This window comes from Trichosurus vulpecula, chromosome 2 (genome assembly GCF_011100635.1).
Source record: "Trichosurus vulpecula isolate mTriVul1 chromosome 2, mTriVul1.pri, whole genome shotgun sequence".
Lineage (NCBI taxonomy): Eukaryota > Metazoa > Chordata > Mammalia > Diprotodontia > Phalangeridae > Trichosurus > Trichosurus vulpecula.
In genome coordinates, this window is record NC_050574.1 from 381219217 (window position 1) to 381490600 (window position 271384).

At 36.7% G+C, this 271384-nt stretch overlaps 2 protein-coding genes across 2 annotated transcripts; both read left to right on the forward strand.

The window, feature by feature from the left end:
- Window positions 1–37998: 37998 nt before the first annotated feature.
- Window positions 37999–169146, forward strand: BACE2 (beta-secretase 2). Its single transcript, XM_036745566.1, has 9 exons — window positions 37999–38422; window positions 87673–87761; window positions 110036–110252; window positions 116826–116954; window positions 119628–119762; window positions 131241–131342; window positions 136229–136375; window positions 145109–145277; window positions 167474–169146. The coding sequence occupies exons 1-9, from the start codon at window positions 38072–38074 to the stop codon at window positions 167722–167724; spliced, it is 1590 nt and encodes a 529-aa protein (XP_036601461.1). The 5' UTR covers window positions 37999–38071; the 3' UTR covers window positions 167725–169146.
- A 12474-nt stretch (window positions 169147–181620) lies between these two features.
- On the forward strand, window positions 181621–250320 carry FAM3B (FAM3 metabolism regulating signaling molecule B). The gene is made up of 8 exons (XM_036747354.1): window positions 181621–181659; window positions 194578–194721; window positions 233038–233161; window positions 238228–238286; window positions 241146–241196; window positions 244102–244189; window positions 248104–248236; window positions 250231–250320. Exons 1-8 carry the CDS (start codon window positions 181635–181637, stop codon window positions 250318–250320), a joined length of 714 nt encoding a protein of 237 aa, XP_036603249.1. The 5' UTR covers window positions 181621–181634.
- Window positions 250321–271384: the final 21064 nt, after the last annotated feature.

Genomic DNA, 271384 nt, shown 5'->3' on the forward strand with positions numbered 1-271384 from the left:
TAGTAGGACTCCCTCCTACTACTGAATTGATACTCTTCCCTTTCTTTCCCTCTGTTTCAGTTCTTCCCTTTACCACTAAATCCATTCTTCTATAGGCCCTCTTCGCCCTGAGAGACTACAGGAACTATTTTCCCTTCATTGTTTACCACTGGCTTGAGTAGAGTACATCACGCATTTCCCTCTAACTTCTTCCTGTCTTTCCTTTTATGTGCACTCTCATTCTGCAATTCAGTTTCACAAAACAAAAAATATTATTCATTTTGTAAGGTTTAATGCATGGTATTTCAGATTTGCTCCTCTAACATAACTTTTTTTCTATTTAAGTCCTGCTTTTATCTTCATCTCCTTGTGTACATTTAGCTAGAAGTCACCTAATGATCCTTCTGTTTTCACTTTGTGGTTGTGTTTTAACCCCATGTCTTTCTCTGTTCTTATTTCAGAAGTATTCCATTACTTGAGCTGTCTTTTGTAGCTCCATTTACCTTTTTTATGTTGCTTTTATTTGGGGAGTTGGCAAAACAAATAATCTGTACATATCTTTTTTTCTGTAGGAATACTTTTAATTACTGTTATTGAATGTCTTTTTTCATTAATGAAAAAATGCTCACATATGCAGGGTATGACATTTTGGGTTGCATCTTTAGCTCCTTTGCTCTTTGGAACACATTTCGTTCCCTTCTGTGGTTTCTGGTTTATATTGTATTCTGGCAGAATAATTTTGTATTATTCAAATTTTCTTTCCTTTATATTTGAAGATCATTCCCCAGTAACTTGCAGAATTTGTTGTTTGTCATTAGAATTGCCAAATGTCTTGGAGTTTGCAGCAGTTTTTGTTTTGTCTCTTTTCCCCCTGCAATAAATCTGTGGAATCTTTTGATTAAATGACATTGTTTTTTGTATTCAGAAGTTCTGGGAAGTGTTCTTGTATTACTTCTTAAATTATGGTGTTCAGTTTTTCAACTTTTGTCCATCTGGGAAAAACATGATCTTTAAGTTGTCAGTACCTGTCCCGTCTTCAAGATTAACATCTTTTGCTTGTATTGGAATCATGTGTTCTTTTAACATTATTTTTTGCTTCTCTTTCAGATTGTCCTGCATGCCTGTGTATTTCTATTCCCAATTAATTTTCTCATTTCTTTGGAGAGATGCCACCTTGGATTCAAGATTTTCTGTTCTGCCAATTATTTTGCTGTGCAGACCATAAATTCTGTTTATATGATTCTTATTTCTCTTTTGAACCATTCAAGAACATCCTGCTATGGTTCTGTGCTTTCCTGGGAATCTATATGGTCTCCTGCCTCATCAAGTGTTGGTTCATTTTCTTTTGTCTTGAAATATTTATACAGAGATTTTAAGACTAGATATTCTGGAGGTCTATTTGTCTTGAAATATTTATACAGAGATTTTAAGACTAGATATTCTGGAGGTCACCTTCCCTCTTCAATATCTTCCCCAATGAGTTATCTACTTTTGCTTAAGGTTTTTAATTGTCTTTTCTTCCTTTTGGTGGTTTTAATCTTTTGACTCTATATTCATTCATTGCTCACCTTGTGATTCCTTCCCTTTTGTTGGTAGATCCCATTGTGGAAGAGGGGCTCAAAGCTGTCTCAGCCCTTTCCTATATTGCAGAATACTCTTTTTAATAGCTTCAGTCTCTGCCCCAAGTGATGTTTAGAAAGACAGAACTGACATTAGCTGGATTTCAGTCTCTTTTCCTTAAAGAATTATGTAACCCCACATAAGCTGGCACCCTGCTCTAGGCCCCACTGTCCTTTAGTTCTCTAGATGAGCACTACTATACATAATCTGCTGCTATCCTAGGCTGAACAGGCTTCTGCTTTCTTATACCTCTGCCTCCACCACACAAAATGGGGAAAGAAGGGACTGGACAGCACTGAGTTCTGTTGCTTGCTGCAACAGAGGGAGGGTAGGGATACAGTAGGTTAAAAAAGAAAATTCCTGGAGGATTCCAAAGCACAAGCCTGTGTTATAGTTATGTGAAACTGCCAGAGTGTGAGGACTGACAGAGAAGGGGGTACTGAATGAGCATGTTTGGAAAGAGGGATTGGCCTTTTCTCCTGTTAATTCATCAGACTGTTAATTCATTAGATTTCTTAGTTCTTGGCCTACAGGGACAGCTGTAATTGCTGTCCTTCTTGGTCCATAAATCTTATAATTCAGATTTCTGAGAGTCTGTGAGGTTCAGAAAAAATTTCAGTCTTCCATCTTAATGGTCACATGACCTAATTTATCATTAGTGCTTCCTGTTGTATTCTGCTGGTCTTAGAATATGGCTTCACTGCTGGTCCATGGTACAGAAACTGCTTCCATTTGAGGCTTCATCTGAGGACCTTAAATGCTAGAACAGGGGTGGGGAACCTGCAGCCTCGAGGCCATATATAGCCCTCTAGATCAAGTGTGGCCCTTTGACTGAATCCAAACTTCATAGAGCAAATCCCCTTAATTTGTTCTGCAAAACTTAGACTTAGTCAAAATGCCATACTTGAGGACCTACAAGGCCACATGTGGCCTCAAGGCCATAGGTTCCCCACTCATGCTAGACTTTTTCAGAGGAACTAAAACCTTTGCCTTAGGGCCAATGGGAAGCATCCTTACCTTTGCTCCCTCAAACTTCCAGCAGTATCTATGCACTGGATGCTGAGCTATCTCTCTTCCAAAAGAAAATCTCCCTGGTCAATTCTCCAACCCCCCCCAAAAAAAAACTTTCACTGAAGCTAGTCACCTGGAAGCAAGTTCATCAGCTACGTCAAATCTCAAGAAAGTTTCCTTATGCTTTCATATGTAAATGATTCTTAAGTCCCAGGTCCTTATAAAAGGATAGGGATAAGGACATATGATTTAACAGACAGAGGTAAATTGATAGAGGAGGAAACTCCACTATTGATGCTGGTCAGTAGGATAGTAATCATTTATAGACCAATCATTTGCATTTAATCACATTCTTTCATAACATATGTAGTGTGATGTGTAAGGATGTACAATGTTCCAGGAAAACAAGTAATGCCAAGAGAGATGCCAAGCCCTATTCAGGACTGCTTTCCATCTTTGGTGTCCAACCAGTCACCCAACTCTCACCTGCGGTTCAAAGAAGCTGTAGCACGCACAGTACCTACACTCTGGTAAACCTTTCTGGCAGATAGACTAAACCAGGTTGAAGATAACTGACAGTCCTGAAAGCCATGGGTGAGTTGTGGGGGGCAATAATCTGCCCAAAGCATATGAAAACTTCCCGCATTGGAACGGGTAGATGAGAACAACTTGTTCTTAGTGGTCAGGGAAGTGGCTAAAGCAGGAGCTGCGAAGTTCTTAGAGCTTGGTTAGACACTGAAGACTCCAAGGTCATTGACTGCAACTCAACCCATCACCAGTCACATTGACTTTTGTCTTGCCACTGGACTCCAATGACTCTGAAAAAGAGAACGAGAGCCATGACTTCACACAACGGTGCCTCGATTAAATCTACTTTATGCATGAGTCAAAAGATGTCACCCTTATGATTTTTACCTACCTCAAAGTCCTGTGGTGAAGGGCAAGCTACAAACTAATAGATGAAGATACACCGGGAGCTGTAGTCACAAGTACGTACAGAGGCAGCCCAGGCCATAGGGTTGTCTTCTCATTGAACTGAAGCAGCAGTGGGATTCAAGAGCCAGCCCCCTGGGTGTCTAAGCAGCCTTTTTTATGGACCACACTGTTCATCCTCTGGCATGAAGAAGGGGCTACAAAATCTGCCCTAAAAACTGTCTGCTTCACCTAACATAACCATGGCCTGCTTACTACAGCAGACCATGATCCTCTCTTGTGCTTGAAACACACAAACACACACACACACACACACACACACACACACATACACACACTGTACAAAAACTTTTGTGAAGATGATATCACTCACCATTGGTACAGGGAATGTGTCAAAGCTTAAGAACAACATGAAACCCAGTAGATCTGAAAGATGAAAAGTTCTTGATGCAAAAGAACTCAGCAGGCATCACATCCAAACAGCCTTCAGTGAAACAAGGCTGGCAAATGAAGGGCCAGTTTAATGAAGTTGGAGCTAGATACATGTTTTTCTGGAGTGGCTAGTGCTGATGAGGAGTGCTGTGGAGCTGGTGTAGGTTTCAGTTTTCACAATCAAAACTAATCTAGTCCAATATCTCATATGCCTCTCAAAAGGAGTGAAGGCTAGGCTCATGACAATGGAATTGCCACTTGCAGGAAAGCTCCACACCACCATCATCAGTGTCTATGCTCCTATCATGACAAATCCAATTGAGGTAAAAGAAAAATTTTATGAAGACCTAGAGACCCTCATCATCAAAGTACCAGAAGAGGACAAACTTGTAATTCTGAGTGACTTCAATGCCAAAGTAGGTTCAAAATGTCAAACACAGCAGGGAGTCCTTGGAAGAAATGGAGTCAGAAACAGCAACAGTAATGGTTGCTTTCTACTGAACACTTGTGTGTCTCATGACCTTCTCATCACTAACACTGTTTTCCATTTACCTAAAAGCATCTTCAAAGGAAACATTGGCATTTAATAGAATATGTCACTGTAAGAAGAGACAGACAGGATGTAAGAATGAAGACAAGGTCTAGTGCAGAGTGCTGAAGGGACCATAGACTTATCTTCTCCAAACTAAACATTCTCATTCAACAAAAGTATTGGCCCAAAGCAAGGTGACTACCAGAAGGCTGAATGTCAAAAAATTATAGTGCTTCTCTATTCATGAACAGTTTGTTGAAAACTTGGAGAAAAAGTTGATACAACACACATTTGGCAACAGTGGAACAGAAAAGGAGTGAGTGGTCAGCCTTCAGAGATTTGGTGTACAGCACCACATTTACTCATCTGGGCTAGAGCACTTGCAAACCTCAGAGTTGGTTTGATGGCAATGATGGGAAAATCCAGAAGCTGCTAAACAAAAAATGAGAACTCCATAGGGTTTACCATCAGGATAGTAAATCACCTCTAAGTAGGCAGAGTTTAACTCCACCAAAAGTAAAGTGCAAGCAAAGCTTATAAAGATGCAGGATTCTTGGCTTAGTAAGGAGGCAGTTGAAATTCAGTTTTACATTAATTGTTGTGATGCCAATCAATGATTAAAGATCTTTCCTGCCCATTCAGGTGGGACCAGTTAAGGGAAGCCTGAATAGAGGTTTCTTTGTAGGTAGGCTGTTATGGTAATTAGGGTGGGACTTTTTTTACTATTTTTTTCTTTTGGAATGCTGAGGTAATCAAGGACCTTTGATGAGTCTTGCCTTTCAAATGTAATGGCAAGCAAAATAGGACTTTTTGCTGTTTTTTGTTTGAGTGTTTCTCAGCATTGAGGTAATCAAGTGCCCCAGGGCCCCGAGGCATGTATATAAGATCTTAGGTTGGCATTTTGTTTTGGGGGCACACTTATTGGACAAGTGTTGGTGATTTGGCCAGATGAGACTCTGGGTAGCCATAGGAGCAACACCACACACCCCACCCCACCCCCAGTTTTGAAAACCCAGATGTTGGTGCTTCTGTCTCTGGTAACTGAGTATTGCTTGGACAGATGGCTAGAAGCCTGTCTGCTGATTCATGTTTATTTGCTCTGTTTATATAATGTATGCTTGTAATTTCTGTTTGTATACTCTCTGAAGTTCAGGGTGCTGGTTTTTCCCCTGAACTAAGTGAATGACATATGTATGTTTAATTAAAGTAAGATTGTTAACCCCTCAAAGTTGCTTTCCTTAGAAAAGCAAATCAAAGAACTTGTGCTAGCAGCCATTCTGTGCTGGTGTTATTGGTCTTTCAGCCCCACAGCAGGTGCTAGCAACATTGCTGTTACACAGACCTACACTCTTTACTTACTAGGCACTAAGCCCCAGGCCCACACTCTTTACTTACTAAGTACTAAGCCCCAGACCTATGCTCTTTTGCAAATTGGGCGTGAAGTCCTCGGGCCCTAAAAAGAGTATAAATACCCAGAAGATAACCATTGTGAATTCAGAATTCAGCTCAAGGAGGAGAAGTAAGAACTCCAAGATGACAGAGCTGCAGAGAGAGTGCAGAGCAGAGAGTAGAAACCAGGGATCTGTGGAGACCAGAGAACTGACAAGGGAGAGAACACAGGCAAGCAGACAGTTGGGATTCTGAGTGTTTACGGGGAGGCACAAGCAGGGGAAGAGGTTACAGGATGACTTGGTTCCTTGCTGTAATACTGTGTTATAATCTTGTTTTTACATTGAGGTGGACTTAATGGTTTTGTAATACAATTACTGCTATGTTGAATTGGGGCTATTGATTCTGGGATTTGATCCTCTGGTGTCTAAAAAATATACTTCCCCTGCCTTCTACCTAGAGAATCTCTTATACTTTGCAATTCCAAACTATACAGGCATGTTCATGGTCATCTTCAAGGTCTTGAATCTTGCCTTACTGATACAATAGTAACAATCCAAAGCACTTTTATGATGCCCTGAAGGTTATTAATGGGTCAAAGACTTATGGTGCATCTCATCTCCTCAGTACTGATGGAGCCACACTGATTAGTAATAAAGACGTGATCCTGCAGAGATGGGCTGAACACTTCCATAGTGTTCTCAACAGATCTTCATCAAGTAATGCTGAAGCTACTGATCATTTACTTCAGGTTGAAGTCACCCCCTCTATAGCTGAACTTCCAACTAAAAAAGAGGTTTTTAAGGCCATTAGGCTCCTCTTATATGGCAAAGTGCCTGGTGCTGATTCTATTCCAGCTGATATTTACAAAACAGGAGGTCCGCCTCTCATATAAAAACTGACTGAAATCTGGCAGATTATATGACAAGAGAAGTTTATGCCCTAGGAGTTCAAGGATGACTCCATTGCCCATCTCTATAAAGGAAAAAAAATAGCCTGTCCTGTGATCATCACAGGAGGTAGGGATTTCTCTCTTAGTCTCTGCCTGCAAGATTCTTGCCAGAGTCCTCCTTCATAGGCTGATGCTTCACCTGAGAGCCAGTGTAATTTCAGAAAGGGACAAGGGATAGTTGATATGGTGGTTGTTGCCTGACAACTCCAGGAGAAATGTCAGGAGCAGAACAGAGGTCTGTGTACAGTGTTCATTGATCTGACCGAGGCCTTTGATACTGTTAGTAATGAGGGCCTGTGGAAGATTATGGCAAACATTTTTTGCCCAGAGAAGTTCATCAGTATTGTATGCCAGTTCCAAAACAACATGCTTGTATTGGTTCTTGGTAATGAATGATGCTCTTGCACTTTCCCAGTCACCAACGAAGTGAAGCAATTCTGTGTGTTTGTTCCCATGCTCTTCAGCATGATATTTTCAGCATTTTCAAGGAGAATGAAAATGGCATCAAGGTCAGCTACCACATTGATGGTAAATTCTTTAACTTGAAAAGCCACTAAAGTGGATGGAGAGTGGGTGCATGACTTTCTGTTCAAAACTGATTGTGTATTCTAAATGTTCAAATGGACTATTTGTGGATGACCTGTGGTAGCTCATACTGGTCTGATCAGACACACTGTACCATGACCCTGACATAGTGATGTCATTTTGGTACTCTTCAAGCACAAGAGACAACAACCAACCAAGCTTGATTCTGATTAATTATAGTAAATTAAGATGTGTAAATGAGATTCTTTGTAAAGCTTACAGGTCTTAGTTTCAGTTAAGCTTTCCTATTGACCAACTTCTTTTCCACACAGCTAAGCTCCTGCAGTTCACCTGTCAAAATTAAGTTCCCCTTTTCTATTAAAAGCCCCTCTCAGCTTAGCTCCTTATTTCTAGGTGCTACACTGTGGATTATACTCATAATTATTCCACGGGCAAATGTAAGTCACATGAGGATGGAAAACACCCTGAGATTTGCTCACCTAAGTTCCCCATTCCTGTGAAAGTTCCATGTTCTTGTCAAGCATGGTTACATGAGACAGACTTCCATGAAAACCCCAACACTACCCCAACTAATCAGAATGTATAAACTCCCATGTGAATCAATACCATGTTCTTCAATTTGAGATCCAACTTCCTCATTTATTGTTTATGCTCCCCATTTTGATGTTCCTCATCTGTGCCTATAAAAAATGTTCTATAAACCCTGTTTGAGATCCGTATACCAACTGAGGTAGTCTTGGACGCAATTTATTGGCAAACTGCTGCCAGATAAAGAACAGATGGAGTCTGAATGCAAATCACAGCATATGAGTTAAAAGTTTCATTATTTTTCTTGTCTTTGGTTTTGAGGGGGTGTTTTCTTTAGAGAAAGGACTATATGAAGGGCCAGCACCCTGAACTTGGAGATAATACAAGTGGATAAAATACAAACAGAGAAAATATAAGTGGAGAAATTAGCACAAAGGCCAACAGACAGGGCTCTAACTGCCTGATCAAAGCAATATTGCTATATACTTTATATACATCACTGGATCAAGAGAGCCTTTACATCTGAGTAGTCAGGGAGCTCTGAACATATGGCTACTCAGAGTCTTGAGCAGGAAATCAAAAGATCCTTCTCATAAGTGAGCCCCCAAAGCAAAATCTCACCTCAGAGTATATATATAATTTTGACTAATAGGCTTAGAGCCAGAAGACATCACAATTTCATGACTTGGTGCCTAATTAGCTTAGTACTAAAAAGTGTGAAAGCCTTCCTACAAGCAAGCCTCCCCCTAAGCAAGTTCCTCCTTAGGCAAGTCCCTCCCCCAATGGGCCCTATGTGACTCAGGATGTATCACAGCTGGGCACATAGGCCTATTTATGGACAGAGAAGATCTTATTCCATTAACAATACAAGGACTAATACAGAAATTTGCTTTGCATGACTGCACATGTATATCCTATATCAAATTGTTTTTCTTCTCAAGGAAGAGGAAGAGAGGGAAGGAGGGAAATGATTTGGAATGCAAATATTTTTCACTTTTTAATTTAATATTTTTCCCCAATTATGTATAAAAATAATTTTAGCACATTTTTCAAATTTTCTCTCCCTTCACCTGCCTTCCCCTGCCTTCCCACCACATTGAGAAGGCAAGCAATTTGATATAGGCTATACAGGAACAATTTTTTTAAAAGAATGTTAAAAATTGTTTTTACATATCATTGGGAAAAATAAAATACTTAAAAATAATAATTAAAAGTTCATAAAAGGGCAATCCAATCTGCCCAAATACTTAATATTGATGTTCCAGAAGCAGATGTCATTGTTAAATTCCAGCAGCTTGCATATTCATAAATCAAACAACAAATATTTGTTAAATATTTAATATGTACCAGACACTATGTGCCAGATTTAAGGGATACAAATGCCAAGAGTGAAATAATTTTTATTTACAAAGAGCTTGCATTCTAGTGGGGGAGATAAGTTCATATATGAATTTACATAGCATAAAGTGAATAAATAGAAAATTAAAATGAAGTAATTAAATAAAAGGTAGTTTGGCAGAGCCTTCTTTTCATTAGCAGTGGGAGAGCCAGGAAAGATTTGATAGAGTGTACTGTACTTGAGCTAGGTCTTGAAAAGAGGGGCTTTATAAGGTAGATGTAAGAATGAATTCTATTGCATGCATGTAGGACAGCCAATACTATGAAATGAAGATGGGAGATGGAAGAACAGAGAAAAAGACAGTTTGACAGTATCACAGAGTTCAGGAGGGAAAATAATGTTTAATGAGGCTGGAAATGCAAGTTGGAGCCAGGTTGAATAGGGCTTTAAAAGCTAGACAAAAGAGTATATTTATCTTGGAGGCAATAGGAAGCCAAAAGACTTGACTGGGTAAGGGAGTTATATCATCAGATCTGCATTTAAGGACAATCACTTTGGCAGAAGTGTGTAGGGTGATCTGGAGTGGTGAGAGACTTGGGACAGAGAGACAAACTAGAAGGCTGTCACAATAATCTAGGAAAACAGGTTATGAGAGCCTGAACTAAGGTGGTAGTTATATGAATGGAGAGAAAGTGTCAGAGGAGAGAAAATTTGTAGATGTTGAAATGACAAGGTTTGGCAACTGATGGGATAGATGAGGTAAGGAAGAGTGAGGGGTCCAGGATAAAATCAACAGTATGAACCTGGGAGGTTGGAAGACTTGTGGTGTCTTCAATAATAATAAGGAAGTCTGGAAGGGAGAAGTATTTGTGAAAAATGTAGAGTTCAGTTTTGGACATACTAGAAGTTCAGACATCTCTAAAAATATTTAGTTTTAAATATCCAATAGGAAATTGGTAAGGTTAGATTGAACCTCCAAAGAAAAAACTAGGACTGGAGATTGCAGTAGAATTAAGGGTGTGGCCCTCAAATTGTGATGTCTTTAAACTTAACTTATGCTCAATAATATTTTCAGATTTTCTCTCTGTCTCCTTCCCTTGTATTTTACCTCTGATGTTGTCACACGACATCAGCACAGTCATTAAGACATGATCATATATATGTATATGTATGTGTGTATGCATATATGAACACACACATACAAACCCACACACACATACATACACACACACAGAGGAACTGGTAACTTCTAGAGACCTAATATGAACTAGAACCTCAGTCTTAACCATAGTCTTCACTTCTCTAGATATTCTGGATAGCCAAAGTATTGTCTGATAATGGCAACTAGGTCTTTTTCAAGGGTGGAAAACCTGTGGCCTTGAGACCACATGTGGCCCTCTCAGTCCTCAAGTGAGGACTTTAGTCAGTCAAAAGGTTGCAGTTGAGGAACAAGAAGGCCACATGTAGCCTCAAGGCTGCAGTTTCCCCACCCCTGTCTTAGGACATCAAGAGTAAGAATTTTACCAACTTTTTTTTCTTGTCTTAAACAAAGCAGAGGAGCTGGGCTGCTAACCTCTGTTAATCTTGATATATCTACCAGAGAAAATTTATGACCATACCAAAAGACTTGGAGCTAGGTAAAGTTTCAAAGGAAGGATGTTTTCTATACCTCTATCTGCTTTCCTTTAAGGTTATACTGAAAGCAGGAATATTTGCATTTTTAATTAGGCCTTCAGAAAGAGGACAATGCCTCATACAAAGATGAATTTTCAGTTATGTGATTTTAGATACTATTCTGAGTGGGAAAGATATTGATTGCAGAGGAGTCTTCTGGGTGCTCCTTAAGACACTTAAAATAGACCTAATACTATGTCTATATATTAGGTCAGACTTGCAAACAAACTTATTAGCCACCTACTTTACCATCACTAGTCAAGCTATTTTTAACTGCCTACGATTGAACAAATTTTTAATAAGGTTCTATTATTTGCAGAACTATTATCTAGATATTGGAGATAGGTAGATGAAATAATATAGCCTTGGCCTTCCAAAAACTTACGATGCAGTAGTATTAAAATCTAGTAATAATTCAAGTACATAAATAACTATAATACAAGACAGACTGTAATTATTGTCCTTGAACAGTACTTATATTTTCTTTTAAATAATATATCTGCATCCTTGAAAACTTTCCCATAATACGGCTAATACCATAGCATGTATTCCTGGAACTGTTCATGCTATTTGCAGCCTACAAATCTTAGAGACAAAGTCTAATATGTTTTGCATGACTTAATATGTATAACAGATATTGTATTTCTTGCCTTCTCAATAACTGGGGGAGGTTTGGAGGAAGGGAGAGAATTTGGAACTAGAAGTAATTATTTTTCAATTTAAAAAGAGAAACAGTCTATCAAAATAAAACCTAAATTGTATTGACGTAGTGCTATATATGATATAAGATTTACATTATACTGACATCTGGTGGACATATAATTAATTTTCCTTGTGAAAACTTTTTAATGGAAAAGACTGTAGGATTGCTTTCATTGTGTACTTTACAACATTCCTTTTCCTTTTAGTTTTCAATGCTACAACTAAAACATGTACCATTTTCATTGGACAGCTCTTCTTACAATCTTATTAATACCTGTTGGGATATTTTCTCTTTTCTCTATCTTGATTTCATTCCTTTTCTACTTGGTTATAAATCCTGGACTACATAAGATTATTTACCTCCCCTTTGCAAAGGGTGGGTGGTGGTGGTGGTGGTGTTAGAGATGAGTAAAATGGTCATTTCCAGATATATTAAAATGCTTCATAAAGCATTTCAGTATACAATTTGGCTTATTTTTCTAAACAATGTCAGGAAATGGCTCCCTTTTTCAAAATTCAAATTCTACATCTTTATATGAATGGAGAGAAAGTGTCAGAGGAGAGAAAATTTGTAGATGTTGAAATGACAAGGTTTGGTAGATAACACCAGAGCAAAACATAAAGGAAGCACAAGGACATTAGTTTGCCAGCCTACCCTTTTGTTTTTTACTTTGCTATCAATGTTTTTCCTAAAGAGTTTCACTAAGATAACAATATCCTGTGCTACATGGCAAGCTGCTGTTAAAAGGATTTAAATTATTATTCCTCCTTTTGAAAAAAAATATCCTAAAATATATATGAAATTCCAGGACTTGACAAATTATACAAAAGAATTCCTTTACACTCTCCAGTTACTGTTCTAGTACAGGCTTTCATTACTCCTTATCTAGACTATTACAATAGCCTCCTAGCCGGACTCCCTGACTCCTACAATAGCCTCCTAACTTGTATCACATACTCTATGTCGTTGTTCTCATCAAGTTTTTATTGAGTTAGAAGTTTCCTCACACATGTTTTTCCAGCTTCAAGCAAGGGGGTCCTCAAGCTAAATGAGGCATTTATATCATGCAGATCTACTGTATTCATTTTTGCCCATGACTGACTTCTCCTATATTATCAGATCTGCTCAAGGAGTGGATCTGGTTTTACCAAAAGAGTTGCTGAAAAGACCATATAATAATTCTCTCTCCTTTCTGCTAAGTTCCCCATTTTTCTGTTCTCTTTTGGTTAGAGACACTCGATAGATTTTTTCTTCCCTGTAAATTATGTCTTCTGCCTCAGAAAGTCGACACCATAAAGAATCAAACCTGCTTGATAAGTTAAACAGTCTCTCACAAAGTGTGAGAAGGGAGCGGCATCTTTAAAACATCTAGAACAGGGGTGGAGATCCTGTGGCTTAGAGGCCACATGTGGCCTTCTAGGTCCTTGGATGCAGCCTTTTGACTGAGTTCAAGTATTACAGAACAATTCCTTTTTTCTTCTTTTTTTTTAATTAAGATTTTTTTTATTTTTTAGTTTATAACACTCAGTTCCACATGATTTTGAGTTCTAGATTTTCCTCCTCCCCCCAAGATGGCACAGAATCTGATATATCTTCTACATATAGCTTCACATTAAAATTACTTAAACAATAGTCAAATTGTTAAGAAGAATTATAACCAATGGAATGAATAATGAGAAAGAAGAAACAAAAACAAGATAACAAAAACAAAAGAGAAAAAAAAGGAGAGCAAATAGTTTGCCTCAAACTGCATTCAGACTCCACAGTTCTTTCTCTGGATGTAGATAGCTCTCTCCATCATGAGTCCTTTGGAGTTGTCTTTGAACCTTGTATTGCTGAGAAGAGCCAAGTCTATCAACTTTAGTCATCACAGAATCAATATATCTTTGGTTGTGTACAATGTTCTCCTAGTTCTGCTCTGCTCACTCAGCATTATATCATGTAGGTTTTTCCAGGTTATTATGAAGTCCCTATCTTCCCCATTTCTTATAGCACAATAGTATTCCATTACATTCATGTGTCACAACTTGTTCACCCATTCCCCAATTGATGGGCATCCCCTTGATTTCCAACTCTTTACTACAACAAAAAAGCTGCTATAAATATTTTTGTACATATGGGTCCTTTTCCCACTTGTGTGATCTCTTTGGGATATAGCCCTAGAAGTGGTATTCATGGGTCAAAGGGTATGAACATCTTTATAACCCTTTGGATATAGTTCCAAATTGCTCTCCAGAATGGCTGGATCAGTTAACAACTACATCAGCAATGTAACAGTGTTCCAATTTTCCCACATCCTCTTCAGCATTTATCATTTTCCTGTTTTGTCATTTTAGCCAATCTGACAGGAGAGATGTGGTACCTAAGAGTTGTTTTGATTTGCATTTCTCTAATCAGTAGTGATTTAGGACATTTTTTTATATGCCTATAGATATCTTTAATTTATTCCTCTGAAAATGGCCTGTTCATATCCTTTGACCATTTCTCAATTGGGGAATGACTTGTATTCCTATAAGTTTGACTCAGTTCCCTGTATATTTTACAGATAAGGCCTTTATCAGAGATACTTGTTGTAAAGATATCCTCCCAATTTTCTGCTTCCCTCCTAATCTTTGTTGCATTGGATTTTTTTATACAAAAAATTTCAATTTAATATAATCAACATTATCCATTTTGCATTTTGTAATGCTATCACTTGTGTCGTGAATTCTTTGCTTTCCCATAAATCTGATATGTAAACTATTCCTTGCTCTCCAAAACTGCTTAGAGCATCAGCCTTTGTTCCTAAATCATGAACCCATTTTGACTTTTTTTTGGTATATGGTGTAAGATAATGGTCTATGCCCAGTTTCTGCCCTACTGTTTTCCAATTTTCCCAGCAGTTTTTGTGAAATAGTGAATTCTTAGCCCAGAAGCTGGCCTCTTTGGGTTTACAAAGAGTAGACTGCTGTAGTCATTGACTACTGCGTCTTGTGTACCTAACCTATTCCACTGATCCACAACTCTGTTTCTTAGCCAGTATCAAGTAGTTTTGATGACTGCTGCTTTATAGTACAGTTTAATATCTGGTATGGCTAGGCCACCTTCCCTAGCATTTTTTTTCATTAATACCTTAGGTATTCTAGATCTCTTCTTATTCCAGATGAATTTTGTTTTTATTTTATTCAGCTCTGTAAAATAATTTTTGGTAGTTCAATTGCTATGGCACTGAATAGATAGATTAATTTAGGTAAAAGTGTCATTTTTATTATATTAGCTTGGCCTAACCACGAGCAACTGATATTTTTCCATTTATTTAGGTCTTACTTTATTTGTGTGAAAAGTGTTTTGTAATTATGTTCATATAGGCCCGTCTTGGCAGGTAGAATCCCAAATATTTTACAGTATCTACAGTAACTTTAAATGGAATTTCTCATCCTATCTCTTACTGTTGGGCTTTGTTAGTGATGTATAGGAATACTGAGGATTTATGCAGGTTTATTTTATATCCTCAACTTTGCTAAAGTTGTTTACTATTTCAAGTAGTTTTTTACTTGATTCTCTAGGATTTTCTAAGTAAATCATCATCTGCAAAAAATGATAATTTAGTTTCTTCTTTGCCTATTCGAATTCCTTCAATTTCTTTTTCTTTTCTTATTGCTACAGCTAACATTTCTAGTATCAAATTGAATAATAGGGGTGATAATGGACAACCTTGTTTCACCCCTGATATTATTGGGATTGCATCTAGCTTTTCCCCATTACAAATAATGCTTGTTGATGGTTTTAGGTAGATGCTATTTATCATTTTAAGGAGCACTCCATTTATTCCCATTTTTTCTAGTTTTTTTAATGGGTGTTATACTTTGTCAAAGACTTTTTCTGCATCTATTAAGACAGTCATATGGTTTCTGCTAGTTTTATTGTTGATATGATCAATTATGGTGATAGTTTTGAACCAGCCTCACATTCCTGGAATAAATCCTACCTGGTCATAGTGTATTATTTTGGTAATAAGTTGCAGTGGTCTTTTTGCTAATATTTCATTTAAAATTTTTGCATCAATATTCATTAGGGAAATTAGTGTATAATTTTCTTTCTCTGTTTTGACTCTTCCTGGGGTGCAGAGCCAAGATGGCATCTGGAAAGCAGGGACTTGGGTGAGCTCCCCACCAGGACCCTCCAAACTCTGATAAAAAATGGCTCTGAACAAATTCTAGAACTGCAGAACCCACAGAATAGTGGAGGGAAGCAGGGCTCCAGCCCAGGACATCCTGGATGGTTGCTGGGTAGGGTCTATTGCCCAGAGCTGGGAGCGGAGCAGAGCAGAACCTAGCCTGGGCTGCGCCTGGACCAACCAGACCAGAGGCCAGGTGGAACAGGCCCTAGTGCCCTGAATCAGTGAGCTGTGGCAGTTACCAGACTTCTCAACCCACAAAAACCAAAGACAACAGAGAAGGTCAGTGGGAAAAACTGCAGGGGACAGAGTGAAAGGAGTTTGCAGTTCAACCACTGCCCCTGGGGCAGTGGAGGAGGTACAGCTACAGAACTACAGTTGCAATTGCTTCCGTCCCCAAGCCTATCTAGTGGGAGGAATTAAGGGGCAGATCTGGGTAGGACTGAGAGCCTGCTTAGATCTGAGTCCAGTCCAGGTTGGGAGTTCTTGGGGAGGAGGAGCACTGGTGTGGCAGAGCTGGCTGTGTAGAAATAGCTCTGAAAACAACAGTGCAGACCCTCAAGCTTGGGACAAAATACTCCCTACTCTGCAAGCAGTCATACCCCAGTGAAAAACTCAAGGGTCAAGTAATTGACTGGGAACATGGCCAGGCAGTGAAAACAGACTCAGATTCAGACTCAGATTTTGGAATCTTTCTTTGGTGACAAAGAAGACCAAAACATACAGCCAGAAGAAGTCAACAAAGTCAAAGAGCCTACATCAAAAGCCTCCAAGAAAAACATGAACTGGTCTCAGGCCATGGAAGAGCTCAAAAAGGATTTGGAAAAGCAAATTAGAGAAGTAGAGGAAAAATTGGGAAGAGAAATGAGAATGATACGAGAAAACCATGGAAAACAAGTCAATGACTTGCTAAAGGAGACCCAAAAAAATACTAAAGAAAATAACACCTTAAAAAATAGCCTAGTTCAAATGTCAAAAGAGCTCCAAAAAGCCAATGAGAAGAAGAATGCCTTGAAAGGCAGAATTAGCCAAATGGAAAAGGAGGTCCTAAAGACCAATGAAGAAAATACTACCTTAAAAATTAGATTGGAGCAAGTGGAAGCTAGTGACTTTAGGAGAAATCAAGATATAAAACAGAACTGAAGGAATGAAAAAATGTAAGACAATGTGAAATATCTCATGGGAAAAACCACTGACCTAGAAAATAGATCTAGGAGAGATAATTTAAAAATTATTGGACTACCATGATCAAAAAAAGAGTGTAGGTATCATCTTTCAAGAAATTATTGAGGAGAACTGCCCTGATATTCTAGAGCCAGAGGGTAAAATAGAAATTGAAAGAATTCACCAATTGCCTCCTGAAAATCATCCCAAAAAGAAAACTCCTAGGAATATTGTCACCAAATTCCAGAGCTCCGAGATCAAGGAGAAAATACTGCAAGCAGCCAGAAAGAAACAATTTGAGTATTGTAGAAACCCAATCAGGATAATACAAGATCTAGCAGCTTCTACATTAAGGGATTGAAGGACTTGGAATATGATATTCCAGAGGTCAACAGAACTATGATTAAAACCAAGAATCACCTACCCAGCAAAACTGAGTATCATGTTTCAAGGCAAAATATGGATTTTCAATAAAATAGAGGACTTTCAAGCTTTCTCAGTGAAAAGACCAGAGCTGAATAGAAAATTTGACTTTCAAACACAAGAATCAAGAGAAGCATGAAAAGGTAAACAAGAAAGAGAAAACATAAGGGACTTACTAAAGTTGAACTGTTTTGTTTACATTCCTACATGGAAAGATGATGCGCATAATTCATGAAACCTTAGTATTAGGATATCTGAAGGGAATATGTGTGTGTGTGTGTGTGTGTGTGTGTGTGTGTGTGTGTGTGTACTATTTAGGAATTTTACTTCCTCTTCTATTAACCTGGGCAATGTATATTTTTGTGAATATTCATCCATATCCTTAAGGTTGTTGAATTTATAGGCATACAATTGGGCAAAATAATTCCTAATTATTGTTTTAATTTCCTCTTCATTGGAGGTGAATTCACCCTTTTCATTTTTGATACTGGTAATTTTGATTTTCTTCTTTCTTTTTTTAAATCTAATTGACCGAAGTTTATCAATTTTATTGAGTTTTTTTTGTAAAACCAGCTCTTTGTATTATTTATTAATTTGATAGTTTTCTTGATTTCAATTTTATTAATCTCTCCTTTGATTTTCAGTATTTCTAATTTGGTATTTAATTGGGGATTTTCAATTTGTTCTTTTTCTAGCTTTTTCAGTTGCATACCCAATTCATTGATCTCCTTTTTCTCTATTTTATTCATGTAAGCATTTAGAGATATAAAGCTTCCCCTAAGTACTGCTTTTGCTGCATCCCATAAGTTTTGGTATGTTGTCTCATTATTGTCATTCTCTTGAATGAAGTTATTAATTGTTTTCATGATTTGTTCTTTGGCCCCCTCATTCTTTAGAATTAGATTATTTAGTTTCCAATTAATTTTTAGCTTATTTTTCCATGGTTCTTTATTACAAATAATTTTTATTGCATCATTATCTGAAAAGCATGCTTTGACTACTTCTGCCCTTCTGCACTGGATTGTAAGGTTTTTATGGCCTAGTAAATGGTCAATTTTTGAGTATGTGCCATATACTGCTGAGAAAAAGTATATTCCTTTTTATCCCTACTCAGTTTTCTCCAGAGGTCTATCATATCTGCCTTTTCTAAAATTCTATTCACCCCCTTAACTTCTTTCTTATTTATTTTGAGGTTAGATTTAGAGAGGGGGAGGTTGAGGTGCCCCATTATTATAGTTTTGCTGTCTATTTCTTCCTGTAACTCCCTTAACCTCTCCTCTAAGGATCTGCATCCTATACCACTTGGTGCATATATGTGAAATAATGATATTGCTTCATTGTTTGTGGTACCTTTTAGCAGGATACAGTGTACTTCCTTATCTCTTTTACTAGATATATGCTTTTGCTTTGTCTGAGGTTAGGATTGCTACACCTGCTTTTTTTTTTACTTTAGCTGAAGCACAATATATTCTACTCCAGCCTTTTACCTTTACCCTGTGTGTATCCCACTGTTTCAAATGTGTTTCTTGTAAACAGCATATTGTTGGATTATGGTTTTTAAATCATTCTGCTATCTGCTTCCGTTTCATGGGACAGTTCATCCCATTCACATTCACGATTATGATTACTATCTGTGTCTTTTTCTCCATCTTATTTCCCCTCTGTTTATGCTTTTATTTTTCCCTTTTCCCTTCCACTCCTCAACAGAGTTTTGCTTTTGACTGTTGCCTTCCTCAGTTTACCCTCCCTCTTGATTCCCCTCTCTTATCTTATCTTTTTCCCATTGCTACTTCTTCCCTCTCTTCTGCTCACCCCCTCCCTTTTCTTTCCCCTTTCCCCTCCTACTATCTGTAGGACAAGTTTGATTTCTATACTTACCAGAGTTTGTTATTCCCTTCTTGAACCAAATCTGATAAGAGTAAAGCTCAAATATTGCTCTTCTGCCTCCCTTCTTTCCTTCTACTATAATATGTTTTTGTGTCTCTTCATGTGATGTAATTTACCCTTTTCTACTACCTCCTTACCTCTTCTCCCAGAACCATCCCTTTATATCTCTTAATTATATTTTTATCATTATATCGGTTGTCTTATACTGATACCCACAGTCTATGAATATTCTTTTCAATTATAATAACTATACTATTCTCAAGATTGATATATAAATAAAACATATATAAAACAAAATAATCCTACATAAGGATGTAACTAATTAGTCTTATTGATTAACTAGGGTTTTTCCCCCTGCTTACCTTTGCATGTCTCTCTTGAGTTTTATGTTTGAAGATCAAATTTTCCATTGAGCTCCGGCCTTTTCATCAGGAAGGTCAGGAATTCCCTTATTTCACTGAATGTCCATCTCCTTACCTGGAAAATTAAGCTCAGTTTTGCTGGGTAGTTGATCCTTGGTTGTAGTTCAAGCTCCTTTGCCTTTGAGAATATCATATTCCAATTTCTCCTTTCATTTAATGCAGAAGCTGAAAGATCCTGGGTGATGCTGACTATAGTTCCATGATATTTGAATTATTTCTTTCTAGCTGCTTGCAGTATTTTCTCCTTGACCTGGTAATTCTGGAATTTGGCTATATTTCTTGGAGTTTTCAATTTGGGATCTCTTCCAGGGGGTGATCAGTGGATTCTGTCGATGACAATTTCACCCTCTGATTCTAGGACCTCTGGGTAATTTTCCTTAAGGAGTTCATGGAAGATACTGTCCAGGCTCTTTTTTTCATCATAGCTTTCAGGTAGACCAATAATTCTTAGACTGTCTCTCCTGGATCTATTTTCCAGGTCAGTTGTTTTTCCAATCAGATATTTCATGTTTTCTTCTATTTTTTCATTCTTTAGATTTTGTTTGATTGATTCTTGATGTCTCATAGAGTCATTATCTTCTACTTGCCCAATTCTAATTTTTAATGTTTTGTTTTCTTCCTTTATCTTCTCTATCCCCTTTTCTGTTTGGTTAATTTTACTTTTCAATGAGACATTTTCTCCATTTATATTGTGGTTCTCCTTAAACATTTCACCAATTTTACTTTTTAAAGATTTTTTTCCTCGGTGAATTTTTTTTCCATTTTTTCTTTTACATCCCTAATTTGTTTTTTAAAGTCCTCCTTGAGTTCTTCCAGGAATGCTTTTTGGTCTGGAGACCAGTTCACTTTACCTTTTGAGGTTTCAGATGTGGGTGTAGTGTCCTTGCTGTTCTCTTCTGAATTGGTATTTTGATCTTCCCTGTCTCCATAATACAAATCAATGGTCTCTGAAAGCTTCTTACCGTTCTTTTTCATGGTGGTTTTTTTTCCTCCTGGTTTCTAAAGTGGATCTCTGCTTCTGGGGCTCAGGGGGCTCTGTCCCAAGTTTCTTGTGTTGCGTCTAGTTTTACGTGCTATGGCCTCACCTACTTCCACCCTGTTACCTGTTTCTGCTCTGGTGTTTATCTCACCCAGCGACCTCCCAGACCGGCACACTGGCTGGATTCCTCTGCTGTTCCTTGTTGGTTTGGACTGGAGCCCTTGCAGGTGCTCAGCACTCCTGCCCTTCTTAATCTACTAGTGGCTTCTAGCTCTCTCAAATCTGCTCAGATTTCCTCTTTTAGATATATCTGACAGAATTTGTGATAGAGGTCCAGTAGTTCACTCCTTTCACAGCTCTATCTTGGCCCATCCTCTGGAACAAATCCTTTTATTAAGGGGATTTGCTCTGTGGAGTTTGGATTCAGTCAAAGAGCCACACTTGAGGACCTAGAGGACCATGTGCAGCCTTCAGACTGCAGGTTCCCCACACCTGATCTAGATCGAAAAACTAGTAAGTTCTTAATTCCAGGCTTTAGTATGTAACTGATGTTTACAGAGTGTCTTTACTTACAATAATATTGTGAGAAAAGGTTTGAATTTGGAATCAGAGGACATAGGTTTGAATTCCACTCTTCAGTTCCATAAAAAAAGCCTACAAATGGAAGGGAGATCAATAATTTAAACATAAATTGATCCCTAGACCTGGTAAAGGTAATTCCTTAAAGCAAAAGTAAACCAAGAAGAAGGAATTGGGGGGAAGAGGATCCCATGTTACCAGTGCTTACACATGAACCTCTTCCAATTACAATCCTAATAATAACTATAATGCAAAGTACATACAAATAAATGGATAGAAGTCACAACAGTATTGGGAGAGACTCAAGGAAGGTGAGATTCATTTCCAAATTATGAGGTAAAAAAATAATTCATGGAAGAAGAAATAAAACTAAGCAGAATGTTATAGTGGGAAAGAAGTATAATGCAATGGGGATAGGGGCAGAGGGAGAGAATTGGCATTTTAAAGCTAGGTCAAAGAATAGCTACCTCCCTTAATTTTTTGTATATGTCCCACTCTTAGGAGTCTGATAGAGGAAAGGGGGAACCAGTTGCTAAAATCTCTGTGTGAGCTTTACATCTCAAAAATTGGCATACTAAAAATCATTGGTTGATTCATTGTTTTGTTGGTTGATTGTTTTGGGGAGGGGGAGCCAGTTGTTAATCATTTACTGCCTACAAGTGATGTGTCTTTTTAAATTTATTTTTAGTTTTCAACATTAACTTTCATAAGATTTTGAGTTCCAAATTTTCTCCCCTTCCCTCCCCCCATCCCAAGACAGCATGCAGTCTGATATAGACTCTACAAATACATTCATATTAAACATATTTTCATGTTAGTCATGCTGTGAAGAATAATTAGAACCAATGGGAGGAACCACAAGAAAGAAGAAACCAAGAGAGAGAGAGAGAGAAAGAGAGAGAGAGAGAGAGAGAGGAAGTAGTGCATTTCAGTCTGCATTCAGACTCCATAGTTCTTTTTTCTGGATGTGGATAGCATTTTCCATCATGAGTCTTTTGAAGTTGTCTTACATCCTTGCATTGCTGAGAAGAGCTAAGTTTATCAAAGTTAGTCACCACACAGTGTTGCTGTACTATGTACAATATTCTCCTGATTCTGCTCACTTCACTCAGCTTCAGTTCATGTAAGTCTTTCCAGGTTTTTCTGAAGTACACCTGCTCATCATTTCTTATGGAACAATAGTATTCCATTATATTCATATACCACTACTTGTTCAGCCATTCCCCAATTTATGGGTATCCTCTCAATTTCCAATTCTTGGCCACCACAAAGATAGCTACTATAAATATTTTTGTACATGTGGGTCCTTTTCCCATTTTTATAATCCTCTTTATGATACAGCCCTAAAAGGTTTATTGCTGGGTCAAAGGGTATGCACAGTTTTATAGCCCTTTGGACACAGTTCCAAATTGCTCTCAGAATGGTTGGATAAAAGTGATATTTCTCCTTATATTATTTACATTATGAAGTGACCCAACTAAACCTAATACATAGAACTGTCTTCCCAATGCTCTTTTTTTAACAGATGAAGAAATTTATACGCAGAGAACTGAATTGATTTGTCCAAGGTCACACAACTTATAAGAGGTAAAAGTCAAGACTTGACCAACATTAGATCCAAGTCTAATTTCTCCCCTTTGTATCATACTTCTTTCCCACAATAATATTCTTCTTAGTTTTTTTTTCTTCCATAAATTCTTTTTTACCTCACAATTTGGAAATGGAGATCATCTTCTTGGAATCTCTCCCAATACTGTTGTGACTTCTATCCATTTATTTTTATGTACTTTGTATTATAGTAGTTTGCGTACATGTTCAGTCTCTATTAGATTATAAACTTTTAATTAGCATGGACTGGATCATTTCTTACATTTGTATCCCAGCCACCTAGAAGAGTATCTTTTAAACATAGGAAGCACTTCATAAATGATAGATGAATTGAAATATCGGAATTTGCCATATGTTGACATCTATGGTTTTATTTGGCCTTGAATACTAACTTATTTTCACAATTAGTTCTTACCTCCCAGACACAACAAATTCAAAGAAAAGTTCAACAAATATTTTTCAGGATATTATATATACTATTGTGGGCAGGAATCTCTTAGGAGAAATGGAGTAGTTTTCATAGTCAATAAAAGGTTGAGAAAAGTAGTATTAAGGGATAATTTCAAAAATGATAACATGTATTCAAATGTAAAGCAAACCATTCAGCTGCTCTTCTCTTTTTTTTGGAGGGGGGAAGGCAAGGCAATTGGGGTTAAGTGACTTGCCCAAAGTCACACAGCTGGTATGTGTGTCAAGTGTCTTGAGGCTGGATTTGAACTCAGGTCCTCCTGATTCCAGGGCCAGTGCTCTATTCACTGCGCCACCTAGCTGCCCCTAAATGTGCATTTTTGACTTTTTTTTGAGGGGGGAAGGCAGGGCAATTGGGGTTAAGTGACTTGCCCAAGGTCACACAGCTAGTACATGTGTCAAGTGTCTGAGATCAGATTTGAACTCAGGTCCTCCTGACTCTAGGGCCAGTGCTCTACTCATTGTGCCACCTGGCTGCCCCTTAAAGCAAACCATTCAATATCATAGTAATACAAATCCAACCACTGATGCCAAAGGGGCCAATGTTGATCAGTTCAATAAGGACCTACAACATCTTCTAGAAATAACACCAAAATATCTTACATTCATTATAGGAGATCAGAATGCTAAAGCAGAAAATCAAAAGATAATTAGAGTAACTGGCAAGTGTGGCCTTAGAGTACAAAAATAAGCACAATAGATTAATAGAGTTTTGTCAAGATAATTTGCTGGTCATAGCAAATACTCTTTTTCTACAACCCAAAGGTGACTCTATACATGGACATCACCATATGGTCAATATAAAAATCAGATGATAATTATATACATTGCAGTCAAAGGCAGAAAATCTCTATACAGTCAGTTAAAACAAGACCTGTGCTCATTTCACACTCCAACAAAGTTATACCTAAGATTCTGCAAGCTAGGCTTCAGCAATATGTGAACTGGGAATTCCCATAAGTGCAGGTAGGTTTTTGGAAGAGGAAGAGGACATAGAAACCAAATTGCCAACATTTACCAGATTATGGAGAAATTAAGAGAAGAGCTTATGACCAAAGAAGAGATGGAGAGGATCAATGGAAGTAAAATGGATAATTTTGATTGCATGAAATTAAAAAACAAAAGCAAAGTAGCCAAAATTAGATGGTAAGTAGGAAACTGGTGGAAGAGAGGGGAATTACAGCAAGTTGCTCTGATAAAAGGCTCATTTCTCAAATATATAGGGAACTGAGACAAATTTATAAAAACAAGAGCCATTCCCCAGTTGATAAATGGTCAAAGAACATCAGCAGGCAGTTTTCATAAAAAAGAAATCAAAGCTATCAATATTCATATGAAAAAAGTTCTAAAAATGGGCAGGTAGGTGGCACAGAGAGTAGAGCACTGGCCCTGGAGTCAGGAGGACCTGAATTCTAATCCAGCCTCAGACACTTGACACACTTACTAACCCCAATTACCTTGCCTTCCCCCCTCAAAAAAAGTTCTAAATCACTAATAATTAGTGAAATGCAAATAAAAACAACTCTGAGGTGCCATTTCACATCTATCAAATTGGCTAACATGACACAAAGGGAAAATGAAAAATGCTGGAGGGGATATAGAAAAATAGGGACACTAATGCACTATTGGTGGAGTTGTGAACTGGTCCAACGATTCAAGAGAACAATTTGGAACTATGTCCAAAGGGTTATAAATCTGTGTATACCCTTTGACCCAGCAATACTATTACTAGACATATATCCCAAAGAGATTTAAGAAAAGGAAAAGGTCTTATATGTACAACATTATTTATAGCAGCTTTTTTGTGGTGGCAAGGAATTGGAAATTGAGGGTATACCTTTCAATTTTGGAATAGCTGAACAAGCTGTGGTATATGATTGTGATAACATACCACTGCATTATAAGAAATGATAAAGGAGATGATTTCAGAAAAACCTGGGGAGACTTATATGATATGATGCAAAGTGAAGTGAATGGAATTAAGAGAACATTGTGCACAGTAAAAGCATTACTGTAATGATAACAGTAATGTAAGATTTAACTATTCTGACTGATACAATAATCCAAAACAATTCCAAAGGTCTCATGATGAAAAATGCTATCCACCTTCATAGAAAGCATCAATAAACTCTGAGTACAGATTGAAACATATGGTTTTTCACTTCTTGCCTTTTTCTCTTTTGTAACATGGCTAATAAGGAAATAAATTTTGCATGACTTCACATATCAAATGGGTACCATATTACTTGCTTTCTCAATGAGTAAGAGGTAAGGAAAGAATCTACAACACAATTTTTAAAAAAATTAATGTTTTGTATTAAATACATTTTAGAAAGACAAGAAGAGACAGTAAAATGGTTTCAGGGATATGAAAAAAGAGTTGCAAGTGAATCTAGAAGTTATCTAGTTCAACTTCTGTTTTAATAAATTAAGCACTTAAATGGCATAAATAATGTTCACAATGACTGATATATTTAATGTATAGTACAACTAATACCCCTAATGAATATTGATAAATTTTAAATATAACATTAGCAAAAAAATCATACCCAATGACTAGTTTGGATTTATATTAGGATGTACAGTTAGTTCAATATTATGAAGACTATAAATTTAATAGACCGTATTAATAACAAGAACAACAAAAATCCTATTTGATAGATAACAGATTTTGACAAAATCGAAGTCCAAGTTGTTTTTTTTAATAAAAAACACTAAACAATATAGGAATAAATCGATTTGTCCTTATATGTTTAATAGTCTCTATCTAAAAATATAGGGCATTTTATGCAACAGGGATAAACTAGAAACCTTTCCAATATGATGAGGAATAAAATAAGTATATCCATTACCACCACTAAAATTTGAGATGGTGCTAAAATGCTAGTGATAGAAATGATACAATAAAAAGAAATGGAAAGAATAAAATATAAGCAAACAGAAAATAAAAGTATCAGTTTTGCAAATGATATGATGGTTTACTTAGATAATCCCTGAGAGTTTACTAAAATTAATCAAAATGAGAAATTTATTAAATTTACAAGATATAAAATAAATCCACATAAACAATCAGTTTGTCAATGCTACCAACAAAAACCAGCAGAAAGAGGTAAAAGGAGAAGTTCCATTTAAAACACCTTCAAAATAAAACACTTGAGAGTCTCCCTACCAATATACCCAGGCACTACGTGAATATAATGGGAAAAAACATTCTTTACAGAAATAAAAATGGACACAAATATTGGAGAGATGTTAATTGCTAATCAGTACTCAGAGCCAGCATAATAAAAATTATAGTACTATCTAAATTGTTTTACTTATTTAGTGAAATACATATTAAACTACCAAATGCTTACTTTATTAATTTAGGAAAAAAATAATAAAAATTATCTGGTAAAACAAAAGGTCAAGAATTTCAAGGCACATGGTGAAAAAAAGTGGAAAGGAAAGGAGATTAGCAGTATTAGATCCAAATTATACTGCAAAGCATTAATTTGTCAGTCAACAAATATTTATTAAGCAACTATGAACAAGGAAACGTGCTAAGTGCCAAGGATACAAAGAAAGTAGAAGACACTCCTCACTCTCAGGGAGCTCAAAGTTTAATGGGGAAACAACATACAAAAAACTATGCACAAACAAGATTAAAAAACACTTATATGATAAATTAGAGATAATCCATAAAGGGAAAACATTAACATTAAAAAGGATGAAGAAAGAATTCTTATAGAATATAGGATTTCAGCTGGGACTTGAAGTAAAAGCTAGGCAATCCAGGAGGTAGAGATAAGGAGAGAGAGAGAATTCTAAGCATGGGGGAGAGCCAGTGAAAATGCCCAGTCAGGATATGGATTATCTGTGCAAAAAAAAAAAAATAGCACAAGATAAGAACAAGTCCAGTGTAACTAGATCCCAGAGGATGTCAGGGTGAGTAAAAGACTCTGAATGTAAAAAGGAAATTTTATATTTGATCCTCAAGGGGACCATTGGAGTTTACTGAATAGGGGTCTGTCATAATCAGACCTGAGCTTTAGAAAGATCAATTTGACAACTGAGTGGAGGATGAACTAGGGAGGAGACATACTGGCAGGGAAACCAATCAGCAGGTTATTGCAATAGTTCAAGTGTGAGGGCTAAGGGCCTAAATCAGAGTGATGACAGTGTCAGAGAAGCAACTGGGCCAAATGTAAGAAGGTAATATCCATGGACCTCAGAAACAGGGTATACAAAGGGAAAGGAGAAGAGGGAGTGAGGAGTTGAAGGGGACGTGTAATCTTGAGAGTAATAGAGAGGTTAGGAAGAGAGGCTTTGAGAGAAAAGACAATGAGTTCAGTTTTGGATATGTAGAGTTTAATATGCCTATGGCCTATCCAGTTCAAGGTGCCCAACAGGTAGTTGGAGAAGTGAATCAAGAGGTTAGGATAGAAATTAGGAACAGACAAGCAGAAATGAGAATCGTCAGCACAGAAATAATTGAATCTAATGGAATTAATGAAATCAGCAAACAAAATAGTATAAAGGGAGAAGTAATATTCCAATGTCACTTTTATGTTCTAAAAACCATCTCCATGCACCAGAGGGCAAAATACAGCCTTTTGCATCTACTGGCAGGAAAGATAAGAGCAAATGACAACTAGAAACAACACGAGAAACTTGCCAGATTGATGGCTTCTAGATAAAATCATTGTCCTGAAAGTATGAAAAGTAGTTATAGTTTATAGGCTTGTCCCTGCAAATCATTTTCTGAAGAAAGTGTTACCTTTTTTCCTCGATGGTTTTACAGTGCTAGCAAAGTATAATAATAGGTTTTGCGATAACAGGCTTTGTGATAATGGGTTAATTTGTATTCTGCATTTCAAGTAACATGATATTATCATCGTGAGGAAATGTTTCTACTTATATATGGCACTGTGACAGGTGTAATACAAAGTGCTAAGTAGATGCCTTTTAAGCATATATAACAACAAAAATCTAAGAAAATGGTTCGTATTCTCTGAAAATGAACCCCACAAAATGATCATAATGACAATTAATGTTTATATAATAACTTAAAGTTACAAAGCCTTTTGGTGCCGTAGAAAACATTCTAAATTGGGAGTCACAGAACCTGCGTTCAAATCCCAATTTTGCCATTTGTTACATTTGTGAACTTGGGTAAGTAGCTTAACTTCTTTAGGACTGTAGCAGCAAACACCCTAGCACACCCAGAATGGCCTAATAGCACAGGTTCTTAGATCTGCTTTTCTAGGAAAGGGTGCTCAAAAAGTGGTTAACAATCGTACTTTTAATTATATTCACTAGTGCAGGGCTGTTCTTTTTTGATGATCTTAGAAGGTAGAAATGGGAGGGGTCAGCACCCTGAATGTCAGAGAAAATACAAGTGAGAAATTAACATAAAGACCAATAGATAGGGCTCTTAACCACCTAAACCAAAGCAATATTGCTATACACTTTACATACACCACTGGATCGAGAGAGCCTTTATATCTGAGCAGGTGGGGAGCTCTGAACATATGGCTACTCTGAGTCTCGACCAGGGAATCAAAAGATCCTTCTCATAAGTGAATCCCCAGAGCAAAATACCAACTCAGAGTGTGTGTGTATATATATGTATATATATATATATATATATATATATGTATACATATATACACATTTCTCAGAGTCAGAAGGCATCATAACTCTCTGTGTCTCAGCGCCTAATCAACTTAGTACCAAAAGGTGTGAAAGCCTTCCTACAAGCAAGCCTCCCCTAAGCAAGCTCCCCTCAATGGGCTCCACATGAGGCCTATTAATGGGTGGGGAAGATCTTATCTCATTAACATCACAAGGACTCAATATAAAATGAAAATTTTGATTTTCATGACATTAAGATTGTGTCCAGCCCTAAATATATGAGCCTATAATATGAAAAACTTATATGGTAGAAAAAAAATTACCATCTTTATTTTCAGATGAAGAAATGGAGACTCAGAGAGTTTTTTGTGATTTCTCTTGTATAAAAGAAAAATTAGAGGCAACCTGATTTCTGTCTTTAAGTCCTTGAGCTATCATGTGGGAAAGGGATCATGAAAATATAGGATTTTACATTGAATGGGACTTCAGAGATTATCCCCCTGTATTTTACACATGAGGAAACAGACATAAGACATGATTTACTCATGTCTTATGTCTTAGTGTCTTACTCATGTCTAATATCTTAAAGTTAGCAATAATCACAGCCAGAGTTGGAACTCAGGTCCTCTGATTTCAAATTTAGTACACTTTCTATTATACTGACCATCTTTCTAAGTGATTAGACTCATTTTACTTAGTTCTGGACAAAGGAATTGGGATCATTTGGTAGAAGCTGCAGAGCAGCAATTTCTTCCCAATAAAAACTATATGAGAACAGTTTAAAAGTAAAATGGTCTGTCTTAGGAGGTAGTGGGTATCCCCTCAATCAATCAATCAATTAACAAACATATAACTTCTCCCTTAGATTGATTCCTCTGTCATCCTCACTCTCAGTAATCTTCAATCTCTCCCTACCTACTGGCTGATAACCTGCTGTCTACGATCATACCCGTCCTCAAAAATCTTCACTTGATCCATCCATCCCTATTACCTATCATCCTATATCTCTCCTTATTTCATGGCTGAACTTGAGAAAGGTGTCTATAATTGTCACTTCCATTTCCTTTCTCTCATTCTCTTCTTAACTCTGTAATCTACCTTCCAACCTCATCATTCAACTGATCCTCTTCACAAAGTTACTAATGATCTCTTAAATGCTGAATTTAATGGCCTTTTCCTAATTCTTCTTGACCTCTCTGCAGTCTAAGACACTGTCAATCATCTTGATGGTCTCTTTTCTCATAACATTGTCCTTTCTTGATTCTCCCCCTACCTCCCCTTACTCCTGTCTTCTTTGCTGAATTTTCATTCGGATTTTCCCAAAGTTCTGTTCTGAGTCCTTTTCTCTTCTCCTTCTATATTACTTTTACTGGTGACCTCATAAGATCCCATGGATTCAACTGTTATTTCTATGCAGATAATGTTTAGATGTCTTTATCTAGTTCTTATCTTTCTGCTGACCTCCAGTCTTGTATCTCCAACTGTCTATGTGACATCCCCAACTAGTTGTCCTACATATATCTTAAACCCAACATCTCCCAAGTGGAACTCATTTTCTTTACGCCAAAACCTTCCACTCTTCCAAATCTTCTATTACTGTCAAGAATACAACTGAATTCCTAATCTCTCAGGCTCTCATCCTAATAAAAAATGTCCAGATCTCAACAGACATTTTGAAATGGAATTGTAATAAACTACGCGGAGATGACTTCACCTGTTCTTAGAATCTCAACATATTCAATGGGCATAGTGAAAGGTTAATAAGAAAAGAAAGAAAATCTGGGAATTATTTTGCTCCTTTTTGATGATCTTAGAAGGTAGAAATGGGAGGGATCAGGAACTATACTGGGGAAGAAAAAAGGCAATGGAGGAGTTTTGTTAGATATCTGGGAGCTACTCCTCTGATTCTCATCTAAGGACAGCACCTAGAGAGTTTTCCTCATAATTTTCCACCAAGTTACTTTTCTAGACTTCATGATCTCCAGAAACTTATCATTCTGCAAGACAAAATCAGCTCTAAAACTCTCACCTTCTCAGATCATTTGCCACCCTGGCTGCATGACTTCATCATGTTTTTACAACTGGGTGACCTCACTCTGCTCTTTTTAGCTTCTTTTCTTGTGTCATCTTTCCCCATTAGATTGTGAGCTGCTTGAGGACTGAGACTGTCATGTATTTATTTGTATCCCCAGCACTTAGCACATTGCCTGGCACATAGTAGGTACTTTGCAAATGTTTACTGACTGACACCTCACATGTTAGGACAGCATGAAATGATGAATCTTCAAACATGGAGGAAGGAGGCACACCATGAACTTCACTTTCCTGTAAACCAGATAGGGGAAGATTGAATGTAATTTCTAACACACTGTATATTTAGGAAGAAGGAGGAGGAGAAGGAGGAGGAGGAGGAAGAGGAGGAAGAAGAGGAGGAGGAGGAAGAGGAGAAATTAATTACTATTCACCAGGCACTGTGCTAAGTACTTTACAATTATCTTGTTTGATCCTCACAACAATGCTGGGAGGCAAATGTTGTTATTATCCCCATTTTACAGATGAAGAAACTGAGACAAAGATGCTAAATGACTTGCCCAAGTTCACATAGCTAATAAGTGTCTGAGGTTGGATCTGAACTCAGGTCACTAACTCTAAGTCCAATTTTCTATCCACTATGCCACTTATCTCCTTGACATCTTTTCCTTCCTATCTATTCTACTTTGCATATGTTGTTTCATTTCTTCCAGGCATTTTTCTAGTCCTTGTGGTGAGGATATCTTTTATTCCTCTGAGTATCTACTTGGTCTTGTTTTAAGATGACTTTCTTCTTTGTGGTTTACTGCATGAGCATCTCTCAGTCCAAGGTGTTTGATGATACTCCTATTAGTAGCCTCAGCATCTGGTTGTAGGGTTTGTTCTTGAGTTTGTCACTGCTCCTACACTCTTGTGTAGGCCTAGTTTTGTTATGAGTGTGGTGGCTAAGAAAAATTCCTACCTTCTTAACGCATTGTTTGGCTTATCTCCAATTGTGGTTCAGACCCAAGCTGCCAGTATGCTATGTTGTCCTAAATGCTGCTGAATCCTTTCTCCTCTTGTGTCTGGAGTTCTGAGTCTACCTCCCTGCTGGGGCTCTTCCCCAGGTGCTCTGAGTATCCTTGGCCACCCCAACACTGGCCTCTGGTTGAGGCCCCTCTCTTGATGACACAGGATTCCAGGGCTGCCCTCCTTGTCAGAATGGGCTGCTTTGCACTGTACCACAACTGCCTCTAACCTACCCTGTCATGTCTCCATTCGGGGCTTCAGAAGGATTCTGGAAGTCCTTTTGTGAATTCTCAGACTGGATAAGGGAATTTTTTAATCTGATTTTACCAGAATATTTTTTCAGAGATCTGGACTTCTCTAGGTCTTAACATACTGCTATCTCCCTACAATCCCTATCTCTCTGACAAGATGTCAAAATAATTCTTAGACTGCTCAATTCTTAGACAGAAAAGAGGAATTAGGGTCCTCAGGGAACCAAACAGAAAGCATCAAAGCAGGAAGGGGCACCGATATATACCTTGCCCTTTACTTATATGATGAGTTATCTTAATTCTGCAGGTGTAGGGGAGAAAAGATGACTTAAGAAATTTTCAGAGCTTCCCTTTAGTGATAGGGCTTAACCCCAGGATAGGACTACTCTAAGTCTATAGGACTTTATAGATCCATGGAAGGAGATACTGTTTACTGGAGGAGTGGGTTGGTTGACAACCTAGCAACCCCAAGTGTTTTACCTTTGTTAAGTTAGAATTATACTTGGCAATACTCTGAGTCTGGAGGACTGTGCAGATCCCTGAAATGCAAGGTGAGACTCACTGGAAGAGGTAAGTTATTTTAACTATTTTCTCATATTCAAGTCCTCTGTATTTTTTCTGTTGGGCTAAATAAAATCTTTTCTATATTTTATGTGCTGCATATTTGAGGGCTTGCAATGGAGCTGGGAGCATATCTATCCTTTCTATAGAGATAAAAATGCATATTTAATTCTTATGTCCTCAGAAGAAACTCTCAGTGGTGGAAAATAAGCTAAGTTTTTATCTTCCTGGGGAAAACCTTAGTTAGGGACACACATTGAAAAATATAATATGTGAAACTTCCTTTGAGTTTGAGATTGGAACGAAATCAGATATACAGAGTTCATCCACAGTTAATAAAAAGAAGTGTACCTGGCCATAGCAAGGGAAGGATTTTCAACAAGTATAGTCAGCAAAGACATCCTCTTGCTTCAGCTGAGATATCTTGCCTTGCCTCTGAGATGTCCATGATTGTCCACCAGTAAAGCATGAGGAAAAAGCTAGATCTTGGGAGACTAGTAGGCAAAATCAACAGCCTGACACTAAGCAAGTCTCAAGGGCAGCTTTAACATGTTTCAAGCAAAAGACTGAACCCAGACTACATTGGAGGAGCTTCAAGGGGAATAATAAAGGTATTCAATACGAAATATGAATCGTGTGGGGTAGGTATGAGAAAGAACACAAAAAAGAAACGCTAAACATAAAAGACACACAGTATGCATTAACAGAATGGCTTATAACAGAATTTGTTACTTTAATTTTAAGCTACTGTTACAATCTACTGTATGGTTGACACTTTTAAGCCTTATTAGAATATAAAACAGTTCACAAGACTGCTAATTAGACATTTTACATTTCACCTGAACTGTCCATAAAACATTTTTTGCTCACTTCAGAAGAAAATGAGGTTCATGTGATTTCTGCTACACCCACTACTTCTTCTCAGATGCTCCAATTATACATGGTAGTAAATTGCACTCCCTTTTTTCTTTCTCCTCAATTTTTTTTCTCTTAAGATCATGAAAGCATAACAAAACCACTTCCTGATCTTCTGTGTTATTTAATTTCCTCCATGACCACTGAAGATAATCTCTGTCTTATTTAACTCCCTCTACAACTACTGAAAATATTAGGGTTCTGAAGGGATATTTGTTACTTCTTCCTTTATTAGAATAAAAGTATACTACCATCAAATAGTCCTTTCCAGTTGCTAAAGTGTAGTTTCTAGGGTTTTTTTTTTTTGATTCTTCTGATTGCATTTCAAAGTATATTCTCATCTCTGACCTTTTCATCAGGTATGCTTGGAACCCCTTTAGTTCATTAAAAATCCATCTCTCCTTCCCTCCCCCCCTCCTTAGGATAATTTTGCTTTGCCATGTAAGTTATTTGTGGTTGTAAGCTATTTCCATTTGCCTTTTAGAATATTGTATTCCAAGTTCTCCTCTCCTTCAGAGTGGTAGCTGCTGAGTGTTGTGATCCTGACTATGGCTCCTTCATACTTGAACTCTTTCTTTCTGGCTGCCTGCAGTATGTTTTTTCTTTGACCTAGAAGTACTGTATTTTGCTTATGACATTTTGGGGTGCTTATGTTTTGGTTTTCTTTCAGGAAATGACTAATGATTTCCATTTTCACTTTTCACTCTGGTTCTCATATTTCTTGTTAGGTAGGGCATTGAGACTTCTTTTTTGGTTGCATTTTTCAGATAGTCCAAAGATTGACTGATTATGTGTCCTGGACCTGTTTTATAATCAGTTGTTTTTGAGAGGAGATATGATAGTTTCCTTTTTTTAGTATCTTCATTGTTTATTATTCATTGCTGTCTCAAGAAATCATTGATTTGTCCCTAATACATTATGATTTTCAGGAAATCTGTTTATTTGGTAAGGTTTGGACCTCAGGTATTAAACTGTTTGCTCTTCTATTTCTTTACTCCAAAGTTCTCATTTCCTTTCTAATTCTTTCCAATATAACACTGATCTGATTTATATCAACATTTTCAAACTCTTGGTTCATCTCTGCCAAGAATTCTAGTTGGGGATGGGGGGAATAGGATGGAGGGAAATACAGCTAGCAATAGTAACTGTGAAAAAAAATTTTGAAGCAAGTTTCTCTGATAAAGGCCTCATTTCTCAAACATATAGAGAACTGAGTTAAATTTATAAAAATAAAGGCCATTCCCCAATTGATAAATGATCAAAAGATATGATCAGTTTTCAGATGAAATAATCAAAGATATCAATAGCCATATGAAAAAAATACTCTCACTATTGATTGGAGAAATACAAGTTAAAATAATTCTGGGGTACTATCTCATACCTATTAGATTGGCAAATAGGACAGAAAAGGTAAATGGCAAATGTTGAAGGAAGCGTTGGAATAATGAGACATTAATGCACTGTTGGTGGAGTTGTGAACTGATTCAACCATTCTGTAGAGCAATTTGAAACTATGCCCCAAGGGCTATAAAATCATGCATACCCTTTGACCTAGCATACCCCTATTAGGTCTGTATCACAAAAGAGATTAAAAAAAAAAACAACCAAAAAGGAAAAGTACCTATATGTACAAAAATATTCATAGTTCATTTCTGGGGGCAAAGAATCAGAAACTGAGGAGATGCCCAGCAACTGGGTAATGGCTGAACAAGTAGTGATATGTGATTATGATGAAATAATATTGTACCATAACAAATGATGAGCAGGATGCTCTCAGCATAACCTGAAAAGACTAGCATGGGTGACGCAACATGAAAAGTACTGTGTACAAAGTTACAGTAAAAGGATCAGCTGTGAATGACTTAGTTATTCTCATCAGTACAACAATCCAAGATAACTCTGAAGGACTTGATAAAAAATGCTATCCATCCCCAGAAAAAGAAGTAATGGTGTCTGAAGACAGGTTGAAGCACACTTTTTATTTTCTTTATTTTTCTTGAATTTGTTTTTTGTTGGGTTTTTTTTTGTCTGTTTTCTTTCACAACATGACCATTATGGATATACCTTGCATGAACACACATGCATAACCTACATTGAACTGCTTGCCTTCTCAGTGAGGGGGGATGAGAAGGGAGGAAGGGAGAGAAAATGGAATTCGACATTTTAAAAATGAATATTAAAAATTGTTTTTACACATAATGGGGGGAAATAAAAATAAAATGCTAAAAAAAAGAATTCTAGTATGTCTCATGGGAAAGCTATATTTTGTTTTGTTTTGTTGAGGTTTAGCTGGTAAAAGCTGTAATGTTCTTTGTGCTTTGTATCTTGGGCCTCCCTGGACCCATATCTTTATCATCAATCTCTTCTTCTGTTTACTTATTTTTCAGGCCTTACTTTCTTAACTGGGTTTTTGGTTAAGGGCAGGTCTTTACACACTTCTAAAAGTAAAGGTAAGGCAGCTACATGGTAAAGTGGATTGAGTGTCAGGCCTGGAGTCAGGAAGACCCATCTTCAAGAGTTCAAATTTGACCTCAAAGACTTATTAGTTGTGTGGCCCTGGGCACTTAACCCTGTTTGCCTAAGTTATTTCATCTGTATAATGAGCTGGAGGAGGAAACAGCAAACCACTCCAGTATCTATGCCAAGAAAATCCCAAACAGGGTCACAAAGAGTTGGACAGGACTGAAAAATGACTGAACAACCACCACAAAAGAATGAAAGATGGGGCTTTGATTGGTTCTAATTTGTATTATATGGGGTCCTGCTACTGACTACTATGTTCACATTCTTTAAAAACTTGGGAGCCATTTAAAGCTAGCAAGCTGAAAACTTTCAACATCCTAGGGTAAAAAAAAAAGATCATTGACCTACTAGACTGAGCTCCTGATTCTGGTCTGGGGTAAGACATAGTGGATATCCCTGCCTTCACTATGGTCTGTTCTAGTCTTCTTGTCCATGGTTATACAATTTCTGTGGTCCCTGTGCTGAATGGCTTCTATGAACTATATTCCAACACCTGCCTTTTCTTGCTAAACCCATTCCCAATGTCTGTAGGCTGCCAATAATCTCTGTGTGCAGACCTATGTAGTTTCTCTTTAGATTTCTTATTTCTCTGGTACTCTTTTTTTTTTAACCTGTTCCAGAGTAGTGAGAATGCTAGGCTGCCCAGTTTCTGATCACTCTGTCATCTAGCCAGAAGTGCCCCTTAAACTCGTTTTTAAAATAACTAGCATAATTCAATTGGTGGACTGAAAAATATTTTTTTTCTATTCCCATTTCAGTGGAAATCAAAGAATTTTATCTTTGTGTAATTGCTCCTTCCATTTATTAAGTTAATAATAAGTTAAATCATGGGTAACATTATGGAATGCATTTGGTGGGGTTCTTGCTTGAAGAGTCTTACAAATTCCTCTAGCTCAACTGAGCTGGAGGTAGCACTGTCTGCCCCATTTCACATATGTATAATTTAAAACATTTATATTTACACACTGGATGGCAGCCAACAACTGAAAAGTAAGGGAAGAGTTCTTTTTTCAGCAGTGAGAGACAAGTCCAGAAATGATTAAAGTTGTATAATTGGAGGAGGGGAAAAACATAATGCCACCAAAAGCAGGCACTGGCCAGGTTAGGTGCATCCAAAGTTTTTGTATTGTTACACTAATGTCCTCATTCCACATCCCTTCACACAGATTCCATACCCCTAAATATGTCATCCTGACCAGCAGAATAATATTTACATTTATGACAAAAACTTGGAATCCGCTTAAGCCAGCAAGCCGGAAAACCCTCAACATCCTAGAGAGCAAAAAGATTGCTGAGCTACCATGCTATGAGGTGACACAGCAGGTGTTCCTGCCTTACCTCCGGTGTGCGCTAGACTTCTCATCCTGGGAAGGCTCCTAGGACTCGTGGTGTAAGACTGGCCTTTTTCCGCAAACCACATAGGGAAGCAGGTCACAGGTTTATCTAATAATTGGAATAATTTCAGGTCCTTGTCCCTTTAAGAATTCTGTAACGTTTTCTCACACCCTTCCGGCCTGAGTCTTAGTTCAGTCTTAGGAAATTCCTGGACTTATTGTTTTTAGGGGAGGAGGAGAAAGACAAACAAAAGTGGGTGGGGGGAAACTGCGCAGTGCTGGAGACATAATTACTGCCAGTTTGTTCTGGGAGCTGAGGAGAAAAAAAAACTTTGCTTCTACTTCTCAGTGGCCAGGTGAAGTCAGGGGGTGAGATTGAGCTTGGAGGGAGTGGGGAGAAGTTTTCCCATGCTAGCTCCTCCTTCCATACCAGGTCCCGCGAGCCTAGCTGTGGCTGCCTCGCTCCTGCTTTTTGTTTCCAGAAAAGCAGCCAAATTAGCTGCTACCAATGTGCACTCTTGGGGAGACGCAAGTACTGCTTTTGATGCAGCTATTATTTCGTTGGACCACTCAGGCTCTGGCTCAGACTCCAACTCCCTTCTTCACCTTCCCCCTGAAAGTCTCCCCAATCAAGCTACGTGGGGCTTCGCGTCGCCCACCCCCATTAACTGCATCGCTAGCTGCACCACTTGGGAATGAATCCGGGGGACGCCTGCGGGATGTGGCTGCAGAGGGGCTGGCTTTAGCGCTGGACCCAACGAGGGGATTGGTCAACTTCTTGCCCATGATAGATAATTTGCAAGGGGACTCTGGCAGGGGCTACTACCTGGAGATGCTTATTGGGACCCCGCCACAGAAGGTGAGTGGACATTTACTTTCAGTATTCTCATCACTTGCGCCTACCCCTGCTCAACACACTTCCATTCAGTTCCCAGGCAATTTTTGGAAGTAATATATTTAGGCCATTCTGCATACTTGATCTTTTGAGTTTGAAAGTTCCTGTCTTCCCGTTGCTCAGGGGCTTTCCTACATTTAGTTGTTTTCATTTGTGAATCAAAAAGTTTTGTTGGGCTGGAGAGGACCATGTAGGAGCTGCATTGCAGGGATCTGAAACCAAAATGCTGCGCAATTTTTAACTTAGGGAATACGTGAAGTATTTTGTAAAGTTTGGTGTGTTCACCTTCCCCACACCCACTCTCTCACTCATCAAATGCGTAAATATATTTTAAAATTAATTTTATTTCGTAAAATATTTCCCAATTACATGTAAAAACATTTAATAATCACTTTTAAATTTTTTTGGCTCTAAATTCTCTCCCTCCCTCCTGCCCTTTCTGGGGACCTCCTTGAGAAGGCAAGCGGTTTGATTTCAATTGTACTTGTGAGGTCATGCAAAACCTATTTCCATATTAGTCATGTTGCAAATGAAATCACACACACAAAGAGGAAAAAAGAAAGTTTAAAAAGTATGCTTCAATCTGCACTTAGAGTTCATCAGTTCTCTCTCTGGAGGCAGATAGCATTTTTTATCATGGGTCCTCGGCAATTGTCTTGGATCATTGTCTTAATCAAAAGTAGCTAAGTCTTTCACAGTGATAATCATTACAGTATTGCTATTACTGTGTACAGTGATCTCCTGATTCTGCTCACTTCACTTTTTAACAGTTTCTATGAGTCTTCCCAAGATTTCTGAAACTATTCCCTTCATCATTTCTTATTGCGCAATAGTATTCCCTTATAATAATACATCACAACTTGTTCAATCATTCCCCAATTGATGAGCATCCACTCAATTTAAAATTTTTTGCCACCCCAAAAACAGCTGCTATAAATGTTTTTGTACATGGGGTCCTTTTCTTCTTCTTTTAATTTCTTTGGGATACAGACCTACTAGTGGTATTGCTGGGTCAAAAAGTATACACAGTTTTATAGCCCTTTGGGCATAGCTTCAAATTGTTCTTTTATAAAATTTATTTTTAATTTATAGAATAAAACAAGCATTTTCATCATGTAGTATAATTTTTAAAAAGGTGATTCCACATGAGATGCAAATTTACTCTGTACAACTTGCTATTCCTTTTAAGTGTACAATAAAGTTATCAAGTAAATTCCTTTTTTCTTTTACTTTCCTCCCCCAACTCTCCACCCTAGAGATGGCCACCACTAGACACAAATAGCTCTCTATATATGTAAAATTATTCTATGCATATTTCCATTTATCAGTTCTTTCTCTGGATACAGATAGCATCTTTCTTCATATGCCCTTTATAGTTAATTTGGGTATTTGTAATATGTCCTTTATAGTTAATTTGGGTATTTATAATAGTCTTTCTGAAAACAATATTGCTGTTATTGTATACAGTGTTCTCTTGGTTCTGCTTATTTAATGCTTCTTTATTTCATGCAAGTCTTTCCAAGTTTTTCTAAAATCGTTGAGCTCATCATTTCTTATAGCACAGTAGTATTTCACAACTTGTTCAGCCATTCTTCAATTGATGCGCATCCCTGCAATTTCCAGCTTTTTGCCTAAACAAATACAAAATTTGTAGAATCCCCAAATGAGTGAAGAATTATTTTCTTTCACTAACATTGGGCAGGGACTGTCCTCTCTGCTCATTCTATATGGCCCTATTTAATTGTAAGGCAAGTGTCACAATATCTATGGTGACCATGAATATGCCTGTATATTTCTGTATCAGAGAATATGAGACTCTCCATATAGAAGGCAGAGAAAGTAAAACATTTATTCAGACACCGGAGGATCAAATCCCCAGACCAATAACTACAATTTGACATAGCAGCAATTGTATGCCAAAACCAGTAAGTCTACTTCATTATAACAGCAAGGAAATTAAAACACAATATCACAGCAGGGAGCTAAGCCATCCAGTGATCTCCTGATTCTGCTCACTTCTCTTTTTCACAGTTTCTATGAGTCTTCCCAAGATTTCTGAAACTATTCCCCTCATCATTTCTTATTACACAATAGTGTTCCATTATAATAATACATCACAACTTGTTCAATCATTCTCCAATTGATGAGCATATCCACTCAATTGCCAATTTTTTACCACCCCAAAAATAGCTGCTATAAATGTTTTTGTACGTGGGGTCCATTTCTTCTTTTAATTTCTTTGGAATATAGACCTACTAGTGGTATTGCTGGGTCAAAAAGTATACACAGTTTTATAGCCCTCTGCTGGTGCTTTCCCATAAACTCACTCACAAATCCTAGTTGTCTGCTTACCTGCGTCTGCTCTTCAGTTCTGAGAGCCCAAGGCTACCCTCAGAGTATATATACCCTTTTTAGGGCCTAAGAGCTTCAGACCTCTAGTGATCTAATTAGCAAAAGGGTATGAGCCTTCCTACAAACAAGCCTCCCCTAATCAAGCTTCCCTTAACTAGCTCCACCTGAGATATATTAAGGGGATTAAAGGGCTTGGAAGATCTTTAATCACATTAACACCACATTAATCACCCATGTTTCTCCCTATCCAGACCTCTAAAACACTCACTCAGAATACAATAAACCTGTCTAATCTTTGTCTAGAGACAAAAACCATCATCAAAGTACAAACAACTAAACAAGACTTAAAAGATTTGGCAAATCCAGGTGATAAACTATCCCAGTTTGTTGTGCAGTAATAAAACAGAGAGAAAGAGAGAAAATGGGAATCGAATAAACTCACAGGATCACAGTATTCACAGTGATTGTGTGAGGCAGCAAAGATAAGAAAAACAGCAAGTTCTCTCCGAACTGATCACTCCATTAATGAATCCGCAAGCAAAGTAAGGCTTCTAGTCCATCCAGGGTAGCAGCACCCTCCTAACAATGGTTGGTTCATATACTATATACCTTCATAAAATGCTTCCATGTTATTGTGTTTCCTCAGTTTCTAGCAGATCTTGTATTCCCTCAGGCTGGAAAAACTACACTTCCCAGCAACAAATGTGGATAACGTAGGGCTACTTTAATAATTAGTGTTGCTTACTAAGTTATATCTATTGTTTTATCTTTCATGGAATCTTGAATAATTTTGATTCATATATGAAAGATATTCTGTTGGACTATATGATGAAAAATCAATTGTAACATGGTTTGTACTGGCCACACTTTTTTAGGACTGGGTCTCCTGAATCTTTACCCCTTCTGGGTTCTCAGGTAGTCTGAAGAATTGTCAGTTTCTCTGCCATTAACTCAAGCCCTCACCAATTTTGTTCCCTCATTTAAAGGGAGCCAGTGAGTACCATCACTATTCCATTTAACATCAGATTAGCTTTTACAAAGGAATATTTGCTTCAATGATATAATAATAATAAGAAGCATACAAACATTGCCCCAACTTCTGGGGCATGATCCCCCTCAGTCTCTTGGACAGGCAAGTGGTAGGGAAGGGATTTGACTCACATCTTAGCTCAGTTCCCAGATGGCGCCAGTCCAACCAAGTTCATGTCCAATACTAGCATAGCTCTGGCTTCTGCTGAGCTGGAGACCCTTTATCCTTGCTTTTTAGCCTATTGCTACTTATCTAGTGTGGATTCCTGGACTCCTGAATTCTTATAGCTTGAGTTCTCAGTGAATTTGAGATTCTGTTTCCTGGACTTAGAATGAACAATAACAAGGGAAAAGACCAAGTACTCGGGTCTTTTCTCACATCCACATCTCTTGGGAGGAGTAGAAGAGACAGCCCTAAGGGCATCTTCCCCTTACTGCATGGTGTTTATGTAGGACTCACCTCCTTGTAATTACAAATACACAAAAGCCCAGCTGATACTGGCTCAGTCCCCTTTAAAGATGACAACAGTTCTGTCTATGCATTGATTGGAAAACGGCTTATCCCAGCCATGATAGGCCAACGCAAAATGTCCACCCATGTTCCAGTCCTAATTGTCCTAGAAGCAGTTTTCTAGTGTATTCCATGCGGATGATGCCATCTTAGCAAACTGGTGATGTCTACACACGTACCAGACCCCCCATTGCACATTTATTAAGTACCTACTACAATCTAACAAATCACTGCTAAGTACGGGATGTATCTAAGATAGCCTCTGTTGTCAAGGAACCCACATTCTTTTTTTTGTATTTATTTTTGTTTTTGAGGGGTGAAGGCAGGGCAATTGGGGTTAAGTGACTTGCCCAAGGTCACAAAGCTAGTAAGTGCGTCATGTGTCTGAAGCCGGATTTGAACTCAGGTCTTCCTGACTCCAGGACCAGCACACTACTCACTGTGCCACCAAGCTGCCCCCAGGAGCCCACATTCTAACGGGATATACAAACAATATAAAATGTTTCATTTGTAAGTTGGAAAGGTTCCATAGTACTTAGGATGTAGTTGCAAAGCAGATGTTAATGCATCTTCTTTGATGCCATTTGTATTGATAAAATTATTGGGAGATGTTAACATGTCATTTTTTTCTCCTGAATTCAAAGCTTTTTTTATAATCAAACAGTAAGCTTAGTGATGTCATTGTTCAGTCAGTTGTGTGATGGTAAAGACGTGACCTGCTAAGTCCAAAAGACTTCTTCTTCCACACTAATACCCTCATTGAGGAGGATCTTGATGCATATGTAAAATATTCTTATTTTTGAAAAAACTTTACATAGATGGGAATGTAGGCAAATAAATCAGTAATTATTAATCTTCTCTTAAGCCCTCCCTTGTTTGTACTAACGATCTGAAATTGTTTTCCCATACCTTCTCATTTAGCTACCTTGTGAATTAATTGATCCCCAAATACCCTCATAATTGTGTGGCCTCCAGCACAAACCTTTTCTATACATATAATTGGTCCTATCTAGCTGTTTTGCCCATCTTTTTTCACTTTTATTGCCATTTGTATCTCTTGTACAGTATGCCCAGGACTAATGGTGAAAAATTGATATAAAAGTGATGGTGATCAGAAAACTGTGAATCTTAGTGCCCTCGGCCTCTGGAGAAGTAGAAGGAAGACACATAAGACTTTAGAATATTTTATATTTTTCTTTATCTCATAGACTGCTGTGGTAATACTGATCTACTAGCATAGCATTTAGGAATCCAAGGTCATCTCCATGTCATGAGGCATTGAAGCAGAAATTTATGGGAGATTCTCTGGTTATTTTTTTTTATCAGGTGAGGCAGAACATAATAAAATGTCTACTTTTGTTGTTTGTCACTGTTATAGATGATGTCCAACAATGAGTCAGAATAGAAAAGGAGTTCCTTTGTAAGTTCTTCTAGATGTCTTTGTTTTCAGATGAACTTGTGCAGGGTGTATTAATCCCTGAAACATTGCAGAGTGCTACAAGAGATTCACAACCACCCAAAAAAAATTTAATTTAATACTCTATGAAGGACTTCCAGCAGCCAAGATGGCAGAATAAGCAGTAAATTGCTGTAATTCTCCCATACTCACCTCCACACACCCATAAAATAGAGCCCCAAAACAAATCCTGGAATAGCAGAACCAGCAAAAAGGCAGGGTGAAACAATCTTTTAGCCCAAGAAACTTGGGGGATCAGCAAGAAAGGTCCATTTTGTTGGGTGAAAGGAGAGCAAGCCAACAGCAAGCCCCATCTCAGCAAACCAGTAGGAGATCCTGAGCCCAGATATGATGGAGCAGGCAAACACCAACACCAGTACTTCTCATGTGCCTCAGCATAACCAGAAAAACCAGCAGACTCCAGCTCCAAGAACCACCAAGTGCTTCAGTGTAGTCCCAGGCAAACAGACATCCTCCAGTAACTAGACCTCCATGTGCTCAGCACAGGTCTGGGCAAACAGGTATCCTCCAGAAGCCAGACCACCACATGTTTCAATATAGCCATGGGGAAATGCAGAAATACCCCATTGGGCCTCACCATATGCCAGATACCACCACTAGGATCCCAGCTCAGCACCACTTAAGCTGCCAGACCCCTACAGCCTCCTGCAGCATCAGACTACCCCACCCCACTCCCTCAGTGCAGCACCAGACACTAGGTTCCCTCATGGGCCTCAGGGCAATGTCAGCACAACACCAGGTAAACAGCTAGGGCCTGAAGCCAGTGGCACAAGAAGCCCGAGATAGTACCTTTCCACCCTGGAAGCAAAGCTCAAATTTAAAACAAAGGAAAAAGACAAAAAAAAATGATGAGCACAAAACAACAACAACAAAAAAAAAGGAATCTGATCATAGAAAGCTATTATGGTGACAGGGAAGACCAAGACACAAACTCAGAAGAGGGCAACAATGTCCAAACACCTATAGGTAAAACCCCAAAGAAAAATGGAAAGTGGTCTCGAGCCCAGAAAGAACTTAAGTTTAAAAAGGAGCTTAAAAAACATATAAAAGATGCAGAAGAAGAATGGAGAAAAGAAATGAGTGGTACAAAAGAATCATGAAAAGGGAGTCAACAGCTTGGAAACCTACTTAAAAAAGCAGAATTGGCCAAATGGAAAAGGAGATACAAAAATCCACTGAAGAAAATAGCTCCTTAAAGAGTAAAATTATCCAAATGGAAAAGAAAGTACAAAAGCTAATTGAGGGAGGGAAACCACCTTAAAAGTTAGAATTGGGCAAGTGGAAGCTAATGACTCTATGAGATATCATGAATGAATCAAACAAATTCAAAAGAATGAAAAAATGGAAGAAAATTTAAAATACCTCATGGGAAAAACAAATGACCTGGAAAATAGATCCAGGAGAGACAATGTCAGAATGACTGGACTATCTGAAAGCCATAATCAAAAGGAGGACCTGGACAGCATCTTTTAAGGAATTATCAGGGAAAACTGCCCTAATGTCCTGGAACCTGGGGGCAAAATAGACTTTGAAAGAATCTATGGATCACCTCAGGAAAGAGATCCCAAAATAAAAACCTCAAGGAAAATTATAGCCAAATTTCAGATCAGGTCAGGGAAAAATTCCACAAGTGGCCACAAAGAAACAATTCAAGTGTCAGGGTGTCACAATCAGGATCACACAGGACTTGGCAGCTGTGATATTAAAAGATCAAAAGTCATGGAACATGATATTCCAGAGGGCAGACAAGCTAGGACTATAACCAAGAGTCACTTGCCTAGCAAAATTAAGCAAAATAATACAAGGAGAAAAAATGGCCATTCAATGAAATAGAAAGATTTCAAACCTTCATAAGGAGAAGAACAGAACTAAACCAAAAATTTGACCTCCAATATCAAGACCCAAGAGGAGCAGAAACAGGTAAAAAGGGAAAATAAAACATAAAGGATTCAGTAGAGCTAATCTGTTTACAACTCTACACAGAAAGATGATGCTTGTAATTCTTTAAAAACTGTATCACTGACAGTACAGATAGAAGGAAAATACATAGACAGAGGGTACAAGTATAAGGTGAATTTGAGAGAATGACATAAGAATATTAAGGAATAAGAAAGAGGAGTACAAAGGACACAGAAGGAAGGGAGAGGAAGAATGTAGTAAATTATCTCACATGAAGAGGCAAGAAAGATGTATTACAGTTGAGGGGAAAATGGGAGAGTAGGTGATGGGCATCACTTGAACCTTACTCTCATCAGTATTGGCTCAAAGAGGGAATAATATGCACAATCTTTTGAAAATAGAAATCTATCTTATCCAACAGGGAAGTAAAAAGGGAGGAAATTAAGTAAAGAAGGGTGGGATGTGGACAGACAGAAGGGAGGGCAGACCAGGGGAGGTGGTAGACAGAAGCAAAACACTAGTGAGGTGGGAAAGGGTGAAAGAAGAGAGAAGACAAACGAGGAAGAATAGGATTGATAGAGATACATAGGTAGTAATCATAACTGTGAATGTGAATGGCATGAAATCTCCCACAAAATGGAAGCGGATAGCAGAGTAGATCAAAACCAGAATGCTACAATGTGTTGCTTATAGGAAACACACTTGAAACAGAGAGAAACACACAGAATAAAGGTAAGTAGAATCTTTTATGCTTTAGCTGAAGCAAAAAGAGCAGGGGTAGCAATCCTGATCTTAAAGTAAAAGCAAAAATAGACCTAATTAGAAGAGATACAGAAGGAAACTACATCTTGCTAAAAGGTACCATAGACAATGAAGCAATCAGATTAGAAGAGCAAGGAATATTCTGCCTGTCAGATCTATGAGAAGGGCAAGAATTCATAAACAAATGACATAAAGAGAATTACACAATGTAAAAAAGATAATTTTGATCATATTAAATTAAAAAGCTCTTGTACAAATAAAACCAGTGCAACCAAGATTGGAAGGTAATCAGAAAGCTTGAAAACAATGTTCACAGCAAGTGTCTCTGATAAAGACCTCATTTCTCAATTATATAGAGAACTGAGTCAAATTTATGAGAATACAAACCATTCCCCAATTGGTAAATGGTCAAAGCATATGAACACGTAGTTTTCAGATGAAGAAATTAAAGATAGCTATAGTCATATGAAGAAGTTCTCTAAAACACTTTTGATTAGAAAAATGTAAATTAAAACAACTCTGAGGTACCACCTCATATCAATGAGGTTGCCTATATGACAAAAAAGGAAAATGATAAATGTTGGAGGGAATACGGGAAAATTGGGATACCAATGTGCTCTTGGTGGAGTTGTGAACTGATCCAACCATTCTAGAGAGCAATTTGGAACTATCCCCAAAGGGCAACCAAACAATGCAAACATTTTGATCCAGCAATATCACTACTAGGCCTGTATCCCAAAGAGAGCATAAAAAAGGGAAAAAGACCTACATGTGCAAAGATTTTTATAGCAGCCCTATCCGTAGTGGCAAAATATTGGAAATTGAGGGGATGCCTATCAGTTGGGGAGTGGCTGAACAAGTTGTGATATATGAATGTAATGGAATACTATTGTTCCATAAGAAATGATGAATAGGCAGATTTCAGAAAAACCTGGAAAGACTTGGACAAACTGGTACAAAGGAAAGGAGTAGAACTAGGAGAACATTGTACAAAGTATCAGCAACACTGTGTGATGATCAGCTATGAATGACTCAGCTCTTCTCAGCAACATAATGATTCTAGACAAGCACAAAGGATTCATTAAGGAAAATGTTCTCCACATCCATATAAAGAACTAATGGATTCTGAATACAGATGGAAGCATATTTTTTCACTTATTTTATTCTTTCTTGTGTTTTTTTCTTTTAATCTGTTTCTTTCACAACTGTGATGAATATGGAAATATGTTTTGCATGACAGTACATGTATAAGCTATATCAAATTGCCTACTATTTTCAGAACCAGGGAGAAGAGGGAGGGAGGGAGGAAAATTTGGAACTCAAAATCTTGTAAAAATGACTGCTAAAAATTATCTTGATATGTAATTGGGGGAAAAATGCTATTTAAAAAAATAAAACACCTTACAACCTGGCCCACCTAATCTATATTCTATATCTATCTAATTCTATAGAAGAAAAATATATTATTAGCAGCTAGGCAGGCAATCTACTGTGATGGTCCAACAGAACATGTATCTTGGTTAGATACTTGAGATGTATTTAGACTGATCTCACAATAAAATATGAGGGGGGAAATGGATTGGCTTGCACTTAAGAAATTATTTTTATTGACCAAATTTCTCTCTGGAAAAAAATACATATTTTAACAGCATTTTCCCAGAGATCAATCAGTAAGTCTTTACTGAGTATAAACTACATAGTTGGCATTGTACTAAACACTGGCTATAGAGATGAAAAGAAGAAAGTAATCACTACTTTCAAGAAGCTTATATTTAACAAATAATGGAATACCATAATCTCCAAAGACCAAAATTGTTGGTCACCCATAGTGCAATGGAGAGCCATATGAAAAGTTTTAAAAGGCTATGACATATCACTGAGAAGAATTGCATTCATGAAAGAAGCTCCACAAAAAGATATAATCAAAGACATCATCAGAAAAGAAGATGACTAGATATGTAGTGAGAGCATGAGATGGCACTTATGTAGTATTATGAGAAATAGAGGAAGTCCTGTCATGGGTTCCTCTCTATGGGGAACTTAAAAAGTAACATGAAAGAGACACACAAGTTAAGAAAGCATAGATGGAGTGTAATTTGTGCCATTGGAGGGAATACCCAAATTGATGAGATTGCAGGACTAATTAAAGGTATCATTAAAGTAAGTATCCAAGTGTTGGGTAGTTATCTTTAAAAAGGAATCTGCCTTTGTGTCCACTTTTCCTGAATTCCTACTTTCTTTATTATTCACATAGCTCATCCACATCTCTCTTGATTTAAAAGATCTCTCATCAACCAGGTCAGAATGGGGATTGTGCCACCATAGTGATGGTCTATGTTCTTATATTTTCTGATGTTCTTCATGTAATGTTCTTTCATAAAACAACCCCACTTTCAAACTGTAGTTAAAAATATTCATCCTAAATTTGATATAATTCAAGGATATATGAGACCATTGACTCTTAAGAGTTATCAATATAAGAATCATGTGCTTTGACAGTGGCAAAGCCATGTTGAGCTTATTTGGAAATTGATTTGACCTATGTTGTCCTGGACATTTTGATACAGTTTCTATGCAGAATGTTTGGCATCTTTAAATTATAGTAAAGGCTTACAGGTAAAATCAGACAAAACATGGATTTTTATGCTAATTTCTTGTAGGATGTTAAATGCTATTTTTTTCTCCCATAGAGTTTATAGATCTACTTCTGGAAAGTCTATATATTCCAGGCTCCTTATTTTATAGACGAGAAAATTGGGGCCCAAGGAGTTTGTGACTTGCCCAGGTTCACACAACTATTAAGTGTATGAGGCAAGATTCCAAACTAGTTTTTCCTGAATCAAAGTACATAGCTTAGTCACTATGCCAAAAACCAAACAAAAGACATAAAACAGCTTATTCCCCTGGAATAGAAGCAAAACAGAAACATAAATAATTCTATCCTGGGAGAGTCTTCATCAAAATAACTGAATGAACAGTGATAGAGACAGTAGCAGTGGTTATCAAGAGATATTTTATCTTTCCCAAGAATAATTTATATGGAAGAGCTTTTTAAAATAAGTATATGATCTTATCCAAAAGTTGTCTCTCTAGTTGCCATTTGCAATGATCTTGAGGGTTAAAAAAGAAAAATAGATCAAAGCTTCTTGTGAATTCCATTGAGGCAGACCATTTTCTTAAATGTCTTATCCAAAATTGTCAAAGGTGGCAACATCAAAACTGCAGTCAAAATAATATTCAGTATGCTGTACCTTTCCCTTTCAGTTGATACTGTAGTGAAAACAAATAGAATTTTAAAGGCAGAAGATCTCCATTCAAATTCTAGCCCAATTATTTACTACTGCTCATGTTAATTTCCCTGGACCTTAATTTCCTAATATGTGAGATGGGATGGGGTGAATGGGTTAACTAGATAGCCTCAAAAGGCCCTTCTAGGGCTGTTCTTATGATTCTAAATCATTATGTGTTAGAGTTAGAATTTAGAATGTACATTTTGAGAATACTTCTGGGTGATGATTTGTCACCAGACCAGATGAACCTGAATATTAAGATTGTTTTGGGATGCTTGACTAATGCAGAAATATGTTTTGAATAACTTCATATGTATAATGGGCATCATATTTCTTGCTTTTTCAGTAGGTGGGGGAGGGGTGGAGAGAGGGAGAAAATTTGGAACTGAAAGTAAAATTAAAAGTATTTCTTTGGTTCAATCATTATTCTTTGACAGTCAGCAAGTATTTATTTAGTGTTCACCATGTGCTAGGCACTATGCCGATTGCTGAGGATAGGAAAAAAAGGCAAAATCAGTATCCTGGCCTATTAGAAGTTCATATTCTCATGGAGTTAATAAACATACAAGTATGTACATATAAACATATACAGAGTAGATGGAAGGCATATTCAAAGAAAGACATTAGTTCTCATGCCAAGAAAATGTTAAAAAAAATGTGTTTTTCACAAAGTGAATGAATTCATGTCATCATGAGACTTAGGACCGGTGTTCTTCCTGTTTTAACTTAAATTTTAACGTATTTAAAGCATTTCTTAGCAACTTAATTGATTTAGGTCTTGGAGCTATACAACAAGTCAATATTTTGATCTTAGATTTTATAACTAAAATTGCTCATAGTCATTTAGTCAAGTCATCAAACATTTATTAAGGGCTTACTTTATGCCAGACACTGTGCTAAGTATTAGGGATACAAAGAAAGGCAAAAGCAACTTTAACCTTAAGGAGCTTACATTCACATGGGGGAGACAACATGCAAGCAACTATAGTATACAAGGTCTTTACCCTATATATGCAAGATAAATTGGAGATAATTTCAGAGGGAAGACACTAGCATTAAAAGGTGACCAAGAAAAGCTTCCTACAGAAAGTAGGATTTTAGCTGAGTCTTAAAGGAAGCCAGGCAAGCCAAGAGATGGTGAGGAGAGAGAACATTCCAGGCAGGTGGGACAGCCATGTTATTTAAAAGTTATTTATCTAAAACAGTTATCAATCCACATGCATTTACATTTGTAATTATCACATGCTATATGGTCATTAGAGGAAATTTACCTTCTACTTTTTCTGGATAATATTAAAACGGATTTGCATTCTCTAAATATAAAGTATTAAACAGGGCAGATGGGGAAACATATCCTTAGTAGCATACAAGGTCCACTCTTCCTCATTTTTTTCCTAACATCACAGAGGTGAGAGCAGAACACATTGGATCTCCAATACCCTTCATTTTGCCACATGACTAGACTATGTTCTCTTTCTATTAAATCATCCTTTGATACATCCTTTTACTCTTGTCGCTCGTTGGAGATCACCATTGTTTATATGTTGCAGCCTGTACATAATCATCACATAACTTTCCAATGCTGTCTTTATGATGCTCATTTTTAGTTCCTTGAAAGCAATGGTGTTCAAGGCATGGCTATTATATGGTAATACTGGTAAATTTTTTTATATTGAAAATATGAACCTTGGTGTAGTGGTCAGCTTGGAATCAGTAAGTGTTTCACAATCAACTGAAACGTATCCAGATTCTTTTTTTTCCTTTTTTTCAATTCTGGATCAACTCATTGCCTATCTGCATTGTCTAGCCTAGAATTCTGGGCAATAGGCATTGTTTATCCATTTGGTCTTTCCTATGTAGATGGGACATTCCAAACTCCTTTCAATGAATGCATTTCTCTCTCAGGAGTCTCTGAAATGCAATCAACACAATGTCATCTGCAACCAGAAAAATCTAGAGCAGTGGTGTGAAAGTCAAATAAAAATGAGAGCCACTAATCTGTACATAAGGGTCCCTCTGGGCCGTATATAGTTTGAAAATACAATGTTTCATTGTATTTTTATTTTGTTAAATATTTCTCATTTACATTTTAATGTAATGTACTCAGTATTTAGAATCTGAGGGCTAGTTCTGTTTTATCTTCCAAAGAATCTTGAATAATCTTGACATATAGATGGGAGACACTTTATAAAAAACCTATAAGGCGGCATTTCATTATATTGAGTTAAATGTTTCTGCATAATTAACAAACAGTAAATACAATGGGTGTTTATATTCTCTTCATCTTTCAGTTAATTGTGAGATTATGAAAGCCATAATCCATTTTTTAATATATTTATGAAAATCTGTTTTTCCCTACTAACATCTTCATTGTAGAGCCTTCAATTTGCATAAAAATGATCCTCATAAATACTTTGTATATCTATGAACCAGAGCCATCGTTTTTTAGGCATAGTTTTTTGTTTGTTTTGTTTGGTTCACAGCAACATTTTTTTTAAATTGGCTGACTTTGGTACAGTTGAAGTGAGGATTCGATGTAGTAACTGCTTCTGTTGTATCAAGTAGATTCCTGGTTACATTACCATTTTTGTACATATAACTTTGTAATTTTCTTTTTAATTGAGCTCTCAGTTTAGAATCTAATCTAATAGACTATTAAGTTTCTCTGCTATTTTCTGAACAAAAGTTTTTGTTAAAAGTTGGTAATCTTGTTTCGCTTCTTGAAAACAGACTAGGACTTCATGTAATTGCATAATATTTGACACTGGTTCCATGGCCATCATTCTCCTCTGAACCAAGAGACAATTGTCCCCTCAAGTACACTTTACATATTTATGTCTAGTCCAAAGTTGTAACATAAAATACTTTTTTTTCTGATGGTATCTTGATGATAGTGTTCCTGCTTGAACTGTTGCTGACTTATTTAATGATGAAGTCACTTTTAATGTATTTGGAGTCCCATTTCAATTTTCCAAGTTCACTTTCTGGAATTCAACTTCTCATCTATTAAAACTTCATTCTTTTTTTTTTTTTCCATTACGTGTATCACTCTTATGTCTATCCAAACCACAATTACAACAAAAGACACCTTTGGTGTCCCCTTATATGGAACTGTTGGAGATCTTAAATGAAAGGTTATAGGTCTTTGGACCATTAATCCTTTGCTACACTAAGTAGAATTGTCTAGTCCAGAGATGTAAAGCATAGCCATTGAGCCACAAGGCCTGCAATACCAAAGGATGCTTCACATCACCTCATGCCTAGAGTATTGCAATACCCTATTAGTGGATTTGCCAGCCTCAAATCTCTCCTGACTCCATCTTCTATTAAACCACCAAAGAGATTTTCCTAAAGTCTGACCGTGTCTTCTCCCTATCTCAACTCAATAAACTCAAGTGGCTCCCTATTGCCTCCAGGATCAAATACAAAATACTCTTCAAAGCACTTCATAACCTAGTCCCCTCTCCTACCTTTTTATGTTTTATTATTTTTTATGCTTTATTCTCTACCATGTACTCTGTGATACAGTGACAGTGGCCTCCTGGCTGTTCCATGAACAAGACACTATCTCTCAGCTCTGAGCATTTTTTTCTGGCTCCTTTCCCATGCCTGGAATGTTCTCCCTTCTTAACTCCACCTACTAACTTCCTTGGTTTCCTTTAACTTCTAACTAAAATCCCACCTTCTATAGGAAGCCCTTAATTCCAGTGCCTACCCTCTGTTAATTATTTCCTATTTATGTTGCATATAGCTTGTTTTTGTAGCTATTTGTTTGCATGTTGTCTCCTCCATTACATTATAAGCTTCTAGAAGACAAGGACCATCTTTTGCCTCTTTTTGTATCCCCAATGCTTGGCACAGTGACTGGCATATAGTAATTATGTCATAAATATTTGTTGATTGTTTCCAAACACTATACCTTTAAGACATGTTTTAAACAATCTATATGTATTCTCCATTTTGAGTATTTCCCACTGTTACTAAGCTTCAGTTACATGTCCTTCTTTTAAATTAGATTTTTAAAAAAAATTTTGTGGTTATATTGTTTTAATTTATTTTTAATTTTCAGCACTTGCTTTTATAAGATTCTGAGTTCTAAATTTTTCCCCTTCCCCAAAGCAGCATGCAATCTGCTATAGGATATACATGTATGATCATATTAAACACATTTCCACTTTAGTCATGTTGTAACAGAAGAATCAGAACAAAAGGAAAAAACCCTGAGAAAGAAAAAACAAAATACAAAAGAAAGAGAAAATAGTATGCTTCAATCTGCACTCAGACTCCATAGTTCTTTCTCTGGAAATGGATAGTATTTTCCATCATGAGTCTTTTGGAGTTGTCTTAAATCATTCTTTTTCTGAGAGGAGCTAAGTCTATCAAAATCAGTTATCACATAATGTTGTTGTTACTGTGTACAACATTTTCCTGGTTCTGCTCACTTTACTCAGCATCAGTTCGTGCAAGTCTTTCCAGGTTTTTCTGAAGTCTGCCTACTCACTATTTCTTATGGAACAATAGTATTCCATTACATTCATATACCACACCTTGGGCAGCCATTCCCCAATTGATGAGCATCCTCTTGATTTCTAAATCTTTGCCACCACAAAAAGAGTTTTATAAATATTTTTGTGCATGTAGGTCCTTTTCCCTTTTTATGACCTCTTTGGGATACAGACCATTATAGTAGTGATATTTCTGGATCAGAGGGTATGTATAGTTTTATAGCCTTTTGGGCATAGTTCCAAATTGTTTTCCAGAGTGGTTGGATCAGTTCACAACTCCACCAGCAGTGCATTAGTGTTCCAATTTGCCCACATCTTCTCTAACATTGATCATTTTCTTGTTTTATTGTGTTAGCCAATCTGATAGGTATGATGTGGTATCTCAGAGCAGTTTTAATTTGCATTTATCTAATCAATAGTGATTTAAAGCATTTTTTAATATTATTACAGATAAGCTTAATTTTATCATTTGAAAACTCCCTGTTCATACACTTTGACTATTTATCATTTGGGGAATGACTTGTATTCTTATAGATTTGACTCAGTTCTCTATATATTTTATAAATTAGACCTTTATCAGAGACACTTGCTGTAAAAATTGTTTGCCAGCTTTTTGTTACCCTTCTACTCTTGGTTCCATTGGCTTTGCTTGTACAAAAATTTTTCAATTTAATGTAATCAGAATTATGCATTTTGCATTTCATAATGTCCTCTATCCCTTGTCATAAATTCTGACCATCTCCATAGATCTGACAGGTGCCTTGCTCTCCTAATTTGTTTATAGTATTATGCTTTGTGTCTAAATTGTGTACCCATTTTGACTTTATCTTGTATGCAGTGTAAGATATTGGTTTATGCCTAGTGTCTGCCATACTATTTTCCAATTTTCCCAGCAGTTTTTGTCAGATATTGAGTTCTTATCCCAGAAGCTAGAGTCTTTGGGTTTATGTATCAGTAAGGCAAGATGCATGACCACAAGGATGACCATGAACATGCCTGTATGGTTCAGAATTGAAAAGTATGAAAAACTCTAGGTAGAAGGTAGAGGAAGTATAACATTTATTTAGACATCAGAGGATCAAATCCCAAGACCAATAACTCCAATTCGATATAGCAGTTATTATGTTCCAAAACCAGTATATCCACTTCAATGTAGCAACAAATAAATTATAACACAGTATTATAGCAAGGAACCAAATCATCCTATAACCTTCCTCCCTGCTGGGACCTCCCCATAAACACTCAGGAATCCTAACTGCCTGCTTGCCTCTGTTCTCTCCCCCCTCAGTTCTCTGGTCTCCAAACCTCCCTGGTTTCTACTCCACGTGTTGCTCTGCCCTGTTTCTATGGCTCTGTCATCTCAGAGCTTACTTCTCATTCTTGTGCTGGACTCGGAATTCTGGCTTCTGACCTTTGACTTCTGAATTCTCTGTTCTCAGTGGCTACCTTCTGGGTGTATATATATGCTTTTTTTAAGGTGTGGGCCTGAGGCTTAGTGCCTAGTAAGTAAAGGGAATAGGCCTGCTTACAAACAAACCTCTAATCAAGCTTCACTTAATTGGTCCCACCTGAGGTGTATTGAGTGGGTGGGAAAAGTCTTTAATCACTGATTGGCATGACAAAGGTGTGGGCCTGCCTTTAATCAAGCCTCCTTTTGTTGGCCCCACCTGAGGCCTATTGAATGGGTGGGAAAGATCTTGAATTACTGATTGGCATGACATTTGGCCCTAAGATTTTTCACATCCATTACATAGGCAACTTGTGTCTGAATAGGTACTAACATTTCATAAGTACAACAAAATCCCCTCAAAATAAACACATCACATTTGCAAAATAATGAACATAGCATATGATCACCAGAGTGGCCACATGGTTCACTGTAGGACCCTAGATCTTTATAGCCATTACATAGGTCAGTGGGAAACTGAGGCCGATAATACCATAGTAGTATGACAATACAATGAGGATAATACAAAAATAGATATACAGAACAATATCATCATTCCCCACTTGATTGAATGGGGCTCAAAATCTTGGGGTAAGGGGTTAAGATCTCATCCTCCTTAGCTTCTTCCTGATAAAATTAGACATAGAGCTGTCTCTGCCCCAAGAGGTCAAGAGTCCTATGTGAGAGGTCAGTTCTTTAGCAAGCTGGCACCTCGAACTCAATTGATGCCAGGTCCAAGGATGACATGGTGCAGTTGTGGACAGTAGATGATGTCCAGCTTAAACAATCAGTCCTCCACAGGCATAGGGTACTTAAGCCTGGAGTAGACAGAACTAGCAAAAAGGTTAAACAAAACAAAGGCAAAAAAGAATAGGCAAATATGGCCTATTATCCTTCAAATAGGATCATCTCCATTTTGATTGAGATTCCAACTATGCACTGAGCTCCTCTTTCTCTATTTTATTCATGTAAGCATTTAGAAATATAAAATTTCCCCTAAGAACTGCTTTTGCTGTATCCCATAAGTTTTGTTATGTTGTCCCATTACTGTCATTCTCTTAAGTAAGGTTATTGATTGCTTCTATGATTTGTTGTTTGACCCCTCATTCTTTAGGATTAGATTACTTAGTTTCCAATTAATCTTTAGTCCATCATTCCATGGCCCTTTGTTATATATAATTTTTATCATGTCATGATCAAGGATGCATTTAATATTTCTGCTTTTCTGCATTAGATTGTGAGGTTTTTATGCCCTAATGAAAAGTCAATTTTTGTGTAGGTGCCGTATGCTGCTGAGTAAAGGTATATTCCTTCTATCCCCATTCAATTTTCTCCAGAGGTCTACCATACCTAACTTTCCTAAGATTCTATTCACCTCCTTAACTTCTTTCTTGTTTATTTTGTGTTTAGATTTATCTAGTTCTGAGAAGGGGAGGTTGAAGTCCCCCACTAGCATAGTTTTGCTGTCTTTTTCTTCCTCCAGCTCACTTAATTTCTCCTCTAAGAATCTGGATGTTAGAACACTTGGTGCATCTATGTTTAGTGTTGATATTGCTTCATTGTCTATGGTACCTTTTAGCAAGATGTGGATTTCTTCTTTGTCTCTTTTAATCAGATCCATTTTTGCTTTTACTTAGTCTGAGATCAGGATTGCTACCCTTGTTTTTTTTTATTTCAGCTGAAACATAATATATTCTGCTCCAGCCTTTTACCTTCACTCTATATGTATTTCTCTGCTTCAAATGGGTCTCTTGTAAACACCATATTTTAGTAGTCTGTTTTTAATCCACTCTGCTTTTATCCCTTCTGTTTTATGGGAGAGTTCATCCCATTAACATTTATGATTGTGATTGTGATTACTGTGTCTTTCTCTCCATTGTATTTCCTTCCCTCCATTTATATTTTTATCTCTCCTTTCACCCTTTCCCTCCTCATTAGTGTTTTGCTTATGACCACTGCTTCCCTTAATCTTTCCTCCCTCTATCTATCTATTTCCCTATCTATTTCATTTTCTTTCCTCTTTCCTTTGCTACTTCCCCCCCTTCTATGCACCCACTCCCTTTTCTCTTCCCTTTCTCCTCCTACTTCCCTTTAGAGTGTGATAGGTTTGTATAACCAACTGAATGCATATGATATTCCCTGTTTTAACCAAATCCGATGAGAGTAAGGTTCGAACAATGCTCACCCCCCCCCTTCATTCTCTGTACTGTAATAGGTCTTAATGACTCTTCCTGTGACATAATTTACTCTATTCTGCCTCCCCCTTTCCTCTTCTCCCAGTACCATGCTTTTTTTCCACCTGTAATTATTTTTAGCATCACATCAAATTCAACTTATTCCCATACCCTCTGTCCATGTATACCCCTTCTAAATGCCATAATAAAAATACAGTTTTCAAGAGCTACAAATATCATCTTCCCATGTAGGGATGTAAAAAGTTTAACCTTATTGAATAACATCTTTTCTTTTCTTTCCTGTTTACCTTTTCATACTTCTCTTGAGTCTTGTATTTGAAGATCAAATTTTCTGTTCAGTTCTGGGTTGCTGTTTTTTTAATCAGGAATGATTGAAAGTCCCTTATATCATTGAATGTCCATCTTTTCCCCAAAAAGATTATACTCAATTTTGCTGGATAGTTGATTCTTGGTTGTAAGCCAATCTCCTTTGCCTTCTAGAAAGAATATCATATTCTAGGTCCTGTGATGCTTTAAGTCCTCCATAATCCTGACTGTTGTTCTACAATATTTAAATTGTTTTTTTCTGGCTGCTTGCAATATCCTCTCCTTGGTCTGATAATTCTGGATTATGGCTATGATATTTCTTAGAGTTTGCCTTTTGGAGTCTCTTTCAGGAGGTGATTGGTGGATTCTTTCAATGACTATTTTATTCTCTGGTTCTCAGAACTCAGGGCAGATTTACTTGATGATTTCTTGAAAGATGCTGTCCAGGCTCTTTTTTTTGATCATGGTTTTCGGGTAGACCAATAATTCTTAAATTTTCTCTACTGGATCTATTCTCCAGGTCAGTGGTTTTTCCAATGAGGTATTTTACATTTTCTTCTATTTTTTTTTCATTTTTTTGATTTTGTTTTATTCTTGATGTCTCCTAGATCATTAGCTTCCACTTGCGCAAATCTAATTTTTAATGAATTGTTTTCTTCAGCTAGCTTTTGTACCTCCTTTTCCATTTAGTCAATTCTACTTCTTAAGTAGTTCTTCTCTTCAGTGAGTTTTTGTACCTCCTTTTCCATTTTGCCCACTCTGCTTTTTAAGGAGTTGTTTTCTTCAGTGGATTTTTTTTCCCATTTGATCAGTTGTATTTTTTAAGGAATTGTTTACTACGTTCAATTTTTGTCCTTTCTTTTCTAAGCTCTCTTGCATACCCCTTATTTCTTTTCCCAGTTTGACTTTTAAAATCCTTCTTGAGCTCTTTCAAGAAGGCTTTTTCAGCTTGAGACCAGTTCATATTGTCCTTTGTGGTTTCAGATTTGGGCATACTGACAATATTGTCCTCTTTTGAGTTTGTGTTTTGTTCTCCCCTGTCACCATAATAATTCTCTATGGTCAGTGTTCTTTTTTGCTTTTTGCTCATTTTGTTTGCCTATTTCATGGCCTTTAAAGCTGAACTGTCCTGCTGGGAGAGACAGGGGGCACTGTCCCAAGCATCTTTTGCTGAGGTTCGATGGCCTGGTCACTAGCTTTGTGCCCAGGGACCTCAGGTGCAGGCTCCTGAAGGCTGTAAGTGTCTGGCAGCTTACTTGGTGCTGAGCTGGGGTCTTAGTGGTGGTATCTGATGTGTACTGAGGCCAGGTGGGATTTTTCTGCATTTCCCCTGGGGCTGTTCTGAATCTTGGGGAGGTCCACTGCTAGAGGATGCCTCCCTACCCAGGGCTGCACAGAAACATGGGGAGGTTCAGCCTCTGGAGGATGCCTGCCCACCTAGGGCTGTGCTGAAGCATGGGGAGGTTTGACTGCTAGAGGATGCTAGCCTGAGGGGCTGTGCCGGCACATGTGGTGGTTCTCCAAGATGCAGTCTGCCAGCTCCCCTAGCTGTGCTAAGGCATGTGGGGGAGAGGGGTTCTGGTGTTGATGTTCGCTTGCCCTCATGCTCTGGGGCTCAGGATCTCCCACTAGTTTGTTGAGGTGGAGCCTGCCACTAGCTAGCTGGAATGCTTCCTGTCCTGGAGTGTGCTCCCTTTTTATAAGTGAAATCGACTTTATTTGCTCATCCTCTAAGTCTCCTTGATCAAAGACTGATCCACCCCATCTTTCTGCTGGTTCCACTATTGCAGGATCTGTACTGATGTGATCTTTTATGGGTGTTTGGCAATAAGAATGGGAGAGGGAAAATAATCTACTGCTTCCTCTGCCATCTTGGCTCCCAGAAGTCCCTAGATTTTTTTAATTAGAAAAATTCTACCTTCACCACCTCCCATACCAATTTGCTCCACAAATGAGAGCAAAAGAAAAACAAAACCCCTATTACAAACATATATAGACAAGAAAAACAAATTTCTTATTGGCCATGTTGAAAAAAGTATATGTCTCATTCTCTACTCTTGAGTCCTTTGCTTCCCTATCAGGAGGTAGTTAGCATGTTTCATCCTTAGTGCTTAGTATTTGTGGTTGTTAATCAGAGTTCCTAATTATTTAAAAGTTATTTGCATTTACCATATTTTTATTAGGGTATAAACTGTTCTCCTAGTTCTGGTCATTTCATTTTGCATCAGTTCAGATAGTTGTCCCTGGTTTCTCTGACCCCATCTCCTTCATCATTACTTATAGCAAAATACTATCCCATCAAATTTATATATCATGACTTTTTCAGCCATTTCTCAATTTATGGGCATGCCTCAGATCTCCATTCTTTGCTGTCTCAAAAAAAAAACTATAAATATCTTTGCACATCTTTTGTTAGAATTGTTTTCCTTAGAACTAATCCCTCCTTTCAACTTCCTACTAATTGCCCTTTCTTTCCTTTCCCTCCTTTTTCCATGTTAAGTGAAATGCATTTTTGTACTCTTGTCTGTGTGCATTTATATTGTAACCTTCTTTGAACAGTTAAGATGAGAGTGTTCAAGAGTGAATTTCACTCCACCCACAAGCCTCCTCCGTATTTGTGTAAATGTCAACTTGCCCACCCTGATTATGTGAAGTAATTTTCCTAACCTCTTTTCTCTTCCTTTCCCTATTGTATTCTTCTTCCACTCTCTTTCTCTTTCCTCATAAGATAATCAAGATAGAACAGAACTATTCTCAGATCTCCTGTCTAATTAATTTCCCTCTATAATTGCTCATGATGATAGGGTTCATTGAGGATATATGTATCATCTACCCATGTTGGAATATAATGTTTCCCTTAACTGCTATCTTTGAACTTTAAAGTTTCTACACAGCCCGGGTCTTCTCATTATTACATTCAGTTTTCCTGGTTAAGTTATTCTTGATCGTACACTTATATCCCTTGCCTTCCTCAATATATTACAAACTCTCTGCTTCTTTGTAGTAATAGCTGCTAAATCTTACGTGATCCTTAGTACTTAAGTTCTTTCTGTCTGCTTGCAGTATTTTTTCTTTTACCTAGAAGGTCTGGATTTTGACTATAATTTTCTTGAAAGTTTTCATTTAGGTTTTTTTTTAAGATAATCCATCGTTTCTTGTGCCAATTCATGCCCTTCTTCTTTCCATAGTTCTCATTTCTTTTCCAGTCATCTTCTCAAGAATTCTCATTTTACTGACAGAAACACTTTAAACTCTTTTTAAGCTCTTGCTTCATTTGATCCAAGAATTCTAGTTTAATCTAATTTAATTTTAATTTAATTCTAGTTTAATTGTCCATACTGTTCTCTTTGAGGCTTTCCTTGTAGATATTTTGAAGTCATTCTTTCTCTTGGATTTATGTCTTCAATATTCCTATCATCATGATAGCTTTTTATGATGGATTATTTTTTACATTTACTCATTCTTCCAGCCTTCTTTCTAACTTTGGACTTGATATTAGGGCTGGGCTTTGTGTCCTTTTGGAGGGAAGTAGTCCTAGTCCTACTTTCTTGGGGCATTGAGTCTTGTATTGTTTCAAGATTTCTGGAACATCCCAGACTTGAAACCTGCAAACTTTCAGCGTTCCCAAAGGGGTCTGATCTAAAGGAAAATCTGATTGCTACCCTCCTGTTATGAGCTCTGCAAATTCCTGGCATGGGATTTGGATCTGAGCAATAGTAGACTGCTGCTGGACTCAGCTGCCATCAGCCAACTAGGAATCTCTGCTAATTCAAGATTAGTTAAATTCAGGCTCTCCTTTTGGTCTGGAATTTATATCCTTGTTAGTTTTCTGCAGGCTTCAGAGCCACCAGCTGCTACTTGCTTCTAAACCTGCTACGCCCTCAGTATACACATCACAGTCTGCCCTGGGTGTGGAGGGGTGGGGACCACTCCTAATCCTATTCAGTCTGGACTGGATCTGTAACCTGGAACTAGATAGTAGGCAGCAAAGCTGCCTATTGGCACCTGTCTCCATTGAGGTGTTCTGGTGTGTGTATTAGCCTCAATATGAGTCTTGCACCTCAGCTTATTCTGATGTATGATAATAATCCTCAGCTAGTGAGCTTCTGACTATACCCAGTAAACTCTGACATCTCTCTCTATGCCTAACTATGATGAACAAATGACTCAGTGTGATTTTATCTTGGATTTAGTCTCCTGAAATGTCTAGGTCTTTTCAAAGAGTTTGGTGGTAGAGATCATTATATTGCTTCCTGCTACTCTGCCGTATTGACTTCATGCAGATTTCAGTTACATTTCTAATCTAAATGTCCCATGTTTATTCCCAAAGGATATATAGCTCCTACCCTGAGAAGAATCCTAATGTAGGTCTTTGGTATGGGAAAGTCTGTTAATATCTGTAGTTGTTTCTATTGTTTTTAGTGGATTTGTATGTTAGATTAATTCTAATAATGTCTATCTAGTTATTTCCACTTTAACTACCTTTACTTAACTTCATAAAGCATGTTATTTTCCTCTGTGAGTGGTCTTATTATCAGTTTTCAATCACTCTTCGAATTCTTTGAAACCTCTATCCTATTAGGAATTTTAGAATGTTCCATGTCCATGGATAATGTATAGAAAATGGATAAAATGTTATTTTTGTCTTCATATTTTCTAGACAATACTTCACATTTTTCTGTGTTTTTAATACCATTTCATAAAGCGGTCTTGATATTTTATTTCTCAGGTGAGAAGACTTAACTGTGTGACTGTGTACACACTGCTAACCACCAGTGCTATAGATATGTTACATCTGGATTATTCATATGAGTTTTCAGATTTATAATTCTTAAGTACAGTGAATCAACATATAATACTTGAATATTCAGATAATCAAAATTATATCACATAAAATAGTCTGACTTGTTAATATTTTTTTTCGTTCATTTGTTTAATTTGCTAATAGATAACTGTGACACCAGGGGATTCAAGTAATCCCAGATGGAAAATCTCTCTACTCATCCCTGCCAAAGCAAAGTCACTCCACTAAATCACAGATGAATCACCACAACGTAACACTAGGTTGTAGGCCTGATGTGGATCCCCACATATATGTCCCCCACATAAATAAATCTCTGAATAAACTACCAATGCTTTCTTGCATCTCTCCATCCTCAGAACATCTTAAATCTCCTTTAATATTCTCCAGCATAACTTCTTTCAACATCTGTATAAACATTGTTATTATTTTGAGTTAGAGTTTACAAGAAAAAAGATTCCTAGATGATTCCTAAAAATTATAAATTGTTTTCAGCCAAATTTGAATTCATTCATTTAACGTTTCCTACTTGAAATTTTTGCCCATAGCATTAAAGGTTACTTGCATTCAATATACTGTTGTTAACCTCTTGGATAACAGAATGTTTTAACTGAAATGGACAAACTCAAGGAAGTGAAGTAATCTAATCTCTAACACAAATCAAATGAGAAAATGGATCTTAGAAATACTTTCTGTGCAGCCAACTTTACTTTGGATAGCAGTACAATAGTACTGGTGACTCAGCTGTTTACCAGAAAGGAACCATTCCCGTTTACAATGGTAGTATTGTTTCTAAAACTCCACCTCCATGCCAATGCTAAATACATTCTTGAAATGGTGATTCTCTTACAGCTTAGGGGTAGGAGAAAACTTTAACTGTAACAATAGTAGTAATTCTTCTTCACAGAAGAAACAGAGTTATTTAGAGTCTGTATGACTGTGTTGATATATGCTAAGCAGGATCTTGTATATTTGTTTTGGCTTCCTGGTTAGGACATTGAAAGTTTCATCCTCCTTGACCTTAAGATAGAAACATGTGAAGACATCCCAGACAGTCTACTCTGCTTTTTTATAGTTTAAAATGTATATAAATATATTTATTGTCATATTTTCCATAGGCATTTCAAGATTTCTTCATCTTTTGGAAGTATCAGATAGTTTGATAGCAGGATCCTCAATGCAATATCTTCTTTTAAACAAAATTATTGAAACATATAAAAATAGGAATATGGTTAGAGGAAGCTGTAGAATGCACCCTTCGAAGGAAAATTATAGTGGAATACATGAGAGCTTTAATAGGTGAAATATTTTATTTTGATTTCAAGGGACTTATGGTGAAACAGGTCCCCCTCCTCATAATAGAGAGGTTATGAAATATTTGCATGAATATGCCATATATTATCAGACATGCAAATTAATTAGTTTTGCTTATCTGTACTTATTTATTCATTGTAAGAGAGTGTACAGTGGAAGAAGGGGAGTCATTAAGGAGTAATAGTGATGTAAAAATGTATAAATTATTTTTTAAAAGATATATACAATTAAATTCAGATAAATCTTAAAATGGAAAGTATACTAGATTTGAGTACAGCTCAATGCTTTATACTGCTTAGTAATTGTGTGATATTTTGGTAATTCACTGTACCTATCTGGGTTTCTTTTCTCATCTATAAAATGAGAAAGACAAGATGACATGTAGCTTCCTTCTAATTTTCTTTTTTTTTTAAAGAAATCATTATTTATTTATTTAATATTTTTAGTCTTCAGCATTAATTTTCACAAGTTTGAATTACAAAATTTCTCACCATTTCTACCCTCCTCCCCACTCCAAGATGGCATATATTTTGATTGCCCCATTCCCCAGTCAGCCCTCCCTTCTGTCACCCCACTCCCTCCCCCCATCCCCTTTTCCCTTACTTTCTTGTAGGGCAAGATGTTTATGTCCCATTGCCTGTATATCTTATTTCCTAGTTGCATGCAAAAACTTTTTTTTTGACCATCTTCTTTAAAAACTTTAAGTTCCAAATTCTCTCCCCTCTTCCCTCCCCACCCACCCTCCCTAAGAAGGCAAGCAATTCAACATAGGCCACATGTGTATCATTATGCAACACACTTCCACAATACTCATGTTGTGAAAGACTAACTATATTTTGCTCCTTCCTATCCTATCCCTCTTTATCCAATTTTCTCCCTTGACCCTGTCCCTTTTCAAAAGTGTTTGCTTTTGATTACCTCCTTCCCCTATCTGCCCTCCCTTCTATTGTCCCCCCTTTTTATCTCCTTCCTCCTTCTTTCCTGTGGGGTAAGATACCCAATTGAGTGTGTATGGTATTCCCTCCTCAGGTCAAATCTGATGAGAACAAGATTCACTCATTCCCCCTTACCTGCCCACTCTTGCATCCCAACAGAACTGCTTTTCTTGCCACTTTTATGTGAGATAATTTACCCCATTCTATCTCTCCCTTTCTCTCTCTCAGTATATTCCTCTCTCATCCCTTAATTTGATTTTTTTTTTAGATATCATCCCTTCATATTCAACTCACCCTGTGCCCTTTGTCTGTATATCTATATCTATATCTATATCTATATCTATATATATGGGGAGAGAGAGAGAGAGAGAGAGAGGTATATTCCCTTCAGCTACACTAATACTGAGGTCTCATGAATTATACACATCATCTTTCCATGTGGGAATGTAAACAAAACAGTTGAATTTAGTAAGTCCCTTGTGACTTCTCTTTCTTCTTTACCTATTCATGTTTCTCTTTATTCTTGTGTTTGAAAGTCAAATTTTCTATTCAGCTCTGGTCTTTTCACTGAGAAAGCTTGAAAGTCCTCTATTTTATTGAAAATCCATATTTTGCCTTGGAACATGATATTCAGTTTTGCTGGGTAGGTGATTCTTGGTTTTAATCCTAGCTCCATTGACCTAAGGAATATCATATTCCAAGCCATTTGATCCCTTAATGTAGAAGCTGCTAGATCTTGTGTTATCTTGATTGTGTTTCCATAATAGTCAAATTGTTTCTTTCTGGCTGCTTTCAATATTTTCTCCTTGATCTGGGAACTCTGGAATTTGGTGACAATATTCCTAGGAGTTTTCTTTTTGGGATCTTTTTCAGGAGGTGATCTGTGGATTCTTTCAATTTCTATTTTACCCTCTGGCTCTAGAATATCAGGGCTGTTCTCCTTGGTAATTTCTTGAAGGATGATATCTAGGCTCTTTTTTTGATCATGGCTTTCAGGTAGTCCAATAATTTTTAAATTATCTCTCCTGGATCTATTTTCCAGGTCAGTGGGTTTTTCCAATGAGATATTTCACATTGTCTTCTACTTTTTCATTCCTTTGGTTCTGTTTTATAATATCTAGATTTCTCCTAAAGTCACTAGCTTCCACTTGCTCCAATCTAATTTTTAAGGTAGTATTTTCTTCAGTGGTCTTTTGTACCTCCTTTTCCATTTGGCTAATTCTGCCTTTCAAGGCATTCTTCTCCTCATTGGCTTTTTGGAGCTCTTTTGCCATTTGGGTTAGTCTATTTTTTAATGTGTTGTTTTCTTCAGTATTTTTTTTGGTCTCCTTTAGACAGTCATTGACTTGTTTTTCATGGTTTTCTCACATCATTCTCATTTCTCTTCCCAATTTTTCCTCTACTTCTCTAACTTGCTTTTCCAAATCCTTTTTGAGCTCTTCCATAGCCTGAGACCAGTTCATGTTTTTCTTAGAGGCTTTTGATGTAGTTTCTTTGACTTTGTTGACTTCTTCTGGCTATATGTTTTGATCTTCTTTGTCACCAAAGAAAGATTCCAAAGTCTGAGTCTGAATCTGAGTCTGTTTTCACTGCCTGGCCATGTTCTCAGCTAACTACTGGACCCTTGAGTTTTTCATCGGGGTATGACTGCTTGTAGAGTAAAGAGTACTTTGTTCCAAGCTTGAGGGGATGCACTGTTGTTTTCAGAGCTATTTCTATACAGCCGTTCCACACCAGCACTCGTCCTCCCCCAAGAACCACCAGCCTGGACTGCAACTCAGATCTTAAGCAGGCTCTGCACTCCTGCTCTGATCTTCTCCTTAATTCTTCCCACCAGGTGGGCCTGGGGCTAGGAGCAACTGCAGCTGTAGTTCTGTCCTCAGAGCTGTACCACCTCTGCTGCCCCTGGGGCAGTGTCCTAACCACAAACTTCTTTCACTGTGTCCCATGCAGCTTTTCCCACTAACCTTCTCTGTTGTCTTTAGTGTTTGTGGGTTGAGAAGTCTGGTAACTGCCACAGCTCACTGATTCAGAGCATTAGGGGCTGTTCTGCCCGACTCCTGGTCTGCTTGGTCCAGGCACAGCCCATGCTGGGCTCTGCTCCCCTTCCCTCCCAGCTCAATGCAATTGACCTTACCCAGTGACCATCTAGGTTTTCCTGGGCTGGAGCCCTGATTCCCTCTGCTATTCTGTGGGTTCTGCAGTTATAGAATTTGTTCAGAGCCATTTTTATCAGTGTTTGGAGGGTGCTGTGGGAGAGCCCTAGGCAAGTCCCTGCTTTCTAGCCACCATCTTGGCTCTGCCCCCTTCTAATTTTCTAATAGTGTTTTTAACCCAAGTGTCTCAGGAGCTCCCCTAAAAGTTCAAGTTGCATAAAGAATTTCATGTTAGAATTTGGAGCATTATGAGGATCCAGATCTTGACATTATACGTGACATGAAATTTCTAGACTGCCTTGACCAGTTTGAGACATTGGACAACTGAACTATTTTCCTTCAGCGTTGGGAGTAGATAGATATTTGTTCCCAGTCAAATGTCATTAAATGACCATTTATTTATTAATCTTATTCCTGTTAGGTGCAAAATGCGTAAAGGTATGTATGCTAGGGATACTAAGACCTACACACACACACACACACATACACACACACACACACACACACATACACACACACATATACACAGAATACATTCCCTTTGCCCTCAAGAAATAGTTATTCTATTGGTCATGAGGGCATTGTTGAAGGCTGGAAATGAGCTTAAACTCAATATGGCAAAGATGGCAACAGCTGATAAGGAATGTCTTCCCATGTGCTTGTGAGAGATTGGTAAAAGTTAGGGAAAGTTAGGTTTCCACAGAATAATTAATGAAGTGTCAGATTGAACAAAGGAGTAAAACTTAACCAGGATAAGGTTCACAGCCTGTCTGAATAAAGTTTGTGGTTTTGCAAAAACCACAGACTCAGGATGTTAGGAAAACTGGCCTAAACCAGCCAGATAACAGTCAGAGTTTGAGAGAGAACTGTGTCAAATGACTACCATGCATGCTTAATTGGCTAATTGAATGTTACCTTACACACCCACAGGGAGGAGTTTTCCACCATTTTATAACATGGGAAGTATGATGAGGGAAGGCGGACATGCTTACACATATCAAGGAGAGAACATACGAAGAGGTGTCTCAGGAAGAGTGGAGGGGACCAATCTACTCTCTGAGGGGCGGTACTGAGTTGATGGTGCATCAGTCTGTGTTGGTCTAACACTATAAAGCTGATCTCATTTTTGTAAGCGGTACTCCCTCTACCTAAAGAAGGGTGGAGTCTGCTCCTGGCCAGGAACATTTCCAACCCCTTTGGATTCTTCTAAAATAAATTGTCCTTGATACCTGAATTTCAGTGTGAAGTATATTTCTAGCATGGTTAATCTGTAGCATAAGGAAGCATGGGTAAAATGAATATTTTTCTATGTCAGCAGGGAAGGAGCAAGAGACTGAAAATGAATGGAATAATGTTTGAAGGGGAGTGCCCTGGAAGGAGCGAGGAGGGTTGGGATTAGATCAGTGGTGCATATATAAAGGGATTGGCTCTAATTAGAAGGGCTAAGTCTTCCTCAGAAACTGAAGCAAAAGAGTAGAGGATTGGAGATGATGTAAAGTCAAGACTTTGAAGGGAGGAAAATAAAGTCACAGTAGGAGTGATGTAAGAAAGTAGGCAGGGACAGAGTCCAGGTCAAATTGAAGATGAAAAAAATATTTAGAAGGAATGAGGTAGATGGAGAGGTGGGAGAATAAGAAGCTATAGTCAAAAAGAGAAAGACAAGAAGTTTTGACATTGGAGGTAGTTGGTAAGATAAAAGGTATGACACACCCTTGTGGATAACTGAAGTGGAGTGAATGTATGCATCATGAGAACTCACCATGACTTCCAGCACCTCACTTGTCACCCCAGGTCATCACCCCTACGCTAGCTGTCCTCACCTCCCTTCCCCATCTTGATCACTTGGTGAAACAATTCATCTATACATGGGATTGTTCTCTCAAGTCTTTTGACTCCTAATTACCAATCTTGTCCTGCCAAGCCTCAGCCTTGAATTACTCCCACTGTCCACTACCTTCGCTTCACATACAGTTGAATGAAGCTATAGAAAAATCATGAAATTGTGTTGACTGGGTCCACTACTAATTTATGTTATATAATCTCAACTAGACCCTCACTGTGGCAAGCTCAGTCCTTTTACATGTCTTTAATTTACTCACTGGGGCAGCAAAGTGGCTCATTGGATAGAGTACTGGGCCTGGAGTCAGAGAGACCTGAGTTCTAATCTCACCTCAGATACTTACTAGCTGTGTGACCCTGGGCAAGTCATTTAATCTCTGTTTGCCTTAATCTACTGGAGAAGGAAAGGACAAACCACTGTAGTATCTTTCCCAAGAAAACCCTGCAGACAGGATGATTCATGAGGTCACAAAGAGTCAGACACAGCTAAACAACAATTAACTCACTATCCACTCACCACAATGGCTTTTCTAAAAACATTTTCAATTTTCATCTCTCCTCAAATCTCCCATGACTCTCTCTGTCCTGTCAGGTGAGAACCTTGTGTGATATATTACTAAAAAAAATTGAAGAGAATCCCAGAAAGCTGCTTCTTCTTCTCTCCTCTTTGCCTCCCATCACCCAGATGCCGTCTGCTACTATCTCCTCTTTTGCCCCTGTCTAACATGATGAGGTGGTGCTTCTCCTTCGTTAAAATTAATTATCTGAAATAAAGAGAAACTGAGGCACAAAGTTACAAAGCAAATATGTAATGATTTAATAGTAAGGCTAGCAAGTTACCATTAAATCAGGTCAACTAATTCCTCAATAATTAGTGACAAAGAAGTGATTTATAGAGCCTATTTTTATAACAGAAAAGAGAAATTAAAAAATAGGAAACTTGTTTTGAACATAATTCAATTGGACAAGTCAGGTCATCTGACTAGTTATCTTCTCCCAAACTTTCTTAACCCAAATTTGTTAAAGTGAGATTATCCCAGAAGTCCTTTTGTATGAAGAAGCCTTTTGTAACCAGAAAGCTCACTTTAAAGGGGAACTTGTGGCTTGTAGTTAGCAGTCATCCCCTATCTTCCATCTGTCAAGATTACATTACTCGACTTAACCTTAACCTTTAGCTCAAGAAAAAAAAAAGTGGGGGGAGTCAGGGCTCATCCACTAAGACTGGAAAGAGGAACTTAATCTTTAGTCAACTTGTTTTTCTCCAGGGGCTAGAAAGGGGAACTTAGCCTTTAAAAAGTCTTATAATCCTATGATTATTTCATTCCTACAAAGATATGTGTCTTACTCCAAATTATCTGCTTACAAAATGATTGTCTTATCAGTCTATCTATTTATTAAATCTACAGGTAGCCTAGAATATCTATGTTAGTTTGGCTTAGATGTTAGGGAAAGATTTTCCTAAAGAAGGGAGCTTAATCCTACAGTCAAACTAAAAACAAATCAAAGCAGTCAATACTAATTGGTTTAAAGGCTATTTCTTTTCACGATATCAACACTAACCTTTCTACATGTACAAGTGGTCCCATTCCATCCTGTCTTCTCTAACAAATTACCCCACCTATCATCTTCATTCTCTCACCTATATTCACTCTCTCTCTGTGTATCCTGTCAGGTTCTCTACTGCCTAGAAATATGACTGTGTGTGATTATGACGGAATACTATTGTGCTATAAGAAATGATGAGTGGGATGCTCTCAGAAAAACCTGGAGAGACTTGCAGTAGCAGATGCAAAGTGAAATGTACTGTGTCCAAAGTAACAGCAATATTGTGAGATGATCAGCCATGAATGACTTAGATATTCTCAGTAATACAATGATTCAAGACAACTCTGAAGGATTTAGGATGAAAACGCTATTCATTCCCAGACAAAGAGCTGTTGGTATTTGAATACTTTTTTTTAAACTTTCTTTATTTTTCTTGAGGTTTCTTACTTGTCTAGGTTTTCTTTCACAAAATGGCTATTATGAATATTTTGCATGATTACACATGTAATATAGAATTGCTTGCTTTCTCAATGGGGATGGGGTTGCAGAGGGAGGATGGGAGAGAATTTGGAACTCAAAGTTTTAAAAACAAATGTTAAAAAATATTTTTACATGTAACTGGGGGAACATAAAATACTAAATGAAAAAAGAAATATGACTGTTTCTCCCCCGTCTTCAAAATAATCCTCACCTCATCTATCCCCATTAGCTATCATGCTATCTCTCTCTTTCTTCCTTTCTATTGCTGAACTCCTTGAGTAAAGTTATCTACTATAGGTGCCTCTGATTTCTTTCTTCTCATTCTCTTCTTCACTCTCTACAGTTTACCTTCTAAATTCATCATTCAACTGAAACTGCTTTCTTCAAAATTACCAGTAATATCGTGATAGACAAATCTAATAGCTTTTTTCAGTCTTCATCTTTCTTAACTTATCTGCAGCCATTCACAGTCTTGATAGTGTTTATCCTTAATAGTCAGTTCTCTCTAGGTTTCTCTGACCTTACTCTATACTGGTTCTCCTCCTACCTGTCTGATCACTCCTCAGTCTTCTTTGCTGAATCTTCGTTTAGGTCATGCCTACTAACCATGGATATCCCATAGAATGATCCAGAGGTCTCCTTTGTTCATTGACTTGTGATGCCTTAATTCATACCAACATTGAACTTGAACAAAGAGGGTGCAGGGCTTAGATCTGCATCTTCCTCATTAGGCATAGTCTCGACAGATGGGGACAAGAAGAGATGGCTTCATGGTCTGCATAATGGTTAAGTAGTAGGTTGAGCCCTGAAAATACCAAGGAAATGGAGTATCTGATTAGATTGTGGGACATGTCTGACTCCTTGTCAGAACCCCCCCAATCTTGTGTGACAAGACCTCTCATTGGCACTGGGAACAGGCAGAAAAATTAGCTCTGTGGGTGCTGGAGGAAGGCAGTTCAGAAGGCTAAAGAAAACACCAAGGCCAGCATCCCATGGCTGTTGTTGGCTATGCTAAAGAAGTTGGACTGCCAGCATAGTCAGCTAGACCAGAGCATTCAGCAGCTAGTCAGAATTATTGTTAGGAAGATCTGAATTCAAATACAGCCTCAGTTCAAACATAGCTTTGTGACCATGAGTAAACCACCTAACCTTTGTGTGACTCAATTTTGTGACAAAACACTGGAAAGTAATGGGGTCACTATCAAGCACAGGATAACTGAACAAATTATAATCTATTAGTTTAATGAAATATTATCACATATTAGAAATTCTGAAAAGGACAATTAATAAGTATTCCACTTCTCCCCCATGTATCTCTTGTAAGAAATATGCATTGTCAATCAAAACAAATTCACATATGAACCGCATTCAAAATTATACATACGTCATTCTGCATCCTATCTATCATTTATCTGGACACATGATTGTTTGTTGCGTTGAGGTGGAGGGGTTTAGCAGTGCTGGGGACCCCAAAATGCTGACATGCCGGGTCCTGCCTGAATGAACTTGACCCAAGCCTTCTTTCAGCCAAAGAAAAACAAAGTTTATTAAAGATTTGCCATATTGGGTAGACTATTAAGGAGCCTGAGCATTTGTATCACCAATGCCAGTGGGATAGATTGAACCTTGAGCCTTTGTAATGCTAATGTAAGCAGGCTAGATAGAATCTGAGCACTTTCGTGGAAACAAGCTGGATCTTATTTACACCAAGACTGAGGGAAGAATCCAGGGCTGGCCAGGGATGGTCTTGCTGGAAGTGCTCAGTAGCCTAGATTGACTAGTGGTCGAATCTTGGGAGGATCTTGATGGGAATGACCAGTAGCCTGGAGAATGGGATTTTGATAGAATCAAGGATAAGAAGTAGGGAAAGGAAAGCCTGAGGTAACAGAGATTTGGGCATAGAGATAATGAAAGCCTTATGGCCTCAAGTGAACACCAGATCAAGGGGGGAAATCCAAGGAAATTTCAAGGTCGAGTTTTCCAGAGCTCTTTAGACAAATGGTAACTAAACGCTTTTGGGGTGAGGGACAAAGATCTAGGCTTAGACCCATACCCATACCCCGTTAGTTGCATTAATCAAAATTCTTCAGGCTTTCCAATTTGTTTGGTTTTTAGAATGTTATTGTTATTTTGTAACTTGTTCTTGTTCTGCTCACTCAATAACCGTTTCAGATTTCTCCTTCCTTTTGGTCTTTTCTTACCCGCACAATAGTATTCCATTGCATTGATATGCATAACTTGTTCAGCCATCCTTCAATTGTTAGAAATTCCCTTGGTCTCCACTTCTTGGCCATCTGAAAAAAAATTTCCTTGCAACAACATTTTAAAGACAAACTACTGAAAGACTTGAGAGCTTTGATTAATGCAGTGACCAAGCACAATTCTTGTAGATCAATGATGAAGCATGCTGCCTACTTCCTGACAGAGAGATGATGGAATTCAGATGCTAGATAAGACATACATTTTTGGACATAACCATTGCATTATTTCTTTTGCTTGTTATTTGTATTTGTTAATAGGCTTTGGGTTTTTTAATTGGAGGGGAGGAGTAAAGTAGGATGCAGAGAACATAAATGTTTGTTCATGGAAACATAAAAATTAAAAACAAAAGATTCAGCATTTTGTGATGATACAAATCAGAATATATGCAGATGCCATACATACATTTCTAAAGTGAGAAGGCTTTCAAATTCTTTCCCTGAGGGAAGCTGAGGTTATACCCAAGTTCCTAAAACTACTGATAGAGAAAGGGAGCATAGGGAGGCAGCTTGGCACCATGGAAAGAGCACTGACTCTGAAGTGAAGGGACCTGGGCTCCAATCCTTCTTCTAACATTTAGTACCTTTGTGACCTCAGGCAAATCTCTTAATCCCTCTAGGTCTCAGTTGTCACATCTATAAAATGAGAATTTTGGACTAGATTCTATCTCCATCTATGATCTGCAAGAGCCTTGAAAGCCCTGGAGTGTGCTAGAGCCAAAGGACCAGAGGCCTATTGTTAAATTTTCAGCATGAGCATCTATACTTCCGAAATTGGCAGACACTACAAATCAGGGCTTGTTTATTGTTTTGTTAATTGTCTAGGCTTAAGGAAGTGATTAAGAAAATATTAATGCTACTGGATTTAACTGAATGCTAATAGATTAATACTAATGCTGTAATGTGATAAATGAAAAACCCCCAGTTTCTGGGAAACTAATAATCCATTTATTAATTAGGTTAGCTGTCAGTCAATAAATTGATAATTAGTGGTTTCTCTCAGTAATCAAAGAGTGGAGTAAACTAAGTGGAGACCCTGAAAGCCTTTTCTAAAAACCTTTCTAAAAAGGAATGCCCTTGACAAGTGAAAATCAGCCCTGATTGGTAGAAATTTGATGAGTTGGGCTAGAAACCCTTAGCTCCTCTTGCTGAGAACATGGCTTGATCATGAGGCTCAGCAGTCTCCAGCAATCTGGACAGGAGAATAATCAACATCCAGACCTCTGGCTGGTTTTCTCCTTCATGAGCTGGGTCACCCTAAAATCTAATGGAGGAATACAAGGACAGGGCCTTCTTTCGCCAGGATAAGAACTTGCCCAAATTGGATTCTGTTTATACTCTAAACAGAAGTTAGGTCTCCTAGTAGGTCTTCCACCTAAGATTGAAGAGCATGTTCCTCGAGGGCTAGAAGTAATCTCATCAACCAGCCATGTCCTTCAGACATGGACTCACCTTTTACAGGAGCTTGGCCTTGAAAGAATATAGGAGAAAATCTTGGATCTAAATTTAATAATTGATTATTAATACAATAATATAGTAATTTCTCCCAGTAAGTAATAATACTGATGAGGTTTAGACTGTAGGAGCCCCTTTGAACTCCCCTTGAATCTTCCCACTAGATGAGGCATTTGCCTAAGGCCATAAGCTTTTCATTATTGCTAGGCCCAAATCTCTAGGCTAGGTTACTCTTAACCTAGCCTAGCCCTCCATTGTCTGGCTAGTTTCCACCCTTGATCTTATCAAAGTGTCTATGACTAAATCTGTTACCCTTAACCTAGCCTAGCCCTACTTAGTCTGTTATCTCCAGGTAGCCTTCAGCTACTTCCCACCCTTAATCCTATTCCCTTGGTTCCTGGAGTCTGACCTTATCCCAGTCCCATCCAGCTCCTCCTTAGACTCCTCCTCCCATCACTCCAGGATCACCCTAGATGCCTCCCACAATCTTCCTGTATATAAGTTTCATCTTGCCTCCAGGAAGGTGTTCAGATTCCGTCTACCTCAGATGGAATCTGGCCCGCTTGTGAAAATGAGTGTCACAAAGGGTGAGATTTCTTAAGACAACCCAATATGGAGAATCTGTAATAAACTTTGTTTTTCTTTGGCTGTGAGAAGGCTTGAGTCAAATTCTTTTGAGCAGGACTGGGCATGCTGGTATTTTGGGGTCTCGAGCACTCCTAAAACATATAATTCCTTGAACTCTTCGATACTGCTACTTAATACTAGCAGATAAAACTTGAAAGTGTCTCATATATATATTTCCCTTCAGACAGCCAGTGGTTAAACATTCACCAGCACATTCCAGGGAAGCCCCGGTTTTCCTGGGTTGAGAATGACAAATGGCATACTGCATAGTAATTATGGGGCATTAAGTTTGGGGTTGAAGAAGTTTGGTTTTAGTAGAGGCTGCTCCCTGGATCAGTGCTTGCTACTAATTCAGGTTTGCCTTATTGCTTCAATAACTCAGAGCAGCAAAAGACGTAGTGGGTTTAATTTGTAAATTAATTGTAATTAGCAAATTTTTTAAATAATTAAAGGAAATTATAAGTTCAGTAGAGGTTAGTGAAAATATAAAAGGCATTTTCTTCCCATCCAAGTTTACAGACTCCCAGTTCAGAACTCCTGGCTCTGAATTTTCAATGGTTACTTTATAAGTTCTTTAAAAATAGAAAAACCTAGCAGACAGCTAGGTGGTGCAGTGAATAGAGCACTGGCCCTGGAGTCAGGAGGACCTGAGCTCAAATCTGACTTCAGACACTCAACACACTAGCTGTGTGACCTTGGGCAAGTCACCTAACTCCAATTGCCCTGCCTTCCCCGCTCCAAAAAAAAAAAAAATAGAAAAACCTCTATCAATCCCTAAACAGTAGCCAGTATCTTAAAGTTTGCTTTCTAAGTTCTAAAGAGATTTTTGTCCCTCTGGTTTATTACTACCTTATCTAGAATGGAAATTCAAAGAGAATAAAGATTCTGTGATTTAATCTCTGTATCTTGCTCATTGGCTACCAAGTAGAATTTTATCTCAACTTTCATTTTTCCCTAATGTGGACCAATTCTAAATGTAATAATCCATTTGTGTCTTTGTAACATAGAAAGCGCTTTAGCTAATCTCTGTATTTTGTATTAAGTGAATTATTTTGAAAAATGTTTTTCCTTATTAAAAGTAACCTTAATTTCAAGTTGTGGAGAAGTGACATGGCAATAATTTCTGTTTCTCTCCAGGTAAATGTGCTCAAATGAGATTCATTTCTAGAATTAAAGTTCTCAAAGGAACCAATTAACAAACAAAATCAGTGGCTCTACTGTGTGTTCTGGTTCTAGGCAGCTTTCACCAGATGGTTTAGTAAAGTAATTAGCAATAATCTGTTAAATGAGTCATTATTTAAATTAGTTGCTAATTTTCCTATCTATTAACCTGCTCAACAGAGTGATACTGGAAAGATCTCTAGTTGCTAATCAGTAGAAGTCTAACCTAGTTTTCCCCTTTAATACAGCATTTTGCCTTAATGCTGCAATTAGCAAATGGCTTTCAACAGGCTTTATTGCCAAATAAAATAGGAAAAGTAGGGAAAGAAAGGAGTAATGGAACGAATGAATAGTCTGCATTTACTTTTAAACCAGGTGGTAGATATATGTAGTAGCTCGTTAGATTGTTAAATTGTTCCTAATGCTTTTTGCTAATTGTTCCTGAGTCCTAAGATCTAATTTCATTAAGAGTATCTGTTTAAGAACAGTATTGAAAAAAGGCATGGGGGTTATGAAAGCTCCTCAGGGCATATCAGGGGAATTTTGCATAGTATGAAACCCCAGTGGTGGACTATCAGTGAACTTTAGTGATCCTTAATATTTTTTCACTCATCTCATTTCTTACCTTCTCTGTCATACTTTGGTTGGAAATTCAGGAAGAAAGTACTCAGGATTCACTCCCTCCTTACTTCTTATAATCATTAGTTTCCCCAAAAGATCAACTCACATGTGTCTGACTTGAGGCCTTCCCCATAAACCCCAAGTTGCTAGTGTCTCCCTCAACACCAATTACCTAGAATTTATTTTGCATATATCTTTCATATATTCAAGTACACATTATCTTCTTTTATAAAATGAAGTCCCTTCAGGACAAGACTTTATTTCATATGTCTTTATATTCCTGACACCTGGAACAATACCTGTCATACAGTAAGCATAAGTGCTTGTTGATTTACTGAAAACGGTGAATCTTAGGTCATTCCGGATTGATACTTGTCTAAGATGTCTTCTTTAGTCAAGTCTAGGAAACCTAAATACTTTTCCTACCTATTATATTTCATAACCTTTTGCCATTTTTGGAAATCATTTGAGACTGCTTGAAGTTAAACCAATATGATCTGGGAAGCTATTCTAGAAATTCCACAATAAGCCAAGAAAATATGTTGTGATATTGTCACATTTTAGTTGTCCGTTGTAACAACAATATTGGCTAGCAGCTATTGTTTTGAAAGACCAACAACAGCAGCACACAAAAAGGCTTCTAGCATAGGTTCTTTGATCTGCTTTTCTAAGGAAAGCAACTTTAAGGGGTTAACAATCTTACTTTAATTAAATACACATATATCATTCACTTAGTTCAGGGGTAAAGTCAGCACCTTGACCTTCAGAGCAAATACAAACAGAAATTACAAACAAAACAACAGACAGACTTTTATCTGTCTGACCAAATCACAGTACAAACATAGTTACCATATAACTTAATTTCTAATCCAGAGGAAATTAAATTTTTTTCTATTTACAAAAGGGGAATAATGGTGCTGAATAAAGTTCCACATGTAAAATATTCCAAGTAAAAGTATTTCAAGTAACTTGAAGGATTTTCCTCTCAAAAGCATATATTTTTTGGAGTAAGTTGAGTGGGTATACTAAATTTCAAATGTCACTGATGGTAGACCATCTTAACTGACCTATCTACCTGTATTCTTCATGTCTAGCTTGTTCTTGAAACCTGGTTATCCTTCCAGACTGTGTTTGGTCTTACCAGATTGCGTATCTCTTGTGTACTGCTGAAATAGTATTTGTAAAAGAGTTCTTGGTACATAATAGATGCTTATTCCCTTCTCCTTACTAACTTCTGGTACTTACAAGTTCCTCTATAATAGAAAGAGCACTCCATATGAAGTCAGAGGTTCTGGATTCAAATCCTATCTGTGTCACTTACTACTTGTAAGGCCTTAGGCAATCATAACTTCTCTGGGCCTTGACTTTCTTCTCTGTAAAATGAGAGAGTGAGACTAGGTAGCCAAATAAGGTCACTTCCAGTTCTCAGTCTAAGATATTGTGAGGCTACAATCCTGCCTGACTAACTATATTCCTGATCTCCAAGTTGGTCTTGCCTTTTGGTAACTGGGATTAATGACTGACAAGCTCATTCAGAGCCACCTCCTGGTATGGTTGTGAACATTGAGCTAAGGAGTTTGACTTTTCCTCTGTCAGCAGTGGCAAATTGCCAAGGTCTTTTTGAGCAAGGAAGTAGTATAGTGTAGTGAATCAGAGTCTGTTCTTGAAGTTAGCAAGATCTGGAATCAAATCCTGCCTCTGACACCTACTTACTAACTGTATGATTCTGGACAAGTGAGCTTTTCAGTTCCCCAGGGAAGTCTCTGAGTCTTAAGTTGTAGATTGACAAGTGATCTGTATCAGTACAAGGAATATCCACGCTGTGAGTACCCTAGTCTAACCAAAAGACCTTAGCTTAAAATGTCCAAAGTCTCCCACTGCATCCAGGGTTATCACCAGTTATCACCACCTATGTCTTGACACTGGACCCCAATGACTCTTGAAGAGAGAGTGAAGCTGATAATTTTTCACAGCTTACTTAAATCTAGTTTGCTTGTAAGTCAAGACATCATAATCCTGATGTCATTCGTCCCCTTCAAGAATGAAGGACAAACAACAACAATTTTAAATTCCTAGGCACATAATGGGAAATATTGCTTGTAAGTCTATGCACTATTTGCTTTATTATGTCAGTTGCCTTTTTTATTATTTACATATAGTTTTTAAGGCAAACACATAAGCAACCTAAATATAGTTCCAACAAAAATACTCTGACAAAAGCAAAAATCTCCTCACAAAAATGTTATGGCTAAATAGTTTTTTAAATTTTTATACTTTATATTTCCCCTTAAATGTTAAAACAATTTTAATAGATATTTTTTTTAATTCTGAGTTCCAAATTCTCTCCCACTATCCTTCCCTTCTCTCTTCTGGAGAAGGCAAGCAATTTGATATTGTGTAGTCATGCCGATCATATTTCCGAATTAGCCATGCTGCAAAAGAAAATAGAACAAAATATTTTAAAATTGAAAAAAAAGTAGGCTTCAATCTGCATTCAGATTAGATCAGTTCTTTCTCTGGAGATGGATAGTACTTTTCATCATAAGTCCTTCAAAATTGTCTCAGGTCGTTGTATTGATGAGAATAGCTAAATCATTCATGGTAGATCATTATACAGTTTTGCTGTTACTCTGTACAGTGTTCTCCAGTTCTGCTCATTTCATTTGTATCAGTTAATATAAGGTCTTTCAAGGTATTTCTGAAACCATCTTGCTCATCACTTCTTATAGCACAATGTTCCTCATGATCATATGTCATAACTTGTTCAGCCATTCCCCAAATGATGGGCATCCCCTCAATGTCCAATTCTTTGCCACCACAAAAAGAGCTGCTATAAACATTTTTGTACATATAGGTCCTTTTCCTTTTCTTAAATGTTTTTGGAATGCAGATCTAGTAGTGGTATTGCTGGGACAAAAGCTATGCACAGTTTTGTAGCCCTTTAAGAATAGTTCCAAACTGCTCTCCAGAACGTTTGGATCAGTTCACAACTCCACCAACAGTGCATTACTGTCCCAGTTTTCCCATATCCCCTCCAACATTTCCCATTTCCCTTTTCTGTCATATTAGCCAATCTGATGGGTATGAGTTAGTACCTCAGAGTTGTTTTAATTTGCATTTCTCTAATCATGGTGACTTAGAGCATCTTTTCAAATGACTATTGATAGTCAATTTGATTTCTTCTCCTGAAAACTGCCTGTTCATATTCTTTGACAATTTATCAATTGAGGAATTAGTTGTATTCTTATAAATTCAACTCAGTTTTCTATATATTTGAGAAATGAGGCCTTTATCAGATCAACTTGCCGTAAAACATATCTCTCAGTTTTCTGCTTTCCTTCTAATTTTAGATGCATTGGATTTGTTTGTGCAAAAAAATTAATTTAATGTCATCAAAATTATCCATTTTACTTCCTGTAACGCTCTCTATCTCTTGTTTAGTCATAAATCCTTCCCTTTTCAACAGATCTGACAGGTAAGATATTGCATGCTTCCCTAATTTGCTTATGATATTACCCTTTTATCTAAAGCATGTATCCATTTTCACCTTATCTTGGCATATGGTATGAGGTTTTGGTCCATACCTAGTTTCTGCCAAATTGCTTTCCAGTTTTCCTGGCAATTTTTGTCGAATAGTGAGTTCTTGTCCCAAAAGCTTAGATCTTTGCATTTATCAAACACTACATTACTATGATTATTTACTACTAGTTATTGTGTACTTAATCCGTTCCACTGATTCACCACTCTGTTTCTTAGCCAGGACCAGATTTTTTTTTTTTAATAATTACTGCTTTGTAAAAACAGATTGAGATTTTTCTAGTACTCTTAGGTCACCTTCCTTCACATTTTTTCATTGATTCCCTTGACCTTTTGTTCTTCCAGATGAATTTTGTTATCTATTTTTAGTTCTCTAAAATAATTTTTGGTAGTTTGATTGGTCGTGCACTGAATAAAAATATTAATTTAGGTAGAATTGTCATTTTTATTATATTGGCTTATGAGTTGCTTATTAGCAACTAACAGTTTTCCAATTGCTTAGCTCTTACTTTATTTGTGTGAAAAGTGGTTTATAATTGTGTTCATATAGTTCTTGGGTTTGTCTTCCTGGGTAGTATTTTATATTGTATACTGCTATTTTAAATGAAATTTATCTTTCTAACTTTTCCTGCTGGGTTTTCCTAATAGTGTATGTAGAAATGCAAATGATGTTTGGGTGTTTATTTTATATCTGCAACTTTGCTGAAGTTGTTAAATATTTTATTTAGTTTTTTTTAGTTGATTCTCTAGGATTTTCTAAGTATACCATCATATCATCTGCAAAGAGTGATAGTTTTGTTTCATCATTGATTATTCTAATTCCTATAATTTCTTTTTCTTCTCCAATTGCAATAGCTAGCATTTCTAGTACAATATTGAATACTAGTAATAATAATGGGCCTCCTTCCCTCATCCCTGATCTTATTGAGAAGGTTTCTGGCTTATCCCCATTTACAGATAATATTTGGTAATAGTTTTAGATAGTGCTTATCATTTTAAGGATGACTCCATTGATTCCTATGCTTTCTGTTGTTTTTAATAGGAATGAGTATTATATTTTGTCAGAAGCTTTTTTTGCATCTATTGAGATAACCAAGTAATTTGTGTTGGTTGTGTTATTTATATGGTCAATTATGCTGATAGTTTTCCTAATATTGAACCAGCACTGAATTCCTGGTATAAATCCTACCTGGTCATAGTGTATGATCATGGTGATATATTGCTATAATCTACTTGCAAGTGTTTTATTTAAAAATTTTTTGCATCAATATTCATTAGGGAATTGATCTGTAGTTTTTTTTTTCCTCTGTTTTGACTCCTCCTGGTTTAGGTATCAGCACTATATTTGTGTCATAAAAGGAAATTGGTAGGACTCCTTTTTTGCCTGTTTGCCCAAATCATTTGTATAGTATTGAAATTAATTGTTCTTTAAATGTTTGGTAGAATTCATTTGTGAATCCATCTGGCCCTAGGGGGTTTGCTTAGAGACTTCAGTGCTGGCTTGATCAGTTTCTTTTTCTGAAATGGGGTTATTAAAATATTCTATTCCTCTTTTGCTAATCTCAGCAATTTACATTTTTGTTAATTTCACTTAGATTTGTCAGATTTACTGGCATATAGTTGGGTAAAATAGCTCCTAACAATTACTTTTATTTCCTCACCCTTTTCACTTTACATACTGGTAATTTGATTTTCCTCTTTTATCAAAGTAACTACTGGTATGTATATATATATTTTATATAGCTTTGCCCCCACAAAACCAGCTCCTAGTTTTATTCACTAGTTCAGTGGCTTTCTTACTTTCAATTTTACTAATCTGTCCTTTGATTTTGAGACTTTCCAGTTTGGTGTATAACTGGGGATTTTTTATTTGTCCATTTTCTAGTAGGTTTCTTTTTTCAGTTGCATACCTAATTCATTGACATGTTCTTTCTATATTTTATTGACATAAGAGTGTAGAGATATAAATTTTTCTTGTAAGTATTGCTTTGATTGCATTCCATAAGGTATGGTATGTTTTCTCTTTATTGTCATTCTCTTCAGTGAAATTATTGATTGTTTCTATGATTTGTTCTTTTGCCCACTCATACTTTAGGATTAGATTACTTAATTTCCTTAATTGATTTAATTTCCATACATTGAATGTAATTTTATTGCATTATGATCTGAAAAGGATGCATTTAATATTTCTACTTTTCTGCATTTGGTTGTGAGGATTTTATGCCCCAATATAAGTCTTTTATTTGAAAGTTGGATTTTCTATTCAGCTCTGGTGTTTTTATCAGGAAGGCTTAAGAGACCTCTATTTCATTGAAAACCCATTTTTTTCCTCTGAGGGATAGTGCTCAGTTTTGCTAATAGGATATTCTTATCACATTCCAACCCCTCTAATCCTTTAACATAGAAGCTGCTAAATCCTGTGTTTTCCTGACCGTGCCTTCATAATATATGAATTGGGTTTTTTTTGACTGCTTGCATTATTTTCTCCTTGACCTGGAAACTCTGGAATTTGGCTATAATATTTCTAGGAGTTTTCATTTGGGGCTCTTTTTCTGGGGGTGATTGTTAGAATTTTTTCCATATCTATTTTCCCCTCTGGTTGTAGGATATCAGAAAAACTTTCTTTAAAAATTTCTTGAAATATGACATGAAGGCTCTTTTTTTGATTGTGGCTTTCAAGTAGTCCAGTAATTCTTAATTTTTTTTTCTTGATCATTTTCCAGGTCAGTTGTTTTTCCAATGAGATATTTCACATTTTCTTCTATTATTTCATTCGTTTGATTTTGTTTTATTGTTTCTTGATTTCTCATGGACACATTAGTTTCTAGTTGCCCAGTTGTAATTTTTAAGGAATTATTTTTTTCCAGTGAGCTTTTTTACCTCCTTTTCCATTTGGCCAATTTTATTTTTTAAGGAGTTCTTTTCATCAGTGAATTTTTTGTACTTCTTTTTCTGTTTTACATTGGATAGACTGTTGGGCCTGAAGTCAGGAAGACTCATCTTGCTGAGTTAAAATCTGGCCTCAGACACTTACTAGCTGTGTGACTCTGGACAAGTCACTTAATCCTGTTGGCCTCAGTTTCCTCATCTGTAAAATGAGCTGGAAAAGGAAATGGTGAATCACTTTAATATCTTTGCCAAGAAAACTCCAATGGGGTCACAAAGAGTTGGACATTACTGCAATGACTTAACAATAACAAAACTCTGCTTTTTGAGGCATTCTCTTCAGTGGCTTTTTTCCCCCTCTTTTCCCATTTGTCCAGTTTGTTTTTTAAGATATCATTTCCTTCAGTATTTTTTGTGCCACCTTCAACAAGCTTTTTTTCATGATTCTCTTGTATCAGTCTCATTTCTTTTCCCAATTTTTCCTCTACCTCTCTTATTTGATTTTTAAATTATTTTTGAACTATTACAGGGATTCTTTGGGGAGGGACTGTAGCCAATTCACATTTTTCTTTGAAGCTTTGCATGTAGCTATTTTGATTTCATTTTCTTTTGAGTTTATGTCTTGTTCTTCTTTATTACCTTAGTAAATTTGTATGATCAGGTTCTTCTCTTATGTTTGCTCATTTTTCCAGCCTATTTATTGATTTTTAACTTTATGTTAAAGTTGGGCTCTGCTCCTAGAGTAAGGGGGCATTTTCCCAAGCTTCAGGTTTTTCTTGCTCCTGTTTTTAGAACTAACTCTTGGGGCTTGTAGATTTTCAGTTCTTCCAAGGTGTTATGATCTAAAGAGAGGTGTGGTCACTGTTCTCTTGGCTTCTGCTCGGGTCTGTGTGCTCTGGAACTGTAACCAGGGCCCCAACACCCCTGCAGCAGCAAGCTCTACTCAGCTAGTGCTCCTTTTAGTTCTGAAACTGAGACCCAGAACTGAGTATGGGCAATGCAACACAGTCCTGCACCCAATGCTAGCAAAGAGTCCCTTGTAATCTCCTTCTGAACGATTGAATTGTCTGACCCCCAGAGACAGACTTTTCCTGCCAACCTCCAAAATGGTCCTGGGCTGGAAAACTGATTTTGTTAGTTTTGCCACTCCAAAATTCAATTTGAGGTATTATTTTAAAATTGTTTGGAGTGGCACTTTGGAGATCTCAGATTAGTCTTTGCCTTCACTCCACAAAATGGTTCTGCCTCTTTCTCAATTGCCTTCCATTAATGGGATGACCGTAATTCACTGACAGGGTGGGGCCTTATAAAAGGGCTCTCTTCATGGTATGATGTAAAGATTGTAGGTGGTACTCTATACCAAGAAAAGAAAACCATAAATGTCTGCCCAGAAAATTTCCACTAGGTATTAAGGCTAACATGAACACTGTAATAGAATGTTTGCCATAGTTATGTCTGATTATGCATAAGCACAGTGTAGGTGCAGAATGCCATACTAAATAGTAATTTCTTGTGTGGATGTAGAGTGGGCTGTGCTTTTCATGCAGTTTGTTGTGCTGTATTTTATGTGTTTTTGCTATCCACATATGATAAATGTGTATGTCAATGACATACTTTCACTATTAACAATGCATATAGAGAGGAAGATTTTTTAAATTCAAGGATTATTGAATTTAATGACTGGAAAATATGTTTTTAGAATATATATGTAATTGGTGATTTTTAAAGATAATCCCTTATCTAAAGATAAAACTCATCTTTACAACAAGAAAAGTCTTTAATCTCATAATCTAAGACTTTTATGTCAGCAATGAATGAATTGTATGTTTCATGTCAATATAGATTATATATGTCTTGGGCAGGGAAAATATCCTCTTTGGTATGTTGACAGATGTCCATTTGTTGATACATGACAAAAATGCCACTTCAGACATCATTCAGATGTCTATCTGTCTGCCTGATTTCATCCTCATATCAGTAAGATGGTTCTGCACATTCTTGAACTTTATGCAGACCATACAAAGCATCTTTTGTTAAGGCTAGGTAGCTTGCTTTTATCAGAAGATAAGGTACTTAATCACATATTCCATAATATTGAGATAAATTTTCAAGATGTTACATCTAAACATCATGAGGGTGAGAATTTATTGAAGGATGGATCTTTAAAACAAAACAGAACTCTCATACAGGTGCAGTTTTTCACAAAGTAGTTTTGGAGTTTCCCGTTTTGTTTTTGGAAAGTATCCATGCTTGAAGAGAATGTTAGCCCATTCATTATGTCCATATAAAGGGTACATTAATACAAAGAAACCTGGTATGGAATATCAATATTTCAAAGGTATTTAGGAAACCTCTCATGGAACTATGCCACTGCCATATTTAATTTCCCACCACTTATCTACTTGAACCTTCTGCTCTAGCCACACAGGTCTCTTCTTTGGCCTTCTAACATATCATTTATCATTAACATATCATGACTTTACTCATGCTTTTCTCCCAGTCTGGCACATTCCTTCCATCCTGTCTAAATCCTGCCCATTCTTCAAAGCTCTGTTCAACTTCCCTGACTGCATCATCAGTGATTTCCTAATTCGAACACCCATCAAACTCCTCCATGCTCTAGTAATCATATAGTCTTGTATTATTATTTTTTAATATATATGCCCTTTCTTTCTGTCTAAAATTTAAGCTCCTTGAGGGTAGAGTTTGGATCTCCTGGCACCTAACAGTATAAAACAAGTCTAAATAGTCAATTAGGTGATTAATTATACCTATCTATGATCATGTGCAATAGATAGTAGCATTCTAACTCCAAAGAATAGGAAACTTACATTCATAAAAGAAAACAAACCTGACTGAAATTGCTAACAATTCTCATATTGTGAATTTTGATATTCTTGGCAAGTAACTGGGCCTTTTATAGGGAACTACTAATTGTCAGTCCAAGGCAGTTATCAAATCCTTATCTTAGGAGAAAAAGGCCAAAAGTCTGTCAACGCATTAAGATAAAAGACTGCAGGGAGAAGACTACGCATTCTTTGTTTTTCTCTTAGTTTTGAAATAAATTTATGTAAAAGGCAAAATCAGTGTTTTATCTTATTACTATGTGGATGCTTCTGCATTAGATCATTATCTAGATGATTTCTATATAACAATTTCATATTTAGATTCTATTTTTCTTTAGTTTTTCCTTTTTAAATTAATTTTAACTTCTTAGTTATATCCACATTGTGAGTCAATTGAAAAAGGAAAAAGAAGGCAGATTCAACATAGTAAGTGGTGGATTAAAATGGTTATTTAATTGTACTTCAGTATTTTTAAAGTAACTGTATGTGGGTATAGTCTCAGCTAACTGACAAATTGTGTCTTAATTTCCTCTATTCCAGCGCCTTGACTATCTGTAGTTACAGTTTGAAATGTCATCATAGCCATTTCTTTTTCAAGCCGATATTCACTTTTACTGACTGACAAATTTTGAAAGCTTAAAAACATACTTATGTTGTTGTTTAGTCATTTTTCAATCCTGTTCAAGTCTTCACCATTTGGGGTTTTCTTTGCAAAGATACTAGAGTGGTTTGTAATTTGCTTCTCCAGCTCATTTACAGATGAGGAAAATAAGGCAAGCAGGGTGAAGTGACTTGCCCGGGGTCACACAGCTAGTAAGTGTCTGAGGCTGGATTTGAAATCAGTAAAAGGAATCTTCCTCATTCCAGGTCCACCACTCTATCTGCTGCACCACCTTATGGATATACTCCTAGCTCTATTAAACCTGGCAAAAAATAGCACAATAATTTGTTTCCTTTTTTTTTCTTTCTTTTTTTTGTAGCTGCAGATTCTTATTGATACTGGGAGCAGTAACTTTGCTGTGGCAGGTGTCCCTCATTCATATACAACTTCATACTTTGACATTGAGAAGTAAGTATGGAATGTGAAGTTTGAAGTTGAGTGGGGTTTTTTATTTTGGGGTATATGTGTATGTGTGTGTGTACATGCTACTTGAAATGGTATTCCAAAAAGTGCTTGGACGAATTATCCTGCTGCTTTTGTGGAAAAGGAATAAGATTAATTCAAAAAAGTACTTTTTGATTTTAACCTTGGTAATCACATTTGAAGTGAAACCTTCTGAAAGACAAAGGCTGTACAGATGTGCCATACTTACAGGGCTGGGGAGCCTGCAACCTCAAAGCCAAATGTGGCCTTGGCTGCAACCTTTTGACCGAGTCTAATTTATACAGAACAAATTCTTTTATTAAGGGGATTTGTCCTGTGAAGTTTGGATTCAGTCAGTGGACTGCACTTGAGTGTCTAGAGGGCCACATGTGGCCTCAAGGCCTCAGGTTCCCCACCCCTGTTAAGAAAACATGTGTTAAGGTAGAAGCTGAAGGAGCATCTGCTGTTGTGATATACATAGCATCCACACGCTGGAGCTTGACTTGAGCCCTGAAATCTCTTCCAACTCCATATTTATATAAAATTAAAATACAAACTTGTAAAGGAAATTAATTAGGAGTGATTGTTTGTATCCTAAAATAGGTTACTGTAAGATTCCCTTAAATAGTAAATTAAGAATCTGATTCACTTTATAGATATGCAGTTGACCAATATCTTTGGTAGCATTTCTAATGCACAGTAATATTCATATGTTTTTATTCTATACCTTCCATTGTGTTGTAGAGATACTAGCAAACAAAGAGAAAATAATTGCATATCAATCTAAAAGTATGAAGTATTTGTCTTTTAAGCATGACATGGTTTAGTAGAGTTAAAAATAATGCATTTGGGGTTCTATTGGTGGCAATATATGACATATCTGATAAGTAACAATTGCCCATTCTTCATGAAAAGGATTGTATGTATTAAAAATTATAGTTTTGTTGAAGAGAGAAAGAAAAGGATTTTTTGAGGTTCCTTGCAGTTGAGGAAACCATTGGTACATAAGAATGTAATGATTGATGTTCTGTAATGTGTTCTAGTGTGATTATTCCATACCAATTTATCTTTTCAACCACATACCTCCAGGGCTCCCCAAATGATCACATAGCCAAGGCTAGTGCACTAAAATTAGTTTATATGCATCAAGGAGGATGAATTAGACTTCTTCCATTTTATCCTTTGCAATCCAAAGATCATTCTCTTTGGGAGTTAAAGCAAACAAAATGTAAGTAGAAAAACTCAGCTTTCTATCATCGCTCATCGTGGAAACATCCACCCAGGACTGTGTTCCTATCTCTTAGCCCTTCTTTGATCCTCCTGCTTTCCCCAAAATAGACTAGAACAAGCTAACAAAAAACTCTTTTTGTGATGCTTAGTTTTCCTCTCTAGTCTTAGCTTGTTCTGTACTTTAGTACTCATGACACTATTCTTAGGATCTTGTCACACCTTCACATTCATCCACTGATGCCTGTCCTTTTTTTTTTTTAACCACAATTTGTTTTACCATTTCCCAGTTGATGGACAGCTACTTTTCCCCTAGCTTTTTTTTACTGTTGCCTTTTGATGACATAGGATGCAGAAGAGAAATTTTGTTTTGGGACACAAATAGCTACCTAAAAAGGTGATGTCTGAGAATGAGATTCAGACTTCTCCCTATGACTTAAAGTATAGGAATGACGGACATAACCAGAAATGGAATATGACTCATAAACCTGAAAAAAGGTAAATTATGGTGTCTTACAAATCTAATTTTAAAAAAGGACTTTCAGTAAAGTGACTTTTTCTTGGCTTTCATGATCAGAATTCAGTCTGATGCATTCTCTAGATATTTACCAAGGAGGTGTAGGATATCTAGATGTAACACTTCTCACTTTACTGTCTTGATTCAATCTCATTTATACTTTCTCACTAATCTTCAGCTGCACCCTCGCTATGTGCTACTTCCCTGCACACATGCCTATGTCTTCCCCACAACCAAAAAATCTTCACTTGATCTATATCCATCCCCTTACTTACCATCCTATATTTCTCCTACTCCTTGAGAAGATCTTCTAAAATAAGTGTCTACTCTTCCTTCTTAACTGTTTACACTCCTGGCTTCCAAACTCATCGTTCAACCAAAACTGCTGTCTCCAAAGTTGTCAGTGGTCTCTTAATTGCAGAGTCTAATGTTCTTTTCTCAATGCTCATTCGGCGCAATCAACCTCCTCTTGATACTCTATTCCAGGGGTGGGGAACCTGGAGCCTCAAGGCCACGTGTGGCCCTATAGAGCCTCAAGTGCATCTCTAGACTTTGAGGGCCACACGTGGCCTTGAGGCCACAGGTTCCCCACCCCTGCTCTGTTCTCTCTAGATTTTCATAACTCTTCCATCAATTAGGTTTCTTCCTGCCCGTCAGACCACTTCTTTTAAGTCTCTTTTTGCTAAATCTTCATGTAGTTCTCACCTGATAACCATGAGTGTCCCACAGGCTTCTGTCCTGGACCTTCTTCTCTTCTTCCTCTCTAATATTCACTCGGTGATATGATTAGCTTCCGTGGTTTCAATTATTGCCTTGAAGACGATTCTCAGATCAGTTTAGTCAGCCCTGAGTTCTCTCCTGAGCTCATCTCGTATCTCCGACTGTCTATTGGGCATCTGAAATTTGATGTGCCCTAGACATGTTAAAATCAGTATGACCAAGACAGAACTTATATTTCTCCTCAAACTCTTCCCTATTCCAAACCCTCTTACTATTTTAAAGGGTACCACCATCCTCCCAGTCATCTGGATTCTCAGCCTGTGTCATCACCAACTCCTCACTCTCATGCTCATCATAACAATAATAACAACAACAGTGGTGATAAACACCTGACATTTAAATATTGCTTACTACATGCCAGGCGCTGTGTTAAGCACCTTACAGTTATTATCTCATTTAATACTCACAACAATCCTGGGAAGTAAATGCCATTATAATCCTCATTTTGAAGATGAGGAAACTGAGGGGAACAGAAGTTTAGTGATTTACCCAGGATCACACAACTATTATGTGTCTGAGGCTGAATTTGAACTTAGGACTTCCTGACTCCAGACTTGACACACTATGCTACTGAGCTGCCCCTAATATCCAATCAATTAGCAAGTCCTATCATTTCTGACTTCTCACCATCTCTTGTATAAGACCCTTCTCTCTTATGACACTGATAACCACCCTGGTTCAGTCCTTCATCATCTAGATTATTGCAATGGGCAGTTGGTTGGTCTCCCTCCCTCAAGTCTCACCCCTCTTCTATTGATCCTCCATTCAGCTGTTACACGAGTCTTTCTAAAGTGCAGGATCTGGCCGTATCATCCCTCCCCCTTTCAGAAAACTCCAGTGGCTCCCTATGAACTCTAAAATTAAATATAAAATCCTTTGTTTGGTCTTTAACATTTCCTTTATGATATGATCCTTCCTACCTTTCCAGTTTTCTTAAATTCATTTCTATTCATGTATTCTGCCACCCAATGACACAGGTCTCTTTGTTACTTCTGACACAATATCCTCTATCTCCTGATTGCAGGCATTTCTCCTGGCTGTCATTCATGTTTGGAAGTCTTTCCCTCCTCATCTCTACTTCCTAGCTTCCTCAAGTCTCAGCTAAAGCCCTACCTTCTACATGAAAGCTTTTCCAGTGCTCCTTAATCTTAGTGCCTTCCCCCTATTTATTATATCCATCATATCCTGACTATATTGTGTTTGTGCATAGTTTTTTTTTATTTTGTCTCCTCCATTAGATTGTGAGCTCCTTGATGCCTTTCTCTGTAACCCCCAAGAGTTACAAAGTTATAATAATATAATAACCAGTAGATTATTAAACACCCTACAGTACTAGGTGTTTAATAAATGATAGTTCACAGACTATCTGATTAAAAAGTCAGCTTTACACATTCCAGAGCCTTTGCTACCAATGGTAGTAATAATAGTGTCATCCTCAGAACTTTGAAATGCCAAATTTAAACCATTAGTCTGTCTTAGGAAGGTAAGTGTAGCACCTGGAGGCTAAGGGGTTGGGGAGTTTAGTGAATGATTGGTAAAGAAACTACTTTGCCTTCTTTACTCTTCTTTCTCCTCATGTCCTTCTGCTCACATCTTCGTAAGCTCAAGCACTTTAGTTTCTCCTCCTCAACTTTAGTCTGTGACCTTCACAGTTCCAGTACCTTCTAAATATCCTCCAAGTTTCTTCTCCCTTTCTTTCTCCTTCAGCTCAAGGCCTTTACTTCTTCTATTATTTCTACCACACAATCATCTCCTATGGAAATCAGAAGTAAAAACGGTTTAAGACTCTCTTTGTTCTCCTTCTCCTTTTCCTTACTCACTATACCTTGTTACAATGTTTAGCTTTAGCTAACAGAAGAGAAAAAGAAAATATAATATTGGAACCTAGTATTCCTTGAAATGCAGATTATCTGGATGGCCCTCCCAGATGAAAATTAATCCTGCCTGGGTCTGGATCTATGCTATAAGAAAGGGTATGAGGCAGTGAGGAAGAAGAGGAAAAAGGAAAGGAGATTTCAGGTTTTGGCTACCTTTCGCAAGAGTGAGGAGAATGTCTAGGAGACTTTAGTCTGAAAGACAGAATTACTCGTCCTTTGGAGTAGAGTGGTATGTACAGAAAATAGAAGATAGACTTCAGTTGTCAAGAGTATGGGGTGGGGGGGTGGAGCCAAGATGGCAGCTGGAAAGCAGGGACTTGCCTAGGGCTCTCCCCCAGCACCCTCCAAACACCAATAAAAATAGCTCTGAAAAAATTCTAGAACTGCAGAACCCACAAAATAGCAGAGGGAAGCAGGGCTCCAGCCCAGGACAGCCTGGTTGAGGTCTATTGCACAGAGCTGGAGCGGAGTGGAGCAGAGCCCAGCTTGAGCTGCGCCCGGACCAACCAGACTGGGAGCCAAGCAGAACAGGCCCTAGCACCCTGAATCACTGAGCTGTGGCAATTATCAGACTTCTCAACCCACATACACCAAAGACAACAGAGAAGGTCAGTGGGAAAAGCTGCAGGGGACGAGTGAAAGGAGTTTGCGGTTGGGCCACTACCCCGGGGGCAGCAGAGGTGGTGTAGCTCTGAGGACAGAACTACAGCTGCAGTTGCTTCCGGACCCAGGCACACCTGGTGGGAGGAATTAAGTGGCAGATCAGAGCAGGAGTGCAGAGCCTGCTTAAGATCTGAGTTGCAATCCAGGTTGGTGGTTCTGGGGGAGGAGGAGTGCTGGTATGGCAGAGTTTGCTGTGTAGAAGTAGCTCTGAAAATGGCAGTGCAGCCCCTCAAGCTTGAAACAAAGTACTCTCTACTCTACAAGTAGTCATACCCCGATGAAAAACTCAAGGCTCAAGTAGCTGGCTTGGAACATTGCCAGGCAGCGAAAATGGACTCAGATTCAGACTCAGAGTTTGGAATCTTTCTTTGGTGACAAAGAAGACCAAAACATATAGCCAGAAGAAGTCAACAAAGTCAAACAGCCTACATCAAAAGCCTCCGAGAAAAACATGAACTGGTCTCAGGCCATGGAAGAGCTCAAAAAGGATTTAGAAAAGCAAGTTAGAGAAGTAGAGAAAGAATTGGGAAGAGAAATGACAGTGATGCAAGAAAACCATAAAAAACAAGTCATTGACTTGCTAAAGGAGACCCAAAAAAATACTGAAGAAAACAACACCTTAAAAATAGACTAACTCAAATAGCAAAGGAGCTCCAAAAAGCCAATGAGGAGAAGAATGCCTTAAAAGGCAGAATTAGCCAAATGGAAAAGGAGGTCCAAAAGACCACTGAAGAAAATACCACCTTAAAAACCAGATTGGAGCAAGTGGAAGCTAGTGATTACCTCAGTGCTTAAAAAGAGAAAACAGTGACAAAAAGTCCCGCCTTAATTACCAATACACTAGGCTTTTTTTTTTTTTTTGTTCATGGCTTTCAGGTAGTTCAATAATTTTTAAATTATCTCTCCTGGATCTATTTTCCAGGTCAGTGTTTTTTTCCAATGAGGTATCTCACATTGTCTTCTATTTTTTTCATTCTTTTGGTTCTGTTTTATAATTTCTTGATTTCTCATAAAGTCATTTGCTTCCATTTGCTCTGTTCTAATTTTTAAAGAATTATTTTCTTCAGTGAGCTTTTGGACCTCCTTATCCATTTGGCCAGTTCTGTTTTTTAAGGTGTTCTTCTCCTCATTGGCTTTTTGGACCTCTTTTACCATTTGGGTTAGTGTATTTTTAAGGTGTTATTTTCTTCAGTATTTTGGGGGGGTCTCCTTTAGCGAGCTATTTACTCATTTTTCATGATTTTCTTGCATCATCCTCATTTCTTTTCCCAATTTTTCCTCTACTTCTCTTACTTGATTTTCAGAATCCTTTTTGATTTCTTCCAGGGCCTGTGACCAATTAATATTTTTCTTGGAGGCATTTGATGTAGGAGCTTTGACTTTGTTGTCTTCTTCTGGTTGTATGTTTTGATCTTCTTTGTCACCGAAGTAAGATGCTACAGTCTGAGGTTTTTTACATTGTTTACTCATTTTCCCAGCCAATTGCTTGACTTTTGAGCTCTTTGTCAAGGTAGGATTCAGCTTCCAGAGTGGAAAGTGCTCTGTCCCAAGTTTCAGGGGTTTTGCGCAGGTGTTTTCAGAGATACTTCTAGGCAACTGTATATTTTCATTTCTTCTAACATGATATGATCAAAGGAGAGGTGTTTACTCCTCTCCTGGTCTGTGCTGTGGTGTGTGAGTGACCTCAAACACTCTTTTCTGCCTTGGAACTGTGCGAAGGATTCCGTCTCCACAGCCGCCACAAGCTTTGCCACACCAGTACTCCTCCTCACTAAGGACTGCCCCCCAGGACTGTGACCCAGATCCAAGCAGGGCAAAGCACAAGAATCCTACCTCAATACCAGCAAAGAATCCCCTGTGATCCCTCTCTGCAGAGATTTTCGAAGTCACTATTATGTTACTGTCTGTGTTATCTTGTAGCTCAGGTGTTTCCTTTATGAATTTTGAGCATATAAGTTTATTGATATTGATTAGTTGTCTATGGTTCCTTTCAGTATAATATAGTTTCCTTGTTTGTCTCTTTTTATTTTTTTAATGTTATTTTTTGCTTTTCTAAATAGCATCACTACAACTTCAACTTTTCAAAGATTCATTTGATGTATAGTGAGCTTTCAGGATAAAGACTTTTCTGTTACATGGCAGACAAAGTCTTCTTTAGATTAGCCAGCAGTCTAGTAATGAAGTATATATTTGTCACTGGGAAAACAGCCTAGCTGAATATAGAAAGCTAGCTACCAGATAACAAATTATGGGGGCAGCACATCTCATGAGGCAAATTAGAAATGTTATAGCAGTAGTAGATAATATGCCACATACTAGGTCTTTGACTGGTCTGTCCCCTCACTATCTCATAAATATCTTGAATACAGGTTTTGGTTGATGAAGCAACTGCTTTAGCAATGTATTTTCTCTGATACATTCTAAATAATACTTCATATTTCTACAGTATTAATATTCAAATAGGCAGAACTCAATAAATGGCAGTTGGTTCATTAAAATTATATATATGTACAAATATGTATGCTTGTGTGTATATTACATATATATACTTAGATAAGTAGATCTATGTAGAAAAAAGGAAGGAGGGAAGGAAGTATAATAATAATTGTGTTTATTGTTGTTTGGAGATAGGCCTACTGTAGAAAGTGTCCCTAGAGCTGGATTTTGAAGGAAGTTGGGGGAAGAGAAAAAGAGGCATGAAGTTCGTTCATTCCAGGACTGATGGACAGCTTCAAGTAGCATGCAGTGGGGAGATGGTGTGTGCTATGTGAACAGCAAGCAGGCCAGTTTGATTAGAATTTAAAGTGTATGAAGAAGTAATCAAATATTCAATAAAGCTTGAAGGAGCAATTTGAGCCAGATTATTAATGGATTTTAAATTCATTCAAGTCTATATTTTACCTTACAGACAAAGAAAGAACCAATGGAGTTTCTTGAGCAGGGAAGTGGCATAGCCAGATTGTGCTACAGGAATATCAATTTGCCCTCTGCATGGAGGATGAATTGAACAGAAAAAAGACTCTCAACAGGGAGAGAAATTAAGAGACTTTCTTAGTAGTTTAGCAAGAGGTAATAAGAACCTGAAGGAGGGGAGTGGTTATGAATGAATAAAAGGAGTCCAATGCAAGGTATTATGAGGGCAGAATTAAGTCTTGGTGATTTGTGAGGGACAAGGGAGAAGACAGACTCTCCAGTATGATATTGAACTTGCCTCAGTAAAATGAAGGTAATAATACTACTTGCCTCAGAGGGTAATATTTGTAAAACACAAAACACAGAGCGTTGGCACGTAGTAGGTGCTTAATAAACACTAACTCCCTTTTTCTTTTCTCCCATTAAGTTTTAGAGGGGGGGGGATTTGAACTCAGGTCTTCCTGACCCTTGGCCCAGTGTTCTATCCACTACACCATCTACCTGCCGTTGTAGAGATGGCTTATAATAGAGCCCTAGATTGTTCCTTTGCAAAACTGAAAGAGAACGATCATGGACATCTCTACTCTATGCTTCCCCAGATGACTAACATGTGTCAGGAGAGTTTGTCTTTTTTGTTTGCTTTTTCTTCTGACCACTGACTGCTATTTTAACTCCTTGTTCTTTGAAGTAGTAACATTTGCTGTTATTCATCTGCATGTGATATTTGTTGACTAAATAAACTCAAAACACTTGAAACTTTCTTGCAAGTTGTACTAAAACTTCCTTCTTTTAAAGGATTATGTACCCTTACCCAGACAGAACCCAACATTTTCACATTATTAAACAAGTAAGTTGTCAAAAATCTGTGATTTTGTCTGCGTGGGAATACACTTCTTCCAACAGATTACAAATTGTCTATCACTTATTAGGGAAGTAAGTCTTAGAGAATTGCTGAAGCTCAGAGGGGTTGAATCAACAAGCATTTAATTGCCCCTGTGCTATGTACTCAAAAGTATAAGAAACTTACCAGCCTGGAAAAAGGGAAGACAACAGTGTACAAGGGTGAGTGACTTGCCCATAACTGAATAACTGGTGTCAGAGATGCACACCCAACACTCCATCCATTCCACCATACTGCTTCTATTTAAACAGATGCCAAACTGTTTTTCCAAAACAACATTTCAGAGCTTGGCCCAAGGACCCTTGCTCACACCTCCAAGATTTAGGTAATTCTGTAGCAGCAGTTCTATCCATGCCACTTTATAAGCTTTGACTATTTAAAACTTGTTCATTATGATTTTGTTTTCTTTTCTTTTGTTTCTTCCTATTATTCTCTCCAAGGTATGTGGTCAGGTTGGATTTAACATTAATGCTATTTTGAGATGAAAAGCTATAGAATGTGAAAATTAATGGGATTTGAAACCTATGTACAACCAAAAATGTTGATTTTTTTCCGTTGAATATTTTTCATTATACGGTTAGTGTTCTTCATAAGACTACTTCATTTGCAAAAAGCCTTTGTACCATTGGTTTCTTCATTTCTTTCTGAATTTCCTAAAGCTTAATGACCTATATTGCTTATTCATTTGCTTGTCCCTTTAATCTCTCTTGGTTATTATGTGATTTCTACTTAGATTTATTAGTCTCTGAAACAGGCACATTAGGTTTTGGGCCTTTTAGCACTTTCTAGAACATCTTCCAGTAACTGGAAATTTAGGTTTGCAATCCTTTGACATCAGACCCCTTTGATTTGTGAAATGAGTGCTCCTGCTGCTTTTAGTCATCCGTAGAATTTATCTCTGTCAAAAGTAAGCTCTATTTTTGAAATATCCTAGTAAATCATAATTTAGCCCCAAAAATGTATCTATTCATTCTTTTAGTCAATAAAATAGGAATAGCTAGACTGACTGGAATAGAGATCTAAAATTGCTATCATCCAAACCTTCTACTATATAGTTAAAAATTCTAGAATAATTCTATTAGAGTTGTTCACCATCCCAATCAGCCTAAGGTAATTAACAAAGAGTAGTTTTAATAGAGAACTACTATTTTCTGTATTTGACACAAATTGGATTTTAATGGAGGAGAGGGGGATGAATTATCCAGATACTTGCTTGAAGTTTGATAATGATGGTTGGTCTCCTAGAAGTATATCACTTTTTAGTATATTGACAAATTCTCTAGATTGTGTAGATATATTGATAGTGCCATTCTAGAACAAATTGGACTAACACAAATACCTGTACTTATTCCTAGAATCTAGATCTTTTCAAGAGGTACATCAGAGTCCCAATACATGAAAAAAATTGGAGAATGGGGATGCTCAGGCACTCTGGAATACCCCAAACTGATATTCCTAGAATTTCTTCAAGAAGGCAACAACTTGCAGTTGAACTAGGAATTCTGGAGAGATTTAAGCAGTCAGTCCACAATCATTTATTAAGTACTATGTGCTAGGTAGGCAATGTGCTAGGTCCTTAGGAATAAAGAAAAAGCAAAAATCATCCTTAACTTCGATTATATTTTACTGGTAGATAACATATGTAAAAATTGGTACATACAAGATAAGTACAGAGAAGATAGAAGGTGATCTTAGAGGAGAAGTCACTAGCAGCTCAGGGGCCTAGGAAATGTCCCCTGTAGAAGGTGATGCTTCAACAGAATCTTAAAAGAATCTAAGATTTGAAGGTTGGGAAGGGAATCAGACCAAGCATGGAATTTAACCCTTCAGTGTCTGAATGACCTTGGGGTTTAGGATAGTGGTGTGTGGCCTGAATAGGCACTGATACTTTAAATTCTTATTCCTGTATTTTCTTTAAAATAATAAGCAATCCTGAGGTTGCCTCACTTCAATTAAATTGAATGAACTTTTAAATACTTATCCTCTCCTTGATAGTCCAACTGAAAGGGAAAAATCTCTTGAAAATGCCTACAATTTTTATTTTTGTTGTTAACAAAGGCATCTGTAATTTCCAATATCTGATTGATCTTTGGGATTTGTTAGCTGAAAATAACTTGAAGCCAATCAGGAATTTTTACCACTATAGTTAATTAATGTGAAAAACCTGGGAAGGCTTTGGTAAAATGTACCTGCTACTAAGATGTATGGTGAAGAAAAATAATAAATGATAAATGTATTCATTATACTGCTGGAAAACAAGAAGCAATGCTCAAAGCCGTTTCTACCTATGTTATGGTATTCATCTTTTGAAGTATTACATAAATTGTCTAGGGAATTGTGAACATAGGAAGAATCAATATTTCCACATCATCAGAGACAGAGTAGGTTTCACTAGTATTGAGGCCAAGAGACCACCCAGAACTTCAATCACAACTCCTATTCCTTTTTATAACTTAACCCAACTAGCAGTGATAGGCAATCTGTACTAACGTTAGATTTCTTTTAGTGACCTAGTAATTATTTGGAATAACTGTTAACCCAATTGTCCACACAAGAAAAAAAATATTATTAAAGAATACTTGTTGGCCAGACTGCAATATATAATTGTAACAATAGCTCATCTAGTTGGTAGATCAGAGTACATATCTGGACAAAAACACTGTGAATGGCAATAACTTGGGTTTAGGACTGAGTAAGAGAAATACTGGGAAATTGCACATTACTAATGCAAGGTGCTGCCCCTTTCACATTTGAGCAGTTCGGTTATTGTAAAAGGGAAAGAAAATTAATTTTTCGTAAAGAAAAAGAATTAAATCAACTTGTGAAAGAGCTAAGGTATTCTCTCTTTGGCTTGAGAACAGTTTAGTCATTCAGAAAGGCAAGAAAAACCAAATATTGGTAAAATTCAAATTTGTGGAAGCCATTTTCAGATAAAAGGTGATAGAGACAGTGTTAGGAAAACCAAATAGAGAACTTAGAGGACCTTTTGGAAGACAAAGAAATGACTGAGGCTACAGATCATTTGCATGTAACTTTTTTTTAAAAAAGTTCAATGAAGTTCACAAAGTGGCAGATCAAATAACTCTTTAGAGACAATTAAATGATTAAATAAGAACTGTTTGGTTTCATACCTAACAGTGAGGTGGATTTTGTGAATATTATTTCATATAGGACAAAGTGAGTCACTGAGCACCAGGAGGCTCAGATTTGAGCCACTGAGTGTGTTCGAACAACCCAGAAGGAGAAGAGATAGCAGGTGTAGTTAAGAAAGCAATAGGAGCTGAGGCAGATGATAGTAGGAGCACTTCAGCTGTTGTATCTTTGAATTTTGTTGTTGTTTAGTCATTTTCAGTCATGTCCAACTATTTGGGGTTTTCTTCACAAAGATACTGAAGTGGTTTGCCATTTCCTTCGCCAGGTCATTTTACAGATAAAGAAACTGAGGCACATAGGTTTAAGTGCCTTGTCCAGGGTCATATAACAAGTAAGTATTTGAGGTCAGATTTGAGCTCAGGATGATGAATCTTTCTGACTGCAGGCCTAGGACTCCATCTACCTCACAGTATATTGTTTGAAAGACATGAAACCTCTTAGAAAGAGCCTAGTTGCTCTTTACTGTCCTCCTCTGGTTTGAGAGGAAAAAGCAAAGAAGGAAGAAGCTATGCAGTTGTTTCTCAGAATCAAGATACCAAGAGCTGAGTGGCAACCCAGAATCCAGTTGAGTAAAGAGTTGATTTGTCAAGGGATATACAACCTGAGGAGCTCTTCAGTTCTCTGGCTTAAAGGAAGGATTATGATTACGATAGTGTAATACACAATAGTGGTCTCTAAAGAGTGATGATGAATTAAAAGAGCTTGTCACTGTTTCAGACTAAATTTTCCCAATAAGATAGCAGTGAGGACCTGGAAGGGAGCAGAAAGTAGAGACGCAGCTTCATGTGGGGCATAACATTATTGAAGGGGTAGAAATCAAACACACCAATGCCCAAAGTCTAGAATTATGAGCTGACCCAAGTACTAAGTTGTCCTCACTCATGCCTCTCCTACCCATTCAGCCCCATAGATGCATGCATTGATGGGAGAGCATGACTCAAGCTTGTGTATTGGTAATTCCTGCATTGCCTTGAGTAATTGTATTTTATTAATTATTATTGCTTTTGGCTTTTCATTAAATATTTTATGTTTGAGACTTAATGGTGTCATCAATGTGACTGATTTTGTAATAAATGGTAGGGACTCACAAGTTATAGTGATAAACAGTCAATATGATCATCTACAAGAGGGTTATCTTTAGGACACTGAGAGAGTTTGACTTGTATCTATGTGTCCTTCACTGGGGACCTAGACCTGATAATTGAAGGGCAGGTTGGTGTGAGCAAGCCAACAAAGAGATATGGGTGACTCATCTCCTCTATGAGGGGCTACACTATATGATCTGGCATGCCATGCCCACATATACTTACACGTGTCCCAAACATTTTTTTTACCCAACTTGTGATTTAATTGGTATTAGGGAACTTCTGATTAAGAAACTTCTTCTACCAATGCAAATCATCATCATCTCTTCAATTTATAGTCTTAGATTTGTGCCTGGAACATTGAGAGGTTAAGTTACTTTTGCCCAGAATGATACATACTGTGTCAGAGGTAGGACTTAAACCTTCCTGATTTTAAGTTACCTTTCCTTTTATTATGCCATTCTGCCTTTCAAACTTCTTCCTTGAAAAAAAAACTCCCATCCCTTTTACCCCAGTGATCTTCCAGTGATGCTATAGGACTGCAAATCATGAGGTACAATTTTCTCCAAAGAATCACAATTTTATGTTACCAAAAGAGAAAAGAAAGATGCAGTGTGATTATAAATAGCCTGATACATTATTAAAAGACCATTGTGAGAGGTGGTATAAAAGATATCAGAGATGTATAACTGGTAAAGAAGGTGAACTGGTTATGCAACAAGAATGATGAAAATATCCAATATCTCTTATATGCTGTATATTGGTACCAGTCAATCAGTAAACAAACATTTATTAAGTGCCTACTGTGTGCCAGGAACTGTGCTAAGTGATGGGGGTACAAAAAGAGGCAAAAGATAGGTGATCCCCTCAATGACTGATCTAATGAAGGAGATAGTAGGCAAACAAATAGGTGCGAACAAAACATATACAGAATAAATAGTAAATAGCAGAAGAGTTAAGAGGGGTTAGTAAAGGCTTCCCTGTAGAAGATGGAGAGAGTGATGTCCTGAAATCATATGGAGAAGAGAATAGCAAGGACAAGAGAGTGATCAACACTGTCAGGTGCTACACAAAGGTCAAGGAGAATGAGGATTGAGAAAAGGCCATTCATTAGATATGGCCAATGATCCTTTGTAATTTTGGAGAGAGCAGTTTCAGTAGGAAGTAGGTGGAGTAGGAAGCTGGATTGCAGAAAGGGTAAGAATAGAGCAAGTGGAGAGAAACTAGAAGCATTTGTTGTAGCCTTTTCCAGAAAGGTAACTTCAAAGAGCAGAAGACAAATAAGATGAGAGCATGTATGGAAAGATCAAAAGAGAGTTTTTTGGGCAGGTTTGTGGGCAGGAGGAAAGTAGCTGAGAGAGAGAGAGAGAGAGAGATTGAAAATAAGTGCAAGAGTGGAGATGACAGAGGGAGCAATACTTTGAAGGAGACAGGATGGAATGGCATTACTTGACTATGCAGATGGATTAGCTTTGGTAAAGAGTAAGGGGGTAGGGGGAGGAGGGCAGAGCCAAGATGGGCTGGAAAGCAGGGACTTGCCTAGAGTTCTCCCCCAGGACCCTCAAAACACTGATAAAAATGGTTCTAGAACTGCAGAACCCACGGAATGGCAGAGGGATTCGGGGCTCCAGCCCAGGACAGCCTGGATAGTCTCTGGGTAAGGTCTATCACATGGAGCTGGGAGCGGAGCAAAGCCCAGCTTGAGCTGGGTCCAGATGAACCAGACCAGGAGCCAGGCGGAACAGGCCCTAGCACCCTGAATCACTGAGCTGTGGCAGGTACCAAACTTCTCAACCCACACACACCAAAGACAACAGAGAAGGTTAGTAGGAAAAGTTGCGGAGTGCAGAGTGAAAGGAGTTTGTGGTGGGGCCACTACCCCGGGGGCAGCAGAGGTGGTGCAGCTACAGAACTACAGCTGCAGTTACTTCTGGCCCCAGGCCCACCTGGTGGGAGGAATTAAGTGGCAGATCAGAGCAGGAGTGCAGAGCCTGCTTAAGATCTGAGTTGCAGTCCAGGTTGGGGGAGGAGGAGCACTGGTATGGCAGAGCTTGCTGTGTAGAAATAGCTCTGAAAACAACAGCACAGCCCTTCAAGCTTGGGACAAAGTACTCTCTACTCTATAAGCAGTCATACCTCAACAAAAAACTCAAGGGTCAAATAGTTGGCTAGGAACATTGCCAGGCAGCGAAAATGGACTCAGATTCAGACTCAGACTTTGAAATCTTTCTTTGGTGACAAAGAAGACCAAAACATACAGCCTGAAGAAGTCAACAAAGTCAAAGAGCCTACATCAAAAGCCTCCAAGAAAAACATGAACTGGTCTCAGGCCATGGAAGAGCTCAAAAAGGATTTGGAAAAGCAAGTTAGAGAAGAAGAGGAAAAATTGGGAAGAGAAATGAAAGTGATGCGAGAAAATCATGAAAAACAGGTCAACGACTTGCTAAAGGAGAACCAGAAAAATACTGAAGAAAATAACACCTTAAAAAATAGACTAACTCAAATGGCAGAAGAGCTCCAAAAAGCCAATGAGGAGAAGAATGCCTTGAAAGGCAGAATTAGCCAAATGGAAAAGGAGGTCCAAAAGACCACTGAAGTAAATACTACCTTAAAAATTAGATTGGAGCAAGTGGAAGCTAGTGACTTGATGAGAAATCAAGATATTATAAAAACAGAACCAAAGGAATGAAAAAATAGAAGACAACGTGAAATATCTCATTGGAAAAACCACTGACCTGGAAAATAGATCCAGGAGAGATAATTTAAAAATTATTGGACTACCTGAAAGCCATAATCAAAAAAAAGAGCCTAGATATCATCCTTCAAGAAATTATCAAGGAGAACTGCCCTGATATTCTAGAACCAGAGGGTAAAATAGAAATTGAAAGAATCCACAGATCGCTTCCTGAAAAAGATCCCAAAAAGAAAACTCCTAGGAATATTGTCACCAAATTCCAGAGCTCCCAGATCAAGGAGAAAATACTGCAAACAGCCAGAAAGAAACAATTTGAGTATTGTGGAAACACAATCAGGTTAACACAAGATCTAGCAGCTTCTACATTAAGGGATCAAATGGCTTGGAATATGATATTCTGGAGGTCTGTGGAGCTAAAACCAAGAATCACCTACCCAGCAAAACTGAGTATCTTGCTCCAAGGCAAAATAGAGGACTTTCAAGCTTTCTCAGTGAAAAGACCAGAGCTGAATAGAAAATTTGACTTTCAAACACAAGAATCAAGAGAAGCATGAAAAGGTAAACAAGAAAGAGAAATCATAAGGGACTTACTAAAGTTGAACTGTTTTGTTTACATTCCTACATGGAAAGATGATGTGTATGATTCATGAAACCTCAGTATCCTAATACTGAGTAGTAGCTGAAGGGAATATACATACATATGTATATATACATATATATGTGTGTGTGTGTGTATATATATATGTATACACATACACACATACATATATACTATATATATATATATAGACATAGGCCACAGGGTGAGTTGAATATGAAGGGATGATATCTAAAACAATAAAATCAAATTAAGGGATGAGAGAGGAATATATTGAGAGAGGGAGAAAGGGAAAGATAGAATGGGGTAAATTATCTTGCATAAAAATGGCAAGAAAAAGCAGTTCTCTAGGAAGGGATGAGGGAGCAGATGAGGAGGAATGAGTGAATCTTGTTCTCATCGGATTTGACCTGAGGAGGGAATAACATACACACTCAATTGGGTATCTTACCCCACAGGAAATAAGGAGGAAGGAGATAAAAAAGAGGGGATGATAGAAGAGATGGCAGATAGGGGGAGGAGGTAATCAAAAGGAAACACTTTTGAAAAGGGACAGTATCAAGGGAGAAAATTGAATAAAGGGGATAGGATAGCAAGGAGCAAAATACAGTTAGTCTTTCACAACATGAGTATTGTGGAAGGGTTTTGCATAGTGATACACATGTGGCCTATGTTGAATTGCTCGCCTTCTTAGGGAGCAGGGCTGGGGATAGAAGAGGAGAGAGAATTTGGAACTAAAAGGTTTAAAAGCAGATGTTCAAAAAACAGTTTTTGCATGCAACTAGAAAATAAGATATACAGACAATGGGGCATAGAAATCTATCTTGCCCTACTAAAAGTAAGGGAAAAGGAGATGAGGGGGAGTGGGGTGAAAGAAGGGAAGGCTGACTGGGGAATGGGGCAATCAGAATATATGCCATCTTAGAGTGGGGGGGAGGGTAGAATTGAGAAGAAAATTTGTAATTCAAACTCTTGTGAAAATCAGTGCTAAACTAAAATATTAAATAGATAGATAATAATTAAAAAAAAGAGTAATCCCAGTTTATGTGAGACAGAGGAGAAGGAAAAAGAAGATGGTGGCAGAAGGCATATGAATGATATGAGAAAGAGAAATAAGTAGGAGCTCATGGTGAATGGCCTCCATTTTTTCTGTAAAATATGGGTCAACTGAGGAGTTTGGGGAGGGAGAGCCATGGGAAGCTAAGAAGGTTTGGAACACTCATGTAAAGAGATCAATAGATAATAGAACCATTGAAGTATTGAAGTAAGCACTTTGATGTTCTGTAAATGTTACTATAAGGAGTATATTTGCCTCTGGGATCAAATATAAATATTTCTTTCTCACCTTTTTTTTCTGGTTTTACTGTTAAAGCTCTTCTCATCCTGACCATAATCTACTTTGAAAGCCCAACTCATTGTTTCCCTTCTTACACTCCATGGTCTAACCAAAGCTCTTTTCTTGCTGTTTCTCACAGATGAGGAACATCTCCTGTCTCCAAGTCTTTGAACTGTCTTTCTTAAATTCTTTGAATGCACCCTTTGAGGATCCCTTATTTCTTTCCTTCAAAATTCAGCTCAAGCACCATCTTCTAAATGAAACCTTCCCTGATTCCCCTGCTACTAGTGCCTTTCCCCTCAAATAATCTTTATTTATTCACTTATTTATTTTAAAATATTGTATATGACCAACAGGTAGGATTAATTCATTATAAATTTTATTTTATTCTTTTTAATAGTGAAGAAAAATCTATTTTCTCTACCTCTCACTTCCCTACCACTTACCCCCATTGAAGAAGAAAAAGAAAACCCTCATAACAAATATGCACAAACAAAATAAATTCTTACATTGGCCAAATGAAAAACAAAACAAAACAAAACACCATATCTTATGCTTTGACCTGAATCCATCACCTCTCTGTCCAGAAGTGAATAGCATGTTTTATCATTAGTTCTCTGGGATCATGGCTAGTCATTACCTTTCTTAATGTTAAGTCTTTCAAAGTTGTTTGACTTCACAATGTTGTTATTATACTATGAATTGTTCTCCTGTTTCTGTTCACTTACACTGCCCTTCTACAATTTCTACCTCCCAACTTCATATTTTTCTCCTCTAGGACCAATTTAGAACTTTTAGCATTTTGAACACTTATGAAAACAGCCATTTTCTACCCCAGGTCCCCTGTCTTCTATTCCATAAGATAAACATCACCCCTCTTCTTCCCTCCCTACTCATGCTCTTCCTTCAAGCTGTCTTCTTATGGAAAGGTTTTTAATCTTATCATCTTCTGGAAATATTATAACTTATTTATGAGTTTCCCAAAATGTGCCCATAAGTGAACAGAATGTTCTAGATAGGATCTGACCATGGTATACTGGATAGTACACCTCTTTTAATGTAGTGTAGAATATCATTCATTACTTTGTTTTTGTCATTGTAAATTTGTGAATTCATATTAAACTTGTAGCCCACTAAAAACTCCAGATCTTTAAAAAACGCATCTAGCTATACCTCTTTCATCTTGTACTTGAACAGCTGATTTTTTTAACCTAAGTAAGATTTTACATATATGACTATGATAATTTCATAATTATCTCGTTAGACTTGACCCAATGTTTTAGTGTGACAAAATTGTTTGGAATCCTGGCTTTGTGCTCCAACATTCCAGTTATCTCTTCTAGCTTAATGTCATCCACAAATTTCATAATGATATATCTGATAGATCTAGAGTGCATTGCACTAACTGTCTCCCACTGAATTGAGTTGATATTTACCTGTTTGTGACTATTCTTTAAGGTCAGCTCTTCATCCAGTTTTGAATTCACTTGTCTTATTTTCTAATTCATAACATTTAATCTTTTCCATATAAGATTTAATAACTGTCAGAAACTTTGATGTTATTCTGGTAAACTATATCTGTGTCACCCTGTTTTCCAGGTATTGAATTAGCCTAAGACCTCCTGTTCTCGAAGAAGTCAGAACGCCTATTGGTGAAATGTTCTCTTTTGTAAATGTTCACAAACCATCCTTTTGATATTATAGTCTAAAGTTTGGCAAAGTTGACATTAAATTCAATAAAGTTAAATTCAGTGACCCTCTTCAGCTCATGCTCGCTCTCTCTCTCTCTCTTATCTCCTTCTTCCTCTCAAAAGTGGGACAGTTACTCTTCTCTGGTCCCATGACACATCTCATTCTCCACAATCTTTTAAAGATTACTGGCCAGAGTTCAGCAATCATACCCACCACTTTTAATACCTAATGTTTACCCAGGCTTAATACTTTGAATCCATTGAGTGCAGCTAGACATTCTTTTACTTTCTTTTTATATCTTGAGTTTCAAATATCTATTAACATTAATGTTAAGCACATACACAGACTCATTCACACAGGGAGATTTGGGTACAAAAAGACATTTTACTCAACAGAGAAATAGAAAGGAAAGGAGAGAAGGGGTGTTTATGGGGAAGGTAGATTAAGGAATAGTTTAGTCCTAAACAAAAGAAACTCTAATTAAAGATAGACAAAAAATTTTTATAACCTTTTTTGAGACAGTAAAGATGGGAATCTGATGAATACTATATATACTATGTATGGAAATGTTTATACATATATGTATATACACATATATATATAATTGCATATATCATATGTAGTGTGTATATGTGTGTATACACATATATACATATTGTGTGTCTGTGTCTCTGTGTGTGTATTTGTTGTTGTTGTTATTGTTGAGTCTTTTCAATCATGTCCAACTCTCTGTGACCCCATTTGGTATTTTCTTGGTTTGCCATTTCCTTCTCCAAATTATTTTACAGATGCAGAACTGAGGCAAACAGGGTTAAGTGACTTGCCCAGGGTCACACAGTTATAAGTATCTACAGCCAGATGTGAACTCAGGTCCTTATGACTCTAGGGCCTGCACTCTATCCATTGTACCGCCTAGTTGTATATATGTGTGTATATGTATGTATATGTGTGTATATGCATGTATGAATGATAGGATACTATTTACTATGCTATTAGTAATGATGAAGTGAATGATTTCACACTAGGGAGAATTCTATGAACCAATACACAATGCAGTGAAAAGAACTGACCACACCGTTGTAAAAACAATCAACTTTGAAAGAATTAGGAACTCTTGCTAGCATAATAACCAACCACAATTGCAAAGGACTAATGATGAAACATGCTACCCCCCTCCTGTTAGAGTGGTGAAGGACCACTAGTGAAAAATAAGACTTTTTTGTACATGATTAATATGGAAATTTGTTTTTCTTGACTATACATGTGTTTGACAGGGATTTTTTTCTTTCGTATTCACTTTGGCAGAGGCTGGAAGAGGATTGGGACAGGCGAGGAAAAGTGGAACTTTGCTATTTTGAAAAAAATAATTTTTTTTAAAAAGGGAATGTTCACAGTCATGCAGGATAAATATTATTACGGTTTTAGGGACCTCTAACATCATTTAACCTAGCCCCCCAATTTATAGATGAGGAAAGACTTAACTCTTAGTTGTTTACATCTCAAATACTTGAATACGTTTTTCAACATCAATCATTATAAACTATTAGTTTCTAGTTTCTTCTCATCATTGAATATATTTTTGGATCCTCTGCTTTTCTCTTCTCTACCTCATTTCTTCCTGTTTTTGGTAGTTTTGGTAGGAACATGACCTTGCAATAAGAGTTAATTTAATATCTTTGTTCTCTTCAGGGCAATATTATTTAACAAGTTAAAATCTGATTTTTTTTAAAAAATTTAATATTTATAGTACTTCACATAATACTAACACAGTAAACCTTCTAAATCTCTGTCATATTAATTTCCTTTCAAAAATAGTTATACTCTGATTCCTCCTATTCTCTTTTTGTACATGTTAAGTGAACATAAAAGGAAATCTTGAAAGCTAAATGTAGAAAGGGGGAAAAGCAGTTCCATCTGCTTTTGCTTAAGCCATAGTGGGTTCAGAGATTTCTTTTTAAAGTGTATATGTGTATGTATATATACACACATATGCATATACATACATACAGATTTAAAATCTGTGTGTCAGGGGCAGCTAGATGGCGCAGTGAGTAGAGCACCGGCCCTGGAGTCAGGAGGACCTGAGTCCAAATCCGGCCTCAGACACTTGACACATGTACTAGCTGTGTGACCTTGGGCAAGTCACTTAACCCCAATTGCCCTGCCAAAAAAGCAAAAAAAAAAAATAAAACCACTCCCACTTTGTCAAAAAAAAAACTGAAAAAAAAAATCTGTGTGTCAGTGGCTAGGTGTATTTGTGTATATGTACACATATGTTGTATATAAATATTAATATATGTGAATCATATATGTATATGTGGTGGAGTTTTTTAACATTAACTGATGGAACCATCTCATTCTGCCCCAATATAATTGGGGGATCTTTTTAAATAGCTATTAAATAGCACAAATCTCTATACCTTAGGACCTATTTTAAAGCTTTAACACTTCCCTATAGGTGGAAAGGAAATAAACACTATTTCATGGAAGGTTATAATCATTTAATGCTAGAATTGGAAGTGATCTTAATGATTAAACTAATTTAGCCTCACTGATTCCCAGTTTTTTTTATGAGGGTGGAAACTAGAAATCAGAGAGTTTAAATTATTTATTACCAGAATAGAAGTTTGTTTACAAATCGTTAATTCATAATTTTAAAAATATAGGTAGTCTTTACTATCTTATACTATCTAGCCAATATGTATTGTGAAGAACTATCTCAATCTCTTCCCCACCTCTCAAAAAAGGTTTGATGAACACAGATCAAATGAATAGAGTTATGATACTGAATCAACTGTGGTTTGATTTTATTTAATTTATAGGTCCAGCACATATCGTTCCAAAAACTTGAATGTCAATGTTAAATATACTCAAGGAAGCTGGACAGGTTCAGTTGGTGAAGATGTGGTTATCATTCCTAAGGGATTCAATAGTACTTTTCTTGTCAACATTGCTGTCATTTTTGAATCAGAAGATTTTTTTTTACCAGAGACTAAATGGAATGGAATACTAGGACTTGCCTATGCCATGCTAGCCAAGGTAAGCCTTGCCACTGTCATATAAATTAATTTTCTAATCTTGGCCTCTGTAAAATAATGGGAATAATAGATGCAAAGTTCCTATAAATTTAGAAATAAAGCAAATAGGAATGAATTCTCAATGTTAAGAATCTAGAGACGACTGTAATAGGAAAAAAACATTATATCTAAGAGAATTCATTTTATATCCCCAATCATCTTTTGAAATACCTATTCTGGAAGAAATACCATAAATGTCATGTTATATTATTGTAAGAATTAATTTGTTGTTTTCCAGTTACATAGTTAACAATATTAACAGAAAAAGTGCCATAATTATACTTTAAATTTTTTATCTACATTTAAGAGTTTCAGTATAAGTAAAGACTACACAAATTCTTAAATTTATAATTTTATAAGGGGAAAGTAAAAGAAGAGTTCTTTCTGGTTAGAGTAAAGATGTACCTCAATCAATTAGAAGGGACTATGAAGCAGTACCAAAAGACTACTGTAATACCTCCCCATAACAACAAAGTATCATTAAGGAAAACCCCTGCATCGTTTCAGATATAACTTCAAGCAAATTGAAATGTTAATGATAGATGGAGCTGTAAGCTGCTGAAATGAATTACTTAAGTAGGTAGTATCCTATGTTTCTGTAGAGTTAATTAAAATTTAAAAAGATAACTTTGTTCTTTTGACAGTCTAAACTACAGGTATTTCTACCATTTTAATAAAATAAAACTTAAATTTTCTTCTAATGAGGACAGATAACTTTATTTTCTTATATGGAAGTGTGCCCAACTGAGACGGAAGTTGAATTCCCATTTAATGGGAAATTGAGGAGTCCGCCAGTCTAGTGTCTTCATGTAGGACATTGTTTGACGATGTAGAATTAAATGAGAAAATGGGGCTAGTTGTTTCATAGTGGCCATAGAAAGATCATTCTCCATATCTAAAGACAAGTAATTGTGTTTTTTAAAGTTTTGTTTGACTATATAACCATAAGAAAATCATTTCACTCCTGTGTGTCTTCATTTCCAAGTGAGACAAATAAGAAGAATATTTTTCTTTGAAATGCTTTATGGTATACTAGGACTGTTGGGTAAATATGAAATTTTTGAAAGTTTAAGAATATAAAGGTTTGTAATATAGATGTCTTGAGGTGATATTAATGGTTATAAAGACTTCAATGACAATTATATTTTTCATCAAAATTTTGAAGAGATCGTACATAATTGTATTTCACTGGGGTCCAAAAGAGAGTTGTAATCTACAGAAATGGGGACAGACCACAGTTACAATTGACAGAAATGGGGGCACACCCTTAAAAAGGAATTTCAAAGAGTTTTGAGAGATTGAGTAATTTGAAGATACTTAAGGAACAACAGAGGGTGACCAAGAATAGGAATAGGCAAACACTTTGACTGGTGTCCTTGGATTTATGGCATTGGAGGAATGACCTAAAATTAGGCCTAGAAGGATAGAAGGAGAGTTGAGTACAAGAGGACTTACCAACCAGGAGCCCCAAAAAGAGCAATTCTCTTTTCTAAAGGAAAACTATTCTCTCACCTGCCAAGAGCATAAAGACATATACATCCTTTCTACTCCTGCTTATTCTCTACCCTGAGTCCAAAGTGTTTTAACCACGGCTATTGTGAGCAACTTTTCAAAGCCAGAACCTGAAGAAAGGTTTACTGACACTTTGTTTCCCCTAAACTGAGAAACACGTATGATGAGCTATCTTTTGTACTGAGTCCACTGAGTAGAGGCAGTGATGCTTTTTGAGCAAACAGCTGTGGCAACACGTAACAAAGGAAGAGAACAAAACTAGAGATTGGTGAATGATGGCAGTGAAAATACATACTTTTTTTGAGAACTAATAAAATATTTTAAAACCAGTTCATCAATAAACAAACATTTATTTAATGCCTATAGTTTTCCAGGTACTAGGCTAGGTATTTCAGAGAAAATGATGAAATAATTTCTGACCTTCAGGAAGTTTAGATTTTATCATGGGATAAACAGTTCTGTACACAAATTTAAAATATCTATACAACCAATACAAAGGAATTGAGGAGGGTAACAAACAGCTGGGGATATCAAGAAAGGCTTTATTTAGGAGGGGTGACACTTGAACAGGGCTTTGAAGGGAAATGGGAATTTTAGGAGGGAAGACCAAGAAAGGACTGAATTCCAGACATGATGAATATCTGCTGCAAAGGTTCACACAGATCAAACAAAGATATAGATTCTTTCATATAAGGAATAACAAGGGGTCATTTTGGCTGGACTACAGAATAAATACATGAAGAGGAAGGATACATAAGAAATTTAGAAATATAGGCTAGATAGAGGTCGTAAATGCTAAAGGAGGTCTTATCCCCTAGAAGTAACAGGAAACCACTTGAGTTTATTGAGCATTGAAGAAATATAGTCAGTCCTGTGTTTTGAAATATCACTTTAGCAACCATGTTAAGGATAGCTATGGAAAGAAAATACTTGACTTAAGGAGGTCAGTGCAATATTCTGGAAGAGGGGGCAGCAAATTACAGCCTCCTGCTTGTTTTCGTACAGCCCACAAGGTAAGAGTGTTTTTCTTACATTTGTAAATAAGGTTTTATTATATTTATTTATTTAAACAATTTTTTTTATTTTACCAGAACACAAATACAACATAGGAAATAGAAAAAAAGAAACAAAAATGTATCATAAACTTAAATATTGAAACAAATGTAAAGTAAGAAAGAATAAAAAGCATGTCATGTGCATAGCAGAACATAGGAGAGGATTCAAAATATGTAACAATAAATCTTCATTTCGAGAAAGCCTGTATGATAAATAACACACCTTGTGTTGAGAATTGACCATCTTTTCTTTGCTTCCTTGTGTTTTCTTTTGTTCTCTGCTGTGCACTTTTTAACTTTGTTCTTTTTCCCCTCCCCCCAATTCCCCAGAAGGCTACAATATAATTTAGATATTTCTTGGTATATACATAGACATACAGATATATACATATACTTATACATATATACCTACATGTATAGACATATACTTTCCCAATAATTTCCCATAATCTACTCCTGATCTTTGTTTTTTATGTTTGTACGTATCTTTTGTTTCCTATCCTTCCTGCCTCCTCTACTTGACTTCTACCCTCTATATCCCCTTCCTATCACTTGCCTACCCCCCTCCTCCACCAACCACCCTGCCCCGCTATTACTTGCCTTCCCCCCTCTAAGGATCCCTCCCCTATCCCCCCCATTCCCATTAATCTAAACTCCCTTTACCTATTCCCTCATTCTCCCCTCTAAAAATCCCTCCCTTGTCCATATCCCTCCGTTGTCCTCTCCCCCCTCACTAAACCCCTACCATTTTATTTCTTCTAAATTTAGAAGACTTTTATACTTTTCCAAATATACATGTATTGTTCCCTCTTAAACTCATTCCTGATGAAAGTAGGTTACCAGAACTACCAGCCCTCCTCCCCATGTAAATTCTCTGTATCCTTTCTTCTTCTTGCACCTCTTTTGTATAAAAGTTACTGTTTTTAGTTGTTTCTAAATGGTTTTACTTTTTAAATTCATATCACAGTCAGGTTTATCCCCCTCTTTCTTATGAACTCAACATTAATGGGAATGTTAGACATATATTATTTTACATTTTGTGTTATATAAAAGGTAAGCAATCTGTTCTTATGAATCCTTTGTAGTCAGTCTTTGGTGTGTACCTTATGTTTCTCTTGGTTCTTGTATGTCAAATCTTCTATTAAGTTGAGGATTTTTTTTTTTAACGAAGACTTGAAAGTCAGAGGGTTTGTCAAATGTCCATTTTTTTTCCATTCAATATAATACTGAAATTTGAAGGGTAGGAATTTTCGGCCAGAGCCCCAGGTCTTTAGCTTTTCGATATATTGTGTTCCAAGACATGTGGTCCTTTAATGTCTCTGCTGCTAGGTCTTGTGTAATTCTAATTGTGGCATCATCATATTTGAATTGTTTTAATCTTGATGCTTTTAATATTTTGTCCTTGAGCTGGGGGTTACAGAATTTGACTATGATATCCCTATGAGTTTTCCTCATAGGATCTCTTTTAAGTGGTATGTGATAGATTTTTTTTTTCTATTTCTACTTCCCTGCCTTGTTCTAATCCTTCAGGACAATTGTCTTTAATTATTTCTTGTATTATTGTATCAAGACTCTTTTTTGATTGTGACTTTCAGTTACTCCAATTATTTTTATATTGTCTCTTCTTGATCTATTCTCCAAATCTGTTGTTTTTCTTATAAGACGTTTCAATTTCTCTTCTATTTTTCATTATTCATGTTTTGTTTAATTATTTCTTGATCTCTCATAATTTCAGTGGCTTCACTTTGTCCAATTCTAATTTTCAAGGTGTTGTTTTCGTCCTTGAGATTCTGGATCTCCTTTTCTAATTGGTTGACTTTTCTTTCATAACCTTCTTGTTTTTCTTGGATTATTTTTATTTATTTTATTTGTTTGTTTGTTTTAGTTTTTCCTTTGTCTCTCTCATTTGATTTTTAAAGCCTTTTTTAAGATCTTCTATAAATTCTGTTTTGGGCAAGTGACCATTTGATGTTGCTCTTGGGGGTTTCTTTACTTCAATATCCTCTGAGGATGAACCCTGGTCATCTCTATTCCCATAATAGGTTTCTATGGTTGGAATCTTTCTCCTTTGCCTGTGCATTTTTTTTTTTGTGGTAATAACTTGATTTTTGTAATCACCTCTAGTCCTGGGGTATGGGAACTGGTGCCTCTTGCCCCAGATCTTTAGTTCTCTCCTCTAACCTGGAACCAAAGCCAAAACTCCAACCTTCTGTAAGTGCCCACAGCCAAAGACTTTCTGCCCCACTGCTTCTGCACTCACCGGGCATGTGCTGGTTCCTTCTCGCCCCCATTGCTCTTCAGAGCACAGCTGGGTCTGGCATTTCTTGTCAGCAAAGGTTCCCACAGTCTTCCTGGGCTCAAACACATGACTCCCCTCACTATCCCAGGGTGAAAAGTTCCAGTGGCTGGGGCCCGAGACAGCCTCTCAGACCAACTAACCCTGGGGCTTCCTGCTAGTTGTTTAAACAACTTCCCGGCTTGTTGTTAAAACAGAGCTAGCCCGGAGGTGTTTACTCCTCACAGGAACCAAGCCTAGTCCTGGGGTTTCTCTTCGGATCTTCTCAGACTGTCCAAGGAAAACCTCGGTTGTGCCCCTATTTTTCTTTGTCTCCACCCACACTTTGTTTGGCCTACAGTGTTATTTTAACTCTTTTGTGGGGGAAAATCTTGAGAGCTTGGAATTTTCTGACCTACTCCGCCATCTTCCCAGAATCCTCTGGTTTTATTATATTTAAACATGTAAAAATTATTCTTCCCTTATGAGTCATTCAAAAACAAGCTGTGGGACAGGTTTGGCCCAGAAGCCATATTTTGCCAACCCCGGGTATAGAAGAAAAGTAATGAAGTCCTAAAATAGTGATGGACATTTAAGTAAAGAGAAAAGGACAGATGTAGGAGATGTGGAGGTAAAATTGACAAAAGAGAGCAACTAATATGATATAGGGCATGACAGAAAATAAAGAGGCAATGATGACCCTCCCAAAATTGTGAATCTAGGTAACCGGAAAGATGAATAATGTCCTCAGTAGAAATAAGAAAGTTAGAGGAAGAAGAGTAGATTTTGTTGAAAGGATAGCAAGTTCTGTTTTAGACATATTGAGTTTGAGATGCCTACAAAATACCTAGTTGGAGATTCTAACAGACAGTTGATAATGTTCAATCAAAGCTCAAGAGAGACTGGAAATAAATAGGTAGTATGTATATCTGTTGATCTGGTATGATCTCATAAAGATTATAATTGAATATATGGGTTTCAAGAAGGGATAAAGAGGAAGATAAGAGGGTCCAACATAGGGCCTTGTGATATAGCTACAGTTAAGAGATAGGATGTCAATGATAATCAAGAAATGAGACAGGTATATAGCATGATCCAACATATACACAATATATATTAGCCATCATTTAATTGGTAGGCAATTTGTCAAAAAACTTAGTACTTTCAGGTCTAATCACTAATAGACATTTATTTATTGATTATCCACCATTAGATCCTAGACTCTGAAATGGACTAAGACTTTGGAACACTTTATATGTGTGTATGTATATGTATGCATGTGTGTCTATGAAGGTAGAGTGAGGCAGAGAGGATAGAAAGGGCCTGGAGATATCAGTCCTATTTCTAGGCACACACATCTTTGTTTCAGAGATTACTAATATACCATCTCTGTCAGTGTCTCTTTATGTTTGCCTTGCACGTGAGTGCTGATAGTAGATATAATCTCTTTCAGGAGTGTTTAGTAATAAATATGAACTAATATTATATTATTTAAGCTACACATAACGGGAGATTTCAAAGTCATAGGAAGTTCTGCCTACAATTTGGGAATTATTTTTATTATGAATTTGTTCATTCTTTTATCAAAAAGAAATATAGTTTAATGTATGTTACTCTTGTATACTTGATAACTTTTTAAACAAGATTTAAGTAATAATGAAATAATTGTACTTTTGATTTAATTTTTTCATAGCCATCAAGTTCATTGGAGACATTCTTTGATTCCCTTGTGAAGCAAGCGAAGATTTCCAATATTTTTTCCATACAGATGTGTGGTGCAGGATTACCAAGAGACAGAACTGGTACCAATGGAGGTAGTCTTGTGGGTATCTTTTAGTCTTAAAGAGGAGAAAAACATGATTTGTGGGGCTTTTTTCTTAATCTCTTTCAAAATAGTTATACATTGAGTTAACTATAAAACGTCCGTGTATATATACCACTAAATGTTGACAGTCATATTTAAATTCTATTTTACATTTCCTCATTGTCTCATTACATAAATTCTCTCACTCTTCTCCCAAGTTTTCCATCACAGCTCCTCTTTATTTTTCCTTTAACAGCACACTATTTCTCGTTAAAGACAGAAAATTTGTGTACTTGAGCTGTCAATATGGGGAAGAGGAAGAAGCGAAGAGTAGAAATCATTCCTACTCCAATTTTACATACATACATATGTATATATGCACATGTCCACACATGTATGTATACATATATGTGTCTGTACATATATGTCTATATAATTTTTATATCATATTTACACACAGTGCCTGAGTCATTATATATTCACCCATTTCTCAAATCCAAGTTCTAGCAGATTACACTCCTAGAGAAATACAAAGGCATCTGTGTTATCTGACATGAATATTGAACTGAAAGGACTAGCATGTTTAGGATACTGAAGACTGAATTATTCTTTTTGACAGGCCTTCACCAACTTAGTAAAGTGAAAAAGGAGGAAAAATTATGAAGACTCCTTTTGATGCAGAAACAGTTGCCAGATACTTCCCTCTGCTTTCTCTGAAGGGTAGGCTCTCAGAGCCACTGTAACCCAACCAGTCAGCCAATCAAGTACTTATTAAGAGGCTGCTATGTGCCAGGAACTTTGCTAAGTAAGGGGAATAATAATAAAGGCAAAAAGTAATGCCTGCTCTTAAGGAGCTCACAGTCAAATGGAGGGAACAGCCTGCAAACAACTCTGTACAAACAAACTATATGCAGGATAAATTGGCAATTATCCAAACAGAGAAGACACTAGAATCATAAAAGGGACTAGAAAAAGGTTTCCTGCAGAATAGGAGATTTTAGTTGAGGTTTGAAGGAATTCAGAGAAGCAAGGAAGCAGAGAAGAGAGAGGGAATTCCTGGGAACCAAGGAATAAGGGGTCACCAGTGAAGATTCCCACAGTCGAAAGATAAAGTATATTGTATGAGAAAAAGCAAAGAGGCGAGGGTCACTGCATTACAGAGTATGAGTAGGGGAGTGAGATGTGAAAACTGGAAAGTAGAGGGGGAGGGGCAGGTTATGAAAGGCTTTGAATGCCAAAAGATATTTAATCCAGGAGGTCATAAGGAGCCTCTTGAGTTATCAAGTAGGAGAGTGACACAGTCAGACTTCAGCTTTAGGAAGATCACTTTGACAACTGAGTGAAGGTTGGACTAGGGTGGGGAAAGACTTGAGGCAGTGAGATTAACTGACAGGCTATTATAATAGTCCTGTCTTGAGGAGATGAGGGCCTGTGCAGTGCCTGACATAGTGGAAGCTTAATAAATGCTTATCAACTGATTAGCTAATTGAACCAGGGTAGTTTCCATGTCAGAGGAGAGAAGAGGGCATATTAAAGAGATGTTGCAATGTTTTAAAAACAAAGGCCATAGCAAAAACAAAAAATTGGGTATGCTGTGTGACAGAGTGAGGAGTCAAGGGTGACACTTAGTCTGGGAACCTGGATGATTGAGAAGATGGTAGTGTCCTTAATAATAATAATAGGGAAAGTGGGACAGGGAAAAGATAATGGGTTCAGTTTTGAATATGTTGAATTTAAAAGTTGACTGGACATCCAGTTTGAGATGTGCAATAGACAGTTGGAGCCATGAGACTGAAGGTTAGGAGAGAGGTTAGACCTAATTAAATAGAACTGAAAAACATCAGTTTAGAGAAGATCATTGAATCCATGGAAGCTGATGAGACCTCCAAATGAAATAGAGGAAGGAGAGAAGCCCCACATTAAAGCACTGTGGGACATAGATAACAGAAATTACTTGGAAGAAGATAAAACAAAGGAGAAAGTGAAGGAATGGTCAAATAGGTAGGAAGAGAATGAGAAAAAGTGTTGCCCCAAAAACCTAGAGAGAAAAAAGTATCAAAGAGAAGAAGGTATCCAACAGTGTTAAATGCTGCAGAGATGTCAAGAAGGATGAGGACTGGGGAAAAAGCCATTAGATTTGGCAATTAAAAGATCAGTCATTATTAACTTTAGAGAAAACAATGTCATTGGATTGCTAAATGTCAGAAGCTGTACTGTAGAGAATGAAAACAGAATGAAAGGAAGCACCTAAAATAGATGGCCTTCTTGTGTTTTTGTTGTTTTGTTATTATTCTGAAGGAAAGCATTGAGGAATATTTCTTGCAAGTTTGATTTTCTTGCGTTTTTATTTTTTTCATATGATACCTGTAGAACTAAGCTATTTTCTTCCAGCTTGCTCACTGCAATATTAACTTTGTCAAATATTAGGAAGTTACTCCTGTGAAAGAAATCCAGTTATTTTAAGGAGGAGCCAAATAATGTGTTCTTACACAAGAGAGAAAACATAAGAATTTAATTTAATTATGGACAGGTATTGATTTTCATTTTTGTCTTTGTATGCATAATACCTACCGTAATCATATGTATTATATATATAAAATCAATGTTTCTCAAATTGTTGAATTAATCTGTTGAACTTGGGTTGTCTTTTGTAGCTTTATTTCTTATATTTGTGAATATTTCTCTTCCTAGGTCATGGGAGGAGTTGAACCAAGTTTATATAAAGGTGACATATGGTATACAACAGTTAAAAAGGAATGGTATTACCAGATTGAAATTCTGAAATTGGAAATTGGAGGACAGAACCTCAATTTGGATTGTAGTGAGGTATTTGCAATAAGGTCTATGTGTGTGCACAAGCACATCTGTCCATTTTCATTCAAGTGTTATAGCTTTGACCTTGATCTGAAGTCTTTCTGTTACATATGTCTATTTCAAAGAATGAATAGAATGTAGTAGCTAGTGATTTCAAGAAGGGGGGAAAAGAGAAAATGTGACTTTCCTACTTCTGGGCCTAATATTAATACTTAATTAATATTAATTTAGGTCAATTAACTAGAGGAAAATTGAGAGCTAACTTGCTGGATAGTCATCTTGAAGTGGTATTCCCTGAACCATGTCTGTACCTACTTATGGCAATAGTAGATTTGTTATATATTTTTCCCCTAAGCTGGTCCTGAGTTGGGTGTGTTTTTGTTAATCCCATAAATAAATACAATTAAATATTGGATTAAAGAACTCATCTCTAGAAAATAAAGTATATCGAAGAGAAACAAAAATCTCAAGTTAAAAGAAAAGGAAGCAAATGAAAAATTTATAAAGTTCATGAGTTGTCCTTTGCAGTATTTCCCTCAAGGGAAAAAAACTGCATAATCAATATTTTGCTGCTTCCTTTTGTATCACAGCAAACACAAAGGCAAGTTTTTAATATTTACTTGCTTTGATAGTGATAAAAGGTTTCCAGAGAAAGTACTGATGAATAGATGTATGTATAGATTTTATATATATATATATATATGTATATATACACACACATGTGTGTGTGTGTGTGTGTGTGTGTGTGTATGTATCTAATGGTAGCCATCTCTAGGTCAGGAGAGGTGAGTAGAAAAAAGAGGGGGAAAGAAATTTACAAGATAACTTTATTATGTATTTAAAAGGAATAGCAAGTTGTACATAATAGATTTGCAGTTTCATATACAGTCATCTTTTTTTAATTAAACTATGTTTTGGGAATGCCTGTTTTATTCCATAAATTAAAATAAAATAAATATTTTTTTAAAAATGTTAAAGAAGGTTCTTTTGGGGCTTCTGAAAAGATAGCCTAAAGCAACCTTCTAAAAAATTTGGCAAAATGCAGAAATTCTGTTTTGATTTTTCATTCACCTTTAATTTCCATCCTCCACCTGTTTCTAAATAGACACTGATTCCTATGAAAGAAAACCCAAGAAGAAAGACGGGTTATGATGAAATAATAGATTCACTGTCGTTATTTGTAGAGTCCAATCATATGGATAAATTCTTATTTTCAGTTTTCACGTAACATCTCCATTAATTAACCAACAGTAGCTGTAATAAAGCTTTGATTTACTGTTTGGTAACCATTTCTCCTTAAAACAAATAAACAAAATAATGCCAGCTTCTTTTTCCTTCTGGATTCAAAATGTCCGTGGTTTGGGGACACTAATATTATTCTCATGTAACAAGTATGTCCTGTGTCCAGCTTTAATAAGCTTCAGAGTAGAAATTCTGTTACTTGAATACTTAAACTTGTTTTCATGAATCAACATGACAGTTTCCATGGATAAGAATCTTTTCTGTTATTATTTTGTTTCCGGTGCAAGTACAAGTTTCCGGTACAAACTATACCATATAATTATAATATATCCCATTTTCTATGGATGGATTATCCAGAACAATTGAAGGCTGCTTCTTTTTACCATAAAACTTCTGTCAGGTCATTCCACTTAAAAAGTTTTGACAGTTGTAATATAGAAGATAATGGTTTGAGATTAGAAATGAAAAGGAATATATCTGGTAGGGGGAGGGGAAGGAGGAAAGAGGGTGGGGCTAGTAAATGTCAATGTTTCTTATCAAGTCTGACAGCCTCTAAAAGAAATATGTATAGTTTTTGTTGGTTTTTTAATAATTGTGTTTTTTATCTACTCCATCAGCCTGGAAAATCAAGAATCAAATATGCCTAGTTTCTTCAGATCATATTTAGGAAGGCATATTTTTAACTTTACTTCCTGACATTTCAATGTCATCATTTTACCTTTGAATATCTTGCCTCTTCACTTGCGATTATTCTTATCCTTCTAAGCCATTATCCCAGAGGTTTCTGAACTGTGTGTCATGACATCTTCTTTTCCCCAACCTGCAGGGTTGTGGTACAAAACAGTGGCCCAAATATGGAATAGTTCTGGTACAATTAACACATAAGTTCATCCACTTTTTTTAGATAAAAACAAAGTTCAAATCAAAATCAACTAAAATTAGAATAACCTGGTAAATTTTCTCCATCTTACAATGAATATGGCAAAATTATTTAATTTAATGTAGGATACACAATTGAGGCCAAATTTTATTCAACATATTTAATCTCTCTATGGACATGTACTGTCACAATCAGTTACCACATGTTCATGACACAGAAGTTGTATTGTGCACCTTGCTTCATTTTAATAGTGTACAAATCATTTTGAATATATGTATGTATACACATATGTATATGTATATATATATACATATATATGCTAAGCGAAAAAGTACATGTTAGTTTCCCTAAGAACTTCAACTTTTAACAAATTGAAATAACTCAAGAATGGACATAATCATTTCAAATTTTTAACAATCAGATTTTTTTGAGCCTCCCTGAGACTGGAAGTACAAGATTCACGCACAGCTCCAATCCTACTATTTGGCACAGAAACTTTGGCTTTCCATCCTGAGCTGATTGGCCCATCTTTAAGCAACATGGTAACCCTGAACTTCTGGGAGCCCACTATATTTGTGCCAGACTTAGTAAAGACATCTGATCAACTCTAGTTCTATTGCAACTCTGAATTGAACTCAAGTGATCCACCAGCCTCAGCCTTCCCAGTAGCAGGGATTACACATGTAAACTACCACAATGAGTAACAATCAGATTTGGTGTAATTTTCTTAAATTTCTTAATGTATGTATTTTTAAAGGCTGAAATAATATACTTTCATATTGGATAAATATGGATTGATCAGAAAATCTGTTGGAACAGCAAAAATTAGTACAGAGAGAATTTAAGCAGCAGAAATATAGAAAAAGTAAAAAGATTAAATTTTTTAAGCTACACTCCACTGTATTTATCATTGAGATTCAAATGTGCTATTACTGATACAGAGGAAATACTTCTGTCTTTGCTTTGTACTGGTTCTTTAGCTGTAGATAACATGAATTAATATCACATCTCAAAAATGTACATTATATGTTCATACATATGTGTATGTATACATATGTACATGATCTTTTGGCAAGATGAGATTTTTTCCATAGAAAATTACGTACTTTTAATAAGCAAAACCAGAATTTTTCCTAAAACTATCTATGACATCACTTTTTTGCATTCTATAAAGTTATGTACAGAATTATTAAGTATAAAAACTTCCTTTAATTGGAAAAACATTAGTGCTACCTTGATATAGTTGAAACAATATTTAGTGAAGTAAATCAGAAGTGGCTTTGTTAGATTCCACATAAAGATAATTTAGTGGGAAAGAGAAATTAGTGCATTATCAGAGAAACTTGCTGTAAAAATGTTTGATATCACTTTATGTCTATGGTACTTTTTAGCAAAATGTAGTTTTCTCAATTACCTCTTTTAATTGGGTCTGTTTTTGCTTTTGCTTTATCCCAAGATCATGATTGCTATCCTTGACATTTTTACTTTAGCTGAAGCATAATAGATTATGCTCTAGGTCTTTATTTTACCTCTCTGTGTGTCTTTCTATGTCAAATCTCTAAATCTCTTTCTATATATATATATATATATATATATATATATATATACACACACACACACACACACACACACACATATATATATACACACACAAACATGTATATATACATATATATATACACATATATATATATATATACACATACGTATTTGGATTCTAGTTTCTAATCCATTCTGCTATCCACTTTCATTTTATGGGTGAGTTCATCCCTTTCACATTCACAGTTATAATTACTTTGTATTTCCATACAATTTTCTTCTTCCTTATGCTTCTCTCCTTTTTTGCTCTGTCCTTCCTCAAAAGTTTGTTTTGTTTCTGACTGTTGCCTCCCTTAATCTGGCCTCCCTTTTATTACCTACTCTTTCTCTTATCCTTTTCCTCTCCTACTTCCCTGTTGGCTAAGATAGACTTTTATACCCAAGTGAGTGTATGTGTGTGTGTGTGTGTGTGTGTGTGTGTGTGTGTATTTGTGTATTCCTCCTTCTTTTGAATCAATTCCAGGGAAGGTAAGGTTCAAGCATTGCCAACCACCACCATCCCTTTTTCCTTCCACTGTAAAAATTCTTCCTTGTATACCTCTTTTATGTGAGATAATTTTCCCCATTCTTCCTCTCCCTTGCTCCTTCTCCCACATTATCTCCCTTTCTTACCCTTCATTTTCTGAGTTCATCCCAACACAATCAACTCACACCCATGCCCTCTGTCTATGTAGACTCCTTTGAACTTCCCTAAAAATGATGTTCTTAAGAGTTACATGTATCATCTTCCCATATAGGAATGTAAACAGTTTATCTTTACCAAGTCCCTCATGATCACTCTTTCATGTTTGCATTTTTATGCTTTTCTTGCATCTTGTGCTTGAAAGTCAAATTTTCCTGTCACAATCAACTCACACCCATGCCCTCTATCTATGCAGACTTCTTTTAACTGCCCTAAATATGATAAAATTCTTAGATTTAGAACATGTATCATCTTCCCATATAAGAATGTAAACAGTTTGTCATTATCAAGTCCCTAGTGATCACTCTTTCATGTTTGCCTTTTTATGCTTTTCTTGCATCTTGTGCTTAAAAGTCAGATTTTTCTATTCAGCTCTGGTCTTTTCATTAGAAATGTTTGAAAGTCCTCTATTTCATTAAATATCCAATTTTCCCCAGAAGGTTTATATTCATTTTTCTTGGATAGGATAGTGTTGGTCATAATCTTAGTTCCTTTGCCTTCTGGGATATCATATTCCAAGCCCTCTGTTCCTTAAATGTAGTAGCTGCTAAATATTTGTGATGTTGACTGTGACTCCTAAGAGACAGTGGATAGAGAGCTGGCCTCAAATCCAGGAACTGAGTTTGAATCCCAGTTCTGTTACTTACAGTATTTGAATGATTTCTTTCTGGCTGCTTGCAATATTTTCTTCTTGCCCTGGGTGCTCTGGAAATTGGCTATTATATTCCTGAGAGTTTTCATTTTGAAATCTCAGGAGGTGATTGGTAAGGATTTTTCAATTTCTATTTTGCCCTCTGGACCTAAGATATTGAGTCAGTTTTCTTTTATATTTTCTTAAAAATTGATGTCTAGGTTATTTTTTTGATCATAACTCCCAGGTAGTTCAATAATCCTTACATCATCTCTCCTCAACATCTTTCCCATGGCAGTTGTTTTTCTCATTAGATATTTCTCATTTTCTTCTTTTTTTTTCCCATTCTTTTGACTTTGTTTTATTGTTTCTTGAAATCTCATAGAGTCATTAGCCTCTCATGGAGTCACTTGCTCACCTCTTATTTTTCAGGCAGTAATTATTTTCTTCAGTGAGCTTTTGCATCTGTTTTTCCATTTGGCCAATTCTGCTTTTTAAGGAGTTTTTTTCTTCTGTGAATTCTTGTGCCTATTTTACCAAGATGCATTCTTAGTAATACTAGATAGCACTTTAGAACTATGCTTGGGTGCTACTTTAAATAGCTAAATCATCAACAAAAAGCACAAAAATGTGCAATTTTGGCACCAAATAGGCCTCACAAAGGACACTATGCAAGCTGAAACAAGAAAGGAGAACATTGCCTTGTGTGACCTCAGCTAGAATATGTATATTGGCAACTCAAATTTTTACCACTCTGCAAAAGTGCTACAAGTATTGATGTTGGGATCACAAACAAATTTTAGTGAGTAAGTGAATTCACAAATATAGAATCAGAAAATAATGAAGATTGACTGTAATAAATGTTTGATTAGATTGATATGGATAAGAACTCAATTTTGATTCATAATGTTGATCTCCTCTCCCACTGACCACATCCCACATTCTTTGTCTTTCATCTTCTACTGAGTGTACCTTTGTTGCCTTTTACCCAAGATGTCTGAATTACTAGTTATACTCTAGCTATGCAATAGTTTTGTTTTTTGTTTGTTTTCTGAAAGAAAAAAACCAATGGAAATTTTATTGGACTGCGAACTCATTACGAAACCCAAAAAATGGACATAGCGTCCCAAAAAAGCCAATTTGATCTTAGATTGTATTTCTTTAAAGTTATAATAAGCCATTCAGATAGCAGAGTAGCAGGAAGCAGTACAGTGAACTTCCCCAAAAAACTTCTCCAGACAAATTTTATTTCCATTTTTCCAGCTGAGAACAGAGACAGAGAGAGAGATGTCTGGACACTGGGAATGGCACCTGGTGTGGAGCACATCAGTGCCTAGGAGGAGGCTGTAAACCAGGGCAAGAAGGGATTCCATAATCCTTGTTGTGAGCACCATGATGGAGACTGATGCAAAATTGCAGCTTTGTTGCCTACTACCAAGATCTAGGCCACAGATTCAGGGTAGACCAATGAGGGGACCTAAGTTGCCCTCCCTGTTAGCAGTCCTAGACTCTAGATGGGACACATAGAAAGAAGAAATGCAGAGGCATGTTAAACATGCTTCTGTGATTCAAACCTCAGAAGGAAAGTGGTGTCACAGTTCTAGCCCCAACCCAGCCTGTAGAGGAATAACTATGGCAGGAATCTCAGACCAAAGAAAACTTGCACTTTTGTCACACTAAATCGGCAGAACTTCCCTGCTATCTGACAATAACTGAGTCCAGCAGCAGTTTACTGTTGCTCAGTCCTACACCCAAATCATAAACTTGCAGATCTCAGACCAGGGGGGCAGTAGTCAGATTTGCCCTGGATCAGACCTGTTCAGGAGCTCTGAAAGCTTGCAAGTCCTAAACCTGAGATTCTGGAACAACACAAGACTCAATTACCAAAGAAAGTAGCAGAAGGACAAGCTCAGAGCATGAATATAACATAAGTGTGAAGTCAGGAAGTAGGCTAGAAGGGTAAACCAACAAAAGTAAAAATCTACCTACCTGCAATAAAAATCTATTATGATCACAGGAATACTTAAGACACAAACCCAGAAAAAGAAAATGACTAAAATACCTAGAAGCAAAACCTCAAAGAAAAATACAGCTTTGGCAAGAGTCTTGGAAGAGAAAAAATGAGAGTTAACCCAAAAAAAGAGCTTAAATGTTTTTATTAGATGAAATGAAAATGCTAGAAGAAAAATTGGAAAAGAAATGAAAGCTATGGGGAAAAAAAAGACTTTAGAAAGGAAATTAGTAGCTTAGCACAAGAGGTACAAAAATTACCCAGGCAACAAATGCTGAAAATTAGAATTGACCAAATAGAAGCCTATCACTCCATGATACAAGAAATGTTCAAACAAAATTTTAAAAAATGGTGGAAAAAATGCAGAAAATGTAAGCTAGCTCATGTTAAAAACTTAGGAAAAAAGAGATTGAGAGGAAAAAAAATGAAGAATCACTGGACTGCCTGAACTCCAAGAGTTAAAAAAAAAAGAGCCTCACATTCTACTTCAAGAAATCTTAAAAGAAAACTGCCTAGATCTCTTAGAAGCAGAGGCTAATTACAGGGGACCCTCTAAAAGAAACCCTCCAAATGAAAATTTCCAGGAGCATTATAGCCCAAATTCAGAGCTTCCAGGTCAAAGAAAAAATACTACAATCAGCCAGAAAGAAAGAATTCAAGTACTAAAGAGCCAGTCAGGATCAAATATTATTTAGCAGTCACCCCTATTAAAAAAAAAAGCAGAGAGCTTGCAATAGCATATTTCCGAAGGCAAAAGATTTGGGCTAATAAGCAAGAATAATTTACCCAGCAAAACTAAGCATGATTCTATAGGGGAGGAAAGGGACCTTAATGAAATGCAAGATTTCTAATCATTCCTGATGAAAAGACCAAAACTGTGGGAAAACTCTGAATTTAAAACACAAGAGTTAAGAGAAACATAAAAAGGTAATCCAAAATTAGTAATATAGTGAACTAAATGGAGATAAAATGCTTACATTCTGAAATAGGAAGATGATACTTATGTCAACTTTAAACCCTATCACCAAAACCTGGAAAGATTTACATGAACTGATACTGAGTGAAGTGAGCAGAACCAGGAGAACATCGTACACAGTAACAGCAACATTGTGCGATGACCAACTGTATCAAAAAGGCAATAATAACTATATAGGTGATAATTGTTAAAATGCCTATGTGGTTCTGTATCACAAAATATACAAGACTCTCCACATAGAAGTAGAAGTAATAAACCATTTATTCAGACAGCAGAGAACCATATCCCATAAGCCACCTGACCAGTCCATCATAGCAGCAAAGAATTCGATACATAATATTACAGCATGGAGTCTTGCCATCCCAAAACCTCTCTGTCCCCCTGCGAAGGCCTTCCCCAAAACTCACAGTACAGCTATCACAAGTCAACTCTCTTTCCCTCAGCTCTGTCATAACTGTTGTAACTGCTCTCTCAGCATTTCCTGTGACACAACTTTCTCTTTCTCTCAGAAAGCTCCTTCCACCACATGTGACCTAGGCTTCCTGTAATGTAAGCAGGTCACATGACCTATTAATGGATGGGAAAGATCGTCAAATCTAAATTGCTATTACACCAACTTTGAGAGACTTAGCTCTTCTCAGCAATGCAATGATCTAAGACAGTTCCAAAAGACTCATGATGGAAAATGCTATCCACATCCAGAAAAAGAACTGTGAAGTCCGAATGCAGATTGAAGCATACTATTTTCTCTTTTTCTTTTTTTGTTTTTTCTTTCTAATGGTTTTTTCCTTTTGTTCTGATTCTTCTTTCACAACATGACTAATGTGGAAATATGAGGGTACATGTATAGCCTATATAAGATTGCATACCTTCTTGGGGAGGTGGGAGCAAGGGGGAAATTTTAGAGTTCAAAATCTTGTAAAAGTGAATGTTGAAGACTAAAAATAAATAAACCCTATTACCATCAGGGGTCATAGAGGGAATTTAGATAAGGACTGCAAATGACTCTATTCTCTTCATAACCTTAAGGCAAGAATGGAAAAGGAGAGGAAGAGGAATACACTGGACAAGAGGGGTTGGGATAGAAAGGAAGATTAGAGAAATTATCTCAAAATCAAGGTGCCCAAGTAGACATCTATACAAACAAGGAAGAGGGAATGGAGGGAATGGCTGAGACTTGAAACTTACTCACATTTGAACTGGTCAAAGGATGGAAGAACCCATAAACACACAGTTGAGTACACAAATACAAGGAAAGGGGAAAGGGGGGAAGGAGCAATTAAAGGGAGAGTAGATTAAAAGGGGTTATTCATAAACAGAATAAAGGCTAAAATTGTACAAAAATATTTATGGCTCTTTTCGAGGTAGCAGCAAATGAGAGTGAGGGAGTGTCATCAGTTACAGAATGGCTGAACAAGTTATGATGTGTAAACATGATAGAATATTGTAGTGCTTTCAAAAATGATGAGGGGGATGGTTTCAGAGAAAGCTGGTAAGTTTTATATGAACTGATGCAGAGTCCAGTGAATGGAACCAGGAGAATGTCTTATACAGACAACAATATGGTAAAGACAAACAACTTTGAAAAAACTAGGAACTCACATCAGCATAACAACTAACCACAATTCCAGAACACTAATAATGAAACATACCACCTGTCTCCTGATAGAGGTAAAGGATTCAGTGTGCAGAATAAGGCATATTTTTTAAAAATTTGTTTTGCTTGACTATATATATATATATATATATATTTGCAATAATGGTCTTTTTCATTCTCTTTGGGGGAAGGAGGAGTTGGAGAAAAAGGAAATAAAGTGAATTTTTACTGATATTTTTAAATAGATAATTTTTTTTAAGAGAAAGTCTTAGTATTCAGGATTAGGAAAGTGATGGTATCACCATACTTTGTACTTATCTGACTACATCTGTAGTATGATGTTCAGTGCTAGACAATACGTTTTAGAAAGGACATTAACAAGCTGGAAAGGGAGGGGCAGCTAGGTGGCGAAGTGAGTAGAGCACCGGCCCTGAAGTCAGGAGGACCTGAGTTCAAATCCGGCCTCACACACTTGATGCACTTACTAGCTGTGTGACCTTGGGCAAGTCATTTAACCCCAATTGTCCCGCCTTCCCCCCTGCAAAAAAAAAAAAAAGACCAATAGGGTCCAAAAACCATTGGCCAAGATAGAAAATGAACCTTACATATTATGTGATGACTTGTTGAAGTATTTAGAATGATTAAGCAGGAAAAGAAGAGATTAGGAAAGATGTGGTAGCTATCTTCCAATATTTCAAAGGCTATCACACGCAAGAGGGTTCAGAGTTGTTCTGATTGGCCCTAAAGGACAGATATCCTTCAATAGTAATGGTGGAAAAAAGAGACAAAGGGACAAACTGATTTAATTTGTTAGGTTAAAACTTCCTACTCATTAAAAAGCTAGAACTATCTAAATGTGAAATGCACTACCTCAGGAGGTCATGGGTTCCTTCTCCTTGGAAATCTTCAAGGAGTAGTGAGATGACCACTTGACGGGTATTCTACAATGAGGACTCTTGATTAGGAATAGTATCATTCAGACTAAATAGCCTTTGCAATCCCTTCCAACTCTAAAATTATGTGGTTTTGATTGTTCCTTCTTTGATATTTTGCCCTCTATTTGTTTTGTGACACTTATGGTTGCCTTCTTAATTCTTTTATCCCATAAGGTCCCATTTCCTTCAGCCAGCTGAACGTGAAACTGAATTTATCCAAATCTGAATTCATCATCTCCCCACTCCCTTAATCCTCTGGTGCTATTCTAATTTCAACAGATTTGTAGTGATCAATATTCATTAAGCAACTGCCACACAGAAGTGCCTTCTTCATTTTTGTTGGTGGTAACACTGTCCTTTCAGTCATCTAGACTTAAAAGCTATTAGTTATCTTTGACTGTTCCATCTAGCTCCACCTACATTTTCCAGATAAGTCTTTCATAATACTTCCTGAATCCATTCCATCCTAAATGTTTCTTTCATAGACTATTGTAGCATCCTGTAATTGACTTTTCTTCCTCTAGAGAATTTCTTGTTTTATCTATTTATCTATTTTAATAAATATTAATAAACATTTTACTCTTATAATTATTGTTTGTTTTATTATATAATATATTGTCTGCTATGATAATATAATTTTAATGAATATTTAATGAATATTAATAAATATTATTTATCTTTCATACAACTAACTGATACAACTAATGTATTTCTCTGATCATACAACTCTATTACTCAAAAATCTTCACTGATTTCTGAATAACATATAAGAAACGCTTAATCCTGAGAATATTGTCAGATCTATAGAAACAAGATGTATTACAGTTATTTATCTTTTAAAGTGGAATTCAGTTGGATAATTCCTTTGAAATTCATCATTTTATGTACCTATAATACCAGATGTTCCTCATGTTACTTTCCCCTCTCTTTTCTTTAGTACAATGTAGAGAAAGCCATCGTAGATAGTGGCACCACTCTGTTGCATCTGCCTCCAAAAGTTTTTAGTGCTGTGATTGAAGCAGTCTCCCACATATCTTTGGTAAGTATGATCATAAATGATTACCATTGTCTTCTTGGGGAAAACAGGAATTAATTTTGTAACTGATCATGTAGAAATTGGAAACCATGTCTATTGGAGTTTCTTTCTTATATTTATTCTTTTAGGTTTTTTCTTTTACCTCACTGTTCTTTCCCAATAACCAGTTTACCTCCTAGACCCAAGAAACTTTCTTTTATTGCAAAGCAAAACCATTAAAAACAAAGTGACACAATGACCGCATATGACAACTTAGGCAGTGTTTTACACCTGTAGTCAATCATCTCTATAGTGAGAAGGAAAGCATTTATCATTAATCCAATGTAACCCAAGATTTGTTCTTACATTTAATATAGATAATCATATCTTTGATTATTTCCATTTATATTATCATTGTCATTGGCTACATATCACTAGAGAAGAAAAGACTTAGGGGTGGAGGACGCAATAATTTTTTTCAAGTATTTGAAGGCTATGGAAGAGGAATTCATTTTGTTCTGTTTGGTTCTAGACAGCCCAACCAAAAGCAAGGGGTCGAAGTTGCAGAGACAAATTTGGACTTGATATTAGGGTAAACTTCCTAGGAATTATTATTGTCCAGGTTTATTTGAGAGCCAGAATGTGAAAAAGGTCTAGTAGAGAAAGGAGTTTAACAACAGAATAGAGGTTTCAAAAGATGTACTGGAAAAGATCAGAAGAGGGTTAAAAGAAAAGGCCTTGCTAGGAGTATAGCCAAACTGAACAGGGATAAAAATGCAAGAGGTATCAGAGGAAAGGAATTTTTGCCTTGGCATACTCTAACTCTGAATCACAGAGATTAGGGAAAATGCAAAGAGAGTTGCTTCAGAGAAGAAACCCATTACTGGACTATGGCTCTAGGTGGATCTTGAAACAGGTTAGATGAAAGGGGGAAATGAAAGTGAGTTGAATATTAAGAAGGTAAAATCACATACAATTTAACATTTTTATCAGTGACTGGGATAAAGTCTCATGCTCATCAAATTTGCAGAGAATTAAACATAATCTAGTAAGATGAAATCCAATGGGGTTAAATGTGAAGTCTTATAGTTAGGTACCAAAACAAATTTAACCTTACAAGTACCAGATAGGAAAGGCATGGTAAAATAGCAGTTTGTCTAAAAATGATCTCAGGATTCTAATGGAAACACAGTATGAATCAGCATTGTGATATGAAAGCAAAGAAACTAATGTTATTTTAGACAACATTAAAAGAGACATTTTCCAGGAACAAGGAAGAGATAGTCCCACTGTACTCTGCTTTTATCAGAATATTGTATTCAGTAATTGTTAAATTGGAGAGCGTCTAGAGGAAGGCAACCAGGGTGATGGAAGGCTTTGAGTCTATGTCATATAAGGATTAGTTGAAGGAACTGGGCATGTTTAGCCTGGAGAAAAAAAATACTCAGAGCAGACACGATAGCTATCTTGAAGTATCTGAAGGGCTGTTATGTGAAAGAAGATTAGATTTGTTCTCTTTGACCTCAGATAATAAAACTAATAGTAATGGATAGAGGTTGAAAAGGAGCATATTTAGGCTTATTGTCAGGATAAACTTCCTAGAAATTATAGCAGTCCAAAAATGTAATATACTGTCTCCCAAAGTGGTCGCCTCCCTCGCACTTAGAGATATTCAAACAGACACTGGATGACCACTTCTTGGGTTTAGTATTGAGGGAATTATTTCCAGGAATAAGTTAGACTAGATGAGTGCTGAGCTCCCTTCCAACTCTCAGTTGTATAATTCTCCAATGCTGATAGGTATACCAGCTCGAAGGTTATGGAACAAAGGAAACCTAAGCAATTACTTTGTAACTCAATCAGTAGGGAATAATCAAGAATGTAGTTTTCTGTCTTGTCTACAAAAGCATTGTAAAAGACTGACAAATTTCTCACTGAATTCAGTAACCATTAACATTTTTACACAATTGTGTATAAATTGTAGATATTTTTAAATAATTTAGAAAATCACAGACAAGGACCTTTGGGAAATTGAGCGTGTCACTGTAGGAACAAGTTTCCAATTCAAAAGTCTATCATCAATTCTAATCCACTGTAGCAAGGAGATACGGGCATTGGTTAAATTATAATAGCACCTATCTCACAGGATTGTTGTAAAGATCAAACAAAGGAGGGGGTGGAGATGACTTCACATATCCCTTCTTTGGGGACAAGCTTAGTAATTTTATAATTTTTATAATTAAATGCTCTAGTTTTATAACATTCCATTTTAATTATTTTTATTGTTCTTTCCATTTATATTGTTGCAGTCATTGTATATATTGTTTCCCTGGTTCTTACTATTTCAGTGGGCATCAGATCACAGAAAACTTGCCATGCTTCTCTATGTTCATCACATTAACTGATTCTTATAGCATAATAATATTATATTACATTCATGGACCACATTTTATTTAGCCAGTAACTGATGGTCATCTACTTTGACTCAGGTTCTATGATACCACCAAAAATAGTGTTATATTTTGTCATTGACCTTGTTGGGGTATATGCATAGCAGTGAAACCATTTGGTCAAAGGGTGGCATAGTGGAAAGAGCTCTACACTTGGAGTCAAGGAGATATGAATTCAGATTCCAACTTGGATATTGACTAGCTCTGTGCCTGAGTAAGTCATTTAACTTCTAGTGGCTTCAGTTTCTATTTGCTTCAGTTTCCTTATCTATAAAAATGGGGATATTTATAAACCTTGAAGTGTTATATAAATGCTGTAGTAATTGGAGGAGGAGGAAGAGGAAGAGGAAGAGCAGGAGGATGAGGGTTAATTTGATATACAGCTTCTTAGACAACTTTTTCAACATCACCCATTCCTTACATCACACCTAAATTTACCTTTCTTCCTCTTCTACCCTTTGTTCCTAATCAAACTTCTTAGACCCAAAGAATAAGTGTAATCCCATTTCCATATGATATTCCTTCAGCTTCTTTTTGATCTTTACAAAGTATATCATTTTATTCATACACTTTAAAATTCGTACTTTGAAACTTATAATACGGTTCTATAAAAGCTGCTTTTTGGTGGAAGAACTGCCAGGGAAGAGAGAAGGATGTTACCTTTTTTTGTTGATCATTAGGAAAAGTTAGAGGAATAAAAAACACAGTAATTTTTCTTAATTCAAGGAACTTTTTCCAGGTACAAATTTTACAAATGAAAAAATTGAAAATTTCTTTGAATACTAAATATCTACTTGATAAGCCCCAACTGAATACCTCCTGATAACACTGCTATAACACTTTAATGATATGCAAAAAATATACTTATTCATGTGTAGTGTTAAAAGGATGTGTTAGTAAAATAGTTCTTAGTCATTTGCAGTTTTTTAAACTATTACAGTAGATTTCATTTATATTAATAAAACCTCCAAAATACCAATCTAGAAAAAGTAAAAGATCAAAAAATGAGTCAAAGGTGTAGAAAAAATTGTTTTTGCAAGATACTTAGACACGTGAACTTTGAAATATGTAAAAATTTTTGTAAACCAGTAGTGTATCCAGTATATCTATCAGACTATGAAGAAAATTGTAACAAAGGAAATCTTTCTTACATTCTCCTGAGTGCTTAATATTAAAATTTGAGAACATAGTGCAGTCTACAATTCAAGGTGGTTAAAAAGTTGTTACTGCTTTTTGATATGACTGCTTTGTAGAATGATTTAATATTCCATTTTCTTGAATAGCTTTATATTTTCCTCAGACTGAATCCTTCAGCTTCTTCAAAACAGCTATTACGTTTCCCCCAAGTCTCTCCCCATCTGACCTCCCCCAACTAATTCTTTCACCTTATCCTCACATGAGGTGAACTACCCTCAACTATCTTTGTTACCCTCCCATAGGCAAGGTCCACCAAGACCACTAGATATTTTTACAAACTATCTCTTATTGTCTAATGCTTCCTATACTTTTTTAAATGATCATAGAATCATAAGTTTAAAGCTGGAAGGATCTAGGAGAGTGTCTAGTACAACCCTCTCATTTTACAGAAGAAGCTAAGTCCTAGACAGATGGTGTGAATTGCCAAGGTCAGTGCCAAGGTCACTTGCCAAGTACAGTGCTATTTCTACCAAATCCATTTTGCCTCCTTTGGAGAATATAATGAAATTAATCTTGGAATGCTTGAGACCTACTAATCCATGGAATTTCTGAACTCCTTCAGAGCTTGCTTCTGGGAAATCAGCCATATGTCCCATACCTTCATAGAGGGCAAGGAGCTGACACCCATGTATCTCCACTCTCTAGGGGATGAAGTTAAATAATGGACTCTGGAAAGCTTATGAATTTATCTTGTATGACTATTCCTTCTTTGAAAATGGTTACATTGTTTTAACTTGTTCTTTACCTGTTGCCTGATAAAATTAGTTTTAACATCAAACAACTGATAGAGAAAGATGCAGACATTATAGTATAGTGCCATACAGTTCAATTAGAAGTTTTATCAATTTAACCAGCTGTAAGACTTTTTGAAGGAGATATTCTGCCTCGGTAATAATTACTTTAATATTCTATAAAGCAGAGCTGTCAAACACAGGGCAGGAGTGTCCTGCCTGATCCAGATTAAAATATGATTGGGAAATATATAACAAAATAAATAAAAATACAGTAAAATACAGATAGCATTACATTTTTAAACTAAGTCAATTTATGGCCTACAGGAAACTTATGTTTGGGTTAGTGGCCCTGTTTCTGTATAAGTTTGACTTTCTGATACAAACTAAAGACAAATTATTCAAGCTAAGTTGATACTTACCTTAATACTAATTAATAGTTGAGGTGATGAGAAAGACAGTAGATTTAATTGGCTAATAAATACTCAGTTGTAACATTTGTTTTTCACATTGCCCCATTTTTTCCCTTTAGATTTCAGAATTTTCTGAAGGATTTTGGACTGGTTCTCAGCTTGCATGCTGGAAATATGAAACACCTTGGTCATATTTTCCCAACATTTCCATATACCTGAGAGATGAGAACTCCAGCAGATCATTCCGCATCACCATCATGCCTCAGGCATGTACTTGAATTTTTTGTTTTTCCATTTTTAATATGTAATTCCAGTTCCAAAGCCCATTGGTATGAGACTTTCTCTTTATAAGTGGAAATGAAGACCCTGCCCTGCATGAGGAGCAGGGAGGAGTTGGTAAGAGCAAGAAAAAGCTCTAGCCTTCTTCAAATTTTCTAGTTTTAAGTCACTTCAGGCCCTGCAGTTGCTTAGGACACTTCTGGCTTCCAGCTTCAAGAGAAAAGATGGCAGAGGCCAACCCCACTTCAAGTTGATGAAGGAAAAGATTCTTGGAAGATATAAGAGAAGCATGAAGTCTCCATTAAATCTCTATCCCCAGCTAGTTACAGAAGAGACGTTGAGGAGTTTCCCCTTGGGTGAGACATGGAGCTCTCTCTTTCTCTCCATTGGTTGAACTGAGTTATCTCATTCCCAATGGGAGAGCTTCTTCACTCTGAGTATTGTCTAGTATATATTCTCCTATGTTTGCCTTCTCTGATTTCTATTTTGCTATAATTTAAACAAGTTTCTTTGCTATTTCACCATGTGTGTTCATTGTAAAACTGTTATTTAGTGGGAAAGTTGTCAAGCCTTGTATAGAAAGCTTGGGTTCTTCCTCTTCTTCAATAATGAATAGCAATCAGAAGTTATATTGACCTTAAAATAACATTCCCCCATCCAATAATATTTAAGGGAGAAGTTAGATAGAATTCTAGCCTAGTACCCCTCTTTCTCAGGAGAACAGAGTGTCCTCTAGCCCAACTTCCTGCTTTCCATTCCTGGCAGGAAATAAAGTCTCCCTTGGAGAGGGTGGGCAAAGCAGAGAGAATAGAATAGAAATGTCTTCTGCCTGCCTTGGTGCCACACAAAGACATCGCCACCCTATATGTGGGGGACAGGTCTCACTACATGTGAGCCTTCAAAACTAATATAATTCAACTCAACAAATAATTTCAACTAAACAAACATTCATTAAGTGTCTGCCATGTGGCACTTTTTAAAGCATAATCAAATCACAAAAATAATAGGAGGAACCTAAACCTGAAAGGTACATTAGAGGATATCTAGTCCAACCCCCTCATTTTACAGATGCAAAAACTAGACTCTGAGATAGTAATTCAATCACAGCCCGCAGAGGTAGTAAGTGGTAGAAAAAAACTTGAACCCAAGTCCACTGACTTCCAAACCCACCAAGATCCAACAAAAAACATATGAAACTAGAAGTGATGTATTTGAGTTCTCTTCTCTACAATGCCCTCGATTCACTATATAGTTTGAGGCAAATCACTTAGCCTGTTAGAGTCTATCTTTCTAACTATAAGGCAGAAGTAGCAGTACTTGCACAACACTAACTATTATATCCTTGGGTGAACAGCAGTACATAGAGTAATGTTAGAATAATGTACTTCCAGGGTCTTCAAAATAATATGCTATTTCTGATTAATGTAGCCAGTATAAGAGTAGAATATGGCAGTTATTAATTCATTGTAGTTTGTAGAAACACATTAAAAATGTACTTGTGATTGTAGAAATACAGAGGAATAGTAAAAAAATACTGATTATAGAGTCAGAAGACCAGGATTTGGGTGTCTGCTCTAATATTTACGCATTGTGTGATGATTTGAGTCATTTAAGTTCTCTCAGTCTCAATTTCTTCATCTTTAAAGTAGAGGAAATAATATTTGTACTACCTATTTTACCAGGGTAAGGAATATATTTTGTAAATATTAAAGAACGATATTTATGTGAGTTATCATTATTATCATGAATACTTGTCTATCAGGATTGGTACATTGATAAGATCAGGGACTTTTAAAAATGCACACATTCTGCAAACCTCAGAAATGAAGAAAGAAGTAGGAATCCTAATACATGACTATGTAGGTGCATAGCATTCTGTACTATTCTCATACATTTGCGTAAAAATTTTAAATCGATTTTCATGTTGCCACATTCTGATTTTTTCAATCTATTTCTTTTTTCTCTTGTCCGATTCATCTAGTTCTTTCCCCAGTATCACTGTTCCTGCATCTCTTTCCCTTGTCCATCTTGGCATCATAGAGGGAGTTCTTTGATGTGAAATTGCTGAGGAACTCAGTATTCTGACACAGCAGGTCAAGAACTCCATGACTATTTGGGTCTGTGGCCTAAAAATCTCCCTTGAAGTTTTTCCAGCAGGAGCTCTTCCTCACTCCCAGACATTCCATGATGGGTCATCTTAAATTCATGTTGCTTAATGTTAATGTTAAAATAGTAGATGAAGAAACCTTTAGTAAGTCTTCAGCCTGCCCCTAGACTGAGGAAGCTTATTTAAATTATCCAAATAATGGTAAACTGTGGAGCAAATTGGTTTCTCATTATATTAACTCCAAAGATAGATACTTCTAACAAATGAAGCCAGATTATTTTTATCTTTGTAATTGTGATCATCTTCAAACTTATTTTCCTTAGACCCTTGAGGAAATTCTGATTTGTTGGCCAGCTTTAAAAAAAATACTTCAGGTCCACAGGCATGTACTTAATTTTCTGCATGAACTTGTGAGTGTAGGAATACTTCAACATTGTATATTGTATTTATCTATGTATACATAGGTCATAGGTGATTCATAGATTTAGAGTTAGAAGGGTTGTTAGCCATCACTATAGAATGTTCTTGAGAACAAGAACTATTCAATTTTTTGTCTTTAGTTATCTGTGGTATCTAGAGCAATGCCTTGATGGTGGTAGATGCTTAATAAATGTTTATTAAATCTAAGGGGTAGTTATTCCAGTGTTGTAGGTATCCTATCCAGTGGTGCTGAATACAGTCTATTCATACCCTAATATGATCTCATGCTTTTTCATGTCATTTCCTCCCCAAAGCCTCAAGAAAATTTCTACCCAACATATTAGAGGCCTTAGCCTAGATCTTTTTTCTTTTTGGCAGGGCAGTTGGGGTTAAGTGACTTGCCCAAGGTCACATAGCTAGTACATGTGTCAAATGTCTGAGGCCAGATTTGAACTCAGATCCTCCTGACTCCAGGGCCAGTGCTCTACTCACTGTGTCACCTAGCTGCCCCTAGCCTAGATCTTTTAATAATCCCTTAATATCAGTCTTGTCACTATTGAATAAATGACTTACTCATAAATATATGAATATACTGAGAAGCAGAATTGTTAAAGAATTAAATAAAATAGAGAAGGAACACTGTGACATGACCTTATATTATTCAAAGCTGAAAAAATTTATATAGGAGATAGTGATAAATATGCTTTAATGGCATGGGAATTTGAATTATTTAAATTTCACATCTTGGAAAAATAGCCTATCTATCAAAGATGTACCCAGTATCCAATATGATGTGTGGTTACATGATAAAGTAACAAAGAGCAAAATAAAAACTAAAAAGAAATAAATTAATTTTTTTAAAGTTTAAAAAAAATACTTGTTCCACAGGTAAAAAAAATAAAGTTGATAAATTACTCAAATTTGACGAGAAAATGAAAACTGTCTTTGAGTCTGATACTGATGATATAACATTACTATTAGTGTCTCATATAGTCCAAGTTGGATTCACTCTTGGTTACAAGAGTTGCATTCAATTAAATTGTATCAGTAAAATAACTTAGTAAACGCCATTGAATGAAAATGTGAAGGGTGGGAAGGGAATTCTATTTATAAAGGTTAAGAATAAACTTTTGTTTCTTTTAAAAAATAATAATGTACCAAAATCTTATGGGCAGCTAACTGATACAATGTATAGAGTCCTGGGCCTGAAGTCAGGAAGAGTCATCTTCATAAGTTCAAATCCTCTCTCAGAAACTTACTAGCACTGTGACCCTATGCAAGTCACTTAACCCTGTTTGCCAGTATCGCCAATGTGATACCCACAGCAGCTGTTATGAATATGTCGGCATATTCTGAGGTTTCAATCGCAAGATATAACAGACTCTCTCCATGGAAGATGAAACCAAGACATTTATTCAAACACCAGAAAGCCAAATCCATCATGGTAATAATAAAGAAATCTATACACATTATGAATGCCTGGAACACCACCATCCCCAAGCCTTTCGCTACCTGGCCTTCCCACAAACAAACTCCCTTAAGCAAAATCACTCCCTCTCTCACCCACACTGCTGCTCTGTTCTCTCTGCCTCCTCTCTCTCCAAGCTCCAACTTCCTATGTCTCTCTCCCAGGTCTGACTCACACCAACTTCCCCCTTCATCCCTTCATGCTCCATTGGTTCAGGAAGTTCCTCCCACCACAGACTGCATGTGACACAGACTCCTGTGACTCTGGCAGATCACATGGGCCTATTAATGGATGGAAAAGATCTTCCCATTTTCATTAACAATACATTATCTCAGTAAAATGACTTGAAGAAGCAAATGGCAAACCACTCCAATATCTTTGCCAAGAAAACCCCAAATGGGTCATGGAAAAGAATTGACCAACACCACCAAAATCTTATATAGACATTGCCAAATTATGTAAAAAAAAAAAACCACCTCATCATGGCAAGTAGAGGATTTGCATATTAAAAGGCATGTCTTAAAAATAAGATAAAATGTATAAGATTTATTATGTAAGTAAACCTAATTACTTTATCTCAGTTAATTTGCACAGCTGCACAGGTCTAAGAGCAAATTGTTGAAGTTGATACTTTGTCATAACTAGTTTGCTAGTACTGGTTAGCTGGTACTTTGTCATAACTAGTTTGCAGATTTTTGGTCACATAAGCAACAAGGTCGAGGACTAGACAATTTTTCTGATTCCTATAACCTCTCCAACCTTTATAAAACAGAAATAAAGCAACTTCAGATATCTCCATGGTCTAGCATACCCACAATAAAAAGATTAAAAAAAATAAATTGATGCTCACTGACCTTGAGCTCCTTAAGAACTCCTCCTTCAGCTTCTACACTTCTACTACCAACAGCAAGGATGCATTAATACACACAAGGACCAGATAGAGGCTTACCACAAAACCCACACCTACATGCTAATTTCCCCTCCTTTTTTTCAGTGCCACAGTGACTCCAGCTTCAGGCTGTACAATTTTGTTTGGACTGTAATAGACAGCCAGTGCAACTGCAACCCTTTAGGAACCACATCACCATAGTACCAGTGCTACAAAGCTCAGAACTGCAAGTACCAGGCCAGACAACTCTATTGTTCCAGTGTGGTTGCCCTCTGAATCACCGGTGCTGGACCAGAGAACCAAGAAACGGAAGAAAAAGGACAGGACACCAGGACACCTTCTGTGTGTGTGTGTGTGTGTGTGTGTGTGTGTGTGTGTGTGTGTGTGTGTGTGTGTGTTGGGGGGATTATATTCTATTAAATGGGAGGAAAGAACCTAACATCCAGGTGTGGCCAGTTATGACCTTCTAAAAGTCACTTGGGGCAGAGACATAAGCTGGTGAACAAGAATTGCCCAGAATGGAAGAAGACTAAGATGTTTAGGATTCAACCCCCCAAGGAAACCACTATCAGAGGGTCCAGTGTTGGAAAATGAATGGGAAAAAATTAAGGGTGGCAGAGGGAGACTCAAATTACCAAAGATCTCAGGAAGAAGAAAACTCAAAAATCTTGAACATAAGTAGATGAATCAACAGGGAAAACATGAACAAAGGAAGAAAATATGGCCTCCAGATCTAGAAAACAACTTCAGGCATCTATGAATAAGCAAAGCAAAAGAAAATGATCCAGTACTTGATGACAGAAGACCCTGTGGAATATGAGGAGAACATGAAAACACAATACACTGTTCCTGGGTGGCTCAAAAGACAAATGAGAATTTTGAGAGCAGAATTTATGGACTGCACAACATAAATAATGGGCAAAGGAGAAAAACTGGAATCTGTGATGGCAAGTTTTACCAAAGAAACAGAAGAGAAAATAATAGGTTGAGAATGCAAATGCATAAAAGTGAAGGATAATCCAGAAGAGAATCAAAAAGCAACAACATTAAAAGAAAATATTTTCTATGCAAGCAAAAGATTATAAAGACAGGATGTGTAGAGACAACCTAAGGATCATAGGTTTCCCAGAAGAGGGACAAAAAACCTTAACATTGTAATGGAGAAAATAATAGAAAAGAGCTGCTCAGGATTTCTGAATATAGAAAATGAAGTACCAATGAAATGCAGAAAAAGAAAAAAAACAAAGCTGTAAAATCCAAGACTCATAGTGATTAAATTTAATAATTCAATTCAGAAACAAATTCTGCAAGTGATTGGAAGAAAGATCTTCAAATTCAAAGAAAATGAAATTCAAATAATGAGAGACTATTCTGCACCCAACAGAAAACATACAAGGGAATAGAATTCATTGCTCTGAAGATCAATGCAGCACAGAGTGACCTAAACTGCAAATCTGAGCTTAACCACCCATGGAAAAAAGAGATAGACATTTAATAATAAAAGACATTTAAAGCATTTTTAGAGAGGAAAAAAACCCAGAAATTCAGAAGGAGTAGATAAATATAGCAGCCAAGGGCAGCAGCAGCAGAATCACAGCAGAAACCAGTAACCAATTTCTTTCTAAATATACACAAGGAGACAAGGGTGAAGTTGGAAGTCTGGTGGAGGTAACAGTGAAGAAGGTATAGGACATTATGAACAGAACCTGGCAACATTTTGCCTACAGGCAAATCAATGTTATGGGTTTTTTTGGTGGAGTTTGTTTTGTTTTATGAGACTATGTTAAAACTTGGGAGGGTATATGAAGTGGAGAGAAGTAAGAATGGGAAAGGAGAAGAATGTGTTATGTGCCAGAGTCAAATTGAGGGTTCACAATGTTTTGTTTTATGAGACTATGTTAAAACTTGGGAGGGTATATGAAGTGGAGAGAAGTAAGAATGGGAAAGGAGAAGAATGTGTTATGTGCCAGAGTCAAATTGAGGGTTCACAATGATGGGAAAGTGACTAAAATGATCTAAGACAATCCCAAAGGACTAATCATAAAGCATCTATCTCCTCCAGAGAAAGAAGTGATATTCTTTTAATACAGACTGAAGCATGCTATTTTTCACTTTCTTTCTTTAATTATTTTCCTTTTATTTGAGACTTTGTGTACAAAATGACTAATATGGGAATTTTTTTTACCTAATTGCACATGTATAACCTATATCTAATTGCTTACCATTTCAGGGAGGTGGGAAAAGAGGAAGGGAGGGAGAAAGGAAGAGTTAGAATTTGGAGCTCAAAACTTTTAAAGAAAAACAAATGTTTAAAAAAAGTTTTAACATGAAATTAGGGGGAAATTATATATGTGTGTATGTATGTATGCATATGAAAAAATAAATTCAAACAGAAAAAAAGAAGAACCTGCTGGGGAGTGGCTGAGGAAGAGGGGGAAAGGAATGAAAAGGAGAGAAATAAAGGAGGCCTGGCGGGCTTCGATGGTAGGAAGAGGTACTATTGATGAATGTTCTTATGGGTGAAGAGAGATGGTCTGTGCAAGGAAATTAGTTAATCAATAAACATTTCACAAGAAACACATTTTAAGAAACAAATCATTCACACAATAAAAATAAGGAGATGGACAAAGTACTATTATGATGTCTTCTAAATGGAACTACAAAAAAAAATACCTATTTCTCAGACCCCATGAAACTTTTATAAAAATTGAGCATCTCTAGGGCATAGAGATATTGAAAACAAATGTTAAAAGGCAGAAATAGTATATTCTTTATAGGCCATAATGCAATAAAATGGTAATTTGTTCAAGGACCATAAACAAAATACATAGATCCAAGTTGATACTGTATTTAATAATCAGATCCTAAATTCTAACTGCTAAGAAATCATAAAAACAATAACTATGTAAAAGAAAATAGTGATAAAACAACATGCCAAAATTTCTGGGATGCAGCTAAACCAGTATTCAAAAGGAAAAACATATCTTTACAAACATATGTTAAGAAAAAGAAGATTAATCAGTTGCATAAACATTTTTAAAAATTAGAAAGCCAACAAATAAACCTATCTAAAATGAATGCAAGAAAAAATATTTAAAATTAGAGGGGAACTAGATAAATAAGAAAAATAAAGAGAAATGATAAAACCAAACTTGGTTCTTTGAAAAGACTAATAAAATTGATAACCCCTTAGGTAATTTTATTGAAATGAAGAGAGCAGAAAATCAAATCAATAAGATAGCAAATGAGTGATGTGAAATCACAACAAAACAAAGATTAAAAAAGAATAATCAGAACATATTAAGCATAGTTATAGTCTAACAAAACTGAGACCTCAAAAGAAAAAGAGGAAAGCCTTCAGGAACATGAAATACACAAATTATCAGATGATCAGATATAGATCTTAATCCAATTTCAGAAAAGTAAATAGTTCTAACTATAAAGAAGCTACTGAAAAAAAACCTCTTGGTTCTGAAGGATTAATAGGCGAATTCTATCAAAATTTTCAAGAACAATTATTACCCATACTTAACAGATTATTTTCTAAAATTGAGGACTGACATTCATTTTTTGATATGGCCAATGTTAAAATTTGTTTTGCTTTAAATGTACATATTTATCATGCAGATTGTCTTTTCTCTTATTTTATTTCATTGTTCATTGGTGAGAAGGGGTAGTGGGAGAGAAAGTAATTGCTTGTTAATAGGGGAAATAGTATGATTTTTTTAATTTTAAAAAGAAACTTCAGTAACTTATGTAGTATTATATGTATAGTGAGTTATCTGTTACTGATGAACTAATATGTTTCTTGTTTTTTCCTCTCTTCCAAATTACAGCTTTATATTCTTCCTATATTGGGAATTGACCCAAATTATGAATGTTACCGATTTGGCATCTCATCTTCTACTAATGCTCTTGTAATTGGTGCTACAGTCATGGAAGGTTTCTATGTTGTGTTTGACAGAGCTCAGAAGAGGATAGGATTTGCATTGAGTTCCTGTGCAGGTAAGTAGTTTTGAATTATCTAATTGCTTGTTAGTTTTGCCTTCACTAGAAGTACTTTCTATAAATTTACTAATTTGGCCAATGAGTACCAAATCATTTTGATGGTACTATTTTACAGTGTAGTTTAATATCTTGAACTTCATCTCGAATCAAGTTGCAGTTGATTTTTTTTAACACAGAGTACATCTTCTCATATCTTTCTCTTAAATTTTACCTTTTTAAAATTTGGTTTTAACTAGTTGTTCTAGAATGTCAAGATCTTTTTGGTTCCTGATTCTTCCAAAAGTTCTATTTTCTTAGAATACAGAGAAGAAAAGTAGTTGTTGAAATGAGGGAGAAGAACAGACATACATGGTCACTTGTTTCAGGGATAACAATGATGCATAAACATATATGTGTGTATATGTGTGTGTGTGTGTATATGTGTATATATGTATGTCTGCTATAAAGTGGATCCAAGATGACCTTGGAAAGAAAAGCACTAGCAAATGAGGGGACCATGAGTGACCTCTTGACAAAGGTGATGCTTGATATGGGTATTAAAAGAAACCAGGGATTTTCTGAGTTGGGAGATCATTCTAGGGATGGGGCATAGCCCCTACAAAGGGACATGAAATATGAAGGAAATGAAGTATTGTATGAGAGAAGTAGCAAGTTAGGCCAGTATTATTGAACCATAGAATGCTTGTAGAGGAATAATGGTTTAAGAAATCTAGAAAGGTAGTAAGGGACCAGGTTGTAAAGGGATATGTAAAACACATGATTTTACATATAATTATAAAGTTAATAAATGGAGGTTAATGAATGGGGAATGTGATTTGGTCAGCACTTTAGGAAAGTCTCTTTTTGGCACCTTTGTGGAGGATGATTCAGAGTTGGGTCTTATCTATGTACATGACGAGAAAGAGATGTATGTGGAGGATATTATGGAGATAAGAATAAGATTTGGCAGTGGGATAACAATTAGGAGGCAAGGATGACACCAAGGCAATGCCTTCAGCAATAAATTGAGAGGTGTTTGTGGGAACAGAAAATGAACTCTGATTTCAATATGCTGGATTTCACATGTCTCTATAGGGCCTCCATTCCAAAATATCTAAGAAGCAATTTGTGGTATGGGACTGGAGAACAGAAGAGACAACAGGGCAAGATAAATAGATCTGGGAATCATTTTCATACAGATAATATATGAACTCATGGGAATACATAAGATTACCAAGTGAGAGAGTGTAGAGAGAGAAGAAAAGAGGGCTCAGAGAGGAGACTTGATGGTATACTCTCCATTTTTAATCAAAGGATACTTAGGAATGACCAGATAGGTAAGAGGGAAAACTAGAAAAGAGTAGTGTCACCAAATTCCAAAGAGGAAAAAAATATCCAGGAAAAGAGGGACCATCCTTAGTGTGAAATGCTACAAAGAGGTCAAGATGTATGAAAATGAGGAAGAAATCATTAGACAGAGGAGGTGAAGTATAGATTATACAAAGCAGGGATGGTACAACCTACTGAGTGCTTTTTTAAAGATAAGGGAGGCTTGAGCATATTTATAGGTAGCAACAATGAAGGAATTTGTAGACATAAAGAAATTAAAGCTTAGAAAGAGATGAGTGGTGATAATAATAGAAATTTTTTGCAAGATGAGAGAGGGTGGTGTCAAGGATCCATGTAGAGGAGTTGACCTTAATGAGAAGTGCCACTTCTTGAATAGAGGCTAAAGTAAAGGAAGAAATCATATATGGGGGTAAGGGGGATGTCAACAGTTTGCTCAGTGAGAACATCCTGAATAGCCTCAATTTTTATGGCAAAATGTAAGGTGGTATCCTCAACTATAAAGATAGCAAGACAAGGTTGTGGGGAAGACTTAAAGAGATTTGAAACACCAAGTATGATAACTTAAATAAAGAGTCAATTAAGGGGGAGTAAAAGGATTATCTTGGTAAAGTGAAGGCCCAGTTGAAATTAAGCAATAAATTCATCAAAGTTGCTGTATATGAAATAAATCTACAAAAATAATAAGCATTCCTCACCAGGAAGAGATAGAAAGAGAAATTCCATTCAAAATAGTTACAGATTATATAAAATACATCTCTCTACCAAGATACCTATTGCAATATATATAAAAGAAATTTTAACATACTTGATTTTCTAAAAATAGACTTATAACTAGAAATTGATCGTTCTTGGTTGGACCATGCTAATATAATAAAAATTACAATGCTACCTGAATTATTTTTGCTTATTCAATGCCACACCAATCAAACTATCAAAGGATTTTTTATGCAGTTGGAAAAAAGAACAAAATTCATCTGGAGAAACAAAACATAACATTCTCAAAGGAAATATAAAAAACTATCAAAGAAGAGGGCCTAGCGGTACAAAATCTCAAACTATACTACAAAGCAATAATCATGAAAAATGATTTGGTATTGGTTATAAAATGGAATGTTAATTAGTAGGTTAGATTAGGTATAGAACATAAAAAGAAAATGAACATGGTAATCTAGTATTCAGTAAACCCAAACTCCCTCCCCTCCACTATTGGTATAAAGACAATTGCTAGCAATTAGGTTTAAATGAACATCTCACACCAAATAAGCTCAAATATTTGTGTGCTTTAGACATAAGGAGTGAGAACCTAAACTGATTAGAGGAAAAATGAAGAAATTACCTTTTTGATCTATGACTAGATGAAGAATTAATAACAAAAGAAAAGTTAGAGAAAATCACACAAGATAAAATAGACAATTTTGCCTAGATGTTGTTTTTAATTTCACAGACAAAACCAATTCAGCTAAAATTAGAAAGGAAACAACTGAGGAAATTCATAGCATTTCTTTTATAAAGTTTTCATGTCAAAGATATGAAGGGAACTGACTCAAACTTATTAGACTAAGAAGAGCCATTCCCCATGAGATAAGGGTCAAAAGGATATAAAAGGCAGTTTAAAAATTATTTTTTACTATACTTTTGGTTTTAAATTTTAAGTTCTTAGTTCTCTCTGACCACTTGCCCCTTCTACTGAGAAGGTAAGCAATATAATATCAATTATACACATAAAATCAGGCAAAACATTTTTGCATATTATCCATATTTCAAAAAAGCAAGAAAATAAAGTGAGGAAATTGTACTTTGATTTGCACTCAAAGTTCAATTCTCTCTCTGGAGATGGGTGGCATTTTTTCATCATAAGTCCTTTGGAATTGCCTTAAATCATGGTATTGATCTGAGTAGCCAAGTCTTTCACAGTTGATCATCATTACAATATTGCTGTTACTATGCACAATGATTTCTCAGTTCTCCTCACTTCACTTTGCATTAGTTCATACAGGTTTTGTCATGTTTTTCTCAAACCACCCTCTCATCATTTCTCACAATTATATGTTACAACTTTTTTTAGTTATTTACCAATTGATGAGCATCCCCTCAATTTCTAACTCTTTGCCACCATAAAAAGCTGCTACAAATATTTTTGTACGTATAGTTCCTTTTCCTTTTTATTTTATTTCTTTGGGATATAGACCTATTAGTGCTATTATTGGGCCAAAGAATGCAGTTTTATAGCCCTTAGTTCCAAATTGTCATTTACAATGTTTGGACCAGTCTACTGCTCCATCAATAGTTCATTATTGTACCTGTTTTTCACTCATCCTTTACAGTACTTGTCATTTCTGATATGTATGAGCTAGCAACTCATAGTTGTTTTGATTAGCATTTCTCTCATCAATAGAGGTTTAGAATGTTTTTATATGACTATAGATAGCTTTGATTTCTTCTTCTGAAAACTACCTGTTTATATCCTTTGGCCATTTACCAACTGGGGAATAGGTCTTATTTTTGTGAATTTGACTCAGTTCTATACTCAATATATATTTGAGAAATGAGGCCTTCATCAGAGAAAATTTCTAAAGAAATCTTTTATTGTACTATATTGTCTTTGATTCTTTTGTGTAGTGTAGGTTCCCTGATTATCTCTTTAATTAGGTCTATCTTTGTTTTTGCTTTGCCTGATATCATGATTGCTACCTATTTTTTTTTAATTCAGTTGAAGCAAATTAGATTTAGCTCCAGCCCTTTATTTTAGCTCTGTATCTTTCTGTGTCAAGTGTGTCTCTTATAAACAACAAAGTGATGGATGCTGGCTTCTAATCCATTCTACTAATTTCATTTTATAGGTAAGCCCATTCCATTCTCATTCGCGGTCATGCGAATAACTGTTCCATTTTCTTCTGTTTCTTCCTCTCCCTTTTTATTCTGTCCCTCCTCAGAAGTCAGTTTTGCTTCTAACCACTGCCTCCCTTAATCAACCTGTACCTTTTATTTTGCCCCACCTTTTTTGTCCTCTTCTGCTCTATTTCTGTACTGGGTAAGTTACACTTCTATATACTGTTGGCTTTGTGTATGTATGTATGTGTGTGTGTGTGTATATATATATATAGATAGATAGATAGATAGATATACATACACATACATACACACATGTGTTTATATATGTATGTGTGTATACACATATACACACATATAAATGTGTATACACACACACACATATACTTCCCTTTTTAAACCATTCCAGTGAAAGTGAAGATCAAGTATTGCCTGCCACCCCTGCCTCATTTTCCCCTTCATCATAAAAACTCTTTCTTGCATGTCTCTTTTATGTGATATTTTCCCCATTTGACCATTCCCTTCCCCTCCTTCCAGCGTATCCCTTTTTCTTACCCCTTCATTTCTTTTTGGAGATCATTCCAACATAATTGACTTAGACCCATGCCTTATGTCTATATAAACTCCTTTTAACTGATGTAAAAATAGTAAAGTTCTTAGAAGTGACATGAATTATCTTCTAATATAGGAATGTAGAGAGTTTAACTTTACTGATTCCCTTATGCTAACTCTTTCACGTTTGCCTTTTTATGCTTTTCTTGAGTCCTCTGTTTGAATTTCAAATTTTCTATTCAGCTCTGGTCTTTTCATCAGGAATGCTTGAATGTCTTCTATTTCATTAAATATCCATTTTTCCCCTGAAGGATTACACTTAGTTTTGCTGGGTATGTTATTCTTGGTCATAATCATAGATCTTTTGCCTTCCAGAATATCATATTCCAAGCCTTCTGCTCCTCTAATGTAGAAGCTGCTAAATCTTTTGTGATGCTCTATTTTACCTCTGTTTCTAAGATATTAGGGCAGTTTTCCTTGACAGTTATTTGAAATATGATAACTAGGCTCTTTCTTTGATAGTGACTTTCAGGTAGTCCAGTAATTCTTAAATTATCTCTCCTTGATCTTTTTTCTGATGAGATATTTCACATTTTCTTCTATTTCTTCACTCCTTTTTATTGTTTTTCTTGTTTCTGGTTGTCTCATAAAGTAATTCCACTTGCCTAATTTTAATTTTTAAGGAATTATTTTCTTTAGTGAAATTTTGTACCTTTTTTCCATTTGGCCAATTATGCTTTTTAATGAGTTCTTTTCTTCAGTGGATTTTTGTGCCTCTTTTACCATTTGGCCAACTCTCTTTTTTAAGGTGCTATTTTCTTCATTATTTTTGTTCCTCTTTTACTAAGCTGTTAATTCTCATTTCATCATTTTCTTTTCTTTTTTAAAATTTATTTTTATTATTTAATATGTTTTTAGTTTTCAACATTGATTTCCACAAGATTTTGAGTTACAAATTTTCTTCCCCTTTCTACCCTCCCCCACCCCAAGATGGCATATATTCTGATTGCCCCTTTCCCCAGTCTGCCCTCCCTTCTGTCACCCCCACTTCCCCCCCCATCCCCTTTCCCCTTACTTTCTTGTAGAGCAAGATATATTTCTATACCCCACTGCCTGTATATCTTATTTCCCAGTTGCATTTTCATCATTTTCTTGCATCATTCTCATTTTTATTCCCAACATTTTCTCTTCTATTCTTATCTCTTCACTATTCCCAAAATTCTTGTTAGTTTTGGGTCCAATTAGTTTTTTGTAGCTATTTTTTACATTGTCTTGTTCTGAATTTATGCCTTGGTCTTCGCTGCCACTGTAGTAGCTTTTTATGGTCAAATTATTTTTTTATTGTTTGCTCATTTTCCCAGCCTATTTCTTGACTTTAGATTTTATTTTAAAATTGAGGTCTGCTCACCTACAAGTGGGGAGGCACAGTGCCCAACTTCAGACCTTTTCACGCTGCTGTTTTTAGAGCTGCTTCTGGAAGTCTACAAGTTTTTGGTGCTTCCAGGGAAGTGTCCAGCAGTTTTCAAGAAAAAAAAAAGAATCCATTGCATCAGTAATTATGTTTTTAAAATGCTCTAAATCAAAGATGTCAAACACAGCCAACAACACTCCCAAGTGCCCCAGAACCAGATTAAAAGGTAATTGGAAAACATTTAATAAAAATAAAAATGCAATCAAACATTGAAGATACTACATTTTAAAACGAAGTCAGTATGTGGCCTACAGGGATTCTTATGTAGAGATTAGTGACCTCATTTTCTATGTAAGTCTGACACCATGGCTCTAAATTACAGATAATTAAAAGTGAGATTCTGCTTCCCATTAGCTTGGCAAAAATGACAATAAAGGAAATGGATACAGTTATTGGAGGAGCTATGGACAAATAGACACTCTTTGTGGAGCCATATCTTGGTCCAGCCATTCTGAAAAGCAATTTAGAACTTATCATAAAGTTACTAAATTGTGCATACTCTTCACCCAAGGATACCATTATTAAACCTTAAAAGATAATTGAAATAGCAAATGAGCATATTAGAAATTAGTAGTAAAGAATTGATACAGGGAATGCCAACCTATAGAACAAATGTCTAAAAATTATGGTAAATGATTTTAATGGAATGGTGATCATACCCTAAGAAATCATGAAAAAGATGGTTCCCAAGAAACCTGGGAAGATTTGAATGAATTGTAAAGTGATTACAACTAGGAGAAAATACAACAGCATAAACAAAAACAACTTTAAAAGTCTTGAGAACTCTGTTCAATGCAATGACCAATCATGACTGAATAATAATTATGATGAAGTTTGTTGCCCACATCTTGACAGAGAAGTGATGGACTCAAGATATCAAAATGAGACTTATGTTTTCAGATCCAGCTAATGTAGAAATTTGTTACATGGACATTTTTATATTTCCCCCTTAGGTGGGGGAGTAGGCAGGTCAGCAATTTCTTTATATGAGAAGGAAGGAAAGAAGGAGCATTTTAATGGAGAAAAAAGAACCATTTCCATTTTTAGTGAAAAAAAAAGAAAAATAGGAAGGCCCAATAAAAAGAGTAGCCTTGAATGCTATATAAGTTGATCTTGTATACTTTTTAAAAAAACATTGTTCCATATACAAATGCTAATTCTTTTTGGTGTTTAAATATAGAATAAAGTAAATAACCTGGTTTTGCCCTCTGCCTCCTCTTTTTTTATGAGACATTCCTACTCATAATTACCAATGACCTTCTTTTTAGGATTTATAGATGAGTTTATCTATCCTTAACCCAGTTCTGCATCTTTTATATTGAACTCTTTCTGACAAGACAGATGTTTGCTGATTAAGGAAATTGTCCTCTTCTTGTGGCAATTAATTTAAATTTCATGATGAAATTCTGGTCTGTGTCAATGTAACTTATGTTGCTCATTTTTTATTTTACTGCACTAGGATTAAAGTCTAAAATTACATTTTATAACTTCTTTTTATTACTAGTCTTTCCTCTTGTTTTTAAATATATATTATGATCTTAGCATGAATAGTAACCTCGCTTTATCTTTTGTCCATTGTCAGATTCAAAAACAATTCTCTCCACCAGTAACGGTATTTGGTATCTGTTACATATTATTTATTTGATTTTTTGCAATGTTTACCATATCCAGTGCCTACCAATTCTTTTCTTGAATAAAATCTCCATGATATAATAGTATGAAGCTTAAATGTAATTTACAAGACTTTGGTACCTGTCATTCCTTCTTCCCAGCAAATCATACATTCCCATATATTTCTTATCATCTTAATCTTTTCTCACATTTGCATTGATGTCACCAAGTATCAGGACATTTTTATTTATTTTGAAGTGTCTTCTCAAGTTATTTGTAGAATTTCTCTACATCCCCACCCACCTTCTGCAACTCATCTTCTTGCATGAGCTCAAAGTATTCTCATGATAGCTTTGTTCTGCCAATATTTATTATTAGTATCCTAATAAATGATGACTAAATACCCCATGAAATGTTTCTTTTTACTTTGGGTATAAAATAAAACTCACTCTATCATCTCCTCTTGCCTCTCTAAGAAATACTTGTGAGATATCCTTCCATATACTTGCAACATCTTTCTTCTGTTTTTATTTATAGCAACAATATCAAGATTAATAAATTCAGCTTCTGTATCTATTCAGCCATTGTACAAGAATCTCACATTTATAGTACCAATAATCAAAAGTTTGTGGAAGGTATGATAACTGCACCCTCTTTCCCCTTTTACGTAATTCTACCATCATCAATTCAGAATTGAAAGAGATATTTTAAATTTTTATTTTTTCATGGGTTGCCTTGGCCAAATATATATATAAAATCACCTAGTGGGCTGTCTGCTGATGATATGCCTCTCTGTACTTAATTAGGTTGTTCCTTGGACAACAGATGCAGTATGTTGCTGGAGCATACTCAAAGGTTTTCTTGCCAGAGCTTGCACTCCACTGGCATAACCTTCAAGAACCAAGGTTCACCTCCAAGCCATAGTAATGTGTTTAAGTCAATCTTTGTGAGGAACATATCTTCATATGTGAGGAGGTGGGGAAGAGAGAGTGCTACTATACATGCTTCTAAGTTCAATTTATTTTAATACTTGATTTTCATGGCTGCCATAAATGAAAGATAAACCACAAATCAATCCCCACATGAAAAAGTACATCATTGACTATGCTTACTAAATAATTATGTCCATTTTTCAATCCTACCAATTATACCAAGGTTTTTTGTTGAAACTTACCTTTTTTTAAATTTAACAAATTGATTCAAAACCCTTTGAAAATTTTCATTTTTAAGATTTTTAAGCCAGCAAGATATTTCTATGCACAAGGAACTACTAATTAACCAGCTTACATTTTTAAAAACTTATGCAAAAATGTAAGATAACAGCATGGCACAGTAAAAAATGTCATGAATATCAAAGGTTAGAATAAGCAGAAACTGGCAAGGAAATTTTAGGACAGCAAAAAGGGTTAATGATGTGTTTAAAGCTATATGGGAGAAATAAGTAAAACTAAAGAAGAGATCTTGGCCTATGTTGAGGCACAGCTGCCTAAGGAAATGAAAGGTAACCTCACATTAATCCTATGTCTTGGTCAAACCAAATCTATACTTTTGTGTCTGGTTTGGGATATCACATTTTAGAAAGAACATTGATAAGATGGAATCAGTTATGACTTTATGTTGTACCCATTTATACATACAAATCATTTACCCATTTAGAACTTATCTTGGTGTATAAGTTGTTGGTCTAAACCTGATTCCTACCAAACTACATCCCATTTTTTTCCAAAATTCTCTGTCAAATAATATATCCTTGCCCCAGAAGTTGAGATCTTTGGGTTTAAGGGACACTATACTTATGACCTTTGCTTGTATATTGTGTACCCAAACTATTCTACTCATCAGCTTCTCAGTGCTTTAACCTACCAATTATTTTTGATGATTATCATTTTGTAAAATAGTTTGAAATCTACGCTGTCTAGGTTCTCTTACTTTCCACAGTTTCTTTCATTATTTCCCTTGACACTCATGACCATTCCTTCCTCCCAATAAATTTGTTATTACTTTTTCCATGCTCTATAATGTAATCATTTCATAGTTTTTGGATACACAAATTAAGTTAGGTATATTGTCATTTTTATTATATCAACACAGTCCAACTATAAGCAGTTAATTGCCCTTCAATTATTCAGGGCAATATTTCTGTAACATATTTGTTGTGGTTATATTTGCTTAGTTTCTGTATGTGCCATCATAGGTGGATTAACAAGTATTTTATACATTGTTTAGTATTTTAATGGGATTTCTCTTTTTGACTCTTCCTGCTGGGTTTTGTTGCTAATGTTTTTAAAAGGTTACTATTTTATGGGGGTTGATTTTCTAACCTGTTACTTTGCTAAAAATGTGGTTAATTTTTCTGTTGACTCTTAGACTTCTCTAAGCATACCAATATCTCATCTGCAAAAAGTGATACTTTATTTCCTCTTTGCCTATGCTTCTTCCTTCAAATCCTTTTTCTCTTATGATTGTTGTATCTAGCATTTCTAGCACTATGTCAAATAATAGTCATGAAAATGTGCATCCCTTTGTGTAGAGATCAATTGAGTCAATCAATCTCTCAATCTTCTTAAAGTAACTAACAAATATACTACAGCCTGATGCTTTAATCAGGTGAGAATGATTACATTGCTTCAATTAATTAAATTCTTTAGCCTAGGTATGAAAAAATCCTAGATCGCTTTAAAAAACAATTAAAAATGGGGGCAGCTAAGTGGTGCAGTGAGTAGAGCACCAGCCCTAGAGTCAGGAGGACCTGAGTTCAAATCCAGCTTCAGACACTTGACACACTTACTAGCTGTGTGACCTTGGGCAAGTCACTTAATCCTATTTGCCTTACCTTCCCTTCTCCAAAAACAAAAAAACCTAGCAAAAAAAAAAAACATTAAAAACCCCTGGATAAAATAGATAGATCACGCAAGATGTATGTCTGAATTAGTTGAGGAGACTGGGTTGTGCAGCATAACTTTCATTCAGTAGAACATCTGGCATGTTAGTGGTAGATGCCATTCAAACCTGATAAGGAATGACTTTGTGGACTTCAGAGGGGACTCAGACTTTTCATCATTGTCCTAGAAGTGTTCTCAGAACAATAGTGACTGGTAGTAACATTGAAAGCCAACTGTAAACTAGGCATACTAAGGAAAGGAAACTTTGAGATTCTATAAGGGGCTCAGAAAGAAAAGCTGCACCATATCCAAGGGAAAATTCATAAGTACCCCTTCAAGGAGAGAAAAGGACTTCCAGGAACCAAAGATATGACAAAATCTTGTTGCTGCATGTGCTCTCTAAGACTGAGTCTCTCTGAACTCTGTATGTACTGGTGGGAAACTATGTCACATACTTTTTTTTGGCAGAGAGGAATATTTTGTACCAATATTACTTAATAAACGTACGCCTCCTTCTAAAGGCCAAATAATTATAGCTAACTAATTGATATATATTGATGATCATTGGGGAAAGCACACTGGTAACAGTTCAGAGGTATTACACTAGAAATTGATATCCAACCCCTCTGGATCCCCTAGAATCCTAAAAGAGACATAGTAGCCACCCTTGGCAAACCCAGCTTTGCCGTGAAGCAATCAAGTTAGTTTTAGACCAGGTGCTATATTTGCTTTATCCTTGAACTTACTGGAAAGCCTTCTAGTTTTTCCTTTCTACATGCAATGTTGGGTTTTGGTTTTGGATAGATATATTTACCATACTAAGGAAAGGTTCACTGATTCCTGTGTTTTTAAAAGAAATGTTTGTTATACCTCCATCCCTTTTTCAGGATTTGTTCCCTTGTACTTTCAGCACAGGCTTTGTCTTTCCTTTTTATTCTTATCAGGAAAAAAGAAAGAAAAAAGAAAGCTTTGTCAGATATAAAAATTCTGAGATTTAACTAAAGAATTATTGAATAGTGTAAGGTCCAGAATTCCCCTGGCTGAGGAAATCCTGTACCTTTCTCATAACCAGGTGGTTAGTTTGATACCAAAGAAAGAGGTCAGGGGGCTCCAGATTGATGATAGGAGTTTAATCAATCATTATGAATACTTACAAATAGGGGCAATCTGGAGCAACTGCCAGACAATTCAGTGGATCCCTGCAAAGACTCCCCAAAATCCTTATGGTAATTATAGAAATCAGACAAAAGGAGGAGGAGCCATAGGGTGCTTCACTGCAGATTGGGGGGGGGTAGGGTTCCTGCTTAATTAATATTTTGGCCAATATATTTTTAGACATCCAGGTACTCAAGGTTGGGTACTGATCATGTACCATGTCACAGTATCATGTCATGTCATAGTATCTAAGTTATGATTCAATATCTAAGTTATTATTTTTAACATGTCACCATGTCTGGACTTCCACCTTTCACAGAATTTAAGTTTATTTGATTCACTTGTTACTGTGTATTATGGCGTTTTCCCAATAGAAACCCCACAAATGGTTTGGGGACATTGCTTTATGGAATTAATATTTGTTTCAGAAACTAAAATCATAGAACTATTTTGAAGACTATTATTTCTCCACCTTATAGTCATTTCCAAATAAGTCTTCAGGGATTCAGTAGTTCTACAGTTGCAAGAAAAAAAAAAGAACATAGGTCCTGTGTTGATACAGAGAATTCAAAAAAATCTACTAACTTTATTTTAAACATGAATTTCAACTTCTTGGATTTCTAGGAAGCCTTTATCAAATATAAAATAAGATGATTTGATTTTTAACTTTTCTTCCTCTATTCCTATAAAACTTGTGGTAAATGTCAAGCATCATATGCCTCTGTTTCAACAGGGTAGTTTAGTTTTAGATTCCCAGTGGAATGTTGTTATTTTTTTTTGTAAATAGTATTTTTTTTTCAATTTCATGTGAAGATGGTTTTCTGCATTCATTTTTATAAGATTTTGAGTCCCAAGTTTTTCTCCCTCCTTCCATCCCCTATAGCTTCCCCAAGAGAGCATGTAATCAGACATAGGTTATATATGTGCAATCCTGTTAAGCATATTTCCACATTAATCATGTCATAAAAGAAACAGAACAAAAGTAAAAAAAAAACCATGGGAAAAAAAGAAATTGAAAATAGTATGCTTTGATCTGCATCGAGACTCCATCCGTTCTTTCTCTGGATGTGGATATGAGTCTTTTGAAATTGTCTTGGATCACTGTATTGCTGAGAGGAGCTAAGCCTATCATAGTTGATCATCACCACAATGTTGCTCTTACTGTGTACAATGTTCTGGTTCTGCTCACTTCATTCAGCATCAGTTCATGTAAGTCTTTCCAGGTTTTTCTGAAACCATCCTGCTCATCATTTCTTATAGAACAATTGTATTCCATTACATTCATACAGCACAACTTGTTTAGCCATTCTCCAGTTGTTGGGCCTCTGCTCAATTTCCAATTCTTTGCCACCACGAAAAGAGCTGCAATAAATATTTTTGTACATTTAGGTCCTTTTCTCTTTTTTGAATGTTTAATTTATAGACTAAAACAAGCATTTCCATAACATAATACAATAAAAAAGATGATTGCACATGAAACGGCAAACCTACTATGCACAATTTGCTATCTCTTTCAAATATACAAGAAAATTATCATGTAAAATTCTTTTCTTTTCTTCCCTCACCTCACCCTGCCCTAAGGTAGCTATCATTAGATCTAAATAGGGTGTGTGTGTGTGTGTGTGTGTGTGTAAAATTATTCTATACATGCTTCTCTGCCAATACTTTCTCTGGATACAGGTAGCAACTTTCTTCATATGTCTTTAACAGTTTATTTAGATATTTATAATAGTCAAAATAACTTATTCACTCAAAGTTCTTTAAAAAAAATATTGCTGTTACTGTATATGATGTTTCTCTCAGTTCTGCTCGTTTCACTGTTCATTACTTCATGCAAGTCTTTCCATGTTTCTCTAAGATCATTGAGCTCATCATGTCTTATAGCATAGTAGTCTTCCATCACAATCTTATACCACAATTTGTTCAGCCATTCCCCAATTGATGGGCATGCCTGCAATTTCCAGTTCTTTACCACTACAAAGAGTGCTGCTATAAACATTTTAGAATACATGTAGCTTCTTTCCCCTAATTATTTTTGGAAATAGACCAAGTAGTTATATTGCTGAGTCAAAGCGTGTAGGTAGTTTAATAACTCTTCGGGCATAATTCTAGATTGATCTCCCAAAATGATTAGATAATTTCATAATCCAACCAACAATGTATTAGTGTCCCAATTTTTCCACATCTCCTCCAACATTTGTAGCTTTCTCCTTCTATCATTTTAGACAATCTGGTAGGTGTAAAATGATATCTCAAGGTTTTTAAAACTTGCATTTCTCTAATCAATAATGATTTAGAGCATTTTTCATATGACTATAAATTGTTTTATTTCTTCTTTGGAAAACTGCCTGTTCAAATCCTCTGACCATTTATCAATAGGGAAATGACTTGAATTCTTATACCTTTGACAAAGTTCTTTACAACTTTTAGATATGAGACCTTTATCTGATAAACTGTCTATAAATTTTTCCAATTTTCTGCTTTCCTTCTTATGTTGACTACATTTGTTTTATTTGTACAAAACCTTCTTAATTTCATGTAATCAAAGTTATCCATTTTATACATAATTTTACTCTCTATCTCTTATTTATTCATAAATTGTTCTCCTATCCATAAGGCTGATAAATAATATGTTCCGTGTTCTAACTTTCTTGTAAAAATCTCTCTTTATATTTTTATATCTAGGTCATGTATTCATTTTGACCTTATCTTGGTAAATGAAGTAAGATATTGGTCTATGCCCAGTTTTTTTGACTATTTTCCTTCTCAAGCTCTCTTTTTACCCTATCTCTGTTATCTTCTCCCCTAATTCTCTTATTCCTTATTTTATGCACCCCTCTAACAGTCCCTACATTCTCTATTATTCTCTTATCTATTCATCCCACTCTCCTAATCTTAATCTAAATCTTAACCTTTAATCCTAAAAGTCCCTCCCCCACCACATCCCCCAGTTTTCTAACCTGTCTAGAAGTTTAGAACACTTCTAAAATTCTTCAGATAAATATATATATGTATATATATATATATGTATGTGTATATACATATGTGTATATATTACTTCTTTAACCCAGCAGCTCTCCACCCCTACTTGCTTTTTCTGTATTAGTTCTTCCTTTCACACCCTGTTTTTCTGAGATAATTTCTCATTTTAACCTTTTCTGACTCAATTTTGTTTTTTAGAATCACTTCATCATACACAACTCAGCCGCAACCTTTCCTTCAAACTACCTTAGCAATGGTAACAGTTTAAAGAATACAGTACTTACACTAATTACATTTTCATATATCATAAATAAACAGTTTGACCTTAATTAGTGCCTTATAATTAGTCTTTAATAATTTCCTTATATTTCTTCTGGATCTTTTTTATTGAATTTTCCTTTGAGTTCTTGTCTTTTTGTTACAAACACCTGAAAGTCTTTCAGTTCATCAAATGTCCTTTGTTTCATTCAGAATTATACTCAGGTTTGCTGGATAAGTTATTCTTGGATGCAACCCCAGCTCCTTTGCTTTTCAAAATAAAATGTTCTAAGAACAACAGTCTTTTAGTGTAGAAGATGCTAGGTCTTATGAAACCCTGATTATTTTTCTGCACTATTTAAATTGGGGTTTTTTCTTGTATCTTGGAATATTTTCTCTTTGACCTGGGAATTTTGAAACTTGACTATGACATTCCTGTAAATTTTCTTCCTAGGATCTCTTTCAGGTGTGATCAGTGGAGTCTTTCTATTTCTACTTTACCTTCTTTTTCTAAAACTTTCAGAAAATTTTCCTTCATAATTTCTTATTATATTGTATCCAGATTCTTTTTTTAATCATAACTTTCAAGTAGTCAAACAATTCTTATGTTCTCTCTTTGATCTTTTCTCCAGATCAGTTGCTTTTCTAATGAGATGTTTCAGATTCTCTTCTATTTTTTCTAGTTTTATTGTATCTTAGAGTCTTATGACATCTTTCAATTCCACTTGCCCAATTCTAATTTTCAAGGAGTTATTTTATTCCTTAAGATTTTGTATCTCCTTTTCTAATTGGTTAACTTTCATTTTATAATTTTCTTGAATTGCTTTTATTTTTTCTAATTTTTCCTCATTCTTTCTACTTTGATGTTTTAGTTCATTTTTATTTTCTTCCTTATGATTTTATATCTCCTTTTCCAATTTACTAACTTTCTTTTCATAATTTTCTTGAATTGCTTAAATTTTTCTAATTTTTCCTCATTCTCTCTTATTTTATTTTTATTTACTTATCCCTTTTTTATGATCTCTTTGGGATAAAGACCTAGTAATGGTATCACTGTATGAAAGAATATGCCCAGTTGAACTGTCCTTTGGGCAGAGTTACAAATTGCTCACTATAACGGTTGGATCAGTTCACAACTCTACCAACAATGATTAGTATCCCAATTTTCCTATATCTTCTCCAATATTTATCATTTTCCTTATCTGTCATATTAGCCAATCTGATTGGTGTGAGGTGGAACCTCAGAATTGTTTTAATTTACATTTATCTAATGAATAGTGATTTAGAGTGTTTTTTCATATGACTATAAATTGTTTTGATTTATTCATTGGAAAACTGCCTTTTCATATCCTTTGACTATTTATCAATTGGGGAATAACTTGCAGTCTTATAAATTAGACTCAGTTCTCTATATATGTGAGAAATGAGACCTTTATCAAAAACATTATTATAAAAATAATTTCCCAGCTTTCTGGTTTCCTTCTAATCTTGATTGCATTGGTTTTATTTTTGCAAAAACTTTTTAATTTAATGTCCTCAAAATCATCCATTTTGAATTTCATAATGTTCTCTATATCTTGATTGGTCATAAATTCTTCCTTTCTCCATACATCTGACAGCTAAACTGTTTCTTGCTCTCCCAGTTTGCTTATGGTATCACCCTTTATGTCTAAATCATGTACCCACTTTGACCTCATCTTGGTCTAGCTAAGCTTTATCTATACCTAGTTTCTGCCTGATTATTTTGCCTGTTTTCCCAAAAGGTTTTGTCAAATAGTGAATTCTTATCACAGAAGCTAGAGTCTTTGGGTTTATCAAGCAGTAGATTACTATAGTAATTTACTATTGTGTCTTGTGTACCTAATCTATTCCTCTCATCCACCACTCTATTTCTTAGCCAGCACCAAATATTTTTATTATTGCTGCTTTATAATATACTTTCAGATCCAGTGTGGCTAAGCCACCTTTCTTTGCATTTTTTCTTTGATTCTCTTGATATTCTTGACCTTTTGTTCTTCCAGATGAATTTTGTTCTTATTTTCTCTAGCTTTATCAAGTAATTTTTTGGTTGTTTGGTATGGCACTGAATTCATAAATTAATTTAGGTAGAATGGTCATTTTTATTATATTAGCTCAGCCTACCCATGAGCAGCTGATTTTTTCCAGTTGCTTAGATCTGACTTTTTTGCATACAAAATGCTTTGTAATTGTGTTCACATAGTTCCTGATTTGTCTTGGCAGGTAGACAACCAAATATTTTGTATTGTCTACAGTTATTTTAAGTGGAATTTCTTTATCTCTTGCTGCTGGTCTCTCTTGGTAATATATAGAAAGGCTGATGGTTTATGTTGGTTTATTTTATATCCTACAACTTTGCTAAAGTTGTTAATTATTTCAAGAAGTTTTTTAATTGATTCTCTAGGATTCTTCAAGTGTATCATCATATCATCTGCAAAGAGTGATAGCTTTGTTTCCTCATTACCTGTTCTAATTCCTTCCATTTCTTTTTCTTCTCTTATTGCTAAAGCTAAAATTTCTAGTACAACATTGAATAATGGTGGTGATAATGGGCATCCTTGCTTCACCAGCAATCTTATTGGTAAGGCTTTATCCCCCATTACAGATAATGCTTGCTGATAGTCTTTGATAGCTACTACTATTATTACTATCATTTTAAGGAAAGTTCCATTTATTCCTTTCCTCTCTGATGTTTTTAATAAGAATGAGTGCTATATTTTGTCAAAAGTTTTTTCTGTATCTATTGAGATTATCATATTATTTCTGTTTTTTAATTAATATGATCAGTTGTGCTTTTAGTTTTCCAAATATTGATCCAGCCCTGCATTCCCAGTATAAATCCCTCCTGTTCATAGTGTATTATCCTGAGGATAAATTGCTATAATGTTTTTGATAATATTTTATTTAAAATTTTGAATCAATATTCATTGAGGAAATTGGTCTGTAATTTTCTATGTTTTGGCCCTTCCCAGCACCATATCTTGTCATGAAAAGAATCTGGTAGGACTCTTTCTTTGCCTATTTTTCCAATAGGCAAATTGGAATTCATTGAAATTCATTGTTCTTTAAGTGTTTGGTAGAATTCACTTGTAAATCCATCTGGCCCTGGAGGTTTTTCTTAGGTAATTCTGTGATGATTTGTTTATTTCCTTTTTCTAAAATAGCATTAAGTATTTTTTTCCTCTTCTGTTAATTTGGGCAGTTTATATTTTTGTAAATATTCATCTATTTCACTTAGATTGTCAGATTTATTGGTGTACAGTTGGGCACAGTACCTAAATTGCTTTAATTTCCTCCTCATTGGTGGTGAATTCACCCTTTTGATACTGGTAATTTGGTTTTCTTTCTTTTTTCAAATCAAATTAACTGAAGTTTATCTATTTTACTGTGTTTTCATAAAACTAGCTCTTAGTTTTATTCATCAGTTTACTAGTTTCCTTACTTTCAATTGTATTAATCTCTCCTTTGATTTTCAGGATTTCTAATTTGGTGTTTAATAAGGTATTTTTAATTTGTTTTTTTCCCTAGCTCTTTTTGTTGCATAGGTAGCTCATTTATTTGTTCTTTCTCTTATTGATGTAAGCATTTAGAGATCATGATTGCCACCCCTGTTTTTTTTTTTCAGCTGAAGCATATTATATCCTGCTCCAGCCTTTTACCTTTACTTTGTGTCTCTTTACTTCAAATGTGTTTCTTGTAAACAATATGATGTAGGATTCTGGATTTTGATCCACTCTGCTATCTGCTTCTGTTTTATGGGAGAGTTCATCCCATTTACATTCACAGTTATGATTACTAACTGTGTATTTCCCTCCATACTATTTTTCTCTTGTTTATACTTTTCTTTCTCTCTCTCTCCTTTCACCCTGTCCCTCCTCACACCAGTGTTTTGCTTCTATCCACAACCTCTTTCAATCTGCCTTCTCTTTTTTTATGCCCCCCTTTTCTTTCCCTGTCCCCTCCTACTTCCATATAGGGTAAGATAGAGTTATATACCCAACTGAGTGTGTATATTATTCCCTCCTTGAGCCAAATCTGATGAGAGAAGGTTCAAACAATACTCACACCCTCTCATTTTGCTCTGCTGAAATAGGTCTTTCACACCTTTTCATGTAATATAATTTACCCCATTCTGCCTTCTGTTCTCTCTTTTCCCAGTACAATGCTTTTTTCAACCCTTTTTTATATCATCACATCAAAGTCAACTTTTACTTTCTGTCTATATATACTCCTTTTAACTGCCCTAATAGAGGTAAAGTTCTTAAGAGATAAAGTATCTTCCCTTTTAGAGATATATGCAGTTTAACCTTATTGAATAATATTTTTTCTTTCCTGTTTACCTTTTTATGCATCCCTTGAGTATTGTGTTTGAAGATCAAATTTTCTGTTCAGCTCTGATCTTTTTATCAGGAGAGATTCCTACTCCCCTATTTCAGTGAATGTCTATTTTTTCTCCAGAAAGATTATGCTCAGTTTTGATTGACAGTTGATCCTTGGTTGTAATCCAAGCTCCTTTGCCCTCCAGAACATTATATTCCAAGCCCTCCAGTCCTTTAATGTAGAAGCTACTAAGTCCTGTATGATCCTAACTGTGGCTCCTTAATATGTGAATTGTTTCTTTCTGGCTGCATGCAGTATTTTCTCCTTGATCTGATAGTTCTAGAATTTGGCTACAATATTGGAGTTTTCCTTGGAGTTTTCATTTTGGGATCTTTTCCAAGAGGTGATCAATGGGTTCTTTCCATTTCTATTTTATCTTCTTGTTCTAGGACATTGGGGCAGTTTTCCTTGACAATTTCTTGAAATATGCTGTCCAGGCTCTTTTATTGATCATGGCTTTCAGGTAGTCCAATAGTTCTTAAATTATCTCTTTTTAATCTGTTTTCCAAGTCAGTTGTTTTTCTAATGAGGTATTTTACATTTTCTTCTTTTTTTTATTCTTTTGATTTTGTTTGACTTGATGTCTCATACAGTCATTAGCTTCCACTTGCCCAATTTTGATTTTGAAGGAATTATTTTCTTCAGTTAGCTTTTGTACCTCCTTTTCCATTTGGCCAATTCTACTTTTTTAAGGAGTGGCTTTCTTCAGTAGATTTTTTCTCTTTTTGGCCAACTCTATTTTTAAGGAGTTTTCTTCAATTTTTGTCCTTCCTTTTTCTAAGCTGTTAACTCTTTTTTTCATGATTCTCTTGCATAACTCTCATTTCTTTTCCCAATTTTTCTTTTATTTCTCTTATTTGATTTTTTAAATCCTTTTTGAGCTTTTGCAAGAGGACTTTTTGTGCTTGAGACCAATTCACATTCTCCTTTATGGCTTCACATGAGGCACTTTAACATTGCTGTCCTCTTCTGAGTTTGTATATTGATTTTCCTCATTGCTGCAGTAGCTTTGTATGGTCAGCACTTCTTAGGGGTTTTTTGCTCCTGGGGTACAAGGCACTGTCCCAAGCTAATTTTGCCTGGAGCCAGGGGGCTGGCCACTGGTTTTCTGCACAGGTGCCTTTAGGCCTGGTGGCTTACCCACTGTGCTGGAGTGGCCCAATCAAGTCATATCTGTTGTGCTAGGGGTTTCCTGGGATGGCAGTTTGCCTGCTATACTGGACCTGGAGGTCTTATAGCGGGTTTGCTTTGCTGCTGGCCTGCTAAGCTGGGACCACAGGGATTTAGTTACTCATCTTTGCTGTGGTGAAGAGCCTCTCACTGACTTACCTGGATACTGCCTACACTGCATTGCACTGTCCTTTTACCTAAGTGAGACAGACCTTTCCTACAGTCCTTCTAAACTATCTTGGTGATCTTGGTGGGCTTTAAGGAGGGCTTTTAGCACTTCTTCAATCAAGTGCCCTTGAAGAGTTTGGCCTTTGTTTCCTTGATTAAATTAGGAGTCCTTGATGATCTCCTTGCTTCAAGGGAAAGCCCAGTTTACATGAGTTTGAGTGACATGTTTGTGACATCAGAGGCTTTTAGACCATGTGGATTTAAGACACATTTTTGTGATGCTTTTAGGTTGCGTGGGTGAGTCACATGTGTGACTCACCTTTGACCCTACACAAGATATATAAACCCAGAGGTTGGTGTTCTCCCTTGAGGCTCTAAAGCACAGGAGGAGTGGCATGTGACGCTGGGCCAGCCGCTGTTAAGAGCTCCCTGGCTCATGAACCCAGGTGTTGATGGTTTCTTGTTAACTATGAATTGTGATCTGGTCTGTTTATATTGTGTATATTTGTAACTTGTTTGTATTTCTTCTGAAGTTCAGGTTGCCGCCTTTTCCTCCTGAACTAAAAGAGTTTATATGTATATGTTGGATTAAAGCAAGATTGTTAACCCCTTAATGTTACTTTCCTTAGTAAAGTAGATCAAAAGGACCTGTGCTGGCAGTGTTCTTGTTGTTGGGCCTGTGTTGGTCTTTCACCCTCATAGCAGCCACTAACCGAATTATTGCTGCACTTGGGTTGGAAAATTTTTTTCACCCCATCTTCTTGTGGGTTTTGTCATTCCAGAATTCATTTAGAGGCTTGATTTAACAATATTTTGAGGGAACCTGGGGAGAACTTAGGCAACTTCCTGGCTTTTCTCAGCCACCTTAGCTCCCTCTCCCAGGGTGTTGCTATTAAGCAAATCCTAGTTCCTAAATTATAAGGCTTGGATTTTTTATTCCCAATTCAGTTGTCATATCTGTTAGGGGATCTACAACTCAGTCTACTTGCATCAAATCCAACCCTATTGCATCCTTGTTCTAAAAAAACACAAGATTGCTTTCATGACTAGCTTTGAACTTTTTCAATCTATTAAACTTACCTGTTGATGTAACATTAAAAGAATATTCAGAAATAGGTGTTTTACTTTGTAATTTCCATTTCACCTGTCCATGATAATAGGTAAATAACAATTTAATGAAAAGGCAAAGTAAAGGAAGAAATTAAGAATGGGCAATCCTTAAACTGAATAATTACTCAGTAAATAGTAGACTGTTGGCTATTGACCTCTACGGTCCCTATCATGTCTAAACCAATACTATTATGTTATAAGAAACATCCCATTGTCTTTTATCCTGAAAATATAGATCTTTATAACATTATAAACTGTTTTTTTCCTTCTCTTTCTAGAAGTTGATGGTGTTCCAGCATCTGAGATTTCAGGACCTTTCTCAACAGATGACATAGCAAACAGCTGCATCCCTGGTTCACCTTCAAAAGAACCTATTTTGTGGATTGTCTCATATGCCCTTATGAGTTTGTGTGGAATTATCTTCCTCGTATTAATCTCACTGTTGTTTCCATCCTGCTGTATACATTGCTCTCGTGATCCTAATTTAGTCAATGATGAATCATGTCTAGTCCAGCATCGCTGGAAATGACCATCTTGATCCAGACCCAAGGAATTTGGGGGTCTACTATTAACAGTTAAAGTGAAAAATGCAACAACAAAGAATACAAGCCAAGGTTTTCTTCTATATACATTAGAGAGTCAAATCATTGTTTGGTTGCTGTATTACCATCCAGATTCCTATGTCTTGAGCCTTAACTTAAAGTTTAGAAACCTCAAGGGGTGAAAAGCTATCCTAAACCAAAATATTGTAATTGGGCTTCAGGTTCTATGTTTGTGACTCATTATGCAGTACAATACTGTATGCCAGAACCTAAAGACATGCTTGAAAATGAAAAATAATAAGTTCTCTTATACCTCAAAATCTCTTCCAAAATACAGAATACGACTTCAAATTTCAGGTATGAAAGTAAAATAAGAATTTTTTCTTTATTTATATTTATTAGTGATTTTCTTCAATTTTTAACATGTCTCAGTATAATATAAAGATTCATCTTATGATAGCAAGAGAGACTTAATGAGTTTACTGAACCTGCTATTCTCCCCATAGTTATAAGCTCTCAATAGGCATTTTCATGGCCCTTCTGTGTATCTTGGATGAGAGTTCTAAAATACTTAATGACCGTGTCACCATTACTTGACAACCTTTACTTGTCTGTTTTTTAGCATGATGAGGGACGCTCTTGATAGTAACATGGATACCACACAAATAGAGGTTCTGAACTCTGAATTGTGCCTATCAGAATAATTCTAAACCAGTCATCATTAAAGACATTTATATTCACTCACATTAAAAACATAAAATACCCTCTTTGTTTCATCTGCTTTAGTTGACATATTTCCCCCTTCACAAGCCATCAGAACCGCAAAAAGTAAGTTTTCATTTTTAGATTTCACTCTAGTGGGTAAATTAAATTTCACCTTTTGGTATGGATAGGAGATATCTATGAATAGATTTCAGTGGACTTAGAAGAGAGAGGTGAAAATGAAGCAAAGGACAACTTTTTCCAGCTTTCAGAACCGTGAAAGTACTACTTCCTGTGCTCAGATACCCCTACACCTATACCTGAGGCTTATACCTTATGATATCGGAGGTATAATGATTCTTAATTAGCTTGGAATAGACAATTAACTCACTTAGGGGATATTCAATTTTTAGGCAATAAGAAATGGATAGAACTGACCTTTTATATGTAACAGTTCTCTGCTTTACTCCAGTTCCCTGGGACTTGGGAAAGTTTTCGATTGCTACTATTTATTCAGTCCTTAGATATGGAGCTGATGGCAGTATAAAATATGATGCAATTAGGATTTTGAGCATTTGAAATCATTGGTTTTCAACATTTCTCCTTACCCCTTCTCTCTGTTATGTTATGTCTAGTTATCATTGTCAGCTGAGTGGATATTCTCTGTAATCACTCTGATCTTATGTAAAGTTCCATGTAAATATTGATTTCCTCTGGCTAAAATTTCTTTTGCAGTTAAAATAATTCCCATCAACAATCCATACCTTCAATACACCAAGCAATATCTCACTGACTTGAATGTTATTTCTACATTTTATGTGTGTCTTCTCTGATGGTCATTCCTGATGAGAAAACTCCCCACGCCAATGCAGATCAGCAATTGTTCTGCAACTTTTAACTACTTACCTGGGTTACTAAAAGGCATGTCTCACTTGCCCAGGGTTTTGTTCAGCCATTACAAATCAGAGTCAAGACTTAAACTTTCAGACTGAGGCAAGCTCTCTGTCCGCTAGGCGACCCTGCATGTTCCACTTCTATATGATGCTATTTGTGACCACACAGAACAGTTATCTTAACCCAAAAGCCTTATTGATACACCAAAGATAGCTCTATTCTCTCTCTCTCTCTCTCTCTCTCTCTCTCTCTCTCTCTGTCTCTCTCTCTCTCTCTCCATACATATACGTATGTATGAAGATAGTGCTCCATTAGCTCTAATTTCTATAAGCAATCAATCAACAACTATTTTTAAAGCATTTAATATGTGCTAGTCATTTCCTTAGACAACTAGGACTTCAAGTACAAAAATGAAAAAATCTATGCTCACTAATAGTTCAGTGAACTCGGTGCCTGGAAAGAGTAAATTTATATTAATTAAAATATAGGCTGGCCACCCAATCCATAAGCTACCTCTTTATTTTCCCCTTCAATGTAATGTCTTTCCTTTTCTCTTTGGAAAGGCTGTGTTACATACTAAATAGAGATCTGTGTTTGAAGTCAAAGACACGTGTTCAAGTATGTGACACATGCTAACTGTGGGACCCTAAAAAAACCATATAAAACTTTGTGCCCCAGTCAGTTTTGTAACACCATATGCATCGTAGGATACTTGCCAATCCCCATTGGTAAAGGGAGTTTCCTCACCAAACAGTACCCAATCAATTAAATACCAGGCCTAGACAAAAAAAATAGCAGAGTTTTGATTATTTAGAAATGAGATTGAGAATATGGCAATTTAGAATGCTAGTGGAGGAGCTTCTGAGTTAAGAATTCTAATAATTGGTGTACAACCAAATGACCCATCATTTTAGTCATAATCCATGGCCAGAATTAATACTTGAGGAAACCAGTGCCTTTTTTGTAGGTGATATTCCTTGCCACATTTAGCTTTTATTGTTCAATTTTTTAGATCTCTTTGAATAAGGTGTTAGACCCAAAATTTAAAGGAAGTGTCCTTTCTTCTTTGCTCTTGAAACATAAATGCCTTTGAAATAATAAAAAAAAAGCCATGGCCTGATTAGCTTTACGCTGTGTTTCTTTATCAAGATTTATTTTATTTTATTGTTGTTGCTTAATTCTATTAAATCAAAATAACCATTCTTAGCACCTTAATATGCACTATACACATTCAATGAAATTGCATTAGTATCTGTGTTCCACAGTAAATTCCTCTTGTTTACTTTTCATTTAGGATGTTATGATATTTTCATAGAACTATATGAATTATATAAGTGTAAAAGGATCTTGGGATCATGCTCACATCACCTAATGTGGAGGTACCTTGTTTTTGGGAGAAGTCATCCTGTGTTACCCTACTACAGAAGGGACAACAGCCTCTTTCTGTTGGTTGCTTAGCCAGAATAGATTTCATCTTTAAAAACTACTGGATTGGGACACTCACTGTCTTTCCAATATGCTCTTTGCAGATTCTAGAGAGGGTTAGGAAAAGTGAAAGTCATCCACAGTGTGGGTACCTCAAACTGATGAACTGATGAGAGTTGGGGAAGGGGGAAGGACTTCTTTCCTCTGCCCTCCCTTTTGGCCCCATGGCTCTGAGAAACAGACTTGGTGTGTTTATCCTCAGTTTTTAGGTGCAGAAAGCATTCTCCAGGAACCTAGGAGTGCAAACCATGGTGACCTTGGATTCAGGATTCCAGGTGGAATATTAAAAGCCACCAATCCAGCAAAAATACAATTACAAATTACACAGGGCAAAATTTCCTTCATATACCATTTAAATGGAATATGTGTGTGTGTGTATAGATATATAGTATATATAATATATATATATACATATATTGTATATATACATCTGTGTGTGTGTGTATATGTACATACACACACACACACACACGCAGAGGTACATGCGCACACCCTTTACAAATGGACTCCAAACTTTGAGGGAAAATGCTTTCTGCAAAAAGAAAGCAAAATAAGGCAAAATCCTACTGGCAATGCCAATGTCATTAAGGCTAACAAATTTATACTAAAGAATGGCAAAAATTCAAATAAGATTGCTTTGGCAACAACAACAAAAAAGAAGGCTTCAAAGTGATGTAAAGTTTTATACTTAAATTACAAACATTTCTAGATCACCCCCATTCTTTGAGAGCTCTCCTTTAACAAAGTAAAACAATTAAGCAAAACTAACAATGTATTCAGGTCATCTGAAAGTGTATGCAGCATCCTACATCATGGCACCTTGCTCTTCCATCTCTATTTTTAAAGTGTTTTTTTTGTTTTAATTAGTAGAAACCTATTTTCTTTCCTTCCTACCACCCATCTCATTGGGCAAAAAGAGAAAAGAAAAGCAAATTCCTCGTAACAAATACACATAGTCAAGCAAAACGAATCCCCTCATTGATTACATACAAATATGTGTGTGTGTGTGTGTGTGTGTGTGTGTGTGTGTGTGTGTGTGTATATGTGTGTTTGTGTGTGTGTATTTTAGAGAAAGCTATATAATAACTCTCCTGGAATATATATATAATTGTTATGGTTGAAAATTAAGGTAAATTAAGAAATAATGGTCTGAGCATGGTCAACTTACTGGTTAGGCCAGCAATAACCAATAAATTGGGTCTATGGCCTCTCAATAACCAACTACTCCAAGGTGTAGGGTTCACCAGCCTTCATAAAGTTCTGGGAAGTATAGAATTGTGTACGTGGAGAAGACAACGTAATTGGTTACAGGGTAGATAGCAACATGATAGGTTACGTCAAGAAAAGCAGGCCAGCACCAGGTGGGGCTAGTAACCTCCCCTCTCCAACAATTAAGTAATGTTTGTTGTTTTCTGGGACTCATTTGCATCTTGTAATCTTTTCTAGGAGATGAAAACTACCAGACTTGTCTCCTTAGAAAAGATTTAAAACTCCCCTGATTGCACAAGGACAGGCAAGGGCAAATGATACATCTTTTGGGGATGGTACCAAGTTCATTTGTAACTAACTCAGAACTAAATTTCTGAGCTTAAGGACATTAAAGTGGCTTTAGGTAGATGCAGACTCAATTACAAAATTAATAGAGCATAAAATCAAATACATTGTAGAATCAATAAAGTAGAAATCAATGCAGTAGATACTCAAGGTAATATTAATTTTGATCTTTTCATAACTATTCTAGAATTTACATATAATAGCTATTCTAGAATATATATATACATATATTTATATATATTACAGAATTTTACATGTGTAAAATTCTGTATCCTGAAATGTATTACTTCTTTGTCAAGAGGTTAATAGTATATTTCATCAAGATGATTGTATTGACCACATAATGCTAACAACTTTAAAAAATGTTTGTTTTTCGCAATGTTGTTATATAAATTAATATCCTGGTTCTGCCCTTTAATTCATCATTTTATATAAAGTCTTCCAATTTATTCATATTTACAATTGATGTAGTATAAGTTGTTCTGTTTCTGCTTATTTCATTCTGTTTCAGTTTATATGTTTCAGTTCTCTTTGAAATCATCTATTTCCTCGTTTATAATAGCATAATAGGTTGTTGCTCATATACTACTCTTTGTTTAGCAATTCCTCAATTGATGATCATCTCTAATTTCCAGTCTCTTGCCACTACAAAAATAGCTGCTATAAATATTTTTCTATACAAAGGACCATTTCCTATTTCTTTCATCTCCTTTGGCTATAGGCCTAGCATTAGACTGTTTTAGTAACTTTTTTTCCAAATCTCTTTCCAGAATGGTTGTACCTAGTCACAACTTCCCCAGTACTATCATTTTCCTTTTATCTCATCTTTGTCAATTTAATGGATATGAGGTAAAATCTGAGTGGCTTTAAATTGGACTTCTCCAATGAGTAGGTTTTTTTGGAGAATTTTTTCATACGGTTATAGATAGACCATTTTCTTCACTGTTCACTTTCTTAGATGTGGATATTGACTCTCATTTTTATAAGTTTGAATCAGTTCCTTGTGTATCTTGGGAAGGAGATCTATATCAGAGAACCTAGCTGCTAAGACTTTCTTCCAGTTAATCTTTTCCCTTTTAATCTTGGATTTGTTTGTGCATAGCTTTTTAATTTTTTGCAATCAAATTTATCCATTCTATTTTTTTTATGATTTTCTCTGTCCCTTTTGGTGGTGAACTTTGCTGCTATTTGTTGCTCTAATATATAATTTTTTCCATATTTCTCTAATTTGCTTATGATATGACCTTTTATATCTAGGTCACTTATGCATTTACAATTTATCTTGTATTTGGTGTGAAATCTAATTTCTTCCATACTGTTGTCCAGTGTTCCCCAACTTCTCCTTCCCCCAGTTCCTAGTCTTTGTTATTGTTGAGTCCTCATATACTAGATATATTTACTTCTGTTCTACTAATCCATTTCTCTATTTTTTTGTCCAGTACCAAATTGTTTTGAGAATTACTTCTTTATAGTGTAGTTCAAGAACTGGAACCACTAAACTTTCTTTGTTCCCACTTTTTTTCATTACTTCCTGAGAGATTTTTTTTTACCTTTTTCCTTCATAAGAGTTTGTCATTTTTTTTCTAATTCTGTAAAGTAACCCTTTGGGAGTTTGACAGGGATTGCATTGAGTTAATGCAGGTCATATTACCATTTTTATTATTTAGGCTGCCAGTCCATGAGCCATTAATACATTATTATTTTTCCAATTATTTAGATGTATCTTTATGGATCTAAGTAACAGTGGCTTGTACTTTTGTTTATATAGTTTTTCTGTGTATCTAGGTAGGTAAACTGTATATATTTTATAGTTATTTTATTTATATACACATATGATAAAATCTTTATTTTAAATGGAATTTCTCTTTATATTTCTCCCTGTTTTATTGATATTATATAAAAATGCTACTAACCTTATGGATTTGTTTTGTATCTCTCAAATTTACTGAAATCATTGTTTTAATTAATTTTTCATTGACACTAGAGTTCTTTAAATATACTGTCATATTATCTACAAAAAGTGATAGTTTTGTTTCTTCTTTACCTATGCTTGTTCCCTGAATTTCTTTTTCTTGTCATTGCTATAGCCAGAATTTCTAATACTATGCCAGTTAGAAGTAGCAACAATAGACCTATTTGTTTACCTCTGATTTTATTGGAAAGGATTTTAGTATCTCCATTACATAATAGTAGTTCTTGATGAGTATATGTTAGTATGTATGTATATGTACACTCACAGCCATGAAACATATTGTATGTGTGTATACATATGTACACACACATATATGTACACATATGTATATATTATTTGTCATTTTAAAGAAAGGTCTATCTTTTCCAGTTTTTTTTAATATAAATGAATATTGTATTTTGTCAAAAATCTGTTTCTACACCCATTAATGTAATTGCATTATTATTTTTTATTTTGTTAGTAATCTGGTTAATTAAGTTTGTTGTTTTCCAGTATTAAATCAACCTTGTATTCTTAGTATAAATTTAACAGTCACAGTATTTAATCTTTGTGATATATTGTTTTAGCTTCTTTCTTAATATTTTATTTAAAGTTTTTTGCATTTGTTGCCCCAATGTGAGTTATCACACTGTTAATTAGACAAAATAACAAAATGTCTTCCTTACTGAATATATCACGCTTTAAATATCTGTAGTACATCCTAATTTGTTTCTTAGAAATAACATACAGAAAAAAAAAAGCCTTAATGCTTTTTTCTAGGGCATTCTAATTTTTATAGTTCTCAAAGTGCTCCATGCAGATTTCTGGTTATTCTAAGGTAAATCTTAACACAGTTCTGCAATGTGATTAATGTTAATGGGTCACAACTCAACTGAGAGTTAATGAGAGGATGGAAGAATTTAAAAGTTCCCTAATATCTTACAAATGTAAATCCAGCTCAAAGTGTAACCAAAGATCACTTCTCTTGGGTATCTCTGCAACTTCATCATGAAACATTCATCTCAGTAATATTTTGTGCTAACATATCTGGATACCACTGGCATGTAACAATACTCCTTTGTCTTTCAGGAGATGTAAATAATTGTAAAAGATGCCAATAAGGCCTCAATAGAGAAATTCCACTAAGAATCATCTGTTTCTATAATTTATGGGAAATTACCACCTGGAAATCTGAAATCTTTTCAAGCTAATAAAAGTCAAGGGGTACAAAATTAGTAGGCCAAAGATTTCTCACTGTGTCCTGATTGTTTCCCTACTACCTACAAACCACCGCCATGTCATCCTCATCCTCAAAAAACCCTCGGTTGATTTGTCCAACTAATAGTCCTGATAGTTTTCACCTCATCTCTCCTTTCTTTTGTGGCTAAACTCCTTCAGAAGGCTATCTGTACCTGATACCTCTACTTCCTTTCCTCTCACTCTCTTCTCAACTCTCTGGAGTCTGACTCCAAACCTCATCGTTCAACTGAAACTGCTCTCCCCAAAGTTATTGAGGATCCCTTAATTGTCAGATCCTTCGACACTGTTGATGACCTTCTTCATATTCTCTTCTTTCTAGGTTTTCGTGACATTTCTCTTTCCTGGTTATGCTCCTACCCATCTGACTATTGCTTCTCAGATTGTTTTGCTAAATATTCATCACACTCATGCCCACTAACCATGAGTATACTTTAAGACTCTATCTTGAGCCCTCTTCTCTCTCTATGTCATGTCACTTGGCGATTTCATTAGCTCCCACAGATGCAGTTATGATCTCTATGCTGAAAAGTGCTATATGCCTCCAGAGAGATAACTGAGTGCAAATTGAAGCATATTTTCTTTCATTTTCTTTATTTTTCTTGCTTGTATCTGCAACATGGCTAATGTGGAAATATATCTCACACGACTTCATGTGTATAATGGGTATTATATTTCTTCCTTTCTCAGTGGGTGGGGGAGGGACTGGAAGTAGGGAGAGAATTTGAAATTGAAAATAAAAATTACAAAAAAAAATAAGTGAAAAAAGGGATGCTAGAAAGTCCTCTGTTTCATTAAAAATCTATTTGTTTTCTTCTGTAGCATTATACTCTGTTTTTCTGGATAAGTTATTTTTGGTTGAAAGCCTATAACCTTTTTCTTCTAGGCTATTATATTCCAGGTTTCCCCCTATTTGATACAAGTGGTTGCTAAATCTTGTATGAGTGTGACTGTACTCAGTGCTTGGTTTTTTTTTTTTAATTTCTGGTCACTTGTGGTATTAATTCTTTGACTTAGAAACTTTGACTTAGAAAGCCAAAGCAGGACTTTGGCTGTGATATTCCTGGGAATTTTTATTTTGGAGTTTATTTTTGGAGGTGATCAGTAGATCCTATTTCTGTTTTGCCCTCTGGTTCTAAGACATCTGGGCAGTTATCTTTTGAGATTCCTTAAAATACAATAATTAGGCTCTTCTTTTCTTGCTCATGGTATTTATATAATCCAGTGATTCTTACATTATCCTCCTATGTCTGTTTTCTATGAAATACTTTTTATTTCCTTGCTATTTTTTTCAGCCTTTTGACTTTGTGTTAATGTTTCTTGTTGCTCCATGAAGGCCTTGGGTTCTATATGTTCCACTCTCATTTTTAAGGAGTTTGTGGCTTGGGAGAAGGTTTTGTACCATTTTTGTCAAGCTATAAACTCCTTTTCCAATTTTTTTCTTCCATAACTCTCATTTCTTTTCCATTGTTTTCCTCAAGTGTTTTTGTTTCATTTATAAAACAACATCTTTTGACTTTTGAAAAAATTCTTGCTTCATCTCTTCCAGGAACTTTAATTGAACACCCAAGCTGTGTTTTTCCTTTGAGATTTTTCTTATAGGTATTTTGGAGTCATTCTCTTTTGTGTTTGCATCTTAAGCTACCCCACAACCATTATAGCTCTTTATGGTGTAATTCTTTTTTATTTATTCATTCTTCCAGCCTGCTTCCTGACTTTAGACTTGACCTTAGGACTGAGCTCTGACACAGTTCTGAAGGAAATGTCCCAGCTGGTCTTAGTGCTGCTTTCATTGGTACTGAGAATTGTGTTATTCCAGGATGTCTAAGCTTTCAGTGCTCCCAGAGTGGTCTGATCCAGGATAAAAATCAGATTGCTGTCTTCATGGTCTAAGCTTCACAACTTACTGACCTGTTCTTTTTTTCTTTTTTTCTGAGCAACAGTTGAATGCTACAGAACCCATCTCTGTCAACCATCCAAAACTTCAGCCGGTTTCAGGTAACAGAATTTTAGGTTACCTCTTGGTATAGGATTCTTGACCTGGTTATTCTTCTTTAGGCTTCAGATTAGGGTAGATGCTAAAACTGTATAACATTTAGGCAAGGATAGATCCCTGGGGTGCTACACTTGATACCTACTGATAGGTTACTATTTATCCATTAACCACTGTTCTTTGTGTCCTCTCATTCAATCAGTTCTTAATCTAAACTGTGGTATCACATTGCCCATTTCTCTCCATCTTTTTCTTAAAGATACCATGAGAGACTTAGTTAAATGCCTAGCTAAAATTAAAGTATTAGGGCTAATGAGAAAAATGATTATTTCTGTCATATTAATAACAAATTACCATGGAGAGATGCGGGATTTTTTACCTTCCTTTTTTACCTCATTCTCTACTGTTTCAAATCAAACTCAGAAGAAAATAGCTGATGATAAGATTGGATTTTAACATTCTCCTCAATCTTGTTCAGCTCTCTCCCAACTGAGGAAGATTAGTTTTGATCAAAGAGTAAAAGGAATCTAATTTAGGTAAATTCCTGTCATTGAGTTCTATCTAGACAAGCTTGGGTAAAGGTAGATCCCTCTGTCTAAATTGCCTCAAGCTTGGGTTGGTTTGGGTAGAGATAAGTAAGAGTGATATAATCAAGGTCACATCCCCCCATCTCCTCATTAGACTAAGTCCACCTCTCATTATAATATTCTCTCATTAATTGTTAACCAAAGCTGATTGCCACCTGTCACGAACACCAACTCTATCAAGTATATATAAGTGTCAAGGGACCTCCAGGAAAGGTCTTGTGGTTTACAAGGGACAGCCAAAAACCATCCTTTTATTAATAATTTGCTAGCTATAATTAATGAAATTATTAATTACCCAGAAACTAAGTCTCTCAAACTTTTTATACATCACACTACTAACCTAATCTCAAATTCTCAATATTGACCATAATCTAAACAAGATCAGGGTGCTCAGATGATAGTGGATGAAAATATAATTAGTAAGATTAATTTCTGGACTAAAGTAAGTTCAGTGGAGTCACCTTAGTATAGTGGACAGAGTCACTAGTATGGTGGATAGAGTCATAGACTTAGAATCAGAAGAAATCTAGGTACAAATCCCACCTTTATAATTACATAAGACTAAGCAAATCAATTAACTTCTTTTACCCTAAGTAGAAGAGATAATGTGATGGTAATACCTACTTCACAGAGTTGTTGTGAAGAACAAATGAGAGGTATGTGAAAAACTTTAACATTTTTTCCAATTACATGTAAAAATAATTTTTAACATTTATTTTTTAAAAGTTCGACTTCCAGATTCCCTCCCCTCATCCCTTGCTGAGGCCACAAGCAAATTGATAAAAGTTATGCATGTGCAGCCATGCACAATACATTTACATGTTAGTCATATTGTGAAAGAAAAGAGACCTCACCCCAAAATTTTTTTTAAAGTTTAAAAAAGTAAGCTTCAATCTGCATTCAGACTTCATCATCTCTCTGGAAGTGGACATCATTTTTTCACTGTAAGTCCTTCAGAATTGGCTTGGATCTTTGTATTACTGAGAATAACTAAGTCATTAACAGTTGATAATCTTACAATATTGCCATTACTGTGCACAATGTTCTTCTGGTTCTGCTCACTTTACTTTGTATCAGTTCATGTATAACATTTAGGCAAGGATAGATCCCTGGGGTTCCACACTGGATACCTACCAATAGGTTACCATTTATCCATTAACCACTATTTTTGTGTCCTCTCGTTCAATCGGGTCTTAATCTACTAAACTGTGTTATCACCCTGCCCATTTCTCTCCATCTTTCTCATAAAGATACCATGAGAGACTTAGTTAAATGCCTAGCTAAAATCAAAGTATTAGGGCTATTGAGAAAAACGATTATTTCTCTCTTATATTAATAATCAATTACTATTGGAGAGATCCCTAGCAGAGTAACTGGCACATAGAAGGCACTTCAAAAATGTATGATTGCAAACAAGTCTAACAGTGTACATGCAGTGTGACTGATACTGCATCAAAGCAATCAGGCTTTGCTGCTGATTAGAAAATAAAGACAAAAATGTGGATGGACCTCGCCCTCCTCAGCCTACAACTTATTCTGGCCCAAATTTATTTTCAGCTAAACCAGAGAGGATCTTGGGAATGTGGAAGCCTGATTTAACCCTAAGTTAAAGAGTTATTTGTTTAAAAAAAAAAAGACTAGTCTCCGTTTTTATAAGTGTCAATAAGGAAAGACCTAAACTTACTCTGAGAAGATCTGCCTGGCTTTTATTAGCTAGATGTGATGTTTACAACTAATGAATTTTTAGTCTACCCTTACCAGGGACAAAATCTAATGGCTATGCGCTAGCATCCTGATGCTGAAATAGCTTAGTGGATCCTGATGAGATGATCTCAGAAAACAGGGAGTATGTAAGTAATGCATAGTAGAAGTGCTGTTAAGACTGAAAGAGATAAAGAAATAGTTTATCAGATAAAAGACTCAGATTCTAAAATATATAAAGAACTTTGTCAAGTCTATTAGAATACAAGTCATTCCCCAATTAATAAATGGTCAAAAGATGTGAATAGGCAGTTTCCCAATGAATCAAAAACAATTTATAGTTATATGAAAAATGCTCTAAATCATTGTTGATTAGAGAAAGACATATTAAAACAATCATGAGATATCATCTTACACCTATCAGATTGGATAAAATGATTGAAGGGGAAAGTGACAAAAGTTGGAGAGGATGTAGAAAAATTGGGATACTAATTCATTGTTAGTAGAATTATGAACTGATCCAACCTTTTTGGAGAGTAATCTGGAATTATGCCCAGAGTTGTTAAACTACCTATACCCTTTGACCCAGTAATACCACTACTTGGTCTATTTCCAAAGGTAATTAGGGGGAAAGAACCTATGTGTTCAAAAATGTTTATAACAGCCTTCTTTGTGGAGGCAAAGAACTGGAAATTGTAGGGATGCCCATAAGCTGGGGAATAGCTGAAAAAGTTGTGGTATATAATTGTGATAGAATACTACTGTGCTATAAGAAATGATGAGCTCAATGATTTTAGAAAAACATGGAAAGATTTGCATGAAATAATTAAGAGTCAAAGGAGCAGGACCAAGAGAACACTGTATACAAAACAGCAATATTGTTTGAAGAACACCTTTGAGTGAATAAGTTTTGACTATAATAAATACTCAAATTGACTATAATGGACACATGAAGAAAGATGCTAACTGCATCCAGAGAAAGAACTGATAAACACAAATATATGTATAATAATTTTACATACATACACACACATTGTGTCTAATGATAGCCATCTGGGGGGTAGGGAAGAAAAAAAGGAAAAAAGATATACATATATATATATATATAATTTTTTATATATTCAAAAGGCATAGCAAGTTGTGCATAGTAGATTTGCAGTTTCATGTGCAATCATTTTTTTAATTGTACTATGTTATGGAAATACTTGTTTTATTCCATAAATTAAAAATAAAATAATTTTTAAAAAGACTGAGATAAATGAAAAGTCTTTCACAAACTCTAAAGTGTTATTAAAGTATAAGGTTCTAAAATATCACTATACAGTGTTTGCCAAGTTATGCGATTTCTGCTTCTCAGAAAGCAATGAGATTCAACTAACAGCATATGGGAGAGTCGGTTGCCACCATTCTAAAGTGTTAAGGAAGGCTGAAGAGAGGCAGAAGGGAGACGACTTTCCACCAAGCAACTTCAGGCTTCTCCCTTCCCATTTCCGCATACCTTATCCTGTTCTGTCAGACCCAACCCTACTTCTCCCTCCCTAGGGGTGTGTCAGGAGGTAGAGGAAGTCCCTGTCTCTCAACCCCACACCTAGGAAAGATTGGAGTCCTGGAACACATCCGGAACAATTCTACCTAACCCAGTAACAGCAGCAGCACCTGCAGCGGCAGCGGCAGCATCTGCAGCGGCGGCAGCAGCACCTGCAGTGACAGCAGTAGCAAGAGAAAGCCTTGGGGCTGCTCACCGGACAGCAGTTAGACACTGGACCCTAGAAGATGGGATCGGGGGTTATTAGTGAGCGTGAGTCTCCTCATAATTTTTCCAGCCCCTCAATATTGCTTCCTCTCCTGCCAAATGGAAGAGGGGGACAGGGGAGGAAAGAAGAAAGGAGAGCAAGAGTAATAGACCAGAGGGAAGGGCAGAGAGAAGAGAAGGGAATCAGAGAGGGAAAGGGAATAGGGGAGGGAGGGAGGATGAGGAAAGAGAGAGAAAAAATAGAGCTAGAGAAAAGGAAGGGGGGAAGAAAAGAGAGCTGGACAGAGGGTGGAAAAGCTGGTTGGGCTGCTCCCACACTGGGGAGAAATCTTCCCTCCTCCTCTTCCACTTCCAAACCCACTCTCAGAAAGGGGATGGTGGATTGATAGGAGCTGGGAATTGTGGTTTTTTAAACTACATGGCCATGGATTTTATGCATGGTTGATTTCCTTAGGAAAGGGGGCATGGGACAGAAAAGGGAGCAGTGAAAGATGTCAGAGTAGGTTAGCAGAGGGTTTGTAAAAGACAATGACAATGCAAAAGCAAGACTAACATTTGCCTTGAAAATAGAAAGCAAGGAAGTAGGTGCTCAGCACTGGTGAATCAGAAAGAAATGATTCATAATTCCTAATTCTTTTTGACAATTGAATACGGTTTTTGGGTGGAGGTAGTGAAAAGGATACAACAAGAAAGATGGTAGAATTGACAACACTGTAAATCAGTATAAGTGAGCAAATCCGAGGTTCAGTCATTGCAATTTATTAGCAATTGATAGAAGCACAGTGAAAGTACCCTGAAAGCAAAAAAGAAAAGAGGTTAGGGTGAGTAAATAAGTAAAGTATTTATTTAGGCTTCATGGTAGGTACTATGGTGTTGGAAGGAACATGATACTGGAAGCCAGGTGACTTGGGCTCACAGTATCACAAGATATCAGAGCTGAAAGAGGCTTTCAGTCTGTATCTGGGGGGAAATCTCATTAGAGATCTTCCAGCTCTTAAAAATAAATATTCATGTGACCTGTTTTGGGAAGTGGAAATGTAAAATAGAAAAAAAAAGTAGCTACCTTTGTTTCCTTCCAAACTAGCTTGATTTGCTCTTTAAAGTTTTGTTATTTAAGTTCTATTTTTTTCCTTTTTATGCAATGTTTTGAATGTTTGTTTTATTTCTTGCTCCTTTTTAAGCATGCTTGTTTCTTAGCTGTTTAGATATGACTCTAAAACACAAAAAAAAAATAAATGAATGTTAGATATGGAAGGAACCTTAGAAATTACTTAGTCCAGCCTCTTCATTTCATAGACAAGGAAGTAGAACTTTGAGAAATTGAGTGACTTGCTTAAGGTCAAACAGCTAAGTGAAGAATCTGGGACTGGAAGTGAATTTCTGACTTCCAGCAGTCCAATAATGTTTGCATGCTCGTGGAGGAGGGAGAGGAGGTTTACCCAGTTTGGGGTGATGATGGTGATGATGACGACCACGACCATGACAATGATGATGACAACACTGATGTTGACAACAATAACAACACTACATTATTCCCTTTCCTTTGCACTTCTTGACTTCATACTTGTTAGGATTGAGCTCAACACAATTCTGGAAGCAAAGTCTAGGATAGACTTCTTGCTGCTTTCCTAAAGCATTGAATGCTGCATTATTTCACAATCTTAGGAACAGGCTGGGGACCTATAACCTTTCAGCATCCCAAAGTGGTATGATCCAGGGTGAAGTCTAATTGCTGCACCCCTGGTCTGAACAAAAGTAGAATGTTGCTGGCCTCAGCCCATCAGCCAGCTGGAAAAGAGTGTTGGTACAGAATGAAAGAATTATAGGTTCCCCTTCAGTCTGTAATTCCTAACCTGATTATTCCCCTTCGGGTTTCAGACTTCAGACAGGGCTAGAAGCTGGAAGTGAGACCCCACTCTGCTTCTGGGGTCTGAGCTGTATCACTACTACTTTCTTCTGAACTTGTTTCTTTCTCAGTACACTGCCCTGGGTTTCTGAGAATGCTACCCTTGAGTATGGGTCATCTTCTTAATATATTTTCCAGGTCAGTTGTTTTGTTGTATGATAGCTTATATTTTCTTTGGGTTTTTTTCAGTCTTTTGACTTTGTTTTAATATGTGTTGTCTCATAGAGTCAATATCTTGTTTGGTCCATTCTAATTTTCTAGGATTTTATTGCTTAGACAAAGTTTTGTGCCTCTTGTGTGAAGATGTTAATTCTCTTTCCAAATCTTTGTTCCATATCTCTTATTTTATTTTCAAGTTTCCTGTAGTGATTACATTTCATTTATTATTTTTTTTTAAAAAAACCTTTTTTAAAAACTCTTGTGTCATCTGTTACAGGAATTTTAGTTGAATGTCCCCAAGCTGCATTTTTCTTTGAGGATTTGCTTGTACATTTCATTCTCTTCTTCTGTGTTTGTGTCTTGAATGTTCCTGTCACCATAATAGCATTTTGTAATGGAGTTCTTTTTTGTTTGCTTATTTCTCCAGCCTACTACCTGACTTTGAACTATGTTTATGCAGGACTCTTCACAATTTTGGTGGGGCTATATAGGCCAACCTTGAGTACTCTAGGTTCTTGATGATTTTTTCTTAGGATACTGAGTGTTTTTATTCTAGGATCTTAGGGACAGCTCAAACTGGGGATCTACAAGGATTTATTTTTTTCTTTAAGTTTTGTGATCTCCTTTTCCAATTGATTGCCTTTCTTTTCATAAGTTTCTTGATTTTCTTGCATTATTCATTTTTTCCTAATTTTTCCTTGACCTCCCTTATTTGATTTTTAAATCTTTTTCAAACTCTTCCAAAGAACTATTTTGGGATTTGTGACCATTAAACATTTTTCTTTGATTTTGAAGTAATTTTTTTAAAACTTCACTACCTTCTTCTGAGTTCGAACTCACATCTTCTGTCCCCGTTGTAGCTATCTATGGTTGAGTTCTTTTGCTTACTCATTTTTAGTGGCTTTTTCGGCTGTCAGCTTTGTATTGTAATCAGTCTCTAGTCCCCAGGTGTGAGGAAGAATGTCTCGGGAGTCAGGTTTTTCATGCTATTGTTTTCTGAGCTCTATCTGGGGGACTGACTTTAGGTACTCCTCTCTGCCCCTGAGCCACTGCCAGAACTCCCAGCAATATTATCACTGCAAAATCCTTTTGCTCCCTGTGGTCCTTCCCACAGCTGCAAGCTTCAGCTCACTCCTCTACCATGGAACCAAAACCAGGGACTCTGCTTTCCTGTGAATGATCACATCTAGTAGGGCCCCCACCCTTCTGCTGCCACACTCACCAGTGTGTGCTTACCTCTCCCCCACAGCAACAGCCTGGGACTGCATCCAGTAAGTGCACCAGGGCCTAGCACCCTTCGATCTTCCCCTGAGCAACCATCCAACTCCTACACTAACTGTGAGACAAAAGTTCCTGAAGCTGAAACTGCCACCCAACAACCTGGCTCCAGAGCTTGTTAGTTGTTGATTCAGTGGTATTTTCCTGAAGGTACCTGTACTTCAAACAGGGCAGAACATCAACCTGGAAGCCTGGGTCTTTCCTAAGGTCCTCCCAAGTTCTCTTAGGAGGATAACTGTTTTACCCCAACTTTTAATTATTTCTGCCACTCAAAGTTTACATTGAGGCATTATTTAAATTATTTGTGGGGGAATTTGAGTGAGCCAAGTACTTTCCTGCCTTATTCTACAATCTTCCCAGAATCCTCCAATGCTTGATAATTGAAAAAACAATTAAGAGGTAATACTATGTAACACCAATGCTATTAGTAGCTGCTGTGGAGGTATAAGAGCAACAACACCAGCACACAAGAGGGCTGCTAGCACAGGTTCTTTGATCTGCTTTTCTAAGGAAAGCAACTTTAAGGCGTTTACAATCTCACTTTAATTAAACATACATATATAGTTCACTTAGTTCAGGGAGAAAAGTCAGCACCCTGAACTTCAGAGAAAACACAAACAGAAATTACAAGCAGAAATTATATAAACAGAGCAAATAACACAAATCATCAGACAGGGCTTCTAACCGTCTGTCCATAGCAATACATACATAGTTACAAGAGAGAGAAGCACCAACATCTGGGTTTTCAGACAGGGGACTCCTTAATGGCTACCCAGAGACTGCTGGCCAAATCACACTAACACTCCTCCAGTGAGAGAGCCCCAAGCAAAATGCTAACCTCAGAGCACATATGCACCTCTTCAGGGTCAGAGAGCATCACAACCATGCACTCAAACCCATGTGACCTAGGCCTTCCCATGGCTTAAGCAGATATATCATTAAGGCAGAATTCATGATTTCAAAGAAAATCATGGATATGCCTGAATGGTCCAGAATCGCAGGATATAAGGAATTCTCTAAGTAGAAGGCAGAGGAGTTAAAGCATTTATTCCAGCTCCACAGTAGCAGACCCACAGACTAGTGTCCCCAATTTGATATCCTGGCAAGAACCTTCCAAAACTAATATGCCCATCTCACAACAGTGACCAGTGACAGAAAAATATTATGGCAGCAAGCCAAGCCATACTGGTACTTTCCCCCGATGCTAGGGCCCTCCAGTAAGAAGATTACCCACTTGCTTCAAGCACTTGCTCAGCACTCTCTGGTCTGCACGAGGGTCAGTCCTGTTTTAGTAGTGCAGCTGCCGCTGCTTCTGCTGCTGCCATCACCGCTGCCACTTCCACTTTCTCCTGCCTCCACTACATCTCAGTCTCTAAGCTGTGTTCTTTCCTTTTATATAGTTAGTTGTCAGACGTCATCCCGTCAACTAGAACATCATCTGAGCGACCAGAACTCAGGCGCCTACCATTGGCTCCGGTCTTAGCCACTCCGCCTAGGACCCTGAGAGCACCCCCCCCTCCCCGAAGCCTATTCAAATGGGTGGGAAAGATCTTCTCATTTACTGATTGCCTTTACAGCAGATCATCAAAGACTTTCGATTCAATCAAAGACTCTTGATTGAAACAAAGGCAAGACTCAAAGGCACTTGATTGCCTTAGTGCTGAGAGGCACTCCAAAAGAAAAAACAGCAAAAAGTCCCACCCTGCTTGCCATTACACACTCTGAGCCAAGTGGTGCACTCTTTGTGAAATGAGAAGAATGACCTATTTGAGGTTAACTGCAACCACAGACTGAAAAGTTTAATATATAGATTCATGGAGTGAACATTAAAGGAGAACCAAGCTGATTGATAGTATTAGAAAGAGAATATGGAAGCTACAGTGAGGAGGTAAAGCACATATCTATATTGACATTACTTCTCTAGCAGTCCCCTCCCATAATCTTTCTTGAAACTATAGCTGAAGGGGGGAATACTTAATTTAAAAGGAATGAAGGAGATCACAAAAGGTGAAATAGTTAATCTTATTTACATAAAATTGGGACCTTTGAAGGATTTAGTTAAGATTCTTAATTTTGTTAAGGTTATTTGATACTAGACCTCATTTCTTTTTTTAATAGGTGTTCCTAGACTGCTACTATATAATTTTTTATTTTAATTTTTAATTTATGGAATAAAACAAGCATTTCTATAACATAGTACAATAAAAAAGATGATTGTATATAAAACTGCAAATGTACTATGTACAACTTGCTATTCCTTTCAAAATTATCTTGTAAACTTCTTTTCTTCTCTCTTCCCCCTCCTCACCCACCCTTGAGATTGCTGCCATTACACATAAATAAGTGTGCGTGTATATGTAGTGGTGTGTGTGTGTGTGTGTAAAATTATTCTACATGTACTTCTGTTTATAAGTTCTTTCTCTGAATGGAGATAGCATCTTTCTTCTTTTGCCCTTTATATTTAATTTGGGTATTTATAATAGTTAAAATAACTTATTCACTCAAAGTTGTTCTTAAAACAATATTGCTATTACTGTATACAGTGTTCTCTTGGTTCTGCTCATTTTGTTCTTCATTATTTCGTGCAAGTCTCTCCATGTTTTTCTAAAATGAATAAGCTCATCATTTCTTAAAGCACAATAGTATTCCATCACAGTCATATACCACAACTTGTTCCGCCATTCCCCAATTATTGGACATCTCTGCAATTTCCAGTTCTTTGCCACCATAAAGAGAACTGCTATAAACATTTTAGAAGATGTAGGTTCTCTTCCTTTTCCCCTAATCATCTTTGGAAATAGACCAAGTAGTAGTCTTGCTGGGTCAAAGAGTGTATAAGCAGTTTAATAACTCTTTGGCCATAATTCCAGATTACTCTCCAAAATGGCTAGATCAGTTCACAATTCCACCAACAATGAATTAGTGTCCTCATTTTGCCACATCCTCTCCAGCATTTGTCACTTTCTCCTTTTATCATTTTAGTCAATCTGATAGGTATAAAATGAAATCTTGAGGGTGTTTTAATCTGCATTTCTCTAATCAACAATGATTTAGAGTATTTTTGTGACTATGAAGTGTTTTGATTTCTTCATTGGAAAACTGCCTGTTCATATCCTTTGATCATTTATCAATTGGTGAATGACTCCTATTCTTATATATTGGACAAAGTTCTTTATGTATTTGAGATATGAGGCCTTTATCTGACAAATTATGTAGAAAAGTTTCCCAATTTTATGTTTTCCTTCTAATCCTGGCTATATTAATTTTATTTGTACAAAACCTTTTTAATTTAGTGTAATCAAAATCATCCATTTTATACCCAATTTTACACTCTGTCTCATTTATTCATAAATTATTCACCTATCCATAAGTCTGATAAGTAATATGTTCCATGTTCTTCTAATTTTTGTGTAAAATATCTCTTTATATCTAGGTCATGCATCCATTTTGACCTTATCTTGGTAAATAGTTTGATATATTGGTCCACGCCCAATTTCTGCCATACTGCTTTCTAGTTTTCCCAAAAATTTTTACCAAATACAGAATTCTTATTCCCAAAATCTTAAGTCTTTATACTTGTCAAATGCAATGGTATTATGGCATATTTGCTCTGTAAATTTTATGTCTTTCTATTCCATTGATCTACCTTCCTGTTTCTTAGCCAGTACCAGATAGTTTTGATGATTACTGCTTTATAATATAGTTTAATGCCAGTATATCTATAATTCAGTAAAGCATATGAGAATGTCCCATCCATATGAACAAGATGTGGTAATGTGGGCTAGGTGTTATTATAGTTAGGTGAATTCAGAATTATTTGAGTGACCAAATTCAAAGTAGTCAATTAATGAGCTGTTTAATATTTTTATCAGTGACTTTAATGATGGTATGGATTGCATTCTTATTAAATTAATAGATGGGAATGATAGCTAAAAAGTGAATAATAATTAGGATTTTAAAAAACTCCGTAGGTTAGAAGGACAATGAACTTCATCTATAAGTCAAAAAATGTAGAAGGATTAAGGTTATTTATTTTAGTTCAAAAAATGAACTTTACAAATACATAGTGAGCCCCATATAAGTCCTGCATAAGTTAGGGTCCTTTAATTCTTGGTAATGGTATGGAGACAATTAGGTCAAGGACTTGTGAGAATATTATTTTGTTATTTGGTTAATATCATGCTCATCTAAAGCTTTATAACAATTAGTAATGTTAAAAGAAGAATGACTTGTGGTTTATTTCGTAAATGCCTTAAAAGAAACATGACATGACTAAAAGTTTATGATTTTATATGTACTGTATTAGAAATTGATTATTTAATGTATTTGTGTATGTACTGGAGCCTGTCGTTAATTCCTTAGTGCAATCTCATCCTTCTGGTGAGGAAATTAATAACAGATTACTGTAAAGTATATGAAACTGGATTCTGATGTGAATTTCTTAAACATGACAATTGACCAGGGTTCCAATTCTGAATTTGTAAAAATGATCAGGGTTATAAGGATTTGAAGTGATAATTTAAAATTGTGCTAAGGTCATTTTTGTAGGAGAATGGACAGAAAACTGGTTCCTACAAGAAGATAAGAAGAAGAAGATGCTGAGATGCTGTGCTTCAGATGGCTAGAACAAATACCAAGGACCAGAGGACTTCATTGATGACGCCCTGCCAGACAGCTATATGGGAAGAGAAATTTTGAATCTTAAAGGGACAATTGTATTATTGTTTTCTTTTGGGTCTCTGTATTTGTATTTATAAAGGGGACTGCCCCCTTTGATTTGTCAATGTGTCAATCAACCTTTACCCCTTCCCATGTTTACTTAAAGGGTTAAGGGGAAGAATTCAAATGAGAAAGAAAGTAAGGGAGTATTAAAGATGTGGAAACAAAACTTGAATAAAAGAAAAGAGGGGGAAATTGTGAGAAGTGATGGAAGCAGTTTTGTTTCCACAGAGTTGAAAGTATCCTTCTCCTCCCCTCCCCCCAGCTTTAAAAGAATGTAAGTCAGGTGAAAGGTTAGAGGCTTGTATGCATGCTTAAACAAGCCATTTGAGGAGGGCATGACGTAGGCAGTGAGGGGGTTGCATCTGGCCAACGAAGAGCTTGGCGGGAGATTTGGAGTGAGAGTCAATAAAAGGACTGACTTCCATCTGAGTCCTTATACTCCCTTGTGTTTTGTTCAGAGGATGTACCTATTTATTCAGAATGAATAAATTTCAGAATGAATAAAGGTAAAACATAATTAAAACATAAAAAACCAAATATATATTGAGGGAGATATTGATAGACAAAAATTCATGTGAAAAGTATCTGAGGAGTTCTAGATCTACAAGGTCAGAAAGATCATTTGACAGCCAAAAAGCTATATTAAGTGGAGGTTAGTATGGTCATATCATACCCAGAAAATTGTTCTGATTCAGGATGCCGATATTTTAGGAAAGACACAAAGAAAGTGTGCAATGTCCAAATGAGAAAAGAAAACTGGAGACCATATCATATGGGGATAACCTGAAGGAACTAGGGAGGTTTAGCCTGGAGAATAATTGGGATGTTGGACATGATAATATTTGAAGGGCTGTTATGTTAAAAAGGCATTAACTGTTTTCTTCTTGGCCTCAGGAGATAGAATTAAGGGGTAGGGGGGAAGCAGGATCAATTGAAGGCAGACAAGATTTATTTTTTATGTAAGGAAAAACTCACAATTAGAGCTATCCAAAGTCTGCCTTGGGAGGTAGTTCAAGTGGAGACTAAATGATCACTTACTGTGTACTGTATAGAGAATACCTCTTTAAGTGTAGGTTATATTTAATGGTGTCTGAGGTCCCTTCTCATTCTGATGCTGAGTTCTCTAATAATAGTTCCCCTATATATAGTACCTTCCAATTCATAAACCATTTTCCCCATAACAAACCTGTGGAGTAATTATTGTACATTATCCTGCCTTTACTATTGCAAATTGATATCTCCAATGTTTCTTCTGAGATACTGCTAGGTTCTGAATCATTGAACAGATACATTTTTTAGAACATGGAAGTACATTTCAATATGCTTCAATTGTTATACAATACAGTTAGTTTGAAATTGAAAACCTTATTCAGTAAACATAATTATGATATTTTAGAGTGCACCCAATTTGAGGTGTCTTGTTTGTCCAGTGAATTTATTATTTAATGGTATTTCTCACTAGGTTGGTTACTAGACTTATTAGAGAGTGTTTTTTTTTCTTTTTTATCTTTTTTTGGTATTTTATTTTCCCCCAGTTGCATGTAAAGACAATTTTTAACATTCATTTTTAAAAGTCTGAGTTCCAAATTCCACCCCACCCTGCCCCCGCTCTCCCCACCTGCCTTCGTTGAGAAGGCAAGTAATTCTACATAGATTATACATGTATAGTCATGCAAAACGTAGCCATAAGAGTCATGTTGGGAAAGAAAACAAGAGACAAAAAAACTCAAGAAAAATAAAGTAAAAAAAAGTATGCTTCAAACTGTATTCAGACACCATCAATTCTTTCTCTGGGGGCGGATAGCATTGTTCATCACAAGTTCTTCAGAGTTGTCTTGGATCGTTGTATTGCTGAGAATAGCTAAGTCATTCACGGCTGATCATCTTACAATATTGCTTTTACTTTGTATGTAGGTCATTTCACTTTACATAAGCTCATGCAAGTCTTTCCAGGTTTTTCTGAGAGTATCCTGCACTTCATTCTTTATAATACAATTGTATTCCAGCATAATGCCCCAGCTTGTTCAGCCACTTCCCAATTGATGGACATCCCCTCAATTTCTAATTCTTTACATCCAGAAAAGAGTTGCTATAAATATTTTTGTACATATAGGTCCTTTTCCTTTTCGCTTTTTATTTCTTTTGGGATACAGACGTTGCAGGTCAAAGGGTATGCGTGATTTTATAACCCTTTGGGCATAGTTCCAAATTGCTGTATAGAATGGTTGAATCAGTTCACAACTCCACCATCAATACATTAATGTTTCTGCAGAGTATCATTATTCATGGGAGTGCTTCTGAGCTAAAAACAAAGTTGGTCTGGATCCTGCTATCATTAGACACCATTTCTATCTTAGTAGATTTTCAGATACATAATTTTTATCAAAACACTTCTAACAGTATGTGGTTGTTAAAGGCAGAACCACCTTTATTTTTAAAACTTTCTTTGCATATCAATATGACAAAAATGACTGGTCTTTTATTGTGATATAGGACCTTTTGCCTCATTTTTTGTGTATTTTTCTCTGCTCTCTCTAATAACCACTCATTCAGAATGAATAATGATGACATAGTATAAACGCAGAAGAGAATACTTAGGAGGCCATTTTAGGTAATTAGCCCACATACTGTCTTTCCTACAGTTTACTGGGGAGTACTTTGCCCTACTTAGCTATAGAAATTGTAAGCTCTCCTAATAAGAAAATGTTTATATGGGCAGCTAGGTGGCACAGTGAGTAGAGCACCGGCCCTGGAGTCAGGAGGATCTGAGTTCAAATCTGACCTCAGACACTTGACACACTTACTAGCTGTGAGACCTTGGGCAAGTCGCTTAACCCCAATTGCTCTGCCTTTCCCCCCCTCAAAAAAAAAACAAAAAAAAAATAAAAAAATTAAAAAAAAATAAATAAAATAAGAAAATGTTTATAATGATACTAAAAAAATTTATTGGAGTAACAGAGCCTATAATGGTTTGACGAGTTTTGTTGCAGATAGTTCATGTATCTAGTATGAGGTAATATAGATGAGAAAAAAATTTTGTTTTTTATCAAGAAAAAAACTTAAATTCATATTTGCTTTGTAGTTTTTTTGGCTCTTAATTATTTAAAAGGAAGCAGTGAGGTGTAGTAGATAGCTGATCTCAAAACCAGTAAGATGCAGCTTCAAGTATCATTTCTGACACATGATAGCAATTTGACCTTGGGCAAGTTACTCTGGTTTTCATTGCTGTAGGCTGTTGTGTTTGTCCTTCGTTCTCAAAGAGGACCATGACATCAGGGAAATGATGACATGACTTGCAATTGACTTTGATTTGAATGAAAGAGGGCTATGCAAGATCACCAGCCTCACTTTCTCCTCTAGAGCCATCTGGGTCCAGTGACCTAATATTCCCCAGGATGACTGGAGATGGCCCAGGATGCCTTAGGAAACCCTGGCCCTCCCAGGCTAAGGCTTTTTCAGGTTCTCACTTTGACAGAGGTAATACCCATTCAATGAATAGGCCTCTTTAAGAAGTTAATCAAGAGATGGCTCATTTAATCAAAAACTCAAAAAAAAAAAATCAAACTGGGAAGAGAAGACCCTCAGGGTTCCTGCCTAAAAGAGAAACAGTTACTATTTAGTATTTACATTCACTCTGTGCAAGGAGGGCAGGGACCTGTTATCCAATCTATGAGCTCCAGGGTGAGTTGGGTTTAAGGCTTGGTTTTTGAGAAAGAAATCTAGTCAGTAAACCCATAGTTAAGGGGGCAGCATTCAGCCACTGAAATGTACCTTCCTTTCAGCAGAGCACAGGGAGGGGAGGGGAGGGAGGGGGAGGGGAGAAGAAGGGAGGGGAGAGGCTACTCACAAATTGTGTTTGTTCTTTGTTCTCCAAAAGGACCATGACATCAGGGAAATGACTTGCAGTTGACTTTGATTTGAGGGTGGGAGGACTGTGCAAGGTCACCAGCCTCACTTCCTCCTCCAGAGCCATCTGGTTCCAGTGGCCTGATATTCACCAGGACGGCTGGAGATGGCCCAGGATGCATTAGGAGACCTGTGCTGTAGGCAACTCTCTCTAAGACTAAATAGCAGAGAAAGTCCTAATTTGCAATGATAGGGAGAATTTCCTCACCAGGAATTTAGTTACATATGCCAATGAAATCTCCAATCTAGTACCTATCCTAATTCTATATACCTTAGGATATGATGGATAGGAATTGCAGATAGGAGATTTTGGTTCAATATCATGAAGTTACTATCAATTGGATCTTTCTAGAAATTGAAAACTATCTTTTGCGACAATGAGTTTCCCATTAATGTAGATATTCGAACAGAAGCTGTTGGAATGCTGTAGAGAATTATTTCATTGAGTACAGGACCGAACTAGACATCTGAGGTCTCTTCAACTCACAATTCTATATTTCCATGACATTCCAAATAACTAATAAAAGTTGACAATTTTAATTTTTTGTTGTTGTTAATGAGCACTTTGGGGGATGGATGGCTGTTTTTAAAAGTGTAAGTAGTTAAGTCCTATGTGTTTTTGTAGAGTGGCTGCATTTAAACGATATTGATTACACTGTAACTTTGAAGTAGGCCTTAGACAAAAAATAACAAAGCAAATATTTAAGCTTTTCCTTCATAAAAAAACACACTTTTTCTCATCAATATTACTTCATGCTATGTACATAAACTATCTGCAATAAAACCAGTCAAATCATAAAGTCTCTGTTGCTCCAATAATTTTTTTGAATATCATTAGAAACATCTTTTTAGTGAGAGCTTACAATATCTATAGAGGAGTAGGACAAAGTACTCCCCAATAAAGTACAGGAAAGATGATATGTGGGTTAGGTAACCTAATGAATCTTTCTCATCATGAATTTTTATAGTAAAATCTTGTTGTTTTCCCCTAGCTTACATGAAGGGACTGCTCCTTATTATTGCCTCCATATGTTGTTGGTATTCTGGATACCTACTTGCAGAGTCTGTACCTGATGAACCTTTGTCTAACGCTGTCCATACTATTATGAAGATTGGAGAGAAACCTATCCTCAAATGTAAGTGCTGAAAATTTTTTTCTATTGTAAACTGATCTTCTGTTTTAAATATCATATAAAGACTGTTGGAGGCAGCTGATGGCTTAGTTGATAGAGCACTGGGCCTGGAGTCAGGAAGACCTGAGTTCAAATCCAGCCTCAGACACTTCCTAGCTGTGTGACCCTGAGCAAGTCGCTTGAACTCTGCTTGGCAGAACGGATCCCCTGGATTTATTAGAGAAGGAAATGGCAAACCACTCCAGTATCTTTACCAAGAAAACCCCAGATGGGACCACAACTCTAAATGCTGCATGGTGAAAATTGTGCTCTTTTAACTATATCTATCTTAATTCGGTTTACCAAGAATAGAGTCAGAGCCAAAAAAAAGTAGGCTAAACCTCTTCATTTAATTTCATCAAGCATTTATTAAGAAAGCACCTGTTATATTAGATGAACTTTACTAGACCCTGGGGATACAAAGGCAAATTGAAGCAACCCCTCCCCACGAGTAATTTATGTTTTCCTGTCTCACAACAAAAGAATTGGTTACACTGATGAAATACTTGGAATATATAGCATAGTGCCTGGCCCACAGTAAGTGCTGTAGAAAAGTTAGCTATCATTATTATATTCATCACTTCTAAAACTTCAAAGTCCCTAGGAGTATGCATTTTTATACAAGATGTTCAGAACATCCCTGGAAAATATTATCTTCCACATCCAATAGAACAGAAAATACAAATAATTCTTAAATAATTTACCCAAAGTAGCTAGCAATAAATAGATCATTTTTTCTCTCACGTTTCAATCTGCCATTTGACAAAAACAGTAGTGTCCTTTTGTCTGAAATAAATTAAGCACAAAAGCTAAATTTTTAATTATTACTATTATAAGTGGGAAAAAGCCTCATCTTTTAAAAAAAATTAACTCAGTGTTTTTACATTCAAGATGTAAGGTTAAAGTACTTTAAAGTACTGCCCTTTCTTTAAAAAAAAATTATTTGATTTCATTTTATTTTCAGTTCCAAATTCTCTCTCTACCTCCCTTCTCCAATCATTGAAAAGATAAGAAACATCAATCCCATTACAAATATGAAGTCATGCAAAACAAATTTCCACCTTAGCCATGTTCGGAAGGAAGGGATGAAGGAAGGAAGGGAGGGAGGGAGTGAGAGAGAGACAGAGACAGAGACAGAGAGACAGAGAGAGGGAGGGATGGAGGGAGGGAGGGAAGAAGGGAGACTGAGAGACTGAGAGAGACTGAGAGACCGAGAGAGTGCACAGGAAGCCTATTTTGCCAACCTAATGAAATGAATTAGCTAAGGTTTACGGTAGTAAAACTAAAACCTAAAACAAAAAAGGATTCTAAGAATATATGACAGGAAACTGAAACTGTTCTTTTAAATATGCTAGGAATAAAAAAATAAAGGCAAGCTTTTTTTTTTCTCTGATAAATGCAATATATTATAAAATAATACTTCCTTATTTGGAAAAGATGGGTTTCGTCTCATTCATTAGGCTCTTAGTAAACACCATTTTCTGTCATGAATCCTATGGAATTGTGTTGATCAGAGTTACTAAGTCTTTTGCAGTTGGTTATCTTTACAATATTACTGTTAATTGTTGGTATATTCATATAAATTTCACTCAGTTCTTCATGTAGTTAGAAAATTAGACCTTTATCAAAGAAACTTGCTGCAAAAATTTTTTTGTAGTTTTCTGTTTTCCTTCTAATCTTGACTGCATTAGTTTTACTAATACAAAACCTTGTTAATTCAGCATAATGAAAATTATCTATATTATCCCATAATGGTCTCTATCTCTTGTTTGGTCATATATTCTTCCCTTCTCCGTAGATGTGATCAGTAAACTATTCTGTGCTTCTCTAATTTGCTTTTAATATGTTCTATGTCTAAATCATATTCCCATATTGACCCTATCTCATTACAATGTTGTGAGATGTTCATCTGAACCTAGTTTCTGCTACACTGCTTTTTGGTTTTCCCAGCAAAAGCTTACATGTTTGTATTTGTCAAGCACTAGATTGCGATGGTCATTACCTACTGTGTCTTATGTATCTAATCTATTTCATTCATCCACCATTCTATCTCTTAGCCAGGAACATATTGTTTTGATGACTATTATTTTGTAATACAGTTTGAGTTCTGCTATGACTAGGCCACCTTCCTTCACATTTTTTTCATTAATTCTCTTCATATTCTTTACCTTTTGTTCAACCAGATTTTTTTTTATACTTTTTTCCAGCTCTATCATTGTTTTTGGTAGTTTGGTATGGCACTGAATGAGTTAATTAACTTAGGCAGACTTGTAATTTTTATTATACTGGCTCAGACTACTCTTGAGGAATTAATATTTTTCCAATTGTTCAGATCTGACATTATTAGTGTGAAAAGCATTTTACAAATGTGTATAGCTCCTGGGTTTGTCTAGGCAGGTAGACTCCCAAGTATTTAATATTGTCTAGATTTATTTTAAATGGAATTTCTCTTTATCTCTTCTGGCTGAACTTTGTTGGTTATATATATGTTTCAACAATCTGGCTAGCAGCTTCTGTGGGGGTGTAAGATCCACCCACAGCCAGCACCCAGAAAGCTGCCAACAGCACAGGTTCTTTTGATCTGCTTAACTAAGGAAAGCAAGGTGAAGGGGTTGACAAGCTTACTTTAATTCAGCATACAAATATCAGTCACTTAGTTCAGGGGAGAAGGCCAGCACCCTGAACTTCAGAGCAAAATACAAACAAAGTACAAACATCAACAGACAGACCCAATACAGATTCATAGTTACCAACATCTAGGTTCAGCCCAGGAGCTCAGAACAAAGGCTGGCCCAGAGTCACTCGTGCCACCACTGCTGCGGGAATGAGCTCCAAAGAACAGACAGCCAACCCCTAGCTTTTATATCTTTTTCAGCATCAGGGGTGAGTCACACATGCGACTCATCCTACCCAAGTGACCTAGAATCATCACAAAGAGGCGGACTTAAACCCATGTGGTCTAAAAGCCTCTGCTCTCCCAGACATGTAAACTAGGCCCTCCCTGGAGTTAGCCCCCACGTTGGGCCCCACCTTAGTTGCCAATCCACACCCACTAAGGTTTTACACCTAATAGGGGTTTGGGCCTGGGGCTTAGCACCTAGTAAGGCTCAATGAATTACTCAAAGGGAACAAAAGCTAAACTATTCAAGGGCCCTTGTTGAACTAAGTGCTAAGAAGCCCATTTTTGGTTACCAACACAACATAAAAATGATCATGATTTATATGGGTCTGTTTTGTGTCCTGCAATTTTGCTGACCTTATTCATTATTTCAACTAGTTTTTTAGTTTGTTCTCTAGGACTCTCCAAGTATACCATCATATCATCTGCAAAGAGTGATAGTTTTGTTTCCTCATTACCTATTCTAATTTCCTCAATTTTTTTTTCTTCCCCTATTGCTTTACCTAGCATATCTAGTGCATCCCATAAATGTTGGTACGTCTTCCCATTGTCATTATCTCTAATGAAATTATTGGTTGCTTCTAGGATTTGTTATTTGAACAACTCACTCTGTCATATTAGGTTATTTGTTTTCCAATTAATTTATTTTTACCTTAGTAAGTTTTCTTTATTTTTTAAAAATTTAGTATTTTCCTTCAATTGCATGTAAAACAACTTGGACATTCTTTTTTTAAAATTTTGAATTCCAAATTCTCTGTCTTTCTTCCTACCTCCTTTCATTGAGAAAGGTAAGCAACTGGACACAGGTTATATGTGTAGTCATGCAAAACACAATTCCATGTAAGTCATGCTGTGAAAGGCAACACAGATGAAAAAAGAAAACAAACCAATAAGTATGAAGAAAGTAAAAAAGAAATCTTCAGTCTGCATTCAGGCTCCACAAATTTTTTCTCTGAAAATTGACAGCACCTTTCATCATAAGTTTTTCATAATTGTCTTGGAGCCTAATGTTGCTGAAAATAGCTAAGTCATTCACAGTAGATCATCATACAATATTGCTGTTACTGTGTACAATATTCTCCTGGTTCTGCTCATTTCACTTTGCATCAATTCCTGTAAGTCTTTCCAGGTTTTTCTGAGAGCATCCTGTTAGTCATTTCTTATGGCACAATAGTATTCCATCACAGTCACACCCAACAACTTGTTCAGCCATTCCCCAATTGCTTAACATCCTCTCAGTTTCCAGTTCTTTGCCACCACTAATAGAGCAGCTATAAATATTTTTGTACACATAAGACCTTTTTCTTTTTGTTTTTTATCTCTTTGGGATGCAGATCTAGTGGTAGTATTGCTTGGTCAAAGGGTAGGTATGCATGGTTTTATCCATTTTGACATAGTTTCAAATTGCTCTCCAGAATAGTTGAATCACTATACAACTTCACTAACAGTGCATTAGTGTTTTAATTTTCTGACATCCTCTCCAACATTTGTCATTTTTCTTTTTTTGTCATAACAGTCAGTCTGATAGGTGTAGAATAGTAGCTCAGAGTTGCTTTAATTTGTATTTCTCTAATCAAGAGTGATTAAGAGAATTTTTTTCATATGACTATAGATAGCTTTGATTATTTTGTCTAAAACCTGCCTGTTCATTTGCTTTGATCATTTATCACTTCAGGAAATTCTATAAATTTGTCTCTGTTTTCTATGTATTTGAGAATGAGATCTTTATTGGGGAAACTTGCTGGAAAAATTTTTTTTACAGTGACAATTACCAACTATGTATTTCTCTCCATCTTATTTTCATCCTGTTTATCCTACCCTCTCTCTTCTTTCAACCTGTCCATTTTCAAAAATGTTTTGCTTCTGACTTTTACCTCCTTCAATCTGCCCTCCCTGCTATCAATCCTACCTTTTCCCTTATATCCTTCCCCTCTTACTTTCCTAATATAGATTTCTATACCCAACTAAGTGTATATGCTATTCCCCCTTTGAGACAATTCTGATGAGAGTAAGGTTCATGCCTTCCCTCCCACCCCCCACCCCCCACTTTGCTCATCTTTCCCTCCAATGTAAAATCTCTTTTGGGCCTCTTTTTATCAGATAATTTACCCAATTCTACCTCTCCCTTTCCCCTTCCCTCAGTGCATTCTTATTTCTCATTCCTTAGTGTTTTTTTTTAGGTAATCATTCCATCATATTCCACTCATACCTGTGCTTTCTGCCTATGTATACTCCTTCTAACTGGCTTAATAATGAGAAAGATTTTAGGAGTTGCAAGCATCATTTTCCCATGTAAGAATATAAACAGTTTAACTTTATTGAATCCCTTATTATTTCTCTTTCCTGTTTATCTTTTTGAATCTTGTATTTGAAAGTAAAACTTTCTATTCAGCTTTGGTCTTTCATCAGGAATGCTTGAAAGTCCTCTATGTCATTGAACATCTATTTTTTCACCTGAAGGGTTATACTCAGTTTTGCTGGGTAGGTGATTCTTGGTTGTAATCCTAGCTCTTTTGCCCTCCAGGACATCATATTCTGACTCCTCTGTTTCTTTAATGTAGAAAATGCTAAATTTTGTGATATCCTGACAGTGACACCACAATATTTAAATCACTTCTTTCTGGCTACTTGCAATATTTTCTCTTTGACCTGGGAAATCTGTAATTTAGCTTTAATATTCCTGGGAGTTTTCATTTTGGGATTTCTTTCAGGGGGTGATCGGTGGATTCTTTTAATTTCTATTTTACTCATTGGTCCTTAAATATCAGGGCTGTTATCCTTGATAATTTCTTGGAAGATTCTGTCCAGTCTTTCTCTTTTTTTATCATGGCTTTCAGATAGTTCAATAATTCTTAAATTATCTCTCCTTGATCTATTTTCCAGGTCAATTGTTTTTTCCAATGAGATATTTCACATTTTCTTCTATTTTTCATTCTTTGGGTTTTGTTTTACTGTTTCTTGATAACTCATAAAGTCATTAGTTTCCAATTTGCCATTCTAATTTTTAAGGAATTATTTTCTTCAGTGAGCATTTGTCCATTTGGTCAATTCTACTTTTTAAGGAGTTCTTTTCTGTGGATTTTTGTATCTTTTTCCAGTTGACCAATTCTCCTTTTCAAGGCACTCTTCTCTTCATTGGCTTTTTGTGCCTCTTTTACCATTTGGCCTATTCTGATTTTTAAGGTGTTGTTTTCTTTAAAAAAAAAACTGTTCCTCCTTTTCCAAACTGTTGGCTCTTTTTTCATGATTTTCTTGCATCATTCTCATTTCTCTTCTCAATTTTTCCTCTACCTCACTTAAATGTTTTTTAAAATTCTTTTTCAGCACTTCATGGCCTGAGGCCAATTAATATTTTTCTTTGAGGTTCTGAATGTAAAAGTTTTGACTTTGTTGTCTTATTCTGAGTTTGTGTTTTGATCTTCACTGTCATTGTAGTAACTTTCTATGGTCAGAATCTTTTTCTGTTGTTCACTCATTTTGCGGCCTAATTTCTTTTTTTAATTTCTTTTTTATTTTTAGTTTTTAGCACTCAGTTCCACAAGTTTTTGAGTTCCAAATTTTCTCCCTGTCCGTCTCCTTCCCCCTCCTCCCCCAGACAGCATGCAATCTGATATAGGTTCTACATATACCTTCACATTAAACTTATTTTCACAATAGTCGAGTTGTAAAGAAGAATTGTAACCAATGGAATGAACTGTGAGAAAGAAGAAGCAAAACCAAAAAAGAGGGGAAAAAAGAGAGAGCAAATAGTTTGCCTCAATTTGTATTCAGACTCCATAGTTGTGTCTCTGGATGTGGACAGCTCTTTCCATGAGGAATCCTTTGGAGCTGTCTTAGAACATTGCTAAGAGGAACCAAGTCTATCAAAGTTAGTCATCACAGATACCGTGTCTGTAATCATGTATAATGTTCCCCTGGTTCTGCTCCCCTCACTCAGCATCAGATCATGTAAGTCTTTCCAGGTTATTAGGAAGTCTGTCTGTTCCTCATTTCTTATAGCAAAAGAGTATTCCATTACTTTCATATACCACGACTTATTTATCCATTCCTCAATTGATGGGCATCCCCTTGATTTCCAATTCTTTGCCACCACAAAAAGAGCTGTTATAAATATTTTTGTACATATGGGCCCTTTTCCCACTCATATGATCTCTTTGGGATATAGCTCTAGAAGTGATATTGCTGGGTCAAAGGGTATGCACATTTTTATAGCCCTTTGGGCATAGTTCCAAATTGCTCTCCAGAATGGCTGGATCAGTTCACAACCCCACCAACAATGTAACAGTGTTCTAATTTTCCCACATCCTCTCCAACATTTATCATTTTCCATTTTTGTCGTATTAGCCAATCTGATAGTTGTGAGGTGGTACCTCAGAGTTGTTTTAATTTGCATTTCTCTAATCAAAAGTGATTTAAAACACTTCTTCATATAACTATAGATAGGTTCATCTGACAACTGCCTGTTCATATCCTTTGACCATTTACCAATTGGGGAATGGAGAGTATTCTTATAAAATTCAATCAGTTGTCCATATATTCGATAAATGAGGCTTTTATCAGAGACACTTGCTATGAAGATTGTTTCCCATCTTTCTGCTCTCTTTCTAATCTTGGTTGCACTGGTTTCGCTTGTGCAAAAACTGTTTAATTTAATATAATCACAATTATCTATCCTACATGTCATAATGCTCTCTCTCTCTTGTTTGGTCATAAGTTCTTTCCGTCTCCACAGATCTGATAGGTAGACTATTCCTTGCTCTCCTCATTTCCTTATGGTATCATCCCCTTTATGTCTATTCTCTCTAGTGTTTTTAATAGGAATGGGTGCTATATTTGTCAAAAGCTTTTCTGCCATCTGCCATCATGTGGTTTCTGTTGTTTTTGTGATTCATATGGTCAATTATGCTGATAGTTTTCCTAATATTGAACCAACCCTACATTCCTGATATAAATTCCACCTCTATGCAGTCAATAATCTTAGTCATATATTCCTGTATTCTCCATGCTAATGATCTATTTAAAATTTTTTCATCAATATTCATTAGAGAAATTGGTCTACAGTTTTTTTCCTCTGTTTTGCCTTTTCTTGGTTTAGGTGTCAGCACCATATTTTGCCATAAAAGGAATTTGGTAGGACTCTTTCTTTGTCTATTTTTGCAAATGGTTTATATAGTACTGGAATTAATTGTTCTTTAAATGTTTGGTAGAATTCACTTGTGAACCCAACTGGCCTTGGTGATTTTTTTCTTAAAGCATTCATTAATAGCCTGTTCAATTTCTTTTTCTAAGATGAGGTTATTTAGGCATTCTATTTCCTATCTGTTAATCTGGGTAAATTTGTGTTTTTATAAATATTCATCAATTTTGCTCAGATTGTTGAATTGGCATATAATTGGGCAAAATATTTTGTAATGATTCCTTTAATTTCTTCTTCATTGGTGGTGATTTCACCCTTTTCATTTTTCATACTGGATATTTGGCTTTCTTCTTTCTTTTTTTTAAATCAAATTAACCAGTAGTTTATCTCTCTTATAGATTTTTTTTTAAAAAAAAACAGCTACTCATTTTATTTATCAAATCAACCCAAAAACCTCATCTTTTGTGCCTCTTCATGTGAAATAATTTACCCCATTCTACCTCTCCCTTCCTTCTGTACTCTGCGTACTCTTCTTTCCCGTCCCATAATTTTTATGTCATTCCCTCAAATTCATTTTATACCTGTACTCTCTGTCTATGCATAGTCCTTCTACCAGCACTATTAGTGGTACAATTCTTAAGAATTACAAGTATCATCTTCCCATGTAGGGATGTAAACAATTTAGCTCTATTAAATCCCTTATATTTTCTTCTTCCTTTTTACCTTGTTATGCTTCTTTTGAGTTTTGATGTTGGAGATCACATTTTTTTTTGTTTAGCTCTGCTCTTCTCCTTATAAAAGTTTGAAATCCTTCCATTTCACTGAATGATCATTTTTCCTCTTGAAGTATTATGCTCAGTTTCACCAGGTAGATAATTCTTGGTTGTAATCCTAGGTCTTCTGCCTTCCAGAATATCATGTTCTATGACCTGATCCTTTAATGTTGTAGCTACTAAGTCCTATGTACAGTCTGGCTCCATGACATTTGAATTATTTCTTTTTGGCTGCTTGCAGTATTTTTTCCTTGACCCAGTAGTTCTGAAATTTGGCTTTAATGTTCCTGGAAGTTTTAATTTTGGGATCTCTTTCTAGAGATGATTGGTGGATTCTTTTACTATGTATTTTGCCCTCTCGTTCCAGAATGTCAGGACAGTTTTCTTTGTGAATTTCCTGGAGTATGATGTACAGGTTCTCCTTTTGATTATGGCTTCTTGTTAGTCCAGTGATTTTTATATTATCTTTCCTGGATCTATTTTCCAAGTCGGTTGTTTTTCCAATGAGATGTTTTACATTTTCCTCTCTTTTTTCATTCTTTTGGTTTTGTTTTATTGATTCTTTGTGTCTCACAGTGTCATTTACATCCACTTACCCAATTCCTATTTTTAAGGAACTATTTTCCTCACTTTGCTTTTGTACCTCCTTTTGAGGACTTTTTGAGAACTTGTTTTCTTCTTCCAAGTTGTTGACTCTTTTTTCATCAGTCTCTTGCATCACTCTCATTTCTTTTCCCAGGTTTTCTTGTATCTCTCTTATTTGATTTTTAAACTCCATTTTGAGCTCTTCAATAGGTTCTTTCTGAGCTTGAGACCAATTCCCATTTTTATTTGTGGCTTTGCCCATAGGTATTTGACAATGTTGTCTTCTTCTGAGTTTGTGTTTTGATCTTCCCTGTCATCATAATAACTTTCTATGATCAGATTCTTTTTTGTTGTTTTTTGCTTGTCTTTTCCAGCCTTCTTCCTTACTTTTAAATTTGAGTTCTGCCCCTAGGGTACAAGGGGCATTGTCCCAAACCTCATGTGCCAGGGGCTGCAGGCCCTGGCTGTTTACCTGGTGTTGCACTAGCATCTCCCTGAGGCCCATGGGGACCTTTGTGTCTGGTGCTGTGCCGAGGGGGTTTGCTGGGGTTGGCTGGTGTTGCTGGAGGTTGTATGGGGTCTGGCAGCTTACCTGGTGATGAGCTAAGGTTACAGTGCTGGTGTCTGCCCATGTGCTGAGGCTTATGGAGGCATTGGCATCAGCCTGTTTGCCTAGGATTATGCTGAAGCATGTGGAAGTTCCTGACATTGGTGTCTGCCTATCTGCCTGGCTAGGTTACGTGAGAGGGGGGACTGTCACATAGCTGGTGTCTGCCTATTTGCTTAGGCATGTGCAGGGTCCAGGTGTTCTGAGGTATGTCAGTGGATCCCATGCTGGCATCTACCCCTTCTCCTGGCTATGCTGAGGCATATGGGAAGTCCTGGTCTTGGTATTTGACTGTTCCACTGCACTGAGGCTCAAGAATTCCCACTGGTTTGCTGAGCTGGGGCTTGCTGCTGGCTTACCAGGATGTTCCCCATCCTGGATTGCACTCTCCTTTTCCCCAACTTAGATAGACCTTTCCTGCCAACACTCCAAGCTTCTTATACTAGAAAATTGTTTCATCCCATCTTTTTAATGGTTCTGCTGTTCCAGCATTCATTTGGGGGCACTATTTTATGGGTTTGGGGAGGTGAATTCAGGAGAGTTAAGGTGATTTCCTGCCTACACCATCATCTTGGCTCCTAGAAATCTTTCCAGCCTATTTCTTGACTTTTGATTCTAAGCTAAAATGAGGCTCTGCTTCTTGAGTGGAGGGGGCACTGTCCCAAGCTTCAAGTTTTTTTTTGTGCGACTGGTTTCAGGGGTATTTCTGGGGACTTGTAAGCTTTCAGTTCTTCCGAGGTGGTATGATCTAGGGAGAAATGTGTTTACTACTCTCTTCACCTGTGCACTGGTCTATGAGTGACCATAAGCACTCTTTTACACCCTAGAACTGTGATCAGCATCCCTGCTCCTCTGTGGCCACAAGCTCTGTTGTGCTAGAGCTCTTCTTTGTCCTGTGACTGAGACCCAGGAACATGACCCAGATATAAGTATGGGCAATAGAACCCTGCCCCTGTTGCCAGCAAAGGGAACCCTGTAACATCCTTCTGGACAGTTGTCTGACCCCCTTACGATCAGTGGGCTAGTAGGTCCATAAATCATCACTGCTGCCACTGACTCAATCACTCCCAAGGCATCTTTCTGATTTGCTGAGGCCCAGTCTGTGCTGGTGTGGCCTGTGCTGGACTGCATTCTACTCTCACCCTGGTGCAACAGAACTTTCCTGTCAACCTTATTAGTTGTCTTGGGTTGGAAAATTGTTTCACTCCATCCTTTTGTGTGTCCTGCTATTCTAGAATTTGTTTTGAGGCATTATGTAAAGGCATTTGGGGGGAGGGAGTTAGGGGGAACTCTAGGGAATCCCTGTCTTTTCTCCACCGTCTTGACTCTGCCCCCTCCGATTAATTTTTTTCATTTTTTTTTCTTTTGAGTAAATGTTCTTCTATTTTTTATTTTATTATTTAATATCTTTAGTTTTCAACGGTGGTTTCTACAACATTTTGAGTTACAAATTTTCTCCCCATTTCTACCCTCTCCCCCTTTCAAGATGGCATATATTCTTATTGCCCCTTTCCCCAGTCTGGCCTCCCCTATATCACCACCCTCTGTCCTCTTATCCCCTCTGCCCTTACTTTCTTGTAGGGCAAGATAGATTTCTATACCCCATTGCCTGTATATCTTATTTCCTAGTTGCATGTAAAAACAACTTTTTTTTAAACATTTGTTTTTAGAAATTTGAGTTCCAAATTCTCTCCCTTCTTCCCTTGCCACCCATGTTCCTTGAGAAGGCAAGCAATTCAACATAGGCCACATGTATCATTATGCAAAACACTTCCATAATAGTCATGTTGTGAAAGACCATATTTCCCTATATTTCCCTCCATCCTATCCTGTCCCCTTTTATTCACTTTTCTCTCTTGACCCTGTCCCTTTTCAAAAGTGTTTGCTTTTGACTACCCCTCCCCCAATCTATTATCCTCCCCCCTTATCCCCTTCCCCTCTACTTTCCTGTAGGATAAGATACCCAATTGAGTGTATATGTTATTCCTTCGTTAAGTCAAATCAGATGAGAGCAAGATTCACTCATTCCCCCTCACCTGCCCCCTCTTCCCTTCCATTATAACTGCTTTTTCTTGCCACTTTTATTTCAGATAATTTATCCCATTCTATCTCTGCCTTTCTCCTCCCAATATATTCCTCTCTCACCCCTTATTTTTTAGATCTCATCCTTTCATATGCAATTCACCCTGTGCCCTCTGTCTATATATATATATATATATATACATATATGTATATGTATATTCCCTTCTACTATCCTAATACTCAGAAAGGTCTCATGAGTTACAAATATCATCTTTCCATGTAGGAATGTAAAGAAAACAGTTTAACTTTAGTAATTACCTTACAATTTCTCTTTCCTATTTGCTTTTTCATGCTTCTCTTGATTCTTGTATTTGAAAGTCAAATTTTCTATTCAGCTTTGGTTTTTACATCAAGAATGCTTGAAAGTCCTCTATTTTATTGAAAATCCATATTTTGCCCTGGAGCATTCTGCTTAGTTTTGCTGGGTAGGTGATTCTTGGTTTTAATCCTAGCTCTTTTGACCTCTGGAATATCATATCCCAAGCCCTTTGATCCCTTAATATAGAAACTGCTAGATCTTGTGTTATCCTGATTATGTTTCCACAATACTCAAATTGTTTCTTTCTGACTGCTTGCAATATTTTCTCCTTCATCTGGGAACTCTGGAATTTGGCTACAATATTCCTAGGAGTTTTCTTTTGGGGATCTTTTTCAAGAGGCAATCAGTGGATTCTTTCAATTTTTGTTTTGCCCTCTGGTTCTAGAATATCAGGGTAGTTTTGTTTGATAATTTCTTGAAAGATGATGTCTAGGCTCTTTTTTTGATCATGCCTTTCAGGTAGTCCAATAATTTTTAAATTAATCTCTCCTGGATCTATTCTCCAGGTCAGTGGTTTTTCCAATGAGATATTTAACATTGTCTTCCATTTTGTCATTCTTTTGGTTCTGTTTCATAATTTCTTGATTTCTCATAAAGCCACTAGCTTCCACTTGCTCCGTTCTAATTTTTAAGGTAGTATTTTTTGAGTTGTCTTTTGGACCTCCTTTTCCATTTGGCTAGTTCTTCTCCTCATTGGTTTTTTGGAATTCTTTTGCCATTTGAGTTAGTCTATTTTTTAAGGTGTCATTTTCTTCAGTATTTTTGGGATCTCTTTTAGCAAGTTGTTGACTTGTTTTTCATGGTTTTCTTGCATCATTCTCATTTCTCTTCCCAATTTTTCCTCTACCTCTCTTACTTCATTTTCCAAATTCTTTTTGAGTTCTTCCATGGCCTGAGACCAATTCATATTTTTCTTGCAGGCTTTTGATGTAGGCTCTTTGACTTTGTTGACTTCTTCTGGCTATATGTTTTGATCTTCTTTGTCACCAAAATAAGATTCTTTTAAACTATTTGCTTATTTTCCCAGCCAATTACTTGACTTTTGAGCTTTTGGTCAGGGTATGACTGCTTTCAGAGTGGAGATTGGTTTGTCCCAAGCTTCAAGGGTTTTACACTACTGTTTTCAGAGTTACTTCTATTCTGAGGTGGTATGATGCTCCTCTCCTGGCATGTGCTGTGGTCTGTGAGTACAAGCACTCCTTTCTGCTGTGTAACCACCAGGAGGACACCTCTCCATAGCCATCACAAAGCTGTGCCCCACAAGCTCTCCTCCTCCCCCAAGAACTGCCAACCAGGACTACAACCCAGATCCAAGCAGGGCAAAGTAAAAGAATCCTACCTTAGCACCATCAGACCCCCACCCCCACCATGTGGACCTGGGCTCTGGAAGCAGCAACAGCTGCTGCTGCTGCTGCCACTGTTGCAACAGCCTCTGGCAACCTGGGGTTGTGACTGGACCAGATCCAGCAGTTTTCCCACTGACCTGCTCTGTTGTCTTTGGCATTTGTGCACTGAGAATTCTGGTAACTGCCACAGCTCAGTGATTCAGGGCCCTGAGGCCTGCTCCACTGGGTCTACTCCAGCCTCGTCTTTCCTGGCATGGTCCATATTGGGCTGTGCTCTGCTCCCAGCATGGTGAGATAGACTCTTCCCAGGGACCATCCAGACTGTCTTGGGCTGGAGACTTGTTTCCTTCTGTTATTTCATGGGTTCTGTAGCTTTACAATTTGTTTAGAGTCATTTTTACAGGTGTTTGGAGGGATTTGGGAGAGAGTTTAAACAAGTCCCTGTTTCCAAGCCACCAGCTTTGCTCTGCCCTCCAATTAATTTTTAATGCATTTTTCCACAGAACATTATTTAATGTAAATTTTGATGAATTATGGTCTGAAAAGGGAACATTTAATATTTCTACCTTTCTGCATTTGTTTGCGAGGCTTTTATGCCCTAAGTCATGATTAGTTTCTGTGGAAGTACCATTACACCTGAGAAAAAGGTCTTTCTATTCCCATTCATTTTCCCCCAGAGATCTATCATATTCAGCTTTTCTGAAATTCTATTAATCTCCTTAACTTCTTTCTTATTAATTTTATAGTTATATTTATCTAGCTCTGAGAGGGGAAAGTTGGGGTTCCCCACTCATGTGGTTTTACTTCCTATTTCCTCTTCAAACTCACTTAACTTTTTCTTTACAAATTTATATGCTATGCTATTTGGTGCATTTAGTATTGATATGCATTTTAGCAAAATGTAGTTTCCCTGGTTATCTCTTTTATTTAGGTCTCCTTTTACTTTTGTTTTGTCTGAGATCATGATTGTGATCCCTGTCTTTTTTACTACAGTTGAAGCATAATATATTCTGCTCCAATTCCTTATTTTAATTCTGTATATGTCTCACTGTTGTAAACAACATATTGTTGGGTTCTAGTTTCTAATCCATTCTGCTACAGTTATCACTATTAACTGTAAATTTCCCTTCATCCTGTTGTCTTCTTTTTACCCTCTATTTGTTCTGTCTCTCCTCTGAAGTCAGTTTTGCTTATGAACACTGCTTCCATTACTCTCCCCTCCCTTTTATCATTGCCTCTTTCACTTAACCATTTCTCCCCCACTTCCTTATTGAATAAGATCTCTACATGCAATTGAATGTGTGTATACAATCAATCCTCAACATTCTCATGTCTGACTTTTGCAACTTCAAGCATTTCCATGATTTTATTTGTAACCTCATTTTCACTTTCACATCAGCAAACCCACATATTCATAGGTACGTGCAGTAAAGAAAAAAGCATAATCAATTGGAGGAAATTGATTTTTATTTATTTTTATTCATTTTGCACTTAAATACATAAAGACAAATAAGAGCATTTCCATGTACACAGCACGACCTACAAAGAGGATTTACTTTCACTTATGTGACTACAAGGGATCTGGGGCTCTTCCTGGTAAGGACTAGAGAGTAGACCAAGTGAGCAGAGACCATATTGCTCCCTGAATCACACCACTTTGGAAACATTAAATTTTTAAACTCCCTATAACTAGCTTTCAAAACAGCAGTGCAAAAAAGCCTGAAGCTTGGGACATTTACTGTGGGACATTTACTTCTCTACCATTCATTTGATTTCTGAAATCATTTTAGCTCTTCCAGGAATTCTGATTGAGCTTGTATCTTGTTCACTTTTTTTTTCCTTTGAGGCTTTGCTTTTATCTGTTTCAACATCACTGTCTTCTTTTGATTTTAAATCTTGATCTTTTCTGTCACCCCAGTAGCTTTTTTTGGTCAGGTTCCTTTTTATTGTTTGCTCATTTTTCTAGCCTATTTCCTGACTAAAGATTCCTGGGTTTGGGTGTAGAGGACTGTCCCAGGCTTCAGGCTTTTTTGTTCCTCAAGGCCCCTGCTCCCTTGGGATCAAAAGTGATACTGCTTAATAAATGCTTGTTAATTTGATTTGACTTGATTAGTATGTCACTGAATAAATTAGCTTAGGTAGCATTGTCATTTTTAATATATTAGCTCAGTCTATCCATGAACAATTAATTTGTCACTTCAAAAGGAACTGCTATTGCGGAGTGCTCTATCTCCAGCACTCGCGCTACTGTCCCCCCACTGCTAGCCCGTCCTCTCACTCACCAAGTCGCAGCATGATGAGTCTTAGGGGCGCCCAGACAGAACACCTGAGGTAGTCAGGGAGCTCTTTATTCCATCGCGACTACATCCCAGAACGCCGCACTTCCCCGAAGCGAGTGCTCTTATAGCTTTACCCCTCCCTATGCGAGCTCTATCGTCCAATCACAGGCTGAGTCCTACTTTATATCCTAATATGGCAATTACAGCAAGCTAGCTCTAAGTGTTCCCGCCCCCAACATCTCCCGTTCCCGCCCCCAACATGCTATAAATATTTTTGTACATAAAGGTTCTCTTCCTTTTTTATAATCTCTTTGGGAGACAGATTTAGTAGTGATATTGCTGGCTCAAAAGGTATGCACAATTTTATAGCCCTTTGGGCATAGTTCTAAATTGCTCTCCAGAATGAGTGGATCCACCAACTACTCCGTTAGTGGCCCAATTTTTCCACATTCCCTCCAACATTTGTCATTTTTTCCTTTTCTGTCATATTAGCCATTCTGATAAATGTGAAATGGTACCTCAGAGTTGTTTTAATTTGTGTTTTTCTAATCAATTGTGATTTAGAGCACTTTTTCATATGACTATAGATAGCCTTGATTTCTTTGTCTGAAAACTGCCTGTTCCTATCCTTTGATCATTTATCCATTGGGGAATGACTCATATTCTTATAAACTTGACCCAGTTCTCTATATATTTGAGAAATGAGACTTGTATCAGAGAAGCTTACTGTAAAAATTTTTACAGAAAGGAATAATGGGAAAAATTTACAGCACATTTTTCTGTTATTCCTTTTTGTAAAAGTGCTAAACAATATGTATACTTCTTTCTATTTCCACTAAAGGAGTTGTCAGAGGTTTATATCTAATTTTCCTAAAATCCTGTTCTTGCTTATCTGTTGATTAGGTCTGTCTAAGTCTGAAAAGGTGTAAAGAGGTCCCCACTTTATAGTTTTACTCTCTATTTCTCATTCCCCTCCTGGCCCTTCTTCAAAACAATGCCTGTGCTACTATCACATGGAAATTCTCACAGCTCCTGGGCTCTCCTCACTCTGAAACATCAAAGATACTTGTAAGCTTTTCAACTTGAAATATCCTTCTGTAAGACCTTCCCCTTCTATTTTGTGGATGGGCCAAAACCAGCCTTCATTCTCTTCTCAGCCCTGTTTTGAACTTCTGGCATTTAAACCCATGCCTTTTCACTGGGTATCTTTAGCTCTCTGCCATCTTTTAGTTTCCTTTTTTGTGTTTTCTTCTTCCATTAGAATTAAATTTCCTTGAAAGCAAAGATTTTCTATATTTTTGCTTGTATTTGTATCCCTAGCATAGTACCTGACAAAATTAGCATTTAATAAATGCTTTTTTCTTTCTTTACTTCATTGTAATTCAATTAACATTGCTTCAAATATTTAGGTGCTCTGCCATACAATAATACATTAAATATTGGTATTGATACATTTTCCATGCTTTCCATGGTACCTTTAAATGTAATATAGTTTTATCTTTTTTAACCATATCTACTTTTATTTTTGTATTGTCTGAAATCATGACTGCTATCCCTGATATGTTTAGTTTAATCAAAGCATAATAGATTTTTCTATACCCCATTAATTTAACTGTATAGATATTTCTATTGCAAACTTGTTTAATGTAGACAATATATTGCTGGATTCTGCATCCTAATTCTTTATGCTTTCAATTCTTTTGATTGGTGTGTGTTTTGCTGTTGTTTGTTTGGTTAAAATGAAAGTAAAGTTCAAGTATTGTCCACTCTCCCCACCTCTTCTCCCATGTTTATATACTTTTCTTATATTGTATTCTGATATGTAAGGTAGAAAATTCAACTCCATTCTTTCCCCCTTCCTTTTCTTTCTTCTCTTAAGCTCAACAAACCGTAATAAAACCACTTCTAGGACCTCTGTCTTATTCAATATCTTTTGTGACCTATGATGACATTAGAGTTGTTAAAAGACACTTGTTTGTTCTCCTCCTGTTAAAATGTAAACACTTCATTCTTGAATAATCCTCTCCATTGATGTATAATCCTTTCCAATTGATTAAATATATTTACCTTTTAATGTTGTTCTGTGTTTCTATTTCAATATTTCTATTAAGCATTTGTCTTGTCATCAGTAATACTTGTTAAAAATCTAATTTTTTGAATTAAACATCCACACCTCACCCCCACCCCCAAAAATGTACTTAGTTTTTTCATGTAAATTATTCTTGGTTTTAAGCCTTTACCTCTCATCTCCTTTAGAGTAATGGTTACAAAGTTTTATGTGATCCTGACTCCATTCCCTTAGTACTTGAATTTTATCTGCCTGCCTGCAATATTTTTTCTTTGCTCTGGATAGTCTGAAATTTCACTCTAACTTTCCTGGAAGTTTTAGTTTTCCAAATCTTCTAAGAGGTGACCAGTGGATTCATTCTATTTTCCCTGTGCCTTCTCATTCTAATAAGTCTGGATGGTTTTAATTTGTGATTTCTTTAAAAATCCAGACTTTTCAGTCATTCATGGTTTTCAGGTATGATTTTTGGATTTTATGTCCTTGAAAAAAGGATCATTCTATATACCTCAAGTTATTTCCTCTTCTGACTTCCGATCATTAAGTAGCACCTCAGGGTCCTTTTTTTCTTCCTCTCCCTCCCTTCCATCCTTTTTCTCTATTAATTGGCCAGCCACTTGGTGATCTCATAGGATCAGGTACTTCATAGAGGTATGTGCTGGATTAAACCATCATTGGGTGGGGAAATGGGATAAGAAAACTCTAGGTAAAGACCAGTGTCAGTGATGATGACAAAATTCTTTGCTCCTTTGGGGATACAACCTTACTGAAACTCAAAGTCTGGGTAAAGCCAAAGGAGCTTAGCTGAGGTGTCTTCAGAGAACACTAGATGCAGGAGATCTTGAAAAAGACCAAGCAGTTCCTGTTCAGGGGAGTCCAAGTCTATACAGACCACATGTGGTATGAGAGATGTGCCATGGTCCATCTTCCATAACCAGTGAAGAATAGACAGGAATCTATGAGGACTAGAGGTACTTGGATGAGATGGATGCTTATTGATCAAGACAAGACACTTCTCAGGAAGTGTGCACAGATCACAGATATACTCATCTTTTGGAGTGTCCAAAGCATACTCTTCCTGTGGAAAGACTATCAAGATAGAAGATGCCTGTAGGCATTGTGATCACTTCTCATATGAGAACTGCGTGACAATCTGCTGTGCTACAATAGTGTGATTTGCTGATTGTGAGTGCTGACTGCCATAACATTAGCAAGAGAGTGCTATTCAGTGACTGCTCAATGTTCGAGGCCTAACATTCAAATAGAAAGGACTACCTTCAGGCTGGGTGGCTGGTATACCTTTGTCATCTGTCTGCACAATTAACAATACTATACAGCTGAAAGAACTATAAGATTTCTAGATAGCAGAACTGAATAAAACCTTATTTTCCAGGTCAGTTTTTTTTCAAATAGGAAATACCTTATATATTCTATACCTTTATTAGTTCTTCAGTTCTATACTAGTATTTCTTGTTCTGTCATGGAGTCATTGATTTCTGTTTGGTCCATTCTGAGGTTTTGCTAAGCCTGTGTTCCTGTTTATTCTCCTGCTAAGTCTTTAGACATTAGAATTCATTTCCATTTCTTTCCTCTAGACCTCTCATTTCATTTATTCTTACTTCATTTCTTACAGGAATTCTAACTGACCTTGCAGCCAAATTTTATTTTTGTTTTCTGTTCTGTTTGTAGAAGTAATAGAAGTATTCCTTTCTTCCGCCTTTACTTATATCTTATGAGAACTTTTTCATTATTAGGGCAGTTACAAGGAGTATATATAGACAGAGGGCACAGGTGTGAGTTGAATATGAAGTGATGATATAAAAAAATAAAATTAAGGAGTAAGAGAGGAATGTACTGTGAGGGAAAGGGAGAGGTAAAATGGGGTAAATTATCTCACATAAAAGATGCAAGAAAAAGCTTTTACAGTGCGGGGGAAGATGGGGAAGGTGAGGAGGAGTAAGTGAACCTTACTCTCATCAGAACGGGCTCAAAGAGAGAATAGCATACATACTCAGTTGGATTTAGAAATATATGTTACCTTACAGGAAAGAAGTAGGGAAAGGGAATAAGAGAAGAGGAGATCATTAAAGGGGAGGTAGATTGGGTGATGGAGTATTCAGAAGTAAAACACTTGAGAAGAGACAGGGTAAAAGGAGAGAGAGAATAGAATTAACAGGGAGAAAATAGGATGGAGTTAGCAATCATAACTATGAAAAAAATTCGAATCAAATTTCTCTGATAAAGGCCTCATTTCTCAAACACATAGAGAACAGAGTCAAATTCATAAAAATAAGAGCCATTCCCCAATTGATAAATGATTAAAAGATATGAACAGTTTTCAGATGAAGCAATCAAAGCTATCTATAGCCATACAGAAAAAAAATGTTCCAACTCACTATTGAATGGAAAAATGCAAATTAAACAATTCTGAGGTACTACTTCATACCTGTTAGATTGGCTAATAGGACAGAAAAGAAAAATGACAAATGTTGGAGGGGATGTGGGAAAAATGAGATATTAATTCACTCTCAATGGAGTTGTGAACTGATTCAGCCATTCTTTAGAGCAATATGGAAGTACGCCCAAAGAGCTAAAGAACCACATATACTCTTTGACCTAGCAATACCACAACTAAGTCCTGTATCCCAAAAGAGATAAAAAAAACAAGAAGGAAAAGGACCTATATATGTATGAAATTATTTATGAGAGCTCTTTTCTGGTATCAAATAATTGGAAATTGGGAGGATGTCTGTTAATTGGAGAATGGCTGAACCAATTGTGGTGTTCCATATCAATTTGGTAATTTCTTTAATTCTGTAACAATTCTTCATTTTCATATGTTTATATATTTATTATCATCCCCTCAATAGAAGCAGAACTTCCAGGAATGCTAGAAGTTTTTTTTTTAAATGCCCTAGAACTTTTTGGTAAATATTTTAGTCTGATAAAAAACTATTCAGACCTTATAAGCTCAACTAGACTTTTTCTGACAATTATTTTACATAACTCTGAATGAAAAAGGGAGTTTTATCAATAAAAATTACCTTTCCCCCCAAATCTCAGCACTTTACTCTTTGTATGGTGTTGCCCATGATAAGCATATTTTCTTCATAGCAATTGATAGTAGTTCCTTTTTTACTTGTTTTCTTTTGTTTTTATTGATCTTCCCACTGTTCTTCCAAATTCAAGAAGCTATATTGTCCCCTCCAGCTGACAGTTTCCTCTGAAAGTGTCTTCTATTTTGTCAATTTGGGGCAATAGTCTTCATTTTTAATTGCATTTTAGTTTTTGCTTCAGTTTAACTGATACTTTTTCATTGTAGGTTTTAATTAATGATCTTTGAAATGCTAATTTTTCTCACACCAACAGCCATTGCAATATCTCAAATGGTTATTGAAATGTGCTCAAGAGTCACAATTTTTGTGTCTTACTTTGAGTAATATCAATTCTTTAAAACCACAGAATCAAAACAAGAGAAATTGCTGAAAAAAAGTGTTTAGCTACATATCAGGAAATTCAGCACTCCGTGTATTAAAAGTCATGAAATCTGGGTTGATTTGATCAAAACCATATTTTCTCTGTTAGTCTAGTAACAGTAGAAGCACAAATTATGACCACTGACAAAATCAAGTCACATCAAAACCATTGGTTGTCTCAATTCATAAACCATTGTAATTACTGCTCCATTTGCTGTCCCTCTTTTCCCAAACAAACTCCATACACCTCTCCATTGCCTTTTGGGTGGTCCTCATTTTTCAGAGACTGTAATATAGTATGACTGACAAAGAGAAGCTTTGTAATTTCCCAAAAGCAATCCAGTCATCAGTCTTTTAGTCATGGTCACATTTCATTGTCTCTTTGTTGTTCCCGCCAAGGATTTTGATGAACAAGATCTATTACGGTTCATTCAATTACATCCCATGGTCTAAATAATAGAAATTCTTCTGCTTGGTTTTTCCTGTGCAGGTAGTTAGTTAGTCCAATAGCTGTTGAGTGACTCTTGGTCTCATTCAGAGGACTATGTCTTGATGCACTAAGCACAATGTTACCTATAAAGAAGAGCATCTAGAGAACCTCACTTTCCTCAGGAAAACTCTCTTCAAATTTAATTCTGTGCTGGATTTCTTCCACCACAATGACCAGAACACATGATAAGCATGTCTCTATGTTTTATACTCCATTCCATGTTGGTATTCAGTGTCATTGAACAAGATTATCTCTATGATGTTTCAAAGAATCTTCTATAGCTTTGACACATGCATAGGAAGCATTCTGTTGAAAAGGGTCTTTTATGTGATATTGTGATTTACTGAATCAAAAAAATTTTAAATTGTCAACAAGGAGTAGTGTAGAGCCTTGCATTTTCTCCATCTTATATTGAATTATATGATGATTGACATTTTGTCAACTTTAGAATACCTTTTATAAAACCTTCCCTGTTCCTTTCTATAATCAAGAAAACCATCAATGCATATGGTGATTATTCTTAAAATAGTAGGAGTGCTGGCTAATAGTTCTCCATTTTTTGGACCCCATTTTTGGTAGTGATAAGACTTAAGTCTTTTTCTATACCCTTTTTTTTCCAATCCTCCAGATAACTTTAGAATTGATTAATCAATGCCTTCACAATTGTAACACCTCTAGCCTGGATTGTTTCTATATATAATTGGTCTAATCCAACTGCTTTCTTTTTAAAAATGTTTCATTTTTTATTATTAGTAATTAACAAACATGAACATTTGATTTAAAAGGGTATGAAAAGAGGGTGGTATATTAATTCTTATTATGTAGTTTTTCAACGTATAAGTTTAACATGGAAGTTCTGAGAATGTCTTGAATGTCTGTATCTTTTTGTGAACTTCCTTCTGCTGTTTGAAGTGTATTTTTAAAACATCTCGTTTATTTCTTTCTCCTCTTCCTCCTCCTTTTTCTGCTTCATCGCCATCACAATCACTTGAATACCTTTTTTCTAATAGAAAAAATGCAACATCTAGAATCTAGATATCATTGAAATGGGTTGTAAGTGAAAGTCTTTTGTATTTTTTTAAATCTTCGAAACAGTTTTGAATAATGGCCAAATTCATTAAAGGGACTTCTTTGTGGATGGAAAGGTCATTGAGTGTACTTAGTGACTGAAGTTGAATAGGAAAATTATGTGTACTTTTCTTCAGATTCAAAGATAAATGACAATGATTCATGTCTGTGTGCATAGGTGTGCCTAAAGTGGCTTTTTCGCAATGCTAATCCATAAAGGTTGTTTGGAGTGTTTCCTAGTCTTTTAAGAATAATAAAAGTAAGAGCAAATTTTTTGAGGACAGAGTTCCCAGGAGAAGTTTCATATTTGGGAGCTAATATTAAATCTGAAAGCCTGGAAAGTAGTCCACATGCTACCAGGATCAGGAAGCTTCTCTACAGTGTCCCCAATGAGTGGGGATCTAGCCTTGCCTAAATTCCCCCAGGGACAGGAAACTCATTACTTCACAAGGTATCTGAGTATACTTTTGTCTGGCTCTAATTGTTCCATAATTTTTCCTTTAATTGAGCTGATATCTGCCTTTCTGAACTCTTCCTTCAGCCAAGCAAAATTCCTAATCCATCTTAAACATCATAGGCCTTTAAATGTTTGAAGATGATCATGCTATTCCCCCTTAAGCCTTCGCTAATACCTTGATTTCTCTCTTTAAAAAAATTATTTTTATTGATGAGATTTATTTTTATATCACATTTGTTTCTGAACATATTTTTACCCCCTTCCTTACATAGAGAGCCATCCCTCATAACAAAGATTTAAAGAGGAGGAGAAAAGTCAGTTTACCCAAACCAACCAACCACGTAAACTACATCTGACAGTTTATGTGATATTCTATACCATCTATAATGAAGGGAATGTGGTGCATATTCTCTTCTTTTCTCCAAGGCCAACCTTAGCCATTATGACTACAGAATACTCAGTTTCATTTTATTATTAGGTCCCTCAACATTGTTGTTGCAGTTTTTTTCCTGTGGATATTGCTTTTCTTGCTCTTCTTGTTTCTCTCTAGATGACTTCATATGTCTTCCCATAAAAATGATATTCTTAGGTTCTACTCCCAAATATATCAGGTTCATTTTTTCCCTTAAAAGATAGTTTTATATCGTTGAAACCTGATTGGCTCAAAGAAGTGAGACTTATAACAATTGACATGACTTTCTGGTGACATAGGTATAAAAAAGCCAGAATGAGAGCTGTTACCTGCTCTTCCTTCAGGCTTTTGATTGACAGAGCAGGATGACCAAAACAGAGGTACAGAAGCTGAACTTAACTGAATCAATGATGTATCCTAAATTAACATGATTACAAAGTGTCAGCATGCCTTCATCACGAGCAGGTCATATAAAACTAACCTCATTTTCATTTTGGACTTGGTTACTATGCTTGTAGAGGATGGAAATGCTCTACTATATTAATTCTCCAGACCATTCTTGTGGAGAAGATGGAGAGATGTGAACTACATGATTAGATGGATTCACTGAAGATGGTGACAATAAAGTTGGATGGCTCACTCCAGAGTGATTGTTAATAGTTCGATGTCAGGGTGTCAGGTGGTCTTTAGTGAAGCACCTTGGGGATCTATCCTTGACCTTGTATTATTTTTAGCAATACTTCAATAAAAGAATAGACAATATACTCAAAGTTGCAGGTGATACAAAGTTGGGAGGAATAGCTAACACACTGGATGACAGAGACTGAATTCAAGAAGATCTTGCAAGGATGGAGGATTGGGTTAAATTTAATGGGATGAAATCCAGTAGAGATAAATGTAAAGCATAAAAAATTCAACTTCATACGCAGAAGATGAGAGAGGTACAGTTGGGCTGCAGTTTGTCTGAAGAAAAAAAAGATCTGGGAGGTTCACAAACTGAACTTCAAGCTCAGCATGAATCAGCAGTATGTTGTAGCAACCAGGAAAACTAATGCAATCTTGGGCTCCATGACTGAGGACTTCCTGCCAAAATGACTGCCTGTACAAAGGCAAACCATGAAGTTCCCATATACCCACTCCAATAAGACCCTGAAATTCACACTACACTCAACAGTGATAAAGACATCCAATAAACTACGGTTAAGTGACATCTTAAATTCCACAATCATACAAAAAGCCAGTCAGGAGTTTATAGGAAAAAAGAACTTCTCCAAAAAGCCAGCTCCAGGGTGACCAGATAGTAGAGTCTATATTTGAGGCAATAAGATCAGAGGAAGAAATTGTGAGAAAGCCTCAAGTTGATCTGAAAGCTTTAATGTGGGGACCTTGCAAGCCTCAGGAAGATGCTATTGAATGAGTACCAACCAACAGAGGATCAATCTGTAGCACTCAGACTAGAACAGCCCAGGCCCAGGGGTTTGAGGTCCCTTTCTGTCCTGAGATTCCAGAGAGAGCCCTGAAGATCTAGCAATCTGAATCTCAAGGTCAGAGGGGCCTATCCCTGTCATATAGAGGTCAGTGCACAAACCCCAGGGAGCCAGCTAACACCCGTGGCCAACCACCAGACCCAAAAAAGCAGCAGGGGGCAGATCCTGACACTGACACAAAGACTCAAATCAGAAACTAAGCCTAAAGAGATAAATAAATCAAAGAAATCACTGACTAGCATAAAGAAATTTCCAGGGATGGTCAAAAATTTTTTTAAAAAGGACAGAGTACAAATGTAAGTAGAGGAACAAAGGAGAAAATGGATTTTTTTTCTATTTTTTCCATTTCTAAGTAATGTAAAAATAAAGAAATGGAAATAAAAATAAAGCTCTTGATGAAAAAATTGGAAGAATAAATAAACTAGAAGAGAAAATGATAAATCTTAACCTCTAAGATGCTGTGGGAGCAGGATCACATAGACGTCAGATCTGAGCCTGTGTCATCTGACTCCAGAACCAGTATTCTTTCTACTATACCACAATGCCTCTCATTCTCTCATCAGAGTCAGTATGGCATTGTGAAAAGAATAATAATTCTGGAGGTGGAAGACTTGGATTCAAATGCTACCCATTTGTAAGCTTGGGTGGATTGTCTGGTCCCCATAGACATCAATTTTTTTCATCTGTAGGATGGAGATGTAGACTAGATGACCTCTGGGGGCCCTTCCAGCTCTAGAACTAGAAAAGCTCTACAGGGGGCAGCAAGGTGACACAGTGGATCTTAACCTCTACTTAACCTATTTGCCTCAGTTTCCTCATCTGGCAAAAGGGGATAAAAATAGCACCTATAAAATGAGATAATAGTTGTAAAATACTGAATACAGTGCCTGGCATAGTAAGCACTATATAAATATTAACTATTATTATTAGAGTTTGATCCTGTAGGGTTTGTGTGTCTGTGTGTGTATACACATGTGTGTGTTGCCCATATAGGTTATGATGTGTATCATATGGATCTATCCTGATGTAACTCATAGAAAGGCATGTTTTATCTGTCTACCATACTCTAAGGGGATTCCCTTGATTCCTACTAGGAGGGAGGAGAAGATTGATGAAAGAAGCTGGCCACTCTACTCTCTTCAAAGACCAGGTACCAGGCTAGAATCATATTTATCTGGGTCCTAAATATTGTTAGTCTTGAGGAAATAATTTTTAGGTTCAAGCTGAGATCCGTATCTTTGACAGGGATGGGAGTACCCAAAGTTATGTATCTATGTGTTTATCCATACATGCATACATATGTATACATGCAGACATATAGGCATATATCTCCAAACTTGCCCAGAAGTCATTTACACAGACCATAAATAACAAGTAAACTCATTTATCAAAGCTTATAACTAGTAGAAATTAAAGAAGTTATATAGATTATACTAAATTGAATAATACACAGAGTGAATAAACTCTTCCACTAGGAGTGAAATATTTCAGTTCAATCATGAGAAAGAATCCCAGATCTCACCCAAGGGGGAGCTCTCCAAAGTCTCTAGAGTGGTAAGCTGGGAATAGGAACATGATGGAAATGCCAGCTCCTCTAAATGTTGGCTTCTTTCCGAAGGTCCCAGGGACTTCTCCCTGAAGGAAATCTGGAAACTTGTGTTCTTTCTTAAAGCTGGAAGACAATACCAAAATCTCTCCTCTCCCAAAATCTCACCAGTTTAGCCACTCATGCAGGAATTGAGTAATTGAGTAACCTATCTCCACCAATGAGGAGAGTCATATGCAAGGGTACCACCATCTTCCCAGTCCCTTAGACTCACAACCAAGAAATCATTCTGAGTTCCTTACTATCTCTCACCTCTACTCCACCTCCCCCTGCCACACACATATTCAATATATTGCCAAAGCCTGGTGATTTCACAGTTACAGTATCTCTCTAATATATCTCCTTCTCTCTTCTTTTTTTCCATTCTTTTCTATTTTATTAATGTATGTTTTATTTTTTTATTTTTTTAATTCCATACTTTATTATTTAATATTTTTTAGTTTTCAGCAGTGATTTCCACAAGATTTTGTGTTACAAATTTTATCCCCATTTCTACCCTCCCCCCACTCCAAGATGGCATATATTCTGATTGCCCTATTCCCCAGTCAGCCCTCCCTTCTGTCACCCCACTCCCCCTCCTCCCCATCCCTTTTATCCTTACTTTCTTGTAGGGCAAAATAGATTTCTATGCCTCATTGCCTGTATATCTTATTTCCCAGTTGCATGCAAAAGCAACTTTTTTTTTTGATCATCTGCTTTTAAAACTTTGAGCTCCAAATTCTCTCCCTCTTCCCTCCCCACTCACTCTCCCTAAGAAGGCAAGCAATTCAACATAGGCCACATGTATCATTAGACAAAACAGTCCCATAAATAATCATGTTGTAAAAAATTAACTATATTTCCCTCCATCCTATCCTGTCCCCCCTTTATTCAATTTTCTCTCTTGACCCTGTCCCTTTTCAAAAGTGTTTGCTTTTAATTACTTCTTCCCCCATCTTCCCTCTCTTCTATCATCCCCTTTTTGTCATCCCCTTCCCCCTGCTTTCATGTGGGATAAGATACCCAATTGAGTGTGTATGCTATTCCCTCCTCAATTCAAATCCGATGAGAGCAAGATTCACTCATTCCCCCTCACATGCCCCCTCTTCCCTTCCATTATAACTGCTTTTTCTTGCCACTTTTATTTCAGATAATTTACCCCATTCTATCTCTCCCTTTCTCCCTCTCTCAATATATTCCTCTCATCCCTTAATTTGATTTTATTTTTTAGATATCATCCCTTCTTATTCAACTCACCCTGTGCCCTCTGTTTATATATACATATATTCCCTTCAACTGCCCTAACACTGAGAAAGGTCTCATGAATTATACACATCATCTTTCCATGTAGGAATGTAAACAAAACAGTTCAACTTTAGTAAGTCCCTTGTGATTTCTCTTTCTTGTTTACCTTTTCATGCTTCTCTTGATTCTTGTGTTTGAAAGTCAAATTTTCTATTCAGCTCTGGTCTTTTCACTGAGAAAGCTTGAAAGTCCTCTATTTTATTGAAAATCCATATTTTGCCTTGGAGCATGATACTCAGTTTTGCTGGGTAGGTGATTCTTGGTTTTAATCCTAGCTCCGTTGACCTCCGGAATATCGTATTCCAAGCCCTTCGATCTCTTAATGTAGAAGCTGCCAGATCTTGAGTTATTCTGATTATGTTTCCACCATACTCAAATTGTTTCTTTCTGGCTGCTTGCAGTATTTTCTCCTTGACCTGGAAACTCTGGAATTTGGCAACAATATTCCTAGGAGTTTTCTTTTTGGGATCTTTTTCAAGAGGTGATCGGTGGATTCTTTCAATTTCTATTTTATCCTCTGGCTCTAGAATATCAGGGCAATTTTCCTTGATAATTTCTTGAAAGATGATGTCTAGGCTCTTTTTATGATCATGGCTTTCAGGTAGTCCAATAATTTTTAAATTATTTGTCCTAGATCTATTCTCTAGGTCAGTGGTTTTTCCAATGAGATATTTGACATTGTCTTCCATTTTTTCATTCTTTGGTTCTGTTTTATAATGTCTTGATTTCTCATCAGGTCACTAGCTTCCACTTGCTCCAATCTAATTTTTAAGATAGTGTTTTCTTCAGTGGTCTTTTGGACCTCTTTTTCCATTTGGGTAATTCTGCCTTTCAAGGCATTCTTTTCCTCATTGGTTTTTTAGAGCTCTTTTGCCATTTGAGTTAGTCTATTTTTTAAGGTGTTATTTTCTTCAGTATTTTTTTTGGGTCTCCTTTAGAAAGTCATTGGCTTGTTTTTCATGATTTTCTTGCATCACTCTCATTTGTTTTCCAATATTTCCTCTACTTCTCTTACTTGCTTTTCCAAATCCATTTTGAGCTTTTCCATGGACTGAGACAAATTCATATTTTTCTTGGAGGCTTTTGACTTCTTTTTTGACTTTGTTGACTTCTTCAGGGTGTATGTTTTGGTCTTCTTTGTCACCAAAGAAAGATTTGGAAGTCTAAGTCTGAATCTGAAACCATTTTTGCTGCCTGTTCATGTTCCCAGCCAACTATGTGACCCTTGAGCTTTTTTTTTCAGCATATGACTGCTTGTAGAGTAGAGAGTACTTTGTCCCAAGCTTGAGGGGCTGTGCTGTTGTTTTCAGAGCTACTTCTACATAGCAAATTCTGCCACACCAGCTCTCCTCCTCCCCCAAGAACCACCAACCAGGACCGTGACCCAGATCAAAGCAGGCTCTGCACTCTAGTCCTGGTCTGCTGCTTAATTTCTCCCACTGGGTGGGCCTGGGGCCAGAAGCAACCACAGCTGGAGCTCTAGAAGCAGCCCCAGAGCTGCACCACTTTCCCTGCCCCCAGGGCTAGAGCCTGCCATGAACTCCTTTCACTCTGATCTAGCAGTTTTTCCACTAACCTTCTCTGTTGTCTTTGGCATTTGTGGGTTGAGAAGTCTGGTAACTGCCACAGCTCACTGATTCAGGGCTCTACCACCTGTTCTGCCTGGCTCCCGGTCTAGTTGGTCCTGGCGCAGCCCATGCTGGCCTGTGCTCCACTCAGCTCCCAGCTACATGTGATAGACCCTTCCCAGCGATTATCCAGGCTTTCCTGGGCTGGAGCCCTGCTTCTCTCTGCTATTTCGTGGGTTCTGTAGCTCTAGAATTTGTTCAGAGCCATTTTTAAGGGTGTTTGGTGGGACCTGGGGGAGAGCTTAATCAAGTCCCCGCTTTCCAGTCCCCATCTTGGTTCTGCCCCCTAATGTCTCCTTCTCTCTTCTGACGTGGATTCCACCCTAGTGCAGGCACTTATCGTTTCACACCTATATTCCTACAATGCCTGCTGGTGAGTTTCTCCCTACTCTTACCCTATTCTAATCCATCCTTTATTCAGCCACTGCTGTGATTTTCCTAAAGTGCAGATCCATGTTACCCCTCTACTCAATAAATTCCAATGGTTTCCTTTTACTTCTAGGATCACACACAAAACACTATTTTTAACTTTCAAAAACCACCATGACTTGTCTCCGTCCAGTATTCTTACACCTTGCTGTTATGTAGTCTTTAATCCAGTGTCAAGGGCCTCCTGGCTGTTCCCCAAACAAGTTACTCCATCTCTATGCTCTGGGTATTTTCTCTGGCTGTCCTGAAATGCTGGAGATAATGAAATGCTCTCCTTCCACCAATCCAATGGATGGCCTCCCTGACTTCCTGTAAGTCCTAACTAAAATCCCATGTTCTACAGGAAGCCTTCCCTAAACCTGCTTAATTCCAGGGTCTTCCCTCCATTAATTATCTCAAATTTATCCTAGATATAGCCTTCTCTGTCTATTTTTGTTTGCACGTTGTCTCTCCTGCCAGATTGTAAGATGCTTGAGGACAGGCACTGTTTCTTGCCTCTTTTGTGTCCCCAGCATTTAGCATAGTCCCTGGTGTGTAGCATGTACTTAATAAATGTTTCTTGAGGCTTTGAGCCTCTGGTTCCAATCCTATGAAAATGGGGGTAATAATGGCACCTATTTTACGTGTCTATTACGAGGATAAAATGATATTATATATGTTAAGTGATTTGCCAACCTGAAAGAGCTATAGAGAGGTCAGCTTTTATTATTGTTACCATGGAGGAGTCATTTAACCTCTCTGAGCTAAGATTGGTTTTTTTATAGGAAAAAAATGATCCATTTACTTGATTGTTATAAATCTTGTTTAGCACTTACTTGGGATTTGTGACAATTCCTGCATAGTATTCATTGTTCCTACTGTATAAATAGTTAAAAGCAAGGAATGTAACTCAGGAATTGTGTGTTTGAGGTTTGTTATATAAGAGAAATCTCACTGATAACAGAAGCATAAGAACTAGACCTATAATTTCAGTAGTTTCAGGAATTCTTGAATGAGAAACTCTGTCAATACTGTTGCCAGGTCATCCCTTCTCAGCAATTTATAGTCTTTATTTCTTAGAGCACTGAGAAGTAAAGATACTTTTCCACAGTCACACAACCAGTATGTGTCAGAAGATAATGATCATGTCTGTGTTAAATGTCATCTTGTTCATAAAGCTTTCCCCAATTCCTCTGGGCAGAAATGAACGCCTTACTTGGACCTCACATAGTACTTTATTATCCACCTCTTTTGTGCACACATTCATGTAATATTGCCTATGACGGTTATTTCTATTTGTTTCCAATCCTTCTGTTAGACTGTACACTTCATGATTGTAGGAACTATGTCATAAGGTGTTGCATCTTTCTGAGCACAGTGATCTTCACAAATGATTGCTTAATAAATACTACTGAGTGGGATGAAAAAAAAAAGAAATAGAGGCATACTTCCAGCAATAAGGAGGTCACAGTGCCTCTATATTTTGCCAAAACCTCATCTGTAGTTTGGTTCTGTATACCACAGTTTAAGAAGGATATGGAGGAGTCAGAGTTGCCTTCTAGAGAAGGGCAAACAATATCATCAAAGACCTTGGGTCCATATCATATAAAGATCAGTTAAAGAAAATAAGCATGTTTAGCCATGAAAGAAAAGTCTCAGAGAGAATATAATAAATTGTCTTCAAGTATTTGAAAGGCTGTCTTGTGGAAAAGGGATTTGAATTGTTTCATTTTGTCCCATAGGTCAACAACAAGAATGAGTCAAATTTAGGCTTGATGTTAGGAAACACTTCTTCATCATTTGAGCTGTCCAGAAATAGAAAGGGCTGCCTTCAGAGGTAGTAGGTACCCTCTCCTTGGAGGTCTTTAAGCAGAGGCTAGATGACCAGACATGTCATAGTGTGGATTCTTTACAAATATGGTTTGGACTAGATGTTTTCTGAAGTCCCTTCCAACTCTCAAACTCTGCCTCTGTAATTTATACCTATATTTCATATGCTTTACCCCAAAAGTGCACATTAGGAAACCAGAGGATGAAGGGTGAGGAAAAGGCAATGTTATTGACCCCACCCAAAAGGGTATTAGAGGTAGAGTCTGACCCTGGTTCAAAACTCCAATTCAGAAACTAAATTGGAGAAATGAGTCAATTAAAGAAGAAACTAGTATTTAAAAATTAGTATAGAACTAGGGACCCTCAAAAAGGATAGAGAGTAATTCCACAACAACTGCAAGCAGACAGCCAGAGGAAAAATAGATTTTCCACAAGAACTACATACACTCCTAGAAAAAAAATGAAGCCAGACATGAAAATTAAGTAAAGCTCTGGAAAAAGGAATTTGAAATAACTTAGAAGAGAAAATGGTAGGCCTTATCTAAAAATTGGACTCCCCAGACTGCTATAATATAATTAAGATCTACAAGTAGGAAGAATATAAAGTAACCTGAACAAAATTTAAATGAGAGAAAGCAAAACCAGAAGAATAAAATATACACTAACAAAGAACATTTAAAAGGAAAAGTGAATGAAAAGAAAAAGAATCCTGAGAGGGAGAGACTGAGACATGTTGGGATTTTGTAGACTGAAATTAAAAAACTCATTGAAAAGTGAACTCCCTGAAAACTAGAATATATGAAATAGTATTAAATGATGTCGTGAGACATCAAGAAGCATTAGAACAAGATCAAGGGATAAAATGTAAGATATCTGATATTTTTAAAAAACTGACCTAGAAAAAAAAAGTCAAGTAGGGATCAATTAAAAGTTCTCAGACTCCCTTTAAAACACTATTTTTAAAAAGAGCTTGGGGCAGAACGCACAAAACAGCAGAGGGAAGCAGGGCTCCAGCCCAGGACAGCCTGGATGGTCTCTGGGTGAGGTCTATCCCACACGGAGCTGGGAGCTGGGAGCTGGGAACAGAGTGGAGCAGAGCCCAGCCTGAGTGGTGTGGACCAAACAGACCAGGAGCCGGGCAGAGGGGGCCCTAGCGCCTTGAATCAGTGAGTTGAGGCAGTTACCAGACTTCTCAACCAACAAACACCAAAGACTGTGGAGAAAGTTAGTGGGAAAAGCTGCTGGAGTGGAAGGAATTCGTGGTTCGGCTTCCAGCCCCGGGGGCAGCAGAGGTGGGGCAGCTACAGCTGCTGCTGCTTCTGGCCCCACGCCCACCTGGTGGGAGGAATTAAGTGGTGGATCAGAGCAGGAGTGCACAGCCTGCTGAAGATCTAAGTCCAGTCCAGGTTGGGGGTTCTTGGGGAAGGAGGAGTGCTGGTGTGGCAGAGCTGGCACCTCCCCCCCAAATGTGGAACATAGAACTCTTTAGTCTACAAGCAGTCATACCCCACTGAAAAACTCAAGGGTCAAGTTAGTTGGTTGGGAATATGGCCAGGCAGTGAAAACACACCCAGATTCAGTTTCAGACTTTGGATTCTTTCTTTGGTGACAAAGAAGACCAAAACATACAGCCTAAAGAAGACAACAAAATAATAGAGCCTACAACAAAAGCCTCCAAGAAAAACATGAACTGGCCCCAGGCCATAAAAGAGCTCAAAAAGGATTTGGAAAAGCAAGTTAGAGAAGTAGAGGAAAAATTGGGAAGAGAAATGAGAAGGATGCAAGAAAACCATGAAAAACAAGTCAATGACTTGCTAAAGGAGACCCAAAAAATACTGAAAAATACACTGAAGAAAACAACACCTTAAAAAATAGATTAACTCAAATGGCAAAAGAGCTCCAAAAAGCCAATGAGGAGAAGAATGCCTTGAAAGGCAGAATTAGCCAAATGGAAAAGGAGGTCCAAAAGACCACTGAAGAAAATACTACCTTAAAAATTAGATTGGAGCAAGTGGAAGCTAGTGACTTGATGAGAAATCAAGATATTATAAAACAGAACCAAAGGAATGAAAAAATGGAAGACAATGTGAAATATCTCATTGGAAAAACCACTGACCCGGAAGATAGATCCAGGAGAGATAATTTAAAAATTATTGGACTACCTGAAAGCTGTGATCATAAAAAGAGCCTAGATATCATCTTTCAAGAAATTATCAAGGAGAACTGCCCTGATATTCTAGAGTCACAGGGCAAAATAGAAATTGAAAGAATCCACTGATCACCTCCTCAAATAGATCCCAAAAAAGAAATCTCCCAGGAATATTGTTGCCAAATTCCAGAGCTCCCAGATCAAGGAGAAAATACTGCAAGCAGCCAGAAAGAAACAATTTGAGTATGGTGGAAACATAATCAGAATAACCCAAGATCTGGCAGCTTCTACATTAAGAGATCGAAGGGCTTGGAATACGATATTCCGGAGGTCAACAGAGCTAGGATTAAAACCAAGAATCACCTACCCAGCAAAACTGAGTATCATGCTCCAAGGCAAAATATGGATTTTCACCAAAATAAAGGACTTTCAAGCTTTCTCAGTGAAAAGACCAGAACTGAATAGAAAATTTGACTTTCAAACACAAGAATCAAGAGAAGCATGAAAAGGTAATCAAGAAACAGAAATTGCAAGGGACTTACTAAAGTTGAACTGTTTTGTTTACATTCCTACATGGAAAGATGATGTGCATGATTCATGAGACCTCAGTATTAGGGTAGCTGAAGGGAATATGCATATATATATATATATATATATGTTTATGTATATATATAAGTGAATGTGTATGTACGTATATGTCTATGTGTATATGTATATATATGTGTGTGTGTATGTATATATATATATATATATATATATATATATATATATATATATATAAGAGAGAGAGCGAGAGCAGACACAGGGTGAGTTGAAGATGAAGGGAAGATATCTAAAAGAAATAAAATCAAATTAAGGGATGAGAGAGCAACATACTGAGAGAGGGAGATAGGGAGAGATAGAATGGGGTGGATTATCTCGCATAAAAGTGGCAAGAGAAAGCAGTTCTGTGGGAGGAGGGGAGAGGGCAGGTGAGGGGGGAATGAGTGAACCTTGTTCTCATCAGATTTGGCCTGAGGAGGGAATACCATACATACTCAATTGGGTATCTTACCCCACAGGAAAGAAGAGGGAGGAAGATAAAAAAATAAAAGGAGGGGATGATGGAGGGGAGGGCAGATGGGGGTGGAGGTAATCAAAAACAAACAATTTGGAAAGGGGATAGGGTCAAGGGAGAAAATTCAATAAAGCAGGATGGGTTGGGAAGGAGCAAAATATAGTTAATCTTTCACAACATGAATATTGTGGAAGGGTTATACATAATGATACACATGTAGCCTATGTTGAATTGCTTGACTTCTTAGGGAGGGTAGGTGAGAAGGGAAGAGGGGAGAGAATTTGGAACCCACAGTTTTAAAAACAGATGTTCAAAAACAAAAAAAAAATTTTGCATGCAACTAGAAAATAAGATACACAGGCAATGGGGCGTAGAAATTTATCTTGCCCTACAAGAAAGGAAGGGAAAAGGGGATGAGAGGGGAGTGGGTTGATAGAGGGGAGGGCTGACTGGGGAACAGGGCAACCAGAATATATGCCATCTTGGAGTGGGGGGGAGGGTAGAAATGGGGAGAAAATTTGTAATTCAAACTCTTGTGAAAATCAATGCTGAAAACTAAATATGTTAAATAAATAAATTTAAATTAAATTTTAAAAAAAGAGCCTGGATACTATGTTTCAAGAAACTATAAATTAAAACTGTACAGATCTAACCAAAGGATGAAATGAAGTTAGAAAGAATTCACTGATCACCTCTTGAAAGGAACTTCAAAAGGAAAAGTTCCAGTAATGTCATAACCCAAATCCAGAGTTCCTACTTAAATAAAAATAATAATAATTCAAGCATCCTAAATGAAGCAGTTCAAATACTAAAGAATTACAAATCAGGATCACAAAAGGCCTGGTAGTTTACTTTAAATAGAAATAGGTCTTAGAATATAGTATTTGAAAAGGCAAAAGAAATAGGCTTACAACCTAAAGTAACATACCTTGCAAGGCCAGTAGAGTTTTTTTTAATGAACCTTTAATAGAATTGAGAACTTTCAAATATTACATGTGAAAAGACCAGAGCTAAGTAGGAATTTAAAAATACGAACATAAGTTCAAAGAAAACTATAAAAGTAAATGTATTTAAGTAATTGGAGGGGGCACATGTAGATGTAGTGCTATCGTTCTAATAAGCAGAGAAAAAAAAAGTGGTTTTTTTTCAGAACTGATATAATAAAAGGGTATTATGTGAACTAAATAATGAAAAACAGAGGACCTTAAGGTGAAATGGTTTGAGGATTTGAAGAGAGGGGAAAGAAGGCATAGTAAAAGAATGTACTAGTATAGAAAAGAGGAAGAAACTGTAGAAATTAAAATTTCCCATGATGGGGGTGTGTGAGAAGAAAAGTAGAGAAAGTGGTAGACAGAGCAGGCAACAAATTGTAGCAAAACTGGGTTCACTCCCCACACCCCACCTCAGAATGAAGCTAGACATATCTGCCCCTGAGGGTCCTAGGGGTACCCATGGAGTGAAGCATTAGGAGACTCTAATGCTCTTTATTCAAGTTTCCATTTGAGTGTGTTCTCTCCAATATTAACTACAAGTTATTAGCACCAACGTCTCATTAAACTAATCAACCTCAGTTAGCACTTGCAAAATGATGTTTACCACAAAGATATGGCAAAGACAGAAGTAACTACATTCCCTCAACCCAACAAACCTCAGGTCATACTCTGTCCTACACCACCTGTGTTCCTGGGGGAAATGAGTTCAAGCTTAAAGCAATTTCTACAAAACACTTGATCCCATCAAGTTCCCTTCCAGATGTGACATACCTAGTGGACAGAGTTGCCCCCATTTTTTATAGGGCCTGGCATCTTGGTTTCAAGGAAGAATCGACTGGTGAACTGTGCTTTTGGACTAGGCTTGGATTGCCATAAGTTTTCTTTAGCTGGTACTTATCTTTTGAATGCACCCAGTTGGAACTCAGCAACCAATCAAAAGTCACCACACAATTATTAGACAGTAAACAGAAAATATATGTGTATGTTCAACATTGGGACTGCATCAGCCACACATGCTATATGTTTTCATAAGAATTCAGCTTGGACAATCTCTGCCCCATTACAAGATACACCTTACTCTTATCTGAATTGAGGCCCAGATAGGTTAAATGATTTGCCCAATGCCACATGATTAGTAAGTGTCTGAGGCAGGATTTGAGCACAGGCCTTCTACATTGATCTATGCAATAAACCATGTGGCTCACCTACTTATTATTCTTTAGAAGCAGCTCTTGTTACTAGCTATGGCATATTTGTAAAGAACTACCACAGCATCGAAACATTCCAAACTGGAGGCAGATTTGTAGTCCATTTTTTTAGTCCATTTGAGTCCATTTTACAGCCATTTCCCTCCTCTTGGGGAATATTTGTTTCTTAAGTCCAAGAATTATAGCAATTAAAGTTTTACTAGCCCTGCCATGGGTGATTCTTTATCTTTCTCTCCTTCCCTTTTAAAACGCTATATTACAAGAGAAGCTGCATTGGTACAGAGGAAAGAGGGCTATCCTTAGAGTCAGGCCAATATATTTCAAGTCCTTCCTCTAACACATATTAGCTGAATGACCGTGGATAAATCACTTAACCTTTTATCACCCCAGGTGGGTACCATTCCCCTGGTGTTCCCCACTCCTACTTCTTAACTAGATTATCTCTGTGTTACACATCTTGACTTCAGAAACTAATGTGAAAAAAAATTATTTTATCCACAGGACTTTGTGACTATTACTCCCTGGTAATATTTTGAGATGTAAGATAGATGGTATATGGAAGATAGAAGTATTCACTTATTTATTACCTTCCTGATTCTCTTCAAATACCAACATTTCAACTCCTTTTCATTGCAGCTCCACTCCCCAAAAGACAAAAATGTGACCACTGGACGTCGTGCCCACCTAACACCTATGCCTATCGGTTACTGAGTGGTGGTGGTAGGGATAAATATGCCAAAATTTGCTTTGAGGATGAGCTGTAAGTATTATTTTTCAGTACTTGAAATAATTAATTTTCATCCTTAAAAAAGGACAGCTGGATTAATGTCTGTTATTAAAATGTTAAGAAAACTAACACTGCTAAGTAGAAACAGCATTGCTATGACAGTTGTAGAAAAAAGGTCTTGGGGGGCAGAGCGAAGACGGCAGCTGGAAAGCAGGGACTAGCGTGAACTCCCTGCCAAGTCCCTCCAAAAACCTATAAAAAATGGCTCTGAACCAATTCTAGAACTGCAGAACCCACAAAATAGCAGAGGGAAGCAGGACTCCAGCTCAGGACAGCCTGGATGGTTGCTGGGTGAGGTCTTTCGCCAATGGAGCTGGGAGTGGAGCAGAGCAGAGCCCAGCATGGGTGGCCTGGACCAACCAGACCAGGAGCCAGGCACAGCAGGCCCTAGCGCCCTGAATCGGTGAGCTGTGGCAGTTGCCAGACTTCTCAACCCACAAACACCAAAGACAACAGAGAAGAACTGCAGAACCCACAAAATAGCAGAGGGGAGCAGGGCTCTAGCCCAGGACAGACTGGATGGTCTCTGGGTAAGGTCTATCCCGCAGAGAGCTGGGAGTAGAGCAGAGTGGAGCAGAGCCCAGTGTGGGTGGTGGGAACCAACCAGAGCAGGAGTCGGGTGGAGCGTGCCCTAGCACCCTGAATCAGTGAGCTGTGGCAGTTACCAGACTTCACAACCTACAAACACCAAAGGCAACAGAGAAGGTTAGTGGGAAAAGCTGAGGGGAGTGGAAGGAGTTCTTGGTTTGGCCACTGCCCAGGGGACAGCAGAGGTGGGGCAGCTACAGAACTACAGCTGCAGTTGCTTCTGGCCCCAGGCCCACCTGGTGGGAGGAATTAAGTGGTGGATGAGAGCAGGAAGGGGAAGGAGGAGTACTGGTGTGGCAGAGCTGGCTATAAGAGTTCTGAAATCAACAGCGCATTCCCCCAAGCTTGGGACATAGTACTCTTCATTCTATAAGCAGTCATACCCTGCTGAAAAACTCAAGGGTCAAGTAAATTGGCTGGGAACATGGCCAGGCAGCAAAAACGTACCCAGATTCACTCTCAGACTTTGGAATCTTTCTTTGGTGACAAAGAAGACCAAAACATACAGCCAGAAGAAGTCGACAAAGTCAAAGAGCCTACAACAAAAGCCTCCAAGAAAAACGTGAACTGGTCTCAGGCCATGGAAGAGTTCAAAAAGGATTTGGAAAAGCAAGTTAGAGAAGTAGAGGAAAAATTGGGAAGAGAAATGAGAAGGATGCGAGAAAACCATGAAAAACAAGTCAATGACTTGCTAAAGGAGACCCCAAAAAATACTGAAAAATATACTGAAGAAAACAACACCTTGAAAAATAGACTAACTCAAATGGCAAAAGAGCTCCAAAAAGCCAATGAGGAGAAGAATGCCTTGAAAGGCAGAATTAGCCAAATGGAAAAGGAGGTCCAAAAGACCACTGAAGAAAATACTACCTTAAAAATTAGATTGGAGCAAGTGGAAGCTAGTGACTTGATGAGAAATCAAGATATTATAAAACAGAACCAAAGGAATGAAAAAGTGGAAGACAATGTGAAATATCTCATTGGAAAAACCACTGACCTGGAAAATAGATCCAGGAGAGATAATTTAAAAATTATTGAACTACCTGAAAGCTGTGATCATAAAAAGAGCCTAGATATCATCTTTCAAGAAATTATCAAGGAGAACTGCCCTGATATTCTAGAGTCACAGGGCAAAATAGAAATTGAAAGAATCCACTGATCGCCTCCTCAAATAGATCCCAAAAAGAAATCTCCAGGAATATTGTTGCCAAATTCCAGAGCTCCCAGATCAAGGAGAAAATACTGCAAGCAGCCAGAAAGAAACAATTTGAGTACTGTGGAAACATAATCAGAATAATCCAAGATCTAGCAGCTTCTACATTAAGAGATCGAAGGGCTTGGAATACGATATTCCAGAGGTCAGTGGAGCTAGGATTAAAACCAAGAATCACCTACCCAGCAAAACTGAGTATCATGCTCCAAGGCAAAATATGGATTTTCACCAAAATAAAGGACTTTCAAGCTTTCTCAGTGAAAGAGGAGTTTGTATGGTATTCTCTCCTCAGATCAAATCTGATGAGAGCAAGATTCACTCATTCCCCTTCATCTGCCTTCTCTTCTCTTCCTACAGAACTGCTTTTTCTTGCCATTTTTATGCAAAATAATTTACCCCATTCTATGTCTCCCTTTCTCCCTCTCTGATCCCTTAATTTGATTTCCTCTTACCCCACAGGAAAGAAGGAGGAAGAAGATAAAAAAGGGGGAATGATAGAAGGGAGGGCAGTTGGGGGAGGAGGTAATCAAAAACAAACACTTTCGAAAAGGGACAGGGTCAAGGGAGAAAATTGGATAAAGTGGGATAGGTTAGGAAGGAGCAAAATATAGTTAGTCTTTCACAACATAAGTATTGTGGAAGGGATATACATAATGATATGCACGTGGCCTATGCTGAATTGCTTGACTTCCTAGGGAGGGTGGGTGAACTCAAAGTTTTAAAAACAGATGTTCAAAAACAAAAAAAAAGTTTTTTCATGAAACTAGAAAATAAGATACACAGGCAATGGGGCGTAGAAATTTATCTTGCCCTACAAGAAAGGAAGGGAAAAGGGGATGGGAGGGGAGTGGGGTGAAAAACTCAAGGGTCGAGTAAGTTGGCTGGGAACGTGGCCAGGCAGCAAAAACGTACCCAGATTCACTCTCAGACTTTGGAATCTTTCTTTGGTGACAAAGAAGACCAAAACATACAGCCAGAAGAAGTCGAGAGTCAAAGAGCCTACAACAAAAGCCTCCAAGAAAAACGTGAACTGGGAAGGCTGACTGGGGAACAGGGCATATATATATATAATTCAAATTCTTGTGAAAATCAATGCTGAAAACTAAATATATTAAATAAATTAAATTTAATTTTAAATAAAAAGAAAAAAAGATCTTATGAGTGCAAATCTGGCCTCAGACACTTAGCTGTGTGACCCTGTAATATCAATTAAGTTGGGTGTCTTTGATTGAGTCTTATCAGGTCCCCGGGCCCAAACCCTTATCTACTAGGTGCTAAGCCTGTGTGGACGTGAAGCCCTCGGGGTTCTAAGGGGAGTTGCTAAGACCAAAACCAATAATAAGACCTTAAGTTCTGGTGGCTCAGGTGACATTTGATGACATCTGAAAACTGCATAAAAACGGAGAACAGAGCTATTTGCTTAGAGCTCTCACTCTTGCTGGTGTACTGATGTGGAGACTCTGGGCAGCTGTAGTTAAATGCCCTCCAGCTTGTAAACCAGATGTTCAGACTTTGTTAAATTCTGGTAACTGTGCATTGAGATTTGAATCAGATAAGGTCTGTCTGTTGATGTTTGTAATTTGTTTGTATTTGCTCTGAAGTTCAGGGTGCTGGCTTTTCCTGAGCTGATTGAATGATATTTGTATGCCAGATTAAAGTAAGATTGTTAACCCCTTAGTTGCTTTCCATAATAAAGCAAATCAAAAGAACTTGGGCTTGCAGCATTCCTGTTGTTGGGCTTGTATTTGTTTTTTCACCCCCACAGCAACTGCTAGCCCAATTGTTGCAACGGACCCTGGGCAAGTCACTTAACTCTGTTTGCCTCAGTTACCTCATCTGCAAAATAAGCTAGAGAAGTAAATGGAAAACCACTGCAGTTTCTTTGCCAAGAAAACCCCAAATGGGGTCACAAAGAGTCAGACATGACTGAAACAACTGAATAATAACAAGGACTTATATGGTTACCAGCATGTAAGTGAAAGCCTGGGAATTTCAGCAGACAATTGGTTTTGGGTAAATCTTACTTATTGCATTTATATTCCTCGTAAAGTTTGGGGCATATGATCCCCTTCATCCTTACAGAAGCCCAGTTCAATTGTGCCCAGGGCCCTAAGACTATATACATTTTTGAATGATCTCAAGTTGACATTGCTTTCTTTGCTTCTCTTATTTAGTGATCATAATTTGGAGTTTCATTAAATATGGAAATTCAGAGTAAAATATAGGCTTCCCTTGAATCACATACTTGCTATTAGAAATGCTTCCATTTTTTTTTTCAATTTTCATGTTAAACTCTTAATTTAACTTCAGTATTTAGGACTATGAAAAGTCTGGTTTAGAATGTTAATAGGTGTTTCCATTAAATCATTACTCACTATAGAAAAATGAAATTATTCATGCTGGCTATAAATAAGGAGCAAATCACTTCTTTATCAGCTATTTAAAACAATCACCTAATAAATCAGTATGTACTTATTGATCAGTGCCTAACATGTGTAAGATACAGTAGTAGCCACTGAGGATTATAAGGATCACTGGACCATTTGAGTCCATTTCCCTCCACTTGGGAATGATTATTATATTTGTTTCTTAGCTCCAAGCATTGTAGCAATTAAAGTTTTACTGACCTTTTATACGTGGCATGAGATATACGTAATCCCTACTCAGAAAGACAACTATCTAGTTAGGAAGACAGGACATTATGTAGTAGAAAGAATACTGACTTACTAGCCATGAGGTCTGCCATTAACAACTTTGCTTGTGAATTTATACAGTCCAGTTATTTTTATTTCATTTCTCTTCTTCCCCCTCACATCTCTCCCCACCCAAATTTTAATGTTTATTCTTTTCCTACCTATGCTTTAAAGCCTAAACCAAATGTAAACTCTTTTAGTAAACATTCTTCCCTTCACTCTCCTCTATCACCTTTCCTTCCTCTCACAATCGGTAATATTTCCCTCTTCAGAATTCACACAGCACTTTATACATACCTCCAGTACAAAATAATATCATTTATTATTTTGTATCACAACTGTTTATGTACATCTTATCCTCCCTCTAGATTGTAAGCTTCACAGCTTATCAAAATATTTTTTTTCCTCTGGCACTTAAAGTTTTTCATACAGTACTTAATATCTATTGAATTGAAATAAATAATAAAGAGCAGATCCTGGAAAAGAGATAGGAATATTCACTTCTTAATAAGAGTGAAGTTCTTAACTAATACTCATTTAAATTTCAGGCTCATAAGTGAAGAGAAGGGTAATGTTGCACGGGGTATCAATGTCGCCATTGTGGATTGTAAGTTAAATGTTTTTTCATTACTTCTCTCATACTGGATTTGAAAACTTGGTGATTTAATATTTTTGTAGATAAAAAAGTAATTAATTTAATTTTTAAATAATACCCCTCTCCTAACATAGAGATAGTGGTAATAATCCCTGATGGATCTCAGGGTGCAGAGAGAGAGAGAGAGAGTGAGAGATTGGACATGGCCAGTGAAGGAATTTCTTTTGCTTGACTAAGCACCTTTGTTACAAGGATTTTGGGGTTTTTTTTTTTCCTTTTTCAATGTGTGGGGGTGGGGAGGGAACTTTTTTTAAAAGAAGCTTAGTGATTCATCAAAATTCTTTCTGGATGCCATGCAGTTTATACTATTTGTATTTTAGTGCTTTCCACAGCATCCAAATCTGTGAGCCAAATGTAGCCCTCCTAGGATCTTAGTTAAAAAAAAAAAGGTTTATGTCTAATTAGGTAGTATATGAGTACAATTAGGCCAGCAGCTTCTTGACACCTGAGTGAGAGTTGCTACCTTGGTGTAACTGCTTACGGTTTACTAATTGTGATGGTAAAAATTTAAAAATTCGTGGTCCCTCATGCATAGAGAACTTATCATTTGTCCCGCTACTAGGGAAAAAAAAAACCATGGAGGATCCTTTCAATATTTGAGAATTGTTGTGATTAAACTTAGCCCTTATTTATAAGATATAGTAATCATGAATCATTTCATTCTGTTTATTAAGAGTCCAAGGGAATGGGTTTGAACTTGTAAATGTGTTTTGCTTTGAAAGAAAAATTCATCCAGGGTATTATCCCGGCCAGCTGAATGAAGCTGAGTATTTTGTCAACTAAGACAATTGGCGTTAGGCAAAGAGTGGTAGAAGGGTCACAGTCCCTACTGCTTTTTCCCTAGAATCTTGCCCAATTTATAAAGGCAGAAACCAGGTTTTTCCCATCATTCTGCTGCTGTTTGTGCTGTCTGGGTTTGAAAGAATCGTAGACTCAGAATTGTAGAGGGATTTCAGAGAGCTGACCTTCCACTACATGTAGAAATTCTGTCTGCTCTTATAGATACATGGCCTCTATCCACTGCTTGAGGTTGTCTAGTCATCTAGTTTGTTTGAATGAATCCAATGATCTGGGAACTCACTACTTCACAAACAGCCCAGGCCATTTTAATGGCTCTCATTGTTATTAAATTCTCTTACATTGAGTTAAAATCTGCCACCATATAACTTCTATTGGCCCTCCTTCGCCCTTTGGAGTATAAGTTTAAGCCTTCTTTCAGATGTTTTCAGCTGGCTACTTATGTCTTAAATATAGTCCCCTTTTCAATGTAAATATCCCCAGTTCTTTTAAATCACGTTCTTAAGATATGGTATCCAGATGCAATGTGCTTCACACATCTGTGGTTTGCTAATTGATGCCACATCATTCTGGTTATCTCTACTTGCACATATTCTATGTGGCTAATAACTGTGTGGCACCAGGAACTGAACATAGTGTTCTATCCTACGCTTCTGTGCAAGAGAATGGTACCACACCTAGACCATGTAATGACAGAAAGTCATCCTGTTCAAAAACACTTGAAATTTCACAACTCAGTTTCCTGCCTGGGTTGGAACAGTGCTGCCATTTATTAGGCTCACCCTCTCCCAATACTAACACAGGAACACCTCAGTCACCTCCCTGAATCAACACAGTGGCCCATGATTAGGTAAGTCTGATGGTCATAGTCTTTGGTTAAATAGAACCAAACTAGAATTCTATTTCTGCTAGTCTGCTCCAATCCAAACCAGGCATTCTTTAAAGGTTCTCTCCTCATATGTGACTAGAAGTCATATTAAAATTACTTCTCCCTATCCTACATATCAATTCTTTCCTCACTGGGCCTTGTACAAGGCTAACATTGTACATGTTTTCTGTAAAATTCTAGGTGGACTTGTAGAACTTTTGAAGTCCTCTCATTATAGGAGCCTTACAGCAACCCCTCTCAAGGGTAGAACTTTCAGAATAGCTATCTCAGATCTAAGGTACTGTGTGGGTCCATAGGCACTCCAGACAATAGCTCATAAGCCCCCAGTGATGTATTTCATTTCTTTCCATTAAGCCAGAGTTAAAGAAAAGGCATTTTATAACTTGAGATAGTAAAAGTATTTGTAATAGATCACTTCCTCCCTCATAAATGTGAGACACATTTTTGCACAAATATACCATCATTGGGGAAAGAGGGAAATCAAAGTGTACAGGGATCATGCATAAGGAATACATGTGATGGGGAAACATACCTCCAATGCTACAGGACTCTAATATCTTTGGGTGATGTCATCATACAAATACACATCAGGTGATATTGCTCTCAATTGGCCTGCTCTTCCCTTGGTATATCATCCCTGCTTCCTGGGGTCTGCAGGTTTAGTGATGAGAACCTTTCTCTGAGTCTCAGAACTAGATAACAGTTCTTTATAGTTATCCAGTTGAAAAAAAAAAACAGGCAGTGGGTCTCAAGGCTAAGATTAGATCTTGCTTTTTCAACCCTTGATCTCTGAACTAGATATTAAAATTATCAGCTATAGATTACTACTTAATTTAGGGTTCCTTTGATCTTATACATCCCCAAGATATTCTCTGGCTGAGATGCAAATGAATTTGAGCTGGAAAAGGTGAGAAGCTAAAGAAGCAAGGCCAATGCTCTCCATGCACCTAGCCCAAATTCTTACATATAACTGTTGGCAGCAAATCCCGAGTGTCTTGGTACTTTATTTTGGCAAGTACAAACTTCCATCTCCTTGCAATTAAACTACAGAGACTTTAGGTTATTACAAGATAAAATATGATGTCAGATGCACTGTTTTTAAAGCCTTTTTCCCTTTTTTTCAGATAAAACTGGGAGAGCTATAAATACACAATATTTTGACATGTTTGAAGGAGGTAAGAAAAATAATTTTTTTGTATTTAAAGAATAAAATCCATTTCTATTCGAAGGGGCATTAAACTAAAAATGTTTGGCTTTCTTAGTCCCTCATCTATCTTTTGCTATTGAGCCAACCAAATTAATTTCTCTACACTAGCATGTATTAAAATTGGTCTACTTACATTCTTTTAGCCTTTAGGGCTGTAGTTTGCTCTAGAAAATCAAATGCTTTCATATAGTTAACAATGTCTAGAAAGAAAAGCCATTCTTTCATTCTTTTTCATTTTTTCATTCATTTTTTTTCTAATCCTTTTTCCAACAAGGGAAGAAAGAGATCTGTGGTGGGAAGAATCTGGAGTATACTTTAGTACAAACAGTACTTGACCAGGAAGGTTGTCTGTAGCTACCCACCAAATGGTCATGCGGCCTTTGCCTGCAGACCTCTAAATCCCCCCCCCTCCCAATGCAACCCATTCTACTCTGGGATAACACCAAATGTTAAGAAGTCTTTTCTTACCTCAAATCTAAATTTTCTTCCTTGCAACTTCTATTCAGTTCTTTTCATTCTGCCTCCTGAGTCCAAACTGAATAAGTCAAAGTTCATTTCCATGTTACAGCCTCTCAAATGACATAATTAATGATATCATTTTATTAATATAATCTACCAAGAAGCGTTTCTTAGATCTCTGCATTGCAATGTGCTATACACTTGGCAAAGCAAGTTAATAGCCACAGCCCCTGCACTTTGGAATTTTGAATCTGCTATCAATTTCTCTTTTGTATTCAGAAGTATTAGAATTGTGACATTGTCTCCTCAAGCCCCATGGGATCATGTTCTTGGTTTTCAGCTGTGTATAAAGACTTCATTCAGCCTTCAATGTATGGGTGATCTCATGTCTCTCATGAGGCACAGTCTCAAATCACACAGATCAAAATCCAACCATAGTTTCTCATCCCTTGTCTATGTCCACCAAAGATGCTCAGAACCTTCTTCTAGGTCTTTTATTATTATTATGTGGATACCAAGAAAGCATTTCTGTTACCCTTCCCTCTTAATGTCAAGACTATAGGGAATACATAAAAAGGACATCTTCCATGACAGTGGCAAACATCTTTGGCAAACATGCATATAGATGTCTCTAGGTGGCTCAGTGGATAGAGTGCTGGGCCTAGTTAGGCCTGAGTTCAAATCCAGCCTCAAATGCTCAGTAACTGTCTGACTACTGTTTACATGCATTATTCCATAACTCTCTGTTTGAGACATTAATTAGTATTAATAATCAGGATGGCTGAATAAAATTACTTCAATTGCATCTGTGAAAGAAATATATGTAATCTGCACACATGCTAGATGTTTTCTTGGAGTAGAATCTTTAAGGAAGCCTTTTGGTCTAAAGAATCAAATGCTTTTTTATGTAATCAAACAATGACGATGCAACCTTGTATTTTCTTCATGTTTCAGTCGATTGTGAGGATAGACTACATGAATGAATTTGATTACATCATGTCATTTTTTTCTCTCTAGTTACTTAGATTAGAACTGTCATTCTCTTTCCCAGGACGCAGAGAAATTTTACAAAAAGTAAATATGGGTAAAGCACTGGATTTGGAGACAGAATAATAATCAAAATCATAATCATAATCACTAAAATTTATATAGCACCTATTATGTGCTAGGCACTGTGCTAAGCATTTTACAATGATAATCTCATTTCATCCTCACAACAATCATGGGAGGTAGGTGCTCCTATTATCCCCATTTTACAGATGAGAAAATGAGGCAAACAGAGGTAAAATGACTTTTCCAGGGTCACAGATAGCTAGAACAGATCTGAACTCAGGTCTTCCTAACTCCAAGCCCATCATTCTATTCACCACACCACATAGCTGCTCCAGAAGACGGGTTCAAATGTGCAGTCTTCTATGAATTTGGACAGTCATTTAACCATTCTGAACCTCAATTTCTTCACTTGTAAAAATGAGATAATACTATTTTTATTATCTCACAGGATTCTTCTCTGAGTCAAATAAGAATGTCAGTATAACACTTTATAAACCTTAAAGTAATACATAAAACAATTGTGAATGCTTCATTTTCTGTTTTTAGTCAACTTGCGCTTATTCAAGAACTGATTCATCCATTTGACTAATTATCCAAGCCTATAGTTTTTCCTCTTTCCTTTTCCTGCTGCCTTTTAATCATTCAGAACTTTGTTACTTTCAATCAGGGACTACAACCAAGCTTCTAGAGTCTTTGATTAGTTTTACCCAATATAGATTCACTGAAAGAAATGGCAATAATCCTCAGATCAACCAGTTTCACTATGTATTAGCAGCTTTGGTCATTTTTAGGGCTGAGAACATAGGGTATCGAACAAAATTAATCAATATGGAACTTGGGGACTTTCAATGAAAGGATATAACTCTTAGAATGAAACAACCTATTTTGTTTATATCTTACTATATATCAGTGAAGCAGAATTCTGTGTGAGATGGTTAAATCGTGGATACCACAGATTCACATGATGGAGTACCAAAAAGGCACATTGTAAGATTCTACTTAGGTCACAGAATTATAGAGCTGGACGGAAGCTTGAACTCAAGTCCAACTTTTCCACTTTACAGGTTAGGAAACTCAAGTCCAAAGTAACAGAAATTAACCTAACATAATAATCTGCATAATGATTCTTTGTTAAATTGATTTGAATTGTGCAGACACACAGCTAGTCGTAGGACTACACTCTAAGGTCAAATTCCAAGAATAGCCTTATAGTAGAAGTCTAAGTATACCATTTACATGGTTTGTGGTCGTGTAGTCAACAGAGAAACTAAAGCAAATTATAGAATATTAGAATAGAATAGATCTTAAAGTCCATCTAGTTTACAGGTAGGAGTTAAGACTGTTTTGTGTTTTACCAACAGATAACTCTGGACCATTGACCCAGTTCATTAAAAATGCCCCGGAGAAGTCTCTAATCTTGATGGTAACACATGACGATGGTAGCAGCAGGTAAAGTGTTCATTATCATCACTGTGACCAGAGAATAGGCAAATGGGGATGCAATCCTTAGCAGAACTTATGTGAACTTCCCTGTAAGATGACACATGACAAAGGAAAACAGAAGAGGTGGATGTTTCTTAAGGAAACAATCCCTTTGACACAAGACCATCTTCAATCCTTGAGAGAGAGTGAGAGACAGAGACAGAGAGAAACAGAGAGAGACAGAGAGAGAACTAGAGGGAGAGGAAGGGAAAGAGGGACAGAGAGACAGACAGATGGACAGAGACAGAGAAAGCCAGAGAGAGAGAGACCAAAACACCAAGAGGTACAGCGAGAGAGAGGAGTGGGAGAAGGGAGAGAGAGGGAGACAGAGACAGACAGAGAAAAAGTGAGAGAGCGAGACAGAGAGAGAGACAGAGTGCCAGAGAGCGAGACAGAGAGACAGAGAGCGAGACACAGGGAGAGACAGAGAATGAGAGAGAGAGACAGAAAGCGAGACAGAGAAACAGACAGAGAGGGGTGAGGGGAGCGAGCACACAAGAAGCCTATTTTGCCAACCTAATGAAATGAATTAGCTAAGGTTTAGAGTAGTAAAACTAAAGCCTAAAACAAAAAAGGATTCTAAGAATATAGAACAGGAAACTGAAACTGTTCTTTTAAATATGCTAGGAATAAAAAAAAAAGGTGAGCTTTTTTTTTCCTCTGATAAACGCAACACATTATAAAATGATACTTCCTTACTTGGAAAAGATAGGTTTCCTCTCATTCATTAGGCTCTCCAAATTAACATCAAAAGTGCATTTCAAATAAAATTCAAATCCAATTTGTTTTCCCCCTTTTTTTCTGTGATCTCCTTCCTTTGTTGAGCTTCCAGTGTAATTATATTTGAATATACTTTGAGACATGGTACAGCTATATTTCTTAATTGTAGATTCATATTGACTTTTTACTATGGCATTTCTTTTATTCTGGTTTGAGTGACCTATGTCAAATACATTTGACAACCCCCAAAAAAGGGGTACAACAGGAACAAAGAGAATAGGGAAACAATATGATCCAAAACAATTCAACAAACTTCTAATTGCAGAACATAATGCAAAATTCTAGGAGGAAAAACACATAGTTTTGCTGAGACACAGTTCCTATTGTCATAGAAGTAATAGCTTAAATGAGACTACGCCACATAGAAAAATACCTATAATACAAAATAACATATTATGCATACATTAGAAGTATACAAAATTCTATGTGAGAAAAAAGGCAAGTAAAGTTCATTATCATCCTGGGGGGTGGGGGGATCAGAGAAGTCTTCTTGCCTTTTGAATTGGGCTTTAAAAAAGAAGCAGGAATTCATTATGTGTAGGGGTAAGGGAAGGAAGATCATTCAGAATAATGTGAGCAAAGGCACAAAGGCACTTACCTCAAATCCAGGTTAGGACATTTAAATTTATTTGTAGAAAAGGGGAAATGTTGCAGAGTTGCAGAGCTGAGTAAAAGAATGAAATCTATACAAAAGGAAGATATCTGATAATGGCTTTAAAGAGAATAGAGCCAAGAAAACCTGTTAGGAGATTATTGGAATGGTCAAGACAAGTAATAATGAAGGGGTATCCTGGAGTTGTAGCAGAGAAAATTAAGATGGGTGAACAAATGTGAAAAATCTTGAAAGTAGAATTGAAGAGACTGAGTAAGTGAATACAAGAGTGGAAGAGGAGAAAAGAACCAAAGATAGCACCAAGCTTTCAAACACGAAAAGCTAGTAAGTGTTGGTACCACTGACAGAAATTGACATCAGAAGAAAGACCAGGTTTTTAGAAAGATAAGCTTGGTTTCAGACATGTTAAGATTGAAGTTGTAAGAAACAAACATCTTACCAAGAACTCCTCAAAGCCGCTGGTGAGTTAGGAAGGACTTTTATTTAATGTTCTTGCAAGAGTAGGCACCTAGCAAGTAGGAGCCCTGTTGAGACAGATACACAGCTCTTTTTTCCCTATTCATATTTCCTTCCTCTGTTTTCCCATTGGCTAGGTACCACAGGGTTTACAGCCTATCCAGAACACTTAAACTTCCCACGTGGTTCTCCACCCCATTTATATCTCCCATTATCCTGCCCTCTTCCCCTCATTTTCTTTATAATTTCTAGCTACCTCAAAGTGCTGATAATGTGATTAAAGATATTTCCCCACCCATTCAATAGGCCTCAGGTAGGGCCAGTTAAAATAGCTTTGTTTGTTTGTAGGCAGGCCTACACCCTTTACTTACTAGGCACTAAGCACTAGGCCTGCATTCTTTTGATGATTGGGCTTGAAGCCCTTGGGCCCTAAAAAGAGTATATATACCCAGAAGTTGGCCATAGACCTCAGAATCTGCAGAGAATTCAGAAATTAGAATTCAGCCCAAGAAGAAGGAGCAGGAATTCGGAGTTGACGGCTGCAGAGAGAGTTCAGAGAGTAGAAACCAGGCAGCTCTGGAGACCAGAGAATTGAGGGAGAAAGAGAACACAGGCAAGCAGACAGGATTCATGAGTGCTTATAGGAAGGCCCCAGCAGAGGGGAAGGTTACACTGAGGTGGGCTTACTGGTTTTGTAATATAATTACTGCTATATCGAATTGGAGTTATTGGTCTTGGGGTTTGATCCTCTGGTGTCTAAATAAATATTATACTTCCAATTCCAAACCATACAGGCACGTTCATGGTCATCCTCGAAGTCATGAATCTTGCCTTACTGATATATTCATAAGCACCTGCATCTTGTTTAGCAACCTGTCTTTTATGCAGAAGCAACAACCTCCTTTTTCCCACAAAGTGCCAATTCAAGTAGAGAAATTCTGTAGATTCCACAGATGTAGAACTAGAGTTTGTAAGAGAGGTCTGAGCTAAAGATATATATTTAGGAATCATCAGTATAGAGTTGTTTGTTAAAGCCATGAAAGTTAATGAGTCATGAAAGGGAGAAAGTGTAGAGATAGAAGAAAAGAAGGCCAAGGACATGGAACCTTAGAAAGCACCCTACATTAAGGAACCAGAAAAGACTGAGAAAATTCTGAGGAATACATGCAATGAGATATTAGAGATAGAAAGAGGTTCAAGAGAATGTGAAGTCTCTAATGACAAATATCTTTAAAGAGAAATTATCCAAAAGGAAATGGTAAATATTGCAGAGAAATTAAGGAAAGTGAGGACTAAAGAACAGTCATTGAATTTGATGATTAGGAGTTCATTAGTGACCTTTGAAGGAACAATTTCAGTTGGATGTGGTCATTGCAGAACTGAAACAAACATTGCAAAGTGTTGAAAAGAATGTTGATAGAAAGTAGAAGCGTTAGAGCTAGGCAGTTTTTTTTTCAAGAAATTTACCCATAGGAGGAGAGAGATTTAGTAGTAGTATACAAGGTAAATCAAGGATTGGCGAAATTACTCTCTGATGCTATGGAGTCAATAGAGAGGGAGGTGTTGAAGATATATGATGGATGATAGTGATAATTTTTGGAAAAGGTGAGAGGGGATGAGATCAAGTGCACAAAGAGAATAGTCTTCACAAGAACCTCTTCCTTTAAGACAAAAAGGAAGAAATATGACATTTACATACTTGAGCACCAACCTTGTCAATTGGGAACTGAAACTACAAGAGACAGAACATGACAACTGAGATGAAGACAACTGAAATGTAAAAATTACAACTTTGCCATCTTGGGAAAAGACAAACAGAGATATATGCGTGACCAGCTTTCACAAAAGGTGACTTTGTTGTATAAAGAATAAAATATCACATACTTTAGAAAACTTCAATGAACAATAAATACAATTGACTGACTACAAGATACTCAAGATTCAGTTCTGTAGGCACTTTGGTTACTTCTGGGATAAAGTGTTCTATATCCCAAATGTTAAATGATGACATATTTTTCCCTTTACTATGTAGATTAAAAGATGATGCCAAAAATACCATAGAAGGTTTGGGCAGCAAGGAAATAAAGAATATAAAATTCAGGTCAAGTTGGGTATTTCTTGGAGGAAAAGGCATTGACTTCCCAGAAAATATTCAAAGAGAAAAGGTAGGTGGAATTTGGGTTTGTTTTTAATTATTTTTTACACAATTTCAACAAATTGTTATAACATATCAATGATTCGTGCAAATTCCTTCCCAGGCCCCCACCAAAATAAATAAAAAGCAATAAAATAACAAAATAAAAGACTTAATAGCGTGATTATTATTTTTTATTATTTATGATTATAAAAGATGTATTAGTTCTATTGTCCCCCCACTCCTACCTAAAATCAAGATTTGTTGCAGTTGTAACAATAGAAGTACTAATGATAGCAGTAGCTTACATTTATACTGATATTTATTAAACTGCTTTAACATTCTTTCTCTTATTTGATCCTCACAACATACTTGGTATTTGTTGTCCATCTTGAGAAACTGGAAGCATATAAATGTCTAAGTGATTTTTTTCAAAATCACAGAGCTCCTTAAGTTGCCATGAGTCTTCAAAATCCTATTGTCTTTTCACCTTGCCCTTGCTGATTTCTCTGGAGTTTCAAATTTCTTAAAAATCTACAAAAGTTGGGTGTTCTATCTGGACTTCACTTTGATCACAAAGAGTAAGAAGATTACTTCCTCCCTTATAGATAACTTTCCTGCTCACATTTTATGTCAAGTACATCAGAACTAAGACTCCCTGAGCAGCCTAGTCTCTTCATGCTCTGTTCTTTAAATGTCAAAAACAAAGTGCTTAGGATGCAAACACTATCCATTTCCTCAAGAAGCTTACACTCTAACTCAGAGACAAAATATGCATGTATAGGTATATACAGAATATATACAAAGGCATTCTAGGAAGGAAAAGCACTAGCAGCTTGGGGACAAAAGAAAACCTTATGTAGAAAGCAGAAAGAAGATTGAATCAGTTTATACTCAAAGAAACTAATGCAAGATTGTTCATTGGAAAGACAAATACTGAAGCTGAAACATAAATATTTTGATGATATAATAAGAAGACAGGACTCACTGGAAAAGATTGTTGGGAAAGATTGAAGGCAAAAGGAGAAAGGGACGGCAGAGGATAAGATGTATGGATAATGCCATGGAAGCAATGAACATGAGCTTGGACAGACTTCGGGGAATAGTGGAGGATAGAAGGGCCTGGAAGCTATAGTCCACAGGGTCCCAAAGAGTCAAACAGAACTAAACAACAACAAGAAGATGGTACTTAAGCTAAGTTTGTAAAATGTCAGGCTGAAATAAGGAAAACTGCCCTAATTTACTAATTTTTTAAAAAATTCTAATTTAAAAAAAAAGACTGCCAAAACAGCAAACCACCGCCCCCCACTTCCCAGCCCCTCCCCCACACACACACACAAACACACAAACCCTGGGGTCTTTTAATCAAGGCAAAGGGAATTGCAACTCAGGGCCACAAGGTAGCACCAAGATGCAAGAATGCCCAAGAGGGATGGCAGCTAGGGACGGGAATTGGCAGGGAGGGGGAACAGGGTTAAATGCATTTCAACTGGGAGGGAGCATATTCCAACATATTCCACATAACTGCACTCATTAGCCAAATTTGATTGCTCAGTGTTCTTCAGTATTCTTCTCTTGACATTATAGATTTTCATACAACCATACCTTTTCTATTAAAGTATCATCATAGAATGCTATAGTCTATAAGGGACCTTGTAGGACAACCCATTTATTTTACAGATAAGGAAGCCAGGGGCCAAAAATGTGAAGTCAAGGTTCTACTGGTAGTCAGCAACAGAACCAGGACTAGAAATTAATTCTCCAACTTGGTGTATTCATCTTTGTGTCTTCCACCAGGGATAGCACAGCTCCTGACACAGAGTATGTAATCAAAAAATGTTCCTTACTTGAACTCAACTATAACCTGATTATTTCCAGCAACAGACTGATGATAACTCAGTTGCCAATATTTAAGCCACAGCAGATCGTCTCCTGAGAAATTGTACATGCTGCTCTTCACTGAATAGGCACACAATAAATATTTCTTGAATAAACAAATTAATGTGTACATTTCTCTTTAAACAGATCAACCATTCTGACGGCAGCAAAAACAGATATGCGGGTTGGCCAGCTGAAATACAGATAGAAGGATGTATACCTCGTGATCCAAGCTAAAATTGAATCTTCTTAATAAATAAACTTGTATAGTTACATATTTAAGGAAATGATTATCTCAAATGCTGTACTTTACTTTTCCAATAAAAAATGTCAAATGTAAGCTTCTTGAGGGTAAGGACTATTTCATTTTTGCCTTTGTATACCCGGTGCAATAACTGATATTTGATGAATATTTGTTGAATTGAATTAATAAAGCACCATTCTAAAAACAGATCAAAAAGCTTTTATATTTCTGAAGAGAGTAGGGATAGTATTATTATTATTGCTCTTATAATTACTAGTAATATCATAATTTTATTTGTGATTTTAGACCCTTCCAGTGACAAATATTAAGAGTGAAATTTCTCAGTGGTATTACAGGTATGTTAAAGTATTGCTTTCTGAACAGATGCCAAAGAATGATAAAATTCCAGTTCTATAAGGTATCTTAATACCTCCCACTTCTACACCCCTGTACCTATTATTTGTGTAATTCATTTGTCTGTTTAAGGAGGCAGTATGATAGAGGAGATAGAATATTAGCTGTGGAGGACCTAGGTCTGATGTTTGCTACCTTAGCTGATTTCAGGCCTCAGTTTTCTCATCTATAAAATGGAAGTGTTGGACTAGATAACCTCTAAGGTATCTTCTCACTCTAGGTCTATGATCCTGCAATGCTACTCTGTCCCAGGAGCTAGTCAGGCACCACTAGCCCAGGCTAGCAACTTTAGCAGGTGGGGGCATTTGTAGGGTGCAATGGATAAAATATAGAACCTGGAGTCAGGAAGACCTGAGTTCAGATCTGACTTCAGATATTTATTAGTTTGGTGACCCTGGCTAAGTCACTTAATGTCTGTTTGCCTGAATTTCCTCATCTATAAAATGAAGGAAATAAAGCACCTACCTCCCAGGGTTGTTTGTGAGGGCCACATGAAATGATAGTTTTAAAATGCTTAGCACGCAGTAAATGCTGTGTAAATGTTACCTATCATTATTTGCACATTCATATCCTTTGCTTACCCTCAAGGTTTGCCTGTTTCACTTATTGCTCTGTGGTTGCCTGATGGCTCAATAAGAACATAGAGTACCAGTTTCCCAGAACTCTCATTCTACCCTCGCCTCAGATTGCTGAAGAACAATTGTGTTTGGGGGTTGGGGAGAACAGTTGGCAAGGATGCCATATAAAGATACCCAGAGCACAAACATGAATCAGGTTATAGAACAAGCAGTCTTATTCCCACACATAGAAAAGGTCATTATAACAATCATGATCTAAAGATTATGATCAGTTCAGAGGCTAATTTTATTCAAGCCTTGTTGGGTCATTTGCAAACAACTTCTTTGCAAGACTGGTTTATTAACTAGTTTACATTTCCCCTCTATTGAGTACAGCCTAATCTGCACAAATGTAAGCTGATCTAGGAGCCAGTGTCTTGCTGCTCAGGTTCCTAGGGACACCATCTTCCTTTGGAGATCTTACAAAGACTTCTAACCAAAGGGAAGAAAACAGAGCCAAGAGGCAACCAGACATAAGAGGAAGGCATGAGATTGTGGCCCAGTTGGGGAGAGGGCATCCCCCCACCAACCCCTCAGAGCTCAGAAAATTGTCTTTGTATCTCAAGGCCAGCAGGTGGAAGAGACTTTGAGGGGTAAAGGTCACCTCTTCAATACATCCATGGATTTCTGGCTTGACAGCCAATTAAAAAAAATGTCATAATGGCTGACAGGAAGCATTCAGAGCAGGAGGAGGGAAGGAGGGCCCCTAAATCATGTATGTCTTAAGGGAATGCTACTCTCAACTGTGTAACTTATGATTTTACACTTTAACTGTGATTTATCTTTTTTGTGAGTTTATCTTTTATACATGAATATACCCCTTTCATCTCCAACTAGATTGTCAGCTCCTTGAGAATTGCCATACATTTTTTCCGTTCTTAGCACCAACCACAATAGGATACACATAGTAAGCACCCAACGACTGTTTGATGATAGTGCTAAATTTACTTGGAATAAAAAAAAAAAGAAAACCATATATATATATATATATATACATATATATATATATATGTATATACTACAGGCAACTAGGTAATGCAATCTTCATCGCTTTCTAGACTGCACTGCTGACTCATTTCTACAGAACTTGGTCTACCATGGCACCTCTTCACCATGGAAGCTCACTCCACCCTGGACTACTTCTGATAATGGAAGTACTCTCCACTTTAAAATTGGCTGGTTCCCCCAAAAGACTCCAGTTTAAGGAGAAGGCCCAGGCCAAAGATACATTCATCCCTCTTCAGGATGCACTTCTGACTCATCTCTACAGAAATTTCTCTGCCATGTACCTGAGCCAGGTACTTTCCTCTGCCTCCCTATCCTGGCTCATTTCAGCTCCTTTCTATCATTTATCTTCCCTCCATTGGAATATAAGCTCCTTGAAGACAGGGACTATCTTTCTTTCTGCTTGTACTTGTGTTCCTAAGTACTTGGTACATAGTAAGAAATTAATAAATGCTTACTAACTGATTACCAGTAGATTGAGCACTGAACCTGGAATTAGGAAGACCTGAGATATTTATTGTGTGACTCTGGAGATAATACTTCACCTCTCTCTGCCTCTGTTTCCTAATCTGTAAAAAGGGGATAATAAAAGTATCTACCTCTCAGTATTGTTGTAAAGATAAAAAGATAATGTCTGTAAAGAGCTATGTAAATGCTAGCTATTATATGCTTATACCCCAAGTTCCACACTTACATGGATGGGGTTCAGCCCTGGAGAAGCCTGACCTAATGAGAGGAGGGATCTAGTTCTTTGTTATTGTCTCCAGCTCTTTACATCCACCACTCCACAACCTTAGGGAAAGCCACTTAAAGTTTAGGTTTGTCTCTTAGAGTCTTTTCAAAAGAGATCAATAGAATCTCTTCTAAAAATATGCTCAATGTACATATTAGATCAAATATTTGATAGCTATTTTCTCTTTACAGAAGAAATGCTTAGAAAGATTAATAGAGTCAAATGAAGCAGATAGGCTGAGAGGGAAAAAAAGCAGTTTTGGTAATTGAGAGATCACCGGTAATTTAGACATACCAGTTTCAGTTAAGTGATGAGGAGAATATTTTCTCTGAGAAAAGGATGTACTTCCCAGGACTACATCCCTTCCCAGTGGAGTCTAACAGTCAAAGTTAGGGAGGAAGACCATAGAAACAAAGAACAAAGTAGGGAGGAAGAACACAGAAACAGGGGGAATGCAAGCTGGTCTTAAGTGTGCTGAGTGTCTCCTAAGGAGCAGCAGGATATAGCACTGAGCCTCATAACTTAGGATACAGTGACTCCCACCACAAGACACTGTTTCCATTTGATATTATTTTAATCATGAATTAATATTTCTAAGGGTGAGAAATAGTAGGAAAAAAAGGGAGAATGAGATGATATCTACAAATATGCTAACATAGAAATGTGATAGAGGAGGGAATTCAAATTTGGCAGAGTTTCTGGAATATCAAATTTGAATTCTCTCCCCTGTCCTGCCGATGGTACTTCTCAACTCTCATTTGCTCCTATGGCTGGGGATCCAGAAGGTGGCTTACCTCTTTCTCCCCCATCTGGAGTTTTGAATGCTTTCACTCGCTCCTGGTATACTCCAAATTGCTTATCAGTTAGCCAACCAGAGTTAATTAATTTTCAAAAAAGGTATTTACTCAGATGGATACAAAAACATTCCTCCCAAAGTCCAAAACTCACTTTCCTAGTACAAACTAGATCCTAGGAGAAAGTGAATTCGAGCTCTGAAAGGACATGTGGCAAAGGAATAACTCACAGCTCCTAGTTAGATGGAAGTCATTTTCTCCCTCACTAGAGTCCTTGTGAAGTTCTCTTGAACCATATGTAACTCTCTGCTAGGTACCTTTTGTAGAATCCTGAAACTATATTTCCATCCACCCCAAATAGGTCACACTCCCTGATGCTGCCTCTCCTTTGTATGTCTTATTCGTCTTTTCTCAGCTTCCAGCCGGATATGTTGTTTGTTACTGATCCATTCTCTCCAATGACTTATTAGTCAATGGGCAGGGGAGGGATATTGTAACATTCCCTCAGGATGGACTGTCCTTTCCCCTACCATCTTGTCTGGTTACAGGTACAAGAGTCTTGATCATCAAGATACTCTCACACCTTAACTCTCAATTGCTGGAATTCTTTAAATTAAAATCTCCTTCTCCGATATACATATGCCCAGATTTATGTCTAATTCTTTCAACCAGTTTCAATGCTTTTTGTCATCTGATTTTTAACCAATGGCTTGAAGCACTACCCCTTCACACCCTGATAACCAAGCTTATGTTTTTGATTAAGTGATTACTTTAATAGTGGGATCAAAAAATCATTCATACCAATTTTAAATCTTTGATTTTGTAACTCAATCATAAAGTCATTCTCACCTAATAAAAAAGTATCAGGGTATAGTCTTGTTAGTTACAATGGGGTTGAGTATGGGGACATACTTCTTATATCTGTTTTATCTAACTTCACACTTCATTTCTTTCACTGTCAGACTCTGTAAACATGTCATCCACTTTTGTCTCCATTTCTTCTGGTCTTGTTCCTTTCTTAAAATACTGCAGGCTGTGTTCTATTTTCCTTATTCCTTTGAAAATTATTACTATTATTATGTTACTACTGGTATTCTTGGGGTATCAAGGAGGACTAGCCCCTATGGTGTGAGGACTTGGTAAGCTTTCTTCAGAGTTGCTCATCCACCTTTGGTGTCCACCGTGGCATTCAACTCTCACCTGTGGCACCAAGAAGCTGTAGCATGAATAGTGGCCACACCCTAGTAAGCCATCTCAAGCAGTCTGGCTAAACCAGGATGAGGGTAACTGATGGGCCTAAAAACCATCAGTGAATTAGGGGGCTGTCTACCCCAAGCATGTGATGACTTGCCCTGGTGCAATGGGGCAATTTATTCCAACAGCCATGAAGACAACTGAAGCAGGCACTTGGTCAGACATTGAAGATGTCAAGGTCATCCACTGCATCTAGGGCCATTGGCACTCATCTTGACTTTTGTCTTGCCACTGGACTTTGATGACTCTTGAAGAGAGAGTGAGGCTAATGACTTTGTGCAGCTCTACCTCACTAAAATCCAATTCACACACAAGTCAAGACATCATCCCATGATGTAATTGGTCCTCTTCAAAAATGGAGGACAAATAACTGATATTCGTAATAGGCTAGGTAGCACAGTAGACAGCGAGAACTGGGCCTGGAGTCAGGAAGCTCACACATTTACTAGCTGTGTGACCCTGGGCAAGTCAATTAACCTCAGCCTCAGTACTTACCTCCTAAGTTTGTTGTGAAGATTAAGTGAGATAATATTTGTAAAACCTTAGCACAATATCTGGCCCATAGTAAATGCTTGTTTCCTTCTTTCTGCCCTCCCTCCTTCTTTTCTCCTTTCAATCCTTTCTTCCTCCTTTATTTGTTTCTGTTTCTTTCTTTCTTCCTTCCTTCCTTTCTTTCCTTCTTTCTGTCTTTCTTCCAATAGCTTATAAATTTATAGTACTTGGTAAGATACTAGGAACTTTTCCAGTTTTTGAGGTGAATAGTTGTAACAACAATGTTTCTTGCAGTGACTGTGGCTATATACCAGCACACAGGAGGGCTGCTAGCACAGGTTCTTTGATCTGATTTTCTAAGGAACGCAACTTTAAGGGGCTTACGATCTCACTTTAATTAAAAACACATATATCATTCACTTAGTTCAGGGGGAAAAGTCAGCACCCTGAACTTCAGAGAAAACACAAACAGGAATTACAAGCAGAAATTATGTAAACAGAATAACACAAATTAGCAGACAGAGCTTCTAACTGCCTGTCCATAGCAATATATACATACATAGTTACCAGAGAGGAGCACCAAAATCTGGGTTTTCAAAGCTGGGGGGCTCCTTAACAGCTACCCAGAGTCTTGTCTGGCTAAATCACAGGAGCACTTTTCCAATGAGTGAGCCCCTAAAGCAAAATGCTAACCTCAGAGTATACATACACTTCTTCAGGGTTAGAGGATGTCACAACCATGTGACTCAAACTCATGTGACTAAGGCTTTCTTGTGACTGAAGCAGGCCATTAAAGACTCTTGGTTCTATAAAAGACTCTTGGTTGAAACAAAGGCAAGACTCAATCAGAGGCACTTGATTGCCTTAGTGCTGAGAAGCATTCAAAAAAAAATAACAATGAACAGTCCCACTTTGCTTGCCATTACAATGTTCTACATATTATTTTTTCCCATCTCATAGATGAGGAATATGAGATCCAGGGAGGTTTTGATTTACTAAGGATCACTAAACTATTAATTATTATGAGTATGGGAACCAAACCCAGACTTTATATCTCTATGTCCAGTGTGTTTCCCTTCTATACCATAATGTCTCTCATTCCTCAACCTAAATAGAAGGTTATTTTTTTTCAAATTTTAATTGACTTCTACACATTTCATAATTTGGACCAAAACATTGTGGCAATTATTTAGAATATTGTTAAATTTATATTGAACAGTGTTGTTCTCCAGAATGTTCTCCTGGATTCCTTGCCAACTCTGAGATTCTGTGATATCCTCACTGTATTTTTTTGCTGTTCAACCACATCTAAATGTAGGCCACATTCTAGGAAGGATTTACATGAGCTCTATGGTTACCCTGGAGAAGAGAGGACTTTAGTGGCTATGTATTTGTATATATGTATATAGTATTTGAAAGGCTGCCATGAAGAAGAGATACTAAAATTGTTTTGCTTACCCCACCAAAGACCAGAAGTCACTGAATGGAAATTTTAGAGAGACAGTTTTACCTTGGTAGAAGGTAACTGTTGTTCACAATTCAAGACTATTTAGATCTTTTTTTTTTACCAGTTTTCTATCACCCAAAGTATTAGCAATTCCTCACAAATTTCTGCTTAACACATTAACCAACTTGCATGGCCACAAATACAGGTTTTTCTTTCTTTTGTTAGTTTACTCTGAATTCTGTCTTTTCCTTCTATTGTCTTATATTTCAATTATACTAGAAAATATACTTCAAGTATACTCAAATATACAAATATATATGACATTCACTTCTGTGTAAAATTTTACGTGTAATAGAGTTGCAGTAGTTGGGATTGAGAAGGACACACACATATACAAATACCATGTATAGCATAGTTATTTGGGTCAACCAACCTCACTTGACTGTCACCTGAGCCTTCTTTTTGACTTGTTCCCAAATTTACTCTTAATAGTTTTATAAAGAAAATAGATCCATTTTCTTTTTCCCTGTCTTCACCTTATCTCTAGCCAAGATAGTAAAATAATAGTTCACTTAGAGCAGATGACCTAAATTATCAAGGAGAAATAGGTGTTCTCATACTATCTTGGCTATCAACTAGGATATTAATCATTTTGTTGACCTTAGCTTTCCTCAGTAGCCTCAGCTCAATTTTTCATTCCAACACTATTTTATGACACTTATGTTATACACTTTTATGCATTTTGTATTACCTAGCTTTGTTTCTATCCCCTGCATATTTGTTTTAGTTAATTATTTATTAATTTTTTTTTATTTTTAGTTTACAATACTCAGTTCCGTATGAACCTGAGTTCCAGATTTTCTTCCCCTCTCCCCTACCCCTCCCCAAGACAGCATGGAATCCAATATGTCTTTTACATATAACTTCACATTGAACTTATTTACACAATAGTCAAGTTGTAAAGAAGAATTATTACCAATGGAAGGAATCATGAGAAAGAAGAAACAAAACCAAAAAAAAACAGAGAGAAAAAAATAAAAGAAACAAGAAAGGAAAGCAAACAGTTTTCCTCAATCCGCATTCAGTCTCCATAGTTCTTTCTCTGTATGTAGATATCTCTCTCCCTCATGAGTCCTTTGGAGTTGTCTTTGAACCTTGTATTGCTGAGAAGAGCTAAGTCTATCAAGGTTAGTCATCACAGAATCTATATATCTGTGGTTGTGTATAATGTTCTCCTAGTTCTGCTCCACTCACTCGGCATTATATCGTATAGGTTTTTCGAGGTTATTATGAAGTTTGTATCTTCCCCATTTCTTATAGCACAGTAGTATTCCATTACATTCATATACTACAACTTGTTCAGCCATTCCCCAATTGATGGCATATTTTTTTAAAAAAAAATCTGAGTTGTTAGAGAGTTCTCTAAGTATTTACATGTATCTCTTAAGACAAATCTCATTTTTTTCCTTGTGTGAATTTTTTCCAATTGCATCTTCAAAATTTCATTCTTGAAACATCTCCCATCTTTCCTAGGCTGAGTTTCCCTATAGCATCTTAGTCCATGGGATCCAACCTGCTTTTCCACTAAACACTTTGAAATATGCTTTCTCCAGAAAGCTATGGAAAAAATTTTACAGCAAGTATCTCTGATAAAGGTCTCATTTCTCAGATACGTAAAGAACTGATTCAAATTTATAGAAATACAGATCATTCCCCAAAAGATAAATGTTCAAAGGATAGGAATGGCAATTTCCAGACAGAGAAATAAAAGTTACCTATGGTCATATAACAAATGCTCTAAATCACTATTGATTAGAGAAATGCAAATTAAAACAACTCTGAGGTACCACATCACATCTATCAGATTGGCTAATATGACAGAAAAGGAAAATGACAAATAATGGAGGGGATGTGCGTAAATTGGGGCACTAATGCACTGTTTGTGGAGTTTTAGACTTATTTAATGATTCTGAAGAACAATTCAGAACTATGCCCAAAGGGCTATAAAACTGTGCATACCCTTTGATACCCTTTCTGCATACCACTATTAGGACTGTATCACAAAGAGATTAAAAAAAAGGTGGGGCAAAGGACCTATTTCTACAAGAATATTTATAGCAGCTCTTTTTTTGTGGTGGCAAAGAATTGAAAATTGAGGGGATGTCCATCAACCGGGGAATGGCTGAACAAGTTGTAGTATATGATTGAAATGGAATTCTATTGTGCTATAAGAAATGGTGAGGGATTGGGGGGGGCAGAGCCAAGATGGTGGCAGGAAAGCAGGGACTCACTTAGGCTCTCCCCCAAATCCCTCCAAACACCTGTAAAAATGGTTCTGAACAAATTCTAGAACTACAGAACCCACAAAATTACAGAAGGAAGTGTGTCTCCAACACAAGATGGCTTGGATGGTCACTGGGAAGGGTCTATTGCACCACGCTGGCAGCAGAGCACAGCCCAGTGTGGGCCACACCAGAACAGACCAGGTACTGAGGAGATGGGGTGGAGCAATCCGTAGGTCCCTGAATCACTGAGCTGTGGCTGCTACCAGACTTCTCAGCCCACAAATTCCAAAAACAACTTAACAGGTCAGTGGGAAAACTGCTGGATAGGGGTGAGAGGAGTGCTCAGTCAGCTCCAGCCCCTGGGGCAGTGGAGGTGGTGCAGCATGGAAGCTGTAGCAGCAGGAAGCTCCTGTGGCTGCTTCCAGAGCTCTAGCTGCCCTTGCTTCCAGCCCCAGGCCCACTTGGTGGGAGGAGTCATGTGGTGGATCAGAAAGGGAGTGCAGGGAGCACTTTGCTGGCACAGAGGCAGGGTTCTCTTACTTTGCCCTACTTGGATCTGGGTCGTGGTCCTGGTTGGCGGTTCTTGGGGAAGGAGGAGCACTGGTGTGGCAGAGCTTGCTGTGTAGAAGTAACTCTGAAAACTACAACACAATGCCCCTGCAGCTTGGGACAAAGCACTGGTCATTCTGAACATAATCATATCCTGACAAAAAACCTCAAAGGTCAAGTAGTTGGCCAGGAACGTGGCCAGGCAGTGAAAGACTCAGACAATTGAATCTTTTTCTCATGACACAAAAGATCAAAACATACAGCCAGAAAAAGTCAACAAAATCAAAGAGCCTACATCGAAAGCCTCCAAGAAACATATGAATTGGTCTCAGGCCATGAAAGAGCTCAAAAATGATTTGGAAAAGCAAGTAAGAGAATTAAAGGAAAATTGGGAAGAGAAATGAGAGTGATGCAAGAAAATCATGAAAAACAAGTCAATGACTGGCTAAAGGAGACCCAAAAAAATACTGAGGAAAATAACACCTTAAAAAACAGACTAATGCAAATGGCAAAGAGCTCCAAAAAGCCAATGAGAAGAATGCCTTAAAAGGCAGAATTAGCCAAATGGAAAAGGAGGTCCAAAAGACCACTGAAGAAAATTCTACCTTAAAAATTAGAATAGAGCAAGTGGAAGCTAGTGACTTTATGAGAAATCAAGAAATTATAAAACAGATTCAAAAGAATGAAAAAATGGAAGACAATGTCAAATATCTCATTGGAAAAACCACTGAACTAGAGAATTGATCCAGCAGAGATAATTTAAAAATTACTGGACTACCTAAAAGCTATGACCAAAAAAAGATTCTAGACATCATCTTTCAAGAAATTATCAAGGAAAATTGCCCTGATATTCTAAAACCAGAGGGTAAAATAGAAATTGAAAGAATCCACCAATCGCCTCTTGAAAAAGATCCCAAGAAGAAAACTCCTAGGAGTATTATAGCCAAATTCCAGAGTTCCCAGGTGAAGGAGAAAATATTGCAAGCAGCCAGAAAGAAACAATTTGAGTATTGTGGAAACACCATCAGGATAATACAAGATCTAGCAGGTTCTACATTAAGGGAGAGAAGGGGTTGGAATATGATATTCCAGAGGTCAAAGGAGCTAGGATTAAAACCAAGAATCATCTACCCACCAAAACTGAGTATCATGCTCCAAGGCAAAATATGGATTTTCAATAAAATAGAGGACTTGTGAGCATTCTTGAAGAAGAAAAGACCAGAACTGAATAGAACATTTGACTTTCAAATACAAGAATCAAGAGAAGCATGAAAAGGTAAACAGGAAAGAAAAATCATAAGGGACTTACTAAAGTTGAACTGTTTTGTTTACAATCCTACATGGAAAGATGCTATTTGTAAATTGTGAAACCTTTCTAAGTACAAGGGCAGCTGAAGGGAATATATACATATATATATACATATATATATATATATATATATATATATATATATGTGTGTGTGTGTGTGTGTGTGTGTGTGTGTATGTATATATATATATATATACATATATATATATGTATGTGTGTGTGTAGACAAAAGGCATAGGGTGAGTAGAATACAAAGGGAAGATATCTAAAAATAAATAAATAAATAAATAGATAAATGAATAAATAAATACAATTAAGGGGTTAGAAAGTAATATATTTGGAGAGGGAGAAAGGGAGGGATAGAATGGGGTAAATTATCTCACATAAAAGTAGCAAGAAAAAGCAGTTCTATCGGAAGGGAAGAGGGGGCAAGTGAAAGGGAATGAATGAATCTTGCTCTTGTCAGACTTGACTTAAGGAGGGAATAGCATACACACTCAATTGGGTATCTTACCCTACAGGAAAGTAACGAGGAAGTGGATAAGAGAGGGGGGATGATAGAAGGGATGGCAGAGTGGGGAAGGAGGTAATCAAAAGCAAACAGTTTTGGAAAGGGGACAGGATCAAGGGAGAAAATTGAATAAGGGGGGGATAGGATAGGATGGAGGGAAATGTAGTTAGTCTTTCAAAACATGACTGTTATGGAAGTGTTTTGCATAATGGTACATGTGTGGCCTAAGTTGAATTGCTTGCCTTCTCAAGGAGGGTGGGTGGGGAGGGAAGAAGGGAGAAAATTTGGAATTCAAAGTTCTAAAAACAAATGCTCAGAAAAAAGTTGTTTTTTCCATGCAACTGGGAAATAAGATATAGAAGCAATGGGGTATAGAAATATATCTCGCCCTACAAGAAAGTAAGAGCAAAAGGGATAAGGGAGGGGAGTGGGGTGACAGAAGAGAGGGCAGACTGGGGAAAAGGGCATCAGAATATATGCCATCTTGGAGTGGGGGGGAGGGTGGAAATGGGGAGAAAATCTGTAATTCAAAATCTTGTGTAAATCAACGTTGAAAGATAAAAATTGGGGGCGGAGCCAAGATGGCAGCTGGTAAGCAGGGACTAGAGTGAACTCCATACCAAGTCCCTCCAAAAACCTATAAAAAATGGCTCTGAACCAATTCTAGAACGGCAGAACCCACAGAACAGCAGAGGGAAGCAGGGCTCCAGCCCAGGACAGCCTGGATGGTCTCTGGGTGAGGTCTATTCCACCCGGAGCTGGGAGCTGGGAGCTGGGAGCTGGGAACGGAGTGGAGCAGAGCCCAGCCTGAGCGGGGTGGAACAACCAAACTTGGAGTCGGGCGGATGGGGCCCCTAGCGCCCTGAATATGTGAGCTGCGGCAGTTACCAGACCCCTCAACCCACAAACACCAAAGACTGCGGAGAAGGTTAGTGGGAAAAGCTGCAGGGGTGGAAGGAGTTCTCGGTTTGGCTTCCAGCCCCGGGGGCAGCGGAGGTGGGACAGCTACAGTTGCTGCTGCTTCTGGCCCCAGGCCCACCTGGTGGGAGGAATTAAGTGGCGGATCAGAGCAGGAGTGCAACAGCCTGCTGAAGATCTTAGCCCAGTCTGGACTGGGGGTCCTTGGGGAAGGAGGAGTGCGGCTCTGACAGAGCTGGCACCTCCCCCCCAAACGTAGAACATAGAACTCGTAAGTCTACAAGCAGTCATACCCCACTGAAAAACTCAAGGGTCAAGTTAGTTGGTTGGGATTATGGCCAGGCAGCGAAAACGTGCCCAGATTCAGTCTCAGACTTTGGATTCTTTCTTTGGTGACAAAGAAGACCAAAACATACAGCCTAAAGAAGACAACAAAGTCATAGAGCCTACAACCAAAGCCTCCAAGAAAAACATGAACTGGCCCCAGGCCATAGAAGAACTCAAAAAGGATTTGGAAAAGCAAGTTAGAGAAGTAGAGGAAAAATTGGGAAGACAAATGAGAAGGATGCGAGAAAACCATGAAAAACAAGTCAATGACTTGCTAAAGGAGACCCAAAAAAATACTGAAAAATACACTGAAGAAAACAACACCTTAAAAAACAGACTAACTCAAATGGCAAAAGAGCTCCAAAAAGCCAATGAGGAGAAGAATGCCTTGAAAGGCAGAATTAGCCAAATGGAAAAGGAGGTCCAAAAGACCACTGAAGAAAATACTACTTTAAAAATTAGATTGGAGCAAGTGGAAGCTAGTGACTTTATGAGAAATCAGGATATTATAAAACAGAACCAAAGGAATGAAAAAATAGAAGACAATGTGAAATATCTCCTTGGAAGAGATTTTAATGGAAGAGAGAATTTAAAAATTATTGGACTACCTGAAAGCCATGATCAAAAAAAGAGCCTAGATGCCATCTTTCAAGAAATTATCAAGGAGAACTGCCCTGATATTCTAGAGCCACAGGGCAAAATAGAAATTGAAAGAATCCACAGATCGCCTCCTCAAATAGATCCCAAAAAGAAATCTCCTAGGAATATTGTCGCCAAATTCCAGAGCTCCCAGATCAAGGAGAAAATACTGCAAGCAGCCAGAAAGAAACAATTTGATTATTGTGGAAACCCAATCAGAACAACCCAAGATCTGGCAGCTTCTACATTAAGAGATCGAAGGGCTTGGAATGCGATATTCTGGAGGTCAATGGAGCTAGGATTAAAACCTAGAATCACCTACCCAGCAAAACTGAGTATCATGCTCCAAGGCAAAATATGGACTTTCAATAAAATAGAGGACTTTCAAGCTTTCTCAGTGAAAAGACCAGAACTGAATAGAAAATTTGACTTTCAAACACCAGAATCAAGAGAAGCATGAAAAGGTAATCAAGAAACGGAAATTGCAAGGGACTTACTAAAGTTGAACTGTTTTGTTTACATTCCTACATGGAAAGATGATGTGTATGATTCATGAGACCTCAGTATTAGGGTAGTTGAAGGGAATATGCATGTATATATATATATATATATATATATATATATATATATATATATATATATATATATATGTTTATGTATATATATAAGTGAATGTGTAAGTATGTATATATCTATGTGTATATGTATGTATGTGTATGTATGTGTATATATTTATGAGTGTTTATATATATATGTATGTATATATATATATATGTAAAAGAGAGAGAGCAGACACAGGGTGAGTTGAAGATGAAGGGAAGATATCTAAAAGAAATAAAATGAAATACATACTGAGAGAGGGAGATAGGGAGAGATAGAATTGGGTGGATTATCTCAAATAAACATGGCAAGAGGAAGCAGTTCTGTGGGAGGAGGGGAGAGGTCAGGTGAGGGGGGAATGAGTGAACCTTGCTCTCATCAGATTTGGCCTGAGGGGGAATACCATACATACTCAGTTAGGTATCTTACCCCACAGGAAAGAAGAGGGAGGAAGATAAAAAAAAATAAAAGGGGGTGATGATGGAGGGGAGGGCAGATGGGGGTGGAGGTAATCAAAACTAACACTTTGGAAAGGGGACAGGGTCAAGGGAGAAAATTCAATAAAGCGGGATGGGTTGGGAAGGAGCAAAAGGTCGTTAGCCTTTCACAACATGAGTATTGTGGAAGGGTTATACATAATGATACATGTGTGGCCTAGGTTGAATTGCTCAACTTCTTAAGGAGGGTGGGTGGGAAGGGAAGAGGGGAGAGAATTTGGAACTCAAAGTTTTAAAACAAGATGTTCAAAAACAAAAAAAAAAGTTTTTGGCATGCAACTAAAAAATAAGATACACAGGCAATGGGGCGTAGAAATTTATCTTGCCCTACAAGAAAGGAAGGGAAAAGGGGATGAGAGGGGAGGGGGGTGATAGAGGGGAGGGCTGACTGGGGAACAGGGCAACCAGAATATATGCCATCTTGGAGTGGGGGGGGAGGGTAGAAATGGGGAGAAAATTTGTAATTCAAACTGTTGTGAAAATCAATGCTGAAAACCAAATATGTTAAATAAATAAATTTAAATTAAAAAAAATAAATTTCAGAGACTCAAAAAAAAAGATAAAAATTTTAAATAAGGAAATAAAGAAAAACAAAAGAAATGGTGAGGAGGATGCTCACAGAAAAACCTGGACTTACAGAAACTGGTGCAAAGTAAAGTGATAGAACCAGGAGAATATTGTACATAGTTAATGGCAATATTGTAAGACAATCAGCTATGAACAAATTAGCTATTCTCAGCAATATAACAAACCAAGACAATTCCAAAGAACTCATGAGAAATAATGCTATCCGTGGGGGGCAACTAGGTGGCGCAGTGAGTAGAGCACTGACCCTGGAGTCAGGAGTACTTGAGTTCAAATCTGGCTTCAGACAGTTGACACACTTACTAACTGTGACCTTGGACAAGTCACTTAACCCCAGTTGCCCTCCCTTTCCCCCTCAAGAAAAAAGAAAAATGCTATCCATTTTCAGAGAGAGAAATAATGGAGTCTGACTGCAGATGAAAGATGGTGATTTGGGTTTTATTTGGGGTTTTTTTTTTGGCCTCTGTCTTCTTTCACAACATGACTAATATGGAAATATGTTGTGCATTATTACATATGTATAAACCTATACCAATTTGCTTACTGCCTCAGGGAAGGGTAGAAAGGAGGGAGAGAATTCAGAACTCAAAATTTTAAAAAATTAATGTCCAAAATTGTTTTAATATGTAATTGGGATAAAATATTATTTTTAAAAAAATCTGTTCTTTCAAAATCTAGTATGCATGCCTTGATTTCATCTCCTTTATCATAAACTCTAGGACTGAATGGTTACTTCACCCCAACATTTCTATCATTTCTACCACAGCAACTAGTTCTTCCTATTAGTGAGAATTGGATATAGAATATAACTTTTTCTGGATTGTGCTTCCAAATTTTGAAAAAAGAAATTATTTTTAAGGCAAGTCAATAAATTATTGATTAGCTGCTCTGATTTTTGTGGGAGAGAGTTCCAGAAGATGCCTGGATAATTGAAATCTCCCATTATATTTCTGTGCCTGATTTGTGATATTTCTCAAACCCCTCATATATTTCCTCTTTCTATCCCAATGGTTTGTATATTCCAATGACAAAATCATTTCTGTTTCTCCCTCTGTGTCCTTAACCCAAATACCCTCCATCTTATTTCCCACTAAATTTTCTCATGAGTATAATTTCTTAATTTACAATGCTATCTACTCCCCCCATTTATTTTAAATAATAAAATTTATTTATCCTGTTTCTTGTGAATAAGGAATGCCTACCCAGAACTGTGGCTGATCAGATTTACTGCTTTTTTGTTAACACCTCTAGTTTCTCCTATGTTATGAAATCCAAAAGCAGTTGTTACTGCCATTTCTAGAGAAAGTGAACTCTATTGTCAACCTATTGGTGTATAAATGACTGTCCTTCTCCCTTCCTTGCAGCTGTTCTTTATTGGTTTCTAATTTGGAGAATGGTAAATTTTTTTTGGTTCTGTCTCTTCTTTCTCATGATTCATTCCATTGGTCATGATTCTTTTCCACAACTTGACTAATGTATAAATTAATTCAATGCGAAGTTATACATGGTGGTTATATGAGATTCCATGCCGTCTTGGGGAGGGAGGGGGAAGTGAGGGGAGAAAATCTGGAACTCAAAATTATGTAGAACCGTGTGTTGTAAACTAAAAATTAAAAAAAAAATTTATAGATCTAAGGATGTTCACAAATGAAAGAATTATTCCTTAACAATAGTAAATAGAGAATGTAAGAGAAAGAATGGTTTTCTGCAAGAAACATATGAATGCTTAGAAAAAATGAATCAAGATAGAAATAATATAATAAAAACTCTAGAGGAAATAGGTTGAAGGAGAATAAGTAGCTTAGAAGAGAAAATAGTAAACCTTATCCAAGGAGAGTACTTCTTGAAATACGGAATAAACGAAAAAGAAATAAATGACTCCATGAGACACCAAGAAATATTAGAATACAATCAAAAGAATGGAAAATAGAAGAAAAATATGATATTTGATACAAAAAAAAACAACTGACTTGGGAAATAAGTCAAATTTAAGAATCATTGGGCTTCCAGAAAACCATGATTTTGAAAAGGACTCAAGAGAGAGATAAAAGCCATCTTTCAGGTGCTGGTTAACCTGAGGCTTATGGGGACCCTGTTGGGTACAAAGGACTCTAGAGAAAGGGCAACCAAGTTTATCTCAGAGGCTGATAAGAACAGAAGAGGCCAATGAACTGAAGGATGAAGGGTTCATTTGTGGCACTGTGTAGGCTCACAAAAGAGCAAAAGATGGATTTGAATGTGTTATTAGCTGATACCAGCTAACCCACAAATAAGATGTAGATTTAAATCAAATGAAGCAATAGAAAATGCCCATTCAGGGAACTAAGGATTAATGATCACTCTGGTGAATTGCAATGTTTTTTTTTACAAATCACTTTCCTGCTATTTTTTGGTAGTTTATTTTGAAGAGTGATAATTGGCTAATGGAATACTATTGTTTCATTAAAAAATGACAAAAAGGAGTGTTTCAAAAAAAACCTTATGAAGGCTTGTATGAATTTATGCAAAGTGAAAAATCATAAAAATAAGTTATATAGTAACAATATTGTAAAAACAATCATCTTTGAAAGATTTATGGTCTCTAATCAATGCAATGACCAGCCTTGATTCCAGAGGAGTGATGATAAAGAATAAAACTCACTGACAGAGAAGTGATGGATTCAATATTTACTGAATCAAACACACATTTATGGATGTGGCCAATGTGTGAATTTATTTTGCTTTATGGAATATTTGTTATAAGGATTTTTTTTAAATTAGAGATCAGGGTTTCCTCTTTCCTCACAACAAGAATTAGTTTTCCCTAAAAGGCAACAAAGCTAGCCCTGGATCTTGATCGTTTTCTGTTTCCCCTTGACACAGCTTTCTGGTTACCGAAAGACATAAAAAATTATACCTTTGAGGGGCAGAGCCAACACAGTAAAGTGGTAGGGAGCAGCCAAAACAAGAAACACACATCCTAAACTCCTCCAAACATCTAGAAAATGCACAAGATGAATCCTGATGAGAAATTTGAGAAAATCTCATAGTGAGCCATTCTTCTAGCCCAAGTTGGCATAGTGAGAAAGGTATGACACTGGGTTTACATCGGTTCAGAGCCCAGAGAGAGGCTGCAAAGCAGGACAAGAAGGAGTCCTAAACCATACCAGGGAACCCCCCACCCAGGCCCATACCAGGGCACCATGACAGAGAAAGGTGCAAACCAGTCCCTATGTTGAGCATTAACAAGTTCTGAGTCACAGATCCAGGGCAGACCGATAAGAGGACATGTGCTCACCCACCTCCCTTTTCCCAGCAATCTTGGGCCCTCATTAATATAAAAAGAGAGAGCAAGTTCAGAAGCAAGCAGAAGTAGTGTGGCCCAGATCCCAGAAGCAGAATGGGGTGTCAGTTCTAGCCTCCAGCCCAGTCTGAAGCCTGTAGGAATTCCAAACCAAAGGGGAGATTAAGTTCTATAACAGAAACAGTAGAACTTCCCAGCTGGCTGAAAGTTGATGAGCCCAATAACAGTCTGCTGATGCTCAGACCCAAATCCGGGTCAGAAACTTACAGAGTTCTGACCAGGGACCAGAAATTAGACTTTGCCCTGGATCAGATAATTTTAGGAGTGCTCAAAGCTTGTATGTCCCAAACTTGAGATTTCCCTAAGATCTTGAAACAGCAAAATACTTAATATGTCAAGAAAGCAGTAACAGACCTCCCCTTAGAAGCGCAAACAGAGAGCTTCTTTCTAGAAATATGCAGAGCCCTAATATCAAGTCCAAAGTCAAAAGGTAGTCCAAAAGAATGAAAAAAACAATTTGCCCGATAAAAACCCAAGAGAATGACTCCAAAACACCTATAAGCAAAGCATCAAAGAAAAATATAGCTTTGACACAAATTCAACTAGAATCTCTAAGACAGATGAAATAGAAGTTTAAAAAGTTTTAAAAATGTTTTTGTCAATGAAATGAGAAGGCTAGTTGGAAAAAAAGGATAACAAATAAGAGCTAAGGGAGAAAGAATTAGAAAGAAAGAAAACAGCTGGGACATAAGAGGTACAAAATGCTGACTAAGTAATACACTCTCTGAAAGAATGGACCAAATAGAAGCCATGAGAATACAAGAAATACACACACACACACACACACACACACACAGAGAGAGAGAGAGAGAGAGAGAGAGAGAGAGAGAGAGAGAGAGAGATTTTTTCCACTAAATCAAACCCAAACTAAAAATCTGATAGTGCAAAAGGCCTAACCTTAACATTTGGCATAGTCAGTAATCAAGATGAGATGGCCTCAGTGACTCACATCATGGTAGACTTCAGGCAAGGACACTGCAAATATGGAGGATGGGGTGATCAGATGGCCAGGCACCAAATGATTGTATCTGGTAGGAAGAGACCTCCAGCATGTGTACACTATCCTCTCAATGGGAAAGGGATCACTCTTCTACTCACATGCAGCAATTAGCTCCGCAAGTGATAGAGAAAGATGGCAGGGAGGGTAAAGGAAACATGACCTTTAGCATTTTCTGGTTATTGTTGATCATCTTGTAGACATCGAACTGCCAGCATAATAAAGCTATATGCTGGCATTAATGTATAACAAGACATTAATATACTATTTTCCCACAATTCCTCCAGTAGTCATCATTTTCCCTTTTTTGGTCAACTTGGCTAATATGATAGATGTTCTGTGGTACTTCAAAGTTGTTTTAATTTGCATTTCTCTAATTAATAATGACTTAGAGCATTTTTACACGTCTATTAATAGCTTAAATTTCTTTCTCTGAATACTACCTATTATAAACTTTCTTCATTTATTAATTATGAAATTGTGGTCCTAGAGTCAGGAAGACCTGAAATACTTACTAACTGTGTGACCCTGGGTAAGCCACTTAACCCCGTTTGCCTCAGTTTCCTCATCTATAAAATCAAACTGGAGAAGGAAATGGCAAAGCACTCCTCTATTTTTGCCAAGAAAATCCCAAATGGAGTTATGAAGGGTCAGACACAACTGAAAACTTTTTCTTGTACATTTGAATGAGTTCCCTTGGAAATCTTTATGAGGAACTTGCAAAAACTTTATTCTCAATTTCTTGATTTTCCTATTTTAGCTGTATTTGTTTACGCAAAAAAAACTTTTAAAATTTTTATGTAATTTAATTTGTCCATTTTACTTGTTGTGAACCTCTCAATTTCTTGTTTGGTCATGAATTCTTCCCCATCCATAGATCTGACAGGTAATTTCTTCCTTATTCCTCTAATTTGTTTATGTCAACTTTTGTGCCCAAATCTGTACCCATTTGGAGTTTGTTTAATGTGACTGTTGCTCTATACTTAGTTTCTCCCAGACTGCTTTCCTATTTTCCCAAGTTTTTATTAAATAGTGAGTTCTTGCCCTAGTAGTTGGGATCTTTGGGTTTATCAAACAGTAGGCTACTGTATTCGTTTGTTTCTGTATATCGTGTACCTAATATCTTGCTCTAATTAACCTTTTTCCTACCCAGTACCAAATTGTTTTGATGATCATGTCTTTGTACTATAGTTTAAAATCTGGCACTGTGAGGTGCCATTCCTTCCCACTTTTTTAAAAATCAATTCCTTTGATATTCTTGACATTTTATACCTTCAGATGAATTATTATTTTTCTAGCTCTATAAAAATCTTTTCATACTTTGGTAAGTACTGAATAAGTAATTTAGGCAATATTGTCATTTTCAATAATTAGCTCAACCTATCCATGGATAATCAATATTTCTCTTAAAGGATGATACTATAAGCAAATTAGGAAAGGAAGGAATAATTTATCTGTCAGATCTATAGAGAAGGAAGGAAGTTATGACCAAAGAAGAGAGAGAGCATTACAAGATATAAGATGGAGAAATTGATTATATTCAACTTGAAAGGTTTTGCACAAACAAAGCCAATGCAAGCAGGGAAACATTTTTTATATCAAGTGTCGGATAAAGGCCTCACTTCTCAAATATGGAGACAATTAATATTTGAATAAGTCTTTATTCGTGTAACAAATGTTTTGTATTTGTGTTCCTTTGTGCAAATTGGCAGGTAGATCCCAAGTATTTTACATATTCTGA

Excerpts from the sequence above, each read along its gene's own strand:
- BACE2 (XM_036745566.1), top strand. The coding sequence starts at position 38,072 with ATGTGCACTCTTGGGGAGACGCAAGTACTGCTTTTGATGCAGCTATTA. Across the intron at positions 38,423-87,672 it reads TTGGGACCCCGCCACAGAAG|CTGCAGATTCTTATTGATAC; the intron begins GTGAGTGGACAT and ends TTTTTTTTGTAG. Across the intron at positions 87,762-110,035 it reads TCATACTTTGACATTGAGAA|GTCCAGCACATATCGTTCCA; the intron begins GTAAGTATGGAA and ends TTTAATTTATAG.
- FAM3B (XM_036747354.1), top strand. The coding sequence starts at position 181,635 with ATGGGATCGGGGGTTATTAGTGAGC. Across the intron at positions 233,162-238,227 it reads ATTTGCTTTGAGGATGAGCT|GCTCATAAGTGAAGAGAAGG; the intron begins GTAAGTATTATT and ends TTTAAATTTCAG. Across the intron at positions 238,287-241,145 it reads CAATGTCGCCATTGTGGATT|ATAAAACTGGGAGAGCTATA; the intron begins GTAAGTTAAATG and ends CCTTTTTTTCAG.